Source organism: Gorilla gorilla, chromosome X, assembly GCF_029281585.2.
Source record: "Gorilla gorilla gorilla isolate KB3781 chromosome X, NHGRI_mGorGor1-v2.1_pri, whole genome shotgun sequence".
In the NCBI taxonomy this organism is placed as follows: domain Eukaryota; kingdom Metazoa; phylum Chordata; class Mammalia; order Primates; family Hominidae; genus Gorilla; species Gorilla gorilla.
In genome coordinates, this window is record NC_073247.2 from 26,726,341 (window position 1) to 27,014,698 (window position 288,358).

General features: G+C 39.8%; 1 pseudogene; it reads right to left on the reverse strand.

Moving 5' to 3' along the window:
* Positions 1-232,679: 232,679 nt before the first annotated feature.
* On the reverse strand, positions 232,680-233,221 carry LOC101149876 (putative heat shock protein HSP 90-beta-3; annotated as a pseudogene).
* Positions 233,222-288,358: the final 55,137 nt, after the last annotated feature.

Sequence of the window (288,358 nt, forward strand, 5' to 3'; positions counted from 1 at the left end):
TTAAAGTATAATAAAAAAAAAAAAAAAAAAAATTCATGGCCCTGTTATGGCCATGGCTCTTGGTTATCTTTCTGAGAACAAAAACATGGGTCTCTTCCTCAGTTTGTTCTTGGGGCCCACAGAGTCCAGAGGTCACTTTGCTGCCTTTTAGCTCCATACTTCAAGAAGTGTTTTCTTATGATACTGTCAGCTCAGTCTGCATTTTGGATAGATTTCCCAAATCTCACAGTACTGGAGTGGAGAGTTTCCCTTTTTGTCTGGTTTTCAGTATCCCATTTAAGTGAAGATAGATAAAATCAAACATGTAGCATGTTCTTTTCAGTTGCCGAGCAGAGAAAAGTATAATTCAAAAATAGAACAAATATATTATTTACTACATAATGTGTTTCCAAGAAAATGGTGCTAAATGGGTGGTCTTGTCGTTACCAGACTTTATCACTCACATTATGCAAACATGGAAAATAGCAGTGAGCAAAGGGGCAAATGTGAATTTAGAGGAAAATGTATTTGCTTCAACAATGAGCTCTTTCCTCACAGTTGAATTTACTACAAGTAGCTCTCTCTAACTGAAAAAAAAAATCCAAACTTATTATTACTCTTTGGTTGTCCATTCAATGATGACTCAAAGTCATCCTTGACAATTTGATCTTGCAAAATAAGTGGTTATTGTGGAGGTCATATCCATGGACCATTTCATGCATACTTTCATTTTCTAAACTTCAATATTAATAAAAAGCATCCAGAGCCAGTGATTTTTAAGGTTTCAGGAATAATCACATCTTTGACTGTGAGCATTATAATCCCAATGTGAATTATTTTTACTTCAATGATATGACTTTTTTTTTTTAGTATTTACTTCCAATAATAATTATAAAACTTATGGAATTTGTTTCACTTCCTTCCACAAAAAAGGTGAAAATGAAGAGGCTAGGGAACCACATATGTTTGTTATTTCTTTTCTTTCTTGGAATTGTGTTATCTGAAGATGGTTGGCTATACTGAACTCAAATCACTAAATACTAAATTTCTGCCAATTGTGTGCAGGACAAAGTTGTGGAGGTTGGGGGAGTTTCATGGACATATAGACAATATGTCCTCTGGTCCAAGCTGTTTATGATCAGTGTTAAATCAGAAATCCATAGAACAGGATACTAAAACACCAACTTTTCTTCTTAAAAATATGCTTTACTCATTTAATCTTCCAGTATTTATGAAGTAGGATTATTCTTATCCCCATTTTATAGATAGAAAGCTGAGGCTCAGGGAGGTTGAGCTAGTTAGTGGCAGAGCTGAGGTTTAAATCCAAGGCATAAACCCAAGGTTAATGCTCCAGTTCTCTGGTCTGAGCTTTTAATCACTCTGCAACACAGCCTTGCCAAAAGAGGCAAACTCTAATACAACAATAATGATGAGAACAAAAAAACAAAAGAAGACAAAAACTGAGATATAATCAGTGCTTTATCCTGAGATGAGCTGGGAATCAGTACACTTTCAATTGAATCTCATGGCCTTTAGAATGTTAGTACAGGGAGAAACAAAAAATACCATCTAGTCCAGTTGTCCCATTGCTGGGCACTTAAATAACTGTTTATCGAGGAATGGACTTTACATATGAGACAACCATGTTCCAGAATATAAATGATGTGTCCAGGTCATAATATAATTAAATTATAGTTTTGTAAGGGATCTGAGAAATGTTCTAGAAATTCTCCCAAGCAAAGCTGGAACACAGTCTCTCCATGAAATTCTTTCAGAGACTAGGCTATCCTTTTCATAAAAGTTAATTCCTCAAGAACAATGACACAGATATGCACTGGGTGCTGTAGGAAAAGAGAACATACAGAGCGGTGGTCCTTTAGCCATATTAACCAACTATAGTAATCCTTATGAATCATTATTCCCATTTTACCATTGAGAAAGCTTAGGTTCAAGAAGTCCCCACAGTTACTCAGTTGTGGTGCAGGATGATCTGACAGCAAACCCAATGTTCATTCTCCTATACTACTCTTCCTTTCATTAAGAAATGTTCCTTTTCTAATGAAGATCAAACAATGATTGTAGCAGAACTGCTGGTGCCCTACCCAGATCCTCTTTACCTAGCCAGAGGGCCCATCACCCAACTGCTGTGAGTGTTGCCTAATGTCCATAGCTGCCCCTTTCTCCAGAGAATTGCCAGCCCTAACAGGAAGCTCAAAGCTTGGGAGATTATGTCTTTGCCCTTCCCAAGGGCAGCCAATGACAGGCAACGTGGGGTACAAAATATCAGTCCCCTTTCCTCAAGGTGGGACAAATCTGTAATGCTGTTAATGTTCCAGAGTCTTCTGTGGATCAGGACAAGCATAGGCTTTATCTGAGAACAGATTGATGCTCATCTCTTTCTCCTTCCCCATCCGGCTTCACTTAGTTTCTTTCAGTTCCTCCACCCCCACCAAGAACAAACCCTTAAAAAATCACATTCATCCAAAGATTCAAAGATTAGCCACATCTGATGGAAACTTGCCAGAATGTTTATGACTTGCCTTCCTTCCTGAACAGCATACCCAAAACAGTCTTCCCATTGCTCGAAGTAATATTGTGACATCCTCAAAGAAAATATAAGTGCACTGGGGAGTTTGTTTTGTGCTGAGTGACTTTATCTTGCCTAGCTCTCTGCTTCAGTGGCAATTACTCAAGGCTTTGAAGTTCAGCATCCCTGGGCTACAAAACCTAATGTCTGATACTTTTTTTTAACCCAAACATTTAACATCTTTGAAATTGGGGTGTGTTATATATTTGTTGTTAGTCTAGATTGAATTCAAACTTTTCAACAGAGGAATTGTCTTTGTTTCTGCTCATCATCTGGAGCACTACTAACCTGACAACTCTTTAAATTAAATTCTCATGTTTTTACTTTTTAAAATCATGATGAATTCAGTCTGTGAATTTACTTGTTTGAATACCAGTTTGTGGTTCAAATCTCAGGGGAGATTTTTTTCCCTTCCTCTAATTAGAGGAAAGATTGAGGCATGCAGTCTTTTTTTTTCTGTTCTTTTCTACGTGGTAGCTTTATTTCTTCTTTGTCCTTGCACTGAAGGTGTAGCCATTTTCTACCCTAAGTTTTACACAGTGGTCTCCTAATAAACTCCCCACATTTGCGGTATTTTTTACTTTCTATGTCATACACAAAATAATGGGCATCTTTCAATCAATGGCATAAAAGCTTGATAAAATACACAAATAATCTTAATTGTCACCAGATAAATTAGCATTGTGGAGTCATTGGTGATCTTGACAAGTTTCGTTTCTGTGCAGTCGTGTGGATGAAAGCCTGATGAGAATGGACTTAAGAGAGAATGGAAGTCAGTACAGAGAACTCATCTGAAGAGTCTGCTACAAAGGGAGCACAAAAATGAGGCAGTAGGTGGGGAAGTAAGTGGACCAAGGAAGAGGGGTCTCTTAGAGAGGTAACACTGTGTTTGTGTGCTGCAGGGGCTGATCCCATAGAGAGGGAGATGAATTGCTGAAACTAGGTCCTGGAATATGCAAAAGGGCATGAAATCCAGTGCATATCTTGAGGGGCTGGCTTTACAAAGGACAATGGACGGTTCATCAGTGGTAACTGGCAGGTCAGCAGAGTATGCAAATACAGTGGTGAGAGTCTGGGGAAGTTCTTTTCTGATTCCTTCCACATTCCCGATGAAGCTGAGAGCAAGGTTAGCAGAACTGAAGACAGGGAAAATGTTTTGAAGGTTTGCAGAGAGAAGAGGGAATATGTAATATTCATCAAGGAGAGTGAGAGGGTGAATGGGGCAGGCAAGCAGAGGATGATTGCTGGCAGCACTAAGGCCCACTTGAAGTTTTGGTTCTGAATTGACCGGTCTGAGAAAGACCAGTCAATATGGTCTGTAATTTTCTTCAGGCATGGAGTAGGCAGAGAGGTGAATTTAACTGGGACTGTGTTTTGCAATGCTGAGTGTACTGAATGTGCTGAGAAACAGGGAACTGAGGAAGTATGCAAAGGAGTGACTACAGGGATGGTTCACGGACTTTAACCTGGAAAAAAAGAAATGAGGGACTACAAATGGGTTGAAATGATAGAAAGATCAATGAATTTGAGCTCTTGGTGGCAATAAAGTTCCAATAATACTGCGACTGTACTGGTATTAGAACATTTGAGATAGATAGGAGGTGGTGATTAGAGAGGAGGATTCAAGAGGTTGAGAATATGACAGGTTGGTAGTAATTGATGATAAAGCCCATGGTGTAACCAGGTGTAACCAGGGGCATGAGGGACTAAAGTAAGCTGGAGAACTATCTTGTAAAATACAAGTTCAAGAGTCCTGGAGGGCAGCGTGTTGGAAAGTTTATCTCTCTGTCTATCTACCTATTCTCTCTCTCTCTCTCTGTCTCTGTCTCTCTCTCTCTCTCTCTCTCTAACTAGCTAGCTCTAAGAATTAAGACAGAAGTAGTTGGAGATGGTCACAGTAAGAAAGCAGGTAAAAATGATAGGGAGTGACCTATGGAGCTTACATTCCTAGAAGGATAGATAATAATGATCATACTGAAAAAGTAAATTAGATGGACTGATGGAAGGTGAGGTGCATTGGATATGATGAGACACTGGGATGAGTTACACCAGTAAATAGGGTAGTCAGTGGAGGCTTCATTGAGATGATAATGTCTGAGGAGAGATTTAAATGAGATGATGGAGTTGGTCAGCTAACTATCGGGGGGAAGAGCATTCTGAGGGAACAGCCAGTGCAAAGCCCCTGTGGTGGCAATGTGCCTGGCATATTTGAGGAGGAGCAGGGAGGCCAGTGTGAGTAGAATGGAAAGAATGGTGTGAGCATTACTACCCATAGTAGTAGTGCTACCTCTGTGGTGGAAATGAAAATGCAAGGGTGGATTACATAAAAATTTAGATTTCACTTTGAGTGATATGATAACCATTGGAAATTTAGAGCAAAGAAGTGACCTCATCTGACTTATGACTGCTGCATTGAGAATAGACTATGTGGCAGGTGGCAACAAGAATGGAAGATTAAAGCATCTAAAAGGACTGGGAGAATGGAAATTGGGAGAGGAATTGTAAAAGCTTCAGGTTCTGAAGAGAGCTGTTAGTGCATTGTACATCTCTGTTACCTACAACCTACTCCCTAGAAAAGGAAGAGAAGGGGGATGTTTTTACCTTCAGCCCAAGTCAAAAGAGGACCTTAAAGAGACCACTCAGATCTTAATAGGTAGCTCCTGTAATGTGGTGTTGCGTATACAGTAGACTGGTGCTTGGCTCTCACCTGAACCATCTAAGGGCTGGAAGCAGTGACTGGCTGGAGTCTTGTGGAAAAGTGAAGGAGAGATGCTGAACTGGGAATCAGCCTGCACTTCTAGGGTTTGCTGGTGTTAAGGACACATGGGTGTTTATCATGTACCAAATGGACCATGCTTGCAAGAGAGCTGGAGTAGAGTTGTCTTAGGCTCTGCCTCAAGGACTGCCAAGAAGGACAGAAGCTAGGAAGTGAGCCATTGGATTGCTAAGGGATATGAAAGGGACTCTAAGTTGTAACTTGAACCAGAAATGTATTCTCCCCATCAAGGAAACTGTAGATAAGAGATTTACAGTGATTTTGATAAGGGATTCTGTAAGAATTCCACAACATCATGCATGTACGTATGCAAGAGGTTTTACAACAGTAGCAGTCAATTAAGAGCTGCATGGATCCTCTCAACCACTTCTCTCTATGCCTTAATCAGTATCTGGAAAGGACAGAGACCATAGTTAGCAAGCTGGAGATGATGGTCAAACAACAACAACAACAACAACAAACCTTAAAAGGGGAAAGAGTAAAAAAAAAAAAAGCCAACAATATGTCTTCTATGACTGCAGACATATGGCTTGCAACATAAAGTTGAGGGAGATGCCCAACTTGAAAGCAAATTTGGAGTATTGACTTCTACAAGTAATTGGACATTGCTAGTCCTACACAGAGACTACTTATATTTTCTGAGAGCAACTTGAAAATTCATGGAGTTGTTTTCTTACAAAGGTGGGGGAAGAACTAGTCCTGCTAATCAAATTTAAAGGTCATATAAAGTGTTTCTCAACTTCAGCACTACTGACATTTTGACCAGAGTATTCTTTTGTTGCGGGAGCTCTCTGTGCATTGTAGGATATGTAGCAGCATCCCTGGTTTCTATGTACTAGATGCTGGTAGCTCTCGCCTCCAGTTATAACAACCAAACCCGTCTCCATACACTGCCAAGTGTCCTTTGTGGGGCAAAATGGACTCTGTTGAGAATTGTTGAATGAATGGGAGACAAAAATAATACTGCCTCAGGATTATATGCTTGTTGTTACACCAGCTAAAATTGCCTGGAAAAGCCCTCTTTTCTCCTCGGTTTCCTTGGGCTCCTGCTAAGATGCTTGACCCCTCTCTTTTTAGATGCTCTTTTCACCTCTTCTCCAATCTGTTCTCCCCTCTCCCAGCTCCCCCAACCCCTGCCACTTCCTTTGAGGGGTATCCCCAGAAACTCAGATTTTTCTCTTATTTTATTATGCAAAGCAATTCCGTTCTCACTTTGTCTCTTAGGAGCCCAGGAGGTTGGGGTAGTGCTTTTGTGCATGTGTGTGTGCATGAGCACGTGTGCGCATTTGTGTGTGTGATGTGGAGATGTGTGATGGTCATGTTATTGTCTTTAATTCAAAATACTTCATCAAGTTATTTTCTTAAACAAAGAGCCATATTTACGGGAAAGCAATCCTCCAGCAGAAGCCACTGCAAATATTAGAAATTTTAAATAGCAAGTCCCCCTCTGGCAACCCCATCCCCCAGGCACACACAGAAATTTTGGAAAATGAGAGAGTAAATTCCAGAAAAGGGGCGCGATGCTCGGCTTTTAGAGGCATTGTCCAGAAATGTTTTACATAGCCAATTAAAACTTTTATTGATAAAACATGTATATCAACCAGACATGAAGGGATGCGAGCTTTCCAAAGTACAAATCAGTGGATTAAAAGTAGCCAGTCAAATAAAATCCTGTTAGATATATTACTATCTTATGCTGATGAACAGCACAGTTTTTACAATCCCACCTCATTTTGATTTCTGCCAATAAGAAAACAAAGGAAAATATTTAACAAATATGTGGCATTAAAAATAACAGGCATTTTGGGGGCAGGGTTTTGTGGGTTTTTCTAAAACCACTTTTTGAGTACTTATTGAGAGACATTTGTTTCAGCTGCCCTCTTTGTTTCATTAGAAATTTGTCTATGGATAACATGAAGAAATATCTTAGGCAAACTCTCATCTAAAGACCAGGAAAACCCCCTGTTTCTTAGGCTTTCATCGAAATAATATTAATAATTTCATTTTACATGCTGATATTATGAGTCATACTTGCTTTAAAATGTACAAACTATCCTTTTTATATTTTTCAGAGAATTTTTCATCCTCTGATTCTTCCTTTCATCCTCTGAGACAAAAAAATAAATAAAAACCTCAAAGAAATGTCGTTCAAACTCCAGGCTAGTACATTATGCTAAAGTTTATTTTGAATGTCTTCAATCAAAAGTATTTTTATTTTAATCATACAACCCATTCTTTTTCTTATAACAGTAGGTTTTAACCATCATAAAAAATGTTGTCTACTTGATTACTGTCTACTCATTTTTAAGGATTTTTTTTTTTTGTGGCTGAATTGAATGGTCAGCCATGTGGCGAAAACACATTGGTATGTGTGTATGTGAGTATATATCTCTATCTATCTATCTATATATATAGATCTATATATATAGATAGATAGATATTGGGGGGAGATGTGGATGTGTACACCCATACATGTGCATGTTGTTGTTTTATAACTTGTTCACTCCTTTTTGACTTCACTAGTTTAAAATGCAAACAATTATACTCTAGAATCTCGTCCCAAAGTATAGCAATGCATAGTTAGATGTAAACTGGGCTCATACCTCCCAGGAAGTCTCATCTGCCCCCCTTTCCCCATCCCTAAATTCTTTGGAAATAAAATTAAAAAATTTTTACTTATCAAAATATACTTTAAATAAAATATAAAAGACAAAATTAAAACTGGTTAAGATAATTGCCACACATATCGTGGATAAAGGATTGATATCCAGTATACGTGAAGAACTTCTATAAATCAATATGAAAAAGACAAATAACTTAGTGAAAAAATTGGTTAACAACACAAATGGGCATTTTACAGAAAAGGAAACACATATGGTGAATAAACATACAAAAAGATGTTCAACCTCATGAACAATCAGATTGATACAAATCAAGGCTAGCTTTCATTATTTTTGAACTTTATATTTTTTACAAGTGTGTGATATAATTACACACATATTTACAGCAAGGGATGGATAAATACAATATTCTAAATTATGTTTATTCAGAGAGGAGGCAGAGTTATAAAATTTGGGAGGAATGCACAGTTAGATGTAAATTATTTGTGACATTCTAGCTTTTAGGTCTGTTAGTGGGCTCATTTGTGCTCATTACACCACTTCAAAAAATAGACGATAGCTAGATAGATAGTAAGCTATGTTTGGACCAAAGATTTTGGTGAATTATAAGCCAAGGATGATGATGATTCTAATTCTATGCAACTGGGGTACTTAAAAGGGACTGTGTGGTGGGGGCGAGTTGTGGAGGAAAACGTTTTTAAAGACAGTTTCAAAAATTTAAACTGTTAGAGGGCTTGTGAACTAAAGGAGCTTATATTGGTCAGGATGGGAAAGGTTATGCTGCAATAACAAATCAACCTCAAATCCCAGTGATCTACTGCAACAAAGGATTATTCCTTACATTCACCAGTTGCCCATTGTGAATCTAGACTCATACGGACCCAGGTTAGTGGAGACTCTACTGTCTCATAGCTGCACTGTCTAAAACACTCTGACTCCTTGATTATCACAACAGGGAGAGAAAGCCCTGGAAGGTTTCAAACACGAAATTAAATGCTTCAGTTTGAAAGTGATCCATGTTATTTATGCTCACAGCCCATGATTACAACTAGTCTTATAACCATGATGTAACTGCAAGTGTAATTCTCTAGTACGCCCAGAAGGAAAGAAGAGCTAAATTTATGTAAGCGCTAGAAGTCTTTACCACAGAGCTGTTTTCAACAGAGACACAATGACAATGCTTTCATGTCTAGATGACAAAGTATAACAGACTGGGGTGGGGAACATATTCTGTACTTCTGCATAGGATAGCTTCTATGCATTGAGGGGCCCCAGAGAACCTAGCTTAGCTGTGCACCCTAGAGAGTTTTAAACTTCAGATATCTATAAAACATACCTACAGGAATTTCCAGGAATACTTGGGCTAGGAATTGAACTAAAGAGGATGAAGGTTTTGCATTCACCTCTGCAAACAAGAATCAGAGACAATTGAGGATTATTACTTTAAAAAAACTTTTATTTTAAGTTCAGGGGTACATGTGCAGGGTGTGCAGATTTGTTATATAGATAAACATATGTCATAGAGGTTTAGATTATATCATCACCCAGGTATTAAGCCTAGTATCCATTAGTTATTTTTCCTGATCCTCTCCCTCCTCCCACCCTCCACTCTCTGGTAGGCCCCAGTGTGTGTTGTTTCCCTCTACGTGTCCATGTGTTCTCATCATTTAGCTCCCACTTATAAGTGAGAATATGCAGTATTTGGTTTTCTGTTCCTTCATTAGTTTGCAGAGGATAATGGCCTCCAGCTCCATCCATGTCCCTGCAAAGGACATGATCTCATTCCTTTTTATGACTGCATAGTATTCCATCATATATTTGTACCACATTTTCTTTATCCAGCCTACTGTTGATGGGCATTTAGATTGATTCCATGTCTTTGCTATTGTGAATAATGCTGCAATGAACATATGCATACATGTGTCTTTGTAATAGAATGGTTTATATTCCTTTAGGTATATACTTGGTAATGGGATTGCTGAGTTGAATGGCATTTCTGTCTCTAGGTCTTTGAGGAATTGCCACACTGTCTTCCACAATGGTTGAACTCCCACCAACAGTGTAAAAATGTTCCTTTTTCTCCACAACTTCGCCAGTATCTGGTATTTTTAACAATTGCCTTTTAATAGGCTTTTTAGTAATAGCCATTCTGACTGATGTGAGATGGTATCTCATTGTTTTGATTTGCATTTCTCTAATGATCAGTGATGATGAGCTTTTTTCATATGTTTGTTGGGCACATGAATGTCTTCTTTTGAGAAGTGTCTGTTCATATCCTTTGCACACTTTTTAATGGAGTTGTTTTTTTTTTCTTGTAAATTTGTTTAAGTTCCTTATAGATACTGGATGTTAGATCTTTGCAGATGCATAGTTTGCAAAAATTTTCTCCCATTCTGTAGGTTGTCTGTTTACTCTGTTGATAGTTTCTTTTGCTGTGCAGAAGCTCTTTAGTGTAATTAGATCCCATTTGTCAAGTTTTGCTTTGGTTGCAGTTGCTTTTAACATCTTCATCATGAAATCTTTGCCCGGGCCTATGTCCTGAATGGTATTGCCTAGGGTATTTTTTTTTTTAGTTTGGGTTTCACATTTGAGTCTTTAATCCATCTTGAGTTGATTTTTGTAGGTGGTGTAAGGAAGGAGTCCACTTTCAACTTTTTGCATATGGCTAACCAGTTAGAGGATCATTATTACTAATGTGAGCACATTTGCATCACAGACAAGTAAAACTCGGGTAAACACCTGTTAAATTCAGAACATTGCAAGTTATCTGGGTGCTAGTGTTTGCTTTGGCTCACATTTCCCTTATCTTGCCCCAGGAACAAATGTTAGACCTACCTTTAATGTCACCAGGGTGTCTGTGCAATCCCTGAAACTTTTAGGGGGCTAAGTTGAAGCGGTACCAGGAATTCATTGTGAAATCAGGACTCCTTTATCTTGCTCACTTTCTTTTTTTCAGAGATCCTCTGACATTTTAGTAATTGCCATACTACTTTCTTTAAGCATGCTTAGAGTTGGACATGAGTTATAAAGTATATTCTGGCAGGAGTCTCTCGCCATCAAAATATCCTATGTGAGATACTTATTTGGCTTCTCTCTGGGTGTACTGATGTGAAAATCTTATTCGTCAGTTCTCTCCCTGCCTCTTTGACAACTGGCTCCTGGGCAGAGCATAAGCTATGCTCACATGTGAGCCAACTCGGAAAGTAAATAGTAAGATAGATTCCTCAGTGAGTCTTCTGCAACTTAACCCCTAGAGTCACCCAACACAGGCCAGTCATTTTTTCTCTCCCCCTTTCTACAGACTCTGGGATTCCTGTTTTTTTGTTTGTTTGTTTTCTTGCAGCCACAGCATATTCTGCATTGAGAGGAGTTCTGCAGAGTGGGTTGCTGTCCTCCAGATCTTTTCAAGGAAAACACAAGAATAAAACTCCCACCTAAGGGATATACAGCAAATTCCTTCAGGAAAAGAGACCAGAGATAGGAAAAATAGCAAATATTGGGAAGTTACAAAAATGGATGATTTATCAGTCAGTTTTTATTTAGAGAAATAGAACCACTAGTGGATTATATACATATTATATATAAAATTTACATGTAAAATATGTATATATGTATAGATACATACAAAATGTACATATACATTTATAAATTTCTCTCTCTTTCTCTCTCTCTCTCTCTCTCTCTCTCTCACACACACACACACACACACACACACACAGCCATATATATATATTTAAGGGATTTATTGCAGAGATCTGACTTGACACAATCATGAGAGTTGGTTCAGTTTCTTTTTTTAAGGCTGCTGTTTTTACCTCTGATGTTGGAGCCTGACGCCTGCAGGTAGTTGGGAAGGAAAGATGGATACGAGTGTGGGGAGATCACTAGCAGGCTGGAACCAACAGGCATGAGCTGGAACCTCAAAAGGACAGAGGGAGACGCATGTCAGTTCTTGTCGCTGACCTTGATGGTGTGGGTGTCCTGAAAATGCTGGAGTCCTTCCTCACAGAGCTAAACACACACATTTGGCCCAAGTCAGAGAAGCTGGACAAGAACCCAGGGGAAAGTGGAGAAGTCACAGTTAATGCAATGAATTAGCTGCTCAGAGACAATGTGTGTAAACTATGAAATGGCTACTGCTTCTCTTCTGCTTCCCACCTCTCCTGAGACTCTCATGGCCCACCTTAAACAGAAACATGCAGGGAAGGGAAGTCTAGAAACGTAGTTCAGTCTAGCCAAGTTGACATATTATAACACCACAGATGCATTCCTTGATATGAAATCTCTGGCTTTATTGATGGAAAGTGCCAGAAGCAACCATGTCCTCAGGATCTCTTTTATTTCCCCTGGAAAACCTCAGAAAACATCCTTGAACTTCTAGATCACCTAGGTTTTTTCTTTTGTAGGATTGTACTCTCAAGCTTGAAAGCATGGTTGGAATTGCACAATAGGGTATTCCTGTAGCTTAGAACTGGTGATGCCCTTCTAGTTGGCCCTCTGCCACATATAAGAAAGATCACCTTTAGTTCAGATGAGCTCAGCTAACAATCTATTGAGCTTGTCTGTGTGCCAGGCACTGTGCTGGATGCTATGGGAGATGATGACAAACTAGGCCCTTTAGGAACGTCCTGTCTAGTGGGAGAGATAGACACATAAACAGAAATAGCCGTGCAATATGGACAATGGCAAGGTAAAAGAATACAGGGTGTGCTATGGGAATGTGGAGAAGGGGCAATCCAGGGCTTGAGGTGGTCTTAAAGGATGAGTGGGAGTTAGCGACGCAAAGAAAAGTGCAAAGTGCCTAGCAGGCCAAGAGATGTCATAAGCAAATGCCTTGAGGTTTGAATCAATATGTATATGATGGAAAGTCTTAGAAATTAAAGTACTACAAAAGCAAAAAGTGGGTAATGAGGAGTGGCAGAAGAGAAAGCCAAGTCATGGGAACTGCATCTGCTACACTAAGGAGCTTGGACTTTATTATTAGGAGATGTTAAGGAATTATACCTGTATCAGTGAATGGTATGTTTAACAGGAAATCTTACTGCAGTAGTTGAAACAGAAAAGTTAATTGGTTTTCTGCAACAAAAAGCCTGGGAGTAGGAAACCTGGATTTGCTAAGACAGCAAAACCATATTATTAATTATGTGGGCTCTTTCATTTCCCTGCTTTGAAATCCTTAGTATCATCCTCATTGCCCCAGGATGGCTGTGGCTGCACTTCTGTGGTTCATATTCACATTCTGGAAGGTCTGAAAAGGGAAAGGAGACAGCGCATGACCCTTCGGAGAGACTCTACCTTTGTATTAGGGAGGAGAATCCCTCCCCATGGTTTCTGGCTACAGCGCATTGGCCAGAACTTTGTCAGATGGCCTCACCTAGCTACTGGGAAGCTTGCACATGGGAGATTTCTGGAGTCCTAATTCTTGCCTTCACTCTTTCTCTTGCTGCATCATATGCTTTACCTTGAAGTAAAAGCCTTACATGACTATGCTCTGTTAACTCTGGTGAATCCTTTCAAATATCTGAAGTCGGGGGATATTTGCAAAGTCTGAAGTCCACACACACACAGCCCCCCTCGCCAAAGATAACTCTTATGACCAGGGTGATTGTATTTCTGAACTTTGCCTTTTTCACTGAAAAATTTACTTTCGAGATAATTCCGTGTCAGGACATATTCTTGTGTCTCTTTTTTAAGGACCTGGCCTGCCACCACCTCTCTGACTTCGTCTCCTTCTACTTCATCTCCCTTTCTCATTCTACGCCAGTCACCATGAGACCGTTATCATACTGAAACACCCAGCATGCTCCAGCCTCGTGTTTTGGCATTTTCTGTCTCCTCTATTTAGAGCTCTCTCTTTTAGTTATCTACAGGGCTCCATTCTGCCCTTCTAGAAAGTCAAAAAGACCTTTCCAGACTGCACCTTCTAAAATGCAAACTTGCCCCTGTTACTTTTATTTCCCTTACCTTTTTTTTCTGTCTCCCCAGACTAGAATATAAGCTGTATAAGAGGACATTTCGTCCACACCTAGAATAGTGCCTGGCACATAATAGATGCGTAATAAATGATAGTTGAAGGGATAAACAGATAGAGAAGTGCAACTTCAGCTGAGGTAGGAGGAGCAAACAACTCTTTTGTTTCCTGGGAAAGACTTCAAGAAAAAAAGCAGAATATTAAGAGAGATTAGAGTTAGGTGAAAAAGAAATGTGGCAAGCCAGGAAGGAGAGGAGATGGTTCAAGGTATGAGGTATTGAATCCCCCCAGGAGAGGGCTTAGAGCAGTAAACAGAGCTTTGTGTTGAATGTAAGCTGACAGGTTGAATCAACTCCTAATTGGGGTTTCCTTGGGTTTACTGAACATCTCAGTATATTTCTAATTAGTCAGAAATGTTGTTAATGATGTGTGTGTACGTTGCACTGGCTTTTCTTAGATTGAACATTAGATTTGATTATGAATTTGATCTTTCCTTTAAAATAACCCCTATGCATGTAGCCTGAAAATTGATTTTGTAATGGGAGTCCGTGCTGAAAAGGAGGATGGAGAAACTTAGGTCAATACAGACCATTGTGATACCTGTTATTCACAAAGGGACTCTTTCTCATCTTATGCTAGGAGGGGAGTGTGTGTGTGTGTGTGTGTGTGTGTGTGTGTGTGTGTGTGTGTGTGTGTGTGTTTATTGAGGAGAAATGTGTTGAGAATGAAGAAAGTAAAACATACATAAAATATGTAAAAGCATATAACAATTAGCACACTGTCTTATAGGTAAAAGCTACAATTTTACAGAAAGGCAGTCTTGCACTTTAAAATGTCAGATACATTTCAACAGGACAGAATCAATACACGATTGTAAAATAGTTTATCTCCAGGTTCTCAGAGTTCTTAAGGTGACCTGATAAGGTCAGACAGGGAATGAAAGAAGTTATTAAAATAATTTCCACCAAATATCAGACACCTCTTTGGAAGTGTTGTTCTGTTTTGCTTGGGCAGAAATATTTTTGTTTTGCTTCTTTGCTCATTTATTTAAACTTACTTGTCTTTGAATTGGTAGTAAATGCACTGAAACATACCCAGCATGCTCTAGCCTCGTGTTTTGGCATTTTCTGTCTCCTCTATTTAGAGCTCCAAATATGATGGAAAATTCAAAATGTACAAAATAATGGAGCAAAAAGGCAAACTCCTTAGCACAATCCCTCCAACCACACACACACAGCCCCCCTTACCAAAGCTAACCCTTATGACCAGGGTGAATATATTTCTGAACTTTGCCTTTTTCACTGAATAATTTACTTTCGAGGTAATTCCATGTCAGAACATATTATTGTGTCTCTATTTTAAGGACTGCATAGAAGATTATGAATTTTAGAAAGTTTTTCTTTCCTCACCTCTGGAAGAGGTCAATGAAGATGGAACCATCAATAGGAAGAATTAAGATCTCACAGGGAGAGATGTTTAAGTGTGTGACCTTCTTGGAAGCCTTCCAAACTCCTTCCAGAAATAGGATTGCCAGATAAAATATAGACACTCCATTAAATTGCAATTTCAGATAAACAATGAATATTTTTTATTATAAGTATGTGTCATGCAATATTTGGGAAATACTTATACAAAAAATTACTTGTTGTTCATCTGAAATTCGATGAGACATACTTATACTAAACAATGATTTGTTTATCTGAAATTCAAATTTGACTGGGTATCCTGTATTTCAATTTGCTCAATTTGGCAACCCTATCTGGAAATCACTCATCTATTCATTTGTGAATAGAGCTGATCTTAACCTCAAACTCCACAATGAAGAGCTGGTGTCTGTTAAAGCAGGAAAATATTGCTCCTTAACATGAGGATGAAAACAACCTCAAACTTTACGCTTCAATATTTCTCTTAATTGCTTCTCATAATCCACAAGAAAATAATGCCTTCTGTAAGTATTTTAGATAATGCTTTGGACTAAGACTGTTTAGCCTATTGTCCTCAGCAATAAAAATTGTAATGTATTTTAGATGTATCTAAAATATTATAATCATACATTTGAACTTTGAGATGAATTAAATTTCAGGGCAACTTTACTGGTCTTGCTTATGTAACTTTTTCAAAATGAAGCATTGCTGTTAAATAAATTAAGTCAGCTTGTAATTAAGCCAAGCTAAACATCTAATTCAAAAGTTAAATATCAACTGTGTAAAATTCATATTTTGTTTTCTTATGAAGTTCTTGGGGAATTTAAAATCAGTGCAATGTGATGCATAATGGACTATCTTTAGCTTGTTTTCCCCAGACTCAAACAGATGCACAGTCTTCTCTAATGTCACCAGCTCTGGTTTCTCACTTTATTCCTACTCATGGGTGTCTTCCCAAGACATCCTCCTTACTAGCCTAGTGTTCTTTCTCATCTAAATCCAATAACACCCCAGTGGCTCCATCTGATTTGGAAGCAGTAACTCTTCTGTGGCCCAACAATGCCTTCTGGAATGAGTGTGGAGCTTACAGGTTTGCTCTTGGTTTGTGAGTCTACTTTTCTCTTCATCTTAATAAAATAAGATCCCAAGGATCTTGGCAGGTGTTGTCTGATTTTGGAAGGTGCCACGTATTAACGAAAAGTAGCCTTAAAAATGTTTTATGTACTGTTTTAAACAAAAGGCATCTGTACCACTCAGTCAATCCTAGTTCACAGAGAGAGAAGAGCATGGTTGTTCATTCCACATCAATGTCTCCTTTTAACATTAAATTTTGAGGAGCAAGTTAATGACATGCATGCGTAAGTATTGGAAGGTGGGAATGTAGTGTTCACAGTTTCCTGCAAAATGTATAAAAAATCAAAATAAGATGGATCAGTGGATGGATAGACATGTAAGAAATGAAATAAAGCACAATATTAATGGGAGAATATAGGTAGTGGGTATACAGTATACAGGTGTTTGCTGTAATAGTCTTTAATTTTTTCATATTTGAATGTTTTCAAAATAAAATATTGAGAAAAAATTTTGTATGTTGATTTTATATCCTGCAGTTTTACTGAATTTGTTTATCAGTTCTAATAATTTTCTGGTGGAGTCTTTAGGTCTTTCCAAATATAAGAAAAAAATTTTTGAGATGTGCACCAAAGCACTAGAGATACTGGTACACTTGAGAGACATTTCTACAGAGCCATTTTGGGAGGTTGCTTCACTTTTCTATGCCTTGGTTTCTTCATCTGTAAAATTCTACTGCGTAGGATATGTATTCCATTAGCTAATCTCTATACAAAGTACTTTTCACAGTGCCTAGTTCATGATGCTCAGTATATGTTAGCTATTAGCAGTAGTAGTATGGACAGGTTGATGTCTTAGTCTGTTCAGGCTGCTATAACAAAATACCTTAGACTGGGTAATTTATAAACAGCAAAAATTTATTGTTCACAGCTTTGGAAGCCAGTAAGTCCAAGATCAAGTGTCTAGTAAGGTCTTGCTCTCTTCTTCATAGATGGTATCTTGTTGCTGTGTCCTCACATGATGGAAGGGGCAAGCAAACTCCTTTGCACCTCCTTCTTTTGTAAGGGCATTAATCTCATTCATGGGCTCTGCCCTTATGACCTAATCACCTCCTCAAGGCCCCACATCTTAATACCACTTGCACTGGAGATTTGGTTTCAACAAATGAATTTTGGGGAGACACAAACGTTTAGACCATGGAAGTTGATCTATGAGCTGCATCATGGCTCAAAAGGAAGATGAAAATGCATCAGGGAAGGCTTCCAAATAAGATGACTTGAACTTGGCATCGAACGATGTGATGGAAATAAATTAATGGAAAGAGGTTCAGCATAAGTAGTAATGACAAAAAAAGAAAAGAAATGGAAATAAGAGGATGAGAGAACAGAACACAGAAGCAAGATATGCATGGGAGTCATGGAGGAGGTTGGCCTGGCTGGCGTTTTGGAGATAGGACTAGACTCTACAAATTCATTTGTATCTAAAATAGTTATGTCATATTCCTCGTAATATTAGACTCAAAGTTTCAAGTGTAATTGGAAACTACTCTCGTTTTGGAAGACAGGGTACAAGATTTGAATGAGTTCTTCCTCCATCTCTCATCCAAGATTAAAAAAATGAAAGAGTACACATAAGAATAAAGATATGCTGAATTGAAATCAGTTTCATGATTTTTCCAAAAATTTTAAAAAGTTCCCTTAAAAAAATTGTTGTCCTTTTTTTCTCTGTGCCCAGAACACCATTGTCCTTCTCTGTCTCTGTCTTTTTTCTAGTTTGACTTCTTATAGTTACTAGGTACAAAAACAAGGCTTCCCTTCTTCTCTGGGGCAGAGTACCCTTTCTCCCCACAGAGAGAAGCTAATTTTTAAAAATTTCTATGATGCCTTGAAATCACTGGAGATGGAAAGGGCTGACAGAGACGCACTTCAGTGCCTGATGTATAGGCAGAGAAGTCTGGCGAGGCCTTGAAGCCTTGTCCTCCCTCCTCCCAAGAATAGCTTCATATTCGCAGTGGTGGCAGGAGATGGCAATGATGAGAGTGTTGCACCAACCCTTGGTTGCCCAAGTCAGACTCCATTCACTAAGCCACAGTGAATCTGGAAATCTAGTTTCCATCTGGGGCAAATCCTCTAGAATACAAATATTGTAATAGATCCTGAAAATAAGATGACTTTGCTACTGAAAATATACCTGTCTGCTTTCTTGAAACCTTTTGCAGCTCAGCATACCTAGCCATATTTCTGTACCCAAATAAAATGACTTGAACCTGGCATCAAAGGATGTTTGCAGCCGAGCACGGTGGCTCACGCCTGTTATGCCAGCACTTTGGGTGGATCACGTGAGGTCAGGAGTTCGACACCAGCCTGGCCAACATGGTGAAACCCCGTCTCTACTAAAACTACAAAAATTAGCTGGGCATGGAGGCACGCGCCTGTAGTCCCAGCTACTCGAGAGGCTGAGGCAGGAGAATCGCTTGAACCCAGGAGGCGGAGGTTACAGTGAGCCGAGATCGCGCCACTGCACTCCAGCCTGGGCGACTGAGCAAGACTCTGTCTAAAAAAAAAAAAAAAAAAAAAGGATGTTTGCTGGCCTGTTATTACAATGAGAGATTCATCAACATTTCTTCTGTTGCACTCTAAGCAAAGTGTTTGTTTACCTTGTGAATATAAAGAACATGATGCTCCTGGGACTATGAATACTGTTTTATAATGAAGTGCAAGGCTGTATCCTTTTGTATTCCTTTGAAGGCTGGCAAATATAACCTTGAGTGTCTTACACAATAGGCCTAAGCAAATTTTTAAAAAATCTAAATAAAGCATAAATAAAGAAATGCTTTCTTCTACCTTACTGAGAGGGCCATTCTGTATACACACGCATATTATTTTTGGCCTGAATTGACAGTGAGCTCTAGATGCATCCAGAGAAGAAACAAAGACTATCATTGTTCCAAAGAACTAAAAAAAGAGCTTGACACTATAACCAAATTCATTTCTAGTAATTGTATCTTCCAGAAAGTCTATATTGCATTATTGAATAGAAAATAAATGGTGGGAATTTACTATGCTTTCCTATGAATCATTCCTTAACTCAGCTACACTGAATGATCCATTGGAATTTGACTCACTAAGGGCAGTCTTAGATTCTTATATAGGAGAAGTCTCATTCTTCTATTTCCAGCAATTTCTGTTGGGACAAATGAAACATAAATTGTCCAAGCGCAGAAGACAGAGCCTAAAGACAGTTCTCGCAAGTTCCAGTACCCAAAATGAAACTCTGGAGGAGCTTTCATCTTACATAAGGTCTGAGATAGGCTTGAGATCCCCAGTTGTGCAGGGAATCTATGTGGATCACCACAAATTGCAGCAGGAGAGAGCAAGTAAGTCTTGTTCTTTTGTCTTGGTCCATTCCATTCTAAGATAATGCTGGTTAAGTGGTGCAGAAGTAGAGATCTTTTGAGTCAGGTGGCAGAGGATCTTTTGCAGGAGAACTTTTGAACCTCTTTCCCGATTCAAGCTTTCTGCCAAACATTACATATTTTGTTTTGGTGTGACAGTTTAAGGGACACTATTTCTAATCCTCCTTCTGTGGATAGTGAGTAAATTTGTTGGATTCTGTCTGAAGAATTGACTCAGACTCTTTCTGCATAATCATGAGGCAGGTCTAGTCCTGCTTAGTCTTTAGTCAATGTCGGGAAGTCCATGACCAAATTGTCAAGTCAAAGGAACAACTACCTGGATCTGGAGTCATGTTTCAAGACTGGATTGGAAACAATGAGATTAAGATTTAGTGTAAAGATGAGGAACTGAGGTTATAGGCATAAAAGATACAGAAGTAGATAGGAAGGTATCAAGGATCGTGGCTCATGGATTTATGTGAAGACAGTTACAAGGAAACCCACTTGGTAGGAGGAAAGTATTAGAGTCAGGCATTGCCATAGTAATCAGAACTGGGTTGAATTATGTGTCCCCTTTGGAGAATTGACTCTAATAACACCTCTATAGTAATCACGATGATGACAACGATGATACCAAAGTCCATGGCAGCTTCTTATGCTTAATTGGAAAATAGTAAGCACTCCATAAATTGAATCAGTAAACCAATTAATGGTATCCATTATATGAATAATTTTTAAAGTATTTTATTTATCAATCAAAATAATACAGAGCAACTGTGATTTTTTATCTTGATGAGACTGTCCTAAGACAATAACTGGTAGGACATTCGTAGTGTGCCCACAAAGCATAAAAGACCCCATTTAGTTCCAGGTCTACTGAGAACTTTGCAATGTTTAACTGTAGTTATTGGGCTTGTAACACTGCAAAAGTAGGTGTTTGATATATAGGTTGATGATCAGACATCTCTTATGTGCCTTTTCAGATATTTTCTGTCTCAACTGGCTCCAGGGCCTCTGGCCAGTTGTTCCTGCCAACCATTTACTTCATGCCCATAGTGCCTCTCTAGTGACTCCTATCTGGGACTTTCTGATTGATACAGAGGTGGGAGATACCACAAGACAAGGAACCAACATGATACAATATTCACATATGTGCAGCATATTACATGAAAGTCTGGGAAAATTAATGCTCCATAGGTCAAATTCGACCAGTGGGAATCAGAAGCAGGTGAATAAATTCTCCTTTCCTCTTCCCAAATGACCTCTCTGAAGATCACCCTGAGGGATGGAGCATTCCTTAGCCCTTGATACAGAGGAACAGCCTGCATGACAAAGCATTCGCATATTGGTTCTCCCTCATTCCTGGTGTTTCTCTCCCATTACCTTACTCCTGCTTTTCCTGAATTAAACTCCCTAATAAATAATAGTACATAAGCTTTTTCTATAGGCTTGCTTTATGTTTATGTGGAATCCAGGTCAAAACACTTGGCAGGGACCCCGAATTCCTCCTTTGGGCAGTTCTTTTTAAAATATTACATTCTTATCATATTCTTTTTTATTATTAATTTTAAGTTCCAGGGTACATGTGCAGGATGTGCAGGTTTGTTACATAGGTAAACATGTGACATGGTGGTTTGCTGCACCTATCAACCCATCACCCAGGTATTAAGCCCAGCATGCATTAGCTATTTTTCCCAATGCTCTCCCTCCCCCCACCCCACCCACCGACAGGTCTCATTGTGTCTTGTTCCCCTCCCTGTGTCCATGTGTTCTCATTGTTCATCTCCCCCTTATAAGCGAGAACATGTGGTGTTTGGTTTTCTGTTCCTGTATTAGTTTGCTGAGGATAATGGCTTCCAGCTGCATCCACGTCCCTGCAAAGAACATGATCTTGTTCCTTTTTATGGCTGATGTACCACATTTTCTTTATCTAGTCTATCGTTGATGGGCATTTGGGTTGATTCCATGTCTTTGCTATTGTGAATAATGCTGCAATGAACATACATGTGCATGTATCTTTGTAACAGAATAATTTATATTCCTTTGGGTATATACCTGGTAATGGGATTGCTGGGTCAAATGGTATTTCTGGTTCTAGGTTTTTGAGGAATCACCACACCATCTTCTACAATGGTTGAACTAATTTACATTCCCACCAACAGTATAAAAGCATTCCTATTTCTCTGTAACCTCGCCAGCATTTGTTGTTTCTTGACCTTTTAATAACTGCCATTCTAACTGACATGAGATGGTATCTCATTGTGGTTTTGATTTGCATTTCTCTAGTGATCAGTGATGTGGAGCTTTTTTTCGTATGTTTGTTGGCCACATAAATGTCTTCTTTTGAGAAGTGTCTGTTCATGTCCTTTGCCCACTGTTTAATGGGGTTGTTTGTTTTTTTCCTTGTAAATTTGTTTAAGTTCCTTGTAGATTCTGGATATTAGACCTTTGTCAGATGGATAGATTGCAAGAATTTTCTCCCATTCTGTAGGTTGCCTGTTCTCTCTGATGATAGTTTCTTTTGCGGTGCAGAAGCTCTTTAGTTTAATTTGATCCCATTTGTCAATTTTTGCTTTTGGGTTTTACATTTAAGTCTTTGATCCATCTTGAGTTAATTTTTGTATAAGGTGTAAAGAAGGGGTCCAGTTTCAATTTTCTGCATATGGCTAGCTAGTTTTCCCAGCACCATTTATTAAATAGGAAATCCTTTCCCCATTGCTTGTTTTTGTCAGGTTTGTCGAAGATCAGATGGTTGTAGATGTGCAGTCTTTTTTCGGAGTTCTCTGTTCTGTTCCATTGATCTATGTATCTGTTTTTGTACCAGTACCATGCTGTTTTGGTTATTGTAGCCTTGTAGCATAGTTTGAAGTCTGGTAGTGTGATGCCTCCAGCTTTGTTCTTTTTGCATAGGATTGTCCTGGCTATATGACCTCTTTTTTCGTTCCATATGAATTTTAAAATAGTTTCTTCTAAATCTGTGAAGAACGTCAATGGTAGTTTAATGGCAATATCATTGAATCTATAAACTACTTTGGGCAGTATGGCCATTTTCACAATATTGATTCTTTCTATTCATGAGCATGGAATTTTTTTTCATTTATGTTCTCTCTGATTTCCTTGAGCAGTGGTTTGTAGTTCTCCTTGAAGAGGTCCTTCACTTCCCTTGTTAGCTGTATTCCTAGGTATTTTATACTCTCTGTAGTAATTGTGAATGGGAGTTCATTCATGATTTGGCTCTCTGCTTGCCTATTGTTGGTGTATAGGAATGCTTGTGACTTTTGCATATTGATTTTGTATCCTGAGACTTTGCTGAAGTTGCTTATCAGCTTGAGAAGATTTTGGGCTGAGACGATGGGGTTTTCTAGATATAGGATCATGTCATCTGCAAACAAAGATAATTTGACTTCCTTTCTTCCTATTCAAATACCATCTATTTCTTTCTGTTGCCTGATTGCCCTGGCCAAAACTTCCAACACTATGTTGAATAGGAGTGGTGAGAGTGAGCATCCTTGTCTTATGCCAGTTTTCAAGGGGAATGCTTCCAGCTTTTGCCCATTCAGTATGATATTGGCTCTGGGTTTGTCATAAATAGCTCTTATTATTTTTAGGTATGTTCCTTTAATACTTAATTTATTGACAGTTTTTAACATGAAGGCCTCTATTAGTCCTATTAGCAAATCTCTATTATCAAAGAGATTTACAAAAGTTTACAACAATGCAACTCTCCTCACTAATTTTTTAAAAATATAATTTGTTTTCATTAAATGTGTTATTTAGGTTAGCATGCAATCAGTTCATTATATCTATTTTTCAAAAGTATCAAATACTTTAAAGATTTCTTAATTTTCATTTCTAATATCACAAATGCTGATAAATACAACCTGCTTAAACAAAAGCTCTTTAGTAGTCCTTAAAAGTTTTAAAAATGTAAAGGGATCCTGAGACCAAAGGGTTTGAGAATACATCCATTAGGATAAAAGTACTCTCTTTTGCTCTGAGAAACAAAGCACATAAATAATTATATTTCTCTGTCACGAATGTTCATAGTATAGTCTCAACCAGCCATATTAATTATATTTTATTTTAAGACAAGGCCTCATTCTGTCACCTGAGCTAGAATGCACTAGCACAATCATAGGTCATTGCAGCCTTGAACTCCTGGGCTCAAGCAATCCTCCCTCCTCAGCCTCCTGAGCAGCTAGGACTACAGGCACGCAGCACCACACTCAGCTAATTATTTATTTTTTGTAAAGATGGGGTCTTATTGTGTTGCCCAAGCTGTAGTTATAACTTTTAACCAAAGTAGTTAACCTCTATTTCATACAGAAAAATGGATGAAGGTAGATAATTGAAAACTGTTTTTTTTTTTTTGTTTTTTTTTTTTATTGATCATTCTTGGGTGTTTCTCGCAGAGGGGGATTTGGCAGGGTCATAGGACAATAGTGGAGGGAAGGTCAGCAGATAAACAAGTGAACAAAGGTCTCTGGTTTTCCTAGGCAGAGGACCCTGCGGCCTTCCGCAGTGTTTGTGTCCCTGGGTACTTGAGATTAGGGAGTGGTGATGACTCTTAACGAGCATGCTGCCTTCAAGCCTCTGTTTAACAAAGCACATCTTGCACCGCCCTTAATCCATTTAACCCTGAGTGGACACAGCACATGTTTCAGAGAGCACAGGGTTGGGGGTAAGGTCACAGATCAACAGGATCCCAAGGCAGAAGAATTTTTCTTAGTACAGAACAAAATGAAAAGTCTCCCATGTCTACTTCTTTCTACACAGACACGGCAACCATCCGATTTCTCAATCTGTTCCCCACCTTTCCCCCCTTTCTATTCCACAAAACCGCCATTGTCATCATGGCCCATTCTCAATGAGCTGTTGGGTACACCTCCCAGACAGGGTGGTGGCTGGGCAGAGAGGCTCCTCACTTCCCAGTAGGGGCGGTCGGGCAGAGGCGCCCCTCACCTCCCGGACGAGGCGGCTGGCCGGGTGGGGGGCTGAGCCCCCCACCTCCCTCCCGGACGGGGCGGCTGGCCAGGCGCGGGGCTGACCCCCACCTCCCTCCTGGACGGGGTGGCTGCCGGGCGGAGACGCTCCTCACTTCCCAGACGGGGTGGCTGCCGGGCGGAGGGGCTCCTCACTTCTCAGACGGGGCGGCTGCCAGGCGGAGGGGCTCCTCACTTCTCAGACAGGGTGGCTGCCAGGCGGAGGGTCTCCTCACCTCTCAGACGGGGTGGCTGGGCAGAGACGCTCCTCACCTCCCAGACGGGGTCGCGGCCAGGCAGAGGTGCTCCTCACATCCCAGACGGGGCGGCGGGGCAGAGGCGCTCCCCACATCTCAGACGATGGGCGGCCGGGCAGAGATGCTCCTCACTTCCCAGATGGGATGGCGGCTGGGAAGAGGCGCTCCTCACTTCCCAGACGGGATGGCGGCCGGGCAGAGACGCTCCTCACTTTCCAGACTGGGCAGCCAGGCAGGGGGGCTCCTCACGTCCCAGACGATGGGCGGCCAGGCAGAGATGCTCCTCACTTCCCAGACGGGGCGGCGGCCGGGCAGAGGCTGCACTCTCGGCACTTTGGGAGGCCAAGGCAGGCGGCTGGGAGGTGGAGGTTGTAGCGAGCCGAGATCACGCCACTGCTCTCCAGCCTGGGCACCATTGAGCACTGAGTGAACCAGACTCCGTCTGCAATCCCGGCACCTCGGGAGGCCGAGGCTGGCGGATCACTCGCGGTTAGGAGCTGGAGACCAGCCCGGCCAACACAGCGAAACCCCTTCTCCACCAAAAAAGTACGAAAACCAGTCAGGCGTGGCGGAGCGCGCCTGTAATTGCAGGCACTCGGCAGGCTGAGGCAGGAGAATCAGGCAGGGAGGTTGCAGTGAGCCGAGATGGCAGCAGTACAGTCCAGCTTCGGCTCGGCATCAGAGGGAGACCGTGGAAAGAGAGGAGGGAGAGGGAGACCGTGGGGAGAGGGAGACCGTGGGGAGAGGCAGAGGGAGACCGTGGGGAGACAGAGGGAGAGGGAGAGGTGTTTTTTTTTTTTTTTTTTTGAGATGGAGTCTCGCTCTGTCGCGCAGGCTTTTAATATAAAGGAGTATTTTAGTAGACTAGCAAAGTTCACGAACACACATAACACAACTTTCTACAACCATACACATCCCTTTTACATTACAGAATGGCTAACATGAACACATTCATTAAATGACCCAAAGATTTAGATTTTTTTACAGCATATAAAAGGATAAGCAAAAGCATAGAAACAACACAATATTTAGTAATCAAAATCTCAGAATTGCATCTTAGAAATTATGGCCAGGTGCAATGGCTCACACCTGTAATCCCAGCACTTTGGGAGGCCGAGGTGGGCGGATTACCTGAGGTAAGGAGTTTGAGACCAGCCTGGACAACATGGTGAAACCCCGTCTCTACTAAAAATACAAAAATTAGCCAGGCATGGTGGCAGGCGCCTGTAATACCAACTACTCGGGAGGCTGAGGTGGGAGAATCACTTGAACCTGGGAAGCGGAGGTTGCAGTGAGCCGAGATTGCACATTGCACTCCAGCCTGGGGGACAAGAGCAAGACTTCGTCTCAAAAAAAAAAAAAAAAAATTATTTAGGTATTCAATAATTACTCACAAATTAGCTTAACTTGATATTAAATGAAGATTTTAAGTTATCCAAAAATCTAAAAAATTATTTAAACTGGCAGACTTCAAAAACTTATTCTTTACATAAAAAGTTGTCAAAATTATTTGATTTTATTGCACACAAATTTATATTTTTTATAATCTTTTAAAAATTTTCAATAGGTTTTTGGGGAACAGGTCATGTTTGGTTACATGAATAAGTCCTTTAGTGGTGATTTCTGAGATTTTGGTGCATCCATCACCTGAGCAGTGTACACTGTACCCAGTGTGTAGTCTTTTTTCCCTTACCTCCATCCCACCCTTTCCCTCAAGTCCCGAAAGTTCATTGTATCATTCTTATACCTTTGCGTCCTAATATCTTAGCTCCCACTTATGAGTGAGAACATACGATGTTAGGTTTTCCATCACTGAGTTACTTCACTTAGAATAAAGGTCTTCAATTCCGTCCAGGTTGCTGAAAATGCCATTATTTTGTTCCTTTTTATGGCTGAGTAGTATTCCGTGGCATCTATATACCACACTTTCTTTACCCACTCGTTGATTGATGGGCATTTGAGCTGGTTCCACATTTTTGCAATTGCGAATTGTGCTGCTGTAAACATGTATATGCAAGTATCTTTTTCGTATAATGACTTCTTTTCCTCTGGTAGATACCCAGGAATGGGATTGCTGGATCAAATAGTAGATCTACTTTTAGTTCTTTAAGGGATCTCCACACTGTTTTTCATAGGGGTTGTACTAGTCTACATTCCCACCAACAGTGTAAAAGTGTTCCCTTTTCACCACATCCACACCAACATCTCTTATTTTTTTTTAATTTTTTAATTGTGGCCATTCTTGCAGGAGTAACGTGATATATCACTTTGTGGCTTTGATTTGCATTTCCCTGATCATTAGTGATGTTGAGCATTTTTTCATATGTTTGTTGGCCATTTGTATATCTTCTTTTGAGAATTGTCTATTCATGTCCTTAGCCCACTTTTTGATGGGACTGTTTGAATTCCTTATAGATTCTGAATATTAGTCCTTTGTCAGATGTATGGATTGTGAAGATTTTCTCCCACTCTGTGGGTTGTTTATTTAGTCTGCTGATTATTTCTTTTCCTGTACAGAAGCTTTTTAGTTTAATTAAGTCCCATCTATTTTTCTTTGTTTTTGTTGCATTTGATTTTGGGTTCTTGGACATGAATTCTTTGCCTAAACCCTTGTCTATAATATAAGGGTTTTTCCAATGTTATCTTCTAGAATTTTTACAGTTTCAGGTCTTAGATTTAAGTCTTTGATCCATGTTGAGTTGATTTTTGTATAAGGTGAGAGATGAGGACCCAGTTTCATTCTTCTACATGTGGCTTGCCAATTATCCCAGCACCATTTGTTGAATAGGGTGTCCTTTCCCCACTTTATATTTTTGTTTGCTTTGTTGAAGATCAGTTGACTGTAAGTATTTGGCTTTATTTCTGGGGTCTCTATTCCGTTTCATTGGTCTATATGCCAATTTTAATACTAGTACCATGCTGTTTTGGTGACTATGGCCTTACAGTATAGTTTGAAGTCGGGTAATGTGATGCCTCCAGATTTGTTCTATTTGCTTAGTCTTTCTTTGGCTATGTGGGCTTTTTTTGGTTCCATATGAATTTCAGGATTTTTTTCTTTTTTTTGTAGTTCTGTGAAGAATGATGATGGTATGGTGGTATTTTTATGGGAATTACATTGAATTTGTGGATTGCTTTTGGCATTATAGTCGTTTTCACAACATTGATTCCACCCTTTTCACAATATTGACTCTACCCATCCATGAGCATGGGATGGGTTTCCATTTGTTTGTGCCATCTATTATTTCCTTCAGCAATGTTTTGTAGTTTTCCTTGTAGAGGTTTTTCACCTCCTTGGTTAAGTATATTCTGGTTTTGGGTTTTTTTTTTTTTTTTTTTTTTTTTGCAACTATTGTGAAAGAGGTTGAGTTCTTGATTTGATTCTTGGCTTGGTTGCTGTTGGTGTATAGCAGGGCCACCGTGTACATTAATTTTGTATCCTGAAACTTTGCTGAACCTCATTTACCAGTTACAGGAGCTTTTTGGATGAGTCTTTAGGGTTTTCTAGGTATACAATCATGTCATCAGCAAACAGCAACAGTTTGAATTCCTCTTTACCGATTTGGATACCCTTTATTTCTTTCTCTTTTCTGATGGCTCTGACTAGGGCTTCCAATACTATGTTGAATAGAAGTGGTGAAAGCATCCTTGTCTTGTTCCAGTGCTCAGGGGAAATGTTTTCAACTTTCCCCCATTCAGTATAATGTTGGCTGTGGGTTTGTTGTAGATGGCTTTTATTACCTTAAAATATGTCCCTTCTATGCTGATTTTACTGAGTATGCTGAATTTTGTCAAATGCTTTTTCTGCATCTATTGAAATGATCATGTAATTTTTGTTTTTAATTCTGTTTATATGGTGTATCACATTTATTGACTTGCAGATATTAAACCATCCCTGCATCCCTGGCATGAAACCCACTTGGTCACAGTGGATTATCTTTTTGGTATGCTGTTGGATTTGGTTAACTAGTATTTTGTTAAGGATTTTTGCATCTATGTTCATCAGGGATATTGGTCTGTAGTTTTCTTTTTTTGTTATGTCTTTTCCTGGTCTTGGTATTAGGGTGATATTGGCTTTATAGAATGATTTAAGGAGGATTCCCTCTTTCTCTATCTTTTGGAATAATGTCAATAGGATTGGTACCAATTCTTCTTTGAATGTCTGATAGAATTCAGCTGTGAATCTGTCTGGTCCTGGACTTTTTTTTGTTGGTAACTTTTTAATTACCATTTCAATCTTGCTGCGTGTTATAGGTCTGTTCAGAGTTTCTATTTCTTCCTGGTTGAATCTAGGAGGGCTGTATATATCCAGGAATTTGTCCATCTCCTCTAGGTTTTCTAGTTTAGGCGTGTAAAGCTGTTCATAGTAGCCTTGAATGATCTTTTTTATTTCTGTGGTATTGGTTTTAATATCTCCTGTTCCGTTTCTAATTGAGCTTATTAGGATCTTATCTTTTCAAAGAACCATCTCTTTGTTTCATTTATCTTTTGTATTTTTTTTTTTTGCTTCAATTTTATTTAGTTCTGCTCTGATCTTCATTATTTCTTTCTTTCTGCTGGGTTTGGGTTTGGTTTGTTCTTGTTTCTCTAGCTCCTTGAGGTGTGACCTTAGATTGTCTATTTGTGCTCTTTCAGATTTTTTGATATAGGCATTTAATGCTATAAACTTTCTTCTTAGCACTGCCTTTGCCGTATCCCAGAGGTTTTGATAGGTTGTGTCACTATTATTGTTCAGTTCAAATAATTTTTAAATTTTCATTTTTATTTCATTGTTGACCCAGTGATCATTCAAAAGCAGGTTATTTAATTTCCATGTATTTGCATGGTTTTGAAAGTTCCTTTTGAAGTTGATTTTTAATTTTATTCCACTGTGGTTTGAGAGAGTACTTGCTATAATTTTGATTTTCTTAAATTTGTTGAGACTTGTTTTTTGGCCTATCATGTAGTCTATCTTGGAGAATGTTCCAGGTCCTGATGAGTAGAATGTATATTCTGCAGTTGTTGGGTAGAATATTCTATAAATATTTGTTAAGTCCATTTGTTCTAGGGTATAGTTTAAGTCCATTGTTTCTTTTTTGACTTTTTGTTTTGATGACCTGTCTAGTGCTGTCAGTGGACTGTTGAAGTCCTCCACTATTATTGTGTTGCTGTCTATCTGATTTCTTAGGTCTAGCAGTCATTGTTTTACAAATTTGGGAGCTCCAGTGTTAGGTGCATATATATTTAGGATTGTGATTTTTCCTGTTGGACTAGTCTTTTTATCATTATATAGTGTCTTTGTCTTTTTTTTTTTTTTTTTTTTTTTCGTGAGACAGGGTCTCATTCTGGTTGCCCAGGTTTAGAGTGCAGTGACACAATCTTGGCTCACAGTAGCCTTGACCTCCCAGGCTCAAGTTATTTTTCCACTTCAGCCTCCTGAATAGCTGGGACTGCAGGTGCATGCCACCACACCCAGCTAATTTTTTTTTTTTTAGGAGAGATGGGGTTTTGCTCTGTTGTCCAAGCTGGTCTTGAACTCCTGGACTCAAGCAATCCACCCACCGTGGCCTCCCAGAGTGCTGGGATTATAGGCATGAGCCACTGCACCTAGCTCTCTTTGTCTTTTTTTGACTGCTGTTGCTTTAAAGTTTGTTTTGTCTGATATAAGAATAGCTACTCCTGCTTGCTTTTGGTGTTCATTTGCATGGGATATCTTTTTCCATCCCTTTACCCTAAGTTTACGCGAGTCCTTATGTGTCAGGTGACCCTCTTGAAGACAGCAGATACTTGGTTGGTGAATTCTTATCCATTCTGCCATTTTGTATCTTTTAAGTGGAGCATTTAGGCCATTTACATTCAATGTAAGTATTGAGATGTGAAGTCCTATTCTAGTCATCATGCTATTTGTTGCCTGAATACCTTGGTTTTGTTTTGTTTTGTTTTTTTGTTTTTTTTCATTGTGTTGTTATTTTATAAGTCCTGTGAGATTAATGCTTTAAGGAGATTCTATTTTGGTGTATTTTAGGGATTTGTTTCAAGATTTAGAGCTCTTTTTAGCAGTTCTTGTAGTGCTGGCTTGGTAGTGGTGAATTCTCAGCATTTGTTTGTCTGAAAAAGACTGTATCTTTCCTTCATTTATGAAGCTTAGTTTCACTGGACCCAAAATTCTTGGCTGATAATTGTTTTGTTTAAGGAGGCTAAAGATGGGACCCCAACCCCTTCTAGCTTGCAGGGTTTCTGCTGAGAAATCTGCTGTTAATCTAATACATTTTCCTTTATAGGTTTACCTGATGCTTTTGCCTCACAGCTCTTAAGATTTTTTTCTTCATCTTGACTTTAGATAACCTGATGACTATGTGCTTAAGTGATGATCTTTTTGCGAAGAATTTCCCAGGTGTCCTTTGAGCTTCTTGTATTTGGATGTTTAGATTTCTAGTAAGGCTGGGAAAGTTTTCCTCAATTATTCCTTCAAATGTATTTCCAAACTTTTAGATTTCTCTTCTTCCTTAGGAACACCAGTTATTCTTAGGTTTGATTGTTTAATAGAATCCCACACTTCTTGGAGGCTTTGTTCATTTTTATTATTATTATTCTTTTGTCTTTGTCTTTGTCAGATTGGGTTAATTCGAAAGCCTTGTCTTCAAGCTCTGAGGTTCCTTCTTCTACTTGTTGAATTCTATTGCTGACTTTCCAGTGCATTTTGCAATTTTCTAGGTGTGTCCTTCATTTCCAGAAGTTGTGATTGTTTTTTATTTCTGCTATCTATTTCACTGGGGATTTTTCCATTCATATCCTGTGTCATTTTTTTTTTTCTTTAAGTTGTATTTCTCCTTTCTCCAGTGCCTCCTTGATTGGCTTAATATTTGACCTTCTTAATTCCTTTTCTGGCAATTCAGAGATTTCATCTTGTTTTGGATCCACTGTTGGTGAGCTACAGTGATCTTTTGGGGGTATTAAAGAACCTTGTTTTGTCATATTACCAGAATTGCTTTTCTGGTTCCTTCTCATTTGGGTAGACTATGTCAGAGGGAAGATCTGGAACTCAAGGGCTGCTGTTCAGATTTTTTTGTCTCACAGGGGTGTTCCCTTGATGTGGTGCTCTCCCCTTTCCCCTAAGGATGGGACTTCCTGAGATCTAAACTGCAGTGATTTTTATTTCTCTTCTGAATCTAGCCACCCAGCGGAGCTCTGGTCTCTGGGCTGGTACTGGGAAGTGTCTGCAGAGAGTCCTGTGATGTGATTTGTCTTCAGGTCTCTCAGCCGTGGATATAAGTACCTGCTCTGGTGGAGGTAGCAGGGGAGTAAAGTGGACTCTGTGAAAGCCCTTGGTTGTATTTGCGTTGTGTGTTGGTTTTGTGTTGGTTGGCCTCTAGCCAGGAGGTGGCGCTTTCAAGAGTGCATCAGCTGCAGTTGTATAGGGAGGATACAAGCTTGTCCTAGGGTGGCCTTTGGATAAGTATTCAGGTATCTCAGGTGGTGGGCAGAGCCATAGAGCTCCCAAAGGATTATATCCTTTGTCTTCAGAGTTCCTTGGCTGTCCCACAGAGCCTGCAATGGCAATCCACCTCCTTAAAAGGGTCTGTGGTATTCTCTCGGCTTTCCTGGTATGCTCCTGCAGTAGTTCTTGGAGCAAAAGTTCATGATGTGGGTCTCCACACACTGCTCTGCCCATCTGAGAGGAAGCTGCAAATTAGTCTTGCCTCCTAGCCACCATTTTCCACCTACCCAGCCCGTATCTTTTAATCTCATTGTAGTTTTGATTTGCATTTCTCGGATGATCAATGATGTTGAACAACTGTTCATATGCCTGTTTGCCATTTGCATGTCTTCTTTTGAGAAATGTCTTTTCAAATCTTTTGCCCATTTTTTAAATTGGATTATTAGACTTTTTCCTATAGAGTTGTTTGAGCTCCTTATATATTCTGGTTATCAATCCCTTGTCAGATGGGTAGTTTGCAGTGATCTACTTTTGAATGTTATATCTTCTTACATGGATTGTTAAATAAGGGTAACACTTTGTTTTTTTAATAGCAAGAGAAAAAACCATGACTAAATACTAACTGAAGATCCTTTCATGAGCCAGTAGTCTCCAATACTCATGGTTGTTGAAAAGTTTTTCCTGATTTGAAATCCTATAGTGGTCCTGCATCGCATTCAGGATAAAATGTGAATATTTGGTATGGCATACAATGTCCTGGATTATCAAGTCCCTGCCTGTCCTTCCCCATTTCCTCCTTACACTCCTTACATTCCAATACTTGTTCCTGTTGTCTGGAATCTTTTGTTCTGCTGCTTTTCTTCATGAACTCTTTCATCTTTCAAGACTAATCTCACCTGTAGATTTTGATGATCTTGGTTTTGAGTTGTCTACTGAATTGTTTGTTTTTCTTTTCATTCATCTTTTAAATAAATTATTTTTCAATTTTCAAGAGGCAAGATGCTTTTGATTTGTTTGAACTTCACTACTGCTTTCTAGTTGCTAAACTTATATTCTAATAAAGATGACATTCCTGTGATCAATCTCATTGTTTTTAATTTTGATACTTCCTACATAATGAGAATCATTTTAAAAGCATTATTATAAATTATGCATTTATTAAAATTATAATTTAGAGTAATAATTTCAGGCCAAAAAACCCAAAAGTCATTCTTGACTCTTTTTTTTCCTCTTACACTTTGCATACTGGATACTCAGAATTCTGCTGTTCTCGCTTTCAAAATATATCCAGAATCTAACCACTTATGTTACCTCCACCTGAGTCCAATCCTACATCAGGCCAGACCCTTGTGGTAGCATCCCAATAGGGCTCTCTGCTTTTGGTTTTGATAGTCAGGCTCTTCTTCATAAAACATCCATGAATTAGTTGGATGGCAAGTCATCACTGGACTCCAAATCTTCAGTAGTCTCTCTTCTCATTCTCCATCAAAGCTCAAGCCCCTAAAATGCCACCAAGGCCACAATCACCCACTGTTCTGCCCCCAACTCCCTATAGTGGCGTCAACCCCCACAGGAGGTGAGCTCCTGCCTGATTCTCCCAGTCTGTAATGATTTCTCTGATATTCCTAAGGATCTCTCCTTCACCTCCTTCAGGTCTTTACTCAGTGCCTACCTTCTCACTGAAGACTTTTCTGAGCATTCTTTTTAAAATTGCAAACTCAGCCCCCAAACAAATATGGAACTGCTCTCAGCCCCTTTCCTGGCTTATTTTTCCTCATTTAGCTTATTGCTGTCTTTCATGCTTAACATTGTACTCAATCATTTTCTTATCCCTGGGTGCCCCACTTTGGAACATATGCCTCGCGAGGGCAAGGTTTGTTTTTTTTTTAATTTTCTCTTCTGTTCACCACTGTATCTCCTGAGATGAAATAGTGCCTGGTAATGTTATAGGCACTCAAAATATTTGTTCAATAAAGGAGTAAAAAATAAATGAAAGAAATGAATTCAGTGATATGAAGACATTCTCATAATACAATAAGTCAAAAATTTGGATTTAAAATTTTTTTATTTTTTTGGTTATTGAAGTACTTTTGATTTTTATTGAAGTGTGTATAGTTTTTTGCAAATCAATTAAGGAACCTTTAGTTAAGAAAGATTACTTCATGCACTAAGAAGAGGCATCACTGCGTTAAACATTTTATTAGCGTGACTGTCTTTGGATAACCTACATTAAAGGTTTGATGATAAAATATTATTTCTAGTACAAGCCTAATTCTGCTTACTGGTAAAAGACGTAAATCTGGGAAGAGGTTAAAAGGAATAAAGTTAATAATTATTATCTTGAAATGGTACATTCTTTTGTATTTTGTGTATTTTCAGAATTTTCTATAATGAGCATTGTAACTCCACAATCAAGAAAAAAATCAATTTTTTTTAAAGAAAATGATGATAGTATAAACATAATTCCAAACAAATTCTTCTTATCTTCATGATACCAGATAGTGGACTGGGCTCTCTTAACATCTCTTTCTTTCTTCCATCCCTCACTCCTTCCTTCTATCCCTTTTTCTTCCCTTGTCTGCTCTAACACTGTGAGTAATTTGGCCAAAAAAGACAAATCACTGGTTCTGTTGATGCTACAGGGTCCATGCACTAAGGGAGTCATTTTTTAGGTTTTCAGGGAATTGGGAATTCCCTTGTAAAAGTCATTTGAATGCTTTTTTTTGGAAGGTCAGTTTTATTCCCACTGTATATTATGAATTAATTTTAGTTATGTGCTAAAATAGTATTAAATGGCTGCTTGCTCATTCTTTAAAAAATTAGTTTGAATTTTGATATTAGTTCTTAGAATTATCTGATTTTAACAAGTATTTTATTCATATTATGTTCTACAAATACCCTGTAAGATGTGACTATGTAAGGTGCTCAACATAGCTTATAATCTTTTCCTCTCTCTACTGGTTCTGTTCCTAGAGTCACAGAAAAACCAACCAACCAACCAAACAAAAAAAACCAGTAACCTAGCATTTGGCCTTTTTATATTTAAAAAACTCACAAATAATTTTGATTGAAAGGGTTTTAAAAATGGGTGTGTACTGTTATTGTTGATGTAGCATTAGCTGTCAGTTATGGAGACAGGTTTAATTTTAGATCGTTGATTCACAACTGCAGGTTATTTTGCCCCGAAGGGACATTTGGCAATGTCCAGAGAAATTTCTGTTGTCACAACTAGGGAACAAGATTGCTACTGGCATCTAGTGGGTAGAGGCCAGGGATGCTGCTAAACAGCCTGCAGTGCACAGAATATCCCACAACAAAGAATTTTTGGGCCTAAAATGTCAGTGGTGCTGAGGTGGGGAAACCTTGTAATCCACATGGAAAGTAGGTGAATGCAAGCATGGAAAAGGCTGGCCACTCAAAAAATGGCAACCAGAGAGGTCCTAGTCTTAGACCATTTTCTGAGCCAATGATCTCTTCCTTGCTTTAGTTTGTTTGCTTTTTTGTTTAAGGGTAGGAGAAAGTTTGTAGTCACATCCCAGTTGGGCGCTATAGCTGAATAAATACTTTGTCATCTGAGAGTTCAGTTTGGCTAGCTGAGTTATCCATCACATTACAATATCACCTCACACGTGGATTGCTCTAGAGTGCCTGAGCAATGCTGGAGGTTAGGAGAAGCTGCTGGTGACCTGAGCAAATACCTACAGAAAGAAAACTCAGTCAAGCCAGCTGTTTAGGCCTGAGGAAGGTTTTGCTCCGCACAGTTTCTTTCTGAGACAAATGAAGATAGGTATTGAAGGCATTTTAAGGAAGGAAAGTGGGGAAGAGTAACCTGGGCATGCAGTGCAGCCCCAAAAGGCAGAGGCTGGACCTCTCTCTGCCTCATTGTTCCCATCCTTCCAGGCTTTCTCCATCTCTTTTTCTGTTTCCACTCCTCTTATCCCCACCAGCCCCATCATGGTGTTTAAAAAGTTGTGATTATAAGGATACAGTAAGTTTTAAAGATCAGTTAAAATAGTTATTAAATGACAAACATTCTTTGTTTTTGCCTTTTCATTCATTTTTCAAACACTGTGTTTATTTTCATGGTTTATTGGAAAACAACAAGGTTTTACAAATTTGCAAGCTTACTTTCCAAATCAAAGTTACCTTTTAGAAGTCTAAATATCCCAGGCTGCCCCAGCCTGTGGAGAAGCATGTGGTCACATTTACAGTAATATCCAAATGTGGTCACATTTACAGTAATATCCAAATCTTTTCTGCTGTTCCTAGATCTTACACCTTCTTCAAAAGCTCTCCTAGTTATATGCCCTAGTTCCTGGGGCAGTGTTTTACACATGTCAAGGGACAAAGCTGACCCTATTGGCTCTGGCTTCATCGTGGCTATCTGTTCCCGTCATGGCCACTCTGGACTTTATGTGTTCTGTGGCTTCTCAGCTGGGCTGCTGCTGCTGGGTTCCAGTGTTGAAGTAAAATGAATGGCTTTTCCACCTCTCTCCATTGAACTTGGCTCAGAGACAGCCCAGTCTTTCATCAACACAACTCTTTTGTCTTTTGTGCCCAACACCCCTCTCTAGTGAGGCTCGAAAGCAGCCCATTTGGCCAGGTATGTGTTTGGATAGGAGAGTACAGAAAGAAAGGAACAGGAGAAAAACATCTCTTTATCTTTCCACTGACATTTCTCACCTCTTCCGGGGGTCACTCTATCATACATAGATTACCACCTTAGGAAAAAAAAAATGAAGAAGAAGAAAAATCAAGCACTGCTCCCAAAGCATATGAACCCATGAAAAGAGATACTTTGCAGATGGACATCAGTCATCTAAATATTCTTACTAATAGGATGGCCACACTAAACTCCTGGGGGCTACAATTTACATTGTAGTTTATGCAAATGGCATCCCTGGAATTTTGGAGTGCACAGCCCCAGTGATCGTAAGCTGTGGACTTGTTTACTAAATCATCTAAATTCCAGTATGGATCCAGTTGATAAACCAGTAAAATATCATTCCTAGATACAGACCTCAAATGGTGAAGAATTTGTTATACCAAAATTCCAGACAAAATCATACACAAATATTGGCCAGAGCTTTATTGCAAGTTTTTGTTGTTGTTGTTGTTGTTTTGTTTTTTTGTTTTTTTGAGACAGAGTTTCGCTCTTGTTGCCCAGGCTAGAGTGCAGTGGCGTGATCTCGGCTCACCGCAACCTCCGCCTCCCAGATTCAAGCAATTCTCCTGCCTCAGCCTCCCGAGTAGCTGGGATTACAGGCATGCACCACCACACCCGGCTAATTTTGTATTTTTAGTAGAGATGGGGTTTCTCCATGTCGAGGCTGTTCTCCAACTCCTGACCTCAGGTGATCCACCTGACTCGGCCTCCCAAAGTGCTGGGATTACAGGCGTGAGCCACTGCGCCTGGCCATGCAAGTTCTTACTTTAATATCTGTTGAATATTATCCTAAGATTGACTTCTAGGAATATATATCCTGATTGGATTTTGTGACACCTTGACTATAACTTAACTATAATCCTAACAGATTTGTTGAATAGCTCCAGTATATCTCTAGTTTTTATGCTTTATCTTATGAAGAATTATTCTTCTCAGAGTTAATACTTTGAAGCACAGAATATGTGGTTCTGATATCATCTTTCTGGACAACTGCATAATCTGTTGACAAGCATTAGCTTGGTTCCCCCTTCTTAAGCCCCAAGATTAAACTGAGTCTGGGGCTTGGCAGTGTAACATTTGCTTTGCCTACATTTCAGTTGAAGTTGACAAATTGAAATTGAAATAACATGCCAGGAAACTGTTGATAAGTGTCATATTTCTGGCTCAGTCTTCAATTTAAGGCCTATACCATGATGGAAGTGCAAATTTAAGACTGGGAAAAGAATAAATTTAGACTCACCACAAGAATGTCAATCAGCTAGATATCTTGACAGATTGACCTGTTATCTTGAACGAAAGCATAGTTGATGGATATTCTAACATTGGATTGAGTTCCCTAACCACAGTCTAATCTCATTTTAGGCCCTAAATGTCTTCCTGAAATTTGTTGTGTCAAAAAATATATTTGTAGTCTGGATTATATTTTATTACTGACTTAAGCATACATACACAAAACAATTTATCCCCAAAATGTAAGAAGAAAAATCCACAGAGACAGCTCGGTATTCCAATGAAGAATATTTTTCCTTTAGCTGGTAGAGGGGTATGTCCATCTCTCAAACTGATAATCCAGTGTACAGCAGCTCACACAGTACATGTGTTGGCCTTTAAAAGTATTCATGTATTGTAAGTTTGCCACAGTTTTCACTTCTTTATTACTGGCTGTCATTACTCACTTTAAAAAAAAAATTTAGATTCAGTAGGTACATGTGCATATCCATTGCCCAAATATTGAACATTGTACCCCATAGGCAGTTTTTCAATCCTCACTCTCCCAACACTCTCCCATTTTGTAGTCTCCATTGTTTATTACTTCCATTTTTATAAACTTGTGTACCCATTGATTAGCTGTCACTTATAAGTGAGAACATGTGATATTTGACTTTCTCTTTCTAAGTTATTTCACTTAGGATTATGGCCTTCAGCTCCATCCATGTTGCTGCAAAGGACATGATTTCATTCTTTTTTATGGATGCATAGTATTCCATGGCGTAGAACATATATATCACATTTTCTTTATCACCCACTTTAAAGTCTGTGGAACATGTAAAATATCACACTGAAAAAGTGACTATGCCGCTTTTTCTAATAAGGGTGACCACACAAACTAACAAAAGCCTTCTAGAGATTTTATTTTTTATTTCACTTAATAGTAATAGGCTAAACCTTTACTTTCAGGTCCTTAATCCCACCTATGATCTGTCTCATGAGGATCTTCATATATTTTCTTCTCTCTGCTTGAAACATTCCTTACCTCATCCCCACCCCATCACCCCATTAGTTGCTGGCCTAACTTTCCCTGAGAAGTCTTTTTTGATTCTTCATCACTGGATTAGAAACCCCTCTTATGATTCCAAAACATCCTGGATTAATCCCTTTTGTAGTGCCTTTGATGCTAATTTGTAAGAGTTTATTTCCTTTCTGTCTCCCCAATATATTTCAAGTTTCTTGAGGGTGGGGGCATTAAATCTCCCTCATTCACTGTTGTCTGCCCAACCCTAGCCTCATGTTGGGTGCATACAAGTCCCTCAATAAATATTTATTGAATGAAGACTTAAATAATGCATTGGCCAGCTATCCATACCTATTTCTTATACCTAATGCTGAACTGCCAATTGAAAACACACCTCTTACTTCCATTTTTCTCATCAAGTGACTATTTGAGACATTTATCAGAGACGCAGGAAGATGTCTTTCAGTTTGCCTTATGTTAGTATGGCAATGGTCCTGCAAAAGCATGCTTTATTCAAAACAACACATACTCATATTGGATGACTCTCTTGATCCTGAACCTACAAGTGGAAACTGTACTCAGGTTATGTGCAGACCAATATAAGCATCTACTTGAATTTTGTGAAAACCGTAGATCTGATAATAGAGACACTTGAAGCCTTTTATAAATAGAAAACATGTTAATAAGTGTATACTTACTAAAATTTTCTCTTTCCATTTTATTGAATATATGGCTGAAGTATGACTAATTTAATCTCTGGTAGTAAGCCAATGAATCATTTTGGCCGTGACAGAGCACTAATAGTCTTACCATCTTGGCTAATTTTTGGTATTCTGAGTTCTTAATTGTATAATAAAATCATTACACTGTGACTCAACCATTTAAACTGAAAAAAATTAAACCAACATTCTTAGAGTAATTCTATTACAGAATGAAAAATGGCTTGCTATTAGTTAGAAAAGATCTGACTTTAAGGAATGAATAGAGAAAAAGAAATCCTTTTAGGATCCTATTCAATATTTTCAGAAACAAGATAGATTTCCTTTCAACATGTTGGAATAAAAATGGAGTTCTTTCTAAAATCATGACAAGTTTTATCTACGGGTATGAAATTTTAAATAGGACGAGTAATAGCAAGGGATGCGCCTTTATCCAGTAACACAGAGATAAATGATTTTGCTAAGCATATGGAGATGTAGAAAATGAATCATTGTTGAAAATGCTTAGGTTTGCAACTCAGGAAGACTAAGGACAGTAGTTCTCAGACTTTTTGTCATAGAGGGCATACTTTTATAGTAAAAATTCCATGGACTCTTCCCTAATGATGGTTAATAGTATTTCTAATGTCTGTTAATTAATCACAATAAAAAGGTGAATATGATGTCAAACACTACTTGAAAATAATATGTGTTTAATTAATAACAAAGTGTCTTTAACACATTTGAAAAATAATGGTTCAAAATTGTTTGAGATCTTATTTAGACGTTCAACATAAAATGTTTCATGTGCAGGTGGATGTATGGACCCTTTGCAATAATTCCTAACTTTTGGAGTCTGTGATTGTAGGCTGGAAACCACAGTTGGGACTTATAAAAAGTTATCTCATTTTTATGAAAGTTACTTCTAATATACATGATAGGATACATTAGTCATTCCTTAAGTCTTCCTTTCTATTGCACAAATATATGAGATTGTTTATAATCATCTTTAACTCTTTTTCCCTAATGTTTCAGAAGTTTAGTTGTTCACCTTTATTAGACATTTAACGAGCTTTTTTTCTTAATGGGACAATTCACTGAAGACATGTCTTGGCTAGACTGCAGACTCTCAGGCATAGTTGGATATGCCATAAACAGGGATAACTTGCCTCTGTTTTTGCATTGACCATCTTCATTGTAATCATTTCCTAATTCATTGAATTTAAGAGGCTTTTGATTGTAGGAGATTATTTTGTGGAACACTTACAAAGAAAAACGTTTCCAATTAAACTCTGACACAATGCTTTTGATATCATTTGATTTTTAAATTTTATGCTTATTAAAAGAGATGTTTTAGATTTATTTAGACATAGATTTTCATTATATATCACCATTGTGCATTCATAAAATGAAAAATATACATTAACTCAGTTGGTTTAGGTATTGCTAAAACCTTTTTCCATTCAAGGTCCAGCTTTTCTACATTAGTTGCTTTTCAAAAGCATCTATGTCCATCTTCCCTGACATGGTATTGTCCCATCACTGGCGTTGGTGCTGAAACATTGCTTTAAAGTATGCTATACTAGTGTCTGGATTTTATCCCAAGCCCCTGGCATCCATTCTGCCACCTGAAGGTACTGAAAAAACATTTTCAGACAACTGTGATTCATCTTCCTTCCTCAGATTGTTCTTAAATGGTTTGTTGACTGACATGACAAAAAGTTGCTGTGGCCCAGTCATGCCCCTAGGAATAAACTGTGTTCCGTAATTTATAGGCAACCATTTTTAGACAGCTTTTAAAACGGCTCCCAAGGATCTTTACCTCCTGGTATTCACACCCTTGTATAATCCTCTTCCCTTGAGTATGGGTTGAACCTAGTGACTTGCTTCTAATGAATAGAATTTTGCAAAAGTGATGTGTGACACTAATGAGATTAAGTTACAAAATACTGTGACTTCTTTTTGTCTATCTGACTTTCTCTGTCTCTCTCTCTCTCTCCCATCCCTCTTCCTCCCTCTTTCCCTCTCTCCCCCTCTTGTTTCTTCACTCTAATAAACCCAGCTGTCATGTCATAAGCTACCCTAAAGAGAGATCACTAGGCAAGGAACTAAGGGAGATCTCTGGCAACCAAGGCCTCACTCCAATAGGCCATAAGAAATTGAATTCAGCCAACAACCACTTGACCCACTTGACTGAGCTTGGAAGCAGATCCATTCCCAGTTGAATTTTAAGATAATCACAACCTCAGAAAACACCTTGATTGCAGCCTGTGAGAGTTATTGAGCCAGAGGACCCAGCTAATCCATGCTTGAACTCCTGAGCTACAAAAACTTTCATGTGATAAATGTCTTCAGCCACCAAGTCGTGGGGTAATTTGTTATGCAGCTATAGATAACGAATGCAGGCAATAGCAACTACATCATGAATGTCATCTGGCTGATAGCAGTTATAAATTGTCATTGATTGCAAGATGCATCTCAATTTTAGTGATGATAAATGTGGATAATCTGTATTTTAGAATAAATGGAGAAGTTGAGTAGTTTACTTGTCTGTTGTCCCCACTAGCATGATAACTCCTTAAATGAAAGAACTGTGTTTTATTCAGCTCTGAGTGTCCATGGTGCTCAACGCATAAGAAATGCTTTATAGATGTTTGCTATTTACCACTGGACAAAGACCTAGCTAGAGGCAAATCTTGAGAATAAGAATTTGCTCGTTGTCACGGTTTAGCTGGGTATGACTCATACCTTAAATGTTCCTTTTAAAAGTTCCAGTCTATGCTCTTTTTAATATAACAATGCCACTCATTTCATTTGTTCTTCTGGTACTGAGTGTATTAGTCCATTTTCATGCTGCTGATAAAGACATGCCCAAGACTGGGCAATTTACAAAAGAAAGAGGTTTAATGGACTCACAGTTCCACATGGCTGGGGAGGCCTCACAATCATGGCAGAAGGTGAATGGCACCTCTCACATGGCGACAGACAAGAGAAGAGAGCCTGTGCAGGGAAACTCCCCTTTATAAAACCATCAGATATTGTGAGACTTATTCACTATCATGAGAATAGCATGGGAAAGACCTGCCCCCATGATTCAATTACCTTCCACCAGTTTCTTCCCACAACACATGGGAATTGTTAGAACTACAATTGAAGATGAGATTTGAGTGGGGACATAGCCAAACCATATCACTGAGGTTTAGAAATACCCTCGTGGATGTTGAGGACATCAATTGAATTTGGACTTTATGAATAATATTTCTAATTTAAGAATTACATGATATCCTTTCATAATTTTGATTAAAATCCTATAAGAACATGTAGAAGATTGCTAGCAAAGGAGTATTCTATACCTTAGTTTTTTTGGAAGGTGGAAGAATAATATTTTAATTTATAAGTGGAGAAAATTAATTCCATACTTAGAAATTCAGATTGTTCAGACTAATCTAAGACAACAAACTGATTTCTGTGTGCAGAGAAAGCCAGCATTTTAGTGTGTGGCAAAAGGCACCTAGTAACTTAAAAAGTAGGTGTTAAACTTGGAGCTTGTGTTGATTCATCTATGGACAAATATAGGTAGCATGCTTTTTGCCCCGTTATTTAATAATTGCATGGGTGTTTATTTCCCTCATTAAATTCTAGGCTCTTGAAAACAAGGACTATGTGATACCACTTATTACAATGGCAACAAGAAACCTTTTTGAGCATTTATGATGTGTTAGGCACTGTGCTAATCTCTTTACATGTCTGACCTTATTTATTCTTTAAAACCAAACCATGAGGCAAATAATACTTTCAGTTTTATAGATTAAATAAGTGAAGCTTAGAGAGGTTAGATAACTTGTTAATATCCTTCAGCTATCAAGTGGTAAAGTCAGGATTTGAACCTAGTGCCATATTTGCAAACTCCATCGTCTCAGCTACTGAGCTTTATTCGTTCCCTCTTAGTTACCATTGTATTCCCAAGCACTTAGCATGTTGCCTTGCACATAGGGTGTGCTTAATAGATATTTGCTGAGTCAAAGTCATTAATATATATCCGTTAGATTCCCACTATCTACATATTAGGTGTTGAGTTAGCTAATTGCTTAAGTGAAGGAACTTTTTAAAATTTTAAGATGGGAGTATTAGTACTGAACTTACATCCTTTATATAGCAAGTTCTACAGGGAAATAAGCAATCCCATTCTAAAGAAATGTGATAAATTCGTGTGAAAAATAAAATATATATTTTTTGTTATTATAGTACCTTAAAATTACCACATTAATTATAAATTTCTTTATTAAATATGTTTCCCCTTTTCTCTTTGTTTTTCAAATTAACTTATTGAGGCTATATCACCATGTCTGGTTTTAGTTTTGAGATACAGATATGCTTTTGAGGAATGATAACAATGAAATTCATCTGAGAATGCTGTCAACAAACTGATAACCTATTTCTCTGGCGGATGTTATAACGATGCAATAGTTTCAGATCTTGAATATAGGACTTTGTAACAAATGATCCTTTAGGGGCCTTATTATCCTACTTAATTAGAGATGAGCTAGATAATTTATCTATTTCTATTTAAAATTTTTCATCAAAGTAGACGAAAAATGTCATGAGTGATATTTTTCTTTGTAAAATAAATGGCTTTGTTGAATTACTTAGAAACATTGTTGCAAATAATTAGCAACTGAAACTATGTTGTACTCTTTCTTTTTTTTTTTCTGAGACAGAGTTTTGCTCTGTCGCCCAGGCTGGAGTGCAGTGGCGCGATCTCTGCTCACTGCAAGCTCCGGCTCCCGGGTTCACGCCATTCTCCTGCCTCAGCCTTATGTTGTACTATTTCTATGTTCTCAAAAAATATATACTTACTAGAGAAGACCCTCAGCTTCCCAGCAGGGCAAGTTCTAGAGGTTCTACTGATAGATCCCAAGAGGCCCTTTTAAGATGCAGAGGAAGGAGACAAGGGCAGGTGATTCTGTGACAGAGTAAAAGGCCGACTGTTCCTCCGAGGAGGATGATAATACTAATTCCTCCACCTTGTTCTTTTCCCTCATTGTTCCCTTCCTCCTTCTCCCAAGGTTGGAGGGATGGGAGAAGGGTCGAAGGAAGGGACACTGGGCTGAAATGTAGGAGCCTAGACTTTCTCGGGCCAGACATCTGAGGACTGAAGGCTGTTTTCTTCCTTCCAGTCTTTCCATCCTTTCATTTTTCCATCATTTCAGTAATTTATTCATTGAAAAAATATTCACTGAATGCCCAACTTATGCTAGAAACTATGATAGGTATATTGGCTACAGTGAGCAATATAAAACATGTTCCACCATGAACAAATTATTTCTTGAAATACTTCAGTGGGGGAAATTCAGTTTGCAAAGTGTTACTTACTTTATGCAGTATGTACCTCACATTTTGTGAAGAACCCAGAAAACAAAAAGTAAAACAAATAAAGGTGGTTCCACATTTTGCTTGTTATATGTAGAAAACAGAGTAATGCATCAAGAATAACCATGAGGTGTGGCAAGAGCTGCAATTACAGGGTGAACAAGATCAGGGAAACGTCTTTGTGGTGATGTTTGAACTAAGACTGAAGAATGAGAATGAGTTAACCATGCAAAGAACTAGGAAAAAAGCATTCTAGGAAGAGAGAGCAGGCAATGAAGGGCCTTAAAAGGGGGAATCGATTGGTGTGTATGAGGTCAGTGTAGTTGGAATCCGTTTACAGAGCAATTGTGGAACGAAATGGGATTGGAGATTGAGGCAGGAATAAGACGAAGGAGGCCATGTTAGGAAAGAAGTTCACACTTCTAAGTGCATTAGTGAGTCACTGAAGAAAGTGAGCAAAGGAGGTGATTTGACCTGATGTACATTTTTTAGAACCCTGTCACTATTGTGTGAATAAAGGGTTGGAAAGGGAAAAGGAAGGAAGACGTCAAGCCACTCAGGAGACTATTGCAGTAATCCAGGGGGCAGACAATGGTATAGATTAAGGCATAGTCAAGGAGATGGCCTTGAGACATATTTGGAGACAGAACCAATAGGAAATGCCAGTGAATTGGATGTTTGTGTCTTGAGTACCTGAGTGGATGGTGGGGCCATTAACTGAGATGAGGAAGACTAGGAGAGAGGTAGAATTGAGGAAGAAAATCAATGGTTCCATTCTGGACATGTTAAGTTTGAGGTACTTTTCAGATATGCATGTAAGGATATCAGGTGGGCATTTAGAACAGGAGTTAGGATTTATGATGATAATCTGGAACTAAACACAAACTTTTGAGGGGCATTGGCATACAGATGGCATTTAAAACCAGGGTCTTGGATGAGCATAACTAAGGAAAGAGTAGAAGGAGAAGGAAAGAAGCCCCAGGAGTGAACCATGAGATATCCCAATATTTGGGCTAGAGAAGGAGCTAGCAAAGGAGACTGAGAAGGGGAAGCTATTAACATAGGAGGAAAACCAGGACAGTGAGCATGATGGAAACCAAGATAAAATTATGCATCAATAACTTAAAAATGGCATACTAAAAATGTCTAAAGATACTGCAGAGAGAGTTTTCCATCACCTGTTGACTACTGCTGGGGCTCTGGGCAAAATGATTGATCTGTTTCTTAGTCTCCATTTCCTCTCATCTTTCTCTGACATTCTGGCCTCAAATTCAAAGTAGTTTCTCTGGGTTGTGAAGCAGGTTGTAAAATTTCTTCTATTTCCTTCTACCCCAACCCAAGTTCCAGTTCGTTGGAGACTATTTTAGCTGGATGTGGGTCCAGTGAAAACATCATAGTGTGAGTGGCCAGTAGGTCCAAACTTCTTAAACTGTGTTTGCCATCCTGCTGAATGGGGCCTGAATAAGCAAAGACCATTGCTGAGGGAGGCAATGTAAGCTACCACTGCAGCGTCTTCAAGACAAAAATACTGAATATTTTTGCATGTGTATTTATTTTACCAAAATAAAAATTTTATTAATTGTATTCTTCTTCAAATATTTATTTTGCAAGAAGTAAATATGAATCTTCATTTTATTTATATGTTCCAAAAATAGGTTCTGTTTAATTAAATATTACATATTCTCACTGAGGATTATTTAATTATCATTTGTATTTTTGTAAGAAAAAGTAGAGATGTATTTTCCCCTTACAATTGTGATAATCAAATGAGGAAGCTTTGTGTTTTAACAGTAATAATATTTAAACTCTAATATTAGAACTTTTTTTCATTGTGATGGAAGTATGAGGCCAGGATACCAATGGTTATATAGATATGTTAAAGATCTCTCCTTTCTTGATAGTTCTACCTGATCTGAAAGCTAGAATTCCAGAGGGGTGGCTTGAGGCTTACTGCTGGCAGATTAAGTACTTTTTTCCTGGTTAATTTAATTCAGTATTTAATGGCATTTTTTCCACCTGACGTTACTTTCTCTTTAGGCACTTCATTCAAAAAGCTCTGATCTTTTTAATAGTCTAAGTGTATTTGTTAGTTTTGGAAGCTGCCTTGCATTTTTAGAACATAATTATAAAAACACTTTTTTGACAACCAAGAGCCGAATTATCTTGCAAATACAGGTATTTGCAAGATATTATATTTTTTACTATTATCTTTTTTGTTTAAAATGTTTTTTAAAATTTTGTGGGTAAATAGTAGGTGTATATATTTATGGGGTACATGAGATACTTTGATACAGGCATGCAGTGAGCAACAATCCCATCATGGAAAACGGGGTATCCATCTCCTCAAGCATTTATTTTTTTGTGTTGCAAACAATCCAATTATACTCTTTTAGTTATTTTTAAATATACAATTAAATTATTATTGACTATAATCACCCTGTTGTGCTATCAAATACTATTATCTTTATCTTGCCCCAGTAAAATGCATGGCATATTTCAAAATTTATTAAAGTAGAATGGTTTATGTAATATTCAGTTATACTCACTTAAAACTGTTTTATTGATTATTTGTTACTATGGTTTGAATACGATTTGTCCTCTCCATGTCAATTCATGTTGAAATTTGATTGCTACTGTAGCACTGTTGGGAGATGAGGCCTAATGGGAGGTATTTGGGTCATAGGGGCACTGCTATCATGAATAGATTAATGCCATCGTGTGAGAGTGAATTCTTCCTCTCATGGGACTGGATTAGTTACCACAAGAGCAGATTGTTATAAAGAGAGGTTGCCTCTCATGGTTTGTCTTTTTTGCACACGCGCACTTCCTTTTCCACCACTTCTCCACCATGTTATGATGCACCACGAGGCTCTCATCAGAAGCAGGCTAGATGCGGCTGCCTGACCTTCCAAGTCTCTAGAATTGTGAGACCAAATAAACCCCTTTCCTTTATAAATTACCCAGTCTCAGGTATTCTGTTATAGCAACAGAAAACTGGCTAAGACATTTGTCATATGCAAGAAAAACTGTGTGAGGCACCATGGGGAATGACAAAGATGCATGATAAACATCTATTTCCCTTACAAAGAGTTTAACCTAATCAATAGAAATGAGACTCCAGTCCAGTTCTGCAAACTGTCATGCAGAGAAGTCACCTTGCACCTGGCTGTTAAACCTTTATCCCATCCTGAAATGCTTAGAGGATACTAGTCAAGTTCCTCACAGTGCACCGTCCACCAGGGAAACGTGAGCATGTCCTTAGGGCCCCAGAAGCATATTTTATTCCCTAGTGCCTAGCATATAGTATGCATTCAATGAATATTTGTTGAATAAGTGAATAAATGAATGAATGCTGCAGAAACTAAATGGTTTAAAGTGGCTTCTAACTAATCCCAGGCAGTAATATATACTGGGAGAAATAGGCTCTTTATATACCTGTCTTCAGTGGTAGAAAATGCTTTCCATATGAGTCCTAGAGACATCTTGTTATACCTAATTGACTAGGTAGTTTTCATTATTTTAGGATTTTCTTTGGAAAGTGCTATGGTTTGAATGTGTCCCCTTCAAAATTCATGTGTTGGAAATTTAATCCCCAATGTAACACTGTTGGGAGGTGGGGCTTTTCAGGAACTATTTAGGTCATGAGGGCTCTGCCCTCAGGAATAGATTAATGCTGCTATAGAAAAGGCTTGCAGGAGTGGGTTTGTTCTCTCTTGTCCTTCTGCCTTCTGCTATGTGAGGACATCAAGAAAGCTGTCACAAGATTCCAGCACCTTGATCTTCCCAGCCTCCAGAACTGTGAGGAAATTAATTTCTATTTTTTACAAATTACTCAGTTTCAGGTATTCTGTTATAGCAGCACAAAATGGACTAAGACAGACAATGATGCTTTTCTGATATTTTGAAGTTGGTATCCGTAAGAATCATTCATGCAGATTCTCAGATCTCCATCCCCCCAGATTCACTTTCAGGGGTTTGAATTGTACAGAAGCATTCCAGGTGATTCTGATGCAGGTTCCTGTAGACCACATTTTTAGAAGCACTATTATTGAGTACAGATAGGCACATTGATCTTTAGGATTTCACCAGACTTTATAACTAAAACTGTCTAAAAATACATACTATTGGCTTGAGAATAATTTTAAAAATAGAAATTAAGATTTCAAAAGCACAAGTCATATATGCAAAGTGGCTTTGCAGTTATCAGAAAGTGTGATTAGCAGGGCTACTCTAATATGTATGATCACCCAAGGTTACCATTGATTAATAAAGATTTAGGCAAGGCTGGAATCAATAGGTCAGTTGTAACGGCTATTCCAGTGTTGTTACTGAGTTACCATATGATTTATGGTTCCTAGATCAATAAAGATGAAGTGAGTCTTTAAATTTTTAGGCAAGTGTGTATGTGAAAAGAAGCTAAAACAGGACCAGCTTTGAAAAAAATCAAGAGAAGTGTTTATTCAAGGACAGTTTTTTTCCTAGAGTGATTTTATTGGGTCAATGTGATACCACTGATCTCGACAGCAACAAATTATAACTCAAAAGTGAACCTGAAGCTTTTCAAGGTTTTCTCAGGTTCATGAGAAATATTGGAGATTCATTTGCAGACTACCACAATAAAGTGAATATCACAATAAAAGCCAATCACATGAATTTTTTTTTGGTTTCTCAGTGCATATAAAAGTCATTTTTACATAATACTGTAGTCGATTAAGTGTGCAGTAGCATTGTGTCTTAAAAAACAATGCAATACCTTAATCAAAATATTTTATTGCTAAAAAATGCTAGCAATCATCTTAGCCTTCAGCGAGTCATAATCTTTTTGACCAGCAAAAAGGAGAGTCTTCCCTTGATGTTGATGGCTATTGACTGATCAGGGTGGTGGTTGCTGAAAGTTGGGGTGACTGGCAATTTCTTAAAAAATAAGACAACAATGACTTTTGGCACATGAATTGAGTTTTCCTTTCACAAAAGATTTATATGTTTCATTCAATGCTGTTTCAGAGCATTTTACCCACAGTAGAACATCTTTCAAAATTGGAATCAATCCTTTCAAACCCTGCTGCTGCTTTATCAACTAAGTTTATGTAATATTCTAAGCCCTTTGTTGTCATTTCCACAGTCTTCACAGCATCTTCACCAGGAGTAGATTCCATCTCAAAAAAGTCACTTTCTTTGCTCATCCATAAGAAGCAACTCCTCATCTGTTCAAGTTTTAACATGAAATTGATAAAACAATCAATTACAATCCAATAACATCTTCAGGCTTCACTTCTAGTTCTTTTGCTATTTCCACCACATCTGCAGTGACTTCTCCCGTTGAAGTCTTAAACCCCTCAAAGTCATCCATGAGAATTGAAATCAGTTTCTTCCAAACTTCTGTTAATGTTGATATTTTGACCTCCTCCCATGAATCATGAATGTTCTTAATGGCATCAAGAATGGTGAATCCTCTCCAGTAGGTTTTCAATTTATTTTGCCCAGATCCATCAGAGGAATCCCTATTTATGGCAGTTATAGCCTTATGAAATGTATTTTTTAAATAATAAGACTTGAAAGTCAAAGTTATTCCTTGATCCATGGGATACAGAATGGATGTTGTGTTAGCAGGCATGAAAACAGCATTAATTTCCCTGTACATCTCCCTCAGGTCTCTTGGGGGACCAGGTGCATTATCAATGAGCAGTAATATTTTGAAAGGAATCTTCTTTTCTGAGCAGTAGGTCTCAAGAGTGGGCTTAAGATATTCAGTAAACCATGCTGTAAACAGATGTGCTGTCATCCAGACTTTGTTTTTCCATTTCTAGAGGATGGGCAGAGTTAATTTAGCATAATTCTTAAGGGCCTTAACAGTTTTGGAATGGTAAATGAGCATTGGCTTCAACTTAAAGTCACCAGCTGCATTAGCCCCTAACAAGAAAGTCAGCCTGTCCTTTGAAGTTTTGAGGCCAGGCATCACCTTCTCTTTATACATGAAAGTCCTTGATGGCATCTTCTTCCTGTAGAAGGCTGTTCCATCTCCACTGAAAATCTGTTTAGTGTAGCCACCTTCATCAATGATCTTAGCTAGATCTTCTGGATAACTTGCTGCAGCTTCTACATCAGCGCTTGCTGCTCTACCTCGCACTTTTATGTTATGGAGATGGCTTCTTTCCTTAAACCTCTGAACCGATCTCTGCAAACTTCCAACTTTTCTTCTGTAGCTTCCTTACTTCTCTCAGCCTTCATAGAATGGAAGAGAGTTAGAGTCTTTCTCTGGATTAGGCTTTGGCTTAAGGGAATGTTGTGGCTGGTTTGGTCTTCTATCCAGACCACTCAGACTTTCTCCATATCAGCAATAATGCTGTTTCACTTTATTATCATTTGTGTGTTCACTGGAGTATCACTTTTAATTTCCTTCAAGAACTTTTACTTGTTTTAAAGCTCTCCTTTTTCTCCTGTGGCTCTCATCTTGTGGAGCAGCCAGAACACACACAACATTGATTGATTAAGTTTACCGATCTTATATAGGTGCAGTTCTGAGTACTCCAAAACAGCTACAATAGTAACATCAAATATCACTGGTCACACATCACTACAATGGACAATAATAATGAAAAAGTTTAAAATATTATGAGAATTACCAAAATGTGAAACAGAGACATGAACTGAGCACGTACTGTTGGGAAAATGGTGCCAATAGACTTGCTCCATACATCATTGCCACAAACCTTCAATTTGTAAAGAATACAATATCTGTGAATCTCACTAAAGCAAAGTGCAATAAAATGAAGTATGCCCATATATTGCGTATCTATACTTGTAAATGCATTTTACAAGTAGGACTAACATGCGGTAAATCATAAACCTGTTAAAAACTCAGAAAACACCCCTGAACCTAAAATAAAACCTTTTAAAAAAACAAAAATAAAATACATAAAATAAAATGAAGTAGCATTTACATATTTTAAAAACTCAGAAAACAACATCAACTGGTGATTTGCCTCTGTGCCCACTGTCTTAGATTTTTGCATTGAAAAGGATCTGTTCTATTTGACACAGCATAGATTCAGTGAAAGCAACAGATTAGAACACCTTGAAAGAATGGGCAATGTTAGCATGAGAAGCTATTTGTAACCTCTGTTCTAGAATCTTTTATAGTTTAAAATAGTTTTTGTATTCAGTGTTTTAGAAGGTAAGTGGTAAGAAATAAAATGACTACTTTGAGGCAAATTATGTAAAAGAAGCATTTAAGGAGGTTGTTCAGGAATAGTTGTTTTAAAAAGATGACAGTAGCAAGCTAAGTTGCAAGCTTAGAACCTCAAGAAGCAAAAGGGGGAAATACCTTTTGTTCATCTTACCTCCAGGACACTGTAGATGATTAACTATTTATAGCAAATAGGAGGAGAGGATTTTTGAAGATATCTCACATTTTGGTGCTTGCGTTATATATAAATCCTCTTATTTGAAGTGATCTGAAAAGACCAGTAAACTGAAAAAGTCAGTTAGGGATCATAAAACCATGTATCATAAATGTGACACTCACCAATGCTTTGCTGTAGTGGACAAGCCTTCTTCTTTTAGTGTAGAATTACTGGAGTTCCAAGTTGTCTTACTTATGAAAACGGATGATGTTAGGTATTGAATGGGATTTTCTCTGTTTTCGCTTGTTTGTTTTGTTTTTCGGGCCTTGAAAATTAAGTCTCATAGCTGAAAACAAAAAAGACTTAGTAAACTGCCCCTTAAATTTACAAAAGTAGCTATGACTGGGGCCAGCCCTCTGCCTCCAGGACTGTAGAGAAGAGGCAGGCAAAACCAGCTTTTGTTCACTTATCCCTCTGCCCTACTCTATGCAAGTGGAAGGCTGGAAAGAAGAGAGAGCCAAACATTTCGGGAAAAGTAGTGTTCAATAAGAGAAATGATCCCCTTTCTCCCAGTGAGGGGAGGCTACATCCTGAATAACTGGGGAGCATCTGCAGGAAATAAGGTTGACATTGCATTCCTGAGCTGAATGTTCAGCTTACTGATCTGCCCTTCTGATACCCGGGTGGGGGAAACAGCATCAGGGAACCACCCTCTTGAGTTCCCTATGCATGATGGAAGACAATTTTTGCCTGTTCCCATAGGAGCTGTTTTGCATTGAGATCCTATTCAGTAATGTCTGTTGAGACCCCCGCCTGTCCACATCTATCCATGCTCAGGCTTTAAATATTCAGTTACATCATTAATTATAACAATCAATTACTTGCAAAGAGACAATGCCCGTTTTTCCTCTCCCTTCTCCCCATCCTCACACCAGAGGGATAACTAGGGAGAAAGGCAGGAGAACATGAGAGTCATGGGAGAATAAGGAGAGCTTTAAAACAAGAAAAAGATTAAAGCCGTAAGAAGATTGCCTGAAAAACTGGAATGAGATGGTTCTAATGACTAAAAGGATCACACGGTTTTGAGATTAAAAATAAGATTCCTGAGGGGGTTGCTAGAGCACAGTTAGTAGCAGTTACTCCAAAATGAAAACTATTTGATATGTATACTGCAAGAGTTGAAATTTTCACATAAAAACCATACTTTAATAATCCACTCCCATCAAGTAGTCTATGGTAGCCTGTGTGTGTGTGTTTCTTAAATGAGAACTTACACTCCAGGGAAGCAATCTCAGTAGAGCACTCTTTAAGATTGTTTTGCTCTACCCACCCCATCTTTTATGTTTCTTCCACCCGTGTCTAATTTGGCAGCAATTTTTAAAACAATTTGCATTTATCTAGTCTTTCCAAAGAGATTCAGCATTTTCATAACAACAGTGTTCTTCTTTTTGCACAAACTCCATTGGCTTATGCAATATTTAGTTAAATCACAAAATTAGAAACACAAGTACAAGTGGCATCAGTAAGTTTGGAAGCTAACACAAGTAACTCTTGGGAGGTATTCAACCTGAACGGTGCATGCAGAAGTGGGGAACACAGTAGAAACGCTCCTTACCTGACTGCTCTCTGGTGTGTTTGCTTGCTTCACCCAACATGTCAGACTGACTGGCCTACAGCACACAGAAGGCTCACAGCTAATGGGCATCTCATGCACTTTTTAAAGCTATGTGAGAAAACACGTCTAACCTAATTGGGTCATCTAGGATCACCGTGTGTGAATGTAAACTATTTTCTTTAAATCATAAGTATCCGTACAATTGGTGCTTGAGAAGATGCTTATTAGATGCTGATTTGGTGTAAAGTTACTCACTTCTGATAATCATCAAGGTAAAATGAACAAAATCTCCTTGAATGCAAGCAATAGGAAATAACACCATTCATCTCCAAGCAGTAGAAAAAAATTATCCCTCTCTAAAGATCCTTAAACATCATCTACCTCTGTTTTTAACTGCATTTTCTACAGATTTCTAACCCCAATTTAATCAACCGTATGCAGTATGCAATAGTATGTTAATATCTAAATTTTGTCTGCATTGATCCCTCTAGTAAAGAAAGCTGATATTAAGAGACTACATTCAGATGCATGCGTATTATTTCCAGTCCCCATCCAAGAGTCTCCTCATTGAGCTGTTATCTTAATTTCACCTAAAATATTATAGCTGTCTCTAGGAATCTGTTTTTGTTTTCCAGCTCATATTCTGTGAAAGTAACAGAAATCTAATCTCAGTCAATTTAAGTGTTTCCTCCAAAGCACATTTTTTTCTAAAACCAAAGTTTCTTACATATTACCAAGGAATTGGAAATGGGAAAAATCTGATCCTGAAGATTCTATGTCCTGGCTTTTTCTCACCTGGCAGATCTGTTATTTGTGGCTCAGTGTTGAGGACATGGGAATTATTTTGCTCTATTCTCACCCCACTAGGGCGTGGAGATGGCACCTCCCTGCAAGGCTGCTGAGGCACCACCTACCTGGACTCACCATGCATCCACCTCCTGTCAGCACCAGGAGCAGACTGGTTGGCAAGGCTGATCTGCTGCAGCCTATACTCTCATCAACTTCTCTTCTGCCTCTTTTCCCATAGTGCAGAGAATATTTTAAAGTCTCTGCTGCAAGCTCCTCTCAAATCCCCAGTTCTCACTCATGCTATTCTCAAACACTTTTATTCCTAGGTCTTCAGAGTATATGCTTTTGAAATACAAAATCTAAGAATAAATTTGCCGGCTTTTGGATTTCTCCCTTGCCACACTTCTTCCCTGAGAATGAGCAGAGATCAACTATGAATGAAGTTGGGGGTGGAAAGGCAGGCAGAAAAGAATGAAATCGCTGGGGGAAAGTAACATAGGAATAGTATCTCAATAGCAGCATCACAATCACTTTCCCACTCTTCTCATCTGCAAACTTAACGCAATTATTCTGTCCCCTTCCCAATGGGGTCCCAGACTAGCCTGAAATTTCTGGTCTTGTATTGGCAAGTACTTTCAAGGATTTAGTTCCACTAACCCCCTGATACACTGCTCAACTGGAGCAGTGAAACTTTAACATCAAGGTTATTCAAGGATGACTTATCTGTCCCCAAGTTGTTTCCTAAACCACTGCTCAATTATTTTCTCCATGTTGTTTCTGTTTTGACAATGGGACTTACCCAAATGTCCAAACTCCAGGCTTCTCACTATGTGTTCCATTTTAATCAAACTGGACTTCTGGCCTTTGTCTTAATTCCAAATTTTCTTCCACAAATTTGTCTTTGCCTCTGTGATAGGTAGAATAATCCCCCCTGCCCAAGATGTATATATTCTAATCCTCAGAAACCATGAATATATTATGTTAATGGAATTAAGGTTTCCTCAAAATAGGGAGAGTATCCTGAATTATCTAGATGAGCCCAATGTTACCATAACCGTTCTTAAAAGTATAAGGGGAGAGAGGAGTAGAAGAGCAGGTCAGAGTGATGTGATATGAGAAGGACCCTACCCACTGTTGCAGGCTTTGAAGATGGAAGAAGGGGCCATGAGCCAAGGAATGTGGGCAGTCTTTTGAAGGTGGCAAGGCAAGGGAACAGGATTTTCCCTAGTTTCCAGAAAGGAATGTAGCCCTGTGGACACCTTGCTTTTAGCCCTGTGAGATGCACATCAGACTTCTGACTTCCAAAACTGCAAGATGATAAATCATGTCATTTTAATCCACTAAATTAATGGTAATTTATTATAGCAGCCATAGAAAATTAATATAATGTTCATCGTGAGACCCAGACTTGGTCTTGAAAATCCTTGAAGTGAGAGTTTGGATCCTGCCAGGGCTCTAACCTAAAGATGATTTTTCTCAGGCACCTCCCTTCTGACTTCCTTTGTGATGTGTCCTCATGCTCTGTACCTGATGGGATACCTTACTGCCCTAGACTCTCTTTTGCTGTCCTCTTGTCTGCTAGAAATTTCCAGAAGTTACAGACAGCTTTCCCTGAAAGTTTATCCTCAACAACAATTCTGAGATGTGGCATAGTCCAATTGTTGTCTTGGCATCCAACATATCTGGTCTGTATTTACTTGACATTGTAAATTGTCTATGTAATATCAGTCAATGCATATCACAGCCTTGACTATCCTTTTAGAATATGATTTCCTATCACCTCTGTCTCCCTTAACTCCATGAGTTGCTAATATCTTGATTTCATCTGTAATAATTCCCTGGAGTTCTGCATCAAACATCATGGTAGGGAAGCACATGGAAACCAAAGAGTTCCCTTCTTCTGGACATGTAAACTGCTCATCCAAGAATGACACTTTTATTTTTTACTTTTCACAAACAACCCTTTCTTTTATTAATTATATTCTACCTTAATTACATCTCTGTTATTAACTTTGCCCCAAGTGGATGTAACTGTGGACTTTCATTTTTTACACAACTTGGACAGAATCTCAGATGTGTTGTTAGTTTGTACTTTCACATAGTTCTAGTGTCATTTCCAATTTTCTGTAATTTTTCTTACAACTCTAGAATTTTGTGTTATCCAGGTCTGTATGATATTTAATGAATTCTGTAAAGTTAGTAGCAGAAAATGAGGCTGCCTGTGCTTCTTCAACAATTGTTAACAATTTTCTATTCTAGCATTCTAAAAAAGGCTTCCATCACTTAAAAACTTTTGGAGCAATTTTTGGGGCTTCAATAATATTAAAAACACTTGGACTTTTAAATAGCATTATTTGCATCATTTAACTATTGTTTATGGTCACAAACAAGTAGATAACTGGTAGTTTTGATACTTAAATCACTCAAAGAACCCGCCATTATATTGATGGCATTATTTTAGTTCATTTAATACATAGTGCATGGCTTCTATTGCTATTTGCATTTCTAACTTAGTGGAAGAACTATTTGATGTGATGCATTCTTGAAAAATGGATTCAGAAGCCTGTTTCTTTCAGACATCACTACCTCCTTTCTCACTCTTAGCTGGTTGTCTTGCCTTATAACCATGGAATATCAAAGGAGCTGAGTGTTCTAGCAAGATAAAAGGTAGAATGTGTCCTTTGTATTTGGCAATTAGGAGATCCCTGGTCACTTTATATAATGTGATTTGATAGAGACAGAAGCCAAATTGCTGTGGGTTGAGATATGAATGGAAAGTGAGACAGTGGAAATAGCCAGTGGGAAAGATGAGAAGCAGAGGTGAGAGAGACTGGATGGTAAGGAAAAGGGACAGATGTGCAAAGAGGTGTTTTAGGAAGGGAGAGACTTTAGGATATTTTTTGGCTAAGAGAAGGAGTCAGCAGAAAGGCAAAGCCTTTCAAGAGAGGTTATGACTGGGGGAGCAGGATCCTGAGGAAAAGGAGGGGATGGAGGGCAACCAGAGGGCTAAAACGGAAGGCCTGGTCAGTTGTCAACAAGACGAGGGAACTAGCACTTTTGAAGCCTGGAGGACGGAAGTTAAGGATGGGCATGAATAAAGATGTATTCACAGGGAGGCGGGGCTGAAAGTTGAAGAATCATCCTCCACATAGAAAGAGGCTTTGTCATCTGCTGAGAGCGTGGAGGTCATGGAGTAAATGATGGCTTGAGGAGAATAGTGAAGATTTACAACATTCATGGAGAAGAATGTGAGAGAAATCTGAGAAAGGACAAGTGAAACAATCAAGGGGTGGTACTGTGCGTCCAACTGAGATTGACTTCGTGAGTAGGAAGTTGTGCCTAGCTGTGTGGTTGTGTGATTTCTGCCAGCAGTGTTCGGTCTCTAGATGTAAAAGCAGAGAATGTAAGTGATGGCAATAATCCAGAGATTGGTTTTTTGGGGGGGAAGGTGGGGGATGGAAATAATTATAGGATGGGGCTATGAGGGCATTCACAGTAGAGGTCCAGATTGTATAGGGAAGTAAGGGAGGCCAGAAGAGAGATGACAGACTGGAAGAAAATAGGACAAAGAGCACCCTCAGCTGATGCTCACAACAACCCTCCAGACAGATAGTTTAATCAGCCAAACTTTGAAGATGAGGAAATTGTGGCTTTGAGATATTAGGTGACTTGTATGGTGAGGTACCTAGAGAAGTAACCAAGATGAGCTACACCTTTTCTACTGTACTGTGTCTCACCTTTCAGGGCCCCACAGACTTAGCTCCATTCCTTTCTCTGCACCCAAGAGTATATAAGGGAATACTTTTGCATATTTTGCAAATTTAACTCAAGTAACCTTAAGCTTCACCAATCCGTACCCACACAAATGAAGTCACAGCAACCCAAATTTTGTTTGCTTATTGCTTCTACCTTTGTAATACAGCACTTCACCTCCAGACAAAACTTTCTGTCCCAAGCATTGTTTGGACTCTGAGGGTGTGTCACATTTACTCATGAACATGTCCACTCCCATTGGATACTTTCTGCATTGTTGGGTGACAGTCCAGGCCAGTGCTCTGTTAGGACCTCCATGGTACCATGCAGTCACCTGTGACTTAGAAAGTTCCTTATAAATAAAGACACTGAGGCACAGAGACATTAGTCACTTATCCATAATAACAAATCTAGTAAGTAGCAGAGCTGAAATTCAAACTCAAGTAGTCTGTTTATATTGCGATCTTTTTTAGGCTTTCAGTACCAATGTTATACTTTCTTCATAAAATACTTTTGGGAATGTTCTTCTTTTCCTAAGCTTTGGAAAAATATAAACATCAGTGGAATTGTCTGCTCTTCTAAGGTTTTGTAGAATTCCCCTGTGAAGCTCACTGGACTTTGAAACTCATCACCAATTTTAGTTCCACTATGAAAGTCAGACTATTTAAGTTTTCTATCTCTTCTGGAGTTTGTTCTTGATTGTTAATATTATACAAAAATTATATTAACATACAAAAATAAAATTATGCATAAATATACAAAATTAAATTTTTGTATAATATTAATCTCTTTTGGTTTCTAAATTTATTTTCAGGGTGTTTTGCAAGGTAATCTCTTAACTTATTTATTTTCCCTAATCTGTGGTTTCTGTGGCTATTTCTAATTGTCATCTGTTATTTTATGCATTCATAATTTCCTACTTAAAAAATTACATTAGCTTATTGCTTATTCATTTTGTTCTTTTTTAACAAAAGCATTTTTGGTTATTTATTTATTAATAATACTTTTTTTGGTTCTGATTTTATTTTTAGATTTTTCTTTATTAAGTCCTCTTTTCTCCTTTTGTTAGTTGGATGCTTTATTACATTTCATTATTTTTTATATATTTTCAGCAATAAATTTTACTCTGATCACTGATTTAGCTCTAGCCTGTATGTGCTGGTATCTAGTATTTTCTTTATCTCTTTTTTGGCTAGAAATTCTTTAAAATTTACTCAAGAATATTTAAGGGAAAGGTATTTTTTTTTAATTTCCAGGTGAAAAGACCTGTTTAAAAAAAATTGTTATTAACTTCAAGTTATAGCACTGTGATCAGAAAATGTTTTCTGTACCAATTCTGTCTTTTGAAAGTTATTACATTTTTTGGCAAAATAAACTTTCTAAATTGAAAAAAAAAGAAAAGAGAGTTATTACATTTTTTCTGGTGGACTAATATTTAGCCAATTTCCCCGACAATTTTGTGGATACTCAAAGGAAGGTGTATTTTCTATTTTCATTGCACACTGTTCAATATATTTCCATATTGTATAGTTTGGGTCTCCTGTAGCTTTAATTTTGATTTTGGTCATCTTGCTCTATCTTGGATTATCTTGAACAGAACCTAGAGTTGTCACCCAATCTGAGGAGTTTTTTTTTTTCTTTAAAGAGTAAGTTAAGCCTATTAACATGTTTTTATATGACAGCTACATCTGTTCTTGATTTCCTCATTTCAGTGTTACTTTCTGGTTTTGTACTGATAGAATTACCATTCTTATATCCTTTTCTTTGCTTTATATCATAATTCTTTCTGTTGACATCACTGGGCATTTAGATTCCTTCAAGAAGGAAGTTTCAAGTAACCTCACCAGATAAGGAACCTCCATCAGCTGAAGTGCTGGCTGAGGACACAAGGAACATGAATAGGTAGTAAAAAAAGGAATTTATAAAGATCAACTATAAATTTGTGACCAATTATAGAAATAGGGACTTAGAAGTCAAGCATATTCTTTCTTGTTTCTTATGCACATATATATGTAGTATTGTAGAAGGCAGAGTTCTAAGATGGCCTCTTAAGATTTCTGACTCCCAGTGTATTTACACCTTCTCCCAGTTATTCGATCAAACAGGAATCTAAATACTGCTATGAAGAGATTTTTTTTTCAGATTTAATCAAGGCCCCAAGTCGGTTGCTAAGATTATCTGGGTGAGCCTGACCTAATTACGTGAGAGCTTTAAAAGCAGAGATTTTTCTCCAGCTAGTCACAGTGGGGAAGTCAGCAATTCAAAGCATGAGAAGGATGCAGCATGCCCTTCCTGGCTTGAAGATGGAGGGGTTATGTGGCAAGAAATTCAGGTAGCCTCTAGGAGTTGAGAACAGCTTCTGGTTGACATCCAGCAAAGAAAATGGAACCTCAGTCCTATTACAACAAGGAACTGAATTCTACCAACAAGAATGAGCTTGGAGGCATAATTTTCCTCAGAGCCTCTAGATGAGAACTCAGTCTAGCTGAACTCTTGATTTCAGCCTTGTGATATCTTGAGCAGATAATCCAGCCATGCTGTATTGGACTTTCAACCTACAGAATTGAGAGCTAATAAATGATCTTTTAAGCCACTAAGTTTGTGCTAACTTATTGTGCAATAACAAGAACTAACACAAGTGTTCACTTATTCCTTTTTAAATCCTTTCTCCTTCCCTCTCATTGTTTATATAAGGACTGTTCTTAATGGCTAACTTTACAATTTAAACTTTAGGTGTAATCGTGACTGAAAGGGAGATGTAATTAACATCATCTAGAGATAGAAACCATGACTGGTTTCCAGAGATGGATATAGTGACTGATAAGATATCTTCATTTTGTGGGGAGAGGATAAGAGCAGAAAGGTGTTATTAGTGTTGTATAAAAGGTGAAATATATAAAGAAGAGTGTGCGTGGATGCTATGTAGCCATAAGGGTGGAGTGGACTATTGTCTCTCACCTCCAAGCCTATACTTCTATACTCTTTGCAATGATGCTGAGACTCTGCAAAATTCTCCTTTGTCATTTGGCTTCCTCTTAGGTTCTGCTGATAGGAAGCACTAGAGAAAGATTAGATGGCAGTGTTACCAGAAAGGGGTCCTGATCCAGACTCCAAGAGAGAGTTCTTGGACTTTGTGCAAGAAAGAATCCGAAGTGAGTCCGTAAAGTGAAAGCAAGTTTATTAAGAAAGCAAAGGAATAAAAGAATGGCTACTCCATAGGCAAAGCAGCAGCATGGGCTGCTCAACTGAGAATACTTATAGTTACTTCTTGATTATATGCTAAACAAGGGGTGGATTATTCATGAGTTTTCTGGGAAAGAGGTGAGTAATTCCCAGAACTGAGGATTCCTCCCTACTTTAGACCATATATGGTAACTTCCCCACATCGCCATGGCATTTGTACACTGCCATGGTGCTGGTGGGAGTGTCTTTTAGCATGCATTATAATTAGTGTACAATACGCAGTGAGGATGACCAGAAGTCACTTTCATTGCAGTCTTGGTTTTAGTGGGTTTTGGCTGGCTTCTTTACTGCATCCTATTTTATCAACACGGTCTTTGTGACCTGTATCTTGTGCTGACTTCCTATGTCATGTTGTGACAAAGAATGCTTTAACTTCCTGAAAATGCAACCCATTAGGTCTCAGCCTCATTTTACTCAGCCCCTATTCGAGATGAAATCTCTCTGGTTTAAATGCCTCTGACAGCAGGAAAAGAAGAGAGGAGACTTCTTTTCTTATTATTTTGCATATTATTCCTCCTAGCAATGACCCTTCATTCTGGTAGCAGCAGTTGGTTCCAATCTTCAGCTTGTATTGGAACTTTTGGAAGGGACCTCATCACACCCCTTCAGAGGGTCATGTCTACACCTCAGAGCCAAAAGCTCTAGCTCCTCAGAGACTGTGGTTTGAGCTGTGAGTCCCAGTAGCCCAAGATATTCTTTTTGTTTCCCTATTATTTCTATGTCATCTCAGTCTTTCCTTTTTGCTTTTCAGCACTCTGATACCTGTAACCTATGTCCTAAATGAAATGATCTCTGTTGAAACAACTAGTGTGGTTTCTGTTTTCCTGACTTGACGTTGAATGATGTAATCTTATATAATTCTATTACATGGGCTCATCTCAGAGCCTAATGAAGGACCTCACACATTGTATATATTTTATAGGTGTCGGTTGAATTAAATAATGAATTGTTGGATGACTAAAGTGTATTTTTGTCAGGAAGGATCATGGTATACAAGATCACAAGTAGTTTGAGTGCCGACAACAGTGTGCTAAGAAGGACAAGATGTGATTTCTACCTTAAAAGCAGGATGTGGAAAGTTCTATAATAGAGGCACAAAGTGCTAAGGAATAGAGAAAGGTGATAATTCTACTGCAGGAGGTGGAAGAGCATGGATAAACCATAAAAGACTTTATGAAGGAAGTAAACACTAAAGAATGGGTAAATTCTTGACAGATGAATGGGTTAAGGGAATTTCAGGTGAAGGGAATTGATCGAACAAATTTCAGAGGCTGGAAATAGAAATATGTGTTCAAGTAATGGTGAATAGTATAACAGATTTTAAGAAGGCCAGTGTAGTAGAGTGCAAAGGGAACCATAGTTGGTCATTAGGTTGGAAATGTAGAGCCATGCTAGAATTAGCTGTGGCTCTCCAGAGCCTATGGTAACTATGAAAGACATCATATCTAGAAACTCCATGAGGATCACGTGTATGGTTTATTGTTGAGCCCTAGCTTAGCATAGGTGTATCTCTATCGCAGAGAATAGGTATAATTAGCATAGCACCTGCCACATAATAGGAATACAATAACATATAATTGAATAAATATTCACTGGAATTAGCAACGAGGATGCCAATGGTAACCTTGAGGAAATGACTTCAGTGAAATATTGAGAGGGTGTGACAGACCAGGTCTCCATTAGCAACCAGAGCAGTCAGCCTTCACCAATATCTTAGTGTAACTCTAATGAATGTACAAGTTAAACATTAAAGAACTGGAGAAACTGGTGCCTTACTACAAAGCCTAGAATGTACAAACAGGTCCATTAAGACCCTGCCTGGGCTTTCTCAGACCTTAGAGTTTAATTAAAATAATGGAGACATTCTTGCATACCTTGTACCAGGACCCACTTTAGATTAAGTAATTTTTGCAAGGCTCTGAAGTAGTCGTCTAGACCTTGGACCCTAGTTAAGATTAGGTAGAGTGAAACACTTTGGCTTTCGGCTTGTAGGTGCACTGAATGTATATAAGCACTAGAAAAAACTTGTTAACTTTGAGTTGGTATGATGAGTTGGTTTGATGAGTTACTCTGACCTTCTCCCTGTAACTGGCTGTAGAAATAAACTCCCTTGTTTCCCAGTCTGTCTGCATCTTGTTATTGGACCACAAGAACAAGCAGCCTGACCTTGTTCTGTCTGGGAACAAGGGGAAGATTCATAATCCTAAAAGCTAGATGAATTCATATTTTGGATGAGTTTGCAGTTGTTCTACTTCTAGTAATTAAATAGTTTTAAAAGTTGCAGTTCAGGATTTAAATATTTAACCCTACCTAGCTACAAACGTATGTGTACCAGCAAAACAGAGGAGCAAACTAAGATGAGGCAGATATGTATTCCAGTCCACAAAGACTCCAACTCAGGACACAGGCAAAGGGGAATTCCTAGGGTGACAGGGAAGAACATTCCAGAAAGGCAAGTAGCTCATGAAGGAAATTAAAATATTTTACCCCAAGATATATTACTTTGACATATTTTGAGATGGCTGTCAGAGAGTCAGTAAACAAAAGCGGCCCTGTAAAGCTGTCTTTTGTGGCGGAAATTCACATCTGTAGACAATCTACATTGATACAGTCAGGTATCCCTTGTTGGGATCTAGGAAAGATTGAGAGTCTGACACCTAAAGATCTAAAAAAAAAAAAAAAAAAACTCACTTACCACTTATTCTGTCCGAGGGCTGCTATCTGTAAGATTTCATCTGCATTACAAGATCACATTCATAAGCCAAGCCTCCTCTTATCTCCCTTCCATAATCTGTCCTGACACTATAACCTGACTTACCACTATAACTTGTGTTTGGCCATGCTGAGACCACATTCTTTCTATAATCTCAAGATGGTATCTAAGGTTTGTGCCTTATTGCGGGGTTGGATCTTCATTCTGAAGGCTCTAGGGTATACATGTTAAATAAAATGTGCATGCCTTTTCTCCTATTAACCAGTGTGCCTCATGTCAGTGATTTTTCAGCGAACCTTTCCCTTGGCCACCACAGGGAAAAGCTAGCAATAAGTGATACTTATACAGAAATCCAAGCAAATTAAAAAACAAAGGCAATTATTAGCATTAGGTAAAACAAAAGTAGGAAAGGAATAATAATATTAGTATACTACATTTACCAGCTGTGAATTGTGTTTGCATAGGCAAATTCATGTAAATGCTGAATACTGATTTAGCCAAAAATTGTAATATAACAATGTTGGGAGATGGGAGAGGGGAGCAGAAAGAATGGTATAAAAGAACTAACTCCTGATCCATCATTATAGGAAGTAAATAATGCCTAAAACAGATGAAATATAATATCATACACATGTTATTTGGAGAAGTGAATTATATATAAGTGCCAGAAGAGGCCAGGTGTGGGGGCTCACACCTCTACTCCCAACACTTTGGGAGGCCAGGGTGGGTGGATTACTTGAACCTAAGAGTTCAAGACCAGCCTGGTAACATGGTGAAACCCCATCTCTACAGAAAATACAAAAACTAGCTAGGCATTACGGTATAACTGCCCAAGAGGTTCTTCCTGCCCACTGCATAAAGAAAGACTACCACATTGTAGTAGAGAAAGACTTTAGTAGACATGAGGCCGGCAATGACCTCCATGGGAGAAGGAGTTGGTGCTCAAATCATCTCATCCAAAGCTCATATGTTAGGGGTTTTTCAAAGGCAGTTTGAGGAAAGAGGTAGGGGCGGCCAGGTAACAGTTGCTTGCTGCTGATTTGTTGGGGTGGAAATGAAATGATAGGGGGTCAAAGCTGTCCTTCTGGGGGCTGAATCGCTTCTGGGTGGGGCCACAGGAGCCCCAGCCGGTGGGGGTCCAGGTGGAGCCATGAGTGTCAGACATGCAAAAAGCCTGAAAAGACATCTCAAAAGGCCAATATTAGGTTCTACAACAGTGATGTTATTTGCAAGAGTAATTAGGGAAGTTGCATATCTTATAACCTCTGGAATAATTATTCATGTCTGCGCCTTAGCAGGAATCAGGCTCCTTTCCTCCCTGCAGCCTGCTGGCCTGCCATTAGTGTTACAAAAGCGACTGAGTTTTGGGGCAAGGCCTATTATCATTTAAACTATAGCCTGACTCTACTGCCCAGGAATAATTAAGGGAAAGGCAAAACGGGGCGGTGGGGAGGGGCGCGGGTAAGGCACACAGTTAGCTCTGGTAACTGCTATATAATTTTTCTCACTAAAAATAATAATACTGTTATAATTTTTCTCCCTAATAATAATTTTTGCAAAGGTGATTTCAGTGGCACGCGTCTGTAGTCCCAGCTACTCGGGGAGCCTGAGGCAGGAGGATGGATTGAGTCCATGAAGGAAGTCTGGGCTGCAGTGAGCTGTGATCGCACCACTGCACTCCAGCCTGGGCGACATAGTGAGACCCTGTCTCGGAAAAAAAAAATAGTGCCAGAAGAAACAACTAAAAGAGTCTAACTAAAGTGGTTACTTCTGGGGAGGTGAATAAAGGAGAATGGAGATTGGTAGAGCAAGACAGGGGGCCATTGTTAATACTATGTGGCTTTAAAAAAAACTATATGCATGTATTACATTGATAATTAATTTTAAGTGAAAATTTCTGGAAGCATACTCAAACTATTAACAATAGATACCTCTGAGAAGTGGGCTTGCCAGGGAAGCGGGCTTCTTTTATTTCTCAGTTTAAATCTCTGCTATTTGAATTTTTCACAATGGACATGCATTACTTTCATAATTAAAATAATAGTAACAACAATATTAATAAAAATATGACTATTGGTTGACATTGGAAATAGGCACTTCAGTAAAAGTGAGCAATAACTTCTCCAAGATCAAGGTAAATTTGGAGAGCAGAGATGAGACAGAGCAGGGGCCCCTCTTAGGGGATTGTAGGTCCCCCCAAGCATGTAAATAAAGGAAAATCTTTGTAACCACCCAATGGGTTCACCTTGCCAATGGGTTCACCTTGCCCGCTGCCTAGACACAGCCAATTTATTAAGACAGGGGAAATGCAATGGAGAAAGAGTAATTCACTCAGAGCCGGCTGTGTGGGAGACTGGAGTTTTTTTATTACTTGAATCAGTCTCCCCAAGCATTTGGGGATAGGAATTTTTAAAGATAATTTGGCAGGTAGGGGGTTGGGAAGTGGAGAGTGCTGATTGGTCAGGTTGGAGACGGAATCATGGGGGGTCGAAGTGAGGTTTTCGTGCTGTCTTCTGTTCCCGAGTAGGATTGCAGAACAGGTTGAGCCAGATTACCGGTCTGGATGGTGTCAGCTGATCCATCTAGTGCAGGGTCTGAAAATATCTCAAGCACTGATTTTAGGCTTTACGATAGTTACGTTATCCCCAGGAGCAATTTGGGGAGATTCAGACTCTTGGAGCCAGAGGCTGCATGACTCCTAAACCGTAATTTCTAATCTTGTAGCTAATTTGTTAGTCCTGCAAAGGCGGGCTGGTTCCCGAGCAAGAAGAGGGTCTTTTTGGGAAAGGCCTATTACCAATTTTGTTTCAGAGTGAAACCATGAACTGAATTCCTTCCCAGTTAGTTCGGCCTACACTCAGGAGTTAATGAGGACAGCTTAAAGGTTAGAAGCAACATGGAGTCAATTAGGTCTGATCTCTTTCACTGTCATCATTTCCTCAGTTATAATTTTTGCAAAGGCTGTTTCATCTTGAGTTCTGTCAAGGGAAATTCCAGGTAGCTAGCTCTGAGAAGTAAATGAGCAGCTAGATAAGCAAAAAGGGAATAGTAGCTTAAAACAATAGGCAAGGATGTTACAGTCATGGGCTGTTTGGTTCCCTATAGAAACTAAAGATAACATCTTAACATACATCCCTGAGTTGTTTTTCAGAAACCTGGACCCCCACCAAATAGATCTGCTGGCACATAAACCTCAGATAAGGGGGAATGGAGGACTGAACTCTGACTACCATTCTTTTTTTTTTTTTAATTTATTATTATTATACTTTAAGTTTTAGGGTACATGTGCACAATGTGCAGGTTAGTTACATATGTATACATGTGCCATGCTGGTGCGCTGCACCCACTAACTCGTCATCTGGCATTAGGTATATCTCCCAATGCTATCCCTCCCCCCTCCCCCCACCCCACAACAGTCCCCAGAGTGTGATGTTCCCCTTACCATTCTTTGTTCTAAAGTTCTTTTGGGGGCTCCTGGAGGAAGTCAGACCCACAAGCCAGGGTTAACATTCTTTTCTGCCGACCCAAAATTTTTAAGCAAAGATTATCTTTCTTAACCAATTGCAAATCAGAAAATCTTTGAATCTGCCTATGATCTGTAAGTCCCTGCTTGGAATTAGCCCACCTCTTGAAATCAAACAAATGTATAATCTTCATGTATTGATTTACGATTTTGCCTATAACTTCTGCACTCCTGAAATTTTCCTCTGCCTTTAAAAACCCTTGCTTGTAAGCCATCAGGGAGGTTGGGTCTTAAGCATGAGCTGCCTTGTTTGATGCCCTGCAAATAAACATCCTTCTTTTTCCTTCTGTAAACCTTGGTGTGGATATTTGCCCTTACTGTGCCAGGTGAGCAGACCCTAGTTTGGTTCCGTAACAGAAATGGTTGAAATTCACAGTTAGCGTTGAGGTATCTTATATAGTGCCTCCAACCCTTTTGCCACAGTGCCACAGTGCCACAGTGTCAAAGTACCAGGTGGAAATTTGTTCTTACCTTAAGACTGTAACTGTTTTAAGAAAGTGTTTCTGAACAATGAAATAGCTATCTGGTAGAAGGAACAGAAAAAAAACCCTGAAATCTTAGGTAACTCATAATCCAGGCAGGCAGTGAGATATTTTAAGTCTCATTCCCTCTGTTGGTTGTCATTTTTACCTAGTATTTGTTAAGGCCCCCAATGGATTGGATGATGTTTGACATCAAACGCAATTGCCTGAATCAATTTTAAAATCTCATCAGTATGTCAATCCCATTTATGCAGCAGACATAGAATATGAAGGCCTCTTACAGCCATTATAAATAGATGATAAGGAAGTTTATCAGCTACTGGAAGTGAAGAGGACATGATCTCTCTCTTCTCCCTCTTTCCCTCTCTCTCTCTCTGTTTCTCTAACAAACAAGCACACACACACACACACACCTGGAAAACATGAGCCTCCTTGCCTAAATCTCCATGGAATGACTCCTACCTTGAAGCAGCACCAACCTGACAATAATGCAATCAGTGATGTTATTTGAGGGGGTCTGAGAAAGGCTTCCTCTCCCCCATTCAAAAACAACTCCTTCCCTAGACACAAAATCTCCATAAACTTCTTAAGCATAAATGCAGCAATTGTAAGGAAATGTCTTTAAAATGAACACAAAATGCTCTTGTAAGTGACAGGGTATTATGTTTTAACTATGCAGTTTCCCCTAAGTGCCTGGTACAACAAAGTAAAGTGTTATGAGTCACGCAAGTTTTAAGTTTGGTCCTGGGTCTCCTTTTTTCTATCCACACTTATCTCCCTAGGGACTCAGGGGAGAAAGAATGCCTTGAGTAATAAATTTGGCCCTCATTGCCATTTAGTGGTATTCAAAGCCATGGTACTGAATGGGCTTAATGCAGTGTCCCCCAGGAGACGTGGAGCAAAGTCCAGAGACATTTTTGATTGTCGTAATTGGGAGATTTGCTATTGGAATCTAGTAGGTAGAGATCAGGGATGCTGCTCAACATCCTACAATGCACAGACAACCTCCTCTCAACAAAGAAATTATCTGGCCCAAAAGGTCAATAGTACTGATTTTGAGAAACCCTGACTTAAGTATATCTATTGTATCAGTTAATAATTATTTTTCTGCTGGCATATAACAGAAACTTCTGAAAGGGTGGCTTAGACATAGAAGGCAATTATGGGATTTTTTTTTCTAGTAACAAAAAGAAGAAGTCCAGAGGTAACCAGTTCAGGACTGGTATTGCTTTAAAGGCAGTCATGAAATATCAAGACATCTTTGAGCTTCCTGCTCTCCATCTGTAATATTTGGCTATTATGTCTGTGTGGGCCAAGGCCCTTGGCCCCCTAAAGGTTGGCTGAAAAATCACTGACATAAGACAGATTGATTAATAAGAAAAAAGGCATACAAATATATTTAATGTACACATGGGCACCTTCAGAATGAAGACCCAAACTCCCAATGAGATACAAAAGCTAATATACCATCTTGAGGTTACGGAAAGAATGGAGGCATGGATCCTGGTAAAACAGGTTATGAGAGGGGGAGAAGAGGAATTCCATTGAGGGGATTACTACTGAAAATGAATGGATCCAGGAACAGAGATTAATTTGTAAATATTTCTCCTTGGAATTTAAATTATCTTTGGAGATAGTCATTATACTTGTAAACTGGTCTGCTCAGGTGTGGTCACATCTTGGTCTTCTTTTCTGCAGTAGACTACGACATAACAGAGAAGGGAAGAAAAAAACTTCAACTTCTTGGGAGAGATGGTGATGGAGACAGGGAGGTCAGAGAGACCTTGGGGCCTCTTCACTTAAGCATGTCAAAATGCCATACTTTGGGGTATTGGTTTCTGAGTCCTAACATCCTCACGGACACAAGGAGGCTGCTGAACCTTCAACCATCATATACAAGAATAATTAGGGCGAGCAAAGGGCAAATGATGCAAACCAGCAATGTCTGCCCCTTTTTGTCAGAAAAACAATAGCTTTTCCAGAATCCCTGTTTGATAGCATTCCTCTTTTCTCTCTCTTTCTTATTAGACAGAATGGAGTTTCATAACCACCCTTAACAGAAAGGGAGTCTGTGAAAGTTGGACTGTTAGCTAGGTATATTGTCCCTTTAAACAATATCAAGGTGCTATTTATATAGATAAATGTGAGCATACATATATTGGGTAGACAACTAGCAATATCTGCCTCACCTGTACACTTTGAAATGAATTTTGGAAGGCTAAAGAGTGTTGAAACCACCTTTGCAAAGATGATGACAGTGAGAGAAATCTAACATGGCTGACTCCATCTTGCTTCTAGCCTAACAGGCTGGCAGTCTTCACTAATCCCGGGCATAGGCCAAGCTAACCATGGGAGGAATTTACTTTATAGTTTAACTTTAAAGCAAATATGATAATAATTCCTCTCTAAAACAGATCCCCTCCTTGTTGGGAGCTAAAACTGCCTTTGTAAGATTAATGAAAGGTCACAAGATTAGGACTATGAGAGGGGCCTGAAATGTGTTAAGATATAGGCATAGTTAAATGATACCCAGCCATTGTTCTGGAGGTCACAAGATTTGTAACTTCCCCAGTTACCCCTGTAGATAACATCAGTATTGTAGAACCTAAGATTAGCATTTAGAAATGTCTTTTCAAGGTTGGGCATGGTGGCTCACGCCTGTAATCCCAGCACCTTGGGAGGCCGAGGTAGGCAGATCACAAGGTCAAGAGATCAAGAGCATCCTGGCCAACATGGTGAAATCCCATCTCTACTAAAAGTACAAAAATTAGCTGGGCTTGGTGGCACACACCTGTAGTCCCAGCTACTTGGGAGGTTGAGGCAGGAGAATCGCTTAAGCCTGGGAGGCAGAAGTTGCAGTGAGCCAAGATCGCGCCACTGCACTCCAGCCTAGTGACAGAGTGAGACTCCATCTCAAAAAAAAAAAAAAAAAAAAAGAAATGTCTTTTAAGACTTGCATTTCTAATGACTGGCTGATTCCACCTGCACCCATGACTTGTGACTCAACCAGTTCTGTGGCCCCCACCTAGAGGCTGACTCAGTGCATGAGGACTGCATTCAACACTCCCATGATTTTGTGCCCAACCAATCAACATTCCACATTTCCTAGCCCCCTGCCCACCAAACTATTCTTGAAAAACCCTAACCTCTGAACCTTCAGGGAGACTAATTTGAGTAATAACTCCATCTGTCAAGTGGCTGGCCTTGTGTTAATAAAACTCTTTCTCTACCACAATAGCACAGTCTCAGTGAATTGGTTTTGCATTTACAGTGGGCAGGAAGAACTCATCAGGTGGTTACAGTGCTCAGTTCTTTGATTAGAGGAATATATAAAAGTATCTTTACATAAAATTTAAGAGCATGTGCTATTTTAAGAAATGATTATATGAACTGGATTAACTATAATACTGTACTACAGATGTGCTGAGAAGCTGAATTTCAAGTATGTTAGTATGGTAGTCACGTTACATTATGTTATGTTGTGGTAGTAAGTGAACCCTCAAATTGCAGTGGCCTACATCAACAAAGATTAGCTCTCATGTCACCTGACTGTTATATATTATTGCTGACTCTGTCTTCATTCTGGAACCCAGACAGATAGAAAAGCCATCAGTAGTGAAAGAAATAAAAATATTTCATACCAAAATATATTTCTTTGAGATGGCTGTTTAAAGGGCCTGCAAACAGAAGCAGCCCTGAGAAGCTGTCTTTTGTGAAGATTTGCATCTATAGAGAAAATCTGCATTGATGCAGGCAGGCTTTCTCTGAGGCTTTCCTTTGTCTGGATTTAGAAAATATGAACGGAGAGTCTGACATCTTTATAGGTCTGAAAGAATCATTTACTATCTATTATCTCTGAGGGTTGCTACCTGTGAGGTTTCATCTACATAACAAGACCACCTTTGCTAGCCAGGCCTCCTCTTCTCTCCCTCATAACTAGTCTTACTACCATAACCTGATTTGCCACCATAACCTGTTTTGGGCCATGCTCTGAGCCCCCATTCTTTCTGTAACCTGAAGAAGATATAGAATCTTCTATATCCCATTGAGGGGAGGGTTGAGTAATCACTGTGGTTCTCCCCATACATGTTAATAAATTTGTATGCCTTTTCTCCTGTTAATCTGCCTTTTTTCAATTGATTTCTCCATGAACCTTCGGAAGGCAAAGGGAAAGTTTTCCCTTGCCCCTTACAGTAGCAAAATGACCATTGGCCATTAGACATGGCCATTAAAACATTGCCATTAGACATGACAAAAAGAAAAGACATGGTGCCTCACATGATTACCTTTAAAGCTTCTCTTTGGATGTGACTCATGTAATCTCCATCTGTATTTTGTTGGCAAATGGAAACCTTGTGACCTCTCTGAAGTTCACTAGAGTGGGGATGTATAAATCCTCCCACTGGGCTCTCCCAGTGGGAGGGAAGAAAACCAGACAGACACATTTGGCCAGAGTTAGATGTTCTCCTTGGTGCATAACACTTTATAATAGGGCTAACATGGCCCAATTCTGTTTCATAGATTCTCCTCCCCATAACAAAAATAGAGTGTAGCAATTATTTAAAAGCCACATGTAGCAAAACCACAATGCACCATCTTCATCATTCATTCAATGGATACTTATTCATTTTGTAATTCACATTTGTGCAGAACCTGACGGGTTCTACTTGCCCACCACACAGATAAAGCCAATTCATTGAGACCAAAGTATGGCAGTAGAGAAAGAGTTTAATAATTGCAGGGCCAGCCAAGTGGAAGGATGGGAGACATTTCTCGAATCTGCCTCCCTAAAAGCATGGAGGCTAGGGTTTTTCAATAATAGTTTAGTGGTCAGGGGGCTAGGGAATGGAGAATGCTAATTGGTTGGGTCGAGGATGAAATCATAGGGTCTGGAAAGTAACTCAAAGACCAATCTTAGGTTTTACAATAGTGATATTAGCTATAGGAGCAATTGGGGAGTTTTTAAATGTTGTAATCTCCAGCTATATGACTCCTAAACCACAATTCTAACCTTAGGGTTAATTTGTTAGTTTTACAAAGGCAGTTTCAGTCACTGAGCAATGATGGGATTCGTTTTGGGAAGGAACTGTTATCATCTTTGTTTTAAAGTTAAACTATATACTAAATTCCTCCCATAGTTAGCTTGGCCTATACCCGGGAAAGAATAAGGGCAACTTGGAAGTTAGAAGCAAGATGGAGCCAATTAGGTCAGATTTTTCTCACTGTTATAATTTTTGAAAAGGTAGTTTCAATTTTCTTCTATGGGCTAGGCACTTTGTTAGTCACAAGAAATTCTTTAGCTACAGGAAGAATCAAACTATCACTTAGAATACAGGGTGAATAAGTACTGTGCTAGTGGGATGCACAGGCAGAGAAAGGGAATATAACTCATACTGAATGACTCATGGAAATATTCCCAAATGAGGTGACATTTAAAAATGTTTTTGAAGGTTGGTTAAAGATTATCTAGGGAAAAAAGAAGGAAAACAGCAAGCGATACTTAATGGTGAAACATTAAAGCTTCTTCATTGCGATTGGGCAGAAAACCCAGTGTGCCAACTGTCACGATTTCTACTCAACATCGTGCAGTGCAATGAGGCAAAATAAAGAAATAAAAGGTATGAGGATTCTAAAGGGAGAAACAAAACTATTTTGTAACGATGCAGTCATTTTTAAACGTTATAGTTGTTTGCATAGATAATCCAAAAGCATCTATATTAGAATTTATAAGTGAACTTAGCAATATTTCTATATACAAAATCAGCATATAAAATACATTGAATTTATACATACTAGTAACAAACTCTTAGAAAATAAAATGTTTTCAAAGCGATGCCATTTATGACAGGATAGAAACATCAAGTACTGAGGAGGGCAGCCAAGATGGCCGAATAGGAACAGCTCCTGTCTACAGCTCCCAGCGTGAGTGATGCAGAAGACAGGTGATTTCTGCATTTCCATCTGAGGTACCAGGTTCATCTCACTAGGGAGTGCCAGACAGTGGGCGCAGGACAGTGGGTGCAGCGCACCGTGCGTGAGCCGAAGAAGGGTGAGGCATTGCCTCACTCGGGAAGCGCAAGGGGTCAGGGAGTTCCCTTTCCTAGTCAAAGAAAGGGGTGACAGACGGCACCTGGAAAATAAGGTCACTCCAGCCCTAATACTGCGCTTTTCCAACGGGCTTAAAAAACGGCATGCCAGGAGATTATATCCCGCACCTGGCTCGGAGGGTCCTACGCACACGGAGTCTCGCTGATTGCTAGCACAGCAGTCTGAGATCAAGCTGCAAGGTGGCAGCGAGGCTGGGGGAGGGGCGCCCGCCATTGCCCAGGCTTGCTTAGGTAAACAAAGCAGCTGAGAAGCTCCAACTGGGTGGAGCCCACCACAGCTCAAGGAGGCCTGCCTGCCTCTGGGGGCAGCGCACAGACAAACAAAAAGACAGCAGTAACCTCTGCAGACTTAAATGTCCCTGTCTGACAGCTTTGAAGAGAGCAGTGGTTCTCCCAGCACGCAGCTGGAGATCTGGGAACAGGCAGACTGCATCCTCAAGTGGGTCCCTGACCCCTGACCCCCGAGCAGCCTAACTGGGAGGCACCCCCCAGTAGGGGCAGACTGACACCTCACATGGCCAGGTACTCCTCTGAGACAAAACTTCCACTGGAACTATCAGACAGCAGCATTCGCGGTTCACGAAAATCCACTGATCTGCAGCCACCGCTGCTGATACCCAGGCAAACAGGGTCTGGAGTGGACCTCTAGCAAACTCCAACAGACCTGCAGCTGAGGGTCCTGTTAGAAGGAAAACTAACAAACAGAAAGGACATCCACACCAAAAACCCATCTGTACATCACCATCATCAAAGACCAAAAGTAGATAAAACCACCAAGATGGGGAAAAGACAGAGCAGAAAAACTGGAAACTCTAAAAAGCAGAGCGCCTCTCCTCCTCCAAAGGAATGCAGTTCCTCACCAGCAATGGAACAAAGCTGGATGGAGAATGACTTTGACAAGTTGAGAGAAGGAGGCTTCAGACGATCAAACTACTCCGAGCTACAGGAGGAAATTCAAACCAAAGGCAAAGAAGTTGAAAACTTTGAAAAAAATTTAGACGAATGTATAACTAGAATAACCAATATAGAGAAGTGCTTAAAGGAGCTGATGGAGCTGAAAGCCAAGGCTTGAGAACTACGTGAAGAATGCAGAAGCCTCAGGAGCCGATGCGATCAACTGGAAGAAAGGGTATCAGTGATGGAAGATGAAATGAATGAAATGAAGCGAGAAGGGAAGTTTAGAGAAAGAAGAATCAAAAGAAACAAACAAAGCCTCCAAGAAATATGGGACTATGTGAAAAGACCAAATCTACATCTGATTGGTGTACCTGAAAGTGACGGGGAGAATGGAACCAAGTTGGAAAACACTCTGCAGGATATTATCAGGAGAACTTCCCCAGTCTAGCAAGGCAGGCCAACATTCAGATTCAGGACATACAGAGAATGCCACAAAGATACTCCTCGAGCAGAACAACTCCAAGACGTATAATTGTCAGATTCACCAAAGTTGAAATGAAGGAAAAAATGTTAAGGGTAGCCAGAGAGAAAGGTCAGGTTACCCACAAAGGGAAGCCCATCAGACTAACAGCAGATTTCTCGGCAGAAACTCTACAAGCCAGAAGAGAGTGGGGGCCAATATTCAACATTCTTAAAGAAAAGAATTTTCAACCCAGAATTTCATATCCAGCCAAACTAAGCTTCATAAGTGAAGGAGAAATAAAATACTTTACAGACAAGCAAATGCTGAGAGATTTTGTCACCACCAGGCCTGCCCTAAAAGAGCTCCTGAAGGAAGCACTAAACATGGAAAGGAACAACCAGTACCAGCCACTGCAAAATCATGCCAAATTGTAAAGACCATCATTGTAAAGACCATCCAGGCTAGGAAGAAACTGCATGAACTAACGAGCAAAATAACCAGCTAACATCATAATGACAGGATCAAATTCGCACATAACAATATTAACTTTAAATGTAAATGGACTAAATGCTCCAATTAAAAGACACAGACTGGCAAATTGGATAAAGAGTCAAATCCCATCAGTGTGCTGTATTCAGGAAACCCATCTCACGTGCAGAGACACACATAGGCTCAAAATAAAAGGATGGAGGAAGATCTACCAAGCAAATGGAAAACAAAAAAAGGCAGGGGTTGCAATCCTAGTCTCTGATAAAACAGACTTTAAACCAACAAAGATCAAAAGAGACAAAGAAGGCCATTACATAATGGTAAAGGGATCAATTCAACAAGAAGAGCTAACTATCCTAAATATATATGCACCCAATACAGGAGCACCCAGATTCATAAAGCAAGTCCTGAGTGACCTACAAAGAGACTTAGACTCCCACACAATAATAATGGGAGACTTTAACACCCCACTGTCAACATTAAACAGATCAACGAGACAGAAAGTTCAGAAGGATACCCAGGAATTGAACTCAGCTCTGCACCAAGCGGACCTAATAGACATCTACAGAACTCTCCACCCCAAATCAACAGAATATACATTTGTTTCAGCACCACACCACACCTATTCCAAAATTGACCACATACTTGGAAGTAAAGCTCTCCTCAGCAAATGTAAAACAACAGAAATTGTAACAAACTGTCTCTCAGACCACAGTGCAATCAAACTAGAACTCAAGATTAAGAAACTCACTCAAAACCACTCAACTACATGGAAACTGAACAACCTGCTCCTGAATGACTACTGGGTACATAACGAAATGAAGGCAGAAATAAAGATGTTCTTTGAAACCAACAAGAACAAAGACACAACAAAGCAGAATCTCTGGGACACATTCACAGCAGTGTGTAGAGGGAAATTTAATAGCACTAAATGCCCACAAGAGAAAGCAGGAAAGATCCAAAATTGACACCCTAACATCACAATTAAAAGAACTAGAAAAGGAAGAGCAAACACATTCAAAAGCTAGCAGAAGGCAAGAAATAACTAAAATTAGAGTAGAACTGAAGGAAATGGAGACACAAAAAACCCTTCAAAAAATTAATGAATCCGGGAGCTGGTTTTTTGAAAGGATCAACAAAATTGATAGACCGCTAGCAAGACTAATAAAGAAGAAAAGAGAGAAGAATCAAATAGACGCAATAAAAAATGATAAAGGGGATATGACCACCGATCCCACAGAAATACAAACTACCATCAGAGAATACTACAAACACCTCTACACAAATAAACTAGAAAATCTAGAAGAAATGGATAAATTCCTCGACACATACACCCTCCCAAGACTAAACCAGGAAGAAGTTGAATCTCTGAATAGACCAATAACAGGCTCTGAAATTGTGGCAATAATCAATAGCTTACCAACCAAAAAGAGTCCAGGACCAGACGGATTCACAGCCGAATTCTACCAGAGGTACAAGGAGGAACTGGTACCATTCCTTCTGAAACTCTTCCAATCAATAGAAAAAGAGGGAATCTTCCCTAACTCATTTTATGAGGCCAGCATCATCCTGATACCAAAGCCGGGCAGAGACACAACCAAAAAAGAGAATTTTAGACCAATATCCTTGATGAACATTGATGCAAAAATCCTCAGTAAAATACTGGCAAACCGAATCCAGCAGCACATCAAAAAGTTTATCCACCATGATCAAGTGGGCTTCATCCCTGGGATGCAAGGCTGGTTCAATACATGCAAATCAATAGGTGGAATCCAGCATATAAGCAGAACCAAAGACAAAAACCACATGATTATCTCAATAGATGCAGAAAAGGCTTTTGACAAAATTCAACAACCCTTCATGCTAAAAACTCTCAATAAATTAGGTATTGATGGGATGTATCTCAAAATCATTAGAGCTATCTATGACAAACCCACAGCCAATATCATACTGAATGGGCAAAAACTGGAAGCATTCCCTTTGAAAACTGGCACAAGACAGGGATGCCCTCTCTCATCACTCCTATTCAACATAGTGTTGGAAGTTCTGACCAGGGCAATTAGGCAGGAGAAGGAAATAAAGGGTATTCAATTAGGAAAAGAGGAAGTCAAATTGTCCCTGTTTGCAGATGACATGATTGTATATCTAGAAAACCCCATTGTCTCAGCCCAAAATCTCCTTAAGCTGATAAGCAACTTCAGCAAAGTCTCAGGATACAAAATCAATGTACAAAAATCACAAGCATTCTTATACACCAATAACAGACAAACAGAGAGCCAAATCATGAGTGAACTCCCATTTACAATTGCTTCAAAGAGAATAAAATACCTAGGAATCCACCTTACAAGGGACATGAAGGACCTCTTCAAGGAGAACTACAAACCACTGCTCAATGAAATAAAAGAGGATACAAACAAATGGAAGAACATTCCATGCTCATGGGTAGGAAGAATCAATATCGTGAAAATGGCCATACTGCCCAAGGTCATTTATAGATTCAATGCCATCCCCATCAAGCTACCAATGACTTTCTTCACAGAATTGGAAAAAACTACTTTAAAGTTCATATGGAAGCAAAAAAGAGCCCGCATCGCCAAGTCAATCCTAAGCCAAAAGAACAAAGCTGGAGGCATCATGCTACCTGACTTCAAACTATACTACAAGGCTACAGTAACCAAAACAGCATGGTACTGGTACCAAAACAGAGATATAGATCAATGGAACAGAACAGAGCCCTCAGAAATAATGCCGCATATCTACAACTATCTGATCTTTGACAAACCTGAGAAAAACAAGCAATGGGGAAAGGATTCCCTATTTAATAAATGGTGCTGGGAAAACTGGCTAGACATATGGAGAAAGCTGAAACTGCATCCCTTCCTTATACCTTATACAAAAATCAATTCAAGATGGATTAAAGACTTAAACATTAGACCTAAAACCATAAAAACCCTAGAAGAAAACCTAGGCATTACCATTCAGGACATAGGCATGGGCAAGGAGTTCATGTCTAAAACACCAAAAGCAATGGCAACAAAAGCCAAAATTGACAAATGGGATCTAATTAAACTAAAGAGCTTCTGCACAGCAAAAGAAACTACCATCAGAGTGAACAGGCAACCTACAAAATGGGAGAAAATTTTTGCAACCTACTCATCTGACAAAGGGCTAATATCCAGAATCTGCAATGAACTCAAACAAATTTACAAGAAAAAAAAACCCCATGAAAAAGTGGGCGAAGGACATGAACAGACACTTCTCAAAAGAAGACATTTATGCAGCCAAAAAACATGAAAAAATGCTCACCATCACTGGCCATCAGAGAAATGCAAATCAAAACCACAATGAGATACCATCTCACACCAGTTAGAATGGCCATCATTAAAAAGTCAGGAAACAACAGGTGCTGGAGAGGATGTGGAGAAATAGGAACACTTTTACACTGTTGGTGGGACTGTCAAGTAGTTCAACCATTGTGGAAGTCAGTGTGGCGATTCCTCAGGGATCTAGAACTAGAAATACCATTTGACCCAGCCATCCCATTACTGGGTATATACCCAAAGGACTATAAATCATGCTGCTATAAAGACACATGCACACGTATGTTTATTGCGGCACTATTCACAATAGCAAAGACTTGGAACCAACCCAAATGTCCAACAATGATAGACTGGATTAAGAAAATGTGTCACATATACACCATGGAATACTATGCAGCCATAAAAAATGATGAGTTCATGTCCTTTGTAGGGACATGGATGAAATTGGAAATCATCATTCTCAGTAAACTATCACAAGAACAAAAAACCAAACACTGCATGTTCTCACTCATAGGTGGGAATTGAACAATGAGAACACATGGACACAGGAAGCGGAACATCACACTCTGGGGACTGTTGTGGGGTTGAGGGAGGGGGGAGGGATAGCATTGGGAGATATACCTAATGCTAAATGACGAGTTAATGGGTGCAGCACACCAGCATGGCACATGTATACATATGTAACTAACCTGCACATTGTGCACATGTACCCTAAAACTTAAAGTATAATAATAATAAAAACAAACAAAGAAAATAATACACCAACCTTTCCTTTAATATTTATTGTAATGGAATAATAATGGTATTTGTGAAATGGTCTAAAATATAGTATTGAAGTTCTGGGTACATATTGACTTATTATTACAGATGAGAGAGCCATGATATTTTCATTTAGGTAACCTCAAAATTAAGCTTTGGTGCAGCCACGTCCTTTGGAAGAATTAGACCATTCTATAGCACTGCAAACCACCATTTTTATTTATTTATTTGTTGCTGTCACCAAAATTGAATTTATTTCAAAAGTCACATTATTGTACTTCCAGACAAGAGGACCATAGCTTAGTTTCTATCACTCCATAGCTAGTACTATTTAATAAAAACCTAAAAATATACTGAAGCCATTTTCATATCCTTTTGTTTCAGGCTTATTGTGGTGGATCCAAAGAGTAAATATGCCATTCCTTATTGAAGCAGAAAGCACAATTGCAATCCTCCATGTCATTCATGCAGCAAGCACATCCTATATCTTTGGCAGGATCCTTAGGTTATATGAACAGCATTTTGCTCATTTGCTAGGCACTACAAACATTGATTCACTGTGATTTTGAGTTAGAAGGAAGCCTAGTGATCATTTACTGTAATCCTCTAATTTTAGCATGGCAGGAAGTGAGGCTTGGAAAAGCGATAAAACTTTCCCACAGCTACACAGACAGTGACGGAGCCACTAACTACCTGCAGAGTTACATTGAAATACAAGTTACTGTTCACTGGAGGCAAGTGGCAAAAAAATTTTTTGGACTAAACCCTTAGATAAGCTACCATTGGTGCAATTCAATGGGCACTAAACAAAAAAAGATCATTTGTGAAAGTTCTCATTGGTGAGATTAAGCCTTCTGAAGACTATCCATGAGTAAAAATAAACACTTGCCTCCAGTGAACAGCAACTTGTATTTCAACGTAACGCTCCACCTTTCTCCCTCTTCTCAGCAGTCAATTTTTAAATCTTTCAGGAAAACTTTGGGGTAATTGTGAAGAGCAGACGTTCCAGGGTCAGAAAGTTATAAATTGAAATTCTGACTCTGCTCTTAACTCTGTGTTGGGATTATTCTTGGAGCTACTGACAAGGTTCCCTCTGCATTTCCTGGTACTTCTTGACCTTTCCCTGCTTAAATAGACAACTTTTAGTCAAAGGGAAGAGATGATATAGGAAAAGAGCAAAGAAAAGTGTTTGAATTTTAAAAGTTCAGGCTTTGGGGCTGTAGAGTCCTAAGCAGCTTTGAGGGGCCTTACGGAATAGATAAAGCATGGTGGCTTAATAATGAGATTAAAAATACTTCTGGGATCTCAAAAACCTGATGCTGAGTGAAAAAAGCCAGACACAAGAGTACATATTATGTGATTCCATTGATATGAAGTTACAAATCTAGACAAAACTAATATATACTGATAAAAATAAGAAAAGTGGTTGGGGATGGGGATCAACTGGAAAGGAGCATGAAAAAGCCTTGGAGAGTGATGGAAATGTTCTATATTGTAATATGGGTGTGAGTTACACAACTGTAAACATTGACCAAAGCTTATTGAATTGTATACTTAAAATCTGTGCATTTTAATGTCTGTAAATTATACCTCAACAAGTAATGTTTAAAAAATAAAAGATTCCTTATCAATCCCTTGGGACATTGATAAGGAAAGAATCAGTAAGGAAGCAAATACAGCTTATAGAGTGGGAATGGTGCTGTTCTCTGGAAAGCAGAATGTCTCTAAGACCTGCGCCTGCCCTTCCCTGAGGGACTATTGGAGAAAGAGGGAGGACAGAAACCAGAAGACAACTGGGCAAGTCTGAGAGCAATGGGGTTCTTGGCCTACTTTCTCAGGCAAAAGCAGATAAAGTGGCAAGACCCTAGAGTAAAAAAAGTTTGCATGGGATGTCCAGGCAGATGCTACAAGAATGTTTTCTTGGTAACCAAGAGCAGTTGAAATATGGCATTGAGAGCTAGGACCCCTGGAAAGACTAAGTGAAATGGGGCATCTTGCATGGACTAACAACTGAAAACCACAGAAACAAAAGCATATCTCTGCAGATCCAGCAGGAATAGATGATTACATGGAGGCTCATGCTTCCTTCCTCAACAGTGCCTTTACTGCCATGTAGCACCCTCTTCCACTAAAATCAGACACATGCTTGGGAAAAATGAGATTAAATTTTTCACCACCCCATAGACTCTAAAGCTCATAATAGAAATAAAGCTGTCAATATAAAATAAAGCTGCATTTCATAGACATCTGTTGTTGGACTAGAATACGTCATCATGTCATCCCTACCAAGCCACGTGACCAAAGACAGGTAACAACCTCACTTAGAATATGGCAACAGTACTATTTACTTTGCGGAGCTGTTGCAAGGAGTTAAGATACAACATGCAAGTAGCTTATGCACAGCTATGTGTTAATTTTCTAATAATATTACTCCAGAAAAAATTCCCCAGCATTATTTAGCATCATCAGAGACTCTCTTTGCTAAATTGTTTTCTATACATAGACATACCAGATGCTGATAGTGGAGCAAGAGTAGAGTTTTCCTGCATGAAGATAAAAATAAGAGAGTAATTATAATTTATACATCCAATGTATATTTGTTGCACTTCAACCATACAGCCATGCAAACAACAGCACAGGAAAGCCATGGTAAGAATGGTGAAGCTAAATGGGATAAAAATGGCAATTATGTGGATTGCCAAATATCAACTGCCACCACCACCCCCTAACGCAGATATTTTTTCACTCAAAGAGGCAGAAAATATCAGAAGAAAAACTGAGCACTACAACTCTACCCTGAGGATGGTTGCTTTTGGTTTTAGCCAGTGGTTTGGTTCTGTTCTAGATTAAATTAGTCATAGAATCTAAAATCCATGAGAAAAATGGGCCCCTCTGAGGTTTGACACAGTTCTACCACTCACCCAGTTTCTAAATAGGGGGCCTCCAAGCAGGGGGGCCTCCAAACAGGGAGCTTCCAAGCATATCAGTGTCCTGAGCTGCCACCTGCCACACAGTCAGCTCATTAAGTTCCTTCTGGATTTTTCCAGACTAACAAGACATTCATAACTATGTAATGTAATGTCCACTCAACTGTCCATAAACTTAGAAATGTTACTGCAAGAGAAATGACCACCATTAATCAGTGAATCCAGTGCTGTTTTCCAACCTTTACTATCATGGTAGACACTAGAAGATGTATAACCCAGACTCTACTTCAAGGAAGGACTTATCCCAGTTTCTGGAGGCCAGCAGACAGTCTTCAGCTGTCATTCCCTTCAGGAATTTCCTTGGCTATAGACAATTCCATCGCCCAAGGTCATGCACTTCCCAGGACTACGCACAGACAATAATGGATTTATGCATCAGTATCAGGACCTGGCCACCTTGACCCAACAGGAAACAATCCTGAAGGGTCATTTTAGTTATAAAACTCCTGGTTAGGTAAGCCAAGGCTCTGTTTGGTTCTGCATGCCAGGTCAACTTTCCCCTTGCCCAATTCTGTTTCCTCCTTTTCCCTTCCCTTTCCTTCCCTTTTTTTTCCACAGGTGTTGATCCCAAGAGCATCCCTTTAAAAATATCCTGCACCCTAAATTTCATGTTAGAATCTGCTTCCCAGAAAACTAAACCTTTGACAGCTATAAGATAAATATCTTGGGTTGGAGACATCAAGGAGATCCAATGTGCCTCAAATTATATATATATTTTGAAAAGCTACCACAATAGTCAGTCTTACCTCCAGTTTTGCTTCACAGGGTTAAATTTAAATCCAGATAAACATAACCATCTGCAGATGTGTTGGGAGACAATTTCCCATGGGTCTCTCATATTTCTACACACTTTGCAAGTAGAGAAACTGACAGCCCTTTTCCTGGACTATCTTTTCAATGATGATTGTATAGTCAACAGCCTTGGAAAATGAAGATAGTGTCTCTCTGGAGGAAGGAGTAGGTTTGTTTCCTAAGTAGTATAATAAAGAGACTGTCTCTCTCTGGGGCAAAGGTGAAGCAAGTTTGCTTGCAGTCCATCATAAAAAATAGGAGTTCCCCAACTTGATGTTTTTCAGCTGTGATGTAAGCCTACTATATGTGCAGGATTCACCTAGGCTGTTTCATGTTCCCCCAAAAAGACTTCTGGGGCAAGAGGAACCAAGACAAACATGAAGCCCATGCTGTTTGCTATGCTATGAATAATAAAGAAAAAACCATTAGAAGCCCAAATATCACTTTTGTTAATGATAGAGATCAGCATGAAGCAGCCAAAAGGGCTTGTTAAATGAACCCGAGAAGTAGACACATTTTTCCACTCACTGTAGGCGTGATCAGGAAATTAATACCCTGTGGGAAAGAGAATTCCCACTCCCTGCACAAAACAAGCCGCCAAGAGAGAAACTGGGATGGATCTGGGCCATGGGCAGGCCCCAGTCCTCTAGTTTACCATTAAAATAAGCACAGTCAATAAAGGGGGAATGAAATACCTGGGTATAATTCTTTTGTTTGTTTGTTTGTTTGTTTTTAGCAGTCTCACTCTGTTGCCCCGGCCGGAGTACAGTGGTACAATCTTGGTTCACTGCAACCTCCACCTCCTGGGTTCAAGTGATTCTGCCGCCTCAGCCTCCCGAGTAGCTGGGACTACAAGCTCACACCACCACGCCCAGCTAATTTTTGTATTTTTAGTAGAGATGGGGTTTCACCATGTTGGCCAAGCTGGTCTCAAACTCCTGGCCTCAAGCAATCTGCCCGCCTTGGCCTCCCAAAGTGTTGGGATTACAGGAGTGAGCCACCGCGCCTGGCCACCTGACTATAATTCTAATGGGGCTCTAGTCACTAAAGAGAAACATGAGAAATCAACGAAAACCTCTGTTTTAGCTTCTTGTCAAGAGCTGTTCAGGGTTGTACCTGGGAGAACTGAGGCTTTTGGGGTCTCTGGGGAAAAGGATGGAGCTAATGGGTATGACAAATGAATATTCATGAGGAGTATTTTGGACGGGTTGATGGGCAAAGCTAATTGCAGATAACTAATGGGAGGGGGAAGATGCTCAGGACTGCCAAGTCCTTGAGTATGAGCATCAACACTTAAAATAGAAAACCTAAGCAAAGTATAGGAATCCATGCCCAAAAAGTCAAGATCAATCCCAGTTCCACACACCAAAAATTCCTCCAAATGGATGAAAGATCTAAATTTTTTCAAAAAAGAAACAATAGAAGAAAACATGGGTGAATTCCTTTATAACTTATAAAAACCTTTCTAATTATTACTCAAAATTCCAGAAACCCCAAAAGCTTCAGTTCTCCCAGGTACAACTCTTATGTAGGAGGCTTGACATGACATGACTAGTATGACATGCGCAGAGCTCTGAACGTTTTGCATTTCCAAGGATGAGGTTTGGGTTCTTGATGTTATTCCTACTGCATATGGGTCTGCATTTGGATTGAAAAGTTTTTAGGGGTATCTAGGGGGGTGAAGAGTGGTGAGGAAAGGCAACAGTATAAAATAAGATGGGTAGGTCACATGATGGTGAGCTTCAATTTCCCTTGGATTTTCCTTCTGGTCCCCCTCCTGCTTTCTTCTTCGCCTCACTTTTGTCTTGGTGTCATTGAATGAGGGTGATTAATCTTCATCATTTGAGCATGTTTTTAAGACTTTTGCAATGCAAGTCTGACTCTTGAAGTTTGCATAGCATGCTTTTCTCTAGGGGAATGTTAATAAACTGTTTCACTAACAGAAAAAGTTTTCAGATGTGGGAAAATAGATGAGTGTTTGCACTCCGTGAAAATTCTTTTCATACTGAATAATGTAGCTGTCAGTCCACAAGTTGATTTCTCAGAAACTTACTGCCAAACTGCTACTTCCTGGTCCTTGCCTACAATGAAAGTTGTTTATTCATTAATCAGTTATGTGCCTCGTTTACATGTGCTTTCTGCTGAAGGCACAATGCTCCACGTGCTACCTTTAAACAAACTAAAGCCAAATTTCCTTTACTATCTTCTAGGATTTTGACTATTCTGGCCATTTTATCTGATCTTCTCTTTTAAATGTGGGAAATCATCATAAAATGGACTAGCTTTTCCCTTGCACTGATCTTTATTTCACTTTTTTTTTTTTTTTTTTTTTTGAGATGGAGTCTCACTCTGTTGCCCAGGCTGGAGTGCAGTGGTGCAATCTCAGCTTACTGCAGCCTCTGCCTCCCAGGTCCAGGCGATTCTTTTGCCCCAGCCTCCCGGGTAGTTGAGACTACAGGTGCATGCCGCCACGCCTGGCTATGTTTTTTGTTTTTTTTTTTTTTTTTGTATTTTTAGTAGAGACAGGGTTTCACTATGTTGGCTAGGCTGGTCTCGAACTCCTGACCTCAAGTGATCCACCAGCCTTGGCCTCCCAAAGTGCTGGGATTACAGGTGTGAGCCACCATGCCCAGCCTGATCTTTATTTTGGTTAGTCAAAAATGGATTGATTTTTGAAACTGAGATCACGATTAACGGAGGTAGAATGAATTAGCCCATTCTTGCATCACTATAAATGAATACCTGAGGTTGGGTAATTTATATCTATTAAAAAAGAGGTTTAATTGGCTCATAGTTCTGCATCTGCTCAGCTTCTGGTGAGGGCCTCAAGAATCTTACAATCATGGCAGAAGGCCATGGGGAGCCAGCAGGTCACGTGGCGAGACCAGGAGCAACAGAGTGAGGCAGGGAAGGTCCCAGACTTTTAAACAACCAGATCTCACATGAACTAACTGAGCAAGAACTCACTTATCACCAAGGGGATGGTGCTAAGCCATTCATGAGGGATCCACCCCCATGATCCAATACCTCCCACCAGGCCCCACCTCCCACATTGGAAGTCACACTTCAGTATGAGATTTGGAGAGGACACACATCCAAATCACATAATGGAGCATTTGCATTGTGCTGCCAAACAGGAAATTCTCAAATGGTGTACAATGAACGAATGTGGGACAGCATACCCCAGATATTCTCATTGATCATAAAACTGCTGTGCTATCCCAACAAATGACTCTTGATTAAAGACAATGCATTTATTGCCTTGAGAAGTCCAAACCTTGTTGGCCTGAAAGCCTCTTGAAAGGCAAGCACCATGTTTAATTTTGAGTGTGTCCTGAGGCCATAGTACGAAAGAATTTATTACATGGACTAAAGATACAATTTTTAGATAATATTTTTCATTTCTAATTTTTTAAAAGTAATAAATCAAAGGAAATTGATTATAAATAACCTGAACACCATAATTTTAGATATATACGTAAAGTATGAAGGAAGAAATGAGCTAAATCCACACATAACATCTTATCTTTGTAAGACAGGGAAATTCATAGAAAATATTATCTTGGTTTGGGTTGTCCCCTGAAAGCAGATCCTTAATCAAGAATTCAGGAGTTTATTTGGGAGATGATCTCAGGAAAATGCCATTAGTGGAGCGTATACATGAGAAAGAGAAAGGAAGGAAGTCAGTGAAGTGTGTTATCAAGTCAATATCACTGTGGGCAACTGGAACTAAATCCACTGAATGCTGGAAGACACTGAAGACTATGCCTCATAGTTGCCCCCAACTAAGGAGTGAGGAAGTCTGTAGTTGGTTGAGGGCTGCTTCTAGGAACATTAAGTCTCTGGCACATCCATGACTCAACCAAGGATGAACTCAAGCATGAATGTCAAGGGTATATGGAAGGAGTAGCAACAATATTCCCTCCTAAGTGAAAGTGATGGAAAGTACAGTACAAAAAAAATTTCATACTCTTTTAAAACACCATTTGGAGTCTAGAAACTAATTCCCATAGGAAAATAATTTAGAATAGCTAAAGCAAGAGAGAAAAAAAAAGAGATAAAGAGAGACAGAGAGACAGGAAGAGAGGAGAGAGAGAGAGAGAAACAAAAACCAAAAGAAGTAACCAAAGGTTTCCATTAAAGCAATATATTGAGTCATTAAGTATTCATAACCTCCCATATCTCTTTGTAATGACTGTAGGGTTTCCTAACTAAAAAATACAACTTTAATATAATCCCCAAAATTTCAAGTCACCATGCTGAAAAATCCAAGGATGGATTAGATCTATTATCTTCCCTACTTGAAGTATTGATTTTTGCCTTCTCAAAATTTTGTTCATTTTTAGGAGGGTTTTTTTTAGAGTTAGTTAGGTGACTCAGATATGCGAATTTTAACTTTTGATCGCATTTGTAAGCTTCAGGTTTGGGGGTCGGATGTTGGAGAGAAACTAGAGTCATCCAGAAGACAATAAGGTCGATGATAATGTAGCTGCAAAACATGTAGTGGGAAAATTAATGACTGAAGATCTTTGGCTTGGAGAAGAAGGGGGAGTGGGAAAGCTGCTTCCAATCATGTCAAAATCTGAAATGGAAGTAAAATTCGTTATCCTATTTTGTTCTCCTGCATCCATCAAAATAGTTTTTATGTGTGGTGGGGAGTGGGAGACAGCAAATGAGGAGAGAGACAGGGAAAGAGAAGGGGTTAGGAAACGAAGAACTGAAATTAAAGATTAGTGGTTTCTACTGACTCAAGGCAGAAACTGGTAATGAAGGCCAGAGGCATGAGCCAACACTCTGGGGAAACAGCAGACCCTATGTTGTCAGAATTGCCAAGAACAAACAGAAAGTCCAAAAGACCAGAGGCAGAATTTAAGACAAGATTACAAAACTGAAGTCAGGTAGTGTGATGCCTCCAGCTTTGTTCTTTTGGCTTAGGATTGACTTGGCGATGCGGGCCCTTTTTTGCTTCCATATGAACTTTAAAGTAGTTTTTTCCAATTCTGTGAAGAAAGACATTGGTAGCTTGATGGGGATGGCATTGAATCTATAAATGACCTTGGGCAGTATGGCCATTTTCACGATATTGATTCTTCCCACCCATGAGCATGGAATGTTCTTCCATTTGTTTGTATCCTCTTTTATTTCCTTGAGCAGTGGTTTGTAGTTCTCCTTGAAGAGGTCCTTCACATCCCTTGTAAGGTGGATTCCTAGGTATTTTATTCTCTTTGAAGCAATTGTGAATGGGAGTTCACTCATGATTTGGCTCTCTGTTTGTCTGTTGCTGGTGTATAAGAATGCTTGTGATTTTTGTACATTGATTTTGTATCCTGAGACTTTGCTGACGTTGCTTATCAGCTTAAGGAGATTTTGGGCTGAGACAATGGGGTTTTCTAGATATACAATCATGTTGTCTGCAAACAGGGACAATTTGACTTCCTCTTTTCCTAATTGAATACCCTTTATTTCCTTCTCCTGCCTGATTGCCCTGGCCAGAACTTCCAACACTATGTTGAATAGGAGTGGTGAGAGAGGGTATCCCTGTCTTGTGCCAGTTTTCAAAGGGAATGCTTCCAGTTTTTGCCCATTCAGTATGATATTGGCTGTGGGTTTGTCATAGATAGCTCTTATTATTTTGAAATATGTCCCATCAATACCTAATTTATTGACATTTAGAAGACATTTATGCAGCCAAAAAACACATGAAAAAATGCTCATCATCACTGGCCATCAGAGAAATGCAAATCAAAACCACTATGAGATACCATCTCACACCAGTTAGAATGGCAATCATTAAAAAGTCAGGAAACAACAGGTGCTGGAGAGGATGTGGAGAAATAGGAACACTTTTACACTGTTGGTGGGACTGTCAACTAGTTCAACCATTGTGGAAGTCAGTGTGGCGATTCCTCAGGGATCTAGAACTAGAAATACCATTTGACCCAGCCATCCCATTACTGGGTATATACCCAAAGGACTATAAATCATTCTGCTATAAAGACACATGCACACGTATGTTTATTGCGGCACTATTCACAATAGCAAAGACTTGGAACCAACCCAAATGTCCAACAATGATAGACTGGATTAAGAAAATGTGGCACATATACACCATGGAATACTATGCAGCCATAAAAAATGATGAGTTCATGTCCTTTGTAGGGACATGGATGAAATTGGAAATCATCATTCTCAGTAAACTATCACAAGAACAAAAAACCAAACACCGCATATTCTCACTCATAGGTGGGAATTGAACAATGAGATCACATGGACACAGGAAGGGGAATATCACACTCTGGGGACTGTTGTGGGGTGGGGGGAGGGGGGAGGGATAGCATTGGGAGATATACCTAATGCTAGATAACAAGTTAGTGGGTGCAGTGCACCAGCATGGCACATGTATACATATGTAACTAACCTGCACAATGTGCACATGTACCCTAAAACTTAAAGTATAATAAAAAAAAAAGATTACAAAACTGAGAGTTTAGATGATGGCAACTGGGTCAAAATGAAAGTAAGTTGGGAATAAGTGAAGAGGGGGGTTAGGGGGTGTCATCTTAACAGTCCTGAAGCTGGGAGGGACCAGAGCTTAAAACTAGCACCAGATGTTAGAAGGAGCAGGAAAGCACAGCCACCAGAAGGTCCACCATTCCCCAGATGTCCCCTACACTCTGCCTTTGCATACAGAGTAAATCTTAACTCTCTTTGCAAGCTCCCTTCACATGCTGCCTCCTTCATGGAACTGGTTTCCTCCTCTGTGCCCCTATGATAATTTTTAGGACATTTTGCCTTACTTATATTATAAACAGGCATACACACACACACACACACACACACAGAATGAAGACTGTCTTGCTCATTTTTTCATGTCCCCTATCTCCAGTGCAATGACAGCTCATGGTAGTTCATCACCATATTCTCTGAACTACAAAAGCACCTTCTCTATACCTCCCTAGGGGTATGTCCACACTAAGAAACCAATACAAATAAGAATAATAGTAGCTATTACTTATTGAGCACTTGCTATAAACCGGACACTGACACTGACACTAGCCTCTTTACCTCTCTTTTCCACCTGGAAAACAGGAATAATGACATCTAGTTCATGGAGATGTCATGGTTACATAAAGTGATGCAAGTGAGAGTCTTAGCACTGGGGCTGACAAATATTAAGCATTTCATAAATATTTTACCACAACATCTATGTGTGTTTTATGGCCAAGAATGTGGTCTATCTTGGTGACTGTTCCATGTGAACTTGAGAAGAATGTATATTCCACTGTTGTTGGATGCAGAAGTCTATAGATATCAATTATATCCAATTGATTGATGGTGGTGTTGAGTTCAACTGTGTCCTTACTGACTTTCCACCTGTTGAACCTGTCCATTTCTGATAAAGGGGGTTGAAGTCTCTAACTGTAATAACGGATTCATCTATTTCTCCTTGCAGTTCAATCTATTTTTACCTGACATCTTTTGATGCTATGTGGCTAGGCACATACATGGTAACAATTGTTACATCTTCTTGGATGATTGACCGCTTTATCATTATGTAATGTCCCTCTTTATTCCTGATAACTTCCCTTGCTTTGAAGTCTCCTCTGTCTGAAAATAACATAGCTACTTCTGCTTTCTTTTCCTTAGTATTAGCATATACATATTTCTCCATTCCTTTACTTTAAATTTATATGTATCTTTATATTTAAAGTGAGTTTTTTTATAGTTTCAACTTTTATTTTGGATTCATGGGGTATATGTGCAGATTTGTTACATGGGTATATTGCATGGTGCAGAGGTTTGGAGCATAGATCGTGTCACCCAGGTAGTGAACATAGTACCCAACAGGTAATTTTTCAACCCACATATCCATCCTTCCCTCTCCTTCTAGTAGTCCACAGTGTCTATTGCCCCCATCTTTATGTCCATGTGTACTCAATGTTTAGCTCCCACTTATAAATGACAACGTGCAGTATTTGGTTTTCTGTGCCTGTGTTAATTTGCTTAGGATTATGGTCTCCAGCTGCATCCATGTTGTTGCAAAGGACATGATTTCATTCTTTCTTATTGTTGCATAGTATTCCATGGTGTATATGTACCACATTTTCTTATCCAACCCACCATTGATGGGAACCTAGGTTGATCTCACATCTTTCCTATTGTGAATAGTGCTGCAATGAACATACAAGTGCATGTACCTTCTTGGTAGAACAATTTCTTTTCCTTTGGGTATATACCCAGTAATGGAATTGCTGGGTTGAATGGTAGCTATGTTTTAAGTTCTTTGAGAAATCTCCAAACTGCTTTCCACACTGGCTAAACCAATTTGTATTCCTACCAGCAGTGTGTAAGCTTTCCCTTTTTTCCACAGCCTCACCACCATCTGTTATTTTTTGACTTTTTAATGATATTACTTCTTTTAATGGCAATTGCCATTACTTCTAATGGCAAAAACTGCAATTACTTTTGCACCAGCCTAATAGCTATTCTGGATGGTGGAGATGGTATTTCACGGTGGTTTTGATTTGCATTTCTCTGATGATTCATGAAGATGAACATTATTTCATACTTTTTTTGGCCGCTTATATGTCTTCTTTTGAGAAGTGTCTCTACTCATGTCCTTTGCTCATTTTTAATGGGGTTGTTTTCAGCTTGTTGATTTGTTTAAGTTCTTTACAGATTCTGGATATTAGACCTTTCTCAGATGCATAGTTTGTGAATATTTTCTCCCATTCTGTAGGTGTTCTGTTTTTTGATCATTTCTTTTGCTATGCGGAAGCTGTTTCATTTAATTAGGTCCCAATTGTCAAATTTTATTTTTGTTACAATTCTTGGTTTTTTTTTGTAAGAATTTTTCACTTTATCATCAGGTAAGGGCAATGTTGAGAAGGATCTTTCCTGGATTTTTTTTCTAAGATTTTTATTGTTTGAGGTCTTACATTCAAATCTTTAATCCATCTTTTTTTGTATGTGCTGAAAGGTAGGGGTCTAGTTTCATTCTTCTGCCTATGGATAGCCAGTTATCCCAGCACCATTTATTACATAGGGAGTTGTTGGGAGCAGCCCCCGCAAAATCTGGCCATAAACTGGCCCCAAAACTGGCCATAAACAAAATCTCTGCAGCACTGTGACATGTTCATAACGGCCATAATGCCCACGCTGGAAGGTTGTGGGTTTACGGGAATGAGGGCAAGGAACATCTGGCCCGCCCAGGGTGGAAAACCGCTGAAAGGCATTCTTAAGCCACAAACAACAGCATGAGTGATCTGTGCCTTAGGGACATGCTCCTGCTGCGGTTAACTAGCCCAACCTATCCCTTTAATTCGGCCCATCCCTTCGTTTCCCATAAGGGATACTTTTAGTTAATTTAATATCTATAGAAACCATACTAATGGCTGCTTTGCTGTTAATAAATACGTGGGTAAATCTCTGTTCGGGGCTCTCAGCTCTGAAGGCTATGAGACCCCTGATTTCCCACTTCGCACCTCTATATTTCTGTGTGTGTGTCTTTAATTCCTCTAGCTCCTCTGAGTTAAGGTCTCCCTGACCAAGCTGGAGCTGGTCTTGGCAGGGAGTCCTTTCCCCATGGCTTGTTTTTGTTAGCTTCACCAAAGATCAGATGGTTGGCTGGGCGCGTTGGCTCAGGCCTGTAATCCCAGCATTTTGAGAGGCCGAGGTGCGTGGATCACCTGAGGTTGTGAGTTCGAGACCAGTCTGACCAATATGGAGAAACCCTGTCTCTACTAAAAACACAAAAATTAGCTAGGCATGATGGTGGGTGCCTGTAATCCCAGCTACTCAGGAGGCTGAGGCAGGAGAATCACTTGAACCCGGGAGGCAGAGGTTGCAGTGAGCCAAGATCAGGCCATTGCACTCCAGCCTGGGCAGCAAGAGTGAAACTCTGTCTCAAAAAAAAAAAAAAAAAATCAGATGGTTGTAGATGTGCTGCTTTATTTCTGGGTTCTCTATTCTATTTCATTGGTCTTTGTGTCTATTTTTGTACCAGTCCCATGCTGTTTTGGTTACTGCAGCCTTATAGTATAGTTTGAAGTCAGGTAGTGTGATGCCTCTGGCTTTGTTCTTTTTGCTTAGGAATTCTTTGGCTATTTGGGCTCTTTTTTGTTCCACACAAATTTTAGAATAGTATTTTCTAATTCTGTGAAAAATGATGTTGATACCTTGATACAAATAGTGATTGAATCTGTAGATTGCTTTGGGCAGTATGGCCATTTTAATGATATTGATTCTTCCAGTCTATGAACATGTAATGTTTTCGCATTATTTGTGTCATGTCTGATTTCCTTCAGCAGTATTTTGTAGTTGTCCTTGGTCACTTGCATTCCTAGGTATTTCTTTTTTTTTGTGGCTATTGTAAATGGAATTGCTTTCTTGATTTGGCTCTCAGCTTGAACATTACTGGTGTATAGAAATGGTACTGATTTTTGTACATTAATTTGGTATCCTGGAACTTTACTGAAATAATTTTTCAGTTCTAGGAGGCTTTTGGTATAGTCTTTAGGGTTTTCTAGGTATACAGTCATATCAACAACGAAGAGAGATAGTTGGACTTATTTTCCTATTTCAATGCCTTTAATTTCTTTCTCTTGCCTGATTGCTCTGACTAGGACTTTCAGTTCTGTGTTAAATAGGAATGGTGAGAGAGGGCATCCTTGTCTTGTGCCAGTTCTCAAGAAGAATGGTTCCAGCTAAGCTTTTACACTGTTGGTGGAAGTGTAAATTAGTTCAACCATTGTGGAAAACAGTGTGGTGATTCCTCAAGGATCTAGAACTAGAAATACCATTTGACCCAGCAATCCCATTACTGGGTATATACCCAAAGGATTATAAATCATGCTACTAGAAAGACCCATGCATACGTATGTTTATTGCGGCACTATTCACAATAGCAAAGACTTGGAACCAACCCAAATGTCCATTAATAATAGACTGAATAAAGAAAATGTGGCAAATATACACCATGGAATACTATGCAGCCATAAAAAAGGATGAGTTCATGTCCTTTGCAGGGACATGGATGAAGGTGGAAACCATCATTCTCAGCAAACTATCACAAGGACAGAAAACCAAACACCGCATGTTCTCACTCATAAGTGGGAGTTGAACAATGAGAACACATGGACACAAGGAGGGGAACATCACACACCAGGGCCTATTGGAGGGTGGGGGGCTGGGGGAGGAATAGCGTTAGGAGAAATACCTAATGTAAATGATGAGTTGATGGGTGCAGCAAACCAACATGGCACACGTATACCTATGTAACAAACCTGCACACTGTGCACACGTACCCTAGAACTTAAAGTATAATTAAAAAAAAAAAAGAAGAAGAAGAAAGAAGAAGAATGATTCCAGCTTTGCCCATTCGGTATGATGTTGGCTGTGGATTTGTCATAGATGGCTGTTATTATTTTGAGGGATGTTCCTTTGATTCCTAGTCTGTTGATGTTTTTTATCATGAAGGGATTTCAGATTTTATCAAAAGATTTTTCTGTGTCTATTGAGATGATCATATGGTTTTGGCTTTAGTTCTATTTATGTGGTGAATCACATTCATTGATTTGCATATGTTGAACCAGCTGTGCACCCCAGGAATAAAGCCTACTTGATCATGGTGTATTAACTTTTTGATGTGCTGCTGGATTCAGATTGTTAGTATTTTGTTGAAGATTTTTGCATCTATGTTCATCAGGGATATTGGCCTGAAGTTTTCTTTTTTCATGTGTCTCTGTCAGATTTTGGTATCAGGCTGAAGCTGGCTTCATAGAATGAGTTAGGGAAGAGTCTCTACTTCTCACATTTTTTTGAATGGTTTCGGTAGGATTGGTACCAGTCCTTCTTTGTGCATCTGGTAGAACTGAGCTATGAATCCATCTGGTCCAGGGATTTTGTTGGTTGGTAGGTTTTTTATTACTGATTCAACTTCATAACTTGTTATTGATCTGTTCAGGTTTCTACTTTCTTCCTGGTTCAATCCTTGTATATTTCCAGGAATTTATCCATTTCCTCTAGATTTTTTATTTTGTATGCATAGAGTTGTTCCTAATAGTCTCTGGGGATCTTTTGTATTTCTGTGGGATCTGTTATAATGACATCTTTGTCATTTCTGATTGCACTTATTTCTATGTTCTAGCAATCTTATTTTTCCAAAAACAAACTCTTGGTTTCATTAATCTTCTGCATATTCGTGTTTCAGTTTCATTCAGTTCTTGTCTAATCTTCTTTTCTTTTCTTCTGCCAGCTTTGGGGTTGGTTTTTTTCTTTCTTTCTAGTTCTTCTAGGGACAAAGTTAGATTGTTCATTTGAGATTTTCCTACCTTCTTGATGAAGGCACTCAGCACTATAAACTTTTCTTTGAACACTGCTTTAGATGCATCCCACAGATTTTGGTAAGTTGTGTCCCTATTTTCATTAATTTCAAAGAATTTTTTTATTTCTCCCTTAGTTTCATTGTTCATCCAGGAGTTATTCAGGAGCAAGTTGTTTAATTTCCATATATTTGTGTGGTTTTGAGAGATCTGCTTGATATTGATTTCTATTTTTATTGCATTGTGGTCCAAGAGTGTGCTTGGTATAATTTTGACTTTTTAAAAAAATTCCCTGAGACTTGTTTTATGACTGAGCACATGTTCAATCTTCGAATATGTTCTGTGTGCAGATGAGAAGAACATATATTCTGTGGTTGTTGGGTGGCATATTCTATAGATGTCCATTAGGTCCAATTGGTCAAGTGTTGAATTTAAGTCTAGAATTTCTTTGTTCATTTTCTGCCTCAATGATCTGTCTAATGTTGTCAATGGGGTTTTGAAGTCTCCAACTATTATTGTCTGTTTGTCTAAGCCTTTTTATAGGTCAAGAAGAACTTGTTTTATGAATCTGGATGCTTTTATGTTGAGCGTGTATATTTTTAGGATAGTTAAGTCTTCCTGTTGAATTGTACTCTTTATCATTATGTAATGCCCTTCTTGTCCTTCTTGATTGTTGTAGGTCTAAAGTCTGTTTTATCTGATATAAGAATAATGAATCCTGCTCTTTTCTGTTTTCATTTGCATGGTTGATCTTTCTCCATCCCTTTACTTTGGGCCTGTGGTTATCATTACATGTGAGATGGATCTCTTGAAGACAGCAGATGATGGGGTCTTGTCATTTTATCCATCTTGTCATTCTCTGTCTTTTAATTCCCTCACCATTTGCTTGTCTGAGAAGTATTTTATTTCTCATTTGCTTATGAAGCTTAGTTTGGCTGTATATGAAAGTCTGGGTTGGAATTTCTTTTCTTTAAGAACACTGAAAATAGGTCCCCAATCTTTTCTGGCTTGTAAGGTTTCTCCTGAGAAGGCTGCTGCTAGCCTGGTGGGGTTTCCTTGTATGTGACCTGACCCTTCTCTCCAGCTACTTTTATAATTTTTTATTTCCCAGTGACCTTGGTGAATATGATGATTATGTGCCTTAGGGATGGTCATCTTGTAGAGTATCTAGCAGGGGTTCTCTGTCTTTCTTGAATTTGCATGTCAACCTCTCTAGGATTGGGGAAATTTTCATGGACTCTGTCCTTAAATATATTTTTAATATATTTAAAAATATATAATATAAATATATTTTTAATATATTTAAAAATATATAATATAAATATATTTTTAATATATTAAAATATATAATATAAATATATTTTAATATATTAAAAATATATAATATAAATATATTTTAATATATTAAAAATATATAATATAAATATATTTTAATATATTAAAAATATATAATATAAATATATTTTAATATATTAAAAATATATAATATAAATATATTTTAATATAAATATATTTTCCAAGTTACTTACTCTCTCTCCTTCTCTCTCAGAAATGCTAAAAGTCATAGGTTTCGTCTCTTTACATAGTCCCATATTTCTTGGAGGTTTTGTTCAATTCTTTTTTTCTTTATTTTTGTCAGACTGGGTTGATTTGAGGAATCCGTCTTCAAGCTCTGAGATTCTTTCTGCAGCTCGGTCTATTCTGCTGTTAATATTTCCAAGTATAAAATTCTTATAGTGAATTTTTCAGTTCCAGAAATTCAGTTTGATTCTTTCTTAAAATGGCTATTTTGTCTTTCAGCTCTTGGATTGTTTCACCGGATTCCTTGGATTCCTTGGATTGGGTTTCAACTTTCTCCTGAGTCTCAATGAGCTTCATTGCCATCCAGATTCTGAATTCGATGTCTGTCATTTCAGCCTGGTTAAAAACCATTGTAGGAAAGCTAATGTGATTATTTGAAGGTAAGATACTCTGACTTTTAGAGTTGCCAGAGTTCTTGCACTGATTCTTTCTCATCTGTGAGGGCTGCTGTTCTCAGTCATTATAGTTTCAAATATGTCTTCTGTTTCTTTCTATTCTCCTTCTGGTGTTTTCATTACATATTTGTAGTTGTCCCGCAGTCTTTGGACATTCTGTTCTGTTTTTTCAGTCTTTGTCCTCTTGGCTTTTTGGGTTTGGCAGTTTCTATTGATACATCCCCAGAGATTCTTTGCTCAGCTATCTTCATTCTACTAATGATCCCATTGAAGACATTCTTCATTTCTGCTACAGTGGTTTTGATCTCTAGAATTTCTGTTTCTTTCTTTCTTCCTTCCTTCCCTCCTTCCTTCCTTTTCTTTGGATTTCTGTCTCTCTGGTTACATTGTCCATCTGCTCTTGCATGCTGTCTACTTTTTCCATTAGGTCCCTTAACAAATTAATCCTAGTAGTTTTGAACTCACAGTCTGATAATTCCAACATCCCTGCCATATCTGAGTCTAGTTCTGGTTATCTGCTCTTTTTGAATGGTGTTTTTTGCCTTTTAGTGTGTCTTATAATTTCTTCTTGATAGCTGGCCATGATGTACTGGGTAAAAGAAGCTGCTGTAAATAGGCCTTTATTAATGCAGTGGTGAAGTGTGGAAAAGGGGGAAGTGTTCTATAGTCCTATGATTAGGTCTCAGTCTTTTAGTGAGCCTGTACCTCTGGAGTGTGAACTCCCACAGGTGTTTTTTAGATTTTTTTCTCCACATTCTCCCTTAAGTGGGACAGGATAGCTAGAAAAGGCTGGAATTGGGTATTTCCCTACTGCCAGGTCAGTTAGGCTCTGACAAAACTCCAGAGGTTAGGCTCTGATCAAATAGTTTCTTCTGCGGGCAGTCTATGTTAAGAACAGAGTGCTCTAACAGTTTTCAAAATTCTTCCTTTTCCTCTTCTCCTGCCAGAAGCACAAGGGCATTTTCCTCCAACATTTACTGTGAGAACCTGGAGGTAAAACTTACAACAGCATAAAAGACCATCCCCCCCATGACTGGATCCCCTGGAGTTTTTAACTCTCAGTCTTATCCTCGCCTAGCCTCCAGCAATTTAATTACAGCTCAGGTTTTCCTACCCTGGCACTGGTCCCTGGGCACTGGTCCCTGTGGCGGTTTCTACTCCAGTATGTCATGGTACACTGTATCTGCCAGTCTGTTTCTCCAGTTTTGGAAACAGCAGTTGTCCCTGTTGATGGGTGTAAGATTGTTGATTTTTCACTTTGTTCAGATTTTTACTTGTTAGTATGAAATGGTGATGTCCCAGCTCCTTACTGTAGAACCAGAAACTGGAATGGCACTACCTTTTTTTTTTTTTTTTTTTTGATGGAGTCTCGCTCTGTTGCCAGGCTGGAGTGCAGTGGCACTATCTTGGTTCACTGCAACCTCCGCCTCCTGGGTTCAAGCGATTCTCCTACCTCAGCCTCCCGAGTAGCCAGGACTACAGGTGCGCATCACCACACCTGTCTAATTTTTTGTATTTTCAGTAGAGACGGGGTTTCACCATGTTGGCCAGGATGGTCTCTATCTCTTGACCTCATGATCCGCCCGTCTTGGCCTCCCAAAGTGCTGGGATTACAGGCATGAGCCACCACGCCCGGCCGACACTACCTTTTTAGTAAGTAACAGAAACACTGCTTTTGCTACTACTTTGACCATTAATCATCTGAGGGCTTGTGTTATAGACTGAATGTTTTATGTTCCCTCAAAATTCATATATTAAAGCCCTAATCCCCAGTGTGATGGTATTTGGAGAGGGGACCTTTGAGAGGTAATTAGTTCATGAGGGTAAGGCTTGGTCTTATGAAATTAGTGCTCTTTTAAGAAGAGACACAAGAGAGCTTGCTCTCTCTCTCTCTCACACACACACACTTTCTCTCTCTCTCACTGCCTTGTGAGGACACAGTGAGAAGGCAGCCATCTGCAAGTCAGGAGGACAGCATTCACCAGAACTCAACTATGCTGGCACCCTGATCTTGAACTTCCATCCTCCAGAACTGTGAGAAAAGGCTTTTCTTTTGTTTAAGCATCCAATCTATGGTATTTTTTTTTAACGGAAGCTTGAGAAAACTAAGACTGCTTTCATCAAGGAATGCTGCTCACAAGATTTTTGCATAAGGAAGAGGCAGTGTATTCAATAACAATTTGTTGAGCATGTGGATACCAAGCACTGTGCTAAGCACTGGGGATACAGTGGTGAACAAGACAGCATCTTGCCCTCACGGATATTTCAGTGTCAAAGGAGAGATAACTAAACAAGTAAGGGAGAGAAGTTCATCACACAGACTCTCTCTCTAGCACACACGCACACACACACACATGCAGACACACACTGTGTGCACAGAGAGAGACAGAGGGATATAAAGAGAGACAGAGAGGCAACACTACAAAGGAAAGTCCTCCACTGGGTGCAATTTGGACCAGATAACTTTGGAATCCCTTTTAATTTTCCATTAGGCGCTGATTTGCTTAAGCCACAGTTCAAAAGCCTTGCCTGAGAGAAGGAGGTCTGGGGGCCTGGAGAGCTTTGGGACAAAGCTCCACTGGCTAAACATTCTTCCCAGGCTCTGATGAGTGACTGGCCAACCACTCCTAATGATTTCCTAATGATTTAATGAAGCTGATGGTGAAATAGAAAAGTATATCTTTGCTTAGGCTCATCTAAGCTCTGCTTCCACCACACTTATGTGTGTATATCATTAGATTACATTTCTCAATCCTTGCAGCCTGCATGAAATTTTATGTCTTTAAATTGTTTCCATCTGTAATTATTCAGCGCTTCAGAACCAGAGATCAACTGTTAGTGGGTAACTGGTGTTGAACCACATGATTCACTGGGATAATGTATGATGTACCTTGCAGCCTGAAAATGCCAAAGGTCCAGACAGTTTATTCTTAGAATGTTAGGAAGCATGGAAAAGGCTATTTCTCATTGCAGAATAAAGCTTGGAAATGGAAGTAAGTCATCCGTTTGTGCTAACACACAGCAGTTTCATCACTGAAAACACCAGAGGCATCAAAAGACAACAGTACTGCCCTTTGACTTTCATTGAAAAGCTACATATATCAGTTCCCTGCTCAGATTCTCCAGTGACCTTCCTTCTGATGCACAGAAGCAGCCAATGTTCAGTCAACAACCTACAAGGACTTAAGTGGCCTCTTTCACCCAGGTTCTCTGTGCTTTCCCTTGCAGTCTCCTCTTCCTGGAATTTTCTTCCACCACATATCTGGGTGGTTCACTCTCTCACATCTTCCTGACCAGTGTTCAAATGTCTCTTTCTCAGAGAGGCTTTCCTGGACCTCCCTTACTAATAAAAAACAAACAAACAAAACAAAACAAACAAACAAAAAAATAGATTCCACCTCACAGTCAGGACCCCCTTAGCCTGCTTTATTTTACATGATACCAGTCATTACCACCTGAGATGTGTGTGTTTATTTATTTTCTTTCTCCCTCAACCATGGTTTGCAAGGTCTACATGGGCTCAGAGTTGGTCTGATTTGTTCACTACTGTATCCTCAGAATTCAGAAGCCTGTTTGACTAGAGTAAGTACTCAATACATACTTGTTCTAAAAATGATAGGGAAGTAGAAAGGCCTCTGAATGATCATGACATTCTTAATGATAAAGAGCAAGAACGGGACTTGCCCCATCAGATATCAAGACTTAATATAAAGCTATACTTCTTGAGGCAGTATGATACTGATGCAAATACAGAATAGATCAATGGAACAGAATAGAGAGCCCTAAAATAGATGCTTGTGTATCCTGACACAGTTTGTAACCAAGGAAGGTCAGTGGGGAAGGGATGGACTCTTCAATAAACACAATTCAACAGCTGTTCATAAATGCAGGGGGAAAAAGAAAGAAAGCCAGTACCTTACCTTATGTGCACACAAAAATCAGTTTTAGATGGATTAAGACCTAAATTTGAAAGGCAAAATTAAAAAGCACTTATATGGTAATGTAGAGTATCTTTATGTACTCTAAATAGAGAAAGGTTTCTTAATATGATAGAAAATATATTTTCCACAAAGGAAATAATCGATAAATTAGACTACTTTAATAAAAAGGAATTCCATGTACCAAAAGAAATCATAACGAGAGTTAAGTAAAAACATAAGATGGGAAAAAGTACTTGCTACACATATAACTAACAAATAATTAGTGTTCAGGACATATAACTGCACCTTAGGAATGCTTTTCTTTCTTTCTTTCTGTTTTTTGAGACAGATTCTCGCTCGCTCTGTTGCTCAGGCTGAAGTGCAGTGGCGTTATCTCGCCTCACTGTAGCCTCCACCTCCCTGCAGCCTCCGCCTCCCAGGTTCAAGTGATTCTCATGCCTCAGCCTCCCAAATAGCTGGGATTACAGACACGTGTCACCACTCCTGGCTAATTTTTGTATTTGTAGTAGTGATGGGGTTTCACCATGTTGGCCAGGCTGGTCTCGAACTCCTGGCATCAAGTGATCCTCCTGCCTTGGACTCCCAGTGTTGGGATTACAGGTGTGAGCCACCATGCCCAACCACAGGAATCTTTAATAACAAAGACAAAACTATTTGAAAAGTGAGGGAAACAGTAGAACAGACATATTACAAAATAGGAAATTTGAATGTGTTCACATGTATTAATAATATGGAAATGCAAATTAATACCACAATAATATCAATTCCATGCACATTTTAACAAAATCAAAAGTTACAATTCCAGATATTGGTATGAATGTGGAGCAACCAGAACTCTCATACATGGCTGTTTGGAATATGAACTGGCACAACCATTTTTGGAGTAGAGCTTGGTCTTTCCTAGTAAAATAGAACATGTTCTATAACCCAGTAATTCCACTTCTATATGTACATTCTAAAGAAGCTCATGCCCATGTGGTCCAAGAAGAACATACAAGAATAGTCAACACCACAATATTTATATCATCTGAAAGAGGAAACGATTCAAGTGTTCATCCATAATAGAATCAGTAAGTAAACTGTGTTATAACCAGAAAATGAAATATTCCATAGCATGAAAATTGATGAAATAGAGCTATATTGGATAAATCACAAAAGTCACAAAAGAAAACATTCTCTGTAATTTAAACTATATTAAATTCTAAAACAAGCAAAATAAGTACATTTTATTGGAGGATGCATGCATATTTACAAATATAAAGAAAAGAAAGAAAATCATTACCCAAAACTCAGGCTTGGGATAACTCAGCAAATATAGGAATGGAAGCAGGGCCTGATACTTTATAATATATTTTGGCATTAAACAACAAAACTGAAACTGAGTATATTCTGATGCTCATTAGTTCCATTCTGGGGAATATATCCTCTAAGTCTAGAAAATCTCTTGAATATGTGCATCAGGATACAGATTCAAAAATGTTCTTGCCTATGTTGTTTGTAATCAAAAATATTGGGAACAATCCAACTGACAATTGACAAGAGAATGAGTAAACAGTTGTGGATATTCATCTAATGAAAATTAATGACATAGACTAGGCAATGTCAACTTGGACAACTTTTGCAGCATAATATTGAGGGGAAAATGCAAATAATATTAATAAAATACATGAACTGGTTTCCATTTGTATGAACTCCAAAAATATACAAAACTAAAGACAGTGCTATATGCAGCCACACTGCCCAATATAGTAACCACTGGCCACATGTGGCTACTAAGCATTTGAAAAGTGGATGGTCCAAATTCAGATTTTCTGTACATTTAAAATATGCACAAGATTTCAAAGAATTAGTATGAGAAAAAGAATGTAAAATACCTCATTAATTTTTTGTATTGACTACATAGCGAAATGACAATATTTTGGATAGATTGGGTTAAATAAAATATATTCCTAATGAATTTCACCTGTTTCTTTATACTAATTTAAATGTGGCCACTAGAAAATTCAAAAATTATATGTGGCTTGCATTTGTAGCTTACATCATATTTCTATTGGACAGTGCTGGTACACCAATATCTACGTAGATATTAGACCTTTAAAAGAAACAATAAAAACAAAATTTGGGTTAGAGATTCTTATAGGTGGAGGGAGATGGTGTGTGGAAGGAATACAGGTGGCTTTAAAGTTTTGGTAAGATTCTCTTCTTAAGCTGAGTTGCAGGTATGCAGCTGTTCATTTGATTGTTAATCTGTACTCCTCCCATATATATTACAAATATTTTTCCCATATAATTACGTTTAATACCAATTTTTAAAAAGTATAAATTCTTTTTAAGCCTTATTACCTGAAAATTGAATTTTACATAAGTAAAGCCAAATAAAACTAAAATGAGAATATCAGATGAGTCATCAGGAAGGTCATAAGAATAGAGATTCTAGGAGGGAGGAGCCAAGATGGCCGAATAGGAACAGCTCCGGTCTACGGCTCCCAGCGTGAGCGACGCAGAAGACGGGTGATTTCTGCATTTCCATCTGAGGTACCGGGTTCATCTCACTAGGGAGTGCCAGACAGTGGGCACAGGCCAGTGGGTGCGCGCACCGTGCGCGAGCTGAAGCAGGGCGAGGCATTGCCTCACCTGGGAAGCGCAAGGGGTCAGGGAGTTCCCTTTCCGAGTCAAAGAAAGGGGTGACGGACGCACCTGGAAAATCGGGTCACTCCCACCCGAATATTGCGCTTTTCAGACCAGCTTAAAAAACGGCGCACCACGAGACTATATCCCACACCTGACTCGGAGGGTCCTACGCCCACGGAATCTCGCTGATTGCTAGCACAGCAGTCTGAGATCAAACTGCAAGGCGGCAGCGAGGCTGGGGGAGGGGCGCCCGCCATTGCCCAGGCTTGCTTAGGTAAACAAAGCAGCCGGGAAGCTCGAACTGGGTGGAGCCCACCACAGCTCAAGGAGGCTTGCCTGCCTCTGTAGGCGCCACCTCTGGGGGCCGGGCACAGACAAACAAAAAGACAGCAGTAACCTCTGCAGACTTAAATGTCCCTGTCTGGCAGCTTTGAAGAGAGCAGTGGTTCTCCCAGCACGCAGCTGGAGATCTGAGAACTGGCAGACTGCCTCCTCAAGTGGGTCCCTGACCCCCGAGCAGCCTAACTGGGAGGCACCCCCCAGCAGGGGCACACTGACACCTCACACGGCAGGGTATTCCAACACACCTGCAGCTGAGGGTCCTGTCTGTTAGAAGGAAAACTAACAAACAGAAAGGACATCCACACCAAAAACCCATCTGTACATCACCATCATCCAAGACCAAAAGTAGATAAAACCACAAAGATGGGGAAAAAACAGAACAGAAAAACTGGAAACTCTAAAATGCAGAGCACCTCTCCTCCTCCAAAGGAACGCAGTTCCTCACCAGCAATGGAACAAAGCTGGATGGAGAATGATTTTGACGAGCTGAGAGAAGAAGGCTTCAGACGATCAAATTACCCTGAGCTACGGGAGGACATTCAAACCAAAGGCAAAGAAGTTGAAAACTTTGAAAAAAATTTAGAAGAATGTATAACTAGAATAACCAATACAGAGAAGTGGTTAAAGGAGCTGATGGAGCTGAAAACCAAGGCTCGAGAACTACGTGAAGAATGCAGAAGCCTCAGGAGCCGATGCGATCAACTGGAAGAAAGGGTATCCGCAATGGAAGATGAAATGAATGAAATGAAGCGAGAAGGGAAGTCTACAGAAAAAAGAATAAAAAGAAATGAGCAAAGCCTCCAAGAAATATGGGACTATGTGAAAAGACCAAATCTACGTCTGATTGGTGTACCTGAAAGTGATGCGGAGAATGGAACCAAGTTAGAAAACACTCTGCAGGATATTATCCAGGAGAACTTCCCCAATCTAGCAAGGCAGGCCAACATTCAGATTCAGGAAATACAGAGAACGCCACAAAGATACTCCTTGAGAAGAGCAACTCCAAGACACATAATTGTCAGATTCACCAAAGTTGAAATGAAGGAAAAAATGTTAAGGGCAGCCAGAGAGAAAGGTCGGGTTACCCTCAAAGGAAAGCCCATCAGACTAACAGCGGATTTCTCGGCAGAAACCCTACAAGCCAGAAGAGAGTGGGGGCCAATATTCAACATTCTTAAAGAAAAGAATTTTCAACCCAGAATTACATATCCAGCCAAACTAAGCTTCATAAGTGAAGGAGGAATAAAATACTTTACAGACAAGCAAATGCTGAGAGATTTTGTCACCACCAGGCCTGCCCTAAAAGAGCTCCTGAAGGAAGCACTAAACATGGAAAGGAACAACCAGTACCAGCTGCTGTAAAATCATGCCAAAATGTAAAGACCATCGAGGCTAGAAAGAAACTGCATCAACTAATGAGCAAAATCACCAGCTAACATCATAATGACAGGATCAAATTCACACATAACAATATTAACTTTAAATGTAAATGGACTAAATTCTCCAATTAAAAGACACAGACTGGCAAGTTGGATAAAGAGTCAAGACCCATCAGTGTGCTGTATTCAGGAAACCCATCTCACGTGCAGAGACACACATAGGCTCAAAATAAAAGGATGGAGGAAGATCTACCAAGCAAATGGAAAACAAAAAAAGGCAGGGGTTGCAATCCTAGTCTCTGATAAAACAGACTTTAAACCAACAAAGATCAAAAGAGACAAAGAAGGCCATTACATAATGGTAAAGGGATCAATTCAACAAGAGGAGCTAACTATCCTAAATATATATGCACCCAATACAGGGGCACCCATATTCATAAAGCAAGTCCTGAGTGACCTACAAAGAGACTTAGACTCCCACACATTAATAATGGGAGACTTTAACACCCCACTGTCAACATTAGACAGATCAACGAGACAGAAAGTCAACAAGGATACCCAGGAATTGAACTCAGCTCTGCACCAAGCGGACCTAATAGACATCTACAGAACTCTCCACCCCAAATCAACAGAATATACATTTGTTTCAGCACCACACCACACCTATTCCAAAATTGACCACATACTTGGAAGTAAAGCTCTCCTCAGCAAATGTAAAAGAACAGAAATTATAACAAACTATCTCTCAGACCACAGTGCAATCAAACTAGAACTCAGGATTAAAAATCTCACTCAAAGCTGCTCAACTACATGGAAACTGAACAACCTGCTCCTGAATGACTACTGGGTACATAACGAAATGAAGGCAGAAATAAAGATGTTCTTTGAAACCAACGAGAACAAAGACACAACATACCAGAATCTCTGGGATGCATTCAAAGCAGTGTGTAGAGGGAAATTTATAGCACTAAATGCCCACAAGAGAAAGCAGGAAAGATCCAAAATTGACACCCTAACATCACAATTAAAAGAACTAGAAAAGCAAGAGCAAACACATTCAAAAGCTAGCAAAAGGCAAGAAATAACTAAAATCAGAGCAGAACTGAAGGAAATAGAGACACAAAAAACCCTTCAAAAAATCAATGAATCCAGGAGCTGGTTTTTTGAAAGGATCAACAAAATTGATAGACCGCTAGCAAGACTAATAAAGAAAAAAAGAGAGAAGAATCAAATAGACACAATAAAAAATGATAAAGGGGATATCACCACTGATCCCACAGAAATACAAACTACCATCAGAGAATACTACAAACACCTCTACGCAAATAAACTAGAAAATCTAGAAGAAATGGATAAATTCCTCGACACATACACTCTCCCAAGACTAAACCAGGAAGAAGTTGAATCTCTGAATAGACCAATAACAGGAGCTGAAATTGTGGCAATAATCAATAGTTTACCAACCAAAAAGAGTCCAGGACCAGATGGATTCACAGCCGAATTCTACCAGAGGTACAAGGAGGAACTGGTACCATTCCTTCTGAAACTATTCCAATCAATAGAAAAAGAGGGAATCCTCCCTAACTCATTTTATGAGGCCAGCATCATTCTGATACCAAAGCCTGGCAGAGACACAACCAAAAAAGAGAATTTTAGACCAATATCCTTGATGAACATTGATGCAAAAATCCTCAATAAAATACTGGCAAACCGAATCCAGCAGCACATCAAAAAGCTTATCCACCATGATCAAGTGGGCTTCATCCCTGGGATGCAAGGCTGGTTCAATATACGCAAATCAATAAATGTAATCCAGCATATAAACAGAGCCAAAGACAAAAACCACATGATTATCTCAATAGATGCAGAAAAAGCCTTTGACAAAATTCAACAACCCTTCATGCTAAAAACTCTCAATAAATTAGGTATTGATGGGACGTATTTCAAAATAATAAGAGCTATCTATGACAAACCCACAGCCAATATCATACTGAATGGGCAAAAACTGGAAGCATTCCCTTTGAAAACTGGCACAAGACAGGGATGCCCTCTCTCACCGCTCCTATTCAACATAGTGTTGGAAGTTCTGGCCAGGGCAATCAGGCAGGAGAAGGAAATAAAGGGTATTCAATTAGGAAAAGAGGAAGTCAAATTGTCCCTGTTTGCAGATGACATGATTGTTTATCTAGAAAACCCCATTGTCTCAGCCCAAAATCTCCTTAAGCTGATAAACAACTTCAGCAAAGTCTCAGGATACAAAATCAATGTACAAAAATCACAAGCATTCTTATACACCAACAACAGACAAACAGAGAGCCAAATCATGAGTGAACTCCCATTCACAATTGCTTCAAAGAGAATAAAATACCTAGGAATCCAACTTACAAGGGATGTGAAGGACCTCTTCAAGGAGAACTACAAACCACTGCTCAAGGAAATAAAAGAGGATACAAACAAATGGAAGAACATTCCATGCTCATGGGTAGGAAGAATCAATATCGTGAAAATGGCCATACTGCCCAAGGTCATTTACAGATTCAATGCCATCCCCATCAAGCTACCAATGACTTTCTTCACAGAATTGGAAAAAACTACTTTAAAGTTCATATGGAAGCAAAAAAGAGCCCGCATCACCAAGTCAATCCTAAGCCAAAAGAACAAAGCTGGAGGCATCACACTACCTGACTTCAAACTATACTACAAGGCTACAGTAACCAAAACAGCATGGTACTGGTACCAAAACAGAGATATAGATCAATGGAACAGAACAGAGCCCTCAGAAATTACGCCGCATACCTACAACTATCTGATCTTTGACAAACCTGAGAAAAACAAGCAATGGGGAAAGGATTCCCTATTTAATAAATGGTGCTGGGAAAACTGGCTAGCCATATGTAGAAAGCTGAAACTGGATCCCTTCCTTACACCTTATACAAAAATCAATTCAAGATGGATTAAAGATTTAAACGTTAGACTTAAAACCATAAAAACCCTAGAAGAAAACCTAGGCATTACCATTCAGGACATAGGCGTGGGCAAGGACTTCATGTCCAAAACACCAAAAGCAATGGCAACAAAAGACAAAATTGACAAATGGGATCTAATTAAACTAAAGAGCTTCTGCACAGCAAAAGAAACTACCATCAGAGTGAACAGGCAACCTACAACATGGGAGAAAATTTTCGCAACCTATTCATCTGACAAAGGGCTAATATCCAGAATCTACAATGAACTCAAACAAATTTACAAGAAAAAAACAAACAACCCCATCAAAAAGTGGGCGAAGGACATGAACAGACACTTCTCAAAAGAAGACATTTATGCAGCCAAAAAACACATGAAAAAATGCTCATCATCACTGGCCATCAGAGAAATGCAAATCAAAGCCACTATGAGATATCATCTCACACCAGTTAGAATGGCAATCATTAAAAAGTCAGGAAACAACAGGTGCTGGAGAGGATGTGGAGAAATAGGAACACTTTTACACTGTTGGTGGGACTGTCAACTAGTTCAACCATTGTGGAAGTCAGTGTGGCGATTCCTCAGGGATCTAGAACTAGAAATACCATTTGACCCAGCCATCCCATTACTGGGTATATACCCAAAGGACTATAAATCATGCTGCTATAAAGACACATGCACACGTATGTTTATTGCGGCAGTATTCACAATAGCAAAGACTTGGAACCAACCCAAATGTCCAACAATGATAGACTGGATTAAGAAAATGTGTCACATATACACCATGGAATACTATGCAGCCATAAAAAATGATGAGTTCATGTCCTTTGTAGGGACATGGATGAAATTGGAAACCATCATTCTCAGTAAACTATCGCAAGAACAAAAAACCAAACACCGCATATTCTCACTCATAGGTGGGAATTGAACAATGAGATCACATGGACACAGGAAGGGGAATATCACACTCTGGGGACTGTTGTGGGGTGGGGGGAGGGGGGAGGGATAGCATTGGGAGATATACCTAATGCTAGATGACGAGTTAGTGGGTGCAGTGCACCAACATGGCACATGTATACATATGTAACTAACCTGCACAATGTGCACATGTACCCTAAAATTTAAAGTATAATTAAAAAAAAAAAAAAGGGAACAAAAAAAAAAAAAAAACAAAGAATAGAGATTCTAGTGGACTGTGGCAGGCTGAAAAGGAGCCAGTCACAGGGAAAGGAAGAGGTGGAGCATTCCAGGAGAAGGAACAGTGTATGTGAAGACTATGAACTTCATTCTCATCTTTTAAGAACTGAAAGGAAACCAGAGGGATAAGAGGATGATGACTAAGACTAAGATAAAGATGATGAGGTTGGCAGGGCCAGCACATGCTTATAGAACATAGCAAGGGGCTATATTTTTTTCAAAATGCAATGGAAAGCCACAGAAAGGTTTTAAGCCTGATGACAAATGGATCCTATATTTTCTTTAAAAAGATTAATCTGTCCACTGAGTGGACAATATATTGTAGGTGGAGGTGAGGTCCAGACAAGGATGACAGTGGACTAGGGTGGGAGTGGCAGGAATGGAGAGAAGTGGAGGGATGTGGGATTTAGTTTTGAGATAGAATCAAGAAATGACTGATGAACTGGATGTGCTCAGAACAGAACATTGAAAAGTCTCGAATAATTCCCAGATACTCCCAGATTTCTGGCTCAGTCAGATTTCTGACTTGAGAAATTCTCTGCCTGGTGGTGGTCTTTACCGACATGGGGAAAACTTGGTGAGAGAAAGGAGTAAAATCAAGTATTTGTTGAACATTTTAAACTTAGCTTGAGACATTCAAGTGGATGTATCAAATAAGAAGGTGGACATATGTAACTAGAATTCAGAGGAGAGATCTGGGGTAAAAATAAATGTGGGAGTTGTCAGTAGGTAAAATAGAGCTGAAAGCCATGACGATGGGTACCTTCTACAGCACAAGTCAGCAAACTTTCTCTGTAAAGGCCCAGAAAGTAAATATTTTCAGCTTTATGGGCCACACAGTTTCTGCTGAAAAAAACAGTACTGCCATTGTAGGGAGAAAGCAGTCATGGACAATGTGCAGATTAATGGTAATGAGTGTTCCGATAAAACTTTATTTACAAAAACAGGCGATAGGCTAGAGTTGGCCCACAAGCCATAATTTGCCAAGGCCTGTACTAGAGAGAGAAGAGGAAAGGGCCCAGACTAAGACCTAGAAAACACCAATCATGATAGAGGAAGCAAAATATGGACAAGTCTCCTCCTAGGAGAGACATGTTAGCTCCAAGAGCAGTCATACACAACTGATATTTAAGTTAATTATTCACGTTTCAGTATCAGTGGGATATTTAGTAAATATGCTCTCGCTAAGTTACCTGGTTATCACTCATATTTCCAGGTTTTGGTGCAATACTCCATTTAGAAATATTAATTTACTCTTCTATCTCTTGAAGGCCAATTTAACTATGGGTAAGGAATTGTTGAATTTCCAGAACATATGAGCTGTGGGAAAGAAACATGTGGTGGAAAGTGTCATGGCATCCTTGCTACTCCCCAATGGAGGAATGTGCCTTCAGCTCAGGCCTCAATATGAAAAATACTCTTTCCAACAGAGAATGAGCACAATAAAACTCACTCCTCTGCAGTTCAGCAGATGCCATGGAAAATAAGTTACAGGCATCTAGTCATAGTCCAAGCAGTTCAAACTAAGAAAGCTACTGAAAACTGTGCTGGAGAGAAAAGCCAACAGCAGGCTTTCTGATATGGGTTCAACATGTATTAGATGAAGCAGCCTCATTAGAAATCAACTGGTAATATAAACCTCAGAAATTATGGATGAGGGGACCGATAATTTTGCAAAAAATGTTAATAAGAGATGTAAAATTGGAAAACAATTTCAGCAAGGACTTGCATGTGGGAAAAATAAAATGTTTTCATTTTTCCATTACTTCAAAAATAGGTAATGTGTCAGACTATTTTTGTAAACAAAGTTTTATTGGAAAACAGCCACACCCATTCATTTATATATTGTCTAAGGATGCTTTCTCTCTACAATGGCAGAGTGGAGTAGTTGCAACAGACATCTTATGGCTCACAAGGCCTAAAGTATTTACTGTCTGGGCTCTTACAGGAAAAGCTTCCAGGCCTCTGATACAGGATATTTAGAAGAAAATCAGCAGAATGTTTCCAGAAAAAGGAAAGAACTCCTAAATAGAGAAAATCTCTCAGCCACATACAGTAAGGATTGTTACCAATTTCTTAATGAAAAGGGAACAGGAAATAACAGAACCTCACCATATGTCACTATGTCACATGTAGTTTTTTTGTTTTAACAATTGATCATAGGTAAACTGTATAAAGTGCTTATTCTATAATTTTGGAACAGAAATAACTTCCATCTAATCCTTTTGAAGTTTTCATAGGTGTAGATTTTAAGAACCACCATCTGTTACAGACATTTATGCAAGTCGAATGGGTGAACTCTCCCTAAGTATTGCAAGCAAAGTTAGTATCCAGAATAGGAAAAACCAAGACCACAATTCTCTGATGCTTACAGAAGGGCTGGTTGAACCAGGATTATCTTAGCAAGTATATGAAACATATTATGGAAGTTCTAACCCACCCTTTTCACTTCCATTTAACCTCCTTTCTTCCATGATAAAAATCAAAAGCTGTGCTAAAGTAGAAATTTACTATTCATTAAAATGTTATTGCATAGAGGATGATTTAGCACAGAGAAATAGAAATAGGTATCAAAAGGTTTTCATCATATAACTCTCTCTACCACCAACTAGGTCCATGTTCTCAATCCATGATTATACACTATATTGTAACATTTTCTAACTATGTCCCACATAGGTTTGCTTATCCTACGTGGGACATAATTACATTTTATGCTCCATAAAGGCTGGGACTATGGATTAAATCTTTTTTATTTATTCCTTAGCATCTATCAAAAAGGAAGAAATTAATTTGATAAAGTCTTTGTTACATAGATATCTGACTGTAAACATTTTCCAGACATTAAACCTACTTTATAATTATCAGCTAAGATACTGAACACTGATTGGATGGGTGAGAAGAGAGAAACAGGCATTCCACAACAGATGTGCATGTATGCATGTACGTACACACACACACACACACACTCTGAATGCTTAGTTTAACTCTAATTTTCAGAAATACATAATTTTCTGAATTACAAATATTTAATTGTCAGAAATATAACCAGAGAAGAGGGCAAGAGCCAGGAGAACCTGGCAAAAGTGTGAACCCAAGAGACTGAACCACTCCAAGGTGGGAGAAAAAAAGATAAATTATTGAGTGGGGATATGAGGGACAAAGGGTAAGATATTGCATATCTTGGATATGGGGAGATAGCTAAGCTGAAAAAGACCAGCAGATTCCAAAGGTTAAGAGAGGCAGCATCAAATGTAGAAGGCTTAGCTAAGGCAGGACAGAGCAGATAGGTGCTCCCATATTTTAAATGTCTAGTAGAAAAAGACAAATTAAGAAGGTAGAAAGATTATGCTTTTTGGGGCTGATAATATAATGTTAATAGATGATAGAGAAAGCAACCTTATTCAACCCAAAGCTATTTTCTTATTCTTCTCTGTTAAAAAGAATGATCTTTGGACTAGAGAATATAAATCAAACAGTGTTAAGAGTGAAGTGAAGACAAAGATGGGTGAGAAGAATGCAGGAAAGTAACAAGTCTTTTTCTTTATTTTAAATTCTTCAGCTTGAATCAGTTATATCCCAGGACTCTGAAAAACTTAAACATGAGATTATATTCAATAAGTTTGAATAGTCATAAAGTATGGGAAAGACGCTAAATGCATGAACAGATAAGGTGGTCCTAATTCTTAAAAGAGTAAAGGAGAATTCTTTTTCTATAGCCTAATGAACAATTTGTAGAACAAGATTCTAGAGCAGGCTATTGGAAGGACTATTTATGAAGACAAGTAGTGCTCATCATGGGGAAAGATTTACTCAGGGAAAGTAACATCTGGCCATTTGATTCTCATTTCTGATGGTGACATCTGAGTGGTAGATCAGAGAATGTGGTAGCCAAAGAGAATCTGAAGACTAGCAAATAATTGACAAAGCCTGTCAAGATGTCCTTGGGAACAGGCTAAATGAAAGTTGGGTGGATGTTTAATGGTTGAACATCCTTACCTCATAGGATCTCATTGCTGGGTCAAGTCAACAAAGGGGAAAATTCCTAGTGATCTCCAAAAGGCTCTATTTGCACCTCTCACTATTCAACATATTGATCACAGATTTGGAAGATAATGTTGGTCATATGCTAACCAAACATGTGTGACAGGAAGCTTGGCATATTAATACACTAGGTGGCATAATTCAGATCCAAAGAAGCTTCAACAGACTAGATTTTATTTTATTTTTTTTGAGATTAAGTCTCGCTCTGTCACCCAGGCTGGAGTGCAGTGGCGCGATCTCAGCTCACTGCAACCTCTGCATCCTGGGTTCAAACGATTCTCCTGCCTTAGCCTCCTGAGTAGCTGGGATTACAGGCACATGCCACCACACCCAGCTAATTTTTGTATTTTTAGTAGAGATGGAGTTTCACCGTGTTGGTCAGACTGGTCAACAGACTAGATTTTAAATCATTTCATTACAGGCTCCCTATCTTTGCATTCCTCTGGTACTTATCTCAGTGCCTTACATTAGATTCTCAATGAATGTTTTGTGAATGAACAAATGAATTAATTAATTAACAATAGGAAGAGTCTAAGGGGATGAGGTTAGTAGCAAAAATGATAGTTGACTACCAAAATCTGTCCTCCCCTTCTTACATAGAAATAGAGTTGTGTCTAGTACATGATTGCTAACTAGACCATATTCCCCAGCCTCCTTTGCAGTTAGGCATGGTCATGTGACTGAGTTCTCACTCATCAAATGTTGGCACATATGATGAGTTCTACTTCCAACTCTCTTTTAAGATGTTAAGGACCTCTTATATGCTCCCTTTCCTTTCCCACTGGCTGAAACTGGGACAGATTTGACAGTAGCCCAGCCTCAAGAATGTAGATAAAGACAGTGCCCCAGGAGAATGACTGAGCTGCAAGGTGGGAGCTAGCCTGGGTCCCTAGATGGCCATATGGGGCAAAGTTTCTCTGATGACCTGGACTGCTCACATCAGAACTGTTATATGAAATATAAGCCAATTTACAGAGGGCTTCTTTTTTAATTTTTAATTTTTGTGGGTACATGGTAGGTATATACATGTATGGGGTAGCTTAGCTGTTTTAATACAAGCATGCAATGCACAATTATCACATCATGGAAAGTGGGGTATCCATCCTCTCAAGCATTTATCCTTTGTGTTACAAACACTTCAATTGTACTCTTTTAGTTATTTTTAAATGTACAATGAAATTATTGTTGACTATAGTCACCCTGTTGTGATATCAATTACTATCATTCTTTCTATTTTTTGTACCCATTAACCAACCCCACCTCCCCCTCACCCGCCCCTCAACTACCCTTCCCAGCCTCTGGTAACCATCATTATATTCTCTATCTCTATGAGTTCAATTGTTTTGATGTTTAGATCCCACAAATAAGTGAGAACACGCAGTGTTTCTCTTTTGGTGTCTGGCTTCTTTCACTTAGCATAATAACCTCCAGTTCCATTCATGTTGTTGCAAATGACTGAATCTCATTCTTTTTTATGGCTTATACTCCATTGTGTATAAGTACCACATTTTCTTTATCTATTTATCTGTTGGTGGACACTTAGTTGGCTTCCAAATATTGGCTATTGTGAACAGAGCTGCAACAAACATGGGAGTGCAGATATCCCTTCGATGTATTGATTTCCTTTCTTGTGGGTATATACCCAGCAGTGGAATTGCTGGGTCATATGATAGCTCTATTTTAGTTTTTTGAGGAAAGTCCAAACTGTTCTCCATAGTGATTGTACTAATTTACACTCCCACAAACAGTGTACAAGGGTACCCTTTTCTCCACATCCTCATTAGCATTTGTTATTGCCTGTCTTTTGGATATAAGCCATTTTAACTAGGGTGAGATGATATCACAGTGTAGTTTTTACTTGCATTTCTCTGATGATCAATGATATTGAGCACCTTTTTGTATGCCTGTTTGCCATTTGTCTTCTTTTGAGAAATGTCTATTCAGATCTTTTGGCTATTATTTAATCAGATTACTAGATTTTTTCCCATAGAGTTGTTTGAGCTTCTTGTATGTTCTGGTTATTAATCCCTTGTCAGACAGATAGTTTGCAAATATCTTCTCCCATTGTGTGGGTTGTCTCTTCACTTTGTTGATTGTTTCCTTTGCTGCACAGAAGCTTTTTAACTTGATATTATTCACTTTGTCCATTTTTGCTTTGGTTGCCTGTGCTAATGGGCATTACTCAAGAAATCTTTGCCCAGACCAAGGTCCTGGAGAGTTTCCCCAGTGTTTTCTTGTAGTAGTTTCATAGTTTTAGGTCTTATATTTGATTCTTTAATCCTTTTTTTTTAAATTTATGTATGTGGTGAGAGATAGGGGTCTAGTTTCATTCTTCTGCATATGGATATCCAGTTTCCCCAGCACCATTTATTGAAGAGACTGTCTTTTCCCCATGTATATTCTTGTCACCTTAGTTGAAAATAAGTTCACTGTAGGTGTGTGGATTTGTTTCTGGGTTCTCTGTTCTATTCCATTGGTCTATGTGTCTGTTTTTATGTCAGTACCATGCTGTTTTGGTTACTATAGCTCTGTAGTACAATTTGAAGTCAGGTAATGTAATTCTAGAGGGTTTCTTTTTATATTTGCTTAGTCTTGATCCTAAGAAGAGATTCAATGTGAGGTTGTCCAGCCAATAAGCAGTGTATTAGGGGTAAATGTCATGGAGTGCCCTTATGTCTAAAGAAAAGCCTAATGATTTCACAAATACGGAATAGGGGGACTCTAGCTTAACTGCCTCATGTGTGAAAAGACTTGGAGATTTTTTTGTTAACTAAAGGATGAATATGACATGGAGTGCCCTTATGTCTAAAGAAAAACTAATGATTTCACAAATACGGAATAGAGGGACTCTAACTTAAACTTAACTGCCTCATGTGTGAAAAGACTTGGAGATTTTTTGGTTAACTAAAGGATGAATATGATTCAATAGTGTGCCATAACTGGGGGTGGCAGTAGTGAATATAGTCCTAGCAGTGTGCCATGTAGAATGAAGGCAGTGATGGTTGGACTTAAGTCTTTCTGCCCTTGTCAGACCATGGCTGGCAACCTTCAGATCACAGTGCAGACTCATTTCTTCAACAAGACTTATCAAGTACGTTATGGGAATATGATTACATCTTAGTGGTCCATGAGTGCTAACAAATTCGGTTAAACTTTTTATTTTTGCTTACAATTCTCAGGTGGACTGCATCTGAGTCAGACAATCTGGATGCCTCCAGCAAAGCCTATTCAGAGGAGATAAATCAGGATGGTGAACACATTAAAAATTAAGTCCTATAAGGAGTATTTGTTGGTCTTGAGTAGGAAGAAAGTGACTCATCACAATGCAGAGGAACCCTAGGGGGACAAAATAGCAGATGTCTTCAAGTATTTGTAGGACTCTTCACAAGGAAGAGGAATGAGACATGTTCTGAATGGTATCTGAAAAATTTGAACTTGAAACTGCATGCAAAAAAAAAGCAATACTCCATATAACCCTAATGTATAAACATCTACATTTTTCTAAAATTAAGAGATGCCCATTTATATTTACAGAAGAATCCTTCCCTTCATAAAAGGATTTTAATTGTGATTTCTTCTATGCGTTTAAGATTTTTTTTCTTTTTTGACCGAGTATCACTCTGTTGCCCAGGCTGGAGTGCAGTGGCGCAATCTCGGCTCACTGCAACCTCCGCCTCCCTGGTTCAAGTGATTCTCTTGCCTCAGCCTCCTGAGTAGCTGGGATTACAGGCGCCTGCCACCATGCTTGGCTAATTTTTGTATTTTCAGTAGAGACAGGGTTTCACCATGTTGGCCAGGCTGGTCTCAAACTCCTGACCTCAGGTGATCCACCCACCTCGGCCACCCAGAGCGCTAGGATTACAGGTGTGAGCCACTGTGCCAAGCTGCATTTAAGATTTTTTACTGGGAGGGGCAGCCAAGATGGCCGAATAGGAACAGCTCTGGTCTACAGCTCCCAGCGTGAGCGACGCAGAAGACGGGTGGTTTCTGCATTTCCATCTGAGGTACCGGGTTCATCTCACTAGGGAGTGCCAGACAGTGGGTGCAGTGCACCGTGCACGAGCCGAAGCACAGCGAGGCATTGCCTCACTTGGGAAGCGCAAGGGGTCAGGGAGTTCCCTTTCCTAGTCAAAGAAAGGGGTGACAGATGGCACCTGGAAAATCGGGTCACTCCCACCCTAATACTGTGCTTTTCCGACGGGCTTAAAAAACAGCACACCAGGAGATTATATCCCACACCCGGCTTGGAGGGTCCTACGCCCACGGAGTGTCACTGATTGCTAGCACAGCAGTCTGAGATCAAACTGCAAGGCAGCAGCGAGGCTGGGCGAGGGGCGCCCGCCATTGCCCAGGCTTGCTTAGGTAAACAAAGCAGCCAGGAAGCTCCAACTGGGTGGAGCCCACCACAGCTCAAGGAGGCCTGCCTGCCTCTGTAGGCTCCACCTCTGAGGGCAGCGCACAGACAAACAAAAAGACAGCAGTAACCCCTGCAGACTTAAATGTCCCTGTGTGACATGTCTGACAGCTTTGAAGAGAGCAGTGGTTCTCCCAGCGCACAGCGGGAGATCTGAGAACGGGCAGACTGCCTCCTCCAGTGGGTCCCTGACCCCTGACACCTGAGCAGCCTAACTGGGAGACACCCCCCAGTAGGGGCAGACTGACACCTCACATGGCCGGGTACTCCTCTGAGACAAAACTTCCAGAGGAACGATCAGACAGCAGCATGCGCGGTTCAAGAAAATCCGCTGATCTGCAGCCACTACTGCTGAAACCCAGGCAAACAGGGTCTGGAGTGGACCTCTAGCAAACTCCAACAGACCTGCAGCTGAGGGTCCTGTCTGTTAGAAGGAAAACTAACAAACAGAAAGGACATCCACACCAAAAACCCATCTGTACATCACCATCATCAAAGACCAAAAGTAGATAAAACCACAAAGATGGGGAAAAGACAGAGCAGAAAAACTGGAAACTCTAAAAAGCAGAGCGCCTCTCCTCCTCCAAAGGAACGCAGTTCCTCACCAGCAATGGAACAAAGCTGGATGGAGAATGACTTTGACGAGTTGAGAGAAGAAGGCTTCAGATGATCAAACTACTCCGAGCTACAGGAGGAAATTCAAACCAAAGGCAAAGAAGTTAAAAACTTTGAAAAAAATTTAGACGAATGTGTAACTAGAATAACCAATACAGAGAAGTGCTCAAAGGAGCTGATGGAGCTGAAAGCCAAGGCTCGAGAACTACGTGAAGAATGCAGAAGCCTCAGGAGCCGATGCGATCAACTGGAAGAAAGGGTATCAGTGATGGAAGATGAAATGAATGAAATGAAGCGAGAAGGGAGGTTTAGAGAAAAAAGAATAAAAAGAAATGAACAAAGCCTCCAAGAAATATGGGACTATGTGAAAAGACCAAATCTACGTCTGATTGGTGTACCTGAAGGTGACAGAGAGAATGGAACCAAGTTGGAAAACACTCTGCAGGATATTATCCAGGAGAACTTCCCCAATCTAGCAAGGCAGGCCAACATTCAGATTCAGGAAACACAGAGAATGCCACAAAGATACTCCTTGAGAAGAACAACTCCAAGACACATAATTGTCAGATTCACCAAAGTTGAAATGAAGGAAAAAATGTTAAGGGTAGCCAGAGAGAAAGGTCAGGTTACCCACAAAGGGAAGCCCATCAGACTAACAGCGGATTTCTCGGCAGAAACTCTACAAGCCAGAGGAGAGTGGGGGCCAATATTCAACATTCTTAAAGAAAAGAATTTTCAACCCAGAATTTCATATCCAGCCAAACTAAGCTTCATAAGTGAAGGAGAAATAAAATACTTTACAGACAAGCAAATGCTGAGAGATTTTGTCACCACCAGGCCTGCCCTAAAAGAGCTCCTGAAGGAAGCACTAAACATGGAAAGGAACAACCAGTACCAGCCACTGCAAAATCATGCCAAATTGTAAAGACCATCCAGGCTAGGAAGAAACTGCATCAACTAACGAGCAAAATAACCAGCTAACATCATAATGACAGGATCAAATTCGCACATAACAATATTAACTTTAAATGTAAATGGACTAAATGCTCCAATTAAAAGACACAGACTGGCAAATTGGATAAAGAGTCAAATCCCATCAGTGTGCTGTATTCAGGAAACCCATCTCACGTGCAGAGACACACATAGGCTCAAAATAAAAGGATGGAGGAAGATCTACCAAGCAAATGGAAAACAAAAAAAGGCAGGGGTTGCAATCCTAGTCTCTGATAAAACAGACTTTAAACCAACAAAGATCAAAAGAGACAAGGCCATTACATAATGGTAAAGGGATCAATTCAACAAGAAGAGCTAACTATCCTAAATATATATGCACCCAATACAGGAGCACCCAGATTCATAAAGCAAGTCCTGAGTGACCTACAAAGAGACTTAGACTCCCACACAATAATAATGGGAGACTTTAACACCCCACTGTCAACATTAAACAGATCAACGAGACAGAAAGTTCAGAAGGATACCCAGGAATTGAACTCAGCTCTGCACCAAGCGGACCTAATAGACATCTACAGAACTCTCCACCCCAAATCAACAGAATATACATTTGTTTCAGCACCACACCACACCTATTCCAAAATTGACCACATACTTGGAAGTAAAGCTCTCCTCAGCAAATGTAAAACAACAGAAATTGTAACAAACTGTCTCTCAGACCACAGTGCAATCAAACTAGAACTCAGGATTAAGAAACTCACTCAAAACCACTCAACTACATGGAAACTGAACAACCTGCTCCTGAATGACTACTGGGTACATAACGAAACGAAGGCAGAAATAAAGATGTTCTTTGAAACCAACGACAATAAAGACACAACATACCAGAATCTCTGGGATGCATTCACAGCAGTGTGTAGAGGGAAATTTAATAGCACTAAATGCCCACAAGAGAAAGCAGGAAAGATCCAAAATTGACACCCTAACATCACAATTAAAAGAACTAGAAAAGGAAGAGCAAACACATTCAAAAGCTAGCAGAAGGCAAGAAATAACTAAAATCAGAGCAGAACTGAAGGAAATGGAGACACAAAAAACCCTTCAAAAAATTAATGAATCCGGGAGCTGGTTTTTTGAAAGGATCAACAAAATTGACCGCTAGGCAAGACTAATAAAGAAGAAAAGAGAGAAGAATCAAATAGACGCAATAAAAAATGATAAAGGGGATATGACCACTGATCCCACAGAAATACAAACTACCATCAGAGAATACTACAAACACCTCTACACAAATAAACTAGAAAATCTAGAAGAAATGGATAAATTCCTCAACACATACACCCTCCCAAGACTAAACCAGGAAGAAGTTGAATCTCTGAATAGACCAATAACAGGCTCTGAAACTGTGGCAATAATCAATAGCTTACCAACCAAAAAGAGTCCAGGACCAGATGGATTCACAGCCGAATTCTACCAGAGGTACAAGGAGGAACTGGTACCATTCCTTCTGAAACTCTTCCAATCAACAGAAAAAGAGGGAATCTTCCCTAACTCATTTTATGAGGCCAGCATCATCCTGATACCAAAGCCGGGCAGAGACACAACCAAAAAAGAGAATTTTAGACCAATATCCTTGATGAACATTGATGCAAAAATCCTCAATAAAATACTGGCAAACCGAATCCAGCAGCACATCAAAAAGTTTATCCACCATGATCAAGTGGGCTTCATCCCTGGGATGCAAGGCTGGTTCAATATATGCAAATCAATAAATGTAATCCAGCATATAAACAGAACCAAAGACAGAAACCACATGATTATCTCAATAGATGCAGAAAAGGCCTTTGACAAAATTCAACAACCCTTCATGCTAAAAACTCTCAATAAATTAGGTATTGATGGGATGTATCTCAAAATCATTAGAGCTATCTATGACAAACCCACAGCCAATATCATACTGAATGGGCAAAAACTGGAAGCATTCCCTTTGAAAACTGGCATAAGACAGGGATGCCCTCTCTCATCACTCCTATTCAACATAGTGTTGGAAGTTCTGACCAGGGCAATTAGGCAGGAGAAGGAAATAAAGGGTATTCAATTAGGAAAAGAGGAAGTCAAATTGTCCCTGTTTGCAGATGACATGATTGTATATCTAGAAAACCCCATTGTCTCAGCCCAAAATCTCCTTAAGCTGATAAGCAACTTCAGCAAAGTCTCAGGATACAAAATCAATGTACAAAAATCACAAGCATTCTTATACACCAATAACAGACAAACAGAGAGCCAAATCATGAGTGAACTCCCATTCACAATTGCTTCAAAGAGAATAAAATACCTAGGAATCCACCTTACAAGGGATGTGAAGGACCTCTTCAAGGAGAACTACAAACCACTGTTCAATGAAATAAAAGAGGATACAAACAAATGGAAGAACATTCCATGCTCATGGGTAGGAAGAATCAATATCGTGAAAATGGCCATACTGCCCAAGGTAATTTATAGATTCAATGCCATCCCCATCAAGCTACCAATGACTTTCTTCACAGAATTGGAAAAAACTACTTTAAAGTTCATATGGAAGCAAAAAAGAGCCCGCATCGCCAAGTCAATCCTAAGCCAAAAGAACAAAGCTGGAGGCATCACACTACCTGACTTCAAACTATACTACAAGGCTACAGTAACCAAAACAGCATGGTACTGGCACCAAAACAGAGATATAGATCAATGGAACAGAACAGAGCCCTCAGAAATAATGCCACATATCTACAACTATCTGATCTTTGACAAACCTGAGAAAAACAAGCAATGGGGAAAGGATTCCCTATTTAATAAATGGTGCTGGGAAAACTGGCTAGCCATATGTAGAAAGCTGAAACTGGATCCCTTCCTTACACCTTATACAAAAATCAATTCAAGATGGAATAAAGACTTAAACGTTAGACCTAAAACCATAAAAACCCTAGAAGAAAACCTAGGCATTACCATTCAGGACATAGGGATGGGCAAGGACTTCGTGTCTAAAACACCAAAAGCAATGGCAACCAAAGCCAAAATTGACAAATGGGATCTAATTAAACTAAAGAGCTTCTGCACAGCAAAAGAAACTACCATCAGAGTGAACAGGCAACCCACAAAATGGGAGAAAATTTTCGCAACCTACTCATCTGACAAAGGGCTAATATCCAGAATCTACAATGAACTCAAACAAATTTACAAGAAAAAAACAAACAACCCCATCAAAAAGTGGGTGAAGGACATGAACAGACACTTCTCAAAAGAAGACATTTATGCAGCCAAAAAACACATGAAAAAATGCTCACCATCACTGGCCATCAGAGAAATGCAAATCAAAACCACAATGAGATACCATCTCACACCAGTTAGAATGGAGATCATTCAAAAGTCAGGAAACAACAGGTGCTGGAGAGGATGTGGAGAAATAGGAACACTTTTACACTGTTGGTGGGACTGTCAACTAGTTCAACCATTGTGGAAGTCAGTGTGGCGATTCCTCAGGGATCTAGAACTAGAAATACCATTTGACCCAGCCATCCCATTACTGGGTATATACCCAAAGGACTATATATCATGCTGCTATAAAGACACATGCACACGTATGTTTATTGCGGCACTATTCACAATAGCAAAGACTTGGAACCAACCCAAATGTCCAACAATGATAGACTGGATTAAGAAAATGTGTCACATATACACCATGGAATACTATGCAGCCATAAAAAATGATGAGTTCATGTCCTTTGTAGGGACATGGATGAAATTGGAAATCATCATTCTCAGTAAACTATCGCAAGAACAAAAAACCAAACACTGCATATTCTCACTCATAGGTGGGAATTGAACAATGAGAACACATGGACACAGGAAAGGGAACATCACACTCTGGGGACTGTTGTGGGGTGGGGGAAGTGGGGAGGGATAGCATTAGGAAATATACCTAATGCTAAATGACGAGTTGATGGATGCAGCACACCAGCATGGCACATGTATGCATATGTAACTAACCTGCACATTGTGCGCATGTACCCTAAAACTTAAAGTATAATAATAATAAAAACAAAATGAAAAAGATTTTTTATTTGCAAAATAACCTTACAGGAATACTGAATCCCTCAGCTCCATGGCACAGCACAATCAGCAAGGCTAATATGAGGCAAGTTTAATAAAGAAACTATTGACAAATGTGTGGGAGGCAATAGAGAAATCACAAGGAGTGGCAAAGAATCCCAGGGCTAGTAACAACAGGGCACTGAAGGGCCAAGGGAAAGGCAGTTACTGGAACTTGCAGACAGTGAGCATTGAAAGTTGAGTGAAATTGGCTGCATGCTGAGGGATGCACCTTATGATGACCCTACAGGATGCAGCTGGGGGAATAATACTTTGAACTTCACTGTCTTCCCCTCTTGCAATCTGCCATGGCTTCCCATTGACTGAACCCAACCATAAGCCAGAGGTCAGGAAGCACATTTATGGAATCCATGCAGATCAGCCCTTCAGTCCATAAAGCAGAGTAGAAAAGGTGAAGAGTAGAAAGGATCTGCAGGAGCAAATAGAAGCCATCAAGGAAATGTAATGTGAATCTGAATGTTCTGCTTTATGTATCAATGCTCCTATCATACATCTTTTCATTTTATTCCATATACAAGCAATACTAATGAAACCTCAGTGATAGCAGTCTCCAAAACAAGTAGTGTGAGCTGATATAAAATGAAAATGAAAATCCAGTATACTGGAAGTGAAGCTGGTGTTTTCTCATCTCCCTCCACTCACATGGATGAGTAAGCTCTCCATTTTTAAACACCATTTGCAGACTGATCTGCCTCTATTATATGCTAAACCTATGATAAATCAAAAGAGGAAAAGAAATCTTGCCTCTGTAAAGAATGCCTCCAACAGTAAGATGAAGATTTTGTTTTCATAAAGCATCAAATGATCCACTGTAAAAATTTGACTAGGTCAGAATTCTAAAAACAAATCTAGCTGCATAAAGTTAAAGTCCTGGGGGAAAAAAAAAAAGATGATAAGATACAGTAATACTCTCGGGCCTAAACATTTTGTTTGGGTTTTGAATTAGACATATGTTCATTCATCATCATTTGTGCAAAGAGTAAAACCTGTCTCACTGGCAATTTTTATTTCAACATGACTCCCTTCTGTAAATGCCCTCTCTCAGTTATAGCACATGGTTTTTTTTTTAAGCCTTGGGCAGACTCACACATTTTCTGCTGCTGCTGTTGCTCCCACAGCACTTTTTTCTTCCCTTTCTTACAGCACAGATCATTTTGTATCATAATTATTGAACATATCTGACTCCCTTGCTAGACTGTGAGCCCCCAGGAGGAAAGACCATGCCTTACTCATCTTTGCATCCTGCAGTCCCAGGAGCTCTTTCCCCAGGGTACACACCCAATGAATACTTGTCAAATAAATCAATGATGAAGCATCTTTGCCTTCTGTCTTTTCTCTCTCGAGGAGCAGGATTCTTGAACTAAGAGAGAACACCATCCTTCCTACACATTCTCCAGAGTGAAGCTTGTGGTTTGGGTTTTCTTCTTAACTATTCTGTATTTGTATTTGCATGTACTATACAAGCAAATGTAAGGTTTTGTTAAACTGAATCACTTAGAGTTGAGATCAGCAGACTTTTTTTTTAAGGGCCAGAGAGTATAACTATTTTAGGTCTGACCTTGTAGTGCCATTGACAATACGTAAATGATAGGGCGTGACTGTGTTCCAATAAAACAGGCCTCCATTACCAGACACTAGGTTGTGAGCAATGCTGCAATGAGTAACCTTGTACACGTAGCCTTTCTTTCTTATGCATATGTATCTGTAGGATCAATGACAAAATGTGGGATTGCTGGGGAAAGAATAACTACATCTGTAAATTTGGTAGATACGGCCAAATTTGTGCACTTGTTGATTAAAAAAATTAACTGAGAAAAGAAAGAAACATGATCTCAAAATCAAACTATTCATGGCTTCTAAAGTTAGAATCAGAACAGGAATGAAATAGTCAGCGTTTATTGAATATCTATCATCTCTGCCTACTCAATACACTAATGTATTGGGAAAAACAATACATGGGAAAAACAAATGTCTCTTCACTCAGAAACTATAAAGTCTGGTCAATGTAAATCGACTACAATGATTTTTTGACTTGAGGTCATTTTTAAGTAAATTGAGTAATTAATCATTTAACTAATGAGAAAATATCTGTTCAAAATTTATTACCATTATGGCTTAAGATACCCATGGCTAAAAGAGGTCGTCTGGACTAATATAACACTTTATCTTTGCATCTTTAGAATCTCTTTTTCATGTTTTACCTTATATTAAGAATATCTATATATTTTTTATGTCCCTTACCTAATGAACATACATGGGCTCTTGGTCATTTACCTTTTTTGCTTGGTCAGTCCATCAACACAAAGTCTGCAGAAAGCACAAAGTACCCTAAATAGTTACTCTCTGGTCCTTTTTTAAAAGGAAGTTTGCTGACCCCAACTCTAAATGATTCCATTTAACAAAATCTTACATTTGCTAGTGAATCCTTTTTTAAGGAGGGACTCCATGTTCAGCATTTTTATCATACACAGAAGACCATTCAGATCATCTTTCTAGCTATGTCAATTAAATTCCACAGATGATGAATAGATTAGACCTTGCATAATTCATGTAACATTAGGCATGCTGTTGTAAGGAGACAGTACCTTTCCTTTGCTTGTACTTGCTGGCCTCAGAATTCCTCCGAGGATACAAAAACAAATGTGGGAGTGGCCAAAAGTTAAGAGACCCTGGGAGAAACCACAAGGCTGCTGAATGCATCATCACATGGATTTTCTCCAATGCCTGTGGTCACCTTGTCCCCTCTCAGACCAATATTCATGGATTATCTCATCAGAAAGCTTTACCACTGGATTCTCATGTCACATAGCAATATGCCCTCCACTCAGCAGATTAGAGTCTGAACAGCCAGGAAGTTCAAATAACCAGAACTGGCTTTGATCACACACATACACACACACACACACACAAACACACACACACAAATACGCTGAATTAGCCCACAAGACCCAACAACCATAACTAGTTTGATGTTGTGCTTAAAACCTTTGCAACATCTAAAAGTGTTTTGTGAATTATCAAAGAAAGATTTAAATAAGGACAATATAGCTTTAGTTTTAATTATATCACATTGTTGTATAAACTCTTGGAATTTGGTTTAGTTAAATGAAAATCTTTCATCTATAAGTTTTTTTAATTATTTTCATGTCTTTATTAAAACATGGTAATATTATGGAGTCTACAGGGAATTTGGTGATTGTGTGGATTTTTTTGATTACACTATAATTATTGCTGATTACTTAGAAGTTTAAAATATGTAACAGTAACACTAGCAGTATAAACTAAATATTTAGAGTAAGCTGATTAATACTCAAACCAGAAAATTAGTTAACTAGACTACCTAACTCCCCCAGATTTCTGGAATAATCAGTTTACTTACATGGTATGGGTCTCTGGGAACTCTCTTAAACATGCTGAGTTGAGCAAAGCTGACTCTTCATTGGCCTTCTATATTAATTTCAACCATAAACTGGGTAGCTTAAGACAACAGTAAATTAAGAAATTTATTCTCTCACAGGTCTGGAGGCTGGAAGTTCAAAACCAAGTTGTCAGCAAGGCCACTCTCCCTCTGAGGGCTCTAGGGGAGAATCCTTCCTTGCGTCTTCCTAGCTTCTGGTGGTTCCCAGCAATCCTTAGCATTCTTTGGCTTATAGATGCCTCATTCCAGTCTCCACCTCTGTGGTCTCGTGGGGCTCCGCCTGTGTGTCTGTCTCTGTGTTTTCTCCTCTTTCCATAAGAACACCAGCCACACTGGCTTAAGGGCCCATTCTAGTCCACTATGAACTTATCTCGACTTAATTAATTATATCTTCAATGACCCAGTTTCCAAATAGGGTCACATTCTAAGGTATTGGGAATTAGAACTTCAACGTATCTTTCGGGGACATAATTCAACCCATAACCCTTCCCATTGGCAGGTACCCTAATTTAGTCCCAACAAACACCTGTCCATCCACGGCCTGAAGAGAAAAAAATCATTTTTTATTTAACGCTCAGTGATGCATGGCAGGGGGATTGGACAGCATTGGGATTGGCTCTGGGCTTTCTGCAGCAGTGACCACTTTCCACTCTTGAATTCTTCCCAGTCCAGGTTTAAACAGCTGTAAACCGGGAGGAAGCATGCACAAAGCCAGGCCTCCCACAGATGACTCTGGAAGGGTCCACTGAGTCCTGATGACAGTGGCAGTGGTCCTTTGGTTTTGAGACCCCTACCAGGACAAGAATAATGCATGAAAAGGACTCCTGAAAGTTCCAACTCTGCTCTGTGCCCTGTACAAGCAACCAGCACTGAATGTCCTCCAGATATTCCTTACGGGGTAATCAACGCCAAGTACCAAATCTATTTCTTCCTGGTTAGTTAATCATCTTCTCGACTCTGACCAGACCTTCCTGTGCTTCAAGAGGTTATCTTTTATCATCTTTGGCTAGAGTTGCTAGTGAGTAACATCAGTTTTCAAGCCCAGCCCCCTCAGCCTTTTCTTTGCCTACTGTCAAGGTAGCAAAGCAAAGTCTATAAAGCACAGGAAGGAAGAAGGAAAGATGGGAATTAATTTATCAGTCAGGTGGATCTTATTAAGACATAAAACATAAAACTGAAGCAAGCAAGCAAACTTATAAACATTAGGCACCTCATATAACTTCATTTGTGTCAATGTAGAGGAAAAACTGACCCAAAGCAATACCAATATCAATCGTGAATGCATATATATGTGATAAAATTATAAACACACAGACTGGATATTGCCAAATTCATAGTGGAGGTTGCTTCTGGGGATGAAGAGAAGGAGAGAGAAAGGGAGAAAAGGGAATAGGTTTGGGGCAGAGAAAATAAGACATTTCAATTTTATCTGTTAAAAGAAAAGATAACATTAAAAGAAAATGTGGAAAATATTAACATTTATCAATTCTAGATGGCTTGTATACACAGATATTTATCATATAATCTGCAATTGTTTCTGAATGTTTTTAACTTTTAAAAACAAAAAAGTAAGATAATTGTTGAATAATATGGAGCTGGGTGTAAATGAGCAAGAGGTCGTTTCTTTCTTTTTTTGTTTGTTATTTGCTTTTTGAGATGGAGTCTGGCTCTGTCACCTGAGTTGGAGTGCAGTGGTGTGATCTCGACTTACTGCAACCAGCAAGAGGTCATTTCTTTCTATTTCTACATTATGGTTAATCACCTGAAGGGGATTTTCTCAGCTTTGACTAGGATGGCTGGTAATATTTAGTTTCAGTAGCATTGTCTTCCATTCTGAATTAACTGTATAAAAGATTACCCTTGGAAATGGAAAGAAACAATTTTTTTACAAGATGATCCTATCCTACTCTCTCTCTAACATCTCTTAGCAGTGGTTCTCACACTTGGGTGTGCATCAGGATCACCAATGGGGCTTGTTTAAACACAGGTTGCTGGGCCCCACCACCAGAGTTTCTGATTGAGTAGCTCTGGACCAGGAATCTGCATCTCTAACAAGTTCCCAGGTGATGCTGACACTGCTGCTCTGGGGGCCACACTTTAAGAACCACTGATCTAAAGAAAAAAGAAAGAAACAAAAGCTTTACTGAAATCAAGGCTGATTTTAATGTGGACAATTTATAACTGATAAAGTGTTAAATCAATGGTAGAGGCCTTTTGTATAATCATTTTAGATGAGAAAATAATATTGGTTTTATTGAAATATTCATTTATTTATTTGGGGCCAAATAGGTCCAAGGAAAATAAAGAGTCCTAGGCAGGGTTAAGAATACCAAGTTCTAGAAATACAATATTTCTAGAAAGATGTATGTAACATGCAATACAAACCATAAATCAATGACTAGTGTCCTGTTCATCTGTTTTGGTAACAAATAAAGACAGAAAACCCCGAGTTCTTACCTTGCTGCCCCTCGTCCTACTACCTACACCTAATTACTGCTCCCATCTAATTCCACCTGATCCACTGCTCATGTACCCTGTAACCTGCCACCCCACAAGGTATCCTCCCAACTCATGCCTGTCAACATTTCTGGATGTTCTTACTTCATATGTTGCTGCTAGTTGTTCAAGATGCCCTATCATTATTTAAACTACTGCAATATGCAAACTTTGATGATGCTTTCTGAAAAGAAGCATCTTGCTCTTGGTACTGTTTCAAAAAGCCCAGTTTCATAATTCGTATTTCCGTGGACATTTATTTTCAAAACCATTTGATGGATAAATCATCTTCATAAAGTTATGTTTTTGTTTCTCATTGCAACCCAAAAATCTTTGAAGACTCCATGCATGAATATCCAGGGCTCAAAATATAAAAGTCAACAATTATCTGCCTTTAAAACACCATCTTCACAAAGCTAATTTATCAGGTGTCTTCCAATGTTTTCCATGGACAGCAGAGGCAAAACAACTGTGTCAATTGAATAGCAGTTGTTGCTGCTTTTCCCCCAGCATAGCAGCCAATGCAACTAGAACTCTTATCAAATTAAGCACTATGAAATGAGAATGAAGGAAAAGTAGTGACAACCTCCATCAAAGTTTCTCAGTTTCAATAAAATAGGACTTCAGCAAGAAGTCTTTTCACAGCATACCACTTACTTCTCCTTTCCCCTGAACATAGATTCTGGATGTTCAAATCATCACAGCATAGCAGCAGCCCACTAAAAATTATAGTAGGTGGGCATCATTCAAGATTGTATAGCCCTGGGATCTAATTCAACAAAATGATTTCTACATTAATTCAAGAATTTCCCCCTCTGGTTATAGAATGAAGTCTTCAGATCATCAGCTAAAAAGCATTATCCCACACCCCTGGGCTCCAAAACACTGTGGTTGGTGCAAGAAAAGATAAGAGAAGGAAGTTGCAGTCTGTGACCTAGGTCAACATAAAAGAAAAAAAAATGAGCTCATGAAAGCTTACAAAACATTGGCATAATCAAATGTCAACCAATGTTGCTACTATAAGAGTTAAAGAAAGATGAAAAGAAATACAAAACACAGCTTGGCAGTCAAAGACAGGTTTTCTTTAGATAAAACCTGAGAAGGACTCCTGGCCGATTTCGGCCAGGAGTCCTTTCTCTTACAGACTAAGAGTATATATTGGTTTTAGGATGAGAGGGCTTATCAGAAGCTTGGAATGTTTATGTGTGAGGAGAAGTTTATGGCAGGGTTGGAATCTCTCTGAGAGGAGGGGAGGTTATCTTGGGGCAGACATCTTTCTGGCCCAGAGAGGGGTTATCTTGGGGCTAGCATCTTCCAGGCTGGAGGGGGCTTATCTAGGAGCTAGCATGTCTCTGGTCTGGGAGGAGTTTGGAATGTTTCTGATTGGAGATGTTATTTGTGGCTTATGGTCATGCTGACCTTAGCCATTAGGCTGATGCCCTTTGGATTTAGGCAGTTTTTTTTTTAATCAAGGTGAACTTTAGAATGAGGGGCTTGTCCAAGATGGCGATGCTCCCTCTCTGTCAGCTACATAAAAAGGGTAGTAATAATATAGTCTTAGTCTCAAGTAACTGGAATGGGCTATTATAGCTAATGCAGTTTTCTATTCCAAGAAAGGCTAAGCAGATGCTTTTCTTCTTAATTTTCCAATATTGTTGCTAGCACATGGTAGTAGTGGGTTTTGTGGACTGGATTCCTCAACTCTGTTCCAACCTTATTCTGTGCCTTCTAGGATTACAGAGACTTGAAAGCAACAAGCTCTGTTTTCCAAGTTCCCTTACAGCTAGAACTGTGGAAGAGATTTAGATTCTGCATAACAGATGCACTCTTATAATACTTGGATTTGAAACCAAGTTACGTGGGAAAAGAGGCCAGGTGTGAGAAATCCATTTTGTGGGTGCAAATTATACCTAAAGCATCCAGGTTCCAATGCCATCGTTTGAGGCTGTGGCTTCCTGACCTAGCAGAGGTGGCTTCCCTATCACAGCAGAGGCAATGCAGCTCCTGAGCCAGCACTTCAGGGGTCGTGACCCATTCAAAAGGCAGGTTTTAGACTGCGGCAGAAACACCGGTGACACTGGAGGTCCCATTTTGTGGTTTGCTTTGAAAATCGCTCCTGGCAGTTCAGCTCACAGCCTGTCTCTTCAGGCCTTCTAATGATATTGTCACTTAATACTCCATATTTGTCCCTTTATGTTTAAGCCATTTATATTTTATTCTGTCTCTGTAAGTGATCCCCAATGAATACAGTAGATGTTCACTTCCCTGCCTTAATAGATACAGTGTAATAAACGTACTTGATGATTAAGTACCATAAAATTCCTCAAAGTTATTGTTAGGATAATAAAGAAAAAGAGTTTTGTTCAAATGAAATTAATGAGTGCCAAATCACCTTGAACTTGAACTTCCAGGAATAACTTAATTTTGTGTGAACAAAAATCTCCTTTCACACTCTCATAGTAAGTAAAATATTAGAGGAATAGAAGAATAAGGAAATCAAGTGAAGAGAATATTGAAAGCATAACATACAGTTAAATGAGTAAATAAGGCTATGTGTTGGCAGTGGGTTTAATATCTCAATAGTAAAATGGCAGAGACTCCAGCAGCAGCCCAGGAAAAGACAGTGTGGGCTTGGATTGGGGTGGTAAGAAAGAGATGGAGACTAGAGCAAAGATGGTGAGTATCATAATTTGAATTCCCCCAGAAGCAAACCTTGAGAGGACAATTTGAACGCAAGTGGTTTTTTTAAGAGACAAAAATCAATAGGGGAGTTGGGAAAGTGTATAGTTTTCTATTGCTGCTGTAACAAATCACCACAAATTTGTACGAATGTATTCTCTCACAGTTCTGAGGGTCAAAAGTCCAAATCCGTTTCATTTGGCTAAAATCAAGGTGTCAGCAGGACTGGTTCCTTGTAAGGCTCCAGGTGAGAATCCATTTCCTTTCCTCTTCCAGCTTCTAGAGGGCACCAGCGTTCCTTGGCTTGTAGTCCCTTCCTCCACCTTCAAAGCACATCATTTCAGTCTCTGCTTCTATCATCACATTACCTTCTCTTCTCACTCTGACTCCTGCTGAGTCCCTCTTAGAAAGGAGTGATGTAGTTACATCAAGCCCACTCAGATAATCCAGGATAATCTCCCCATTTAAATATTCTCAAATTAATCCCATCTGTGAAGTCCCTTTTGCCTATTTTATTACCTGTAATGTAATAATCACAGGTTCCAGAGATCAGAATATTTGAGAGGACCTTATTCAGCCTACCTACCACAGGAAGTGAGAGTGTGAAGGGGAGGAAGTCAGTAAAGTGTATACTAATTGAGCCAGTTTTCATGGTGGACCACTGGAGCTCAATCCCACTGGGGAACTCTGGGAGACTGTGGAGAGCAGAGCTTCTCAAGCTTCAGTGTGCATCGCCCCTGGGGATCTTATTAAAATGCAGATTCTGATTCAGTAGGTTTGAGGTAGAGCCTGAGATTCTGCATTTCCAACAAGTTTCCAGGTGACACCAATGCTGTTGATCTGGTACCATGCTTTAAATAGCAATGATGTAGAATGTGCCTCAAAGCTATCCCAAATCAGGGGCAAGGAGGTTGGGATATTTATTCACCAACTCCCTGTTCTTCATTAGTGGAAAGCTGCTTTCAGGCCACTTCCTGATTGCCCTGTATGTGGGTGGAGAATGGTCCTGAGGCAAAAAAAAAAAAGTTCCAGGTGGAGTCATAGTTGTTTACAATGAACAACCTTCATTGTATGAAGGTGAGTGCAAAGAGAATAGGGACAGGACACCAACAACATGTGCTACAGTGACTGACTGGTTATAGAAAGACAAGGAGGAAGAATAGGATGGAGGACAGGAGAAGAAGAAAAAGCATGCTAATGAGAAAGGAGATTCATCCAGTTTGGAATCTGAGACACTGGAAAAACACTGGTAGCATGAATAAATAATTGTGAGGGTCAAGATGACTTTATTTGCATCCAGACGCTCAAATGCCTGACTTAATGCTATGCTGACGCTTTGGTCATTTAGAGTGTACAGAGCTGCATCAAAGCCCCTGAGTGTCTGTTTGCAGCCTATCAAAACAATGTCTCCCATGAACCCCTAAGCCCTCGGTTCCCTCTCCACATATAATTCTCTTCCAACCTGGAGGTTACTCTGGAAACAAGCCCTCTGCAAATTCCAAGAAACAGATAATAAGAGCTTGGAGGAGGATTGTGGTTACAAGAATAGAAGCATGAGATGTAAGAAATATTCCAGAGGACATACTTCAAAGGAGGCAGGATATTTAAGTGCTGAAATTGTGCTGAAGTGAATGTCACAATTTAAAGCCAATGTAATTTTAGTTTGATTACCGATTCTCTAAGTGTCCGTAGGTATAAGTCATCTGTTGGCCAGCAGTTTACAATGCATTAGCTGTTGACACACACTATATGTGAAACTTGGAAGTATTGCCATGTAAACAAAATAAGATTTGCCTGCCACTTTGCATTATATCAAAAGAGCATAAATAAAAATTAAGGTGCACTTCTTTTCAGTTATATTGCTATTGTTCTTTCTAACAAAGCAATTTCTAGAAATGTAGGATGTTACCTGGAATATCTTCTTTGTTCAAACACACAGAAGTAATAACTGACTTTCAGAGACATGTGTGTACTATCCATTTTGAGTCTCCATCATTCATTGTCACACACTATTACTACTGTAGCCTTTAGAGAATTTTCACTTTTCCATGGATATAACTGATGTGACCTATCAGCTACAAGAAATTCCTGGCACCAAGTCATCTTGAGCAGCACATGTCTTAGAAGGCACCAGGTTATCAAGGAAAGGGATTTGGAGTTATAAGTCTTAATTCCACAACCAGCTTTCCCCAGATTGTTAACTGAATGGCCTCAGATTGATTGAATTCAAAGCCCTTTTCTATGCCAAAATTTTAGTTTTTGACAAATATTTTTGGTGTATATATATATATATATATATCATCATATATATCATTTTTGGTATATATAATATATATATTATTGGTATATATATTATATATAGGTATGTATATAATATATATATCATTGCCAGTAACATATATATATCAGCCAGTAACATATATCTCATATATATAACATATATATCATATATATAAAACATATATATCATATAAAACATATATATCATATATAAAACATATATAAAACATATATATCATATATAAAACATATATCATATATAAAACATATATCATATAAAAACATATATCATATATAACATATCATATAAAAACATATATATCATATATATAAAACATATATTATATATGTCACATATATATGATATATATCACATATATATCATATATATCACATATATATGATATATATCACATATATATCATATATATCACATATATATCATATATATCATATATATGATATATAACATATATATGATATATCATATATATGATATATATGACATACATATATATGATATATATATATCACATGATATATATATATCATATATATGTTATATATATATCATATCATTAATATAGAACCAGATTAATTTAAATGCTTTCCACCAATTGCTCACACTCCTCTACTCTGAGTTCACTGCTTCCCTTCCATACATTCCATACATTCATTTCAGTAACTCTCCTTCCACTTGTAGGATGGAAAAACAGTCAGATGTTTAAAAAAAAAAATCTCAGCTAATAAAACCCCAATAAAGTCTGGAGTCTAATTAAGAGTCATATAACAATGTGTTAGTGTTGACAAATGTCCCATAGTCATGCAAGATGTTAACATTGGGGAAACGGGGTAAAGGGTATATGGGAAGACCCTGTGCTATCTTTGCAACTTCTCTATAAATCTAAAATTACTCCAAAATAAAAAGCTTATTATAAGAATAAGCAAACTTGGGTTTGGAAATCTACCCCCTCAAACCTTGTATTCACTAGCTGTGTGATTTGAAAAAAAGTGATTAAATGCTCTCAGCAACAGTTTCCTCATTTGTAAAATATGAACGGTACCATCCACTTTTCTGGAGAAGTCAGGATTCAAGATCAGATTAGACGCTTTATACATAGTTTTGGTGTTACTTTTACTAAATTTTAAAAGATCTGGGGTAACTTAGAGTAAAAAGCAACAGAGTAGCCAGAAAAGGGCACCATCATCAACATTCTCCTTGGTAAGTTGCCCAAATGAGTTCTGCAAGTTAATTCTGATTTCCTTAAAGGTGGCACTTTCATAAACATAAAATGAATATATTATAAAAGAGCTAAGGAAGACAGAGGAATTGATCAATCCAAAATCTAAATTCTTGAAAAACAAATACCACAGAAAAACTTGTAGAAAATCAAATCAAGGGGAAAAAATATATAAGAACACTGTGCAGTTTCACTTTAGCAAAATTCTAAACTTTAACAAAATTGATGTTTTTAAATTTTTTTGTTTTTAATTGTTATGCATACACAGTAGTTCTATATATTTATGTGATATTTTGATACAAGCATACAATGTGTGATGATCAAATTAGGGTAACTAGGATATTCATCACCTCAAGCATTTATCATTTCTTCATGTAAAAACATTCCAGTTCCACTCTTTTATTTTGAAATATGCAATATAAACTGATCTCACTTTAAAATATGGATATGAAAATCTAGTTAATTTATACTAATTTAATGAAACTAACATTTCCTTTAAGTAATAATCTATCATAACTAAATCCATTTTATTATTCTTACAAAAATGGAAGAATGACTTAATATGAAAATGTTTGGTAACATATAGTAAATCAAAACAATTAAAAGACCAACTAAAAAAAGCATATGGAGCCAGGCATGGTGGCTCATGCCTGTAATCCCATCACTTTGGGAGGCCAAGGTGGGTGGATCGCTGGAGCTCAGGAGTTCAAAAGCAGCTTGGGCAACATGGCGAAACCCCACCTCTATTAAAAATACAAAAATTAGCCAGGTGTGGTGGTGCACACCTGTAATCCCAGCTGCTGAGGTGGCTGAAGCAGAAGGATCACTTGAACCCGGGAGGTAGAGGCTGCAGTAAGCTGAGATCCTGCCACTGCACTCCAGCTGGGCAACAGAGCAAGACTCCTTCTCAAAAAAAAAAAAAAAAGTGTATGATATTCTCAAAGTTATTGAAAAGGCATTTTATAAAACAAACTCCCCATTCTTTAACTATTATAAAACTAAAATTAGAAAAGCATAAACTTGTAGGATTTTTTAAAGTCTGTATCAACCTCTAAGATCAAAAACAAGGCAAGGATGCCCAGTCTTGCCACTTTGATTCAATGTAATATTGAAAATCCTAGCCAGAGAAATTAGACAAGAAAAAGAAATACAAGGAATTCAAATGGAAAATGAGGAGGCAAAAGTATCTCTGTTTGCAGATGCCATGATTTTGCATGTAGAAAACCCTAAAGATTCCAGAAAAAAAAAAAAAACTGTTAGAATTAGACAAATTCAGCAAAACTGTAGGATACAAAAGGAACACTCAAAAATCAGTTGTGTTTCTATACACTAATAACAATTTTAAAAGGAAATTAGGAAAACAATCCCATTTATAATAGCATCAAAAAGAATAAAACACTTAAGAATAAACTTAACCAAGGAGGAAAAAGACTTGTACACTGAAAACTATAAAACATTGCTAAAAGAAATTAAAGAAGACCCAAATAAATGAAAAGATATCCCATGTTCATAGATTGGAACACCTATATTTAAAATGTCCATACTACTCAATGCAACTTACAATCCCTATCAAAATTCCAATGGCATTTTTTGTAGAAATTTTTAAAATGCTAAAATCCAAATGAAAACTCAAAGAACCTCTAATAGCTAAAACAATCTTAAGAAGGAAGAACAAAATTGGAGACCTCATAACTTCTAATTTCAAAATATATTGCAAGGCTATGGTAATCAATGTGTCTGTTCCAACTATGCCTATTGGAACCCAAAGCTGGGAAACTCATCTGCCCACTTGGCCCTTAGGATTCCTCTGCCATCCCCATCCCTTGTGCAGGCTGTGTGCCCCTCTCTGTGGAGGTGCAGTGCAGACACAAGCAGCAGCAGGGGCCTGGCTTCCAGGGGAATTGCTGGGCTAGTTTGGGGAAGGAAGGAAGCCCCACCTATCATGTCCACCCCATAGCCTGGAAGAAGCTCCATGCCAGCAGGAAAGACCAACATGGAAGCCACAGCCCTGCTAATTCTGTGGCTCATCAATCCTGCTGAACAGCCCAGCTACCATCACCACATCCCATTATCAGGGCCTCCTGTCCCCACATTTCCATCTGCCCGTGGACAAACATGCCTCTCTTACTGTCAGTCCAGAGTAGACCCAGCTGGTGGCTGATATTTTTCAAGTAAACTTTCAATGAGAAAGTTAAAAAACAATAACAGAAACAAAAACAGTATGATACTGGCATAAAGACAGACAAATAGACCAATGGGACAGAATAGAGAGAGCCCAGAAATATACCTTCATGTATATGATCAAATAGTTTTCAACAAGGATGGCAAGACTACACAATGGGAAAGGATAGTCTCTTCAACAAATAGTGTTGGGAAAACTGGATATCCACATGCAAAAGAAAGAAGTTGAATCCTTAATCTTATGCCATACACAAAAATTAACTCAAAGTAAGTTAAAGAACTAAACATAAGACCTGAAATATTATTAAACTCCTAGAAGAAAATATAGGGGAAAAGCTTCATGATATTGGAATAGGTAATGATTTCTTGGATATGACACTAAAGCACAGCCAACAAAAGCAAAAATAGACAAATGGGTCTATGTCAAACATAAAAACTTCTGTCCAGCAAATGAAACAATCAATAGAGTGAAAAGGGAACCTATGAAATGGGAGAAAATGTTTGCAAACCATACATTGGATACAGGTTAATATTCAGAATATGTAACTTACTTCTACAACTCAATAACAGAAAAACAAATAACCCAATTTAAAAGTGGGCAAAGAACTTGAATAGACATTTCTCTATAGAAGATGTACAAATGGGCAAAAGCATATGAAAAGATGCTCAACATCACTAATTATCAAGGAAAATACAAATCAAAACCACAATGAGATATCACCTCACACCCATTAAGATAGTCACTATGAAAAAAACAGAAAATAGGCCAGGTGCAGTGGCTCACGCTTGTAATCCCAGCACTTTGGGAGGCCGAGGCAGGCGGATCATCTAAGGTCGGGAGTTTGAGATCAGCCTGACCAACATGGAGAAACCCTGTCTCTACTAAAAATACAAAATTAGCCAGGCATGGTGGCGCATGCCTGTAATCCCAGCTACTCAGGAGGCTGAGGCAGGAGAATCACTTGAACCCGGGAGGTGGAGGTTGTGGTGAGCCGAGATCACGCCATTGCACTCCAGCCTGGGCAACAAGAGCGAGACTCCATCTCAAAAACAAAAACAAAAAAAAACCAGAAAATAATAAGTGTTGGTAAGGATGTGGAGAAATTGGAACCCTTGTGTACTGTTGGTGAAATTGTAAAATGATGCAGCTGCTATGTAAAACAAAAATTAAAAATGAAACTACCATATGATTCAGCAATCCCACTTCCGACTATATATCCAAAAGAATTGAAAACAGGATCTTGAAGAGCTGTTTGTACACCCATGTTCATTGCAGCATTATTCACAACAGCCAAGAAGTGGAAGCAACCTAAATGTCCATTGCTATATGAATGGATAAAGAGAATGTGGTATATACATACATACATATATACATATTCAGCCTCAAAAAAGAAGGAAATCCTGTCATATACTACTACATGGATGAACCTGGAGGATATTATGCTAAGTGAAATAAGCCAATCACAAAATGATAAATACTGCATGATTTCACTTATTCAGTAACTAAAGTAATCAAACTCATAGAAACAGAAAATAGAATAGTGGTTGCCAGGGGCTGGGGAAAAGGGAAAAAGGAAGTTGTTCACTGTGTATAGAGTTTCAGCCATGCAAGATGAAAGTGTTCTATATATCTGCCGTATAAAAAACATGCATATAGTTAGCAATACTATACAGTACACTAAAAAATTGTTGAGGGTGAATATATGTTATTTTTTTACCACAATTTTAAAAAGCCTATATCAAGCAACAGCCAAGATATATTTAACAGTAGAGCCATAGAAGCACTCCATTAAAATAAGATATAAAAAAGCATTCTCACAATAATCATTAATATTTAACATTATTTTCATTCTGTCAATTGCAATAAGATATGAATCAGAAACAAACATAAAATTGTTATTTGCAGGTAATACTATACAGATATAAAACAAAATAAAATCCACCTAAAAATTATTTAAAGTGATAAGGAAGTTCAGTAAAGTCATTGCACACAAGGTAAATATACAGAAATTAATAGTTTTCCTTCCCAATAGTAGCCAAAAAGAATAAATATTTGAAAAACAGATCACATTCACAAAAGCAACAAAGACATAAAATACCCATTTGTTAAATATGTAGAACCCCTATGATAAAAACTATATTTTACCAAGACATATAAAGAAAGACTTATGTATATAGAATCCTGCCATATTTCCGGCTGTCATGACAAAACATTATAAATATGCCAATTATTCCTAAAATGACTTATAGATTAAATTTCAGTAAATAGTCCATTTTTAAAATTTAAAAATATTTGTCTCAGAAATGCGAGTTGTGATTTCATCTTTCATTCTACCCATCTTTGTAATTTCAAGCAAATGAAAAAAACTAAAGGTCTGGGCTATGATGATGTCAATGGGATTAGGGGAGTATCCTGGACTTCTGGAAAACACATATGTTCCAGAATCAGGAAGCATGTTCATGCCATGCCATCGTGTCCCAAGCACATATTTTCTCTTCTATTAAATAGTCACCCAATGATTACTTCCATCAACATTTTTCCCTTCTCAACTAGTTGAAATTTAGTACTTATGTACATCTGAGTATTTGCCTACTTATCTATTGATTATGGACTTGGTGGATGACCCCAAGGCCCAACCTATCTAGAATAGTCCAGATTTTTGATATGCTGAAGATCATGAGATGTCAAAAACTCACAAAGAGAAAATGGGAGATGAGTTGAATCGTCGTTTGCAGCATCAGGCTGATTATCACATATCCCTACAATGTTCCTCCAGCCCCACTATTATGCACTGTGGAAGAGGTTTGCTAATGCTAGGCTGCTTTGGCAGATTCTTGAGCACTCTGTAACTCTCTATAAAGGACTCACACACTGGAGATAAGATTAAATTATTATGTGGGTCTTATGCAACCCACCAGATCTGACCCTTTCATGTATTGGTCAATAATTGGTCCTTGTCCTTTTTTTTAATTATCCCAGGACACCAATGGGCCACACTTCTGGGAAGGAGGACCTCCTGGTCCCGGGAATTATTGGGCACTTTAAGAGGTGATTCAAGGGGCCCATGTCCCTCCATTGTGGCTCCAAGACCTCCAGGGCATAGTTCTTTTTTTTTAATTTCAACTTTTATGTTAGATTCAGGGGGTAAGTGTGCAGGTTTGTTACATGGGTATATTACATGATGCTGAGGTTTGTGGTACAATTAATCTCCTCACCCAGGTAGTGAGCATAGTACCCAATAGGTAGCTTTTTTTTAGCCCCTGCCCCCTCCCTCTCTCCTCCTTTTTGGAGTCCCCAGTATCTACTGCTGCCATATTTGTGTCCACGTGTACCCATTGTTTAGCTCCCACTTGTAAATGAGAACCTGCAGTATTTGGTTTTCTGTTCATATGTTAATTCACTTAGGATCATGCCCTCCAGCTGCATTCCATGTTGCTGCAAAGGACATGATTTCATTCTTTTATAGTATTCTTTATCCAGTCCAGGGCATAGTTCTTATCTCCATGGTCAAAGAGAAGTATCCTGGCTAGCAGGAAAAGGGAAGAGTAAAGGAGTTGGAAACTGCACATTATCAAATGGCAGTGAAGAGAACTTGGTCACAAAGACACACCTAATCCCAATGGGGAGGTGGGAGTGTAGATTCTAGTGCCCTGGGACAAGGGGAGAATGCATTCAGAGGACAACCAGTTGCCTTTCACAGTTCTTCACATGGAGTACAGCAGTGAATGGGCACAGACTGAAACATTTGAGAACAATGCCTGGAGTTCCTGCTTCATCACCTGCACACTGTGTGCCCTCATTTTAAAATCATTTCTCCATTGATAGTGTTGACCTGTCATAATGGCATGTTTTCCCAAATGCATTGCTGACTGGACTAGATAAAGAGGAATGTGCTAAAGAAGACCTCATGTGTTTGCAGAAAGATCTTAATACACAAGTCTTAAAAACAAACACCTTTAGGGTAACTGTCCCTAAAAAGATGTTGCAGAAATTGTAGTTAACATTTGATTACATGTAATCATTTCAAATTTAGCAAAGTCCTTTCTGGGTTTGGCTAAGTAACTTTTTCCCTCTTGCTTTTCATATTTCACTGATGTTTCAAAACCAATTTCTAGAGGAAGGTCTTGTCAATTTATACCAATCAAGTCCAAAATGGCCTCCTAAATGTATTTTTCTCTGGCTTTGTGTTCTTCATTTATCGCATGCTTTGTCATTGGTAAACCCAAGGCCATCTTACAGTCCCTCTTTTACTGAAAATGAATCACATTTATTTATAACTAAGACACCCTTAAGGGAAAAGGAGAGACCAAAGCAGCTGGTTTACTTAAGTACAGAACCAAGAAATGCAATTTACCTCCTCAGTCTTTGCCCACCCTTTCCAAAGGCCATAATATATCCCTCACAATAAGCACAATTGACTAAGATGTACTGCAACTGCAGGAAAGGAGATATTGTTCAAAAACATAACCTTTTGACTAAAAAATATAATCATCTCATTACTGGCATAGATCAGAATAATCCAGACAACTGCATTTTATATGAAGATTGGTCTAAATGGAACCGGGAATTAACTCTAAAATGAGTGAGTGTTTGGAAAAATAAAGTAGTTCTTCCTTACGTAATGAAGGCTCTGAGCTGCTGATTGTGTATCTGTGTTGGATAACACCTTAAAATGGGTAAAACCTCACCAATAAAGAGGCTTCTTTGTGGCTGTTTTTCTATAAACCACAGAGCACTTCTGTTTGCTTTTACTAAAGAATGAGATGAACGCAAGCTGAAGAGTAGCAAATGAAGTGGCTGTCAACAGACATTTCTAATGGATAAATCTATTTTTAAAAAAATCAGATTGCTCTTTGAATTGGGAGAAAAGGATAATAGATGCTGGCAGAGCCACCTGAGGCAATTTGCGTGGATCTCAGAAAGGTATTTCCTAACCTTGGCACAGTAAACTAATAAATAAAATAAAGAAATTTAAAAATCAGTGCTAACATTCATACATGAAAATTATCCTGGCTGGAGTTTGAGGTATATTATTTTAAACAGAGGGATACCACATTGTCATGGTAACTAAGACAGAAAAGAACTCCTGGTATTTGCTTAGGCAAGGCAAGCTACCAAATAAAATTCTTTTCTAAACAATAAAGTTCTTTGACAGAAAACATGTAGGTTTCCTATATAAGACTAAGCATATAATCTAAGTAAATCTTGTTAACTTTAATGTTTAATCATTGTTTTTACGTAAAGGGAAATCACTCTTGCCTGTTAACTCAAATTGTAATTCCTTAATTTTTTTCTTGGAAACCCATTTGCAAAAAACAATGTGCTTCCCAGGCACATTGTTTAATACCAAAGGCATAGCAAAGAAGGCTTTTATGACCTGCTTCCAACATATGTCTCAACATTAATTTCCCTCATACCCATGTTCCTGCCATGTTCTTTAAGCTCCAATTATTTAAGAATATCCATTATTTCTAGAACAGGCCATTTGCCTCCATCTAACTTTGTCATATATTATTCCCTCCATCTAGAATGCTCTTCCTGCTTCCCTTACCTCCCCCACCTCCCACCTAACAGCCTAGCAAAATCTTACTTATCCTGATCTCATTAAGAAACAGTTCCCCAAGATCATGTCCTTTGCAAGGACATGGTTGGAGCTGGAAGCCATTATCCTCAGCAAACTAACACAGGAACAGAAGACCAAACACCTCATGCTCTCACTTATAAGTGGGAGCTGAACAATGAGAACACATGGACACAGGGAGGGGAACAACACACACTGGGGCCTGTCAGGGGGTCGGGAGGAGGAGAGCATCAGGATCAATAGCTATTGCATATGGGGCTTAATACCTAGGTGATGGATTGATAGGTGCAGCAAACCACCACGGCACACATTTACCTATGTAACAAACCTGCACGTCCTGCCCAATGTATCCTGAAACTTAAAATTAAATTAATTTTTTTTTTTAAAGACAGAGTTTTGCTCTGTTGCCCAGGCTGGAGTGAAGTGGTGTAAGCTCGACTCACTGCAACCTCTGCCCCCCGGGTTCAAGTGATTCTCCTGCCTCAGTCTCCCGAGTAGCTGGGATCACAGGCATCTGCCACCACACCCGGCTAATATATATATATATTTTATATATATAATATATATATAATATATAATATATATTATAATATATATATTATATATATATATTTTGTATTTTTACTAAAGACGGGGTTTTGCCATGCTGGCCAGGCTGGTCTCAAACTCCTGACCTCAGGTGATTCACCCGCTTCAGCCTCCCAAAGTGCTGGGATTGCAGGCGTGAGCCACTACGCCCTGCCTAAACTAAATTTTTTTAAAAAGAAACAGTTTCCATGTCTCTTCCTTTGTGAAACTGTCCCCAAGCAAAGTTAGTTCTCCTTTCCTTTGTTCCCCGACAGTCCATACACCAACTTCAGTCATGGCTGTACTCTACTGCAATCCCCTGCTTACATGCCAGTCCTCCTATCCAGGGCATGAGCTCCCCAAGGACACAGACATAGTCTCAAACATCTTTGAATTCCCAGGGTCTTCCCCATAGCTACTGCCCAATGCATGTGGGATAAAGGAACTTAAGTGTAATGACTGCTGTTGGTTCCCTGCCTGTAGCTTCTTGCCTCTTACTTTTTCAAAGCACATCAGTTCAAGTTCTGTGAGTACCTGTGATGTTTTGCCAGAGGGCTTTCTTTGGCTACTAAAGCCTACTCTTCCCACACCCAAGCTGAAAGCATAGAACAGGCTAGAGGTACAGGAGTAGTCTTCAGCCAATGACTGACATGAGCTAGTGGATAAAGACTCCATTCCACTCACCCCTTAGAAGGGAGGACTCTGAGTTGCATGATCTACACTGTCAATCAGAATTCCCCAGAGTCAGATTAAGCTTGAGTTGCCCTTAGTTTTTATGTCTTTTTTATTGATATATAACAGATGCACATATTCGGGAGTATATGTGATAATTTAATACATTTATATAATTTGTAAAGATCAAATCCGTGTAATTGGGATAATCATCACTCTAAATATTTAACTTTTCTTTATGTTAGAAACATTTAAATTATTCTCTTCTAGCTATCTTGAAATATACACGATTATTGTAAACTATTGTCACCCTACTGACCTATTAAACACTAGGTCTTATTTCTTCTATCAAACTGTATATTTGTACCCATTAATCAACCTCTCTTTATCCCTCCTCCCACCTACCATTCCTGACCTCTAATAGTATCAATGTCTTGAAAACACACCCTGCAATGACTTCCTTTCCTTTTCTATCTAATTTCCCCACTCTGCTACTGGTGTTTCCTAGAACCATCTCCCACATAAACTACTTGCACTCAAATCCTTGTCTCCAGGTTACCTTGTGAGGGAACCCAAATCAAGAAAATAAAATACTGAGTTGAATGTAGCACAAAGTTTCAACGGGGTATCAGTCAAGATGAGTGTATTTTTTTTAGAGATTGCTTGATTTGACTTGCTCTTTAAGATCAAATGCATACTTTCCTAGATCACCTGCCCCAAAATTGGAAGTTCTGACTTATTTCTTGAAATAATAGATGGCTTTTAAGGCTGTTTAAGCAAAAGAATAGCATAACAGAAGCAGTGTTTTAGGAAAGCTATTCTGGCAGCAGTATACGGATAGATGGATGATAAAAGGAGGACACTGGGGAAGCTGAGTAGTCATTGCTAATGCAGGAATTTTCAGATAGGAAATGAAGGTCTGTTCTAGGATAGCAGCCTTGGAAATAAAAAGTAAAAGGCAAATATGAATGATAGTGAAGAAACAAATAGCTCAATCGTTCCTGTCAAGCTGTGACTATTTGCCAGTTGCTACTGAATCCAAAGACAAGCAGCAGAGTATAGCACAAAAAGTCAAGGCCTGAGCTCCAGCTGAGCTTCTGCTAATGACTCTTGGTCAAGTCGCTTGGCTTCAGCTTCCACATCTGTTAATCAAGACAGATGAGAACAATAATTCCAACCCTGCCTGCTTTTACAGAGTTTTTCCAACTATTTAATGAGATGCTGTCTATAAAAATGTTTTGAAACTTATAAAGAGCTAAAGACATTTGATATACTTTTACCGCAGAATATATACATGTCATAATCTCAGTCTACAATCAAAAGTAAGAAAGAATAATCAAGCATCACAAAAGTAAAAAAATGGCAGCATTATACATCGATCAAATGCTATTGTAAATTGAGCAATGCAGACTGTTAGATACAAGAAATTATAATAAATGTATTAATCTTGCAACCCACTGAAAGCAAAAGAACTCAGTGAAAGGAGGAAAAAACACAGTGAGCTGGATTTGGCAGAAAAGCTATAGTTAAACGTTTCGTATATTTATGATCAATTGATTTTCGACAAGTGTGCCAAGACAATTAAATGGGGAAAGAATAGTCTACAAATGCTGCTAGGGCAACTGGATATCCACATGCAAAAGAATGAAATTGGACCCCTACTTTACACCATACACAAAAAATTAACTCAAAAGGACCATAGACATAAATGTAAGGCCTAAAACTATAAAACACTTGGAAGAAAATATAGGAGTATATCCTTATGACCTTAGGTTGGGCAATCATTTCTGAGATATGACACCAAAAGCATAAGCTACAAAAGAAAATAATACATAAATTGTGCTTCATCAAAATAAAAAACATTTGTGCTTCAAAGGACACTATCAAGAAAGCGAAAACTAAAACCCACAGAATGGAAGAAAATATTTGCAAATCATATATCTGATAAGGGTCTAATAACCAGAATATATTTCTTAAAACTCTTGTGACTCAACAATAAAAAGACAAATAACCCAATTTTAAAATGGGCAAAGGATCTGAACAGACATTTCTCAAAAGAAGATATATAAATCACCAATAGGCGCATGAAAAAATGTTCACTATCATTAGTCATCAGAAAAATGCAAATCAAAACCACAATTAGATATTACTTTACATCGATGAGGAGGGCTATAATAAAACAGAAAGACAATAACAAGGGTTGTGAGGATGCAGAGAAATCGGAACCCTCATATATTGCTGCTAGGATTATAAAAAGATGCAGCCACTTTGGAAAACAGTCTGGCACTTTCTCAACATGTTAAATAGAGAGTTACCATATGACCCAGCAATTCTGCTCCTTTTTAGATGCCCAGGAGAATTGAAAACATGCCTACACAAAAACTTGTACACAAATTTCATAGCAGTACAAAGTGGAAACAACCCAAGTATCCATCAATCAATGAAGGATAAACAAAATGTGGTACATCCTCACAGTGGAATATTATCTGGCTATAGGAAGGCATGAAGTACTGATTCATCCTACCACTGTTAACAAACAGTAATGCTAAGTGAAGGAAGTCAGTCACAAAAGACCACATCTCAATGCATTTATGAAATTTCCAGAATAGTCAAATCCACAGAGACAGAAAGTATATTAATGGTTATCAGGGACTAGGGGAAGGGAGCAATGGGAAGTGATCACTAAGGGGTACAAGGTTTATTTTTGGAGTGATGAGGATTTTTTGGAATTAGATAGTAGTGATGATCACACAACTTTGTGGACACACTAAAAAACACTGCATTGTACACTCTAAACAGGTATAATTTATGGTATTTGGATTGTATCTCAATTTTAAGATTGTATATTATGTTATTCCATTTCTTTTTTTAAATTTGTTTATCTCCTCAAATTCCTTTTACCAGTGATTCCATTTCTATAACATTCTTGAAGTAAAAAAATATATAGTGATGGAGACTAGATTAATGATTGACAGGGCATACGGTTGAGGGAGGGTGTGACTATAATGAGGTAACATGAGGGAGTTCTTGTGGGGATGGAACAGTTCTGTTACACATATCTATAAATGTTATAGAAATTCATAGAATTATATGAGAGAGAGAGGGAATGTAAAAACTAATGAAACCAAGTAAAGTTGAATTAATAGAGTTGTACCAATGTTAGTTTCTTAGTTTAAATAATGCACTATGGTTATGTAAGATGTTATCATGGGGAGAATTTTTTGTAAGAGATGTTACAAGGGAAAACTGGATGAACGGCACATGGGAACTCTCAGTACTATTTTTGCAACTTCTTGTGAATCAAACTATTTAAAAGTTAAAACATATATACAAATAAATTGTTTTTTAAAAACCATTCATGGTGCGACCTAGACACAAGCAGGTAAGTCCCAACCACAATCTCCCTTTGCTCAGGGATTTAAACCTTTGAGATTTGTTCCTGGTTGCCTAGAACTCAAGATGACAGGTCCCCCATGTGATTTACCTTTCCCCTGAATATCCAAAGCTAAGTGATTTCTGCTCAGCTCTCCCCCGGCCTCTGCTGCTTGGTTTCTAGAGCAAAAGCCTTTTCTGTCTGAGCCCTTATTCTTCCTACTTGGATCACAATTGCAAGAAAACCCACCTGCCACACAACTCAGGGGAATCCCCTCAAGTCTGCCCACCAGCCTCAAAGACCTCTCTGCTGACCCAGTTCAATGAACTTTCCCACAACCCATGCATTCTCCATCAACCCCTTCAGTCGCTGTTTTACCTTTTCTGGTAAGGAGAGAAAACTGCTCCTATTTTGTGTCCTATAACCTTCTCCCCCTACACATCAAGTCCCTAGCCAGTCTGGAGAGCCTTTCCCTTATGCAGGAATCTCTTTGTCCTTTTCTTAGGGATCCACTTTAGCACTTCAAATAAAATCATCCTCTACTCACACTTCCTTTACACATCTCGCACTCCTACTCAGCAGCCCTAAACCAGGGTACCCAATGGGCTTTTGGGGGATGTGTTTCCTTCCATTATTCAGCATACAGAGCCTGGCTCAGAACAAGGGTGCACAGGTAATTGACAATAATCATATCCTTCCTTTTAAATATTAAAGTGTGTAACACTCTAATTTTATTTTTAATCCCATGAATCCATTGGTTTCTCCCCACCACCACCACCACTCACCCTCCACTGTGGAGTAACCCCCTTTTAAATTCAAATTCTCTTTTTATCTTTTTGAGGAAGGAGTTACTTTGGCAAAACCTGGCATTGCCTAGGCGCTGATAACCAAACACGACAACATCGTGTTGGCTATATTACTAGTGTAAGTAAATAAATATGTCCATCAAGACCCAGGGTCCTGATTAATCCAGAAAATTGCTTGAGTATCCATCTAGAAATTGTCATTAGTGCAAGATGAAGGATTTCAGAGGCATGGAAATTGGAAATTGACCTATTAAGATCCAGCGGCTCCTGCTGTCAGAAATATTGTAAAATCAATTTGTCAGCAGAGCTACAAATGCCTATGGGAAGTTATGCTTTGCTGATGTTTCCTCTGGCATGAGGCCTTCCTCCTCCCATCAGGTGTCAAGATGGTCTCTGGTTGTGATGACACAGGTACTCTGTGTAACACGCTCCACTCTTGCCAGCTGCATAGTATTCCTTGGTGTTAAAATCAGCACTTCAGAGATTTCCATTTCCTTTGTTGTTGGTGAGAAACTTTCACTTCAGGTCCTTGGAGCTGTTATGATTATTTTATATTTATTTTTAATATTTATATATTTAATCTACTGAAATATTTTGTTTATATATTTGATATTATTTAATATATTTAAATATTTCTATTTTATATTTACATATTTCCATATTTTATACTTAATGTTAATTGTATTTGGCCTCAGTAGCAACATCAGAATAAAATTTTTCCTTGAATCTCAAATTACTAGTGAACAGATGTCTTTTTATGATGTGCCTATGGTTTTAGAATAAGTTCTCTTTTCGAACATTGTGAAATAGTAGAAAAGGCTCAGAATAGCATCCGTCAGAGTTCCTACAACCCAACTATAACTAAGTAATGTTGAACCACATAAGAAGAAATCTAAATTCTGCTACCCAATTAATTTTCTTCCAACCTCAGTTCATAAGATAAATTGGAACCCAGCTGGAATAAGTTTGTCACTGATTGGTCACCAGGACCAACTACATAATTTGCAGGGCCTAGTACAAATGAAAATGTGGGGGCCCTTGTTCAAACAGTAAGAATTTTAAGACAATGAGAACAGAGCACTAAACCAAACTTGAGCCCTTTCTAAGCACAGGGCCTTGTGCAACTGCACAGGCTGCACACCTGTGAAGCCAGTCCTGCTCCCTACCATTAAACTCCACTGTGACCTTGGAAATGACTTGGGACCTCAAGGTTGAAAACCAGCCCTGTGTACCTTCTGAGTTAAGAAATCAGAATTTAAACATGTTTCAGAAGGGCTTTGGTTCATAGTCAAATGACCTGGAGAAGCCAGTGTATCAATTATAGATTTCTTCTGGGAACCCATCTATAGTAGTTCATCCAGATAGGGATGCATTATTTTCTGGCACCAAGAATTATGGATTGCCTCTGTAATTATCTGAACAGCATAAAATTTAAACTGACGATATGAATTGGACTCACATAAATAGCCTGCTTCTAGAAAAGAAGAGTGCCTCTTTTTTTAACTTTCAGATGATGAGCATACAGAGTTACCCAGGATCAGCAGTGATAATGAATCAGCCAAGAGAGTGTATCAGTCACTTAGGTTTCCTTAGCTGTAAGCAACAGAAACCAACTCTGGTTGACTTGAACATGAGGCAACTTATTGGATGACTCTTGCTACAAATAAACCCTCTTCCTTTGCCTCAAATAATTTTTCAACCCTGAATAGCTGAGCAAGCACAAGCAACAATCTGAACCCTTCTATGCCTCAATTGTTTATTGGTTAATGGAATATGAATTTCACTTGTAGGGTGTTTTTAAGTGTTACATACACTAAAGACAAGTATCTTGAATAATGCCTGATAAATAACACTCAAAAAATGTTAGTATTTACCCCTTTATAATCAGTTATACATTCTTCCTTGTGTCATGGCTATTTGTGTACAAATACACTGAAATGAAGGGATACTAGACTTTGGAACCATCTGGGTCCTACTTATAGCTTTTCCACTTACTAGTTGTGTGATCTTGTTCTGTTTACCACTATACTTCCACCACCCAGTATAGTACATATCACTTAGAGCAAGAGCTCAAGGAACAGTCATTGAATGAGTGAAAAAGTGAACTTTTCTGAGCCTCAGTTCTCCAAGTATAAATTAGACAATAACTGGCTCACTATATCAAGATATTTCAAACTGAAAAAATATAAACATTGCCTGACACAGTCCTTAACTGCATATTTGCTGCTCTATTAATGTTAGTTTCTTTCCTTTCTCAAAAAACTGGTATTTCTGGCTGGGCGCCAGAAATTTCTGGTTCATGCCTGTAATCTCAGCACTTTGGGAGGCCAAGGTAGGAGGGTCGCTTGACCCCAGGAATTCAATGTTATGGTGAGCTGTACTCATGCCACTGCACTCCAGCCTAGGCAATGCAGCAAGACTATCTCAAAAAAAAAAAAAAATACTGATATTTTCAATGAATAAAAAAATGGCCTTGGAGTACGGTCCATTTCATATACTCATTAAATCAATGAGTAGTTGTATTCAATTAGATTTGAACACTTGTTTTAAAAACATAAATATAAGGGCCACAGAGGAATCCACTTCAATTTTAATTGAAGATAATTGAAATACACATTTCCATAAGAGGCCAGACAAAATATAAATCATTTCTTTTTTCACCCTTCATTATTTCAAAAGGTGTCAAATTATTGATGTACACTCAGAAAGTGATTTTGATGGGCTTTGAAGAAATAGGAACAAAAGGACACTTATAATAAAGCACATGCCTGTTATTATTTTAGCTCTAAAACTAGAGTGGATGAAATAGAAAACTGCCTATTTCTTCAAATTATTGAGGATTGGTCACTCTGAAAACAAATTTATACCCACTTTAAGATATGCTTGGAAAATAATATCACTGTAATAAACTGAAATTCAATGTGGGCTCCTTTCCCTATAGGACCCAACTGGAGCAAGTAATTTTCTACCAATCTGTGTTGTTATAGAAACACAGGCAAGAAAGAATAGCTTGGGAACTTGGTTTTTTCCACAACAAAAAATATAAGCTGCTCTTTTCATTTAAAAATCTTTCAATTACTTTTTATTTCATTCCCTTCTATCTTGCAGATGGTTTATTTTCTTTTCTTGATTGTTTTCCATTTCACTGATAAAAGAGAAAACCAACCGCAAAATTCTTGTGTCAGATGTATACCCTACTGATGACATAGCTATCTTAATTTTTCAGTTATGGACCTTAAAGAGTGTAACTGTATTGTTTGCAAATGAAAGGATAAATGCTTGAGGGGATGGACACCCCAATCTCCATGAGGTGCTTATTTCAAATTGCATGCCTGTATCAAAACATCTCATGTACCCCTTCAATATATATACCTACTAACCTACTATGTACACATAAAAATTAAAAACTGAAAATAAACATTTTTTTTTAGTTTCAGTTATGGGGTTTAGGCACATGATACAATAGCTCTGTAATTTTTGTCCTCTCTAAAGTATACTGGCAAAAATTGAGCAATAGCAAAACATCTGTGTATGTGTGTTTGTGTATTTGTGAATGGGGATGTGTGTGTGTGTACAAAGCACAGAAGAAGCTATAGTCTAATTTAAGTGATAATTGTTTTTAATAAAAAATGCCCTTTACTAATTATTAGTTCTAACTTTAAAAAATATTTCTTTATAGCAATGCAAGAAAAAAAACAATATAAAAATGAAGATGAGAATGTGATATGGGTCACAGGTTGATCATCAGAAAAGCTGGACTTTCAGTTCTCGTTTCACTGCCACCTGGCTCTCTGACTGTGGTAGCCAGCCTCCAAGATGGCATCCAGTTATCTCTTCTTTCCAGCATTCATGCCCTTATGTAGTCCCCCTCACCTTATATCAGGGTAGGCCTGCATGACCAATAGAACATGGCAAAAATGATACTGCATGACTTCTGAGGCTAGATCATAAAGGACATTGTGGCATCTATCTCTTGCTCCCTCTTGAATCACTCATTCCCAGGGAAGCTAGTTATCATATCACTCAAGCGGCCATATGGAGAGGCCCACCTGGTGAGGAACAGAGGTTTATGACCAACAGTCACTTCAGTGAGCTTGGATGGAGACCTTCCAGAATTAGGCAAGCCTTCTGATGACCACAGTTTTGACTGACATTGTGATTACAGCGTCATGGGAAACTCTGAGCCAGAACCACCATCTAAGCAGTTCCCAAATTCCTGACAGTAACTCTAACATAATAAATATCTATTTTTAAAGCCACTAAATTGTAGAGTAACTTATAGGTAGAAATAGATTACTAATACAGCAACCCAGTAGAAAAAACCACTTTATGTTTCCATTTCTCTGGTTGTTTTTATTGAGTCAACAACTATTTACTGCCTAGTGCATCAGGCATTATTAGAATGTGAGTGTTAGAGTGAATGTTCCTGCCAGAAATCACAATAGAACCCGCAGTTTGCTAGATCAAATGTTCACTTTTAGAAAAAGTTCAAATACTACCTGAAACCAATACCATTGATTGGCTGACCCAACAATAATTTCCTTGTCCCTTGTTGCTTTCAAACTTAGGCACTGGAAACACAACTTGTTGGCTTTCCCAGTCTCTCTTGCCACCAGTGGTGGCCATATAACCTAATTCTGGCCTATGAGAGAGAAACACATTTTTTTAAGGATTTCCAGGAAATAGTTTGCTTTCCTAATAAAATAGGCAAATATGGCTTGTACCACTCTTTCCCCTTTTTTTCTGCCCAGTGTCTGGAGCTGCAGCTGCCATCTTTTAGCCATGAAGAAAGGCCTCAGGAATTAAGAGACTCTTGCCTTGATATAGTTGAACTGCAAAATTAATGCCAGGGCCTTCCTGCCTCCAGAGATATAGAACTCTACAAGGCATAAAAGTTGCATTTTCTATTACTTGTTGCCAAATACAATCTTAATTGACACAATACCATAGAAAGTGTTTGCTTTCAAAAAAAAATAATAAGGAAGGGTTTATCTCCCAATACATCTCTGAATTCCATGAATTATTGGCACATATTTTTGCTAATACCAACACCAACATCAGCCAAAAATGCCCCTTCATGCCTTCCTAAACAATAGGCAATAGCGTGTTAGTAATACTGGCTGGGCATGGTGGCTCACATCTGTAATCCCAGCACTTTGGGAGGCTGAGGCAGGAGGATCACTTGAGCCCAGGAGTTTGAGGCTGCAGTGAGTGATCATCACACCACTGTAATCCAACCTGGGCAACAGAGTAAGAACTTGTCTCTAAAAAAATTAAAAATAATACTCAACATTTCTTGAATGCCTACCATGTGCCAAGCACTGGTCTAAGTGCTTTACAAGTATTAATTCATCTAATCTTTACAATAATTCCTCAAAGTCAATACTATTATTTTCTCCATTTTGCAGATGAAGAAACTGAGGCACAGAGAGATTAAAAAAAAACTTGCAAGGCTTCACAACTAATTAAGTGGTAGAGCTGGAACTTAAACCAAGATCATTCAATTCAATTTCTATCTCTGCCATTTTGCTTCCTTATCTGACATTAGCAGATGAAGCAATGAAGATAAGAAAAAACAACCATTTGCGCTCCTCAAATGCACAGGATCTTCCACATTTTGAAATTTTAAGTTCCTTGAATATTTTCTACTTAGGCAACTTTTAAAAAAAAATTTATCTTAAGTTCTGGGGTACATGTACTGAGCGTCCAGGTTTGTTACATAGGTATACATGTGCCATGGTGATTTGCTGCACCTATCAACCTGCCATCTAGGTTTTCAGCCCCACATGCATTAGGTATTTGTCCTAATGCTCTTCTTCCCCTTTCCCCCAACACCCCCTACAGGCCCTGGTGTGTGATGTTCCCCTCCCTGTGTCCATGTGTTCTCATTGTTCATCTCCCACTTATGAGTGAGAACATGTGATGTTTGGTTTTCTGTTCCTGGGTTAGTTTGCTGAGGATGATGGTTTCCAGCTTCATCCATGTCCTTGCAAAGGACATGAACTCATTCTTTTTCATGACTGCATAGTAGTCCATGGTGTATATGTGCCACATTTTCTTTATCCAGTCTATCATTGATGGGCATTTGGGTTGGTTCCAAGTCTTTGCTATTGTAAATAGTGCTGCAATAAACATGTGTGTGCATGTGTCTTTACAGTAGAATGATTTATAATCCTTTGGGTATATACCCAGTAATGGGATTGCTGGGTGAAATGGTATTTCTGGTTCTAGATCTTTGAGAAATCACCACACTCTCTTCCACAATGGTTGAACTAATTTACACTCCCACCAACAGTGTAAAAGCATTCCTATTTCTCCACATCCTCTCCAGCATCTGTTGTTTCCAGACTTTTTAATGATTGCCATTCTAACTGGTGTGAGATGGTATCTCTTTGCGGTTTTGAGTTGCATTTCTCTAATGACCAGTGATGTTGAGCTTTTCTTCGTATGTTTGTTGGCCACATAAATGTATTCTTTCAAGAAGCGTTTGTTCATATCCTTCACCCACTTTTTGATGGGGTTGTTTTTTTCTTGTACATTTGTTTAAGTTCCTTGTAGATTCTGGATATTAGACCTTTGTCAGATGGATAGATTGCAAAAATTTTCTCCCATTCTGTAGGTTGCCTGTTCACTCTGAAGATAGTTTCTTTTGCTGAGCAGAAGCTCTTTAGTTTAATTAGATCCCATTTGTCAATTTTGGCTTTTGTTGCCATTGCTTTTGGTGTTTTAGTCATGAAGCCTTTGCCCATGCCTATGTCCTGAATGGTGTTGCCTAGGTTTTCTTCTAGGGTTTTTATAGTTTTAGGTTTTACATTTAATCCTTTATTCCATCTTGAGTTAATTTTTGTACAAGGTGTAAGGAAGGCATCCAGTTTCATAGTAGGTGTATATGTTTATGGGGTATGTGAGATGTTTTGATACAGGCATGCAATGCATAATAATCACATCATGGTAAATGGGGTATCCATCCCCTCAAGCATTTATCCTTTGAGTTACAAACAATCCAATTACACTCTTTATTTTTATTTATTGATTTATTTATTTTTTGAGATGGAGTTTCACTCTTGTTGCCCAGGCTAGAATGCAATGGCACGATCTTGGCTCACTGCAACCTCCACCTCCCCAGTTCAAGCAATTCTCCTGCCTCAGCCTCCCAAGTAGCTGGAGCTGGGATTACAAGCGCCTGCCACCACGCCCGGCTAAGTTTTTGTATTTTTAGTAGAGACAGGGTTTCACCATATTGGTCAGGCTGTCTCGTACTCCTGACCTCAGGTGATCCACCCACCTCGGCCTCCCAAATTGCTGGGATTACAGGCGTGAGCCACCATGCCCGGCCTCTTTTAGTTATTTTTAAATGTGCAATTATTACTGACTATAGTAACCCTGTTGTGCTATTAAATAGTAGGTCTGATTCATTCTTTCTAACCATTTTTTGTACCCATTAACCATCCCCACAAGTCCCCTATGCCTTCACTGCCCTTCCAAGCTTCTGGTAACCATCCTTCTACTCTGTATGAGTTCAATTGTTTTGATTTTTAGGTCCCACAAATAAGGGAGAACATGTGATGTTTGTCTTTCTGTGCCTGACTTATTTCACTTAATATAATGACCTCCAGTTCCAACCATCTTGTTGCAAATGACAGGATCTCATTCTTTTTACGGCTGAATAGTGCTCCATTGTGTTTATGTACCACATCTTCTTTATCCATTCATCTGCTGATGGACACTTAGGTTGTTTCCAAATCTTGACTATTGTAAACAGTGCTGCAAAAAACATGGCAGTGCAGATATCTCCTCAATATACTGATATCCTTTCTTTTGGGTATATACTCAGCAGTGGGATTGCTGGGTCATACGGTAGCTCTATTTTTACTTTTTTGAGGCACCTCCAAACTGTTCTCCATAGTGGTTGTACTAATTTACAATCCCACCAACAACGTATAAGGGTTCCCTTTTCTCTGCTTAGGCAACTTTAAATTGTATGTATAACCAGCATGTGGAGAAGAACCGGGATGAACAATAGAATAAAAGGTGAAATAAGTGATTTGAATGAAGGACAAAGTAACACTAACAGCCATCATCACCACCACCATCTTCATTAAAATCATATCTAATATGGATTGAGTATCTGTCTTATTCTACGCACCATACTAATACTAATTCTATGTACTATACTAATAACTACTGTCAATCAGCTTCTGGGAGTGATATGCGGTCTTAGTTGTTCAGACCCAGCACACTAAACTACTAATAACTAGTGCATAGAATAAGTCATACTAATAACTACTGTGTCTTCTTTATATATAAAATGTTTAGGTATGATTCCTGAAAGGTTGTTTAGACCTGATTTTCAAATGGCCACTCCAATCATCAGAGACACAAGTATCCATCAATTAAGAGAAAACCAAAATCATACTCAGATGAACCTTGGGGAAATGTATCCAAAGCCCTTTAATAGAAGAAAAATTAAAAAGCTACGATTTATTGAGCATTTACTCTGTGCCAGACACTGCACTTAATGTGCTGCAAGAATTATCTCCTTTAACTTCACAAGACTCTCAGAAGTCCGATTATTAGCCTTTGGTCCCTTCTGTGTGGAGGGCTAAGAAAGGGATGCAAAGGTTGGGAGTAACTGGATGAAATCTCTCAGAGCCCCAGCCCCATACTCTATCTTCTGTGCACATAAAATGACCAGACTCCTGGTCAGAGACAAAGGACAGCAATAGCCACAGCTAAAATAACATCACGTGCACTGGTTCCCTGAATCCCAGTTTCCACAGGGTGATGCAATGAGGGCCAGACGATGCCTGAACATACATTACAGGTGCATTACAGGAAAGGAGTTCCAAGCTTAGGAAACACCAACCTTTGATAAGAGGGCTACTAGTAAACCTGCCCTGGAGAGACACATTATCCTGGACAGCAAACAAATCTACCTTCTGCTCTGGAGGGAGACACTCTCTCTACCTTCTAAGGCTCCTCATTATGCAAACATCCTTGAAAAGTTAGTCTGGAACACAAATCTGTTAATGCATTTGCCCAGATGTGCTGAAATGTAAATTACCATTGGAGAATTGCCTCCCAACAAACAAATGGTCCAGCAAGGTTTTATAGGATTATTCCAGCACTCCTAGGTAAGTATAATTGTAGGAACAGAAATTAGGATTGTACATGTTTCTAAGCTTCAACTTACTTAATTATTTTGAAAGCCATTGTAGCATGTCTATAGGCTGTATTGTCAAAAATCATTCACCTATTTTGAAGATAATACAGTGCAAAAAATGTTTTTATAAATATTGAGTGCCCTTCCTGACACACAGATAGGCTCTTGACAGAACCCACTTATACCCACCGCAATGTATATTTAGTCATGGACATCCTATCATTGAGCTCTCAAGCATTCAGTCATTGAACTCATCAAGTGGGTTTTCTGAGAAGAATAAAGTTACTAATGGTGTTGGTGATGAAGTTTGTGAATGAATAAATTAAATCCATCGATACTTTATTAACAACTATTAAGAGCTGCTAAAAGGGTGCCATAGGCCAGGTGAAACTGGTTTAGTTCAACCTTCAACCTATTAGGTTAATATCTAATTAACCCTTATTAGTTCCTCTTTACAGATGAGGAAACCCATATAATAAGTATATTTCCCAAGATTACACAGTAGATGGCGAAAAACACATCTATCTCACTCCACATGTAGTCCCAAAATGTATTAACAGGACTCTTTTTGATCACCTTTAGGCATATCAGAATACTTTTAGAAACCAGGGACCTTCGTGGGCTCATAGAGAAACTTGAATTTGGATTCTGAACCCATACAAAATGATAACACCATTTTTGTTTCTAAAATAACCACTCTCCAACCAAAAATTGAGGACCCAAAAATGCCTTTTCCCGAATGGAATGGGGGAAAAAATAAGCCGTGGCATTTGTAAAAGCTATTCAATGATGTATTAGCCTCTGGATTATCATAAAACTAGTTTGGTAATTCTGTGATTGTTATGAAGTTAATAGTAACTAGGGAAAGTTACGCGAAGCCCTCAATCATTTATTTAGTGCTGGCAATATCCCAGGGGGAAAAAACCCACAAGCAACTATTTAAACCACTTCACATATTCATGAAAAAAAAGAACATGAGTATTTATCAATTAATAGGAATTTCCATCTTTTCAGTTCTTAAACTTAGAGAAAAAATATAGGAAAAATCATAACTATGTTTGCATCATAAATACTGTAGTATAACAGCCTCGTAGTTTGATCAAGATGTCATTCTATCCATGTGTGCGAATTCCAATGTGACAAAGTCAAACGATAGCATAAGAGGATTCAATTCCCAAAAAATTTTAAAAATTAGAAAAATCCAAAACACATCAACATATTGACACACTTCAATTTTCAGAATTTTGGAGATGTTGTTCATTATTTTTATTCATGTTCATCATAATTATTATAGTGTACCTATGAAGTCTGATGAGCATCCAAATAAAGATTATCAGCTTTTACCATGCTTAAGAATCTATATTGAGTTTGAGATCTAGGCTTTTCTCACTGACATTTTTACAAAATAATAAAGATAAAATATAATAAAACATTCAAATAATGGCACAAGCACTGCTGTGCAAAGATGGAGATGCTTTTAAACCTGATGGTTGAATGACAGGTAGCACCAATATATGATGGCTTGAAATACTCACTCATCAGATGATATACTTAAATCTCAATTTGGCTAATGAAAGGCAGTTTAAGGATTTCCTGATGAATAATGTATTAATATGTGGGATGCATAAAACTCAAATTACAAAGCTCAGCACAGATCAAATGCAAGACTTCTGAATTTCCAGGTGTGATGGCAGCTAGCTAGCACTGTGTGCTCCTCAGTTTCCATTATCACTGCAGAACACCCATGGATGCACAGGACATTTTATTTCACAGAAGTCCTGGAAGCTGAGCAAAGCAATCAATGACTTGCCTCCCACTAGTAGAAATTCTGTTGGCCGTAGGGGAGATGAGCTTGACATTAAATTGTCGTATTCACTTCCTAGGCCTTCGAAACAGGACAGAGCCAGAGAGGAAATAGGAAGGAGTGGAATGTAACTGACCCCCCAATATCCACCCCTACCTTGGAGAGAATAGGTCTGAGTCACACCTTTTCTGCAGGAAAACAACCCTCTGAGTCGCTTAGGATTATAGATACCAAGAATTTGGCTAAGACCTGTACCCATCAACTCACTCCCTCAAGTTACAATCTGAGGCAGAAATTATGACAAACCCCAGTTGGTCCATGAACACAACCAGAGAGAGAGTAGTATTACCTCATCTTTTGCAAAACTCAGGTCAGGCTAGATCTCTTTCTTGCAAGGATGAACTCACAGGTGGGGAATAAAAGAATTTAACATGAAAAGATCAATAAAAATATTTTGCAACATTAAAACTTGATCACATAGCAGTTATTTTTCAAATGCTGATGTTCCGGGTACTCTGCTTAGCACTTCACATACTTACCTACCTTAATTTTCAGAGCCACCCCATGAGAGAGGCACTGAAGCTCCAGAAGGATAATTAAATCTTCAAAGTCACATGGCTGATTGGTGGCAAGGCTGGGACTCAAATAAAAATTGAAGGTCTGTGCTCCTAATCACGCCCCAGGCTCCTTCCCAGGGAACCAGGGACCTGTGCTTCTCAACTCTCAGGACACATACAAATCCCTGGTTGAAGTGGGGAGGGTGGCAGCGGGGGCAGGGGAGCATGTTATGTTAAAATGCAGATTCTGATTCAGTGAGTCTGGGGTGGAGTCTGAAAATGTACATTTCTAACAAGCCCCTGGGTGATGCTAATCCTGGTGGTGCTTAGACCACAGTTTGAGCAGCAAAGATCAAGAAAGCATGCAACTGTGGGGAAACAGGAAGAAGTTAGGTTCTCAAAAATATGGCAAAAACCTCAATTACGTTTGCACCATCCTTATATATAAGAAAATCTGAACTCTGTGAGGTAGGCAATGAAAGAAGAAATAAAAGCATGCAAGGCTGGCACGAAAATAGAAGGGTGAAGAAAGAGCTGGGACAAATTGCAAAGAATCCAATGAAACTACAAAGAAAGAAGTATCCACTAGAGCCAACAAAAGAGCAGAATCTGCATTAGGAAACAAACAAATAAAAAATGTATAAGGCAAACTTACACAGCACTCCAAAAATAATGAGGGGAAAGAACAAAAGGATGAAAATGGTAAAAAAAAAAAAAAAAAAAAAAAAAAAAAAAAAAAAAAAAAGATTACAGCAACAGGAACAAAGATACAAGCTTCTAAAAACAGGCATTGTAGAGGGGGAAGCAGGAAAACTGGGGCAAACAGTAAACTTGACAATACAGTACAGGAAAACATTCCTGCACGGAAGATATTCAGACTTAACACTGAAAAAGTGAGGGTAATTTCCCATGGCAGATGCTGTTGGTGCCCTGCTTCGTTTCCCCTCCTGACACTTCAGACTCCACCTGCTGCTACAGTGGACTGTTCCCTGGGCTCCCTGACAGCTCCCTGCTTCAAGCACCCATATCCCTCTGCCTTCGAGAGAGCTTGTGCACCAAGAAGCTCAGATTTAACACCCTCAGATTAAATCAACCAAGGCGGAGCCAGATTCAGTGGATACACACCTCAGGTTCACCTTCACAGGCTGGGACAATTTTGAGGTGTGCTCTACTTTGTCTCCCAATATCCCCAATAAGATTGAGCCCCAGTCATCTGCAGTTGTAATCCACACATTCACTCACCCTTTATTGGCTTTTCTCTCTTCCTTGCCCCAATTCCCACTCCCTAACTTGGGTATCCTGGGATCACCTCCCAATTAAATTATTGGCTCCCAAGTCTTTGTCTCAGGATCTGCTTTTCAGGAAACACAAGCTAAGACATGCCCCAAATATGTGAGAGGAAAATCCTTAACTATATTCAAAAGGAAAGAAATTCCACGTTTAATGATGTGTTATTTAATGAGTCAAGTGGCTCCCATGTTTTGAATTCTGGAGCTTAGAGGCAGCACTAAAGTGGGCAACAGATGAGTCTTCCCAGACCTCACCCCTTTCACCACTTTCCCCTCCTTTGGGCTCCACTATACATGGTTCATAACATCCAGAATGTCTTAGAGTATGATTCCTATCCTTTGTCTCTCCCTCTTACCTGTCAACACCTCATATACAGAAACTGCAATTTAATGGCTTTATATCCCAAGCATATAGCACAGTATCTTACACATAGAAGGCTCTTGATAACTTGCTAAATAAATGTTGGGTCAATAACTGGGTCCTAGGACTGGCTCTGCCACTGACTAGCTGTGTGACCTTGGAAAAATCACTTAAAGACTTAACTGAGCCTCAGTTACCTCCATTTATAATATGAGATAACTTGACTCTGTGTTCTCTGAGGTCAAGTTATTATATGAATCTAGATAAGTAAAATTTCTCCCCACTCTCTGATTTCTTTTTTTTTTATTTTTGTGGGTACATAGTAGGTGTATATATTTATAGGATACATGAGATGTTTTGATACAGGCATGCAATGTGTAATAATCACATCATGGAGAATGGGGTATCCATCCGCTCAAACATTTTCCCTTTGTATTACAAATAATCCAATATGCTCTTTAGTTATTTTAAAATGTACAATTAAGTGATTATTAACTATAGTCACCCTGTTGTGCCACCAAATAGTAGGTCTTATTCATTTTATCTAACTTTTTTTTTGTACCCATTAACCTGCCCCACCTACCCCCCATCTCTGATCTCTTGAGCCTGGTTAATGCAGTATAAAGCTGGCCATACTATAAGGGAGACAGTCAAATCTTTGTGGATCACACTAAGCTGTAACTACGGTATTTTCTAAAATCCTAGCACTTAACAGCTTCTTTTTGTGCCTAAGTAAAATTCTACTGGTGACTATGATGTACCCTTATTGTCCAAGGCATTGTCTATGCCTGTGTTGTCCATTATGGTGGACACTAGTCCCATGTGGCTATTAGGCCCTTGAAATGTGCCTAGTCCCAAATGAGATGTGAGGTAAGTGTAAAAGACACACTGAATTCTGAAAAATGTAATACCAACAAAATGTGAAATATCTCAGCTGTGTTGTATGGATTACATGTTAAAGTGCTCACATGTTGGATATATTGGGCTAAATGAAATACATTACTAAAATTAATTTTACTTATTTCTTTTTACTTTTTAAATGTGGCTATGAGAGCAATTAGTATGAAGAAAATTTAGTGACTCACATCCTGTTTCTACTGGACAGTTTCTGATGATAAAAAAAGATGCATGTCTTAGTCTCTGACCTTTAAAAAGATTGTTTTAGTATAGTGGAGAGACACATGGAGAGAAGAAATAGACCCAGAAGTAACTAATGGAAGGCAGCATGACTGTGAAACAGAAGAATAGAGGGACGACGTACTACATGAGTTAAGAGGAGAAAGGAATTCTATAACTGGGTTTTATTTGCCGGGGAGCCACGTTGAGCCTGCTCCCACATAGGAAAACACCCTGTTGTGTTTTGTCATTTTTCTCACAGAGATTCACGCATTATCACAATAGGCTTTTGCTAACAGCTACAGAGAAACTAGAGAAAACCAAACCAAACCTGGTCTCAAAGATATTATGGTCCCAGAAATGCTCTGAGAATAAGAGAAAATCTTGTTTATATTTCCTGCCTGTGGTGTTCAAATCTATCCAGGGAGAGGATTATATAAATTCCCCAAAATAAAATATTGTGGCTTGACTCTCCCCATATCCCTCTAAAAAGACAAATTATTGTTCACAGTGCAATCTCTTGAATTGGCTAAATGGTCTTCCAAATAAACATTTTGAGAGATGGGTCCCCCAGGTGCTTATAAATTCCCCCAGTCCCTTAATGAGTGTATCAGTGCAACTTCATGACAACTGAATGGAAAATGAAAAACTTGATGAGTGGGAGTCGGCTGAGATGGGTTTACTTGACATCCACTTTGTAACTCTAGCTTCACCACGATCTTGTGTGATAGCAAGTGAGACCTAAAGGCAGCGAACTGAATTCTATCCTTTACAATCCAGTATCTAGTCCCCCTTTTTTCCTTGCTAGCAGAACTCTGTTTTTGTTGGAGGAGGCAAGAGGCCCAGCTAAAAACTATATTCCCCAGCCTCTGTTGCAGATGGGATGACCACATAAGCCAGTTCAGGCCAATAAAACATACATGGAAGTTGTTGCATAGGGGGCCGGGCTCACAGCTCACCTTAAAGAGGGTATCAGGGTGGCCCACAGCTGTAGTCTCAGCTACTCAGGAGGCTGAGGTGGGAGGATCTCTTGAGTCCAGAAGGTCAAAGCTGCAGTGAGCTATGATCATATCACTGCACTCCAGCCTGGGAAACAGAGTGAGATCTTGTCTTAAAAAAAAGAAGGCAGCAGGGCAGACTCAGATAGGGGACCCTCCACCCTGTCACCTCTGCCCTGCCAATCTTCCTGCCCACAATGTGGGTACAGTGAGGAAGGAGAAGCAGCCAACTGTGACCTGAGCAACAATCACACATGAGGACAGCTGAGGAAAGAGATGGATCACACATGAGGACAGCTGAGGAAAGAGTGTTATTATGGAACCACTAGCCCTAGACTGGATTCTTTGTTACAGGAAAAACATGAAATAACTATTTGTTTAATCCACTAATTTAGACATTTTTGTAACTGATGTATTTTGGGTTGGCTGGTTGCTTTGTGTACCCAACTGATGATCTCAGCTTGTTCATTTTCACCAAATGTGTTGACGTTTTGGTGACCTACCAATCCAACAATGGCAATGGCAGTGCCCATCATTGCTGTCTAATGGACCATAAAACTTAAAAAGAATAAAGCATCTCAACTACAATAAATGTTATACTGGGTGTGACCTGTGGTTTTCTAGTCACTTGTTGTCACTGACTGTACTCACTGACACTTATCTTAAGAGCCTGAGGATGGTGTATTGAGTACTTGCTATTGACCAGGCACTATTTCAAGTGAATTATGTATATTATGCATTTAATCCTTAGATGGACTCTGCAAGATAGGTAGTTATTTTTTCCATGATACAGATGAGGCAGAAGTAGGGCATATGAAGTTAAATGACGTGCTCAGCATCTCAACTACTAAGTGTTAGGTTCATCTGAATTCAAATTCATGTCAGCTAACACTAGAGCCTGTTCTCTACTAGCTATACTTGATTGCCCCCTGCTCACAAAGAGCCCTAAGTTCTTCCCTCAATGATACTTTAAATGTGTAGTGCCCAATATTTTTTGTTTAAACCTAGTCAATGTTTTAATATCTTCTTGAACCTACTTACAATTTATTCAATGCTATCTCTCGTGGCATGATTCAAAATCATCACCACCATCACCACAGACAGGATCATTCTGGATGTGCTTCCAGTTGATGATGGGTCAGAGCTAAAAGGACACATTATTTAACTCCATATTGCTCGATAACCATTGTTTTAAGCTATCCAGCCCTGTTTGAACCACCTGATAACTGCATTCACACGAGTGACCCAAGCCCAGATCAGCAGAGGAACCATTCAGCTGAGCCCAGCCCAAATTGCTGACACATAGACTCATAAGCAAACAAAATGGTTGCTGTTTTCAGTCAAATGATATGCCCATAATCCCAGCTTCTAATTTAAATCTATGCCAGCTGACACTAGAGCCTGCTGTCTACCAACTATACTCTTTGGCTTGGGATAATCTAGTTTCTACTTACTGTTCTAGCATCCTGCTGAGTTTAGCATTTGTTTTGGGATTTTCATTTTTAAGGAAGTAATACTATGAATAGATGTATTTATATAAACTGAGCAGATTTTCTTGACTTCCATCTTGTAATTACAACTTCTGTGATGGTTTCATGCAGTAGCATGGGAAACCCATAAGCAGCGAATAGAATTCTGCCTTTAACAAGTGATTAAGTATTAAACTTGGTTACTAATAACCAATTCCTTCTTTTCCGATGTTTTCCACACACAGATGTATTAACACTGTTCTTTCAAGGAAAGCATGGAGAGCTCTAGCTGATCAAATGAAGTGCTCTCAGACTAGAGCAGGCAAGGATAATGTATCAAGTATCCATTACGACCTAACAAACCACCCCAAAACTTAGGGACTTAACTGCTATTTTGTTTGCTTATCAGTCTATCAGCAATTTATGCTAGGCTCAGCTGAGTGGTTCCTCTGCTGATCTGGGCTTGGGTCACTCATGTGAGCATAGTCATCAGGTGGATCAAACAGGGCTGGATACATTTTTTTTTTTTTTTGGTGCTTCTAGACAATTTTTATTTATTTATTTATTTTGAGACAGGCTCTCACTTTAAGGGCTGGATAATTGAAAACAATAATTATCGGTAACAATTATAATTAGGTTGACCACGTAATTTGTCGTCCAAACCAAGACACATCCAAAGTAAAATGGGAGGGTCTAAAATAAATGAAATATTTATTTCATTTAATTTTTTTAACATTGAAATATTTAAAATATTTAATATCTTATTTTGAAATAAAATATTTCAAAAAAAGACATGAAATCAACCTAGATGCCCATCAGTGATAGACTGGATAAAGAAAATGTGGTACATATACACCATGGAATACTATGCAGTCATAAAAAAGATGAAATCATGTCCTTTGCAGCAACATGGACGCAGTTGGAGACCATTATCCTAAGCGAATTAATGCAGGGACAGAAAACCAAATACCATGTATTCTCACTTATAAATGGGAGCTAAACATTGCATACTCATGGACATAAAGATGGAAACAACAGACACTGGAGACCACTGGTAGGAGGGTGAAGAGGTAAGGGTTGAAGAACTAACTATTGGATGCTATGCTCACTACCTGAGTGACAGATCAATTGTACCCCAAACCTCAGTATCACACAATATATCCATGTAACAAACCTGCACATGTAACCCCTGAATCTAAAATAAAACTTGAAATTATTTTTAAAATCTTTCAAAAATAAAAGTTATATATATATATATGTGCATGTGAAAACAAAATTGAAACTTTTTTATTGATAATCTTGACATTAAAAAATAACAAGCAGGGCTGGGCACAGTGGCTCACACCTGTAATTCCAGCACTTTGGGAGGCCAAGGTGGGTGGATCACCTGAGGTCAGGAGTTCGAGATCAGCCTGGACAACATGGTGAAACCCTGTCTCTACTAAAAATACAAAAAATTAGCTGGGCATGATGGCAAGTGCCTGTAATCCCAGCTACTTGGGAGCTGAGGCAGGGGAATCACTTGAGCCCAGGAGGCAGAGCCAAGAATGTGCCATTGCACTCCAGCCTGGGCAAAAGAGCGAGACTCTGTCTCAAAAAAATAAAATAACAAGCAGAACGATGATTTTTGTATACACAGTTGACTCTTGAACAACACAGGTTTGAACTGTATGGGTCCACTTATATGCAGATATTTTTCAATAAATATACTGGAAAATATTTCAAAGATTTTATGACAATTTGAAAAACCCCCAAACCAGATAGCCTAGAAATATCTAAACATTTAAGAAAAAGTTAGATATGTCATGAATGCATAAAATATATGTAGATACTAGTTTACCTCATCACTTACTACCATAAAATATACACAAATCTATGAAAGTTAAAATTTATCAAAACTTATGCACACAAACACAGACAATACATGGTAAACAGTCGAGGGAAATGTAAACAAATGTAAAGATGCAGTTCTAAATCAAGACTGCATAAAATTTACTGTAGTAATACTGCACTACTGTAATCATTTCATAGCCACCTCCTGTTGCTATCATGGTGAGCTCAAGCGTTGTAAGTATGCGCTTAAAATGCCGCCATGTGAGGCTGACTATCTTTACGTGAACAGTTTGTCTCTACAGTAAATTGCAGATCACAGTAAAAAGTAATCTCTTGCGGTCCTCAAGTATTTATCATTGTATTTAGTGCAATACTGTAAACCTTGAATAACACCATGGGACCCATATGACATGCCACTAGTGATGCTGGAAGTGCTCCCAAAAAGCAGAGAAAAGTCATAACATGACAGGAAAAAGCTGAATTGCTTGAGCACTGTAGATTGAGGTCTGCAGCTGCTGTTGCTCATCATTTCAAGATAAATGAATCCAGCGGAAGGACCATTGTAAAAACAGAAAAGGAAATTTGTGAAGCCATCACTGCAGTTATGCCAGCAGGTATGAAAACCTTGCACTTTTTGCAAAGTATGCTTTTATCTTGTATTGAAAATGCAGGTTTTATGAGGGTGGAGGATTGCGATAAGAAAGGTATACCTATAGACTCTAATGTGATTCTAGAAAAAGTAAAGTCATTATATGACAATTTAAAGCAAAAGGAAGGTGAAGGATCTAAAGCCAAAGAATTTAATACCAGCAAAGAATGGTTTGATAGTTTTAGAAAGAGATTTGGCTTTAAAAATGTCAAGATAACAAGAGAAGCAGCTTCTGCCGACCAAGAGGCAGTGCATGAGTTCTCAGCCACCTTTGAGAAAATCATTGAGGAAAAAGGATATCTGCCTGGACAGGTTTTTAATGGAGACAAAAGTGTCCTATTCTGGAAAAAAAAAAAAATGCCACAAAGGACATTTATTAGTAGGGAAGAGAAACAAGCAGTAGGATTTAAGGCAGGAAGGGATGGGCTAATTCTACTGTTTTCTGCAAATGTAGTCAGGTTTATGATCAGGACTGCCCTCATCTAACCCCTGAGCCTTGAAGGGAAAAGAAATATCAGCTGCCAGTCTTTTGGTTGTACAACAAGAAGTCCTGGACAACAAGAGCCTCTGAGTTAGTTCCATTGATGCTTTGTCCCTGAAGTCAGGAAGTACCTTGCCAGTAAGGGACTGCCTTTTTAAGTTCTTTTCATATTGGACAATGCTCCTGGCCACCAGAACCCCATTAGTTCAACACCAAAGGTGTCAAAGTGATCTACTTGCCCCCAAATACAACGTCTCTAATTCAGCCTCTAGATCGGGGGTCAAAAGGACCTTTAAGGCACATTATATACAGTACTTTACGGAAAAGATTGTCAACGCTATAGAAGAGAACCCTGATAGAGAAAGCATCACAAAAATCTGGAAGGATTACACCATTGAATATACCATTGTTGTTATAGAAAAAACTGTGAAAGCCATCAAGCCTGAAACAATAAATTCCTGCTGGGAAAAACTGTGTCCGGATGCTGTACATGACTTCACAGAATTTATGACAGAGCCAATCAAGGAAATCATGAAAGAGATTGTGGATATGGCAAAAAAAAAAAAAAAAAAGTGGGGGTGAAGGGTTTAAAGGTACAGAACTTGGAGAAATTCAAGAGCTAATAGACACCACACCAGAGGAATTAACAAAAGATAACTTCATGGAGATGAGTGCTTCTGAACCAGTGCCAGACAATGAGGAAGATGTAGGAGAAGCCATTCCAGAAAACAAACTGACATTAGACAATCCTGCAGAAGGGTTCTAATTGTTCAAGAGTATTTATGACTTCTTTTATGACACAGACCCTTCTATGATATGGGCACTGAAACTACAGCAAATTGTGGAAGGACTGGCATCGTATAGAAACATTGTTAGAGAAATGATAGAGCAAAAGAGAAAGAAATAAGTGTACAATATTTCCATAACGTTACACTGAGTGTGCCTGCCTGTCCTGCTTCCCCTTCCATCTCCTCCACCTCTTCCGCCTCTGCCACTTCGGAGACAGCAAGACCAACCTCTCTTTGTCCTCCTCCTCATTAACCTATTCAACATGAAGATGACAAGGATGAAGACCTTTATGATGATCCACTTCCACTTAATGAATAGTAAATGCTGTATATTTTCTCTTCCTTAGGATTTTCTTAATGACATTTTCTTTTCTCCAGCTTACTTTATTATAATACAGTACATAATACACATAACATACAAATTATGTGTTAACTGACTGTTTATGTTATCAGTAAGGCTTCCAGTCAACAGTAGGCTATTAGTAGTTATGTTTGCAGGGAATCAAAAGTTATATGCAAATTTTTGACGGCTCGGGGGTTCAGCACCCCTGAACCCTGAGATGTCCAAGAGTCAACTGTATTTACATGTTTTTATTAGTTTTTAACTGTATTACTCTCTAAAACTGTGTCATTAGTGTTTACCTGAAGAATGTATTTTTAATACAGTCTTGTTTTAATTTTTTTCATAAAATTGGTTGCAATTTTCTTTAAAGTTGCATTTTTGTGGTTGTTGGTTTGAAACTATTGATACATCAAACAGCTATCTCTAGACCATAATATTTTTAATTGAGAATTTACTCTCATTATAGATTCTGAGTAAATTCTGCTAAATGGGGAATGTTCTCATTTCTATTTTTGTGGATATTCAAATGTATAAGAATTTAAGCCCAAATAATTTTTATAGGTACTGTCATTTTGTTTCCAGGTATCTTTCTTCAACAAGCACTTTTATAAGACAAAACTCAACCAAAAATTGTCTCTCTTTTATGATTCTTTTGAATGTGTCACCAAATTTAGATGCTGCAAAATTGTAGGCTTTATCAATTTAAATCCATCTAGTGAAAAATATATGAATTTATCCAATTAATAATGTGAGTGCCATCCCAAGGTTCTTCTCACAAGTCAAGACATCCCACAACACAATAACAGAATGTCAAATTAAACCATGTATACGATCTAAGTTCTTATCATTTATTTTGTTTGGCTTTTCTCTTGTGCTTGTACCAATATGTTTTAATGACTTCCATCCGCAGACCTTATTTTAATTATTATGTTTGATTAAAATCTTAAATATTTTGGTTTTCCATTCGTTGAATACCTTGATTAAAGATGTTCAATAGATTTGGGGAGAAAAAACGCAACCAAAATTTAGATGATTCTTTGTACACACACAAAAATCTTACACTGTTGGAAGGCTCAAAAGGTCAAACATTTCTACAATCTGATAGATGAGAGTAGCAAAGAAAGAATGCATGCACTGCCATGCTGACAAATTCTTTTTGCATTCAACATTGTTTTTGTCATAAAAATATTGTAGTTTAGTTACTTTGAGTATATATAAAAACATGTTGAAATTTGGCAGCTACAGCTTCTATTTTGATTGACAAAATATTCCTGCTTGTTTGAAAACAATCATGAATAATGTATGCAGCAAACCAATTTCAAAAACATATCTTCTCCACACATTTCTTGATGAAATAATGCCATTGTTTGTACCACATCACTGTCCTCCGTGAAATATATGTAATATGTATGTAAAATATGTGTGAAATACATACACATTCACATAAAACCAAATAATTTTATCTTCCGTGTTGAACTTTATAACTAAATTTGTAATTGCATTCATGTCAGGTATTTCACTTTTAGCAGAATCAATGTCCAAAGCTTTGCTTTGATTTCATGAAATGGATGAAAAATAAAATCATGGTTTGTATTTATTGCTTTTCCGTTTGAAACATCTGAAATCTTTTGATATAGGTCTGGCATCATTTAACTGTCTGTGAAATTATCTTCTGCTAATTGACCTAACATATTAACTGCAATGTTATGTGCACCAGAACATTTAGAATTGAAAATGAGCAAATGAAGAGTAGTTATTTGGTCAAAATGAATAGCCTGGCTACACTGAGTACTAGGTCTTGATACCTTTGGTAGCTGTTCGGGTTACATTGTTATCTTCAACTACGGACTTTTAAAAATAACAACTCACTTCTGAAGTAGATGCAGATACTTCTTTAGTAGATTTAGTCATCTGGTTGATATGACAATCTAATTATAATTTACATATGAAGATATAATTATAACCTAATTCTAATTTATAACCTAAATATGATTATTATTTCATTAAACTATTTGATCATTAAGTAATAATCAAATATGACTATTATTACATAATGCCATTGTTTATCCCGCAGAACTAATATAATTGTATTAAAATAACAGAAGTTTTGATGCCATCATAAGATGGAGAAGACATCATAAGCTCCTAAGAGAGGCAGAAGAGATGTTCAGTTTTCACTCAGCACAAAAGATCTTTTCTTTTTTCTCTCTTCTTTTTTGCCTGGTAACTTCAGGGAACGGGTTTTGGTGCTGTGTCCCTGTGTTCATTATATTTCTCATTCCTTCCCACTGTGCTCCATTTTAACGATGCTCAAGGAGGGTTTCTCACTCCTGAGTACCTGAGGGCTCTTCTTGTGATGATTACTAAGAAGACTTGCCCTTGGCTGGCTGAAGACCCTGCAGCTGCAGTGTTCCTTTCCCAAGTGGTCGCACTGGGCATGCCCCACTCATCTTGATCATTTGAATCAAGCCCCGCACCAGCAAAGCCAGTTAGAGAAAGCCAATAGCTATTCCCTTACATTCCTTCTTTCCTTCTCTTCCCTCTTCCTGCCTTCACCCCCTTAATGATATACCACAGTAAGTAAAAAAGCAATAAAAACTTTTTGTCATTGAATTATAAATAGAGAAGTGTTCTTAAATACTTAGTGGTTTTTTGAACTGAAATTGTTTACAATCAGATTGGTTATTATTTGTTTGTTCCCATTAAGGCTCCACTTCAATTATTTCTCAGCACGTGGGCAGCTGCTGCATAATATTTTGTAAATGGACTGGCCCAGATCACTGCAATGGGAAAGGCCAGGCATGCCTCCATACTTTCACTGTTTCTATTTTTACAATTGTTTATTTATGTGTTTCTGTTGCTTCTGTTCTAGAGTGTTCCCATTGTCTATCCTGTGAGTGAGTTAGTGCAATGCTAGTTGCCCTGAAATCTGAGCAGTTTAAACAATTAAAGTTGATTGCTCTCTAAAATATTGTCCAGTAAGCTGAGGGTTGGGAAGTGGGTCACATCTCTGCTCCACAGAGTATCCCAGGGACCCAGGCTGACTAAGACTTTGCCACCTTAGAGTATCGTGTGGGAAATTGTAATGGTCCAGGCCTGAAAGTGGCCCACATCACCTCCACTCACATTCTACTAGCCAGTGTTCTGTCACACCTAACTGTACATAACTGCAAGGGAGGCTGGGAAATGTAGTTCAGTTGTGTGTCCAGGAAACAAGTATGGTTGACAGCCCAATAGTCTCTACCACAAACCAGCTAGACATAGTCACTGTAGTCACTGGAATTAAATACTTAATTACCAGAGAAAACAATAATTTCATCTTAAGAAGTAGTAACACAGCTTGCTAATATTATGTTGAGAGACTGAAGAAGTTTGTCTCTGAAAAGAAAGTGTGATTCAAATAGATTATCTTTTCTCTTACTACTTTTGAGGATTTATTTGGCTGGCTCATACATCTTGACTGCACATTTGAAGACAATTGGCAAACTTATGGACCTACATGTCAGCCTTGCTGAACTTCTAGAGTGAATTTTACACATAAATCACATGGAGTCAAAAGCTGGTGTTCTTTGGCATTGCATGTCTACAACTTCACAGCAAAATGGAGTTCTCTAACATAATTTTGAAACTGCTTGCTGCTGCAATGATAATTTCCCAAAATCTATTTATACCTTGCAAACAGCAATCATAGCTATTCCCTCACCATTTTTACAGAGTTTCCATTCTCATTTTACAGGTGAGGCAGCAAATGGAGCTCAAAGGTCCTCATTGTTTTGCAGTCCTGAAGTGGCTTCCTTCCCCTATATCTGTAGTTTCATCACCCTTCTTGTTATTGTATTTGTGAACATGTATTAATCTGCCTTCTAGGTGGTAGAAAAAAATTAATAGCATCTGTTTTCATAAATCTCTGTTCTAATAAATGATAATAATATTGATGAACATATTTCCAAAATTATCTTCATAAAAGCTTTAAATGATGGCAAAGGAAACTCATATCCAAATTCTCCTTTAAAATTAATTTTTAGCCAAGTTTATATTAATCTATGTGTTAGACCACTTGTTCCTTGCTTTTTTTTATTTCTCCATTCATTTGTTCAGTCAATCGTTCTCAAATATAATTAATTTCATCCATTTAGTTAACTTTAAAATAGCTATATTTGGCCAGCGTGGTGGCTCATGCCTGTAATTCCAGCACTTTGGGAGGCTGAGGCGGGTAGACCATTTGAGGTTGAAACCAGCCTGACCAACATGGTGAAACATACAAAAATTAGCTGGGCATGGTGGCACATGCCTATAATCCCAGCTACTTGGGAGGCTGAGACATAAGAATCGCTTGAGGGAGGCAGAGGTTGCAGTGAGCCAAGATGACACCACTGCACTCCCAGCCTGAGTGACAGAGTGAGACTCTGTCTCACAAAAAAAAAAAAAAAAAAAAAAAAAAAAAAAAAAAGCTATATTTGCTGGACTTATTTGCAGAGGGCACATTTTGAGGAACTTGATTAGGGTTCAAGCTCCATAGTCACAAAATTAAAATCGGAGAGCTCTTGCGACTCTTTGAGTAAGTTGTTTTCATAAGTTATACTTGTATGTGCTACAGAGACATTCCAGTTCATTCATTTATTTATGTATTTGTTCTTCATGTACTTACTGAGCACATTCCATGTGCTGGGCACTGTCTAGGTACTGAGGATCCCGTGATGGACAAGATACACAAAAAGTCTCTTTCCTCATGGAATTTCCATTCCAGTGGAGAAGACAGTAAACAGACAAATATATACAATGAGATAGACTATATCACCTGCAAAAACCAATTTTGCAACTTTTCCTGTCTCAACAGCAACCCCTAAGTAAACCCCCCCACTCTACCACTGCCTTTGTAATATTTGGCACTTCAGGAAAATTCCTGTTGTTAGTAGACAAAAGTGCTGCAGAATAGTAAAAGGTAAGAGACATAAAGCTCATTAACGATTAGAATTGACAAGTGTTGCATTTTGCCATTATTTTGTTTCATTATAGTATTTTAACATTGCATGACTTTTCTTCCCCCTGCTCAAAACAAGACTCCAGGGTCCCAGGTTGTTGCTATCCAGTTATTTTCTTCCCACTACATGAACACAAATTTCTAGAATTCTAAAGGCCTTGAGAGATATTCTTCACTGACCACATTATTTTATAAATGAGGAGAGTTAGGTTCACAGAGATGAAGCAATTGCCTGAGATTACAGAAGTAGTTGGAGGAAGAGCTGGGACTGGATTCCAGTTCTAATTTTACATCCCCAGGAGAGCACAGCAGTGAATAACAATCCATTTATAATACTAAGCAGAAAATACTAGCAGACTTGGCTACAGAAAGTGGGACTTTGAAGTTGTTAACTAGAAGTTTGAAAAGTCTATTTGCAAGTCTTTCTTTGCTTTCTTTCCTTCCATTGCCTCTTTTGAGGACAGAGTTAGATTTTCTTTTCTTTTTCTTTTTTGAGAAAGTGTCTTGCTCTGTTGCCCAGGCTGGAGTGCAGTGGTGCAATCTTGGCTCACTGCAACCTCCGCCTCCTGGGTTCAAGTGATTCTCGTGCCTCAGCCTCCTGAGTAGTTGGAATTACAGGTGCGCACCACCACACCTCGCTAATTTTTGTATTTTTAGTAGAGATGGGGTTTCACCATGTTGACCAGGCTGGTCTCCAACTCCTGGCCTCAAATGATCTGCCCGCCTCAGCCTCCCAAAGTACTGGGATTACAGGCGTGAGCCACTGCACCTGGCCTGGAGTTAGATTTTCCTTACAAAGTTGAATAAATTTCTGACATCAGAGCTGAAAACTGGAAAAACAAGAGACCTGAAAAACAGAAATGCAAATCTTTTTAATCCCCCAAAACACAGGTCAGACGGTATCTTTCTAAACACTGCTTTCATAATGATTAAAACATCCAACAATCTACAAGTTAGGCAAAAGGAAATAAACAAAAAGAAATCCAGACTTTCCAGCAACATATGGAAAAACTACTAAAGATCAAAAAGTGCAAATTAAAATTTTAGGATGTCCGTTTTTTAAAACTTATATACATACCAGGAGTTTTCCTAAGGATAATCCTCAGGGCTTATGAGGGTTGCTAACATAGAGGCACTTTTTCAGAACAATATTCCAGGAGCCTTGAAACATTCATGTCTTTTGACTCAGAAATGTACTTCTAGGCCGGGCGTGGTGGTTCATGCCTGTAATCCCAGCACTTTGAGAGACTGAGGTGGGTGGATCACGAGGTCAGGAGTTCAAGACCAGCCTGGCCAATATGGTGAAACCCCATCTCTACTAAAAATACAAAAAAAATTAGCCAGGCATGGTGGCGGGTGCCTGTAATCCCAGATACTCGGGAGGTTGAGAGAGAGAATTGCTTGAACCCAGGAGGCGGAGGTTGCAGTGAGCCGAGATCGTGCCACTGCACTCCAGCCTGGGCGACAGAACGAGACTCCGTCTCAAAAAAAAACAAAAAGAAAGAAAGAAAGAAAATGTACTTCTAGGAATTGGTGCTTAAGAGATAATTAGAAATTCTACCAAAGACGTATAGGCAAGGATACTCATCACTGTGTTGTTCATGATGTAAAAAAAAAAGAAAAGAAACAAACTAAATATTTGAGGGGAAAAAGCCATAAGTAAATAAAGCATGGTAAGTCTATCACATGGATTTTTTAAATGACTACTCAATGATATGGAGAAAGTGCTCACAATATAAAGTTAAATCAGAGATTCTCAACCAGAGATTATTTTCCCCATCAAGGAGCATTTGGCAAAAATGTCTGGGCCAGGCGTCGTGGCTCATGCCTGTAATCCCAGCACTTTCGTAGGCCAAGACGGGTGGATCACCTGAGGTCAAGAGCTCGAGACCAGCCTGGCCAACAGGGTGAAACCCCATCTCTAGTAAAAATACAAAAAATTAGCCAGGCGTGGTGGCAGGCGCCTGTAATCTCAGCTACTTGGGAGGCTGAGGCAGGAGAATCCCTTGAACCCAGAAGGCGGAGGTTGCAGTGAGCTGAGATCATGCCATTGCACTCCAGCCTGGGCAACAAGAGCGAAACTACATCTCAAAAAAATAAATAAATAAATAAAAATGTCTGGAGATATTTTTGGTTGTCAGAGCTGGAGGGAGAGGAGTGCTACCAACAGCTAGTGGGTAAAGGTCAGGGATACTGCTAAAAATTCTATAGTGCACAGGAACAGCCCCCACGGCAAAGAATGATCCAGCTGCAAATGTCAGTATCACCATGGTTGAGAAACTTCTGAGTCAGATGACTAAAACAGGGCACAATGTTATAAATGCTGATTGATCTCAAATTTTAAGAAGGGGAAAAACAAGGATATCACTTGGTGATTGTGTTAGTCCATTCTTGCATTGCTGTAAAGAAATACCTGAGACTGGGTAATTTATAAAGAAAAGAGGTTTAATTGGCTCATGGTTCTGCAGACTTTACAGGAAGCATAGCAGCTTCTGCTTCTGGGGAGGCCTCAGGAAGCTTCCAATCATGGCAGAAGACAAAGTGGGAGCAGGCGTCTTACATGACAGGAGCTGGAGCAAGAGAGAGAGCAAGGGGGGAGGTGCTACACACTTTTAAACAACCAGATCTTGGGAGAACTCACTATCACGAGAACAGCACCAAGGGGGATGGTGCTAAACCATTCATGAGAAACCCACCCCTTTGATCCAATCACCTCTTACTAGGCCCCACCTCCAACACTGGGGATTACAATTCAACATAAGATTTGGGCAGGGACACAGATCCAAACCATATCAGTGATAAAATTACAGATGATGTTTATTTTCTTCTTTATACTTTACTTTCCCAAATATTCTACCATGAATGTGTGTTATTTATATAGTCAATTTAAAAATTTTTGAAATAATCCTTCAAAAGCCCTCTGCAGCCTCTTGCATCAAATCAAACTCCTCATCTCCACCCTCTGGATCACACATCATTTGGCCCTGCCTAAACTAAAACCTTTATTCTTCCCTACTTTTCATCAAGAACTCTCTAATTAGAACAATATCTCCTGCATCCCTGAACACGCCCTGCTTGTTTGCTCATTTTTTTATTATCTGTGACACAAGAATAATTGTTCACATCACAGGATTGTTGAGAGGATCAAATGAGATAAGATATGCAGACCAAGTTTATAACTGCCAAATATACAAATGTTAGTTGTCACTCTCTGTTGCCATGCCCACCTTCTCTCCAGTGGAACTAACCTACCCATGATTCAACTGCTAACCCAGAATCACTTTTTCTGTGAAGCTTGTCCTGAATTCCCCAGGCTGTTTTGGGAAACAATGAACCCTACAATTTTGCCATCCTAATAAAAGAAAGGTTGAAGTTGAAGCACAGATTCCTTGGAACACTAATTCCATGAGCCATTATATCAGTGAAAGTCATGTCAGGAAACAGTACATTTGAATTGGGCAATTTGAGGAAAGATGAATAATGGGCTATTCACAAAGATGTGGCAGAGTGTAGTGTTGTGGAAAGTCAGGAACCCCAAACGGAGGGACCGGCTGAAGCCATGGCAGAAGAACATAAATTGTGAAGATTTCATGGACATTTATTAGTTCCCCAAATTAATACTTTTATAACTTCTTATGCCTGTCTTTACTACAATCTCTGAACATAAATTGTGAAGATTTCATGGACACTTATCACTTCCCCAATCAATACCCTTGTGATTTCCTATGCCTGTCTTTACTTTAATCTCCTAATCCCATCATCTTCGTAAGCTGAGGAGGATGTATGTCACCTCAAGACCCTGTGATGATTGTGTTAACTGCACAAATTGTTTGTAGAGCATGTGTGTTTGAATAATATGAAATCTGGGCACCTTGAAAAAAGAACAGGATAACAGCAATGTTCAGGAAACAAGAGAGATAACCTTAAACTCTGACCGCCGGTGAGCTAGGCGGAACAGAGCCATATTTCTCTTCTTTCAAAGGCAAATGGGAGAAATATCACTGAATTCTTTTTCTCAGCAAGGAACATCCCTGAGAAAGAGAATTCATCCCTGAGGGTAGGCCTCTAAAATGGCCGCTTCGGGGGGGCAGCCGTCTTTCATGGTCGAAGCTGTAGGGACGAAATAAGCCCCAGTCTCCCGTAGCGCTCCCAGGCTTATTAGGATGAGGAAATTCCCGCCTAATAAATTTTGGTCAGACCGGTTGTCTGCTCTCAAACCCTGTCTCCTGATAAGATGTTATCAATGACAATGCGTGCCCGAAACTTCATTAGCAATTTTAATTTCGCTCCGGTCCCGTGGTCCTGTGATCTCGCCCTGCCTCCATTTGCCTTGTGATATTCCATTACCTTGTGAAGCATGTGATGTCTTGACCCACACCCTATTCATACACTCCCTCCTCTTTTGAAAATCACTAATAAAAACTTGCTGGTTTTACGGCTTGGGGGGCATCACGGAACCTGCCGACATGTGACGTCTCCCCTGGACACCCAGCTTTAAAATTTCTCTCTTTTGTACTCTGTCCCTTTGTTTCTCAGACCAGCCGACACTTAGGGAATATAGAAAAGAACCTACGTGAAATACTGGGGGTGAATTTCGCCCAATACCTGGCTGAATTTCCCCTGATATCACAATTTATGTTCTTCTGCCATGGCTTCAGCCGGTCCCTCTGTTCGGGATTCCTGACTTCCCGCAACAGCGTAGGGAAACCACAAGAAATAGGTCAGTATCCCAGGTCTAGTAACAGCTGAAAGTTCTTACCATCCCCAGACCTAAAGGGAAAAGAGGATGGGGTGGTTTACTGAACCCAGAAGCAAGAAGGAAAGAGTCACAGAAAGAAGGCTCCAGAGAGGAACTGTGACTTCTGTCCACAGATGCAGTGAATTGTAGGTGACCCAGAGGATAAATATCCTAAGTCCTTCTTCCTTCTAATCATAAGATCAGCACCCACTGGCCAAACTAACCGGAAGTTAAAGAGTGTGTCAGTCACAGTTCTCCAGAGAAACAGAACCAATATTTAGAAAGATAAAGACAGGGGAAGGTGGGGAGAAAGAAAGGTTTTAAGGAATTGGCTCATTTGTTTGGGGGATGAGTGGGGGGATAAGGGGACCTGGCAAGTCCAAAATGCGTAGGACAGGCTGGAAACTCAGGCAGAAGCTAATGTTGCCTTCTTGAGCTAGAATTTCTACAGGAAACCTCGGTTTTTGCTCTTAAGGCCTTCAAACAATTAGGATACGGCCCACCCAAATTATGGAGGGTAATTTGCTTTACTTAAAGTGTACTGATTAGACACATCTACAAAACACCTTCACAGTAGTATCTGGATTAGTGTTTGATTGAATAACTGGGTAATAGAGCCTAGGCAAGTTGACACATAAAAGTAACCACGATGGAGATCAAAGGGGATCTGTTGATGCAGACCATCCATGTCTGCCTCCCTCACAAGGCACATAGCAGAATAGAGGAGGGTTGTGGGTGGAGAAGGAGAAGACAAGAGCTATCCAGTACAGTTTTAACAGGTATCTTGTGAGCAAAAGTGTTCCATGGTGAAATAAATTTGGGAAACACTGAGTTAAACATAATTAAACCAAACCAATTGTTTCCCAGGTAAAATGAAGAGGGGAGACATTCTGAACAGGAGAGATGAGATGCCCAAAGGCTCTTTGTCGAGTTAATTGGTGGGTGTAAATACACACAACGGGCAGGAAGTGTAGACGGGCTTATGTAGCTGCAGTAGGATGTCCAATTGAGGCAGGCAAGGGGGGCATCAAGTAGAGGAGGTTACAGGCTAAGGAGCTTAGAGTATGTGATTAGGAGGTTTAATTTTATTCAAGAGGAAATTGAGAGTTACTCTGGGCTTCTTAGAATGGGAGTGGCCTAATCCAATAATAGTTGTAGAAAGGATTCATGCTGCTATGTGTAGAATGCATTGGAATAAAGACAAGAAACAGAGAAACCAGAAAGAAGGCAGATGATGCACTGTGGATCTAAGATGGCCATTGGTTATTATGGGATTGGAGTGAAAATGAAAAGGAAGCAGGAGAGCCAAGAAATATTGCAGAGGAAGGAAATGCTTAGTGGCAGGCTGCAAGTAGAAAGTGAAAGAGAGAGATGATTCTAAAGTCGGAAAATAATTACAATGTTATTTCATAATAATTAAGGATCTAGGATACTTATGTAGCCCATCCAACTCCAGTCAGCAACCAGCTCCTTCATCCCAAACAAAAATTAGAGAATGCTTCATGTGAGAGGTTGAAATGACATAAATCCCATCCATTCCATTGTGCCTCTGGGGAGCCACTTCTTACAATAATAGAATAATTGGAGATGAAATTGCAGAGGCTTCTTGAGGCAAGGGCTCAGAAAAGAAATTTATAATGGGAAATAATCAGTGTCATTGAAGAAAACTGTAGAAGACTTGTGTTAGTAGATGCAATAAAAGAGTGTCTTTCATTACTACAATCAGTGAGGAGCTACACACTCCAATAAGCAAAGAATCAGGCATCATGGAAGAAGTACAATGTTCCTTTTCTCCACAAAGTGTTCATCTCTCATCTTGTCAACTAAGCCTTTCATGAGAGCACATATAGCTATGTCCTGTTCTCCAGCACAGCCTCCAACAGGGACAGGTAAAACCTCCTTCCCTCCAACCACCCAACCTGCCACAGTGTATACAGCAGATCTTCTAATACATACCACGGCCCAAAGGAATGGACACTGGCCTTGGAGTGGGATGATACAGGCTCTGACCCTGCCACTTGACTCTAGCAAACCATTTCACCTTTCTGAATCGGCTTCCTTACCTGAAGAATGCAGACAACTTACCTTAGAGTAAATGCAACATGATTAAATGAAATATTGTAAATAAAAACATTTTGTGGACTAGAAACCATAATCCAATCTCTGGTAATATTACTCATGGGGGAAGTCACTTTGTCAACATTTGTCAGCCCCACCTTGAGTACAAAGGGCCATATGGAACCCTAAATTTAGGCTGGGCTGAGAGTCATGGCAAGGAAACCTCTAGCCAACCCCATTTGTGAACCACAAACATGGGAATCTCTAGGGTCCCCAATGAGTTAGAGAAAAAAGCACCTAAAGCCCGAACTTGGCCTCCTTCATCACCATCTGGTTGCCACAGAAACCCTAGTCATACTGTCAAGGGTTTATGCAACCTGCCATTTTGACTGTAATAGAGACAGCAAATGTGGCTTTAATATAGTTAGCTTTCCATTAATTGCTTTAATAGAAAAATGCTTCCACCATTTAATGAAGAAGAATGTAAACAGCAGTAAATTTCCCAAAAGGTCAGAGAATGAGAACATATGAGTAATTTCTCCGCTCCCAGAATAGCTTGGTTTTGCTTGATAAAATATCATCTCTCCTGAGTAAGAAGTTACTGTTTTCCCATAAGATGTGGCAGAAAATTGGAAAACGCCGACTGCAATGGCAGTTCCCTTTGCAGAGGGCCTGAGATTAATAAAGAATCATTAGCTGTGGCCTCCTGCCACATCAATCATTAAAGATCAACAGGGATCCAAGACTCAGAAGTTACTAATACTATCAAGGAAGTCTGGTCAGCGAACCATGTTAACAACTCCAAGGATTCTGTGAAACTGAGAGTGTATACTTCAAAGCCCATGGATGTGACAATGACACAATAATAGCTCACATTTATTGAGCATTTACAATACAGGCTAGACACCATGCTAAGCTCCTTTCCTGCATCAGTTCATTGAATCACCACACAAAAAAAACTCATAAAGTTATTATTCCCCCATTCTACAAAAGAGGAATCAGAGGTTTAAGGAGTTAAATAGCCCAATCCCACAAAGAGAAGAAGGACCAACATCAGCATACTGGTGTGTATAGGAGTAATAAGAATTCCAAGCCTCAGCAGCCTGTGGACATAAATTCAAGGTCATTATCATCAGCATCTCAAACTTCTTGCATTTAACTCTTCCTGCTCACACAGGCCTTCCAAAAAATTCTCCTACTCCCAAATATATATATATATTTAGACAGGGTCTCACTCTTTCACCCAGGCTGGAGTATAGTGGCATGATTACAGCTCACTGCAGCCTCAACCTGCCCGGGCTCAAGCAATCCTCCCACCTCGGCCACCTAAGTAGCTGGGACCACAGGCACATACCACCATGCCCAGCTAATTTTTGTATTTTTTGTAGAGATGGAGTTTCACTATGTTGCCCAGGCTAGTCTCGAACTCCTGGGCTCAAGCAATCCGCCACCCTCAGCCTCCCAAAGTGCTGGGATTACAGGCATGAGCCACCACATCTGGCCCCAAATATTATTAAAAGTCTTCAAAGGCTACCTCTCCTATGCCCATGGACCAGGTATCAGCCAGTCACTGTGTCTTCACAGTATTTTCTCTCCTCTCCATCCCCTCCTGGTCAATGTGTCTGCTCATGCAGCCACTAGTAGGAGCCTCAGAGAACACCCTTGACCATGTCTCCTTGTGGTCCTGGAGTTGCCAGTTTTGAAAATTCCAGAATGTTCCTGAGTCCCAGGGAGAAGTGGAGATACTAGTGGGCTCTTGTCCTTTCATAGTGATGCCCATTGTCACCTGGACCCTCAAGCAGCCCATTCAGTGCCCGGTTCTGCCTTTCTTCATGAGGACTCGAAACTTGACCCTCCTTTCCTAGTCTTCCCCAAACGTTCTCCCCTGACCTCACAAACAAAAGCAAACATAACAAGACAGAACACTGAAGTTAGTTTATGCCACAGTGTTTTCCAGAACAACTTTTGTAATTCAAATCTCATATAATTCAAGAACAATTTTCCATAGGACTGGCAAAGAATAGTAGCAGGTCATTCTGTCTACCAGCTACCATAGCAATAACACAAATAGACCTCCGAATTCACTCAGTCCACCTTTGAACATACATGATTATTGATTGTTTTTCCTCATTTGGGGAAATTCACATTATTTCAAATTTTGCTCCAGAAATGAGACTTTGTTCTTATATTTACATAACATTATTTCATATTCATATAATCCAAATTCACATAAGGCTATATTAATAAATGAATACTTCAGCCCTTCCCATGCGCCCCCCCGCCCATTTCTAAAGGAGAAGGAATCTTACTTGAGAGTTAAGCACCTAGTTTTTCCTGTATTGTGTGGAATCTGGATAAGGAGATGATCCTCAGGGAAATAAAACCAGATTACCCACCCCACCCAGAGGCCTGAATACATCGTGGAGGGTCAGGTGCAGGGAACATTAGCTTTTAGGAAGGGACCACTATGCATGAACAACATGGGAATAGAAAAGAGGAAGTGAATGAGGGAGTATTGCAGTGATTATGGAAGAGTTTAGATGGGAGGAAAAGAAAGATTTTTAGCTATGTGCGTGAGTGAGAACTCGCAGTCAAGAGGCAGAAGAGACATGCATTTTGCTTTCAGGAAAGAGTTTTCAAGGACTAAACAGTGTGCGGAGAGAACATTTTATAATTTCATGAGCCACTTCCAGAAAGAGTTTTTAGAAGTTCCACTGCAGGGCACACAAGAATGATAAAGATGTCTAAAAAGGATGTTATTTTAAGTGAGCTTTGCTGGCATTATGAATGTACTCTCCCATTGGCTTTTTTTTTTTTTTTTTCAAGAGACTGAGTACAGATGTGAATAGCTGTCATTCTGTTTTCTGCCACAGTGCTGGTTTTTGAAAGGAACACTGCTCAGAGACTGAGCTATATGTGATCCCAGTTGCATTCAGGTTATGCCAAGTAACAAAGAACTCCCTCTCTTTTAAAAAAAAAAAAAAAAGGTAGTCAGGCATATCACACATATAAACAGATACCTGGTGAAGTCACCAATGTCTGAATTTTAATTTGAGCTGAACTTGGATATATGCCACAAAAGCTGAGTGCTGTCTAGAATCAGGACGTCTTCCTTCATGCTGGGGGGCATGTTACCCAAACCTATTCAGATACTCTATGGATTTTTCATAGCAAGTATTGGAAACAGATTTCAGTTTTCTGGATAGTTTTAGATAAATACGTTTTTTTATGTTTTATTTCAATAGGTTTTTGGGGGAACCAGGTGGTGTTTTGTTACATGAATAAGTCTTTTAGTGGTTGAGATTTTGGTGCCTCTGTCACCCGAGCAGTATACACCGTACCCAATGTGTAGTCTTTCATCCCTCGCCACCCCCTACCCTTTCCCCCCGAGTCCTCAACGTCCAATGTATCATTCTTATGCCTTTGCATCCTCATAGCTTAGCTCCCACACATGAGTGAGAACACACGATGTTTGGTTTTCCATTGCTGAGTTACTTCACTTAGAATAATGGTCTCCCAATTCCATCTAGGTTGCTGCAAATGCCATTATTTCGTTCCTTTTTATAGCTGAGTAGTATTTCATGTTATAGATATATACATCTTTACATCCTTTTCTTTTTCACTTATTCTCCCCTTCAGGCTACAAAGCCAAGTTTTATAGATCTAAATCCACACTGTTGATGATCCATCCTATCTCCCCCCACCGCCATTTTTTTTTTTTTTTTTTTTGACAGAGTCTCACTCTGTTGCCCAGGCTGGAGTACAGTAGGGCAATCTCAGCTCATTGCAACCTCTGCCTCCCAGGTTGAAGCGATTCTCCCGCCTCAGCCTCCTGAGTAGCTAGGATTACAGGTGTGTGCCACCACACCTGGTTAATTTTTGTACTGTTAGTAGAGATGGGGTTTCACCATGTTGGTCAGGCTGGTCTCGAACTCCTGACCTCGTGATCCACCCGTCCTGGCCTCCCAAAGTGCTGGGATTACATATTCATATTCATATTCTTATATGAATACTTGTATCAGTTAGCTTTTGCTGTGTGAACAACCACCCCAAAACCTAGTAGTTTAAACAACTACTATTTATTTAGCTGATTGTAGAGGTCACCTGGGATGTTCCTCTGATCTGGGCTGGCTCAGTTGACGCCTTCTAGACTTGAGCATGCATCTGCAGTCAGTTGGCCAGCAGCTGGTGGCTGGATCATCTAAGGTAGTCACATTCATATGTATGGCAGTTGGCAGACTGGAGCAACAGGGCCACGTGTCTTTCATCATTTAGCAAGATTGCCTGGATTCCTTCACACAGTGGTCACAGAGTCTCAAGACAAATGAAAACAGAAGCCTCATGGCCTCTTGATGCCTTGATGTCTAGGTCTGAAACTCTTCTAATGCCACTTCTACCACATTCCCAAGGCCAGGCCCGATTCAAGAGTGGAGAAATAGACTCCAACTCTTGATGGGAGGAGCTGCAAAGTATTGAGGCCATTTTTGTGATCTGTTCTGCTATTGATATAACTGAATTCACTGTGCCCTACCCCAGGAAAAGACATGTAGCAGAAGCTTCACATACCCTTCTTGCCATTTACTATAGAGAAACTTCGGCAAGGACCATTGACTGGCTGCTCCGGAATTAGAAGCAGTATTTTGGCAAAGTGCATATCAAGACCACTTATAGGTAATTATTCACATGGTGTGATGTGTTTTGTAGTGAAAGTTCTGCCCATCTGGTGAGTTTTATTAGAGTCACTAGGATTTCCACGTTGCCTCCAAGGAGAATGCCTCCTTTTATGTATCCTCACTTGCTGGCTAATCAAATGAAAAGACCAGCCCTTAGAACAGGACTCTTCCATAACGAAGTGGGACAAAAGGCACGTTCATGAGAGATGCCACAATGGTAGAATCCAGAGATGAGAGACAGAGACAGTCATGGTCCCCCAGTGGAGACTGGGAGTGCAGAGTGAAGGGGTCCTTCACTAGTTACAGAAAAATAGAATGTCCTGGAAATTTAAAGGAGTAGCTACCAACAGATTCTAGGCATATGAAATGGTGATGGAGAATTCCAATCACATTGCAATTTGGTCCAACCCCTCTTTCCTAGCCTATCCTTTTCCTCCCCATCCTTGTCCCAGTTAACTGATCCCCACTTGCAATTTGCCAACTTATGTCCTTTTTATCCTACTACGCTGCCAGTGCCTAACGCAGTGATCAATCCGGGTAGTCAACAAGAATGACTGATGGCAAGGCCCAGATTCTGGAAACTGGTGAATTAATCCATTCCCTTTTCCCTTGAAGTTTTCCCTATGTCTGAATTATTAGGTAATACAGATCAATATCATTCCCAACTATATCAATTCTTCTATAATTAACTTCCTACAAGCAGTACTCAATGAAAGATTACTGGAATGAAGGACAAATAGATAGATGAACACCAAGCGCAGGAAAGAATTGTGAGGTGCAAATACAGAAGTGGTCAGAGGTAGGAAATTGGGGACAGATGGGGAAGGTTGTCAAGAGGCTTTCCTTGAAGAAGAGGCACAGGGAAGATGAAAATTTACATTCCTGCTGCTCTGATACTCACTGCTCTGGTTTGGATGTTTTTCCCCCAAAACCTCATGTTGAAATTTGATCACAATGTTGGAGGTGAGGCCTAATGGGAAATGTTTTAGGTCACAGGTGCAGATCCATCATGAATACACTAATGCAGGGAGAAGGGCTGACTGGGGCGAGGGTGTGAGTGAGTTCTCACTCTTTTAGTTCCTGTGAGATCTGGTTGTTAAAAAGAGCCTGGCACCTCCCTTCCTCTGTTGCCATTTGATCTCTACACACTCAGCTCCCCTTTGCCTTCCACCATGAGTGGAAGCATCCTGAGGCCCTCACCAGATGCCCAATGTTGAACCTTCCAGCAAGCTGAATCATGAGCTAAATAAACCTCTTTTCTTTATAAATTATCCAGCATCAGATATTCCTTTATAGCAATAGTAAATGGACTAAGACACTGAAACAATAGCAAAACACATACTTTTAGCCCCACAGTGCCTCTAAAAAGGTCTTCCCATATGTTACTGGGGTTTTTTAACTGTGACTAAGCTGGGTAATGTTTTTAAAAAGAAGCATCTTTTGAACAATATTTTGTATAGCCCTTTGACTACTCAATGTGTTCACTCCAAAATGTGTTTCTCATATCCATTTTTGTGTCATCCGCAACCTCAACAACATCTTCATTCTGTAATAGAGTAATAAGATCTTGTAACTTGCAGACATCTGTAGCTTATGGTTTTTTAGAAATACAGATCTGTGGTGTCAAAATTTTAAAGATAAAACTTGTAGCCATTATTTTCTTTTTCTGCCTATGCAATGTAATGACATTATAAAAATACCGTTACACAACATAAACTGTGCCATTAAAAGTTAATTTAAATCAATGAAATATTGTTTTAGATTTTGTGTGTTTAATTATGTAGTAGTCCCAAATCTGATTTCAGATGGAAAATCAACTTGATTTATCCTGAAATTGTATATTTTAGGAATAGGTACTCCAAAGTTATATCCAGGTAAAGAATTTAATAAAATTGACTTTTTTAAAATGTAAAACCTGCCCATATCTGGTATCATCCTTCTGCAGACTTTGGCATTTGATAGTGTGTTTTGTGTGTTTTATTATTTTATTTCAACTCAGTATTCAAGAAAAGTTTTTGAAACCATTTTGATTACCCTGACAGCTGAAATGGAATTTTTACAAGGACAGCATGTTTGGAGCCAAAGATCTGGCTGACACAATGAATGTGATGATGAAAATAATTTTACATCAGCCCAGCCTAGGATACTGCCTTCATTTAAAATTTATATTAGACAGGTTTTTTAACACTTTTCCTCTAAAAGAAAACAGTAGTTTTCAACTCTTTCCGTCAGCCAAGAAAAGTCCTAAAGCTTTGGAGATTTGGATAGTTACAAGAGTCCAAGAAACCTATTTCCCAGCATCCTATCTTAGAATTATTTTCAGAGGTTTTGGAAAGAAAAGAAATCCTAGGGGCTACATAATTAAGAAATTAGTCTATTTCAGGATAACAGTATACCCCTGCAGAGATTTAATAAATTGTGTTTGAACACGTAAAAATGGCCCCAATAAAATATCCACCCTCTCCAAACTGTGTCCTACTGGGTATTGACACAGCAGTGGTTGCAGGTTCAAATTGGAGATCAGATGCAAGGCACACTATTGGCTTTAATTTTCACTCAGCCTTGTGGAAGGGCAGAAGACAGGAAATAGCATGTACAGCACCTTCATTTCTTCAGGATACCCATGGTAGGCAGAATCACAGTACCCCAAAGATATTCATGCCCTAATCCGCAGAACCTGTGAATATGTTACATTACATAGCAAGGAGGAATTAAGGTGCAGATAGAATTAAAGTTGATAAGTCAGCTGACCTTAAAACAGGAAAACTACTCTGTGTATTATCTAGATGAGCCTAAAGTAATCAGAAACATCCTTAAAAGTGGAAGAGGTTGGCAGATGAGGAGGTCAGAGTGATGCAATGTAAGAAGGGCTCAATCCTCCATTGCTGGCTTTGAAGATGGAGGAAGGGACCATGAGCCAAGGCATGCCAGATGCCTCTTAGAAGCCAGAAAAGCCAAGAGAACACATTCTTCCCTAGAGCCTATGGAAAGGAATGCAGCCCTGCCAACACCTTGATCCTAGCTACTGTGAGACTGTGTCAGACTTCTGTCCTGCAGAACTATAAAGTGATAAATTTATGTTGTTTCAAGCCACTAAGTTTGTGATGATTTGTTACAGCAGTGATAGGAAACTAATGCAATGCCTGAGATCTACCCAAGTGCACAGCTTCTTTTGCCCCCACACCCACACAGGAAATGCAAGTTTGCCACAGAATGACATCCAAAGTGTCATAAAATCACCTTGACACAGAGAAGCCACAGTCACAGCTTCCCAACAATCTTTTATATGGTTCCAGTAACACAAGCCCCAAAACTGCACGTCAGCCCCCAGCAGCCCCAGTCCAGGAGCGGTCCCACAGAGCAGGGCTTCACAGCAAGCAGGGCAGGTGCGATATTCCACATCTGTTGATCACTGCAGTTTTTAAAGAAACAGGACTCTGTGGTCGGTGGTTCTCACAGGCAGGCCTGGATCAGCCCAGTGCTGAGGTTAACCCTTTACTCGCAATTGTGATCCCAATATCATAATATATATGTGTACATTATAGATTGGAGGAATCTGTCACTGTTTGAATCTTGGGTGCAAATAGGGTCCCCTCCCCACAGAAGCCAAAGGCCAAGTACTTGCTTTCCCTGGACCCAGGCACTAGGAAGATGATGCACATGACCTAAGCTCAGCCAATCAGGATGCCAAGAAGGAAGTTTGGAATGTCTTCTAATACTGTCAGTCATGACAGCGTTCAATGCCCAGTGAGAAGAGCAGTTGGACCCAAAAAGTCTGGCTTGGGACATTTTGGGACCACAGGATTCTAGTCCATTTCCTGAGCCTGGTTCAACAGCTTTCCCATTACTTGATAGCCTTCTAATCAATTCCTTTTCTGCTTAGGATAAGCAAGCTCAGTTTATGCTGTTTATGTCATGAACCCTAACTGGATCAGAAATTGTTACCAGGAGGGGCTTCAGACAGCAGATCTTCTGGAATTGAGGAGAATCCAGGACTGGTTATATAACTTGGTTGGGGTAAGGGCAGCGAACATTCAGGAATGAAAATCTGGTAAACAGTGGCCCAGAGTGGAAGAGCAACTAATCAAACTGTAATTTATACAGTAATTTTTTTTGTAAGCAAGCCTTGGGGGCCCACATTGGTGGTGCCATATATAGCAGCATGAGAAACCAGGACTGGAGAATGAGGTGGCTAATACTGGAAAGCTTAAAGAGAGAGAATGATACTCAAATCCCTAGTTCTTGGCTGAAAGCAAAACCCAGAACCAGGTGGATTTTGTATCCCTGTGCTAAAAAAGAATGTCTTATTTTTTGTAGCAGCAGTACAAAACTACCCAAAATCAATCCTCTACTCCAGTGGGGACTAATTTAGAACATCAACTGAATCACAGACTCATCAAGGGCCTTATATGCAAGTTAGGGCATCAATAAGGAAAGAGCAGACCCTGAGAACTGCAATGGTGTTAAGTGGGAGGGTGTCAAGGCCTCAAACACCAAATCTCCAAACTCCACTGAACCTAGGTTTTCAGCTCAAGCCATTCTTCCTCCCATGTCTGAGGCAGCTCATGACTTACCTGAAGACTCCGTAACTCTCTTTCCTTGTAAGAATTACCTTGCACAAGGAAGACTAACCTTCACAGGCCCTGAATCCCCTAATGAAGGGGAAGTCAGGCAGGGCCTTAAAGAAGTGTCCTGAAATTACTTCACAAAAATATTGGGGAATCTTCCTCCTATCCTTTGACTTGTAAATATTTACCAAGGAAACAGCTTATTGGGCAAAGGGAAATGCCTACCCATTTCAGAGATTATTGAACATTGAATCTGAGTAAATAACACTGCCACTCACTAATTAGGGTGGAGACTTACAAGATTCAGCTGATCAACAGCATTTAGGTCCCAGTCCCAGTCTAATTTAAAGCGGACAGACTAACACTCTGAACTCAGCCCATGATAGTTTATCTATCTGTTTTCTAAGGATTTACTTTCAATAGGTAAATCTAGCCACTGCTAGAATCCCCACATTGTCTCTGAACCACAGGTAAAATAAGTCCAATGGAAGCCCCTAGGATTACCCATTTCACTCAAAATGAAAAATAAAAAGCAATACCATATCTGAGAAAATTATAGCAATTAGTGTCACCATGAAAATCTTAAGAAATGCAAGGAAGGTGATTCCTAGTACATCCCCACCTAACTTTCCAGTTTGTCCAGTGCAGAGGATGGGGGCTTCTTGGAGAATTATGGTGGATTGACATGTGCTTCATGAGGGGGTGATTCCAATTGCAGCTGCATTTATGGATGTGGCCTACTAATGAGGAAACATAACCCAGTCCCTGGTGTCTGGCATTTATTCATTCTTCAGTGAATTGAGCACCTACTATGTTCCAGGTAATGTTCTAGGTACTGGGTATAGTGAAGTGAGCAAAACAAACAAAAATGTCCATCCTTGCAGAGTCAAATATCTTTGTCTCTTATCTGATAAACACCAGAAGCATTTTGCTTTTACCTAGCAGGGATAGCAGAACACCTTACCAATTTGTCACAGGGCTTTTCTAGTTCTGTTCCACAATTTGCTATGCAGGAACCTTGACTTTCTCGCCACCACACAGGACATTCCCGAATATTGTATCATATTAAGAAGACATGAAGAGCAGGAACCAGATTGGCTGGGTTCAAATCCTATCTCTACTGCTTTCTAGCTGTGTGATTTTGAACAGGTTACTTAACCTCTCTGTGCCTCTATTTTCCTATCTGTAAAAGGTAAAATCCCACAGTATTTTGGGGAGGGCTAAAGTTGTTAATATATGTAAAGTGCTTTAGTACCTAAAGAAATAAATTTTCCACAAGAATGATTTTCATTTAGTGAGAAGCCAAGACTTTCACATTACCATGCTGACCTCCACACACATTCCCTTGAGAAAAAAAGGTGAGAAAAAAACTCATTAAAAAAAAAAAGTGAGGAGTAAGTATCATCTTACTATTAAGGGTCAGTTGAGTTGCTGCTACTCAATACAAGCAGGGATGAGTATGAATGAAATTGGGTGAGTCTTATGGTTCCTCCTATTATTATCTTGTCCAGTAATAAAAATTGATGAAATACTAATACAGGACAATCCAGGCAGGCCCACCAAGAGTTCAATTTCCTTAGAAATGAAGATTTGAGTGACTCTACTAAGTAAAACACACTGAGAATCTGAGGTACAGGCTGTAGGCAAAGGCGATCTGGAATAGGGAGAGGTGGGAGTTATAAATACCAGCTGTTGCCTTGTGGTAGAAGTATAAATGGTGACAGTAGACTCTACACATTTCCTTGATTACTGTGACATGAAAATATGGAAAGAAAAGTACATGTGGATATCAAGTAGCCAAAGAATACATTGTAATTGCTTTTTTAGGAAGGGTTTTCCAGGATCTGGATGCTATCCTTAAATCTGGAGAATGTCCCATGGCGTGAGCCTTAGGGAAGGCAGTTCCTCCCTCTTGCAAAAGAAAAGATCAGATTCTGGCTTTCTCTGAGCCCTGGCTGCTGCGCTAGGAGGGGGCACATAGTCTAAGCTTGGCCAATCAGGTGCTCCCACTCAGCTCTTTGAATCTTGAGTTAATGACTCAAAGAAAGTCTTAGCGGTGATGCTGACAGGGCTTCTAGTATCCAGTGCAGCGGTGTCACCCACAGAATATGTCCAGCAGTGGCAACAGAGGCGTCCAAATCAGACTGTTCCACTAGAGGGCGCTCGAAAGAAGTTCTGGTAGCCCAGTTTAATATGGATGCCTCCTACCACGTTCCCAGTCAGGTTCTCCAAGAGTCCCATATTTCTTTGAGCTGCCTGATATCTTACCAATAAGCTTCTTTTCTCATCAAGGTAATGAGGGTAGCTTAATGTGATTTGCAACCAAGAACTCCGGCAAGTTTTCACAGAAAAAAAAAAAAAAAGACTGAAGAGAAATATATCAAAATGCCAACATTTTAGAATTAAAGTAATTTTTATTTTCTACTTTACGTTTTTCTGTCATTTTCAAATTTCCTAAAGTGAACATATATCTTACTTTTAAAGTTAAAACGTTAGTAGAGATAATAAAAATAATACTAATTGATGGCAATTGGTTTATTAGTGAACCAATTTTAGAAAAGTAAAGTACTGGGGAATATTTAAAAGGTATGTTTTGGTGGTGGGTAGGAAAAGTTTGAAGTACAGAATACCTGTTCAGGACAGCACACTTAGGTGAGACAATGAGAGCTCTTCTAGAGAGAAAAATACCTTAAAAGGGTGTCTTAGCCAGCTCAGGTTGCAATAACAAAGTATCATAGACTGGGTGGCTTAAACAACGGAAATTTATTTTCTCCCAGTTTTGGAAGCTGGGAAGTTTAAGATCAAGGTTCTAGCAGATTGCAGATTCTGGTGGTGCCACAGCTTTCTTCCTGGCTTGCAGATTACTGACTTTTTCCTGCATCCTTACATGGCCTTTCCTCTGAGGGCACAAGGAGGGGGAAAGAGAGAGAGACCGCACATGAGCATGAGTGAGCGCATGTGCGGGCCAACCCCAGTGTCTTTTCTTATAAGAACATTAATCCTATCAGATCACGGCCCCACCCTTACAACTTCGTTTAACCTTAATCACTTCCTTAGAGGCCACAGCCACACTGGGGGTTAGGGTTTCAGCATATGGATAGGGAGGTGGGGGTGTAAACACAAAGGGGATGAGACATCAAAGAAAAAATTACCCTGGTTCTGACACTTTCAGATCCCTGTATAAAAAACAGGTGTTGGGATGGGAAATATTGTCTTTTCATGACATTCGGCATGATCTTGGGGGTGCATTGCTAAAATAGTATGGTAGACAAGATCTACCATACTTAGACAGAAAGTCAAGAAATGCAGTGCTCATATAATCAGAAAGATCATCAACATAGACACAGCCAATCCTCATTATTCACAGATTCTCTGTTTGCAAATTTTTCTACTTTCTAAAATTTATTTGCAGCCCCAAAAATCAATATGCTTGGAACTTTAGCAGTCATTTGCAGACATGTGCAGAGCAGCAAAGAATTTGAGTTGCCCAACGTGCACGCCACCAGCTGAGTCAAATGAGGCGACACTCTGCCTTCTTGTTTCAGCTCTCAGGCTATAAACAAGTGTCCTTTTCACTATTTAGTGCCATGTTTTTTGCATTTTTGTGCTTTTTGTTGGTGATTTTGCTGTTCAAAATGGTCCCCAATGACTGGGTAGGGTGGCTTACACCTGTAATCCCAGCAATTTAAAAGGCTGAGACGGGTGGGTCACTTGAGCCCAGGAGTTTGAGAGCAGCCTGGTCAACATGGCAAAACCCCATCTCTACAAAAAATACCCAAAAAAAATTAGCCAGGCCTGGTGGTGGCATGTGCCTGTAGTCCCAGCTACTCTGGAGGCTGAGATGGGAGGATCACCTGAGCCCAGGGAGGTCGAGGCTGCAGTGAGCCATGATGGCACCACTGTACTCCAGCCTAGGTGATATGGTGAGATCCTGTCTCAAAAAAACAAAAAACCTAAAAATGGTCCTCAAGCTTAGTGCTGCCTAGCACTCCTAAGTACAAGAAGGCTGTGATGTACCTTATGGGAAAATAAATAAATAAATAAATAAATACATACATACATAATTTGTGCTAGAAAAGCTTCTTTCAAGCATGCATTATAGTGCTTCTAGCTGTAAGTTCAATGTTAATGAATCAACAATATATATTAAACAAGGTGTCTTTAGACAGAAACATATATAAAACAGGGTTATGTTTGATCTATTCATGACAATGTAGTTACCAGAAGCTTGCAGGAACTTGTGCTTTTCCCCTAGGAACGATGTTTAGTATTCACTGATTCGGTGTTCACTGCAAGTTTATAGACCCTAACTACCCCAAATAATGAGAATCAACTGTATTTAAATCACCAGAAATTATGCTGGAGCAGTGCTGGAAAGAATGACAGGAAGCGTTCTTCCTTGTACTCTTCAAGAAAGAAGAGTGACCCAGGACTCTGGAGATGACTGCAACAAGAAAGAGGAGAAAGTGGTGAAGTCTGATGGCATGAGATGCAAAGCCAAAGGACATTAGGAAGGAGGAAGAAATTTCTGGAAGAATCAATGAGGAGCAATGAAACAATCAATAGGAACTAATATCAGAAATGTGAGACAGCAGGGGTAGGTTTGTGACGGAAATTTTTTGGCTCTTAAGTGGCACTAAACCTCACTATGGTATTCATCATCCCTCCTACGCTCTGTAATGGGAGCCCTGATTCTCCCCCTCTTCACATAGCTACAATAGTGGGTCACCTCGCTTCTAAATCTTCACATTTGGAAAAAGAAAAGAACAGCTTCATAGTACAAAGGCATAATTCTGCTTTACAACTCAGTATGTTACAAAATATAATCCATTTTCCTTTGCCATTTTTACATAAACACTTTTATTATGCCCATAGAGGAGAAAGGTTACCTTTTGAGGGAAATTATTCATGAGGGAAAAAAAATTAGAATTTTGAACAAGCCATTTAGGTGACCTATAGAGATGCGTGAAAACAGGATTTCAATCTGTATTCAATGACTAATCCGAAAAGATGAAAACATAATTAAATTGCAGTAGTACCCCTCAGTTTAATTTAACCTTTAAGGGGCCTGGTCAATGTTCTCTTAAAATTAATTTCAACCTGTGACTTTCCAGGGAACAGAGAGAAATAGAACTTATACTTAAATATATGCATGCATATTTATAAACATAGTTTATTTACCTTTATGCTTTTTCTCCCAACAGGTAAGTCTAGATTGCTTTTTTAATTTATTTATTTTACTTTAAGTTCTGGGATACATGTGCAGAATGTGCAGGTTTGCTACATAGGCATACATGTGCTATGGTGGTTTGCTGCACCTATCAACCCATTATCTAGGTTTAAAACCCTGCATGCATTAGGTATTTGTCCTAATGCTTTCGCTCCTCTTGCCCCTCTCCCCCGCCCCCGCCAACAGGCCCCAGTGTGTGATGTTCCCCTCCCTGCGTCCATGTGTTCGCATTGTTCAACTCCCCCTTATAAGTGAGAACATGCGGTGTTTGGTTTTCTGTTCCTGTGTTAGTTTGCTGAGAATGATGGCTTCCAGCTTCATCCATGTCCCTGCAAAGGACATGAACTCATTCTTTTTTTATGGCTGCATAGTATTCCATGGTGTATACTGCCTCGATTAGAAATTTACCAAAAGTTTAATATCTCACAAGTTCAAAAAAACTGTTCAGAGCTTGCTTTTCTCTACTTATTTTGGGTTTATCATTTCATTCCTTTTAAAAATATTAAATATTAAAGAAGTAGAAATCAAATTATGTGCCAGTTTGACAAGATCCTCCCACCTTTAGGAACAGAAAAAATTTAATAAATTGTCATCACTAGCCTGAAATGGTTGAATATATAATTTACCTAAAGTTTAATAAAATAGCTGAACTAGGACGCAATGGGGAGAAGTGTTTCATGAAGAAAAATGTGGACTAATTCATATGAGAATTATTTTAAAGGCATACTTGGAACTCTTGCTTGATTAAGTTTAAGAAAGAGTAACATTGCCAAGGGCTGGCACAAGAAGAAGGAAGCAGACACTCTCCTACACAGCAGTGGCAACTTAAGCTGTGTCCAAATTTCTAGAAGGCAATTTGGCAAGATATATCAAAAGCTGTAATAACAGATGTCCCCATTGACCACGACTGCCACTTTTCTTGGAATTTATCTTAAGAAAATGAATGAAGGATGTAATAAAATTTTGCACAACATTGATTACTCTGTTGTTTAAAATTAGAGAAAATTAGAAACAATGAAAATGGCTAACAATAAAGAATTGCTTAAATCGCGGGGCCCTCCCTCTCCCACCCTCACTCCCTTCAGTCTATTCTCAGTGCAGTGGCCAGTGTCATCCAATTAACAAGCAATGACTTGATGGTCACATCACTCGTGTGCTCCAAAGCCTCCAATGGTTCCCCTCACTCAGGGTCAAAGCCAAATCTTTACCATGATCTAGCACCACATTTTGCATAGTATAGAGTTGCTCTTTAAGTGGCTCTTCCCTACAAGGGTACATGATCCAGGTAACCTGTGGTCTTCACCTTAGACACAGAAGAGTCTAGAATTTTAAGTAGCTCCCTCTTAAAGTATATTCCAGATGATATTAGCCCTGACAGACACATAAATGTTTAGTATTTACTACAAAATTCTGAGTAGATTTGAGATATTGAACAGAACGCTGTTTTTCCCTATCAAGTGACTATCGAGTTCCGTATCACTATCAAGTGACTATCATCCATCATCTAGACTACTGCAAAGCTGCCTACTCCGTTTCCTGGCCAGCCATTCCCTGTCCTCTCCAATCTATTCGCCACAGTGCATTGAAAGTAATCTCTTTTTTAAAAAGCGGTCATAATTTCCTCATGCTTAAAACCTATCAAAGCCTTCCCATTTCTCTACATATCAAGATCTAATTTACTGATGGTCAAGGTTCTAGAACATTGCTATGTAATGGAAATATATTGGGAGCCATGTATGTAATTTTAAATTTCATAGTAGCCATTTTTTATTTTAAAAAATAGAATTAATTTTAATACTGTATTTTATTTTAGTCAATATTTTCAAAATAGTATCTTAATATGTAATAATTCAAAAATTATTGATGAGATGCTTTACATTCAGTTTTTCATAGCAAGTCTTTAAAATCTGGTGTGCGTTTTACCCTTACAGCACAACTCAAATTGGACTAGCCACCTTTGACATGCTCCATAATCCACCAAGTCATGTGGTTAGGGGCCACCATACTGGATAGTGCAATTCTACAAGGTCAGGACCATGCCTACCTCTTTAGCCTTCTAATAAGATTCATGCTATAGGTATATTTAACCACCAGGTTCTCCAAGTTGCCATTCTCTCTTTCCCAGTCCTTTATTCATGTTGAGTTTTTATACAACAAATAATTTGAAAGAAGAAAAATAAGCAAATTTTTAAATAGGCAAAAGATTTGAAAAAACATTTTACCAAAAATATATACAAATAGCTAATAAGCAGATGAAAAGATACTCAACAACATTAGGCATTAGGAAAATGCAAGTCAAAACCAAAATAAAATAGCATTTCACAACCACTAGAATGGTTATAATTTAAAAGACAGACAGTAACAAGTATAGATGAGGATGTGAAGAAACTGGAAATCCTCATACATTGCTAGCAAGATTGTAAAAGAGTACACTCACTTTGGAAAACAGTCTTGTAGTTTCTCAAAATGTCAGAGAGTCACCATATGACCCAACAATTCCACTCCTAAGTATCTACCTAAGGGAAATGAATGAAGATGTATGTTTATAGAAGACATATGTCTCTACAAGACTGTAGAAGCAATCAAAATGTTCATCGATAAATAAACTGTGGTATATTCATACAACACAGTACCATTCAGCAATAAAAAGGGACAAAGCACTGATACATGCTACAACTTGGATGAATCTCAGAAACATTATGCTAGTAAAAGAAGCCAAACACAAAAGACCACTGGCTGTTAGGTCAGTGGCCTGGACCCAGCTCCACTAATCACTACCTGTGTTACATTGGTCAGCTACTATACCATTCTAAGATACAACTTCTGCTTCTGCAAAAGTCAGTTTAATAACAAGTGCCGTTTCAAACTTAAACAGCCTTGCACATCAAGAGAGGCAGCATATAAGAACAAGCCTTAAATGGCTTTTCTCAAAAATATAGAGAATAACAAGTGTTGGTGAGGATACAGAGAAAGAGGATGCGTTTACATTGTTGGTGGAAATGTAAATTAGTATAGCCATCATGGAAAATGGTATGGAGGTTCCTCAAAAAACTAAAACTAGAACTACCATATGATCTAGTAGTCCCACTTTTGGGTATATTGCCAAAAGAATTGAAATCAATATGTCAAAGGGATATTTGCACTCCCATGTTTATTGCAGCACTGTCCACAATAGCCAAGATATGGAATCAACCTAAGTGTCCATCAACAGATGAATGGATAATTACAATGTGGTATATATACACAATGGAATATTATTCAGCCATAAAAAGAAGGAAATTCTGTCATTTGCAACAACATGGATGAACTTGGAGGACATTATGCTAAGTGAAATAAGCCAGTGCAGAAAAATAAATACCATGTGATCTCATTTATATGTGGAATCCTAAAAAGTTAAACTCACGGAAGTAGAAAGTAGAATGATGGTTACCAGTGACCAGTGGTAGAGGAAAAGAGAGAATGGGGAGCAGTTGGTCAAAGGGTACAAAATTTCAGATAGACAGAAGGACTAAGTTTTGAGATCTATTGCACAGCAGGGTGACTATAGTCAATAATAATGTATATTTCAAAATAAGAGTAAATTTCAAATGTCACACAAAAAATGATAAGTGAGGTGATGGATATGTTAATTCATCTTGATTATCTTGATTTAATTATCCCATATTGTATACATACAGCAAAACATCACATTATACCCTATAAATATGTACAATTATGATTTGATTAAAAATAATATGAATAAAAATAAAATAAGAACATACTCCTTAGTTAAGAATGCTCCATGGGTCCAGAGTTGCTAATCATTGCCTTCCTTTCTGGTTTTCCTTTGCACTTTGCTCCAATGTTTAATTTAGTCCATTGGGATCTGCAAATTATATCCCAGATGCTATAGGACAAGGAACTACTTGATCTCTTTCAATCCAACTGGAGAAATGTACACTGAGCAAAGTCTATATAAAGGGCTTCACTCGGCTAAGCACTTGATACCTTTATTCCCTGAGTATCTTGAATGACCTTTCTCCAAAGCTGATCGTAGTAGCTTGATTTAAAATAAAATGTGTTATTTCTAAAGTTGGCACAAAATCTAAGGGATGACATTTGTTCTCTTCTTTATAGTTTTCCTGTATTTTTTCAGCTTTACACAAAGAACATGTATTACTATTATATGTAGTGGAAGGTGTTACTCAAAAAGAAAACACTTTAATGCTGATTCCATTTTAGACCAAGCATATATTGCTAGTACTTTCAAAACACTTACTAAATCATAGGCCCTATCATAAGAAATGTGTATCTATTAATCCCCTCAACAACTCCATGAGGTAGGTTCTATCATTATCCCTTTTCGAGAAAATAGAGACACAAAGATTAAGGAACCTACCCAGAGTCACACAGCTAGTAAGTGATGGAGCTGGGATTTAAGTTCAAGCGCTTTGGTTTTCAAGTTCATGCTTTTAACTAGTATTCCAGGAGTGAAAAACGAACGTGACTGCTATTACTGTCTTGTATGGCTCTAAGGGTCCAATTACACAAGCAGCCTGCCTTGGGAGCAAATTATTGGTCTCTTAGGCTGTGGAGTCCTGAAGGCAAGAACTATGTCTCATCCATCTGTGTTTTCATTAGCTTTTGCTGCATAACAGTCCACCCTAAGCTTAGTGACCTAAAAACTACAGCCAACTATGTGACTCACAATTCTGTGGGTTGGCAATTTGGGCTGGGCCTTTCTTTTGCTGGTCTTCTGCTATACTGAGTTAAGCCGTGCCAGTTGGCTGCTGGTCAACTAGGTGTCTCAGCTTCTGGAAGTTGGCTGGCTGTCAGCTGAGGTAATAGGAGCCCCTGGGGTCACGGATCTCTCATCATTCAGCAGGCTAGCTTGGGCTTCCTCACACGACAGCAGTGGCAGGGTCCCAAGAGCCTCAAGAGTGGATAAGCCCCAGTGAGCAAGAGCTTTCAGGTCTCCGCTTGCATCACATTTGCTATTGACCCATTGGCCAAAGCAAATCAAATGGCTATGCCCAGAGTCAGTGTGGGAGAGGACTGCCCAAAGGCATGGATACAGACAGGTAAATAATTTGTGGCCATTTATGCAATCTACCAATATCCCCATAATCAAACACAGAACCTTGTAAATAGTAGACATGAAATAAATGCTTATTGAACTGAATGAAATAAATGCTTATTGAACTGAATGCTATTTCCCCTTCATGAAAAATCGAGATAAGACCAATAATCTCTTTCCTCTCTACACTAAGTACACCACATCAAGGAGACAGAAGAGGCTGGCTGACCCCTCCTCACAGAGGGTTACCTCACCCTGGGTGATGGAGCCCATCACTTGACAGTCACCTCATAACCATGGTCTTCTCAGCTCCTGGGATGAGGGGTGCGTTCTTACTGGTGGTTGCTTCCCAATGCTCTTAGGATGGCAGGACTTGCTCTTCTCAATGGTTCCATCAAGCTCCCAAGGGCAGTCCCTTGGCCCCCCGCTTCTGCCAAGTCCTGCAGTGACACCTCTACGAAGCAGCTCAAATTAGCAGCCCTGCTCGCCCTCTAGTGGTTTCTTAAGGCCGTACAGCCCTTTGAAGAAAAGTGTTCGAGGCCTTCTACAACTGTACCAGAATAAATAATTGCGGGTGCTTTGGATCAGTGGTTTTCAACAGGGTGTGATATTTTCCTGCAGTGGACATTTGGCAGTGTCTGGAGACATTTTTGGATGTCAGAGCTTAGGGGTGGATGCTGGCATCTAGTAGGTAGAGGCCAGGGATGCTGCTAAACATCCTACATTGCACAGGACACTCCCATAACACAAAATTGTCCAGTCCAAAATGTCAATAGTGCCAAGTTGAAAGATCTTGCCTTATATTCAGAGTGAGCCCTCATTTGTTTTAAGGATGCACCCACAGGCCCACCCAAGGTTGTTCCATGGATGGATCACCCACTCTGGGAAGAGTCAATCTGTAGGAAACAACCCTAAAGTCTCAACGTGAAACTTAAATCTCAGGAACAATTCCTGGGGCATCCCACGATTCTCCAGGTTGGACAGACAAACTAAGTGCTAAACAGGAGCTTGGTTACAGGCAAGAACATCTTACTATCTCTTTCCATTATCTATGCTCAATCCCATTGATTCAGAGAGCAATTTTCTCAGGAAAGAAAAGTGCTTTAAAGTTTTTATTGTAAGCCAACTAATAGCCCTAGGAAATAAAAATGTCTTCCAGTGGAGAATTGCACTGTGGGACTTCTGTGTGAACCATCAGAAACCTTTGATAAAATTTATATTAGTTGTGTAAACTAAAAAAAAAATTCTAAGCCCCCCAACCATCTGAAAGGACCCCTTCTCTCGGCCAAGGACATTCCAAAGAAACTGAAAAACTAGTTCAGGCAATGATGGGATGCCGAGGCTGGCGGGGTTGGGGGGCAGTGGGGGGCATAGTTGGACATGCCTCCTTATACCCGCCTTGCTTTGGAATTCAGGCACAACTGACCAGCATTCACATTACAACAGACATCTTAAGACTTTGTAGCAATAAGACACCGAATTCCAGCCTGACTCTATTATAGCATCACTTGACAGACAGCAGGCCCTGAAAGAAATTGAAGTATTTTACCCTAAAATATATTTTTTGACATATTTTGAAATGGCCCTGCAATGCTGTCTCTTGTGGGGAAAATCTACATTCTGGAGAGAATCCCTTTACTTTTCCAGGTCTTCGTCCTGATCCAGGAGAGAATTAACTAATAGTCTGGCACCTTTTTAAGTCTAATAAGAAATATTTACAATCTATTTTCTCTGAAGCCTGCTACCTAAAGGCTTCATCTGCATAATAAGAATCTTGGTCTCCACAACCCCTTATCTTAGCCCAGACACTCCCTCCCATAGATTCCAGGCCTTTAGAAGAAGTCTTTCAACCAATTGCCAATTGGAAAATCTTCGAATTCACCTCTGACCTAGAAGCCCCCACTTCCAGTTGTCCCACCTTTCCAGACCAAACCAAGGTACACCTTACATGTATTGACTGATGTCTTATGTCTCCCTAAAATGTATAAAACCAAGCTGTGGCCCAACCACCTTGGGCACATGTTCTCAGGACCTCCTGAGGCTGTGTCATGAGTACGTCCTTAACCTTCTCAAAATAAACTTCTTTTTTTTTTTGAGACAGAGTCTCGCTCTGTCTCCCAGGCTGCAGTGCAATGGCGCGATCTCGGCTCACTGCAACCTCTGCCTCCCAGGTTCAAGCGATTCCCCTGTTTCACCCTCCGTAGTAGCTGGGATTAAGGCATGTGCCATCACACCCGGCTAATTTTTTGTATTTTAGTAGAGACGGGGTTTCACCATGTTGCCCAGGTTGGTCTCAAACTCCTGAGGTCAAGCAATCCACCCGCCTCAGCCTCCCAAACTGCTAGGATTACAGGCCTGAGCCACCGCACCCGGCCCTCAAAATAAACTTCTACATTGATTGAGACTTGTCTCAGTTCCTTTTTGGTTTACAGTTGCAAGGAATAAATGACAGGCATCCGGTTTTAACAAAATAACACTTGTTCCATGGAGGAAGAGAATTTCTTAATGTCAGAGAACGAACACCAAGAGAAGAGGGAAGGAAAGCTACACAGACACTGATTGCTGTGGCAAGTCCATGTAAAAAGCAACAGGAAATGAAAGCTTTCGCTCTAAGCTTTTAGCAATGTTAATTAGAGGAGAGTGGCTGACATTTCCCTAGCATGGAACATAAACTAAAATTTACCTAGGAATTTTACTTCTGAAATTTTCTCAGAAGAATTCAATAGTAAAGGTGCTTCTTATTAGCTCTGGACTTTATTCCTTATCTACTATTTTCTTATACTCCCTTATGCTAGTAGCTAGGAAAATCCTCCTCACTCATTACTTCAAGATCCTCATTCAAGAACGAGGCAGGGAGGATAAGCAGGAAATGAAGCGTTCGTGGCTCCTGCTGCTCTTTGCTTTCTCCTCTTCTTACCAGATCCTGAGGCTTCCAAACACCCTGCTCTCCCTCTCCTCTCTTCTTCCTCCTGTTTTCTTCACTTCACCCTTGCTGGACCCCAGAACCCCTGAATGGCAGAAACCCCAGGCATGGCGTGGAGATATGGTCAGCCTTGGGGTTAAAGGTACATCGCTCCCTCCACGCCCCCCAGGGTTTGCTGTGTGGCTCAGATAGGACTTGGGAAAAGGCCCTCCTGCTCTGATCATTCTCCCAATGCAAGGCCAGCTCTGGGATTTGGACCCATCCAAGGAAGAGCCAGGAGTCTGTCCCCAGCCTCTTGCCTTATCAACCCACCTCCTATGTTGGCCCTGTCCTCTAATATCCTCTACACTGGCTGCTACCTGTGACTGCCTAGACTTCTCCAAGGCTTTCCAGACCTTGCCCATAGTAAGCCATGGAGCAGCAGTCAAGTAGCACCCAGGCTCAGGCCTTAGGGGAAGAGTTTCTCAAGAAAAGTTCCCCATTGGGTTCCTGACTGGGATTCCATCACTGCTGGTTATTATTCCAGAGGCTTCTTACTTCAGAGAGACTTTAAGGAACAATGAGGCTGGGCTCTCTGTTTAGGTCAGGAGCCACCTCTGGCTGAACTTAATTTCCAGGATGTCACAATAAGGTCAGAATCCCTGTGTCAAGTGGTAGCTATGGAGTGGAAAGAACAAAGACAGCTTACAAGCTCAGACAAAATGGTGACCTGAATGTATATTGAAAACAACATGACCTTTTGAGTTATAAAAAGCTCTCTATTGAGGGCTTATTCTGTACTAGATACTGCACTAGGCATTTTATAAACATTTTCTCACATGCTAGCTGTGTGACCTTGGGCAAGGTGGTTAACCTCTCTGTTTCTGTTTCCTTTGCCAGGTAGAAATACCTACCTTGAAGAGTTGTTTTGAGGATTAGTCAAAGCAACATACAGGAAGTTCCTGGCACACGGTAGGTATCTTAGCCCAGGCTGCCATAACAAAATACCACAGAATGGGTGACTTCAACAACAAAAATTTATTTTTCTCACAGTTCTGGAGGCTGGAAGTCTCAGATCAAGTTGCTGTTTGATTCAGTTCCTGGTAAGGGCTCTCTCCTTGGGTTGCAGACAGACAGCTAACAGATCTCTCTCTCTTCCCCTTCTTATAAGGGCATTAATTCCATCAAGAGGCCAGGCACGGTGGCTCACACCTATAATCCCAGCACTTTGGGAGGCCAAGGCAGGCGGATCACAAGGTCAGGAGATTGAGACCATCCTGGCTAACACAGTGAAATCCCGTCTCTACTAAAAATACAAAAAATTAGCTGGGCGTGGTGGTGGGCACCTGTAGTCCCAGCTACTCTGGAGGCTGAGGCAGGAGAATGGCGTGAACCCGGGAGGCGGAGCTTGCAGCGAGCCGAGATCGCGTCACCACACTCCAGCCTGGGCAACAGAGCAAGACTCCGTCTTAAAAAAAAAAAAAAAAAAAATTCCATCAAGAGGACCCCACCCTCATGATCTCATCTAACCCTAATTACCACCCAAAGGTGCCATCTCCAAATATCATCACTTTGGGAGTTAGGGCTTCAACATAAGAATTTCAGGGGCTACAAAATTCATTCCATAACAAAAGACAGTAAGCAAATGATAGCTAGTATTACTATTACAATTATTAACAATAAAACAGGTATAAACTACTCCTTGGCACTAGGAAAATAGCTACAACGCATGGCTTTGTCTAAATCAAAGAAAATATGGCTTGAGCACCCACTCAGCTGAATGGGTATTGGCAGAAACTAAAGCATCAATTTCTTGGTGCCTCCTCGAAGACTCTCAGTGCTGTAGCAGTGCTGAGCTATTTCTCCCTTCTGTGTCTTGAGACCTCTGATGAACAGTTCCCCCATCACTGATTGGGCACCATTGATCCGGTCAGCTGCTACAGCGCCTGCTAACCATGATGCTTTCCACCATCAACAGAGCATTATCTGTGATCCTTCCACATCTAAAGTGCTACACTCCTGTGAGTGCCACTGTCTTCTAATTGTGGAATTTCCATCCTGGTCCCTCTTCCTTATCCCCAGGATCCATAGCACCCAAGAATCAAGATTCTTCCCTCTTTAGACTTCCAAGCAGAAGTCTCCACCCACGCCCTTTCTTTGATAGTCCAACCCAGTTATGGGTTACCTTCAGGGCAGCCTTCCCGCATCCCCAGTAAATTTGTCTTCTTCCACCCTGAGAAAGGTGAAAACTATGTTTATTTCTGTCTTGATCAGCCTCAACTTCAAGTGAATAAGTCAAAAGTTAACTTGTCAATCATCTTCTACATGATTTTCAAAAAGATATTTGCTTACAAAGAGATACGATGCCGTAAAATTTTAAGAAATTTAGTTAAAGAGGAATAAACATCCTCATTTGTTTTCATGGTATGTGGAATATGTTTTTTTTTTTTCTTGGAATATGGACTCTTTTAGGTTCTGAGAGGCCATCTAATCTATACTCCCAGATGAAAAATTAAGTTTTATTTCTCTCTGTCAATTAAACCCTTTGCCCTGCACTGTGCCAAAAGAACATCCAGTGAAAAGAACATCAAGTTGGGCCTCAGGAGATTTGGACTCTGGACCAAATTTACTCACTATTTGAGGTTTCAGCTTCCCCATCTCTAAGGCTCCTTCCACCCTTAACATTCTGTATTGTTTCAAGAAACAAGATCCTGAATTCTGAAGTGGTTACAACATTCATCTAAATATGGCATTCTGTTCTACAATAAGCCCCCTTTCCAAACGTCTACTCTATATAATTCAAAGAGCGGTGAGAACCATCACTAATCATGAAGTCCAGCAAACACTGATAGAACTCCAACAGAATTCTTGATGAGTTCACATATTTCAGAATTCCTCGAGCACCCATGGCTTTGTGCCTTTAACCAATGTTTTGTACATATGTTCCTCTTATTTATCACTGCTTTCTTAGGCATGAGTCTTAATGGCTATTGAACTATTGTGGAAAAGGGGTAAAATTTCAACATAGGTAGATATATGTTTGCTTTCTTGGAGCCAAACATTATCTCTGATTTTATTACCCAGATATAATATATAATCTTTGTGCTGAAAAGTGAAAATGAAACACAAAAGTGAAGGCTGTGTGATTGAAATAAGACTTATGCATTCGGATATAATGTATAAAGTAGAAGACAGTATCTAGCATACATCCTCTAATATCTCTCCTATAGTGTGCAAGAATCTGGGAAGCAGAAGTATGGTAATTCAGGCTCATGGTTTTCCTATCTAGAAAACAAGGATAAAATTGTGGGTCTCAAAGGGAAGTTGTAAAAATAAAAAAACATTTGAATCAGAAGTATTTACTGGGCATCCAGCCTGTATTCCACCATGCTGGGCCAAGAGGAAGCAGGAGAGCAAGAAAGTCCCTGTGTCCAATCTCACAGGTGGCAGCCTCTGTCCTCTCACCATAAGCAGGACTGAGCACTCTCCTCAGACACCATAAAGGATCCATTTGTGCTAAAGAATCAGTGAAAATCCATTGATCGTCTCATGAGGAGACGAATAAGAAATTTGCATTGCACAGCACATAGCATATCTCATAAAATTTCCTATAAATACCTCTCCCCAAGTCTTTTCTCTGAGCCATGCAACTCCTGGGCTCATCTTTTTCCTCCAGCTCAGATATCACCATCTACCCTACTTATGTGGAAAATTTCCCCCATGTCCTGGCTTCTTTCTTCAGTCTTGTATAGCCCCACCCAATGGTGAGATCATAAGTTTCTTACAGTGAGGGATCATGTTTGTACTTAACTTGCACAATGAAAAGTACCTTTATAAAAAATCTTCAATTCACTCTATGACAGCAGTCGGCAGGCGGGCGGGTGCCGAGAGCTGGAGGCACCCCAAATGCTTTATCCTCAGTAAAATGGCCCCTCCATACCTAAGGAATCCTGCCTGTTGGGTGGCAGTGACAAGACTAAAGAAAGAAACCAGGACAGGGCTGAAATCTTCCGAGGGGAGGAATGAAAGGAAGGGAGGAATGAAATAAGGGGAGAAGCCGCCTGAAGGGATAAGTGGTGTCGGGGCTGGAGCTGGGAAATTGAATGGCTGAGAGGAGAGACTTGGGAAGAGACATTTATAGAGATTTTTTTGAGTGTGTTGTACAAGGCACTCAAGGTCCTGGCACAGAGTACAGATTTTACATGCAAGAAGCAGTAGAAGTGAGACAATTGCCCAGAATGTGAATGGGCAATGGGAAGGAGTTCAAAATAAGGTGTTAATTTTTTTATTTCTTTCTTTTTTTTTTTTTTTGAGATGGAGTTTCATTCTTGTTGCCCAGACTGGAGTGCAATGGCGCGATCTCGGCTCACTGCAACCTCCGCCTCCCGGGTTCAAGTGATTCTCCTGCCTCGGCCTCCTGAGTAGCTGGGATTACAGGCATGTGCCACCACCCCAGCTAATTTTGTATTTTTAGTAGAGACGGGGTTTCTCCGTGTTGGTCAGGCTGGTCTTGAACTCCCGACCTCAGATGATCTGCCTACCTTGGCCTCCCAAAGTGCTGGGATTACAGGCGTGAGCCACCGTGCCTGGCCAATTTTTTTATTTCTTAACGTGACTGGATGACAGTTCATAAATGTCTCCCACCCTGGAATGACTCTCACCTCCCTCCAAATATCCTGTGCGTCCTTCAAGATTCAGATCAATTTCCAACCATCCCCTCCCTGAAGTCTCCTCAAACTCTCTGACCACAGTGGCACTTCCCCTGTCTCAATTTAAAGGTATAATTTGTAATGTTGAACCGCCGTTTTGGGGTTTCTTCCTCTCCTGCCATCCATCCAATACACAGTTGTGGGTCACTTTAACGATGGGAATAAAATCCGAGAAATGCTTCTTTAGGTGATTTTTGTAATTGTGCAAACATCATAGAGTATACTTATACAAACCTACACACCTAGGCTATGTGGTATGGCCTATTGCTTTAGACTACAAACCTGCACAGGATGTGACTACTGAATGCTATAGGCAGTTGTAACACAATGTTAAGTATCTTTTTTTTGCATTTAAACACAGAAAAAGTGCCAGGTGCGGTGGCTCATGCCTGTAATTCCAGCACTTCAGGAGGCTGAGGTGGGTGGATCGCTTGAACTCAGGAGTTCAAGACCAGCCTGGGCAACATGACAAAACCCTGTCTCTACAAAAAATACAAAAATTAGCCGGACATGGTGGTGCACATCTGTGGTCCCAGCTACTTGGGAAGCTGAGGCAGGAAAATTGCTTGAGCCCCAGAGGCAGAGGGTGCAATGAGCTGAGATCGCGCCATTGCACTCCAGCCTGGGTGACAGAGTGAGACTCTGTCTCTATATTTAGAGTAAATAAATAAATGTAGAAAAAGTACAGTAAAAATGCGGTATTATGATCTTACAGGACCACTGTTGCAAATGTGGTTTATCCTTGACCAAAACGTTATGTGGGGCTTGACTGTATTATTATAGAAGCAATCCTTAACCACAGTTTTTATCACGTCATACCTCCACTAAAAAAAAAAGAAAAAGAAAAAAGAAAAAATTGACTGGCTCCTCTCTGCCAACAGGATTTTTAAAACTGAAGGAAATAAGTCATTTATGATCATGACAAACGTATTCTGCAGATAATGACCCAGTACCTCCCCTATATAAGCATTTTCCCAGAGCTTGAATGAATGTGGCAAGCTGTCAAACTTCAAGCCTATTTTAATAGTCTTTCACAGCTTATGATCCTGGCTTACTCGTCTACCTGTCAATTCTATGCAGCCTCCAAAAACCCAGAGCCATGGAGGACAAAATTTAATGCTCACATTAGTGTTTTTCAAAGCCTAGTCTAGGCCAACAAAGAACTACTCACTGTATCAACCACAGAAGTATGTAAGTGTCAGTAAAATGATTCTAGACCCCCTTTGGAAGCAATCATTCTGTAACTTCCATTGCTGGACTGTCGTGACCACCATTTAAATATTCCCAAACCTGTTGACCCAATCTAGTTATACAGTCCTCATTAGAGGATTTTCCTGAAAGTCTATTCTAACATTGGGTGAAACTCAAAGGGGCTGGAACCAAAATTACAACTGATTAAAGTAGTATTTTCAACCCGAACCGCACATCAGAATCCCCAGTACCCGCTGTGGGCCAATTAATTCAAGATCTCTGGAGGTGGGCTTGCACATCAGCATTCAGATTCTAAAGTGTAGCCAGGGTTGGAAACTATTGCCTTGGAGGGGCTGCCTCTTGCTATCTCAATAGAAAGGGGGCATGTCCAGGCCAGCTTCAGGAACTCTGTAAGACATGGAAGCACACCAGCTCCTGAGAGGGCTGGCAAGAGCAAGAAAGGATGCCAGCTTCAGAGAACCTAGGCACTACACTGAGGACTGAGGCAGGAAGACACCAAAGAGGAGTAAGACATCTGCACCCCAACCACCCATGCTGCCTCCTGGAGGAAGCAGCCATGTTTCCTCAGTGAAATAAACACACAGAATCTTTCTGATATCAAGATAATCATGGCTGGGTGTGGTGGCTCACGCCTGTAATCCCAACACTTTGGAAGGCAAGGCGAGCATATCACCTGAGGTCGGGAGTTCGAGACCAGCCTGACCAACATGGAGAAACCCCATCTCTACTAAAAATACAAAATTAGCCGGGCGTGGTGGCACATGCCTGTAATCCCAGCTACTCAGGAGGCCAAGGCAGGAGAATCACTTGAACCTGGGAGGCGGAGGTTGCGGTGAGCTGAGATCCCACCATTGCACTCCAGCCTGGGCAACAAGAGTGAAATTCCATCTCAAAAAAACAAACAAACAAACAAACAAACCATGTAGCAGTAAAGGGAATTGGTTAAACTTTCCTACAACACTATCTTGCTTCTAGAGAAAAATCTATATGATCTGTAATTCTGCAGGGAAGCCCTGTTGTCCTCTGACCTAATTTAAACCATTATTAAATTACTTCTTCTCAACTGATGTTGAAAACAGAAAAGACCTCGCTGAATGGCCATTTCTTAACATTGATTTTTACACCAACAACTCCTGACTCTGGGGCCAAGCTCCCAGCCTGCATTTTCAGGGAGGTTCTGGGTAAACATCAACGAACAAACACAACCCTACACAGTGACATTGAAACTATCTGTCAGGCTTGCTTTAGCTCAATATTCTAGGTGACATTAGGCAAAAGAACAACAATGATTCAGCTCCAGTAATTAAAAACAATTGCAATCTTCAGATAATGGGACGTTTTAATTCTGTTATGGTAACTTTCTGGTTTTACAACATTTAAATCATTTTTACACCATCCAGATATTTCTAAAACTTGAATCCAGTTATTGACAACAGACCATTTACATTCTTGTGAATCCTCAAATTGAGAAATACCATAGAAATTATAATTTCCTCCATAACATGCAATAAAAAATAACTGGGTAATTGTAAGTAAGCCTACTGGGCTCTGTGCCTAAGAAAGAAAAACAAAATCTTGTGGTCCTCCTTATCTCTAAAACTCAGGGTCCCACGACCCTCAATCTCTTATTTGTGTCATGCTCCCCCAACACACTCACCGTGCTAGCCTGTCCTCTCCCCTCAGCCTGAAGTCCAGCCTGGAGCAAAGCCTGCCTTTGTAGTGCCTAGGTGTAGTGCCTAGGTTCTCTGAAGCTCGCATCCTTTCTTGTTCTTGCCAGCCCTCTCAGGAGCCTGCCTTCCACACTGTCCCTGGTTCTCTTGCCCTCAAATTTAACTTCATTCTCCCCAGATGGTGAAATTCTTCCATTCTGCTCTTCTTGGGAGGTCAGCATTAGGCATTTGAAATAGGAGTGTGCCACACTTCATGGGGCCACTTTGTTGCCTCCACTCTCTCACTGTGTTCATTCTTTTGCCCACCAGCCACAGAGCAAACAATATTCATAGATATATATTTATATATACACACATGTACATGTGTGTGTTTGTATATAAATATACATATATGTATATATATATGTATGTGCATCACTGTGGTCAGTGAAAGAAAATACAGCATCCTTCCTCCCCACAACTTTCCCATCATCTCAACCCATTACTAGTATCTGGTTGTGGCAAAGAGTTGAAAGGAAAAACCACATACAAATAGGAAACTTCATTGTAGTACTACGTATCAACCAGCCAGTCAGTGGTCTTTGAAACCCCAAAACTCCAAAGACACATAATTTAAATGTTTATGGCCCCAAACACCACACTGTCCGTTCCCATTGTATGGGATGTGCAGGATGACACTAACATAAAACTAGTCCCAGAAACTCAAAGCAGGGAGCAAGCCCCTCCCTGCCTCCATTGGCCTTGTCATGCAAGAGAGGCACAATTTGTCCACAGCTTTATTCACTGCCTGTGATTGTCCTGCCTGGAGCTTTAGGATTGCCAGATCAAACTGTAAACTTCTGACATTGCTACCTTGAAAACGAGTGTGGGATTAGGGGAGTGATGGGGGAAGGGAAGGTGAGTGCAAAGAGAGGGAAGGAAGAAGGTACTTTCCTTGACTCAGAGATACTCAGGGATAAAGATTCTTATTGGATTTTTGTGGCTTATAAATGTCACACGAGTTCGTGTGAAAAGACCACCAAACAGGCTTTGTGTGAGCAATAAAGCTTTTTAATCACCTGGGTGCAGTCGGGCTGAATCTGAAAAGAGAGTCAGCAAAGGGTAGTGGGATTATCATTAGTTCTTATAGGTTTGGGATAGGCGGTTGAGTTAGGGGCAATTTTTTTACGGGCAGGGGGTGGATCTTACAAAGTACATTCTAAAGGGTGGGGAGAATAATACGAAGTACCTTCTTAAGGGCGAGGGAGGATATTACAAAGTACCTTCTCAAGGGTGGGGAGGGTATATGTACAAAGTACATTCACAAGGGCAGGGGAATATCACAAAGCACATTATTGCAAGGGCAGGGAGGGTGTATTGTCACAAAGTCAATTGATCAGTTAGGGTGGGGCAGGAACAAATCACAACGGTGGAATGTCATCAGTTAAGGCAGGAACTGGCTAGTTTCACTTCTTTTGTGTATCTTCAGTTGCTTCAGGCCATCTGGATGTATACGTGCAGGTCACAGGGAATATGATGGCTTAGCTTGGGCTCAGAGGCCTGACAATAATGACCTCAAATAAGTGATTATCCAAGCTACAATCAATACCTTCTGAAGCAGCCCATTCTATTTTCTGACAGCTTTAGTCATCGGATATGTGAAAATAAGTCTCTAGACCATAAACTCCACAAGGGCATGGATCTTAGGTCATGTTCATAGGTAGGTCTCAAGGGCCTACACAGTGCCTGGTACAGAGTAGTTGCTCAAAAAATATTTGTCAAATGAATGCCTCCTGGTGGCTTCCCACAATGATTCTATTTCTACTCTAGAAATTTCAAAAGAAATCTGTTTCTTCATTATAACAACCCAACAAACACCTTAAGACAATTGTCATATTTACCCCTCTTCAAACTCCACTATAATTTTTTTTTCTTTTGCAAGTTAAACATTCCTAGTTCACTCAACCATTTCTTATAGGTTGGATTTCCAGTCCCCACAACAAAGATTTACTGGATGCCTGTTATACAGTCACCAATGGGGAGGGGTGAGGCCATGAAAGAATTCTGGATAGTATCTACTCCATTCATCACAGCCCAGCTCTGTCATCCAACACATTGTCCTAATTTGTCCACCAGAACAGTAATGAAAGGTTTTGGCGAATGGCTGGCGGAAATCCACATGGACAGTATCTACTATTTTTCCCCAATAGAGTTGTCTGGCTACTTTACCCAAAAGAAGGAGGAGGAAAGGAAAGATAAGAAGAAGGAAGGGAGAGAGGGAGGGAGGGAGAAAGGGAAAGGAGGGAAGGAAGGAGGGAAGGAAAGAAGGAGGGAAGGAAGGAAGGGAGGGAGGGAGGGAAAAGGAAGGAAGGAAGGAGGGAGGGAGGGAAGGAGGTAGGGAGGGAGGGAAGGAGGGAGGGAGGGAGGAAAGGAAGGAAAGAAGGGAGGGGGGAGGGAGGGAGGGAGGAATGAAGGGAAGGAATAACAGATGGGAAGGTCCAAATATTAAAAACAAAAACAAAAAACAAATAAACAATGGTGCCCTGGTTTTTCAAGAGAAAGGCTATGAACTTCCCAAACTACAGACTGATGAATTTGATATTGATTCTAAGCCAGAGATCAGCAAATTATTCTCCAAAGTGCCAAATAGCAACTATCAGAGGCTTTTCAGGAAAAAGAAGTGAGGTTAACCTGGCACTACTTCACAACTTCATACCGTGGTTCTCAACTGTGGCTTCACATTGGAATCACTTATGAATCCCCTAGAAATGATGAACTTCTGAGACCCCATCCCAGGGATTCTGATTTCATTAGTCTGGGATATAGGCCGAGCACCAGGATTTTTCAAGGTTCCCCAGTGATTCTAATGTGTAGCCTTGCTAGGCTAATGTGGTCCTTGCTGGCGCTGAGGACCACTGCGTTCATGCAAACTCCTGGGGATCAACACATCTCTTTTTAAGGACTCACAGTCTTTTTTTCTTTTAAGCCTATTCTAGAATATTGCATCTGGCCCTCCATCCATTTTTGAATATCAAGTTGTGTTGGCACACAGCCATGCTCATTCGCATACACATTGTCAGTGTCTGCTTTCACACTCCTGCAGCAGCGTGGAGTCGTTGTGACTGAGACCATGTGACCCACAAGCCTCAAATAGCTACTTACTCTCTGACACTTTTGAGAAAAGTTGGCTGACCTCTGGCTTAGAATCAATATCAAATTCATCAGTCTATAGTTTGGGGAATTCATGGCTTTTCTATTAAAGAATCAAGGTACCATTGTTTGTTTATATGTTTGTCTTTTTTTAAACTTTTAAGTTCAGGGGTACACACGCAGGTTTGTTATATAGGTAAAAGCATGTCACAGGGGTTTGTTGTACAGATTATTTCGTCACCCAGGTACTAAGCCTAATACCCATTAGTCATTTTTCCTGATCCTCTCCTTCCTCTCACCCTCCACGTCCAGGAGGGTCCCATTGTCTGTTGTTCCCCCCATGTGTCCATGTGTTCTCATCATTTATCTCCCACTTATAAGTGAGAATATGCGGTGTTTGGTTTTCTGTTCCTGTGTTAGTTTGCTAAGGACAATGGCTTCCAGCTCCATCCATGTTCCTGCAAAGGAAATGATCTCATTCTTTTTTATGGCTGCATAGGACCTTCTTACCTGTTACTCTCCTGAACCCTCTCCTACTCCTCATGATTACTTAGAAAGCCTGGCAATAAGGTGATTTTCACAATATCACTTATCACAACACTGAAGAGGAGATGTAATAGATTTTATTCTGATGTATGAATGTATGTAATAGGAAGCCTTTTAAGATCACCTACGGTAGCATTTCATAATTGTTATATACACGAGGTTACTGACCAGAATAAGCATGTGTTTCATCAGTGTTTACATATTTCCTATCTGAGCATCCCACATACTGTATGCAGCCAAGCTTCCTACTCTACTCTCTGAAGCTGCAAGCTATTAAAACTCAAGATTATGATATATAACAAGTAATATTTGATATATAATGTCTACTATTTAACATACACTGGATGGTACATAATAGGCAATGTACGTCTGTGAGGCAGTTATTGTTGCTGTGGCACTGGCTTTTGGACATTTTTGGATTTCACTCTGCAGGCGTTTTTAAAACTTATGATCAATGATCCGTGAAAAATGAGCCCTAAAATAAACCTGTGTTTCACTTTAGGCATGAATAGAATATATGGGAATAGAATATATGGGAAGACATCTGTAAGCATATCCACCCCACCTGCCTTTACCTAGATCCTTCTCATATTGCATAATAACAATCTGAATTTCTGAGATCATTCAGCATGATCTGCTGGTAGCACAGAAGGTGCAGATGGATGACATGTGGCCAGAGCATTTATAATTCTGTGTAATGCATACGCATATCGCTTTACTCCAGGTGCATTAGAATTAGGGATAGTTTTGTCTCTCACTTGCACAGTAAATGTGGGCCTTCGTAGAGACTCATTTTCCATGGGATATTGATAAGCCCTAGAAATTTCCACAGCTGGAGAAACTGCATCACAGTGTGGACCTGCTTCAATTATGGACTTGCTCTGGTCCTAATAGTTGCAGGTTCGAAGAACACAGCATTGAGCTAGGCTGCTGGCAGCCCTCAGATATTAAGTACGTGAACATGCCTCCCACATGGGAATCACTCTCATTTCAGTCAATAACCCTTGAAGAAAATGGAATCATTAATTGCAGTAGTAAAATCTGAGAAAGCATTTTAATGCACTTACTGCATGAAATGTTTTCACCATTAGAAAGTCCTTTGATTGAGGGGAAGAAAACTGCTGAGAATTTTCAAAATCTAAATGATCTTCAGAGCTACTCCTAAGCCTTTTACTAGCTTGATTTATATCACAAGTAATGAATGACTATACAGTGTACCCCAACATAACATATACACAATTTATTAATATATATTTTGACAAGAAGATAAAGGAACCCATTTTGATTACCTTAAAGTCCCAAATATTCAAAATACCCAATGGCTCATGTGTCTGGTCTTGGAGTGACTGAGAAATCTCCTCCCAGTCCCACCTCAGCTGAACTCCCATCTCATCACCAAGTGGCATCTGGCCCTGCTTCCGGGTCCCTCAAGTTGTGACAGTCTGAATCATTGTTGATTTCTGGAAATCCACTTTAAACCATCGCGAAGAGCTATCGATGTGCTTTTAGTACTGAGTTGATGTTTTTTGTGATCAAATTCTTTTCTAAAAGAATTCATCTATGGTGGGTCTGTGGTATTGTTCTCTCAGCCAGAATATTTAATTAACCAGAAGAACCCATTTCCATGGGTAGCTTAACTAAGTTTAGTACATCAAGTCACAGAAAAAAAATCATTGTTCGGATTCCACCCTGAGCAGGGAAGACCGTACTCTGTTCTTTCCCCCATCAGAATGTGCCATAGCCCAGCTAACAATGGTAGAGGGGGGCTTTTACCTCAGTCCATCACCACATCTCAGGTAAAAACAGCAGAGGTGGAATCTAACCCTGGCTTGCCTGGCTCCAAAGCCCATGTTATCTGCACCTCACAATAATGTTTCAAATTATGTTTTTGTTGTTGTTGTTATTGTTTTGTTTGTTTGTTTGAGACGGAGTCTTACTCTGTCACCCAGGCTGGAGTGCGGTGGCACGATCTCAGCTCACTGAAACCTCCGCCTCCCTGGTTCAAGCAATTCTCCCGCCTCAGCCTCCCCAGTAGCTGGGATTACAGGCGTGCACCATCACGCCTGACTAACTTTTTGTATTTTTAGTACAGGCGGGGGTTTCACCATGTTGGCCAGGCTGGTCTCGATCTCCTGACCTCAGGTGATCCACCCTCTTCAGCCTCCCAGAGTGCTGGGATTTCAGGTATAAGCCACCGTGCCTGGCCTCAAATTATGTTTTTTAAATGTACCAAGGCTGCTTGTTAATTAAAATAAGACTGGGATAAATCTTTTAATAAGACAATTAACCACCTGACACTCTCTTTGGTCAAATCCAAAGTTAAACAGAGTCACCATATGACTCAGCAAGTCCACCTAAGGTAGATATCCAAGAAAAATGAACACATATGTCCACACCAAAACTTGTACATGAATGTTTACAGCAGCACTATTCCAATAACCAATAGGTGGAAACAAACCAAATGTCCACCAACTGATGAACGGATAAACAAAATCTGGTATATCCATACACTAGAATGTTATTCAGCCATAAACAGAAATGAAATTCTGATATATCCTACAACGTGAATGTAACTTGAAAATATTATGCTAAGTGAAAGCTGCCTGACACACACACAAAAAAAACCATGTACATGTAAGTACATTTATATGAACTGCCCAGAAAAGGTAAATCTCTAGAGACTAAAAGTGGATTCCTGGTTGTCGGGAGCTAGGGGTGGTGCAGGGAATGGAGAATGGGGAGTGACTACTAATGGGTATAGGATTTCTTTTTTGGGGAGATGAAAATCTTCTGGATTACATTGTGGTGATAGTTGCACAACTTTGTGAAAACACTGACTTGTAAACTTTGAAAGGGTAAATTGTATCGTATGTGAATTACATCTCAAATGTAAAGGAAGGGAGGAAGGGAGGAAGGGAGGGAGGGAGGGAAAGGGGGAGGGAGGGATGGAGGAAGGAAACTAGGAAGGAAGAAGGAAGAGAGCAAGCAAGCTTTCAGGCTAAGGGAGACTAAGGAAGAAACAAACTTGAAATGGGATGCGGGAGAGGCCTCCCCAAGGCTAGGATTCAGCCTTCACTGGAGAGGATGGGCTACAGCCCACTTGGTGGAGGAGAAGTGTGTTGGGTTGTCCTGGGGTTGCACTGGGCCAGAGCTGGTCTGTGTACTGAGAGCCCTGGCCAGAAACTGTGAGCCACAGCTGGCAAGCTGGAAATCCCCCAACATGGGCCAGCAGGCCAAGGCTGGTAGGAAGGAAACTGCCCACTGGAGTCCTGATAATTCATGACAAAGCTTCCCTTGGGGAATGCTGTTGAATTTTCTGGGAAGCTGGCATGGCTGGACTCTCCAGAAAATCACAAAGGTGTCACCTGCAGGGGGTCCTGCTGAGCTCATGGGGAAGCCAGCCGGGGCACCTATGGAAGAGGTTGTCACTGAGCCCCACCACAGCTGGGGCACCTGCAAAACTTGCCATGAAGCTGCCCATGGAGTGCCATTGTAACTCACTGGCATGAGCTCCACTGGGTATCCCACATGCCCAGCCCACTGCCACAGGAACAAGGAGAAGCAAAGCATACCAACACTAGAAAGAGAAACCCTACCCTTCTCCCGAGCGAGTCATCCCAGCAGCCTCTACCAACAAAGCTCAGCATCACGCCAGTCAGCAAGGGGAAAACATCCCAGAATCACAATCTGGGCAACAAAGTGTGGATTTGGAGCTGAGGGGCAAAAGACTGATATTAATGGCTATTCTTTAACTATGAAAGGAGTTTGTGTTCAAATAAGTTTGGAAAACCCTACTTAACACACCACCCTCTTGATATACATTATTAGCAGTGCTAACATGTTCTATGGGAACGCACCTTATTTAACTCTGCTCGACGTAGCATTTCCAAAATTCACTTGATCACAGAACTCTGTTCCTCCTGATCATTAACACCCACGCTCTCTGGGAAACTGCTCCGAGTGTGGTGTCGTGAAACTGGCAAAATAACCAGAACAGGAAAGAAGCCACGGCGGTTGGAGAGCAGCTTGTGCGCCTTCACTGAATCACATGGAGCCGTCTGCTGCTGAAGGGATTCCTCTGGAACAGAATGCACACAAATGGAGTCATCTGGCTGGGCTCCCTCATGGCATTCCATCATTTTATTTACTGCACACAAACCATAAGCTCTGCAGACACTGTGGAAATACAGTTTATTTAGGTAACTAAAAATATCCCCCAAATGGCATTTGGCCATTGCTGCATTTCCCAACTCCTCTGGCTTGCCCAGGCCCTGCTCTAAAAATTACCCCTTGCTGATCCAAGGAAAAGAAGATGGCATTTAACAACCAGATTGATGGTATTGAGGTCAGGGGGCTTGGGACGCCATAATCCTGCCTAGCTACTCAGTCAATTTTCCCTTTTTGAGATTCCTAAGGGAATTAGACGTACACAAAATCACAAATGAGAATCAAAACAGTGTTTTATTATCTGCCCGCTGGAAAGGGCAAAATGCAGCTAAGAAAAGAGTGAGCACACATGGGCTGTGTGGGGAGAGAGCCGCTACATCATTCAGTCATGGGTTCAAAACCCAGTTCACTCCATTTCTGGGCAGCTAGCCTCCAGATCCAACTGCTTATGCCCAAAATAACATGTCTATAACATTACTTATCGCAGCAGGGCTTTAAACAGCAAAAGAATGAGAATAACCTAAGTATTCATCAAAAGGGGACTGGTTGAATAAGCCATGGTACATCATGCAAAGAAAAACGATGGGCTGGGCGTGGTGGCTCACATCTATAATCCCAACATTTGGGGAGGCCAAGGCAGGCAGATTGCTTGAGCCCAAGAATTCAAGACCAGCCTGGGTAACATAGGGAGACCCTGTCTCTCCAAAAAATATAGAAATTAGCCAGGCATGGTGACTTGCGCCTATAGTCTCAGCTACTTGGGGGCGCTGAGGCGGAAGGATCACTCAAGCCTACGAGGTGAAGGATGCAGTGAGCCATGTTTGCACCACTGCACTCCAGCCTGAGTGACAAGGCAAGACCCTGAAAAAAAAAAAAAAAAAAGGAAGGAAGGAAAAGAAAAAACAATGAGAACTGTGCAGCTATAAAAAGAGAATGAGGGAGATGTCCACCTAATGCTACACAGAGAATTCCAGGAAATAATGTTAGGTGGAAAAAACAAGGTGAACGGCATTGTATATCATATACTCTTGTGTGTAAGAAGGGGGGAAATTACAAACTGTATTCATACTTGCATGTATTTGGCAAGATTCTTTCTAAAACCTGATGAAAGGAGTTACATAGGAGGCAAGAAGGAACCAAGAAGAAGCAAATGAGGAGAAAGCTTATCAGTCTGTATTTTTAAAACATTTTTTTAGTTTTTGAACTATGTCAACGTGTTATTACCAATTTGAATTTTTAAAATCTCCCCCCTCCCCCGCAAAAAAACACCAGTCTGCCACTTGCTAGGTACATGGTCCTAGCCAAGTCGTTAACTTCCAATCTTAGGTTCCTGAATATGTAAATCGTCGGCAGTGATATGTATCTTGCAGAGTTGTTGTGAGTGTCGAATGTCACATAGTCAGTGAAAATGCTCTGCAATGGTGGGTTCTTTATTGAACTCCCAAAGCCTTCCCCCATAGTTTTGTTAATCGAAAGTAATTATCAGGACAATGAAGTACATGGAGGCTCACAACATAATTGTTTTCTTTCAGTGCATGTATTTTAGAGGATGCACATATGCCTCTCTAAATCGAGCTCCTTCATTAGCAAATGATCAATTAAAGCAGTGTCTTTCTGTATTTAAAAAAAAGTACATTTCCAAAACGTGTACCCCACATTCCCATGATCCTCTCCATTAACATTATACTTAATCTTTTCAATGTGATCTATTAGAAATTTGATGTTCTAAACCCTAATAAATTACTGGCATTTTGATATAATAATTATTATTACTAATGAGGATTCAAATATACAAAATGTTTATTTAAAAAAATACTTATATTTTCTTATATTCCAAATAGAAAACTATTATTACAGGAAGGTACACACCATGCTTGTGTCCTCATAGAACTGTTCAACTGTTAGAAAAGAACAGATACATTTGTCAGGTAGAGGAACAAAAGAATTGGAAGACATGAATCAGAGATGAAATGTATTTGACCATTTCAGTCCACTCTCTACTCAAGAAGAGAAGGCAGAGAAGGAAAGGGCAGGATAGGATGAACACTTACCTACATATCACGAACTAAAAAATAACAAATATGATAGGTTCTCCATCTTCTTTCCTGTTAACTCCCAGTGGACTTAGTTGTGAATTTGACAGTGTCACATGTGACTCATGACATAAGAAAGTTGCTCATTGACTTAAGAAAACTGCCCTATGAATTTCTATGCCCTATGAATATCAATCTGAAAAGTACATTAAAATAAATATGTCTACAGTCTTATTTGAACACTAAATATAATTGGTATTGAGCACATGCTTCAATGACTGTTGTCTGTTAAAAATGGCAACCTTGGAATAAGTTTTCATGGTAGTTTTTTTTTTTTAATGTCCACAAAACCTTTGATAGTCCACAAAACCTTTGATATGCCTCCCTTCAAGAGGTAAAGCCTAACTCTCGTCTTTAGCGTAGGCTGGACTTGGTGACTCACTTCTAAAAAATAGAATGTGGCTGAAGTGACTGTGGGTGGTGAGTTTGGGGATTAGGTCATAAAAAGGTACTGTGGCTTCCATCTTGGTCACGTCACCTCTAGCCCTCTCTTGGATCACTTGCTCTGGGGAAAGCCCTCTGCCATATTGTGAGCTGGCCTATGGAGGGGAACATATTGTAAGGAGCTGAGGGAGACCTCCAGCCAATGGTCATGAGGATCTAACACCTCCTGACAAGAGCCATGTGAATGCACCATCTTGGAAGCAAATTCTCCAGCCCCAGCCAAGTTTCCAGATGACTACAACCCCAGCCAACAGGTTGACTACAACCCCAGCCAACAGGTTGGCTGCAACCTCATGAGAGACCTGGAGCCAGAACCATCAGCCAAACCACTCTCAGATTCCCGACCCTCAGAAACTATAAAATTAATAAATTTTTGTTGTTGTAAGCCACAAATTTGGAGGTAATTTATTTCACAGCAAAAGATAACTAATGCACATTCTCAAAATGTAATTCTGAGTAAATGATTGCAAACTGCAATTCCATCTCATTTCTCCACAAAAAAAAAAAAATGTCTAAAACAGCCTTGAAAAAAATTCAAGATTGTGGTATCTGGTGAAACCAGAATTAAGATTTCCAGCCAGGTGAAGTGGCTCACACCTGTAATCCCAGTACTTTGGGAGGCCAAGGCAGAAGGATTGCTTGAGTCCAGGAGTTCAAGACCAGCCTGGGCAACATAGGGAGACCACCCCCCCCACCGCCGCCCACCGCCCCATCTCTACAAAAAAATTTAAAAACTAGCTGGGCATGGTGGTGTGTGCCTGTAGTCCTATCTACTCAGGAGACAGGCAGGAGGATAGCTTGAGCCCGAAACGTCGAGGCTGCAGTGAGTAGTGATTGCTCCACTGCACTCCAGCCTGGGTGACAGAGTAAGACCCTGTCTCAGAAAAAAAAAAGAAAAAAAAACCCTCCAAATTCCATCATATCACAACTATATTCCTTGCATTTATCCTCTCATTTATTCATTCAACAAACATTATCAAGCACTTACTCAGTGCCAGACAGTGTTCTAGACCCTGGGATACAGCAGCGAGTGAGACAAACCAAAATCTCTGCCCTCCTGAGGCTTACATACTAGTGAAAAAGAAATAAACAACAATACACAGTATACTAGGTAGTGATAAGAGCTAAGGAGCTCAAAGAATGCAATGCGTCAGCTCAATCAAACTTCATTTGCGGCTCTCAAAATAGCTCAGGGCAGTTTCCCTCCTTGTAGTGATTCAGAGACAGGCTCCTTCCATCTCATGGCTCCACCTTCCCAGGGGCTTGGAGTCCTCTGAAGATTGTCATTAGATGAGGAAAGTGAGGGAGAAGGTACACTTGCTTCTCAGTCGCCTCCAACCAAGAGTGATACACAACCCTTCCACTCACAGGCCATGGCAATAAAATGTTATGTAGCCCCATTGCTATGTAAAGCAATCTGGGGAACGTAGCCCCAACTATAGTGCTATGCTAGAAAGAACAGCAGAATCTTTGGTAGGCAGCCGTTTTTCTCTGCTACAGTCTCATTGATCTATTCCATCCCTGCCTGTTCTACCTGCTGGCCCAGGCTTTAGCCCAGGCACAGTCATGCCAAGGGGAACAAATATCTCCCATCCGGATATCTGTAATCTCATTGTAAAAATTTCAATCCTTTTTGTGAGTCATTTCCTTGGGTTTTTTTTAAATCACCTGTAGGGGCGACATATGGAGTTCTCAATCCTCAGAGAAGTTTATCAGATTTAATTTTTCATTCCTTGAGATAAGAAATCACCAGCTTACCTGGTAACTCAATGAGCTTTAATTGGGGACTACAAGGGAGGTGGAGCGGGTATGTGCTGATAGCCACTCACAGCTTTGCTAAGGGTGAGTGTTTGGGGTCTCCATCACAAACTTTACTCCAGGCATCATCTTAACTACTTATCCACAGCCACTCTCCCAAGTCAAAGAAACACTTTGCAAATGCATATTCACTGCACATGGTCCTTCTCCAAGAGAAAAGAATGGCCCCCAGTTAATTGTACAAGCAGCTAAATGTCAGGAGCAATCACTGAGATGAGAGTGGCTCATCAAAGCAAGTCAGGAAAGAGGAGTCTTATTTAAAAGCTAAATGGGGTTCTGAAAGACAGACCCTGAGAAGAGCGATTTCTGGGCTGATTTCACTTTAATGCAAAGATCCACTCTCTGCTCTAACTCTCTATGATTATTTTATACAAATTGCATTACATCAATTCCTTGGGAAATACAGATGTAAGCTGCATTTCCATTTCCTAGAATTGAAAATGACTTCGGAGGGGCTCAATTGGAATTTTTTTAATCCTCTTTAAACATTCATATGTTCTGGAAGCAATAGATGCGAATACAGAGACACATTGCCTTGGTTGACAGTTTCAAAGTCTGTAACATCAGCCTGTAACCTTCTATGCTAAAGAAATCTGTTCGCCCAAGGAAGTTTAACAACTTCCCCTTGGAAAGGTAAATCATCAGCATATTTCTATAAAAGTGAATTAATTTGATACCACAAGGAAAAAATGCCACCCTGGGTTTTTAATTAGTTATCACATCTGTTCCGATTCTGAATTTAAAACTGAATGTTTAGTGTCAGTACACAATGTCGCGGTCACTTTAACTCAGGAGAGTTAAAAATTTGCTGTCTCTATGACGTTAGAACTGAGCACTGCAAGAACCGTACTCTCATCCCAATCCTGCTCTTTAAAGCCACAGACAGAAACATCTTTGAATGAGTGTATTCATTTTCTAGGTCTGCTATAACAAAGTACCGCAAATTTGGTGGATTTAAGCAACAGAAATTTTTTCTCTCCCAGTTCCGAACGTCAGAAGTCCAAAATCAAGGTGTTGTCAGAGCCATACTCCCTCCCAAGTCTGTAGGGAGGATCCTTCCTTGCCTCTTCCAGTTTCTGGTCACCCTAGGCATTCCTTGGCTTGTGTCAGTATCACTCCAATCTCTGCCCTATCTCCACGTGGTCATTTCCTCACCCTGTGTCTTCTGTCTTCACATGGTGTTTTTCTCTTCTTATAAAGACATCAGTCGAATTGAATTAGGGCTCACCGTAATGACCCATTTTACCTTGATTACATCTGCAAAGACTCTATTTCCAAAAAAAGGTCATAGTCACAGGTACTAGGGATTAGGACTTCAACCTATCTTTTGGGGGGACCCAGTTCAACCCATAATAGAAGGTAGCCCAGATAAGGGGTTCAAAACATTATTGCAAAGATCATAAAACCTGCAAAGCTACTACAACAGCTTCGCAAAGTAACATTTGCAGAGCCTGGAGCAAGCATATGAATGCAGTCTCACATACCGTAGTCTAAAGATGTAGAATTTACAAATCAAGCTACACCAACAGCTTGGTATACCTTCCCACCCAGCACCCCACACCCTGGGGACCATCATTCCCTTGGATAGGCTAAAGAAACCTAAGTTTACCCCAAGGTCAGCTGTGTCTGTGAGTCTAAATACCAGAATGGGTCTTGTGGGACAGGGCATGGTGGAAGCTGGACCCAAGTCAAGGATGCCTAGGCAGTGTCAGGGTGACTGGATCTGCCCCCAGACCGACCAAGTCAAGCTCCCCAAGGAGCTGGGAAGGACACTTTCACAGCTCAAGATTTCCAGGCAGTTCTAAGCATTTTCCAAAACACCACCACCCAAGCAGAGGGGGAGGAGGGAACAGTTATTTGGGGCACCCCATCTGCCTAATCACCCACGTTGGGTGATTTAGAACAGCCAACTTAATGTGTGTTTTTCTTAATTTTAATTTTAATTTTTTTTTAGAGATGGAGTCTCACTCTGTCACCCAGGCTGGAGTCCAATGGCTGATCATAACTCACTGCAGCCTCAAACTCCTGGGCTCAAGAGAGTAGCTGGATCTACAGGTGTACCACACTGTGCCAGACCAGAATGGCCATCTTCAAATGAAAGCAGCCAATCTTCCTCTGGTTTCCTGGAGTGGAAGCTGTCTCCCCACCCTCCACCATGCATGCTCGCGTGCACACACACACACACACACACACACACACACAGACACACTTACAGGTTCTCAGCCCAGAATCCTCTGACCTGGGAGGCCTAGGAGAGTACATCTCTCTCCTGTAATTCCTAGTAACTTAATCAGTTATCGCACTTATAAAAACGTCTTTAAAAACATTAAAAATTCATCAAACTTTAAAACATTTCAAATTTTATGAGTTCAAAAACATTCCAAAAGTCATTGTCTTTCATTGCTTGTGGTGTATGGGGTCTTATAAGGTGTGGGGCCCAGGGCAGGGGCCCCTGGTGTCCTGGTCTGGGAGGGCAGCACTGCTACCTAGTTGTGATGCAGCTGTTCAAAAGAACTCTGGTTCCTGTGCAAGCCCCAGAGGGATATACAATTCCCTCAGTGCCCCAACCTTGGGCAAAAGTCAGCCCCAAATCATCTCACCACTAGGGGCCAGAATTGGTTACTGAGGCAAGTCTGATCCCACCACTGAACTGCTGGGGGCAGATCGTGCCGGGTTCTTTAGAATCCCTGCAAGCAAGCCACCTGTTCCGCTTGGTTCCTGGGCAGGGCAACCTAGGTTGAAACGCTTTAGTGAAACCCCGAAGAAGCTGTGTGAGGTTCTGAGGTCCTGATATAAGAAAAAGTCCCAGGCTTGGAGTGAAAAGAGATCAGATCCTACTCCTCCTCCTTTCCTCAAGTAGCCATATGAACTTGGGTGTGGCATTTATATTCTCTAAGCCTCGACTTTCCCCTGTAAAATGGAAACAATAAATCATAATATCTCTCCAGCATATGTCATGGAGGGTTGCTTCTGCTCTTGCACCATACACTGGGTTTGTTGGGTCATGACATCTTGTAGCTGTCATTAAGGAGCTATAATTTCCACTAAGGAGTTAGAGTCCTAGAATGGTTTACCCTCCAGGCCTAATAAATTCAAGCTTAGATGATGATGATGATGATAACAATATAATATAATCAATTAATATTTTATGTAAATACCAAAATAATACTGATAAAACAAAGGCAGGTTCTTTTTTTTTTTTTTTTTTTTTTCTTTGAGACGGAGTCTCGCTCTGTCGCCCAGGCTGGAGTACAGTGGCACAAACACATCTCACTGCACCCTCGACCTCCCGGGATCAAGTGATCCTCCTGCCTCAGCCTCCAGTGTAGCTGAGACTACAAGCATGCACCACCATGCCTGGGTAATTTTTTTTTTTTTTTTTTTTTTTTTTAGAGATGGGGTCTTAAAACTATGTTGCCGAGGCTGGCCTTGAACTCCTGGCCTCAGGTGATCCTCCCCCTACCCTGGCCTCCCAAAGTGCTGGGATTACAGGTGTGAGCCACCATGCCCAGCCCAAGGGCAGGTTCTGTTTGATGAAGGGGCTAATCGTTTATGTGATATAATATAAAGGGAGAGGTGCTAGGAAAATCCCCAATATAAACATAATACCTCTTCTTCTGTGATGTTGTCTACAGTTCAATTATCAGAGTATTTTTTTCCTTTGGTTGAGTCGTGCCCACTTCTCATGTCCCACTTGAAAAGCCATAAACTTACTAACATGTCAGTACAAATGTGCTTATCACACAGTGCACTTTCCAGAGAGGTGACAAGCCCAAAAGACCCCCGTGCCCAGGAAGGGGTGGGGAGTTATGGGAGAAGAAATGAGTTAGGGAGCAGAAAGCAGGATCGGGGGCTGGTTAAAAGACAGATCAAAGGAAAACTGAAAGACCCCTCAAAGGTAGTTTCTACCAACCTCATACTTCACAGCCTCACAACCTGGCCCAGTCTCAGGACAAATGGAGATATATATATATATATATATATATATGCACTTATACAATTATATACGTAAATTATGCGTGTGGGTGTACTTTTTTCCCAGCACACTGATGTTAAGGGAGAAATGAAAAATACCATGTAAGTAGATAACACCTAAAAAGTAAGCATCACGAGTGAGCTATATAGACAGGATTTCCAGGAAGCTAATCATATCTCACAAAGAAATTGAGATACCCTCTTTATCTTTATCTGAAAAGAAAGTCTTTCCAGCTATAATAAACTTATAATTTAGAAGAGCTCAAAAAGTCTTCCAGCTTTGTTAGTGAAAAGCAACCTGTCTTTAAGTGCCCCAGGTCATGTCTTCTTTTCTCATCTCAAATTATTCTGGGACAATCAGAAAGAAAGTGATCTACATCTGTTTACCTTGCTGAAAAAAGAAAAATGTCAGAGCTGCCTGCCAGGAGTTTTTTACAGTGTAGTTCCTCTTAGACACAGGAAATGGGGAGAAAGTTGCTGTCATTTAACAGATATTAATTTTGACCAGCCATGAATGAAACTTCTGCTGCTCCTGAAAAATATGTGTAGCTTGCCATGCCCTCACACATGTGATTGGAATCAATTCTCCACCCGTCCATGACTTTTGCCATGTGGTTTTGCCATGGAAAAATCACTAAAGCATCTCATTAAAGCAGCAGTCTATCTTTGCCCCTTCAGTCTGAGCCCCACCTGTAAAGGGCCTGGGAGTAAATAGTTGAGGCTTTGCAAGCAAGACTGTCTCTTTTGCAACTACTTGTAGCACAAAAGTGGCTACAGAAAATATGTGTATAAATGGACATGAATGTATTCCAATGAAACTTTATTTACAAGAGCAGATGGCCAGCCAGATTTGGCCCACAGCCATAGTTTGCCTACTTCTAGCCTAGACACACTATTACCATAGCAATAATAGCTAATGATCATACTGACAAGAACTTACTTATGTCATTGTGATGTAGTGTTCCCTTCACCCAGAAGGCTCTGCCCACCTGTGCTTGTTGTCAATATCCTTTTTCTTTATGTCTTACACTCCTCTTCCAAGAAGCCTGAGACTGCTTACCTTAGAAGAGTGTTCTAATCACCTATTTACTCATCCTTCTCCTTCATCACACTAAAAGTGTCTAAAAGCAAGGTTATGTCTTAATCACTTTTATATACCCAGAGCCTTGTGGAGAACCTAGACCATTGAAGATGCTCAGTAAGTGAATGTGAAGTGAATAATTCAAGGAAATACAATCACTTCAAGAGAATGAGAGGACAAGCCACAAACTAGGAGAAAATGTTTGCAAAAGACAGATCTGATAAAGAACTATAATCCAAAATACACAAAGAACTCTTAAAACCCAGCAATATGGAAAATGAACAATCCAGTTTAAAAAATGGGCAAAAGATCTGAACAGACATCTCACCAAAGAAGATATGAAGATGGCAAATAAACATATGAAAACATGCTCCATATCATCTGTCATCAAGAAAATGCAAATTAAAACAACAATGAAATAGCACTACATACCTATTAGAATGGTGAAAATCCAAAACACTGATAACACCAAATGCTGGCAAGAATGTGGAGCAACAAGAGCTCTCATTCATTACTAGTGGGGCTACAATATGGTACAGCCACCTTGGAAGACAGTTCAGCAGTTTCTTGCAAAACTAAACATACTCTTACCATACAATCCAGCAATCATGCTCTTTGGTATTTACCCAAACAAGCAGAAAATTTATGTCTACACAAAAACCTACATACAGATGTTTATAGCAGCCTTCTTCATAATTGCCAAAATTTGGAAGCAACCAAGATGTCCTTCAGTACCTGGATAAATGGTGGTACGTCCAGACAATGAAATATTTTTCAATGCTAAAAAGAAATGAGCTATCAAGCTATGAAAAGACAGGAAAGAACCTTAAATACATATTACTAAGTGAAAGAAGCCAATCTGAAAAAGTCTACATACTGTATGGTTCTAACTATATGACATTTTGGAAAAGGTGAAACTATGGAGATGGTAAAAAGGTCAGTTTTCTCCAGGGGTTGGGAAGAGGGAGGGATGAATAGGCAGAGCACAGAGGATGTATAGGAATGTGAAAGTATTCTGTATGATACTGTAATGGTGGATCCATATCATTATACATTTGTCCAAACCCATAGAATGTGCACCACTAAGAGTGAACCCTGACGCAAACTGCACTTTGGATGATAACGACATGTCAACGTAGGTTCATCAATTGTAACAAATGAACCACTGTGGTGTGGGATGTTGGTAATGGAGGAGGCCAGATGTGGTACAGGGGAAGGGGACATACGAAATTCTATGCTTTCTGCTTAATTTTGCTGTAAAATGAAAGTTGCTCTAAAAATAGTCTATTTTTAAAAATGCACATGCAATTACATATCATTGTTGCAAGTCTTTACTCAGCCTCTTCTATGACCCTTATTCTCAGGAGACACTGAAAGCTAATTACTTGATTAGACAATGGCTCCTTAGATCTGACAAGGTCGAAGCACAACCAAAAGCACAAGTGACAAAAGAAAAAATAGATAAATTGGACTTCACCAAAATTAAAAATGCTTGTGCTGCAAATGTTACTATCAAGAAAATCAAAAGACAACCCACAGAACAGGCAAGTGTTTTTTTTTTTCCACATAAAAACGGCATCTGCTTTATTTGGTATACTTTCATTTCAGAACAAAATAAACAAAAAAGCACAATACACAACATCCAATATCCTATTATAAAAGTAGAAAGAGAATGGGACTTAAGGCTCTTGTTTCCTGCCTTAGACACACGAACAGGACAGAAAAAACACTAGACATCAGCAGAGGGAGCCAGGTGGGATAAGGCCACTCAAGGCCGCGGGACAGAGCCACTCAAGGAACCATGGGGACACTATACAAGGGCACAAGGTTTCCAAATATAAACTCCTAGTCTACTTCTTCCATGTAAGACCCATTCTCCTCACCCTCAAGCAGGGGTATCTCATCAGAAACAACAGCACTGGGTTCCTCTGTTGTCACTTCATCTTCATCAATACCTATACCTAGCTTGATCATGTGGTAGATGCAGGTGGAGGGTCTGGGGGTCCTCAAGGGAGAAGCCAGAAGAAAACAGAGCAGTTTCAAACAGCAGCACCACCAGGTCCTTGACAGCTTTGCTGTTCTTGTCTGTCTCAGCCTTCTGCTGCAGCGTCTCCACAATGGGGTGGTCAGGTTGATCTCCACGTGCTTTTTGGCCACCATGTAGCCCATTAGAGAGTTGTCTCCAAGTGTCTGAGCTTTCTTGATTCACTCCATATTGGCTGTCCAGCCATAGGTGCTGATCACAATGCAGCAGGGTGAAGACACAAGCCTATTGGAGGCTGTCACCTTCTCAACCTTCTTATCTAAGATTTCTTTCATAAGCTTGCAGAGGTTCTCAAACTTTGCCTTGCTCTCCTCCATTTTCTTCTTCTCCTCTCATCCTCAGGTAGCTCGACCTGAGGTAATAGAGACCAGGCTTTTCTTATCAAACTCCTTGACCAGCTGCACGCAGTACTCATCAGTGAGCTTGGTCTAGTATAACACCTCGAAGCCCCGCTTTGAGAGGTGTCTACCTGCTCTTTGCTCTCACCAGTGATGTAATAGATGGACTTCTGTGCCTCCTTCATGTGAGAGAGATACTCTGACAGAGACGTCATCTCATCTTCAGACTGGGAGGTGTGATAGCACAGCAGCTCAGACAGACGTCCCTGGTTAGTGGATCCCAAGGTTTAGATTTTTAGAGAATGCCTCATAGAATTTCTTGTAATTCTCCTTCACTTCTGCCAGCTCAGAGAAGGGCTCAAGCCACTTCTTAACAACGTTTTCATGAATGACTTTCAAGATTTCGCTCTGCTGGAGCACTTCTCAGGAGATGTTCAGGGGCAGATCCTCAGGGTCCAATAGTTCAAATAATTAAACAGGGAAAGAGATTGACAGCAAAACTAACTATTAAAAGGAGTGCATTCAATTCGCAATTGCAGATATGGAACCAACCTAAGTGCCCATCAACCAACAAGTGGATAAAGAAAATGTGGTATATATACACCATGGAATACTACTCAGCCATAAAAAGGAATAAAATAATGTCTTTTGCAGCAACTTGGATGGAGTGGAGGCCATTATTCTAAGTGGAATAACTCAGGAATAGAAAACCAAATATCGTATGTTCTCACTTATAAGTGGGTGCTAAGCTATGAGGATGCAAAGGCATAAGAATGATATAATGGACTTTGGGGACTGTGGAGGGGGAAGTTAGGAGGGGGTGAGAGATAAAAGACTACATATTGGGTACCGTGTACACTGCTTGGGTGATGGGGAGAGCAAAAGTCTCAGAAATCACCACTAAAGAATGTACCCATGTAACCAAAACCACCTGTACCCCCAAAACTATTGAAATAAAAATAAAAATTAAAAGAGTGCATTAAGTAGATATTTTTAGGAAAAAACATATAATCTCTTATCCCCACCAATGTTATACAGTCTTAGTAGCAAGTAGAATATATATAATTGTAATTGTTGCAAAATTGCTTTGTGTACTCTAAAAGTAAACAAAATAAGCTTTGAGAATTGTATTTAGTTTTTTGTTATCTAAAAAACACCTCAAAAACATTGCAGCTATGAAAACTGTGGAGAATTTCCAGGCCAATTTCTGCATGAAAGCCTGACCCTGTAGGGCTAAGGGGAAAAGCAAAGCCTCAAAACTTCTGGAGTCCTTTGTACCCTCATCAATAATGCAAACACTTGCCCTCAATTCCATGGCCTCCCTGGGCCGGAAGAACTGACACTGAAGTCCAAAGCACACAGAAAAGGGGGTGTCCTGGGGTAAGGGCGGGGCCGGATCTAGACCTGCCTGCCCCACTTCTCACCGAACCCCCATCGCCACCACCAAGCCTCTTGGAACTGCTCTGATCTGAGCCAGAGCATCAGGAACGTCAAATGTCCAATCAAGCTTGGAGCAGCTAACTTTGAGGGATAGTTATCTACTTTAAATTTTGGATGTTTTAAAAATATTTGAAACAAAAGTAATCTCTGTAATCCCTTTTCAGCCATTTTTTAATCTTCTTTTGGACTAAAGTGTTTAAATCAATAATTTAAAGAAACTTGTAATATATATATAAAAAATATTAGAAATGACCATCAAAAAGTTCAACTTTAATTAACCACTTCATTGGTTGTGAGTTTCACTTCCTAGCAGTCATCCACTAATTAATATTTGTTAATCTCCATAGCAGAGTGAACAGACCCAAAAGTCACAAAAAAAGTCCTTTGACTTAAAAAGGAGAAGAATTTATTTCCTTTAAAAGAAAGAGCAAAGACAAATACCGTATGATCTTACTTATGTGTGGAATCTAATAAAGTTGAACTCATGGAAGCAGAGAATAGAATGGTGGTTACCAGGGGCTGTGGGTGGGGCAGATGTTGGTCAAAGAGTACAAAGTTTGTTAAACAGAAGGAATAAGTTAAGAGGTCTATTGTGCAACATGGAGACTGTAGTTAATAACAATATATTATATACTTGAAAATTGCTAAGATTTTGTGTTCTTACCACAAATATTTAAGGTAATGCATATGTTAATTAGCTCAATTTAGCCATTCCACACAATGTAGACATAATTCCAAACCTCATGCCATACACCATAAACATATACACAATTATTTGTCAATTTAAAATAAATAAATAAGCAGTGGCAATTTGATTAATCAAAAATGGGGGAAGGGGGATTTATACTAGAGCCAGTCAACCAGTAGCCAGGCTTTGTTTCCAGCTAATTAAATAGTAGAAAAGAATATGGTTTCCACCCATTCGACAAGAGTATGACAAGCTAAGGAGTCACGACAAAATGCAATTAATTTCACTATCTTTTCAATCATTTCAAGTGTTTGGTTCTATTCTATATGATTCTTTATTCAAGTTTGGTTCTATTCTATATGATTTTTTTTCTTTTTAATTTTACTCCCAACATTTTTATCCTTATTATTAGGAACATCATAGTTCCTAAAACATTGTTTTCTGGCTGAAGTATGAATTTTGCAAGTATAGTTTGTCGATATTAACTAGAAAAGAAAACGTGATCCTACAAAATCACATGGGACAGTAACAAAAGAATATGGAAAGATGCTTTTAGGAAAAATTGCCAAAGACTTGGCAATGGGCAAAAGATTACTGAGTGTCCTTTCAGTGAAGTGCTGCATATTATCCAAATGACCATCCCAGGATTGTCTGGCTCTATCCAGGTATGTACCTTTGACTGATTGTCTTCCTATTATTTAGGCTATTTTGTAACTCTGTAAGGGTAGAAGTTAAGCTATAGAAAACTGTTAGTAAGGCAAATAATTATTATCCATTGAAATGCAAATACACTGTATCTAGAAATATAATGAATTTCTGCCCTGTAGAAAGAATAATCTCGAACATTACATTTCATTGCCTACAAGACAGCAACATCCAACAAAATATACGTACAATGCAAGCCACAGATGTAATTTTACATTTTCTAGTAGCACACTGAAAAGGATAGAAAGAGGTGAAATTCATTTTAATAATACATTTTATTTAATTCAATTATGTTCAAAATATTATCATTTCAACAAGTAGTCAACATAAAAAATACTGAGATAGTTTACATTCTTTTTTTGTATACTATGCCTTTCAAATGCCTAATGTACTTTATATTTACAGCACATCTCAATTCATGCTAGCCACAATTCACATGCTCAACAGTCATGTGGTTAGTGGCTACCATTTTGAACACTGCAGCTATAGTTTTTCTTTGTCTGCACAGGTCTGGATAATTCAACTATTACATCTCCCCATGCAACTATCTGTTAAAACACTTTTGGTGTCAACCCTAGATATTTCTTCAGCTCCTACTATGTTCCTGGCTGTTTGCTACTTATTAGGATGGGTATAAAAACTATAATAAATGTCCCCTGACCTCAAAAAGTAAGATGAGGTAAGACATATAAATCATTAAACAAAAAATTAGAAGCAAGACTACATGTAAATGAATTCTCAAATTTAGTGGACAATAGAGAAGTCAAAAATCAATATGATAGGCACATTCAAGGAGAAGACTTTGGAGGGAAGAGAGGAGCCAGGGATATTCCAGACTTAATAAACAGAATGAGGAATGAAAGGGATGAGTTAATGGTTAGAGAAAACAAGGAGTTACTGGCCTGCTTTTATTTATTTATTTATTTTGCCTGATTATGTCAAACATTCCAGTTCTTTGTTTCAGATCATAGTTTTCATAATATATGGTTGCTCTTAGGTGGATAAATTAAAATAACTTTAGATTGAATATAGATCTTATCCATTATATGTTGTATGATCTCAACTATGTTCTAAAAAATGCATTTTAAAAAACAGGAAGAAAACACCCAAAATGGCGCAGACAACTGGATTGATTATGGTGGGGTAGAGGATGATCCTGCTTCTTTGAAGTTTGCTATACCTTTTATTATCTTTTTTCAATAATCACATAATATTTTATAATTAGAAAAAATATATACTATTTATATTATGTAAAGAAGTTTTATTCATTTGATGGTTCCAGAAATTCTGAAACGATGTTGGACAAATAGATATATCTGACCACCCCAGTATGATCTCCTGATGTCTAAATACCAGAACAATAGTCCAAGATCTTTTATATCACATATTCCAGAACCACAGGCTATTGTACTGATAAACTGGAGTAAGATTTTATCTATTTTCCATCAATTTTGTCTTGCAACGTGAGAAGAGTCAAGTCTTGCCGAAGTTAATAAGTGGCCATCTGGGGCTTATTTTACTTTTGGAAAAGCAGATTGCTGAAGGTGACTGCCTCGTGTTAAGAAAGGTTCATGGCTAATGGTTTTGACAAGTAAAGCTGTTCAACTGCCTAAGGTGATTCATTTGATCACTCATCCCCTGTTAGTCACGCAGCTGATGGGAATTTTAAACACAACTTTCAACTTCGGCATTTGCCTTCATGATTTCAGCTCATAGAGCAAACTATTGTCATATCTTCCACTTAACTTGACTAAGCAGCCCTAGAAGAATAACTGGATACTTTACTTTCACTTTGCCCACCCTACCTCTAGCACAATCATTAGCCATACCTTATCCTTATTTGCTTTTGATATTTACTAATTACTATTAACCATTGCCCTTTGTCTACTTCATTCTGACTTTTTCCACCTACTCAGCTATTTCTCATCTTTCCCACACCCGCTCCTGATTTAGCCCAGTAGTTTCAAGTTAACTTCTTGAAATAAGCCTGGCACATTTTCAAAATGCTAGAACATTTAGTGGATTTATAATAAGATGGCTCTGTAAGTGTGATAACGCCTTATCAATTCGTCAAGTTTGCAATTTTTTGTTGATCAACCATGGTATTGATGGATTTATGAAGCTATAGGGAATTTTTTTAAGCAGGTATGGACCTAAAGAAGTCCTGAATAGCTTCCTTGTATTCATGGAGTTAGATGGGTGGGTGGGGGGGAGACCATGAACTATAGAAAAGAGTATGCAAATGGATATGAGTAAGGATGTCCACCACAGTGTTCTTTATGCTAACAAAAACTCTAGAAACAACCTGAATATCCAAAGGGGAATAGTGGAGGAAAATTATTGTATCTCTAAACATTGAAATATCAGGCAGCTATCTGCAAACTCATTGTGATATTATTTGAGCAAAGTGTTACTAACAATAGACTCTTAACATTACTTGCTCTTACATATACGATCTCACTCACTTGCCTGTGAGTCTTTGATGATCCTCTGTCTTCTGGATGAGGTATCTTTGCTCTCCTCCTGCTTCCCCCAGCCAATCTCCATGATTTGCATTTTCAAGTTTGTGGAGATAAATCACGTGTTGGTTGTGGTAGCCACACGGTCAATTCGCACATTTCCTTCATTAAGAAATTCAAACTGTTGTGCTAGGAGGGCGGAATGGATTTCGGAAGACTCTTTGAGGAAAAAAATTGTTTGTACCACTGGAAACCTCTGTCCAAAGCATTGATGTCATTAGATTAACTCAGCTATATAAGAAGCTATTGACAGATTTCCATATAAATAATCTGTTTATTTCCCTGCATTCACAGCCTCCTTTCCCCATCGCTGGCCCCATTTAACTGCCATTCCAGAAACAAGATCCAATCAATGTGGCTGGAGCATTTATGGAAGGTTCCATAAAATAAGAAAGACCTGAGTGGGGCCTTGAGGAATGGCAAAACCTTTTGTAGGCAGGGCATATGGAGAACAGTCTATCACACTGGTGTTAAACGGCAGGGCTGAAAACGAGTGTGAGGTGCCCTGAAGTCAGAGAGAGTCTGATCCAGCCACAGTAATAGGTTCGGCTGGAAGGTGAGTGGGAGGTATGGTCTGGGGAGCCACATTAAGATCCTTGAATGTTTAATACAAGAGTTGACGTGTCATTCAGTACTTGATAGGAAGCCCCTGGCACAATCCTTCTCAATCAGCATCACACATGCAACTTTTCCAAACTACGTGCGGCCTCCCCTGCTGCAGCTAAGAACCACTGCTATAAGAAAACAGTAGTCAGATAAAACCAGGTCAAGAAAGAGGCAGAGAAAAGCCCTTGACTGGAATTAAACAGCAGCAAAGTGATGATAACCTTGGTAAGAAGCCAACCCTCTCACCCCTGAGCTTTGTATTCAGCTTTCTGTTCTCTCATTTTGATTACTTCTGCACCTTCCTCCAGGATACTCTTTCCTTCATTCTCTAGCTGAACAATTCAGGGAAAACCTTTTTCTTTGTGTTTCCATGGCAGAGTGGAAGCAGACTGACATTTTCCCAAATTGCATTATAAACTGCCAAGAGGGGGGGAAAAAAAGCAAGAAGATAAGAATAGCACAAAAAAGTCAATGTTCCCAAGTGAAGATTTGGAGTCCAAAATTCCCTAAGTAGGTAATGTCATTAAAGCAGTGGGCCTGAGAAGTGCTGCTGTTAAAGAAGCACCATCCAAACAGGAACCCCAATCCCTACATAAAGGGATCCAATGATATAGAGCACACAACTCTTACTAAAATCCTCTTTCCTCTCCCATTTTCAGGCATCCCAAAATTCCCAGAAATTTTTCACTATCCTATCTGAGAAGTTACTCTCTCACCATGCTACTCTTAAATTCTCTCTTCCACAAATCATCCCATATGTCTCTTCCCAAAATATCACAAAGTCTGTGCTACAAACCACTACACTTCTCTCTCCCTCTCCTTCCCACTTCCCCTCCCTCTCTCTCTCCTTCATTAACCTGGGCCTTTCCTGAACACCCTGTCACAGGCAGGAAAAAACCAAAGGCTGTGAATGTCTAAATACCATATTTTCATCTGACAGCCATTCTTCCTAATTCTTCACCTGCCTGTAAGCTATGTGATCACTAAACCCTGCCTGTTCTTCAGCATACAGAAAAAAATGGCAATGTTCACAAACCCAACCTTATTATTTTTCAAACCTCCTGTATTTGCTTGGGAGCTATTGCTCAGCTCCAGATTCCTGATGAAGGCAGATACCTACTTCATATCTGAAGCAGGGCAGTGGTCACTAGTACCCCTTGAGCACCAGTGAATGGTACAGCCAGGCCTAGATCAAGTCGCCAAAACCACCTGCTCTGCTACTCCTAAAATAACTCAAAAAAGACTTCTCTTCCTCTACCCTCAGCCCCCCAACACTTGCATACGTGTAACTGGAAAAGGTGTACTTGTAGAATTTCACAATATAACAATTCCTTAACTTTATTACAAGACTAAGATAGATTTGGGGTGGAGGGGTGGGGGGAGGGGGACTGGTAAACATAAGAGAAAGGAAAAGAAAAGAGAAACTTAGATAACTAGTGTCAAAGCTCTGTTTTGAGAAGGCCTTAAACATGTTTATGGACTTCCCTTCCAGTAGACTTTTTCGGCAAAACATATTAGAAAGTTATGGGAACTACAATGCCATCAGGAACTCTTAGTATTCACCTGGAAGTGAGAACCAAGCACAGTATCCTACTCAGTGTCCCGCAGAAAGAAAACTGTAGTACTTGCAGCCAAGTTGAAAATGGAAATCAACTCTTGTGGTAGATCATTTCCAAAGGTGGCCACCAACAATCCTTCTATCCCTGTACACCCCTCCCATCAAGAGGTGAAGTCTATTTTCTCCTGAACTGGTCTCATGACTTGTTTTGGCCAATCAAATGAGGCAGAAGTGATGTTCTAGTACTCCTAAGAGCTACAAGAACTATAAGGCTTTAAGAACACTTGTAGTTTCTGCTTTTGTGTTTCTGGAATCAGCCGATAGGTTAAAAAGCTCAGGCGAGGCCACTAAATGAGAAGATAGGGCATAGCCAGCCCCTAGCCCTTCCAGCTGAGGCCACGCATGTATGTATGCCATCTTAGTCATTCCATCCCAAGCTGAGCTCCCAGTTGAATACAGCCAACACCATGTCTAGCAGAAGAACTACCTAGCTGAGCCCAGTGAATCCACAGAATCCATGAGAATTAATAGACTGTTATTGTTTTAATCCACTAAGGTTTGAGGGAGTTTTTATACACAGCAAGAGATAACTGAGACAACTCTGGCTATCAATTCAACCAATCTCACTCAAGGATATCAACAAATCTGCATCCTAGATAGCCTTTTAATTTTCCTAGTTTTTATGTTTAAGCTGTTCTTTTGTTACTTGATTGTTCTATATTGATCTCAGTCATGCAGACAGTTTTGATTTCAAATATTATCCCCCATAGTTCCCATAAAAACAATCAAACTTATTAGAGCTTACTTTAGGATCAGAAACTCTGATCACTTTATCTATATTACTCCCTTAATAGAGTTAATACCTAAACTTCCTCTTTGATTCTGAAGATACTTTGGATTTTATTATTGGCCTGATTTTTAAATTTTTACTTTGAAAATTTCTGGGTCTGTATTTGCGGTGATAATTTCCTTTTGAATGTGTTTTTTGCAAGTTTATTCATGCTTTTCAAATGTAAATTCACTGATGTGAGAGCAATATGTATTCAGACAATAGCATTCATCAGATGTCACTGCTGAACTGGAAGGATTCTCCAGGGTTTAGTTCTAATCCTTCTCCCTTCCTTACTCTATAGAATCTCTGTGTGACTTTATCAATGTCAATGACTTCAATTATCATCTTTAAATGATGACTGTCAAATCCAGACTTCCCATTTGGACTTCCCCACTGACAGTCAGATACAACTCCAACTGCCCACCAGGCATCTCCACTTAAATGCTCTACAGACTTCACAAACTTCTCTCCAAAATGAAATTCCTTGTCCTCCAAAACTTGCTCTTCCTCCCTTAATCTTTTGCTCAATCAATAGTAGCAGCATCCATCCAAAAATATGGCATGTGGGTCTCCTCACCCAATTATGAGCCCTAGGTCCCATTCATTTCCATATCCCCAAATCTTAGCACAGGACCTAATACACAGTAATGATCACTTTTTTTTTAATTAATAACTGAATGAACAATGAGGTTCTGGTTACCTCAATAAGAAATATCAGCTGTTGTATAACCCAGATGTGCCAATACTTTTAGCACTATCTAGTCTTATTCAAGGCAAGACTTCCACTAACAGAAAGAGGCAGAACTAAATGGGTTACCATAGGCCACATGCTTGAAAAAGTCTTGACCTCAACATGCTTATGAAGTACAGCCTTCCTTATCAGGACTGATGTTAATTTGAACAGGTTGCATGATGAACCTATTACCTCAGTTCCTGAGCCCCTGCTGCACCCAAGCCCTGTTCTGAGCAAAGCATGTCACCTTCCTGATTTCAGAAATGAGACCTCTTCCTGGTCATTCATGCTACCATAACCCCAAGATAGTCTTGTACTCTACAGCTGCACCATACCAAATAGCTCTACCTTCTGGGATACAAGCTTTTAACATTTTTTCCCCAAATCACAAATTTCCAGCCAGGTCCGAGTCGTTCGATGCCAACTCAGTTGAAATCTGTGATTTCTTTAAGGCACTGTGTTGCAGATGTTAATTCCTCTTTATTCCTGAGTCATATGTGCAGACCCAAGTCCTGCCTGATTCACTGTGCACCACTTCCTCTCTCAGTAGCTCTACAAGTACAACCTGCTTCAAAGCCAAACCAGTCTGAGTCACAGGCATTTTAAGTTTGTCTTTGTAGCCTAAATGTCTCATTCTCTTGGTAGGATCATGACTGACAGCTTGTGAACAACATTTTTTAATATTTATTTCTACAATAACTGCTTTTGTACTCCCAGATTAATTTGTAGCATCTTCAATAATAAATTATTTGATCTGGCAACTTTATGAAATCAAGCACAGTCCCACATATCCATGACATACCCTCTGGGTTTATAATCCTAGACGCTTAAACATAACTACTTTTTTCATTCAAATACATTTGCTTTTCTGGAGTTGGGGGTGATTATAATGGTTCATTCAAAATACTTTTTAGTAAAACAGTACTTCCCAATTTTGTAACATCTGAATAAAAAAGCTATTTAATCTCCCTGAAAACATTTTTTGGCATTAAAATTCCTTATATCCATTTACATAATGATGAGGAAAGCTCAATGAAACTGCCAATCTATTTAACATCTCATGTTTGATGAAGCACATTAAAACATGAATGTACGGTCAAAAGACAGGTTATTTCACTACCAGACCATGTTATACTACTTCTCTAACAAATTCGTATCACCTTCTTCCTGTCCTTTGCTTTTCTGTACAGTCTATACAACTACATCATTACAAATTGAATAAACTAAGAAGGATGTATAAGATTTAACACATTAGTGAAATGTGAATTATATATAAATCAATGCCAATGTGCTAACAGCAAAGATCTTAACAGCTCTACTTTACTTATAGAGTAAAATAAACATATTAACAATTTATATGAGAATGGTTGAAACTCAAAAACCTGAAAACAAATATTTGGTTTAGCAATCTTTTTATTAAAGTCTAAAATTAATCTTTGGATCTCCCTATCAAAATCCCAGCTGGCTTTTGTTTTTTCCAGAAGTTGACAAGTTGATTCTAAAATTCATATGGAAATGCAAGAGGCTCATAATAGTCAAAACAATCTGAAAAAGAAGAACAAAGTTGGAGGACTCACACTTCCCAATGTCAAAACCTACTTTAAAGTTATAGTAATCAAGATGGTGTCGCACTGGCATACGGATAGACACATAGGCCAATGGAATAGAATTGAGAGTCCAGAAATAAACCCTTACATTTACGGTCAATTGATTTTTGACAAGGGTGCCAAGACAAATCAATGGGGAAAAATAGTCTTTTCAACAAATGGTGCTGAGACAACATGCAAAAGATTGAAGTTGGACTTCTTCCTCATACTATATGGAAAAATTAACTTAATGTGGATCATAGACCTCAATGTAAGGGCTAAAATTATCAAGCACTTAAAAGAAATAGGAGTATATCTTCCTGACCTTGGGTTAGCCAATGATTTCTCAGATATGACACCAAAAGCACAAGTGACAAAAGAAAAAATAGATAATCATGTATCTAACTGGTATCCTTAATGTATAAAGAATTCCTACAATTCAATAATAGAAAGACTAATAACTCAATCTAAAAATGGGCAAAAAAATTGAATAGACATTTCTCTGAAAAGATACACAAATGACCAATAAGCACATGAAAAGTTACTCAACATCATTAGTCATCAGGGAAATTCAAATCAAAATAATAATAAGATAGTATTTCACACCCAGTAGGATGGCTGTAATCAAAAAGACAGACAATAGCAAGTGTTGGTGAGGATGTGGAGAAGCTGAAACCTTCCTCATACACTGCTGGTGGGAATATAAAAGGGCACAGCTGCTTTGGGAAACAGTTTGACAATTCTTCAAAATGTTAAATATAGTGTTACAAATGACCTAGAAATTCTACACCTAAGTGTACACTCAAAAGAAATGAAAATACTTGTCCATACAAAAATATGTATGTTCACACCAGCACTATTCATAATAGCCAAAAAGTAGAAACAACCTAAATGTCCATCAACTGACAGTTGGTTAAATAAGAAGTGCTATACCCATACAATGAAATATTATTCAGCAATAAAAAGAAATGAAGTATTGATTAGTGAACCTTGAAAACATTATGCTAAGTGCTAGTTGAAAGAATCCAGTCACAAATACCGCATACTAATATGATTCTATTTCTAGAAAATGTCTACAATAGGCAAATCTACAGGGACAGAGTGTAGATTAGTGATTTCTTAGGGCTAAAGGATGTAATGGGGTGAGGAATGAGGAGTGATTTTTAATGGGTACCAAGTTTCTTTTAGCAGAATGAAAGCATTCTCAAGTTAGACTGTGATTGTGATTCTACACCTATTTTAAATAGGTGAAAATAACAAAAAAAATTAATTATACACTTTAAATAGGTGAATTGTATGGTATGTAAATTATATCTCAATACAGCTGTTAAAAAATAAAAGTAATTTTCTTCCCACTTCTTGTCACAATTCATTATGAAATCTGAACCAGGGAGTTCATTAAAAAGGAAGTTTCACGAACTTCCTTTTTTCCCTCAATAGGTTTTATTTGTAGCTGAACATTCTGTAACTGAAGTGTCTGCTAAATTGATTCTGTTCCTCTTCATGGGGCAAATTTCATCAAATTTTCCTTCAATTGTTCTTTCCCTGATATAGATCAGTACTCTTGTATTTAGAAGATGCAGTTCCAAATGATTCCTCACTTATACCCTGGGTAGTATGTAATGTTGCCACAAGAAGCTACTTTTCTTTTGATTCAAAAGACTTGGCCAGTCTGCAATCTATTTTCTGCTTCCAGAAGGACTACTCAGAAAACATTACTTCTATCAGGAGCACTTGTGAAAGACTTTGAAATGGGCCAAAAAAATATTTCTGAGTGTCCTGTCTGGTACATTCTTTCAGGTTATCTGATTCTATAGGGGTTTGTGCCTTTTTTTTTTTTTTTTTTTTTGAGACCGAGTCTCACTCTTTTCCAGACTGGAGTACAGTAGCGTGATCTCCGCCCACTGCAACCTCTGCCTCCTGGGGTTCAAGCAATTCTCCTACCTCAGCCTCCCGAGAAGCTGGGATTATAGGCAGGTGCCACCATGCCCAGCTAATTTTTGTATTTTTAGTAGAGACAGGGTTTCACCATGTTGGCCAGGCTGGTCTTGAACTCCTGACCTCAGGTGATCTGCCTGCCTCAGCCTACCAAAGTGCTGGGATTACAGGCGTGAGCCACCACACCCAGCCTGGTTTGTGCCTTTTGATGCCTTCAACCTATTTTACAACTCTGTACATTGTAGAAAAACAGATAATAATGTAAATGATTCATGTACATAGAAGTGCAAATGAATTGTGTCAGTGGAATGGAATGGACATCAAGCAGTTTTGCATCTATTCCTGAATTTATGTAAGCATTCCTGATGTGTTCTTTGAATTCTCCTTTGAACTGATTGTAAAGTCTTACTGGTTCCCTTAGTAATTAATTTGATAAATAAGATATTTTATAAGTGTTCACTTTATTTTTGTCCTGGTTTTAACATTTCTTCGAAGAGTATGTCTTAGTTCAGGCTGCTATAACAAAAATACCATAGACTGGGTGACTTAAATGACAAACAATTTCTCACAGTTCTGGAGACTGGGAAGTTCAAGATCAAGGCACAAGCAGATTCAGTGTCTGGTGAGGACTCTCTTCCTGATTTGCAGAAAGCCTGTCTTCTCATTGTATCGTCACATGGTAAGAGGGGTGAGACATAGCAAGTTCTTGTGTCTTCCCTTATAAGGGCACTAATTCCATTCATGAAGTCTCTACCCTCATTATCTTATCTAAATTGAATCACTTCCCAAAGGTTCCACCTTCTAATACCATTACATTGGGAGTTAGGATTTCAACAAATGAATCTGGGGGTGAGGGACACAGTCAGTCCATAACAGTATCTTTTAACATTTCTTCTCTTTACACACTAAAGTAGAAAATTTGGTTTCCCCCAAATTAGTCCCAAAGAAAGTGACAGATAATAAATAAATTAACTAGCAATCCCTAGTTCAATACCAATGTAGTTTTATTGTGTTGTGGCTGGGAGTGTAACATTAGCACAATACCTAAATATTGTTGGTGCTTGATAAATTTTTGCTTGTTAAGTAGTCCTTTTTCTGTTATGTTTTATATCTGGGAGTCTTATCTCTGGTCAATGGAGCCCTCTCATGTACATTTAGCTCACATCAGCCTAAATCAACTCTTTCTCAATGATGTTGGCACTACCTTTTGCCAAGCAAGGTCTTCACACACTGCAGATCCGGCCTCTATTTGTGTGATTTGAGGAATCGCAGCCTACTCCCCCACCCCCATCTTGTTCCAAATTAGCCTCCTAGCCACCCACAGGCCTGCTGCCATCCCTGACATTCCCACCAAGATAACCATTCCTTTAGGTTAATACATAGTTTCCAGAGTAGAAAGGAACCAAAACCAGGGACAACAGATGTCAAAACAAACAACTCTATAATTGAAGAACACACTTGTCATCCCACCCCCTAACTCCCCAACCTCTACTAGCACGGACAGCAGAAGGTAGTATTTCCCATCTAAGAACTTCACTGTGCCTTTGGAAGTTAATTTACAGTCTTCACAGTCAGTCTTCATGAAGCTAAATGAGTTGCTATTAAAAGGCTCAGTGATTCACCCTTTTCTCATTCTTGGCAGGGCTAAAGGGAGAAAAGAGGGCAGAGGAGGTGGATGTATAACATTGTGAGGTGCTAACTTTATTATGAGAGGACCAGCCTTATAATTATGGGGCAGTTAAGGAAAGGTCTGTCTCATCATCAAGTTTAGACTACAGTTTGAGAACTAAAGCTCATCTTTAAACAATGGGTGTTTATTCATTCATTCAATAAGTATTTATCAAGCACCTACTATGGGTCTACCACCATGTTGGGCTGTATAGCAGGTGCTGAAATCTGCCATGCCCATACCCCTGGGATCTTCCCATAGGCCGCCTACAGAGAATTACAGGCTAATGGACTCCCTCTGAAGGTGTTCGTTAACCTCTAAAGAGTGTGCTCACCCTGTCTGGGACAGACCAGAAGTACCAGGATGGAAGTGGATGAGGACTCCAACTTCCTACCCCTCAAGGTAGTCCACAGTCTTTCAGAAGGTTCCAGGAGGGATTAAGTCCCTGTTGCCTACAGTGGTAACCTGCTAATTCATGCACTTTTGACTGATTTTCCACCTTCCCTCCTGCTTTTCCTACAATCACATCCCAAATAAACCAAATCCTTGTCTCAGAGTCTGTTTTGAGAGAAACCCAAACTAGGACAAGAAACGTCTTGTGTACGTGTGGTAAGCTGACGTGCACTATAATATCTTTAGACATAGAGTGCCCAAGACTACCCTTCTGGAGCCCTGAAAAGTGAGTAGCACAGAATGGGGGCATATCTTGCTGTGGGTGAGAACTGTACCACCTAGACCTACACAGTTTACTGTCTGCATTAACATAGCTTTCCTATTCAGCCCACTTTACTAACTTTACTAACATCACTTTACAATTCTGCTGTCTTTATCAACATTGACTTTACTATTCCAAAAAAAATTTTGTCTAAGAGGATAAAAGTTGCAAATAAGGTTTTTCCAGAAACCTTCCCCAAGAAAATTGTTTAAGTGAAAATCAAACTATTCAATTCAATAGACAGCATCAACAGCTATTTACTCCCTAAGACTCTTTAATAAAAACATTCACCTCAAAATCTCCCCTTGCTGTGTCCACCAATTTTAAACTACTATATCATGATTCTTATCCAATGATGTTCAATCCTCTGCATGAAAGGCCCACTTTAAACTAGTATCTAAAGCCTCATAAACATCACAACTTAGCCCTTTCCCCTAAGGAAGCTACTAAGACTGCATTGAGGTAATGCTCACCCTTACTGCGGTAAGAGTAAACTTAACTTTGTCTTATTAACAGGTTGTTTTGGTAGTATTCTCAGGAATCCAGCATTCAAAGGCAGTGGAAAACAGGGTTGGGGGTGAATATCCTTAGATAAGACCATCTCTGTGAGTTCTTGGTAGAGTTTCATACAAGATGCGTAGCATGCCAGGTGCAGTGGCACCCACCTGTAGTCCCAGCTACTTGGGATGCTGAGGCAGAAGGATCACTTGACCCCAGGGTTTCAAGTCCAGCCTCAGCAACATAACAAGACTCTATCTCAAAAAAAAAAAGAAGAGTAGCAGATTTTCATGACAGATATTAGAAGATGGTAGTCTCCTGGAGGGGTAAAGACTCAAGGTCAGAAGAGCAAGGTTAAGGATGCACAAAGGGATCCCCTGTGAAGGGTTTCAATCCCTGAGTACATTTTTCAAAGACCATGGAAATAAGACACAATCAATACACAGTTTGAAAGTCCTTCCCCCATAGGTTGTAATTCCCTTTAGCATTCTTTGACCCTTCCATAAAGCCTGAATTACCTACAAAACTTTGTGAGTGGCAAAGTGAGTGGCAAAATCTTTGTAAAGGCAAGTGGAGGACAAGGTCATGGGAGGAAAGGTAAGTCTTGACTATATCCCTGCTCCTCCCATCTGAAAACACTCTGGTTAGGGGCAGCAGAGTACATCAAGGAGGACTGCAGTTTAATGCAGGTCAATGGCCCAGGCCATGCCCAACTGAGGTCCATGAGAAAACAGAAAATCAATAACACAGCCTTTGGAGTATAATAAGGAGAACCTCAGGGAGCCTCCTCTCTTGCTCAAAGGTACCTATCCAAGAGAAATATCACATGAGCCACACATGTGAGCCACATATGTAACTTAAAATTTCTTGAAGCATATATTAAAATGTAAAAAGAAATAGGTGAAATTAATGTTCGTATTTTATTAAAATAATGTATTCAAAATATTATCATTTCAACATGTAATCAATATAAAAAGTATTAATGAGATATTTTCCCTTTTACTAAGTCTTTGAAATTCAATGTGTATTTTGCACTTACAGCACATTTCAGTTTAGCCACATTTTAAACGCTGCATTGCCACATGTAGCTCATGGCTGCAGTATTGAACAGCATAGGACTATGGAAAGGTGACCCTGGGAAAAAAAAAGACCGTGGGATAACAACCCCTCATTCACTGTGTTTCATTTAGCAGCTGAACCAGTGCTCTCTATAGAAACCAGAGACCAAAACCAGCAGGAGTGAGCCATGGGGGAGGAATAAGGAATGAACCGGAAGCCAGCCCTCCTCTTAGAGATAACTGTGTGTGTAGCCAGCTCTACTGTCTGGGCTACACATCTGCTGTGTCAAAACCCAATTTGGATTCTCACTTTCTACTCTGTCAGGAACAAGTTGTACTTCCTGATCCCTTTATTTTCCTCTATTATTCCCTCTGTAAATTTCTCTTTCAAAACAAGAAAAAAAGATTCTGGCTCACTCTGCTTGCTGTGCTGTGAGCAATAAAGTCTTTGTTTCTGATCCGAGGGTCTTATATCTTCTGCCAGTATCCATGAAACTGTGGCAAGCTAACTTGTCAGCTTCAAGTACAGTCAAATCTCAGACCTTTCACAATTCTTGACATTATCATTCCATCCTTCAATGCCTAATCAAGGTCTAACTCCAAGGAGGAATTAGAGGCACCTTTACTCAGAGCTATTAACACTTCTTGTTTCTACTCAGCCTTTAGCATTTACAATATAGAATTTTAAAATAATTTTTAAATAATTTTGTGTATCTACCTTTTAATATCTCCAATTCCCCCATTGCTCTATGCATAATATTCATTAAAATGCTTGCTGAGTGACTCATTGATTTTGTCCCTCACATGTGAAACACTGGAGAAATTTCACACCGTGTGATCACCGAGTCCTACCTTTCCCACTTCCTACATTCAGATGTGCTGATGGTGTGTGCCCATCTCTTCTCCTCTCATGCACCATCAACCTTCCTCCTTCATTCCCACTCTTCTTAATTTTCCTTTCTTCTATAGTAACTTACCATGCTTTCACCTTAAAACACTAAACCAGATCAACTCAGTGAAAAGAAAAAAACCCTTGAACCTGGAGTTATGGGATGCAGAAGCTAAAGATCACTTTTTAGTGAAATCGATGAATGCCCTAAGCACACTTGCCTTTAGGTTGCCTCAGGTAAAAAATCCTTCCTTTTCTTTACAAATGCAAATCCCATTAGAAAGAGGCTGCACTTAACGTACTAAAGTTAACAGATTTTTGGCAGGGTGTGGTAGCTCACACTTGTAATCCCAGAATTTTGGGAGGCCGAGGCAGGCAGATCACCTGAGGTCAGGAGTTCAAGACCTGCCTGGTCAACATGGCAAAACTCCATCTTTACCAAAAAATACAAAAATTAGCCGGGTGTGGTGGCATGCGCCTGTAATCCCAGATGCTTGGGAGCCTGAGGCAGGAGAATTGCTTGAACCTGGGTGGCAGAGGTTGCAGTGAGCCAAGATCGTGCCATTGCACTCCAGCACTCCGGCGACAGAGCAAGACTCCATCTCAAAATAAATAAATAAATAAAATAAAATACAAATAAATAAAACAGATTTTCAGTCCTTTTTTTCCACAGAAAAAATAAATAATTATGGCATGAGTCCAATGACAGATGAAGGATATTTGCCATTCTACTGCAAGTTAATTATACCAGAAAATTCCAATTATTTTAACCTACCCACTACATAATATTTGAAAAGATAATCTTTTATTCTCTAAATATGAGTTATTTTTTTCTTCCCTTGTTACTTTTTCTTTCCTTCTTTTTCCCTTCCTTTCTTCCTCTTTTATTTCTTATTTTCAAGTCCATAGCAGTTAACACGCATTTTTTCCACAGCTTTTCTTGGTGGGGTACATGGTAAGCAGCTCAGATTAGTCTATAATATCAGAACTTTCTAAGTTATATTAGAGATACGGAATTGTGCTCTCAAACTACAAGATGTGTCTATAACCTGATTGAGGGTTAATCTATGAGAATTGGAGTTTGTCAGCTATAGACAGAGTAGAAGGATAAGGTAGGTTGAACTAAAACTTCTCCCCAACATTCCCTTCCTTCATCATCAGAGTTAGAGGCAGGAAGAACACTGAGCTTTGGAGAAGAGCAACTTCACTGTGGCACCATTCATAGTCCATTATCATGGGAAGTTCTGTACTGAAACTCAAGATGTATAAGCAATGAATGCAGCTTAGTTTAATAAGGAGGAGCAAGATCATATTGATATTATTGTGCAATTTTTAAGTAGTCTTTCAAAGGCCATTCATCCCTTAGATGGTGTATTAATCCGTTCTCACATTGCTATAAAGAAATACCTGAGACTGGGTAATTTATAAAGAAAAGTTTAATTGGCTCACAGTTCCACAGGCTGTACGGGAAGCATGGTGGCATCTGTTTCTGGGGAGGCCTCAGGAAACTTACAATCATGGCAGAAGGCAAAGTGGGAGCCAGCACATCACATGGCAGGAGCAGGACCAAGAGAGAGAGTTGGTAGACGTCACACACTTTTTTTTTTGAGACGGAGTCTCGCTCTTTCGTCCAGGCTGGACTGCAGTGGCGCTATCTCGGCTCACTGCAAGCTCCGCCTCCCAGGTTCACGCCATTCTCCTGCCTCAGCCTCCTGAGTAGCTGGGACTACAGGCACCCGCCACCACACCCGGCTAATTTTTTATATTTTTAGTAGAGACGGGGTTTCACCGTGTTAGCCAGGATGGTCTCGATCTCCTGACCTCGTGATCCTCCCGCCTGGGCCTCCCAAAGTGCTGGGATTACAGGCGTCAGCCACCGTGCCCCGTCACACACTTTTAAACAACCAGATCTCATGAGAACTCACTCACTACACAGTACCAAGGCGGGGATGGTGCTAAACCATTCATGAGAACTCCACCCCCATGATCCAATCACCTCCCATCAGGCCCCTCCTCCAACACTGGGGATTACAATTTGACATGAGATTTGGGCAGGGACACATATCCAAACCATATCAGATGGTGACTGGTGCTCAATTTTTAGGAACCTAAAAGGAATTCTTCTGCACTCTACTGTCTTTTCTCCACCCCATTCATAAGACCAGAGCTTCCCATACTGTGATAACCAGCTAAAGTGAAGGGAAAAGCCCTCTACATCCAGGAGACTACTGGGGTGTCTGAATTCAAAAGTCTCAAGAAGAGATGGGAATTTTACTATTCTGTAGGGAGGGTTAGCAATCTCTAGGGAGGTGCTGGGAGGGGCACTCAACAGGGAAGATCTTAAGAGAGGACTGAAGGAGAAGTGGAAGAGCAAGAGAACAAGGGGAATTCACATGAGACATACTCTAACGGCTCACAGAGTGATGCTTTTGCCTCTATGTATAATACAAAGGACCAAAGAAGCTAAACCAGAGTTGTAATACTTGCTTTCCTTCTCACACCATTCCCCAACTATTTAAATTGTGATCATTTCCTGAACCACTGGATAAAGAACTGCTCCATCAAGGTGCTATGAGTATTTGGCTTACGGAAGACAGAAAGGGCAGGGTTCACAATGGACAGATGATAAACCCCACTCCAAGGTCATCTGAGGGTCACTGGCTCACCATCACAGTGAAGAGTCTCAACCAGCCAACTTGGGTGGGCATGAAACTGTCTCCCCCAACCTTTCCTTTCCCAAGAGGGTAGCTAGCAACCTGCCCTGTAGGAAAGACAGTAGTGACAGTCAAAATCACCATATCCAACTAAACACCAGCCAGGTGAGGGTATGTCTAGATGCTCATAACGCACACATTACTGATGGCAAAAATGTCTCTATGGTGGAGTAGTAGACATCAGACTTACTCAGCCTGATCTCATTTGTGGTGGATATTTGTTGTTTTTTTACAACATGGGTTCCAAACACTCTTCTTTTGTGGGGAGTCCCCAGATGTCAGGTCCTAGTCTCCCATCATGAAGTCAAGGAAAGTGCTGCTCTATTTAGTAGCACACTGTTTAATTAAACTGACACTTTTTCCACAGCAAAGCTGCCTAAGTAGGAAAAGCACTAAATTGATTTACATTCGAGCATGAGTTCCTTGCCTCATCACAAAATAAAAACGATCATTCCAAGGCCTGGAACCAGTCTGCAGATGACACTTTGAGAAGCACAGGTCTGGGGGCCATATATTTCCTCTTCTAGCATCCCGATAGCTGTGTAGATGCATATGACCTGAACTCAGCAACCAGATGTTCCTAGCCAGGTCTTTGGATCTTGAAGGAGAGAAACGAAGATGCAAGGACAGCTGAGAAGCTATACGTGGTGGTGTGAGCATTTCCCAAAAAATCAGCAGTAGCATCAGGCATTGAGAGTCCAAAGGTAGTAGCAGCATCAACTGCTCAGATTTCTGACAGCAGTGGAACACCGAACTGATGATAATGTGTCTGCCATTCATAGCTTCTCTTGGTTCCCATTGTCTTCTGAGCCTGGCTTTCCAGCCTATTCATCACTTCTGTGTACTGACCAAGAAGTACCAATGAATTTCTTTTCTGCTTAGGTGAGTCAATAGAGAATTTTGTTGCCTGCACTCAAGAAACTTGACCGACAAACCCTTTAACATTCAAATCAGGTGACTGATGATGCCTGTTCAGATTCCAAGCTCACCAAGCAATTTCATGATGGTAATTTGGCTTCTCGTGTGTTAGCTAGAAATTCTGGATTTCCTGGTAACTATGTTTGTCATTAAAATTAACTAATTGGCATTAGGTTTTAAACTTCACATGATGAGTAGGAATAATGTGACCACACTCCAGAGAGAAAGATCTACTCTCTATATGTTGACACAATTGGATTTTATATGCTACAATGCTGCCACCCAGAAAGTGGGTTGTGGCAAATTTACCACAATAAGGGTATCCTATGGAGAACCTTCCTGGCTAGCCACCTGGCCCTGCCCAGGTGAGCCCTTCTGCATAGTTAGAACTCCTACACTGCCTTTTGACACCTGAGGTCAGTCAGCCCTATGGCTTTCTTACAGAGTTGTTGGGGGTTGAATCAAATTTATTTACAGTCTTCTAAGTCTGAAACAGGCAATGGACCGAGCAGGTTTGACTGAAGCTCTTAGAAGTCCATAGCTTGCCAGCAAGGCAAGCTATGAATCTTAAAATAAATGTGTGCACATGCATCACATTTGCATAGTTCCCCATTTGTCACCCATAAACATCCCATATCAAAGCCATATGGGAAGAAATCATTATCAAAAAGCAATCTGTGTCTCCTTTTTGACTACACCTCATTAACTACCAACTTGATTCTCTCTAAATTGTGTCATTGAACATTTGTTTTTTGGTTTCACTTCTTTAAACACGAGTAATGATAAAAACTATACACCTTATATATATGGAGGTGTTTATGGTTTTCAGAGAATTTTCTCACCCAATGTTTCATTCCATCCTTCACAATGATCCCTAGAAGAACTTTTAACCTTTTTTTTACAAATGATAATGATAAAAAAGCAAGCCTCATGTTGCACAGCTACTATGTGGCGGAATGTGGACTTAAACATGGATCTTTCAAAACCCAACAGTCCAATGCAGTGGAAGTTCCTGCCATTATCTGGCAAATTCACGACAATTCTACATTGCATGAGCATTACTTTAAAATACCTGGATAAAGGTGCCTCCAAAATATTCCAGTATTACCCCTCCACTGTCAATGAAGGCACTGGACAAATAAATTTGTATTGGCATCTTACTTTTAAAAACAAACGAATAATCAAACAATCTTCTGTCAGACAAATCTTTTTTTAAATCATTTTGGCTTTTCTCTTTTATTTTGATATAATAGTCCATATGAAATTTCCTATTGTGGAATGAATTCTTCTTTATGGTATACACATTTAATCTGTTAATGTTTCACTTAGAAATTTTAAAAATTGCTCCTAAGCAGCCAAGATGGCTGAATAGGAACATCTCCGGTCCACAGCTCCCAGCGTGAGCGATGCAGAAGACGGGTGATTTCTGCATTTCCATCTGAGGTACCGGGTTCATCTCACTAGGCAGTGCCAGACAGTGGGCGCAGGACAGTGGGTGCAGCGCACCGTGCGCGAGCCGAAGCAGGGCGAGGCATTGCCTCACTCGGGAACCGCAAGGGGTCAGGGAGTTCCCTTTCCTAGTCAAAGAAAGGGGTGACAGACGGCACCTGGAAAATCAGGTCACTCCCACCCGAATACTGCGCTTTTCTGACGGGCTTAAAAAACGGCGCACCAGGAGATTATATCCCGCACATGGCTCAGAGGGTCCTACACCCACAGAGTCTCGCTAATTGCTAGCACAGCAGTCTGCGATCAAACTGCAAGGCGGCAGTGAGGCTGGAGGAGGGGCGCCCGCCATTGCCCAGGCTTGCTTAGGTAAACAAAGCAGCCGGGAAGCTCCAACTGGGTGGAGCCCACCACAGCTCAAGGAGGCCTACCTGCCTCTGTAGGCTCCACCTCTGAGGGCAGGGAAGAGACAAACAAAGACAGCAGTAACCTCTGCAGACTTAAATGTCCCTGTCTGACAGCTTTGAAGAGAGCAGTGGTTCTCCCAGCACGCAGCTGGAGATCTGAGAATGGGCAGACTGCCTCCTCAAGTGTGTCCCTGACCCCTGACCCCCGAGCAGCTTAACTGGGAGGCACCCCCCAGTAGGGGCAGACTGACACCTCACACGGCTGGGTACTCCTCTGAGACAAAACTTCCAGAGGAACGATCAGACAGCAACATTTGCGGTTCACGAAAATCCGCGGTTCTGCAGCAACCGCTGCTGTTACCCAGGCAAACAGGGTCTGGAGTGGACCTCTAGCAAACTCCAACAGACCTGCAGCTGAGGGTCCTGTCTGTTAGAAGGAAAACTAACAAACAGAAAGGACATCCACACCAAAAACCCATCTGTACATCACCATCATCAAAGACCAAAAGTAGATAAAACCACAAAGATGGGGAAAAGACAGAGCAGAAAAACTGGAAACTCTAAAACGCAGAGCGCCTCTCCTCCTCCAAAGGAACGCAGTTCCTCACCAGCAATGGAACAAAGCTGGATGGAGAATGACTTTGATGAGTTGAGAGAAGAAGGCTTTAGACGATCAAACTACTCCGAGCTACAGGAGGAAATTCAAACCAAAGGCAAAGAAGTTGAAAACTTTGAAAGAAATTTAGATGAATGTATAACTAGAATAACCAATACTGAGAAGTGCTTAAAGGAGCTGATGGAGCTGAAAGCCAAGGCTCGAGAACTACGTGAAGAATGCAGAAGCCTCAGGAGCCGATGCGATCAACTGGAAGAAAGGGTATCAGTGATCGAAGACAAAATGAATGAAATGAAGTGAGAAGGGAACTTTAGAGAAAAAAGAATAAAAAGAAATGAACAAAGCCTCCAAGAAATATGGGACTATGGGAAAAGACCAAATCTATGTCTGATTGGTGTACCTGAAAGTGACGGGGAGAATGGAACCAAGTTGGAAAACACTCTGCAGGATATTATCCAGCAGAACTTCCCCAATCTAGCAAGGCAGGCCAACATTCAGATTCAGGAAATACAGAGAACGCCACAAAGATACTCCTTGAGAAGAGCAACTCCAAGACACATAATTGTCAGATTCACCAAAGTGGAAATGAAGGAAAAAATATTAAGGGTAGCCAGAGAGAAAGGTCGGGTTACCCACAAAGGCAAGCCCATCAGACTAACAGCGGATCTCTCGGCAGAAACTCTACAAGCCAGAAGAGACTGGGGGCCAATATTCAACATTCTTAAAGAAAAGAATTTTCAACCCAGAATTTCATATCCAGCCAAACTAAGCTTCATAAGTGAAGGAGAAATAAAATACTTTACAGACAAGCAAATGCTGAGAGATTTTGTCACCACCAGGCCTGCCCTAAAAGAGCTCCTGAAGGAAGCACTAAACATGGAAAGGAACAACCGGTACCAGCCACTGCAAAAACATGCCAAATTGTAAAGACCATCCAGGCTAGGAAGAAACTGCATCAACTAACGAGCAAAATAACCAGCTAACATCATAATGACAGGATCAAATTCACACATAACAATATTAACTTTAAATGTAAATGGACTAAATGCTCCAATTAAAAGACACAGACTGGCGAATTGGATAAAGAGTCAAGACCCATCAGTGTGTGATGTGTTCAGAAAACCCATCTCACGTGCAGAGACACACATAGGCTCAAAATAAAAGGATGGAGGAAGATCTACCAAGCAAATGGAAAACAAAAAAAAGGCAGGGGTTGCAATCCTAGTCTCTGATAAAACAGACTTTAAACCAACAAAGATCAAAAGAGACAAAGAAGGCCATTACATAATGGTAAAGGGATCAATTCAACAAGAAGAGCTAACTATCCTAAATATATATGCACCCAATACAGGAGCACCCAGATTCATAAAGCAAGTCCTGAGTGACCTACAAAGAGACTTAGACTCCCACACAATAATAATGGGAGACTTTAACACCCCACTGTCAACATTAGACAGATCAACGAGACAGAAAGTTCACAAGGATACCCAGGAATTGAACTCAGCTCTGCACCAAGCGGACCTAATAGACATCTACAGAACTCTCCACCCCAAATCAACAGAATATACATTTGTTTCAGCACCACACCACACCTATTCCAAAATGGACCACATAGTTAGAATTAAAGCTCTCCTCAGCAAATGTAAAAGAACAGAAATTATAACAAACTGTCTCTCAGACCACAGTGCAATCAAACTAGAACTCAGGATTAAGAAACTCACTCAAAACCGCTCAACTACATGGAAACTGAACAACCTGCTCCTGAATGACTACTGGGTACATAACGAAATGAAGGCAGAAATAAAGATGTTCTTTGAAACCAACGAGAACAAAGACACAACATACCAGAATCTCTGGGACACATTCAAAGCGGTGTGTAGAGGGAAATTTATAGCACTAAATGCCCACAAGAGAAAGCAGGAAAGATCCAAAATTGACACCCTAACATCACAATTAAAAGCACTAGAAAAGCAAGAGCAAACACACTCAAAAGCTAGCAGAAGGCAAGAAATAACTAAAATCGAGCAGAACTGAAGGAAATAGAGACATAAAAAACCCTTCAAAAAATTAATGAATCCAGGAGCTGGTTTTTTGAAAGGATCAACAAAATTGATAGACTGCTGGCAAGGCTAATAAAGAAGAAAAGAGAGAAGAATCAAATAGATGCAATAAAAAATGATAAAGGGGATATCACCACTGATCCCACAGAAATACAAACTACCATCAGAGAATACTACAAACACTTCTACACAAATAAACTAGAAAATCTAGAAGAAATGGATAAATTCCTCGACACATACACCCTCCCAAGACTAAACCAGGAAGAAGTTGAATCTCTGAATAGACCAATAACAGGAGCTGAAATTGTGGCAATAATCAATAGCTTACCCGCCAAAAAGAGTCCAGGACCAGATGGATTCACAGCCGAATTCTACCAGAGGTACAAGGAGGAATTGGTCCCATTCCTTCTGAAACTATTGCAATCAATAGAAAAAGAGGGAATCCTCCCTAACTCATTTTATGAGGCCAGCATCATCCTGATACCAAAGCTGGGCAGAGACACAACAAAAAAAGAGAATTTTAGGCCAATATCCTTGATGAACATTGATGCAAAAATCCTCAATAAAATACTGGCAAACCGAATCCAGCAGCACATCAAAAAGCTTATCCACCATGATCAAGTGGGCTTCATCCCTGGGATGCAAGGCTGGTTCAATATACACAAATCAATAAATGTAATCCAGCATATAAACAGAACCAAAGACAAAAACCACATGATTATCTCAATAGATGCAGAAAAGGCCTCTGACAAAATTCAACAACCCTTCATGCTAAAAATTCTCAATAAATTAGGTATTGATGGGACGTATCTCAAAATCATTAGAGCTATCTATGACAAACCCACAGCCAATATCATACTGAATGGGCAAAAACTGGAAGCATTTCCTTTGAAAACTGGCACAAGACAGGGATGCCCTCTCTCATCACTCCTATTCAACATAGTGTTGGAAGTTCTGGCCAGGGCAATTAGGCAGGAGAAGGAAATAAAGGGTATTCAATTAGGAAAAGAGGAACTCAAATTGTCCCTGTTTGCAGATGACATGATTGTAGATCTAGAAAACCCCATTGTCTCAGCCCAAAATCTCCTTAAGCTGATAAGCAACTTCAGCAAAGTCTCAGGATACAAAATCAATGTACAAAAATCACAAGCGTTCTTATACACCAATAACAGACAAACAGAGAGCCAAATCATGAGTGAACTCCCATTCACAATTGCTTCAAAGAGAATAAAATACCTGGGAATCCAACTTACAAGGGACGTGAAGGACCTCTTCAAGGAGAACTACAAACCACTGCTCAATGAAATAAAAGAGGATACAAACAAATGGAAGAACATTCCATGCTCATGGGTAGGAAGAATCAATATCGTGAAAATGGCCATACTGCCCAAGGTAATTTATAGATTCAATGCCATCCCCATCAAGCTACCAATGACTTTCTTCACAGAATTGGAAAAAACTACTTTAAAGTTCATATGGAACCAAAAAAGAGCCCTCATCGCCAAGTCAATCCTAAGCCAAAAGAACAAAGCTGGAGGCATCATGCTACCTGACTTCAAACTATACTACAAGGCTACAGTAACCAAAACAGCATGGTACTGGTACCAAAACACAGATATAGATCAATGGAACAGAACAGAGCCCTCAGAAATAATGCCGCATATCTACAACTATCTGATCTTTGACAAACCTGAGAGAAACAAGCAATGGGGAAAGGATTCCCTATTTAATAAATGGTGCTGGGAAAACTGGCTAGCCATGTGTAGAAAGCTGATACTGGATCCCTTCCTTACACCTTATACAAAAATCAATTCAAGATGGATTAAAGACTTAAATGTTAGACCTAAAACCACGAAAACCCTAGAAGAAAACCTAGGCATTACCATTCAGGACATATGCATGGGCAAGGACTTCATGTCTAAAACACCAAAAGCAATGGCAACAAAAGCCAAAATTGACAAATGGGATCTAATTAATCTAAAGAGCTTCTGCACAGCAAAAGAAACTACCATCAGAGTGAACAGGCAACCCACAAAATGGGAGAAAATTTTTGCAACCTACTCATCTGATAAAGGGCTAATATCCAGAATCTACAATGAACTCAAACAAATTTACAAGAAAAAAACAAACAACCCCATCAAAAGTGGGTGAAGGACATGAACAGACATTTATGCAGCCAAAAAACACATGAAAAAATGCAGCCAAAAAACACATGAAAAAATGCTCACCATCACTGGCCATCAGAGAAATGCAAATCAAAACCACAATGAGATACCATCTCACACCAGTTAGAATGGCCATCATTAAAAAGTCAGGAAACAACAGGTGCTGGAGAGGATGTGGAGAAATAGGAACACTTTTGCACTGTTGGTGGGACTGTAAACTAGTTCAACCATTGTGGAAGACAGTGTGGCGATTCCTCAGGGATCTAGAACTAGAAATACCATTTGACCCAGCCATCCCATTACTGGGTATATACCCAAAGGACTATATATCATGCTGCTATAAAGACACATGCACACGTATGTTTATTGCAGCATTATTCACAATAGCAAAGACTTGGAACCAACCCAAATGTCCAACAATGATAGACTGGATTAAGAAAATGTGGCACATATACACCATGGAATACTATGCAGCCATAAAAAATGATGAGTTCATGTCCTTTGTAGGGACATGGATGAAATTGGAAATCATCATTCTCAGTAAACTATCACAAGAACAAAAAACCAAACACCGCATATTCTCACTCATAGGTGGGAATTGAACAATGAGAACACATGGACACAGGAAGGGGAACATCACACTCTGGGGCCTGTTGTGGGGAGGGGGGAGGGGGGAGGGATAGCATTAGGAGATATACCTAATGCTAAATGACGAGTTAATGGGTGCAGCACACCAGCATGGCACATGTATACATATGTAACTAACCTGTGCACATGTACCCTGAACCTGTGCACACGTACCCTAAAACTTAAAGTATAATAATAATAAAATAAAATAAAATAAAAAGACATTTTAAAAATTTATTTTTAATTTTTGTGAGTAGATAGTAGGTATATATATTTATGGAGGGTACATGAAATGTTTTGATACAGGCATGCAATGCATAATAATCGCATCATAAAGAATGAGGTATCCATTCCCTCAAGCATTTATCCCTTGAGTTATAAACAATCCAATCACACTCTTTAAGTCAGGGGTCCCCAGTGCCCGTGCCTTGGAATGGTACTGGCCTGTGACCTGTTAGGAACCGGGACACACAACAGGAGGTAAGTGATGGGCGAGCAAGCACTACCACCTGAGCTCCGCTTCCTGTCACATCAGTGGTGGCTTTAGATTCTCACAGGAGCATGAACCCTATTGTGAACTACACATGTGAGGGATCTAGATTGTGCACTCCTTATAAAAATCTAACTGGGCCAGGCACGGTGGCTCACACCTGTAATCCTAGCATTTTGGGAGGCCAAGGCAGGCGGATCACCTGAGGTCAGGAGTTCAGGACCAGCCTGGCCAACATGGTGAAACCCCATCTCTACTAAAAATACAAAAATTAGCCGGGTATAGTGAGGCATGCCTGTAATCCCAGCTGCCTGGGAGTCCAAGGCAGGAGAATTGCTGGCACCTAGGAGGCAGAGGCTGCAGTGAGCCAAGATCACGCCACTGCACTCCAGCCTGGGTAACAGAGTGAGACTCCGTCTCAAAAAAAAAAAAAAAAAAGAATCTAACTAATGCCTGATGATCTGAGATGGAGCAGTTTCGTCCTGAAACCATCCCCCACCCCTCAACATGGAAAAATTGTCTTCCACAAAACCGGTCCCCAGTGTCAAAAAGGTTGGGGACCGCTGCTTTGTTTGAAAATGTACAATTAAGTTATTGACTATAGTCACCCTGTTGTGCTGTCAAATAGTAGGTCTTACTCATTCTTTCTATTTTTTATACCCATTAACCATCCTCACCTCCCCACCAACCCCCCGTTGCCATTCCCAGCCTCTGGTAACTATCCTTCTACTCTCTATGTTCATGAGTTCAGTTGTTTTGGTTTTTAGATCCCCTAAATAAGTGAGAACATGCAATATTTGTCTTTCTGTGCCTCTGCCAGACAAATCTTGAACCTCCAAGTCAATAAACTTTAGATTCCCAATAATGCCATTAGGAGGTCAACTTTTAAGTTTGATATTTTATACTCTCCTGATGCTACAAAATCATGTCTTCATTTTCAGTGAAGTATCAGTGTGTAGTATCTATGTACAGTACTTTACAGCTTGTACAGTGCTTTTATGCACATTTTGTTAAATTCTTACAGCTACCTCCATGTGATTGCTGGTCTCTCCTGCAAGTATTTTTACCTCAGTTTTGCAGATAAGGAAAGCAGGGCTCATGATGATAAGATACCTTTCTCAAAATGTCTCATGTCAGAACTGCTAGGGCCAAGACTGGTTCAAACCTCAGTAATCCACCCTTTTCATCTTGACAGTATAAAAAGCAATGGACCCCATGGGTGCATTCTTTTTTCCCTAAGCAAACAAAAGGCGTAATATTACTGCCTTGGTGCATGGCATCCTATTTTTCTCTGAGTTTCCTTTTCTTCACAGTTGCCTCCTCCAAAGGCTTAGTACAAATCTGCTCTTGATAGATCTTTTTCTTCCTGCTCATTTTATGAGATAGTTATGAGGATTAAATTTTTAAATATATGTAAGAGTACTTTGTAATTATATACAGCATGAGTGTATCTAGGAAAGTGTCATTATGAAAATTACAGGTTATTCAGAAGCCAACAATAGCAGCTCTCCTTCCTCCTCCCTTCTCTCCTCTCCTTTCTCCCTTCTCTCTCTCCTTCCCTCCATCCTAAATAATTCAGAGCAAAAAATGGTAAACCCGTAGAATCAACAGCCAACATAGATACCACAGGGCACAAAAGGCCAGGAATACAAAACATCACAGTCTCCTGAGACACATAAATGACTCTGAGATTGGCCTAAGCTCAGGGCAGAGCCATGACCATAGCTTCATAAAGCTGAGTCCCTTCTTCCTACCCTAATTATTTGTGGGATAAGTTCAGTGATGAAAGACAGCAAAGTAAATGCAATATGCTTAGACATCAGTGAAGTATGTCTTGTATTGTTCTACTAAATATCAAAAGTAAACATGTAATCATTTTAAATTAGATAAAATTATTAGAAAAATAATAAAATGCATAGTTTTCTTTTTAGAGGACAAACTTAGCCTTTATCTACACATCTCAGTTTTGGTGGGGGGGTTCCCAGAAATATAAGGTCTCCAAGAGTTCTTGGCTTTGTCAAGAGAAAAATAATTATGGCAATAGAAACAGAGCTAGCCTTTCTCAAACACAGGTTATGACACAGGGTTTTTTCTATATGTTAACACATTCTTCAATCCACACAAAAACCCTAAAAATATATTATTATTCTTACCTTGAGATTAGAAAAATTGAGGCTCAAAAAAGGAAATAGCTTCCCACAGGTCTTTGATGCCAAAGCCAAGGCAAATGGTGATGACCTGAGTGAAGTGAAAAGACAAGGAAGAAAGGGAACAACAAATGGAACCAGGAGCAGGGGAGGCATGAGAAGTTTTCGAGTGTCAATCAGCAAGTAAATCCATTACATGACCAAGACAATGTCAAACTGTGGAACCAACAAGCTAGAAGACATTGCGTGTCACAGGAGTAGCACCACTGTCTGCACCCCACCCATATTTCCCACACTTAGCATTTCCACGCACACCAACCTGGCTTCCAACTGCCAGCACCTGCAATTGTCTGCCCTTGGACTTTCTCTGGCTGCTAGAGCAGCTCTTTCTGCTCGAAGTGCTGAAGGATTAAGATCCCCCTGGGAAGAGCCCTCAACCAGTGACTGACAAGAGTGGGTGGATACATACCCCAGCTTCCTTGCCCCTCAAGTGGGATGACTCTGAGATGTGTGTTCTACAATGTTTCCCAGGGTTTCTCCCAGTGAGATTGCACCCCAGTTGCCTGCAATAGTAACTGGCTTAAAAACTCTCCCTTTACTGGCTACCTTCTTATTTCTGTCTCACTTCCCCACTCCCCTACCAGTGTTTCTTAGAACTAACTTACCAATGAACTACAGAATTTGCATAGAATCCTGTCTCAATATCTTCTTCCTGGGGGGAACTCACACCAAGAAAACAGCATATCCTATGAATTTAGAGCAGTGGCTAACTTGTGTTGGAGTCATCTAACACTAATAAATTCATGCAGTAGAATTCATTCAAGAACTAGTCTGTAAAACAGAAGTTACTACATAACCCGTTTCCTGGGCTGCACTAGCTGGTGGGTATTCTGCAGAACATGAGCCACATCTCACTCCCTCCTGTTCCTACATTTGAGGCTCCTCTAAGTCATTTTCAGGAATACTCTAATGTGTCTCACATAAGCTGCAAACAAGTCAGTCAGGTCTCTGCCAATTGAGCTGGTTCTGCCCCCAGCATCCACTGCTTCCAGTAAGGGCCACCCTCCTTCCTCCGGGGTTCTTACCACACTGATATTACACTGAGTACCACAGAAAGGGAAAGAAATGTCCTCTTCCCCACTGTAGTTACACTTCCTCACATGGGCACCTAGATGATACTGTTTGTGCCCCTGTGTCACAAACTCTTTATGGAAAAGCCTCTCTCACGTCTTCTGCCTATGGCCCCACCAACCACAGACCTCCACCATGAGCCCATAGGGCCATTTTGGAGAGCATGTCCAAGATAGACACGATGCTGCCCTCTCCAGTATTTTCCAGTAATCATCCTTGAGCTCTCTTGTCCTTATTCCTCCTCAAACTCTCCTGCTTATAGATCTTTGGTACCCGTTAATCATCCTTTCCCAGATATTTGTGAATTACAGGGCTGGTCACAGCTTAGGCCCAGGCAGGCATCCTCAGTTCACCTATTATCCAACAAAGACACACACACATCTTTCACACTCCCTATCTTTACTCAGCTGACCTCAAAAAACAGAGCCCAAGTAATGTGGGACACCGAAGTCAACTGGATACCGTGATGAATTGGTCTGATAATTACCATCATAAAACCAGCACTATAATGTGTGGTCATAGACTTGGTGACTTTCATTCTGTTCTGTCTGAAAACCTATAACCTTTTCTGAAGAACATAAGGTACCTCCACTTTGCCCTGGAAATTTTGCAAAGGCTTTTGATCCAAAGTTGTAAAGTTCTGAGCCGGTTAGACTTGGATAGATAATGGGAGAAATCAGAGGTCCAGGAGTTTTGAAGTGTTTCAAGCAGAGTATAATTGGAATGTTAAGAAAAGATCAAGATGTAACAAATTGAACATAAAATGACATAAAACGAGAAAGATATAGCTCAAATGCCACAACCTCTTTAAAATCCCATTTCTGTTCCCTACATACACACATGCACACACATGCATGCACACTCATGCATGAGCACACAGAATCACTCACTCATTTGAATAGGAACATTCAAATGAATGGAACTTGGTTTAACCTAGGCAAGGTAGCATGCCAATTCTAGAACCGGACTCCCTGGATCAAGTGGATCAAATCCCAGATCTGCCACTTACTACTTTGGTAACTTGGACAAATTACTCACCCTCTCTGTGTCTCAGTTTCCACATATGAAAATGGAGATGATAATAATTGTTTAAGGTTTTAATGAATTAACTATTTTTAAACTGCTTTTAAAAGCGTGACTGGCAAAGAGTAAGTACTTTATATAGTGGTATATATTTTGCTATTTTCTGCCTCATTTTAGTGACCTATGCATTTTACCTTATCCTTTCTACTGAATTTTAGTTGCCAGAGAACAGGGATTCAATCTTCATACTGATATTTCTCCTGCAGGGTCTGGCATTTGCAAGATGCCTAACAATAAATGACTGCAGAATTGGATATGCTTTGGTGTTCACCAAAACTTCCTCCAGCTCCACAGGAAATATTTTCATCATGGCTTGAAGCCATAATGATGAAATTAATTCAGTAAAATAAAAATAGATGAAAAGGGAATTTGAAATAATATGCAAATGTACAACTAAGATGAGGGCTCTACTGTAGCATAACTAATGGTAGGGACCAGGTCTGATACCACAAAGATGACCCTAATAATGTCAACAATGCTTGAGGAGCTCCTGTTTCCTTGTATTTCTGCCAAGATAAGCTCGGGATTTTCAAATTGAATACTCATTACAAAACTAAAAGGAAACAAAGAATCAAAAATTCATTAAAGCATAAAATACATGTGCATTTCACATGTACTGAGTACAACAGATTCATCCACATTTATCAGAAGTCCAATCTCATACAGAGAAATTAATGAAATAGGCATGAGGGGGTGGCTCAGGACTGTAACCCCAGCACTTTGAGAGGCAGAGGCAGGCAGATTGCTTGAGCTCAGGAGTTTGAGATCAGCCTGAACAACATGGCGTGAAACCTTGTCTTGACAAGAAATACAAAAATTGGCTGGGTGTGGTGGTGCACACCCGTGGTCCCAATGGCTCAAGAGGCTGAGGTGGAAGGATCACCCGAGCCTGGGGAGGTAGAGGCTGCAGTGAGCTGAGATCCCACCACTGCACTCCATCCTGGGTGACAGAGTGAAAAAAGAAATGAAATGAATGAAATAACATTAGTTCAGCAGTCCCCAACCATTTTGGCACCAGGGACCGGTTTCATGGAAGACAATTTTTCCATGGACTGGGGGACCATTGGGGGGGTTGTGGGGGTTTCGGGATGAAACTATTCTACCTTAGATCATCGGGAATTAAATTATCATAAGGAGTGTGCAACCTAGATCCCTTGCATGCGCTATTCACAATAGGGTTCACATTCCTATGAGAATCTAAGGCCACCGTGATCTGACAGGAGGCAGAGCTCAGGCAGTAATGCTCGCTGGCCCGCTGCTCACCTCCTGCTGTGGGGCCCAGTTCCAGGGGGTTGGAGACCCCTGTATAAGTTGATTCCTCATGCTCCACCACCCTCCTCCCCACAATAATAATCACTACCATTTATTGGGTACCTAATCTGGGCCAGGCACTTTAAAGATATAATGGTACCTTCCAAGTTAAAATAATAGATTAAAAATACATCTACTTTTGTTACTTCCCCAAACCACATTAAAATTATCAAGAAGAGATTTTTTTTAACTAGGGGGAAAGAGAAAGGGGAAAAAATATCAAAACTTTGGAAATTGGGAGAAATACTATGCAAACTACTGGAGGAGTTCTTTGAAAATACTACTACTAACAGTGACGTGTAGGCTGGACATGGTGGCTCACGCCTGTAATCCTAACACTTTGGGAGGCCAAGGTGGGCAGATCACCTGAGGTCAGGAGTTCAAGACCAGCCTGGCCAACATGGTAAAACCCCATCTCTACTAAAAATACAAAATAAGCCAGGCGTGGTGGAATGAGTCTGTAATCCCAGCTACTCAGGAGGCTGAGGCAGGAGAATTGCTTGAACCTGGGAGGCAGAGGTTGCAGTGGGCCAAGATTGTGCCACTGCACTTCAGCCTGGGCAACAGAGTGAGACTCTGTCTCAAAACAACAACAACAAAAAACAGTGCATTGTAGTAAGCAGGTGCGTGAAACAGAGTCTTCAATGCCTGAACAGAAAAATAATACTTAATGACTTATCAGAAATTGTTACTTTAAGTGCAAGTAATCATCTGTCAGTATTAACACATCATTTACATATCATTAGATAGTTGTGAATTGCATAGGCAAAGTTTATAGCTTAGGAAACTATTTGTAAAATTTCCTTGGCCAAGGATCTAATCTACTAATCTACTATGTCCAGTAAGTCTACATGACCATAAAGACTAGACTGTCACACCCAAATATATCTACCAATAATGAAAATATAAATTTAAAAATACTTTATCTGATCCCCTTATGTTTAAAACCCACATATGCCAATGATCATTGACTAAAATCTGAGAAATACAGTAATCATGAATTAACATAATTGGATGCTTGGATGTAAACATGGCAGGAAATATTCCCTCTCTTCAAAGGATAAATTTGTAAAACGTAGTTTACATTCTAGAAAATAAGTTGACCTACTTGTAAATGTATATGTACTTTCTTAGTTACTAACACCATTTGCCCTTATATATTATCTACATATAAGACTTTGACATAATATTTATTAAATATATATATGTGTTACATCAGTCAAGCATTTGTGGTTGAAAGTGAAAGTAAAACCAACTCAAACCCACTTATACTAAGATGGGAATTTGTTGGCTTAATTGAAAAGTACAGGCAAGGAATTCTCATTTCAGTCACAGTTGTATCAAATAATGTCACTGGGACTCACTACAGTCTGCCCCTTGACTTCCTAGCATTTATACACCTTTTTTTATACATACAGGTTTTAAAATGTATCCTCCCATCATTATGCAACTGTTCCATGGACTGCCAAAGTTGCACTTACCCCCTTCCCAAAAGAATATACTCCAATGCTAAGTCTCATTAACTTATTATACTCAAGATATCTCGGTGATGTCTCCCAGACAAGTCTAAATGCAGCTCCTTATTGTCTGAAGTCTATAAATAAGTTATTTAACCACAACCAACAGACCCAGTGTATGAAGTTGCATGGACAACAGGACCACTTTAGAAAAACAGCTCCCATTTGAAAAAAGAGAAGGGAAGAAAAAACACAATGATCACAAGCAATAATATATACTCCTTAAGAATTTCAGCAACTCCCTTCCCTAGAAAACCAGCTGCCCCTGGTTTTGCTCTCTGGGAGAAGCTGCCTTACTCATCATCTTTCACACCTACAGCTGAGGTGGGCATTAGTAGGGGAGTCTCCTATTAGGGGACTGCACCTTTTAGCAGTTTAATCCTCATTGTTGCAGGTGTGGAGGCCTGAAAATAACCTTTTAGGTTAAATAGGAGATCATGCCTTTACTCATCAGATCTAGGGTTTCTCCCGCAATACAGCTTACTTAAAAGCTTGATTAGTTTTTGCTTATGTTCATTCAGTGGATTCTTAAAGCTAAAAACCAAAGTCAGAGATCTTATCAAGTCACGGTCCACGAATCCAGACCCTAAACTAAAAATTTCTGTCTTTCAGAAACAAATCTCAGTGCTCTGCCTGCAGCCTCCAGCTTAATGGCCTCCATCTTGACATCTGATTTAGAGAAATGCAAAACAATAGCAGAACTGGGGAGGCCCAGATACTCTGTATTCCCAGGCTGCATGTTCTAAACCTTTGTCAGGCAGGGAACATACAGCAGAAGATGCCCAGGAGAGGCAGGGATGTGGAGGCTTCCCAGGCCCCAGTTTCATTACCAACTTTGTTTTCTGCCTCTCCCTTTTCACTTTAGTCTCTAACAAAGAATACACCTTTTCCAACCCTGCATGTGTTGTGATTTCCTGACTCGCAGACAACTTAAATTGCTGGCTGCAGGCCAAAGGACTTCTAACAGTAAAGTTTTGAAATAGCCCCAAGTTGAGATGCTTTTCTCTTTCTTGTAAAAGTTATTGGAAACCACAGAAAATCACCAGCATATTCCAACATCTTCATTTGTTTACCTACCAGTTCCCCCAAAGCTTCGGCTTCAGTAGACATGAGGTCTTGGTCCAAAAATGCCATGGGTGACACTTTAACCAACTTCTTTGCTAATACAGAACAGAAACTGCCAACTTCTCAGCCAGGAATGGGCAATTCCTGTAGCCCCATCCACGACTTGATTATCCAGTTCCATATCTTAGCTCTGTTGCCCATTTACTGGTACATGTTTTGACAGTCTGGGCAATGCACTGTACCAGGCTCATCAGAAATCTCCTGACATGCTCATCCCCTTCTGCATTATCACACACCCTTCCCTTTTTATTCCGCTTTCCCCTCATGTTACCACTTCAAAGAAATGCTGGGGAGTCCCAGGGCAGGCGCTTGAAGCCCAGCTTGCCTTTTGCTTGCAAGAGTTCTGATTTTCTCAAGCTCACATCCCTCCCACCACCCCAGCACACAGCTTCTGTATTTAGGGTCCTCCGTGAGGCCTCTAGGCATCTATTACTGTATCCCCTCCCCCACTTAGCCACTCCCACCCCACACACATTTCAAACCCACATTGCAATCCCCAGCACATAATGGCCTAGTCATTGTGTGGCAGGCCAGGTCTCACTAACGCAGGCCTCCATAACAACTGTTTCAGTACTGACTGAAAAGTTAAATATTAAAAGCTGAAAGAGCCAGTGCCCTATACAAAGGCTGGAATATAACAAAAGCCCACCAAGAGTTTTGCCTAGTCCTTTCCTGGGCCTTAACCCGTTTAGAATTAAACAAGTCTTACTGGGGGCCTCAAGAAACTCCACAGGTCTCCACAAACAAGTTGATTGGAGGTCTGAAGGAACTCCCCAAACCTCCATGATTTAGCAGGAGACAAGATAAGCGTAATCACCCCAGCACCTGGACCCATTTAGATTAAGTAAATTTACTGAGGCTCCAGAGGAAGGTCTTCAGGACTCAGACCTTAGTTATAGATTAAAAGAAGTTAATCACTTGTGTCTTTAGATGAGTGCACACTTACACGTAGGCATACAGCTTAGAAGGCATATAAGCTCTGGAAAACGTTGTAATTTTGAGGTTGGCCTGGCAATGTTTTCCAGGCCTTCTCCCTGTAACTGGTTACAGAAATAAAAACTCTCTTCCTCCCCAGTTCATCTGCATGTTGTTATTGGGCTTCGAAAAATAGCAACCCGACCCTCAGTTTGGTCCAGGAACAATGGCCTTAATTGGCTTCTTACCCTCACACATAAATAGATATCGAATGTGGTAATTTCAAAGTCAAAAGTCCAGTCAAATTATCTTAATAAGATAAAAAGAGATCCTCCCTGCTCTTTTAAGTTGTTAATACATAGCTGCTGTGTCCCCAGAGCAAATCAACTTCTCAGGCTCCCTAAATAGAAGCTTCCCTTCTAAGATGTAAATAAATAGGTAGACAGAAAGAGGGATTAAATATATGACAAAATAGTAGTGGTTGCCTGTAGATTGTGGAATGAGGGATTTTTTTTTATTTAGTTCTTTCTGCTTTTATGTATTTTCTAAAATATCTGAAGTAACTTTAAGAAATGGGGTCACTCTATGTTGCCCAGGCTGGAGGGCAATGGCTATTCACAGGCATGATTATAGCTCGCTACAGCCTCAGACTCCTGGCCTCAAGTGATCCTCCCCACCTCATCCTACCTAGTAGCTGAGACTACAGGCATGTGCCACCATGCCCAGCTTTAAAGTAACTTTCTATTGTTTTTATAACAAGAGAAGGTAAAAAACAATAGGTTAAAAAATTCAGTCAGCCCTGGAGACTTTTTGGGATCATGGAAATCTTCTAAAACTAGATTGTGGTGATGGTTGCACAACTCTAAATTTACTGAAAATCATTGAATTGTGCACTTAAAATGGATGAATTTTATGGTATGTAAATTATACCTCAATAACACTGTTAGCAAAGACAGAACTTCTATTTGACTAATTTAAAGGACAGCAATCCCATCAGAATACTCATATAGAACCTCACAGAGTTTAGAGCAGAATAACAAGGAGAGGTCAGATGAGAAAGTGATGTGGAGAAGGAAGGAAGAAGGAAGAAAGAAAGGAAGGAGAAGGAGGGAAGGAAGGGAGGGAAGGAGGAAGGGAGGAAGGAAGGCAGGAAGGGAGGGATGGAGGGAGGAGAGAATGAGAGAGGAAAGGAAGGAGGAAAAGTGTGTGGGGAGAAAGTGTGTGGGGAGAAAAAAGCTTAAAAAATTAAGCAAGAGATATCCTACTACAGCATAGCTAAAGACAGCCTAAGGGTACAGCTCCCTCTTCCTCACATTGTGGGATCTTTGTGGTACTTCCCACTTTGTACTTCGTGGTACTTCCCATGTTGGTAACTGAATTTTTCTTGGCCCTCCAATATAGCCACAGAAGGCTGGGACTTTGAAGATGTTGATATAATTTGGAAATTTTACCACCAATTCTGTCAGGATGCCCTCCACATGGCAATTTTGGATTATGTCTTTGAAAGACAGATTTTACGCAACAAATAAAATGCTATAATGATGTTGATGTGTCACATGGGCACAAACAACTCCAAGTGTTTGTCTCAGCTAAAATGGAGAAATGCTGTCTTCACATCATTTCATTCAGCATTTGTTGAACACATGTTGGGCCCAGTGAAATAGGCATCCTGTTTTGAAGGATACAGAAATGAGCAAGGTATGCTTCCTACTCTCTAGCAATTTACAATCAAACGCAGTAAATACATTCTATTTTAGGGGCGCTGCCATACTTTATGAAGAAGGTAATGTATGAAAATAAGCGTAGGACTTTTGTGGAGGATTTGAAAAGAAAGATAAGGAAGTACTTTCCAGCCTGGGGTAAGAGCATCCATGAAGGTACAGAGAATGGTAGATTTAGGGTGTGATTAATAAAAGGTGAATCCTGATCATTAGAGAAATGCAAATCAAAACCACGAGATACCATCTCACACAAGTCACAATGGCTATTATTCAAAAGTCAAAAAATAACAGATGTTGGCAAGGTTACGGAGTAAAAGGAACACTTATACACTGTTGGTGGAAGTGTAAATTAGTTAAACCATTGTGGAAAGCAGTGTGGCGATTCCTCAAAGATGTAAAAACAGAAATACCATTTGACCCAGCAATCCCATTACTGGTTATATCGCCCTGTATTAGTCCATTCTTGCATTGCTATAAAGAAATACCTAAGACTGGGTAATTTATAAAGAAAAGAGGTTTAATTGGCTCACAGTTCTGCAGGCTGTACAGGAAGCATAGTAGCTTCCATTCATCTTCTGGGGAAGCCTCAGGAAACTTACAATTATGGCAGAAGGTGAAAGGGAAGCAAGCATGTCTTACATGGCCAGAGCACGAGGAAGTGTGGAGGGAGGTGCCACACACTTTTAAACAACCAGATCTCACAACAACTCACTCACTAGCATCACAAGAATAGCACCCAGGGGAAATCCACCCCCATGATCCAATCACCTCCCACCAGGCCCCACCTCCAACATTAGGGATTATAATTCAACATAAGATTTGAATGGGGACACAGACCCAAACTATATCACACCCAGAGAAATATAAATCATTCTACCAAAAAGACACATGCATGAATATGTTCATTGCAGCACTATTCACAATTGCAAAGACATGGAATCAACCTAAATGTCCATCAATGATAGACTGGATAAAGAAGATGTGGTACATATACACCATGAAATACTATGCAGGCATAAAAAAGAACGAGATCATATCTTTTGTGGGAATGTGGATGGAACTGGAGGCCATTATCCTCAGCAAACTAACACAGGAACAGAAAACCAAATACCACATGTTCTCACTTATAAGCGGGAGCTAAATGAAGAGAACTCATGGACACAATGAAGGGAATGACAGACACTGGGGCCTACTTGAGGGTGGAGGGTTGGAGGAGGGAGAAGAGTAGAAAAAAATAACTATTGGGTACTGGACTTAGTACCTGGGTGACAAAGTAACCTGTACAAGCAACCCACATGACACAAGTTTGCCTGTATAACAAACATGCACACATACCCTCGAACCTAAAATAAAAGTTTTAAAAAAGAAAGTGATAGGTACTCAATACAGAATGGTTAATATGATGGCTCTGTCCCTCTCCCACCCCAGCCTGCCTTCAAAATGTGCTGCCTGCAGAGAATCCAGGCATATCCCACTGCCTCGGGGTTTTTTGTATTTTTTACAAAAAGTTATAATTAAATATATAGTAAATCTTCTTAAAAAAAAGAAAGAAAGAAAAGAAATGGTGAATCATTTGATTTGACTGTATGCAGGATTCATAAGCAAGTGGCGGAAAATATGTAATCAGGACCAGATGGTGGAGGATCTGGGGAGTTTTGAGCCCTCCCATGTATGTAAAATGGAGTCACTGAAAGATATGTCTCAAGATCCCAGTTTCTGTGAAGTGTAAGATGGTGTACTAGTTTTAAATATATGCCCACAAATTCTTTGACATGTATTTTGCATGTGGGAGGAAGACAAATAATTTGTGGCCAGAGAAACAGATTTTGGTGGTTTTGAAGATACATTCACAAATTCTTCCATACTACTCTCCTCAAGAGATGGAACTTGGTTCCCCTTTTCTTGACTGTGGGCTATATTTAGTGACACTCTGTTAATGAATAAAATATGGCAGAAGAGATGGGATCTCACTTTCAAGATTACACAATAAAAAGACTGCAACTTCCATCTGGGAGACTCACTCTCTAATTACTCTGCAGGAGAAGCCACCTTCCATGTGCTAAGGCAGCCCTGTGGCAAGGCTCATGTGGTAAAACACTGAGGCCTACTAAAAACCATATAAGTGGGAGGTGGAACAAAATGGCTGAATAGAAGCCTCCAGCGAACATCCCCCCTGCAGGAACACCAAATTGAACAACTATCCACACACAAAAAAAGCACCTTCATGAGAACTAAAACTCAGGTGAGCGATCATAGTACCTGGTTTCAACATTATGTTAAGGAAAGAGGCACTGAAGAGGGTGGCAAAGACAGCCTTGAATTGCTGACACCACTCCTCCCCCATTCCCTAACAATGACCACACGGCACAGAAAGAGAATCTGTGTGTGCTTGGGGGAGAGACAGCCCAATGACTGTGGGACTTTGCATTGGAACTCAGTGCTGCCCAGTCGCAGCAGAAAGAAACATAGGGCAGAACTCAGCCAGCACCCACAGAGGGGACATTTAGACTAGCCCTAGCCAGAGGCAAATCATCCATCCTCATGATTGGAACCTACGTTCTGGCAAGGCCTATCACTGTGAGATAAAGGCAAAGCACTCTGGGGTCCTAAATAAACTTAAAAGACAGTCTAGGTCACAAGGACTGCTATTCCTAGGCAAGTTCCAGTGCTGGACTGGGCTTAGAGCCAGTGGACTTGGGGTACATATGACCTAGTGAGACACCAGCTGAGGCAGCAAAGGGAATGATTGTGTCACCTCTTCCCAACCTCAGGCAGCACAGCTCACAACTCTAGAAGATACTCCTTCCTTCAGCTTGAGGACAAGAATGGGGAGAGTAAAGAGGACTTTGTCTTGTATCTTGGACACCAGCTTAGCCATTTTCTGTATTATTCCCTTCTCATATTGCTCTAAAGAAATACCTGAGACTGGGTAATTTATAAAGAAAAGAGGTTAACTGGCTCATGGTTCTGCATGCTGTAGAGGAAGCACAACAGCTTCTGCTTTTGGAGAGGCCTCAGGAAGCTTCCAATCATGGTGGAAGGCAAAGGGGGAGCAGCTGTCTTACACGGTGGGAGCAGAAGCAAGAGAGAGCAAAGGGAAAGGTGCTACAGACTTTTAAACACCCAGACCACGTAAGAACTCACTATTGTGGGGACAGCATCAAGAGGATGGTGCCAAACCATTCATGAGAAACTGCCCCCATGATCCAATCACCTCCCACCAGGTCCCACCTCCAACACTGGGGATTACAAATGAACATGAGATTTGGGCACAGATCCAAACCATGTCTGAAGACTTTGTCTTGTATCTTGGATATCAGTTCAGCCACAGTAGAATAGGGTACCAGACAGAGCCATGAGGCCCCCATTCCAGGCCCTAACTCCCAGATGACATTTCTGGACATACCCTAGGACAGAAGGGAATCCACTACCTTGAAGGGAAAGATCCAGTGCTGGCAGGATTCACCACCTGCTGATTAAAGAGACCTTGGGCCCCTGAATAATCAGCAGTGGTAGCCAGGCAGTACTTGTCGTGGACTTTAGATGGGACCCAGTTCCATGTTGGCTTCAGGGGTGACCCAGCACATTCCCAGGTGTGGTGGCTACGGGGAGAGGCTCCTTCTGCTTCAGGAAAGAAGATAAAAGAGTAAAGGGAACTTTGTCCTGCAGCTTGGGTACCAGCTCAGCCACAGTCGGGTAAAGCACCAAGTGGACTCCTGAGATCTCTGGTTCCAGGCCTTGGCTCCTCGATGGCATTTCTGGACCTGCCCTGGGCCAGATGGGAGCCCACTGCCCTGAAGAGAGAGACCCAGGCCCGGCAGCATTCACCACAAGCTGACAAGCTGATTGAAGAGCCCTTGGGCCTTGAGTGAACATCAGCAGTAGCCAGGCAGTACTTGCTATGGGCCTGAAGCAGTGGTAGCCATAAGGACAGACTCTTTTGCTTGAGGAAACAGGAGAGAAAAGTGGGAAGGACTTTGTCTTGTGTCTTCAGTACCAGCTCAGCTGCAGTAGAATAGAGCCCCAGGAAGATTCCTAAGGTTCCCGACTCTAGGTCCTGGCTTCTAGATGGCATCTCTGGACCCACCCAGGGACAGGGGGGAGACTTGATGCCCTGAAGGGAAGGACACAAGCTGGCTGGCTTCACTGCCTGCTGATTATAGAGTTCTTGGGCATTGAATGAACATAGGCACTAACTAGGCAGTGGTCACTACAGGCCTTGGACGAGACCCAGTGCTGTGCTGGCATTGAGTATAACCCCACACAGTCCCAGTGGTGGTGGCCACAGGGTTGCTTGTGTCACCCCTCCCCCAGCTCCAGGCAGCTCAGCAAAAAGACAGACTCCAGTTGTTTGAGGGAAAGTAAGTGGAGAGAACAAGACCCTTTACCTGGCAATCCAGAAAATTCTCCTGGATCTCACCCAAGACCAGCAAAGCAGTACCTCTATGAGTCCCCAAAAGCCACAGCATTACTGGGTTTGGGATAGCCCCTAATGCAGATATGGTTACAGTGACCAAAGACTTAGATCACAACACCCAGGTCCCTTTGAATACTTGGAAAGCCTTCCCAAGAATGGCAAATACAAACAAGCCCAGATGGTGAAGACTACAATAAATACCTAACTCTTCAATGTCCAGACACCAAAAAACATCCAAAAACATCAAGAACTTCTAGGAAAACATGACCTCACCAAACAAACTAAATAAGGCACCAGGGACCAATCCCAGAGAGACAGAGATATGTGACCTTTCAGTCAGAGAATTCAAAGTAGCTGTTTTGAGGAAGCTCAATGAAATCCAAGATAAAACAGAGAGGAAACTCAGAATCCTATGAGATAAATGTAACAAAGAGATTGAAATAATTTAAAAAGAATCAGGCAGAAATTCTGGAGCTGAAAAATTCAATTGACATAATGAAGAATGAATTAGAGTCTGTCTCTTTTTTTTTTTTTTTTTTTTTTTTTTTTTGAGAAAGAGTATCACTCTGTCACCCAGGCTGGAGTGCAATGGCGCAATCTCAGCTCACTGCAAGCTCCGCCTCCCAGGTTCACACCATTCTCCTGCCTCAGCCTCCCGAGTAGCTGGGACCACAGGTGCCCACCACCATGCCCAGCTAATTTTTGTTTTGTATTTTTGGTAGAGATGGGGTTTCACCATGTTAGCCAGGATGGTCTCGATCTCCTGACCTCGTGATCCGCCCGCCTTGGCCTCCCAAAGTGCTGGGATTACAGGCGTAAGCGACTGCGCCTGGCCGCATTAGAGTCTCTTTACAGCAGAACTGATCAAGCAGAAGAAGGAATTAGTGAGCTCGAAGACAGGCTATTTGAAAAATACACAGAGGAGACAAAAGGAAGAAGAACAAAAAAGAATGAAGCACACCTATAAGATCTAGAAAATAGCCTCAAAAGGGCAAATCTAAGAGGTATTGGCATTAAAGAGGAGGTAGAGAGAGAGATAAGAGTAGAAAGTTAATTAAGTGGATAATAACAGAGAACTTGCAAAACCTAGAGCACGATACCAATGTTCAAATACAAGAATATTATAAAACACAAAGTAAATTTAACCCAAAGAAAACTACCTCAAGATATTTAATAATCAAATTCCTAAAGGTTGAGGATAAAGAAAGGACCCTAAAAGCAGCAAGAGAAACAACAGACAAAGGAACTTCAATACATCTGGAAGCAGACTTCTCAGTGGAAACGTTACAGGACAGGAGAGAATGGCATGACACATTTAAAGTGCTGAAGGAAAAACACTTTTACCCTAGAATAGTATATCCAGTGAAAGTATCCTTCAAACATAAAGGAGAAATACAGACTTTCCCAGATAAACAAAAGCTGAGGGATTTTATCAACACCAGACCTGTCCTACAAGAAATCCTGAAGAGAGTTCTTCAATCTGAAAGAAAAGGACATTATTGAGCAATAAGAAATTATCTGAAGCTACAAAACTCATGAGTAATAGTAAGTCCACAGCCAGGCACGGTGGCTCACACCTGTAATCCCAGCACTTTGGAAGGCCAAGGCAGGCGGATCACGAGGTCAGGAGATTGAGACCATCCTGGCCAACATGGTGAAACCCCATCTCTACTAAAATACAAAAAAAATTAGCCAGGCATGGTGGCAGACACCTGTAGTCCCAGCTACTCGGGAGGCTGAGGCAGGGGAATTGCTTGAACCTGGGAGGTGGAGGTTGCACTGAGCCAAGATCGCACCACTGCACTCCAGCCTGGGCAACAGAGTGAGACTCCATCTCAGAAAAAAAAAAAATAGTAAGTACACAGAAAAACACAGAATATTATAACACTGTAACTGTGTGTGTCAACTACTCATATCTTGAGTAGGAAGACTAAAAGGTGAACCTATCAAAAATAATAACTATCACAACTTTTTAATATACAGACAGTACAATAAGATATAAATACAAACAATAAAAACTTAAAAAGCTGGGAGATGAAGTTAAAGTGTGGAGTTTTAGTTTTTTCTTTGCTGGTTTGTTAATTTGTTTGTTTATGTAATCAGTGTTGTCAGCAGTTTAAAGTAATAGGTTATAAGACAGTACTGCACGCCTCATGGTAATCTCAAATGAAAAAACATAAAACAGATACACAAAAAATAAAAAGCAAGAAGTTAAATCACAACAACATAAAAAATCACCTTCACTAAAAGGAAGACAGGATGAAAGGAAAGAAGGGAGAGAAGACCACAAAATAACTAGAAAACAAATAACAAAATGGCAGAGTAAGTCCTTACTTATCAACAATAACATTGAATGTAAAGGGACTAAACTCTCCAATCAAAAGACATAGAATGGTTGAATGGATTTAAAAAAAAACAAGACCCAATAATCTGTTGCCTACAAGAAACACCCCTACCTATAAAGACACACATAGACTGAAAATAAAGAGATGAAAAAAGATATTCCATGCAAATAAAAACCAAAAAAAAAAAAAAAAACCAAGCAGGAGTGGCTACACTTATATCAGACAAAATAGATTTCAAGGCAAAAACTATACAAAGAGACAAAGATGGTCACTATATAATGACAAAGGGGCCATTGCAGCAAGAGGATATAACAATTGTAATATATATATGCACCCAACACTGGAACACCTAGATATATAAAATAAATTTTATTAGAGCTAAAGAGAGGTAGACTCCAATACAATAATAGCTGGAGACTTCAACACCCCACTTTCAGCATTGGACACATCATCCGGACAAAGAATCAACAAAGAAACATTAGATTTAATCTGCACTATATAAACCAAATGGATCTAATAGATATTTACAGAACATTTCCTCCAAGATCTGCAGAATACTCATTCTTCTACTCAGCACATGGATCATTCTCAAGGATTTACCATATGTTAGGCCACCAAAACAAGTCTTAAAATTTTCAAAAAAAAATTGAAATTATATCAGGTATCTTCTCCAACCACAATGGAATAAAACTAGAAATCAGTAACAGGAGAAATTTTGGAAACTATATGAACACATAGAAATTAAACAATGTGCTCCAGAATGGCCAGTGGGTCAATGAAAAAACTAAGAAGGAATAACACAGAAACAGAAAACCAAATACCACATGTTATCACTTATAAGTGGGTGTTAAACATTGGGTACACACAGACATAAAGATGGAAACAGTAGACACTGGGGACTCCAAAAGGAGGGAGGAAGGGGAGCAAGGATTGAAAAACTACCTATTGGGTGCTATGTTTACTATTAGGGTGACAGGTTCAATAAACGCTCAAACCTCAGCATCATGCAATATATCCATGTAAACATCCTGCATATGTACTCCCTGAATCTAAAATTTAAAAAAAAAAATTACAAAAAGAAGGAAGAGAGACTGGAGAAGGCAAAGAGGCAAGTTAGGAGAGTTGGCATTAGGCAAGGCAAGAGATAATGAAAATGTAAATCAGAACAGCAACAATGAGTAGAGAAGAAGGAATCTATGCCCAGGGCTTGATGGAAGTTTAATTCACAGGATGTATGGGCTGATTAAATTGGAGGTAGCATTGAGAGAGCTATATTATAATGCTTTTTCTATGTCCCATTGAGATGACCATAAAGATGGCAATATCATCATCAAAGAAAAATGGAATATAGAAAAAGAATCATGTGAAGGGGATAATGATAAGTTAAATGTGTTTTGCTGTATTTGTGTGTGTCTTGATTTTAAGCATGTTGAGGCTGGGCACAGTGGCTCACGCCTGTAATCCCAACACTTTGGGAGCCCAAGGTGAGAGGACCACTTGAGCCCAGGAGTTCAAGACCAGTCCAGGCAACATAAACATAGCAAGACTTCATCTCTATTTTCAAAAAATAAACCTGTTGTTGACTCTGCTACACTAGCTGACACCCACACACAGATATCCAAAAAGCTACTGGAAAAATATATCTGGTACACTTAGGGCACAGATGATTAAGAAGAGAGACTGAGATTCAATCATTAACAGAGACAGGGTGAAATGATCCACACTTTGAGTAGAAAGGCTCTAAAGTACCTTCCAGACGTTCAATTCTGTAATTGCCCAAAAATAAGGGAAAGTCATTGACAACATAATAAAGGCTCTGGAGGTCTAGTGGAAGGGAATTTGAAAGAAAAAAGATTGAGATTGGTAGAATGAAAGTATAAAAGAGGGTCCTTTGTCATTGAGATCATTAAAGCTGGAAAAATTCTTCCTGTATATATATCAACAAAGTTTTACTTTTAAAATTTGTATGTGAAAAGGGGAATGATGAAAATAAGAAAAGGAATGCTTTAGGATACTTAGTCCCACTACTAACAAGGTAATGGTATAAACAAATGATTTAACAATAATGTAATAAAAAAGCCAGAACTCTGAAAGGAAATAAATATTCAAGACCTTCCTATGACACCTTACATCATTAATATTCTGCTAAGATATAGATGTAGTTAAATGATTACCAGCCATTATTCCAGAGGTCACAAGATTTGCAACGTCCCCAATTACTAGAGCCTAAGTGTATTAGTCCATTTTCACACCGCTATAAAGAACTTCCCTGAGACTGCATAATTTATAAAGGAAAGAGGTTTAATTGACTCACAGTTTCGCATGGCTGGTCGGGGGGTGGAGCTCAGGAAACTTACAATCATGGCAGAAGGGGAAGCAGTCACCTTCTTCACAAGGCAGCAGGAGAGAGAAGAAGTGAAGCGGGGAAAGCCTTTTATAAAACCGTCAGATCTCATGAGAACTCACTCACTATCACAAGAACAGCATGGGGGAAAATGCCTCCATGATCCAATCACCTTCCTCCCTTTAAACATGGGGATTACAGGTCCCTCCCTCAACACGTGGGGATTACAATTCAAGATGAGGTTTGATTGGGGACACAGAGCCAAACCATATCATTCCACCCCAGCCCCTCCCAAAGCTCATGTCTTTTCACATTTCAACACCAATCATGCCTTCCCACAGTCCCCCAAGTACTTAACTCATTCCAGCATTAACCCAAAAGTCCAAGTCCAAATTCTCATCAGAAACAAGGCAAGTCCCTTCTGTCTATGAGCTTGTAAAATCAAAAACAAGTTAGTTACTTCCAAGACACAATGGGGGTACAGGCATTGGATAAATGCTCCCATTCCAAAAGGGAGAAATTGGCCAAAAAAGGGGGCTACAGACCCCAAGTAAATCTGAAATCCAACAGGGCAGTCATTAAATCTTAAAGCTCCAAAATGATTTCCTTTGACTCCATGTCAAACATCCAGAGCACACTGATGCAAGTGGTGGGCTCCCATAGCCTTGGGCAGCTCCTTTGCAGGCTGGCATTGAGTGCCTGTGGCTTTTCCAAGCACACGGTGCAAGCTGTTAGTGGATCTACCATCCTGGGGCCTGGAGGATGATGGCCCTCTTCTCACAGCTCCACTAAGCAGTACCCCAGTTGGGGTTCTCTGTCAGGGCTCCAACCCCACATTTCCCCTCTGCACTCCCCTAGCAGATGTTCTCCATAAGGGCTCTGCCCCTGCAGCTGACTTCTGCTTGAACATCCAGGCATTTTCATACATCCTTGGAAATCTAGGTGGAAGTTCCCAAAGCTCAATTCTTGTCTTCTGTGCACCCACAGGCCCAACACCACATAGAAGCCACCAATGCTTGATGCTTGCACCCTCTGATGCAACAGCCTGAGCTGTACTTTGGCCCCTTTTAGTCATGGCTGGAGCTGCAGCAGCTGGGACAAAGGACACCAAGTCCCTAGGCTGCACAGAGCAGGGGGGTCCTGGGCCCAGTCCACAAAACTATTTTTTCCTCCCAGGCCTCTGTGCCTGTGATGGGAGGGGCTGTTGTGAAGGTCTCTGACATGCCCTGGAGACATTTTTCCCATTGTCTTGGCTATTAACATTCAGCTCCTTGTTACTTACGCAAATTTCTGCAGCCAGCTTGAATTCTTTCCCAGAAAATGGGTTTTTCTTTTCTACCTCATTGTCAGATTCCATATTTTCCAAGCTTTTATGCTCTACTTTCTCTGGAATGCTTTGCCACTTAGAAATTTCTTCTGCCAGATACTCTAAATCATCTCTCTAAGGTTCTAAGTTCCATAGATCTCTAGAGCAGGGTAAAAATGCCACCAGTCTCTTCACTAAAGCATAGCAAGAGTAAACTTTGCTCCAGTTCCCAAGAAGTTCCTCATCTCCATCTGAGACCACCTCAGCCTGGACTTCATTGTCCACATCTCTATCAGCATTTTGGCCACAACCATTCAATGAGTCTCTAGGAAGTTCCAAACTTTCCCACATCTTCCTGTCTTCTGAGCCCTCCAAACTGTTCCAGCCTCTGCCTGTTACCCAATTCCAAAGTCACTTCCACATTTTCAGGTATCTTTATAGCAGTATCCAAATCCTGGTACCAATTAACTGTATTAGTCTGTTTTCACAGTGCTATAAAGAATGTCCCTGAGACTGGGGAATTTATAAAGGAAAGAAGTTTAATTGACTCACATTTCTGCATGGCTGGGGAGGCCTCAGGAAACTTACAATCATGGCAGAAGGGGAAGCAGACACAGAACCAAACCATGTCACTAAGATTGGCCTTTTGGGATGTCTTTACAGGTTTTTGCATTTCTGAAGACCAGATGACCCCATTTGTACCAGCAACTTCTCTGTGGCCCTACCCAGAAGGGGACTCAGTGCAAAACAACTGTTTTCCACAACCCTATGATTGCATCCCCAACCAAGCAACAGCACCCATTCCCTAGCCCCACCTGCCCACCAAACTATCTTTGAAAAACCCTAGCCTCCGAATTTTCAGGGAGGTTGATTTGAGTAAAAGTAAAACTCCAGTCTCCTGTTTAGCTAGGTCTATGTGTATCAAACTCTTTCTCTATTGCAATTCCTCTGTCTTGATAAATCAGCTCTATCTAGGCACTGAGCAAGATGAACCCACTGGGCAGTTTCACAATTACTTCCTGCCTCCTGGGTTACATACATTCATCAGGAAGCAAAACAGAAGCCATATAAAAGTCTCTAATAACTTCTCAATGACTGTGCCATGGTCTTGTGTGTGTGTCTGTGTATGTGTGTGTGTGTTTATTCGTTTGTCTTTTGCTTTTTGTTTTTTTGACACAGGGTCTCACTCTGTCGCCCAAGCTAGATTGCAGTGGCACAATCCTAGCTCATTGTAACCTTGAATTCCCGGGCTCAAGCAATCCTCCCACCTCAGCCTTCCAAGTAGCTGGGACTACAGGCACATTCCACTATGCCCAGCTATTTTTTTTAATTTTATTTTTTGTAGAGACATTGCCTCACTATGTTGCCCAGGCTGGTGTCAAACTCCTGGACTCAAGCAGTCTTTCTGCCTCAGCCTCCCAAGGTGCTGGGATTACAGCATGAACCACCATGCCTGGCCCACATATATCTATATAAAATTAAGGTGTACAACATCATTTTGTACATGAGGCAAAGATTTTAAGGTGTACATCATGTTGTACACCTTAATTTTATACAATAAAAAATAGCTATATGTGGGCCAGGCTGAGGTGGAAGGATCACTTGAGTTCAGCAGTTCGACATCAGCCTGGGCAACACCACTGCAGTGATGTTGAGCTCAAGCGGTCCTCCCTCCTCAGTCTCACAAAGTGCTGGGATTACAGTTGTGAGCCACTGTGCTCAGTCCCACAGTCTAACCCGTAGGTTACATCTCAGACTTTTGCCTACCCTGATTCTACATTTTCACCTAGAAAAATATCCAAGTTCCTAGGCCCTTGTTGCCATCATGAGGAATGTGGACAACCTTAGGCAAGGATTACAGGAACTGAAATAAGACTGAGTATAAAGGACAGAGTCAAGGAACCAGCCAGGCCTATACAAGGGCCCAGGAGTTCATGTTCAAGGTGTATGTAGAGCTCTTGAGGTACAGGAGTAATCCAGTGGTGGGTGCCAGAGGAGTGGAAAGAGCCCATTGGATTGAGCAGTTAAGGAGGTCATCGGTCACTTTGATGAAAGCCACTTCAGAGGAGTGATAGGAAGGGAAATCTGATTGAAATGGGCTTAAGTGTTTTTAAGAAGTAAGAAATGGATGCAGCCAGTTTAGTCTGTTCTTTTGAAAATACGATAGCTAGAGGTGATTTCGGCGTTTGTCAAGACTTGTTATGGTTTTTTCTTTTGTTTTGTTCTGTTTTTTGAGGTAATAGCAGCTCGAGTATCTTTAAAGGCTACAGAGAAGATGCCAGGTTGAACACATAAGAAAGAGAAATATCAGAGGAAGCTCTCTTTATTCTAGCAGAGATGGGAGAGAAGAGACTTAAAAGCACAGAGAAAAGGGCTGGTTTGTAAGAGAAGGGAAAAGGATGTGCCCGTATGAATACAGGAAAGGCAGTGACGGTGGGGGCCAACTTAGGTAAGTTTGAGGTCATGAGGTCAGGAAGTTGTGGGAGTTCAAACCTCAGCGCCTCATTTTTCTGTAGTATAAGACAACATTATCTGCCAAGTTATGGAGTGGACAGTGGGTTTGAGGCATGAGGCAAAGATTTTAGTCTTATTTAGTTTATTTGTTCTTGCACATAAATATACAGTGACCTCATTTAAATTCACTCATTAATTCTAATAGTTTGAGAATTATTTTAGATTTGGTAGATACACATTCATGGAACCTACAAGTAATGACAATTTCTTCCTTTATAAACGTTGTGCCTCTTATTTATTTTCCTTGCCTTGTGGCATTGGTTGCAGCTAGTCTTACATTAATTTTTTGGCAGGGGAGTGCCACACCACATGGAGACCACAAATTTTGGCCCCATACCTTGTATGAAACAGGTTTGGGGTCTCAGTTGCTCACAGTAAACTTATTTTTCTTCATCCCACACCACATCTGGGACAAGATCACTTCTTTCCTAGCCCTATGGCAGAGTTTTCTAGTTACCCTCACTAGAAAACTTTGTTTCCTAGGTGGCAGCTTTGGTCTGGGATCCTAATTCCAGCTCCCCACCTCCCACACAGCCAAGGCCACCTCTCTTGAGGGGATGGGCCTAGCCTCCCGTGGTCCTCCTGGGGTGCCAACCTGGGGTTGCCTTCATTCCTTGCAGTGGCAAAACGGACTTAGTAACCTGGATATTTTTCTAGGTTGTGGATATTCAATGGTAGCCCCCATATCCGATGCTTGCACCCAGTCCTTTGGGCCACCCGAACATCAGCTTGGGTGCTATGAGTTCTTTTCTTCTTACTGGCACCTGGTGTCTTCCCTTTCTTATTTCCAGTTCAGCTCTGAAATTATACCATTTTAACCAACATTGTAGTGAAGTGGAGTGGGCACTGGGATCACATTGGCTCAGTCTGCCTTGCTGCTGGTTCCTTCATGGTGCAAATCTACAGATTTACATGGTTTTCTTCAAGAGCTCTCAACAACCCAGGTGGAAAGATGGAGAGAGCAAAGGTTGCATTTATCTTAGTCTGGGCTTTGTAGGGCGGACAAGATAGAAAGACGGGAATGGGATGGCATTGAGGATAGTGGCAGGAGGATGGTGAAGTGATATACTATGAAATCTCCATTGGAGGGGGAAGGAATTGAGTCCAGGAAGGGGGTAAAAACCTGAGAGAGAGGGAGGGGTAAAGGAATTGTGCAAGTAAGTTAGGAGAGCAGATGTTCTAGAAATAAAAGAGTATGGGAACAGGCAGGCCAGGAGATTGTGCTCAGAGGGCATGGATAACGGAGCATAAGCCTTAAGAAGTAGGTCATTTCCAAAGGGTGTCCAGACCGTGGAAATGGATTACCAAAGTGTAAAGCGAGCAAAGCCTGCTGGAATTTGATCCTGACTGGTGATGCTTCAGATTTCCCCCATCTTCTGTCTTATCTTCCAGACTCTTGGGTCAACTATTTCTAATCCTTACAGTCATCTATGAAAATGTGATCTTAGCCAGAGGGTATCAAAGGCTGATCCAGGAGCCCCTGAAATCAGTGCTGCCTAGAAGCTAGGGACATGAACTTGGGAGTCGGACTGCCTGAAATTGCATCCCTCCCTGATGTGTTTCCCTTGGACAGGTTCTCTAACACCTCTGAACCTCAGTTCCCTCATTTCTAAAATGGGGATACTAGCACTTGTCTACCAGATAGGGTCATTTTGAAGAGTAAATGAGATGATATGTGTAAAGTGGTTGTGTCTGAACCTGGCACATAGGAAACGCTAAGAAAATGTCAACTGCTACACTTGGAGGTGAGGAAAGTGCTACTGCAGAAATACAACCATTTCTTTGGTTCTTACAGAAAAAAGGATGATTCCAAATACTTCATTATTTCATTTAAATAAAAGATTATTTGTTTACTTGTGATTTTAATAAAGTTACTAAAATCTGGAGTTCACACCCTAGAATTTGCCCTTTACCTGAGTTTCATGGGGACTCGAAGCCTCCTATATGGGCCTTGTCCCCATCCCCAGGAACACAGCAAATCACTTCTGCACATTTGCACATGCTGATAACATTCCCCCAGTTTGGAGGAAGGATGCTTTGTTTTGCCGCATTATCGAAGTGTCTTGAGGTTGGTGAGATTTTCTCTTGCTGTTGTTCTTGCCTTTGAGTTATAAATTACTTTTTGGCTTCATCAACCTCAATTTAAGTTGGGAAGGGTTGTCTGGCTAACTCTGTAGTGGGCAGTGAAACATTTTGCAGCCACAGTATTGGGAGGCCATAATGTTCCAATAAATGGATATTTAAATGCATATCCATTGACTTGCATGATTCCTTACCACCATCCTGATGTCTCTATAGATACTGAAAGGAAATTGTCATTTGAAAAGGCTGACTTGTTTGAGATGTGCTAATCTCCCCTCATAAACACTGAAGAGCATATATGCAGTGA